Raw genomic sequence first — 236,280 nt, 5'->3', positions numbered from 1 at the left:
AACAAATATTTTAGGCTGAAATTTACGTTAAAGATTAGTCTTACTATATATAACAAAATTCCAAAGTTTCATTGCAATCGGTTAACCTACTCCGAAAAAGTCAAAATCTCACTTGGAATCGCACATTATTTATTTATATTTATTATTACATAGATAACAAAGAAAAACACCAATCCACCTCAAAATAAAAGCAAAAACTTTATTTAATTGCGGACATCATAAAATCTTACATAAAATTTAAGAATTGAAATATCAACTTATTTACTTTTATCTATAAATATAACTAAAAAGACAATGTTACACGATTTTGGACAAATTGTCGAATCTGCGAACGTGCGAACGACCAAACACCCGAACCACCTCGCGGTTTTTCACGTCAAAAACATGGAAACAGCGAAATCACAAACGCTTCTTAAAGGCACTCTCACACCTTTTTGGATGCCTGCAGGTTACCATGGCAACGCATGAGAGTGAATGCGACAGAAAATTTAAAAATTTGAATATTCAAATTTTCTGTCTCACTCACACTCGTACGTTGCCATGGTAACCTGCAGGCAGGCAGGCAACCAAAAAGGTGTGAGAGTGCCTTTAGTTTTCGAGGCTAAAATGAATCGAGCATAAACTTGGTTTTGTGGTGACCAGGGATGCGCACGTAATAAACGTAGTGTAGATTACGTGTAATTTCATACGTATATAACGTACGTTATATACGTCACTCGTTTTCTACAAAACGTAATTTACGTTTTCAATATGGCAGCGATTTGTGAATTTGTGATATATGTAAACATAACCTTTCTTTAGTATTCATGGTATTCATTGATATCGATCTCATGACAACTTAAAACTATACACTGTAAAAAAAATTTTGTGTCGATTTACACGCCGAATGTAAAATAACTTATTCAACAATGTTAATTTATTATGCTTTGTAAATTTATAACGTTAAACATTTTAATTTTACACTGCTGAACGTTGTGAATTCACACGGTTGTGTAATTTTACAATGTTGGACATTGGAAAGTATGGCCACATGTATGTATGGCCATACTTTCCAATGTCCAACATTGTAAAATTACACAACCGTGTGAATTCACAACGTTCAGCAGTGTAAAATTAAAATGTTTAACGTTATAAATTTACAAAGCATAATAAATTAACATTGTTGAATAAGTTATTTTACATTCGGCGTGTAAATCGACACAAAATTTTTTTTACAGTGTATATAATATATTAAAAGGTTATGTTTGGTTATCAGGTTATGTTTGTAAATGATTTAAATTTAAATCCGCCATCTTGATTTAGTTTCATACATTTCATACGATTTATACGTATATTACGTTTTTGACGTAAATTACGTCAAAAACTCTCAGTTACGCGTAACTGCGCATCCCTGGTGGTGACGCGTAGAAGCTTCCGTATTCGACTGTATAGTGTATATCTGTCCTTTTCTAATTCATGATTCACGTTCATTCTCGAAGTGCTAATGCCTTTGGCGTAACTATGTACTTATTTTTATCAAACTCTGCCTATAGGTATTTTAAATAAAGTTCGGTATATCTACAATAATATATTTTTTTAAGAAAAAGAAGAAAAGGCCACGATTTTGAAACAAATTATTTGGTCGATGTTCCCAAATCTTTAATTTCCACCCAGAAAATTAATCAAGGTACTTAACAATATTATTCCAAAATTAATTTTATATTTCAACAGCAGTTATATAGTTAAAACAATACAACAAATAGTTGAGATAATTAATACGTTGGATTTTTTAGATCAAGTTTACAAATTGATATAGTGAACCTATTTAGGATGATGTAACTTATAAATACGCTATAATTTGTACAAATACATCCTGAGGAGGTCTTTGGCAAATAATCTGCAATTGTTGATCAATTGGGTATGTTTAACAAAATCGTTATAATTATATATTATGTCTTTGTTTTGAAAGCACCCATTTTAATGATTCGATAGTGTCACTGTCATTGAAACATAAGCATATTTCTTAAATTGACAGAAAACTATGTTAATGTAATGGTATTTTTATTGAATCAACAGAATATGCTTTTGAGTCAATTAAAAAAGTTTTTAAATTTAAAGCATATGCTCATGAAATAAGAATAAGGAATTATCTATAACGTCATTCCGGAAAATTCGAATAGACAGAGGTGGCGTTCCTTGCAGGAAAAACACGAAACTGTTGATTTTAACCTATGAAAATTCGTCTGCTACTACTATAATAAACACCAAGCGTCTCTCCATGCTTGAAGCATTTCGTCCTATAAAAAATTATGTATGGGTGATTCTCCGCGTACCGCACAACTTAATGTCCCTAGTATTTTTTAAAAAATCAATTGCACATATTGCAATAAATCCAATGGGAAAAACTAATTTCGATGTTTACAAACAAAAGCCCATAGTCGTTTTTAATTAAAAGTTTATAATTTTACTTAAAAAGCTGTTTTAAGGTGCCAAAACGTCATGGTATGACCTGTCCCCAGTACCACTTTCATATAAAAAAATGTTATTTTTAGTAAAATACAGTAATCAATATAAAAACTATTGATAGTTTCGTATTGTTTATGTTAGTAGAATTGTGAAAAAAAAACCATTTGTGAGAAAAAAATTTTTTTTTTTATTTTTTTGGTGTTAATTTTTGTCCCTCGTTTTTGCGTCATGGTCTGGCCTTTTTATAAAATAGCATTTTTTTACATAAAATAAAATCGAATCTTCACTCACCATTAGTTAAAAGCAAAAATAAGCTCTCCTAAGTGAATTACTAAGAGAGAAACTGCTTTCAGAATTATTTTTTTGTTTTTCACACATTAAAAGCATCAAATGTGCATAGGGAATCACAGAATCGTCATGGTCTGGCCTTCAAATATTTCTCAATAAAATTAATAATTATTTATATTTTATGTCAACTGAAGTGTAGTAGTATTAGTTCAGTGAATATAAATAACATGCATATGAAACAGATTGAAAATTGTTAATAAATTGTTGAAAAAATCAGTTTTTCTTGTGCGTCATGGTCTGGCCTCATCATCATGGTAAAGCTTTTTCTCCATTGAACGGCGTGTATCACTCGAGTGTCTAAGTGCACATAAAATGTGAAGCAAAAAAATTTGTTTTAAACATTGAACTTTAGATAAGTAATAAATAATTACATAAATGTCCATAAATTACCACATAAATTTCCATAAATTACCGCATAAATTTCCATAAATTACCAAATTTAAAATTTTGAATTGTCGTTCGCGCTATTTATTCTTTTGTAAATTACTGCGAAAATTTCCATAAATTACAGAAATAAAAATTTTTAATTGTCGTTCGCGCTGTATATATTTTTGTAAGTTACCGCGAAAATTTCCATAAATTACCGCGGAAATTTCCGTAAATTACCAAAATTAAAATTTTTAATTGTTATTTATGTTTTATATATTTTTATGAATATTAGACAAAATTTCCATAAATTACCGCATAAATTTCCATAAATTACCTCGAAAATTTCCGTAAATTACCGAAATCAAAATTTTTAATTGTCGTTTGCGCTATATATATTTTTGTGAATTACCCCAAAAATTTTCATTAACATTATAAATCAAATTTCAACTATTTTATATAATTCAAAAAGCAAAAAAAATTTTTTTTTAATTTGTTTAAAAAATTATAAACAATTTGTCCGGCCCACCATGGATATTTATTTCTTGACACTTTATCTTCAAAAATACATATTGATATTTATCATTTCGATAAAAAATTTTTTTTAAAGTTTCAGACACCAAATCGTGCGCTACGCGGAGAATCACCCGTATATGGGGCATTCTATTTTAAAATTATACCCCTAGTAAACAATTGACAATATAAGACATTTTTTAAATAATTATTTATCCCATTTAATTAAATCAAATTACTTTTGCAATGAGTGGTTTCGAAAGAGAAATTTCTAAACTTTATTATTGTAAAAAAAATTTAAAAAAAAACGTTTAATTAGCATAAAAAATTTAGTTTGAAGGTTAAACTTATAAATATCTCAAAACACGTTGTCTCCGATTTTGACAAAATCTGTGTCAAAAGAAAGCTTAAATATTCTATTTTTTATTTCCGTAAAGTTTATAATGGACATTTTCGAGGATTTCGAGAAATTAATTAAAATTCTCAGACGTTTCAATGGTTAAAAAGGGTTGAAATTTGCATGAATAGAGAACCTCTGTTCAAATACAGCGGCATTTGTTTTTACGAAATTTTTAAATAAATAAATTTTAAAACTTCAATTTTAATCTTAATAATTTTTTTAAATTTGAAAAATTTTTAATTGCAAATAGCTAAAGATCAATATATTTAGTAAAATCTCTCTAACCTGAGTTTAATTTTTATAAATTTTTCTGAAATCAAAATACCACAATAATAGTTCATAAAAAAATTGTTTTTTTGTTAATACTATTTTGTTCATTACTATAAATTCATATTTTAAATAAATTTTTTTAAACATTTTACAATAATATTTTTTGGAAATATAAACGATTAGATATCTCGTCTTGTTAGTAATTAATTTTGTTAGAATTATTATTGTATTATAATTTATTAAAATCTCACAAATAACAATTTAACACGCAGATCGTATACAATAATAGAATATTTAAATTTTTTATAATTTTATAAAATTAGTAAAAAAATTGATCAAGTTCTCTGACGTTTTCGAATGACGCTGAAGTTACCAACGTTGATTCGACGAATCGACGAACGAATTTTTCGTTTTCAGATTAGTTTAAAGGCCAAGAACCAATTTTTTTTAATTGAAACTTCTTTATTTTGGTCCCGAATACATCTTGAAATACTAAAAATCCTCAATTAAGGCGAGGAAATATTCAATCTTAGGAAAAAGAAAATTCTTTTCGTCGATTCAACGTTGGTAACTTCAGTGTCATGTTTTCGAGGCCTTTTTAGTATAGGAAAAGTTGTTGATTTGTGAAATTAAATTGAATAGTCACAAAATTTTGTACAAAAGTTAATTTATTTTTAATGAGCTTTTTATAGGAGAAAATAACATTTCTATTGAAGTTTTCTTTTTTGAAGAAAATAGGAAATGTTAAAAATAAATATTTCAAATTAAATATTTGAAATTGAATATACATAGTAATAAAAAAACAAATCTAAGTTTATATTGTTATGTATATAAATAATGAAAGCACATGACGTTCATAATTAGCTGTATTATTTGTCACATAAATCGAATTTCCTTAGAAACTTTCAAGTAAAACTAGTTATAAAACATTTTTTCCACATCAAATAAATTAGTTCAATTAATAAATATTATTAATTAATAAAATAATTTTTTTTCATAGTGTAAAAAAAATCAAGTTCTCTGCCGTTTTCGAGGTCTTTTTAAGTGAAGGAAAAGTTGTTGATTTCGAAGATGTTGAGTACTTTTTCAAAAAAATTTGTTGTTGAGAAATAGGAATGAATGCATGATACTGATGTGTTCCCGGTATTGTGACTGCGTTTTCAAATCTATGTTGAAGATTTTTTTTTACAATTAAATAATTTTCCTTTGAAACGAATCTAATTTCCATTCCTGAAAAATGATTTTTAGCCCACGTGAAAAGTGCTTTAGGGGATAGAATTTGTTCTCCTGACGGCCGTTGTAAGCTTGCGCGTGCAGCTTGTCGTTTGAAAGTCCCACCCAGACCATCGCAGGGTCCTTTTCCATGCCCCGTAACATGAAAATGCCACTCTGCTTCCAATCCAAAATCGTCATAATGAAATTTCAAATTCGAAAAGTTATTTTTATTCTTGAATTGTTGAGGAGCTCCATCGGTAAAGTAAATAAGTTTAATTACATCAAAATTTTTTTTAAGAAATGAAATTATTTCTTGTTGACATTGATAAACGGACACGGAATCATGGATTAAATTATCTGAAATAATAACTATAGACTTATTCATTATTTCATTCTCTTTTTTATAATAAATCATCACTGTCAATATTGAAGCTTGTTTATAATTCCAATAAAATGCCTGTGCACTGTTTTGAGCAATAAATGCATAATTTTCAGCGTAATCTAGTTGGATGAGAAATTCGTTAGGTGATAAATTATTTTTTAATTCGTTTAAAGAAGACGATTGCTTTCGTCCTAAGAAATCATGAGTTTTCAGGTTTATTAGTTTTTCGGAAAAATCTTGAATGAAGCAATTTGTTTTCATGATTTCTGTTTTCAGCGTTGTTCGGTCGGTATTTTGCCACACTTCAAATTTGATTTCTTTTATTTTATTTGTATTAAAAAGTAATGTCAGCAAATTTTTTATTTCATCCTTACCAGGACATTTATGGCATTCATTTAAATAACATTCAGGCGTAGGATTCTGACAGATAATTACATTTATACAATCCGTGTAATTATTTAATGGCTTTTCAGTATCATAAGTCAATTTTTTTAAATTAGATCCTTCAATCATTAATTTTAAGTTTTCGTGGTAAACACAAACACAAACCACATGTGTGCCACTAGATCCTGCACTCACACAATATTTAGGTCTTAATTGACAACATTTAGAAAAGCTTATTTTGACGCCTTCATTCTCCTTTTTAAATAATTCGTATAATTCAAATAAATTAGCCAATAATAAACGTTTCTGATGAGTAACTCGTGAACCATTATCTTCTTTTATAGAAAGACAATCTTTCTTTTCCGGAAGCATTTTGCTGTTTTCGTCAGATTCAAAAAATTTTTTTACGAGATTGGTTACTTCTTCTGGCAAACGAGGACCTTTTTTTGGACTTGGTGTGGATAAAATTCCATGATTTCTCGCCAAATTTTTTGCCTTTTTAGCCAAAAAGTAGCTAATGTTAAACTCTTTAGCTATTTTTTTTATTCCCCAAGAATCAGGCGCGAGAGTTAAAAGTGTAATTTTCTCTTTCGTAGTACTTGCATTTTTCAATTTTTCTTTTATTTGATTAAAAATTTCCTCCTTCCCATTACACACATCTACAAGAGAATTAATTATTTTCTTTATTTTTCTTTAATAAATATTAAAAAAAATAAAATAAAAAATAATATTAACATATATCCCAGATAGCACGCAAGTTTGCTGCCAACTTGCAGCCGACTTGCGTTGCAAGTTTTGCAAGTTTGCTGCAAGCTTGCAATGTCCCAACGTAGCTTGCAAAGCAAGTCTGCTGCAAGTTTGCTGCAAACTTGCATTGGAAGATTATTAATTTATTATTTAACGTATTAATTAATTAAGTATTAATTTAATTTAAGATACAAATTCCCTTTACTATGTATTTAGCACTGTAGCTGGGAGGTAAAAAAAATTTACTGCGCAGCCCTATGTGCTATAGAATTGAACTGCGCATTGTTTTTTTGTTTATTTAAAACATAGTTTTGCAAAATATAATGTAGTATTTGCAAACTTGCTGCAAACTTGCTTTGCAAGCTACGTTGGGACATTGCAAACTTGCAAAACTTGCAACGCAAGTCGGCTGCAAGTTGGCAGCAAACTTGCGTGCTATCTGGGATACTATTAATAATAATATATTAATTTTATTATTATTAATTATTTTTAATTATTATTAATACTATTAATGATATCTTATTATTAATTTATTAATTATTAAATATTATTAATATTAAATTAAATATATTAATAAAATATTAAGTATCTTTAAATCGAGAAAATAAATTTTTTTCTAAAATAATATTTTAATACTACTCAGTAATATTTTTTGTTTGATTTTTGTTAATTTTATTTATTTAACCCTGCTAAAAATAAAATCACAAAACGTCAAAAAATTAGTCAGGATCTCTGACGTTTTGAGACTGTTTTTGTTACGATTGCAGTCACAGAACACCACAATAAGTGAGGTTTAGTCAAAGAATCGTCAATAGTAGTCAGATTTTTTATGAGGGTCGGAGACCCTTTTTTTTGCCATACCATAAATCATTAAACCCTGTGACTATTTGTGATGTTAAATGACATTTCTTTCTATAAAATAGTTTTGAAGATTCCTGACTTACTTCTCATGAATTCTGACTACAAATATTTAAAAATTAAAAAAAATCAATATTTTATCATTAAAAAAATAAATTATCGCACAACATTTTTTTATCTTTACGTTACACATTCTTAATTATTATTTTTACAATTTATTATATTTATTTACTCCTATCGAAGAAAATCTCGCAAACGCAGGGAATCGAACTCACAACCTAACGAACGCAAACCGAATACCTAACCCTTGAGCTAAACTAACCTAACTGAGATCTTAAAAATAGAATACGGTTTTATGAAAATAGAAGATCTTATTACTTTTTTTCAATTTTATCAACATATTTTGTTGATAATTATTATTATTATTTTAAAAAAATTTTATAATTTTTAAAAATTAACAAGTAAAGTTAAAATAGGTATACTGTTATATTGATCAAAAAACATTTGTAGTCCAATTATCATATATTAATGTATTCAATTAATAAAATTTGCTTTAGCAAATATTTAATTAAACAAAAAATTCGTATGTAAATATTATTTGAATTCGAACTTAAAAGAATATGTGTAATATACAAATAAAATAGTCTAGAATAATAAGATACTGTCGGATTGTCTCAAGTAAACTCTGAGCGAATTTTATCAGGTTTTTCGCTCACGTTTTAGCACATTCATTACTATTATAATTAATTATAATGATACGAATTAATTAATATGCATATATTAATTACTATATTATTAAAATTCAATTTAACATAATTCTTCCACAAATCAACTAAATAATTACTAATTTTAATTTCTCTTTTTAGCATACTGCACTATAATTAGATGTAATATTTAGTTCAAATCAAATTTACATTTAGTGAAAACTGGATCAAATTCGCTCAGAGATTGATTGAGCGATCAATTCATATATTCTATTTTACAAGAGACCGGAATGTTTTTGCTCATCTAGTTGTAAAAAAATAAACTTTTATGTGAAATAGCCAGCGATTTCTAATTTTTTTCAAATATATATATATATATAGAGTTAACACAATGGTAAGAATAGGTTTTCAACATATGTTGCTTTCTTATAACTAAATGTAAGGAAACTAGCTTACTGTAAAATAATAAATACAAATTTGAAGTAGGGACTTTAAAAGTATAGTCGTAGTCATTGACGCCTTCCCTTTTCTGTCCTTGTCTTACAAACGTGATTCCATATATATTATATGTACGTAAGAAAAGGACAAAAAGAAAAGTATAGGCCAGAAGGATCTTTTATGGTTTTATGGCTTTTCATTGCAAAATTAAAAATTGTTGCATTTGAAAAAAATGATTTTTAAATATTATATTCGTAATGTACATGTTAATACAATTACAACGATATAAAATTTTTTGCAAATATTTTTAAATTATTGAGAATTAATTTTAATTAATGGAGTATTTATTGTATAATCATTATGTAATTTTAGAGTTTTTACATAATGTTTTATATCATTGGAATCGTTAAAATCTATAAATTACAAATATAACATTTAAAAAAATATTTATTTAAATTTAAATAATTTTTTATTTTGCATTAAAAAGTCATAAAACCTGATGGACCCTCGAAAGGACCCTTCTGTTGGAAAAAGGGAATATATAATATAATAGAGTTATATGGTGGGTTTGAGTGGCCTTGGTACCTCTCTTGGAACCCTTTTTACAAAAAAAAATAAAACGTAGTGAGAAATCGTCACTTTTTAGAAAACGTCAGGCCCATAAAAACTATTTAAGTCAGAATTAGTCAGCAGCATCACAGAACATCAAAATAGTCTCAAAACGTCAGGATTTCTGACGTTTTGAGACTGATTTCTGATTTTATTTTTAGCAGGGAAATTACTTTTAATATTTTCTAATCCTGAAGATTCATCAGAAAGTTTATCAATTCCAATTTCGTTTGAAAAATGCGATGCCTCTTTACGACAAGAGTGACAAATTTTTAACCCTTTGTTGGTAATATCGGGAAATTTTTTCTTTATTTTTTCTGAAATATTTCTTAAGCCTTTTCCTTTTCCATGGTTTTCTTTTTTAAAAGGATTCACACAAACACTGTATTTAAAATTATCCATTTGTTTACAATATTTTTTTCTCTAATGTCAAGTGATGTAATAATGTAAGGTTAATGGAAATTAAATTTAAAAAACAAAATCCGCTCTTAAAGAAATGGTTCTCCATTCATACAAATTTCAATCCTTTTTAACCTCCGAAACGTCTGAGAATTTTAATTAATTTCTGGAAATTCTCGAAAATGTCCATTATAAACTTTACGGAAATAAAAAATAGAATATTTAAGCTTTCTTTTGACATAGATTTTGTCAAAATCGGAGACAACGTGTTTTGAGATATTTACAAGTTTAACCTTCAAACTAAATTTTTTATACTATTTAAATGTTTTTTTGAAAAATTTTTTTACAATTGTATAGTTTAGAAATTTCTCTTTCGAAACCACTCATTGCAAAAGTAATTTGATTTAATTAAATGGGAGAAATAATTATTTAAAAAATGTCTTATATTGTCAATTGCTTACTAGGGGTATAATTTTAAAATAGAATGCCCCATATACAAAAATATTATAATTTTATATCTATTGTTTAAATTATAATAAGTAAAAAATAATTTATTATAATAATCGTTGTTGCATGAAAGAAACTTTTCTTCATCAGAGGATTTAATTGTTCTTTTTTGTTGCGATTTACAATTTCGCACAAAACAAGAAGGCATCTGCAATGTTTTATTAAGAAACATTCTCATCACATGAGAAGGTATTATAATTGGTCGAAAATTGACTTTTTCTATTTCTATAAAATCTTCACGTTTTAAGGTGCCTTGAATCGAAAAATCATGGTCTGGCGAAAGTGTCTGCATGTATATGTCTGTCCGTAGACACAAAATGTTGTTCACACAATAACTTTTGTAAATCGTAGCGAATCGACTTATAACTTTGCACACACATAGTTAGTGTCAAGATACAGGTCAAGTTCGTTAGTCAGCCATTTTCATCAAAAAATGCAAAAACTACAGAATTTTCAAAATTTTTATTTTTTCAAAAAAAAAAAAATTTTTACTACATAGCTTTATAGTTTAGGAGAAAGCAAACAACTTTTATATGTAAAATTTCTTGATTAAAATGAAATTGTAAAAGTTACAGTGGTTTAAATGTCAAAATAACTTTTGTTGCTTCCCCCCAGATTTTGCTGGACATCTTCAATCGCTGCCTAGAGAGAGGAGAGTTCTTTCCAGACTGGAAGAGGCAAAGGCTGGTCCTCCTAAGAAAGGGTGACAAACCTCTAGGTAAGGTCTCATCCTACAGGCCTATATGCCTGTTGGATACGATGGGCAAACTTCTAGTGGACATGGTTCTGCAGAGAATGCAATCTCACTTGACCGGAGAGAATAGTCTATCCGATAACCAATTTGGATTCCGCAAAGGTCGGTTTACAGTTGATGCCATAAAGGCAGTTGTAGACCTCGCCAGAGAAGGGAAAAACAAATTGGGTCCAGATAAGAAGAAGAGCTTCTGCGCGTTGGTAGCAATAGACATACGGAACGCGTTCAATTCCGCGAGATGGGAAGATCTCATCGAGTCGATGATACAGAAGGGTATACCGCCCTACCTGTTGCGGATAATGGATAATTATCTAAGCGACAGGTGGGTTATTTACGAGGGAGACACCTGCATTCTCAAGGAAGAGATGCAGCGTGGGGCCCCTCAAGGCTCGAGGGTAGGACCATTTTTATGGAATGTATCTTACGATGACTTCCTGAGAATGGACCTGCCCGAAGGTGCGGTGATCGTCGGCTTTGCGGACGACGCGTTGATCGTGTGCACTGCCGACTCGGCGGAAGCTCTGGGGACATTGGTGAACGAATGTCTGCGGCTAGCAAAATGCTGGCTGGAAACCAGAGGTCTTCAAATGGCCCTGGAAAAGACCGAAGCATTGCTGGTCACAGACAGACGTGGTTATAAATCCCCACGAATCGTGATAGACGAATTCGAGGTCAAGTGGAGGAGACAGATAAAGTACCTTGGTGTGGAACTGGATGGAAGGTTAAACTTCCATCACCACATGGCTACGGCGTCAAACAAGGCGATCGAATGTGCGGCAAATTTAGCACGGATGATGCCAAATGTTGGAGGTCCCCGTGAGAAGAAAAGGAGACTGGTGGCGAGTGTCGCCCACGCTAAGCTGCTTTACGCTGCCAGTTCCCTGTGGACAACGCAGAGCACACCCTCTTTGCCTGCAGTCGATGGGACTTGGAGAGGCAGGCCATGTTCACCGGTGTAAACGCTACAGTTACACCGGAGAACATGGTAGCGCTGATGATCCAGTCCCAGGAAAACTGACGGCTCATCGAGACCTTTATCATCTCTGTTATGATGAGAAAGGATCTCGATGGCCGCAGAAAGGCGTAATTAACAGTATACAGTTTGTATTTATTTGTTCATTTTATTATTTATTTTGTCCTTTTATTGTCTTTTTACAATTTTCTGTTTATTTATTTTAGTCTTTTTACAGTTTTATGTTATATTTTGTGTGTTCATCAGTTCAGGTGCACCGTGCAAATTCAATTGCAATAATTGTCCTGCTACTTATATTGGTGAATCTAAACGGACTTTAAAAAAAAGAATTAATGAACATAAAAATAATAAAAATTCTGATTCAGTTGTAAACAAACATCAAGCTGATTATAATTATTCTTTCAATTCTGATGACCCAAAAATTATAGATTACGAATTTTCATTTTAAAAAAAGACTGATTTCAGAAATGATCCATATTAAAAGCATCCAATTTACTATTAACAAGAAAGAAGATGTACAATATTCCTTAGTAATACTGATTTTTCTTTACTTAACAAATTCAAAAACAATGATTATATTCAAAATATTTCTATATGAAGGTTCAATAATATAAAAATTGTCACCGCTATACTCAGTTTGACTAATCAAGTAAAGTCAAGTTTATTGAATTGAAATAAAGCATACCTTAAAGTGTAAAATATATAAGCTATGTATAATAATTTTTTAAATTAAAAATATTGCAAAATGGCGGCGTTAGAGGCGTTTAAAGTTAGATCTTTGGTTTTGTGCCGTGTAGCCTACAGGTCTCAAATTTCAACCAAACTAAAAAAATAAAATTTTTATCGTAAAAATACACAAATACGCTTTGCACGAAGAAGAGAAAATTAAGAAAAATTTTTTTTGAAAATTTGGGACCATTTTGAAAAAAAAATTTAGTTTCTATTTAAACTAAAAAAGTTGAAAAGAAATTGTGAAACTGTAAAAAAAAGCCATTCATTAAAATCGGTGCAGGCGTTTTCCGTCAATCACGCCCACTATGTTTATAAGAATCGTAAAAAGTGAAATTAGAGAAAACGCGCTTCAAAGTTTCAGGTTTAAAATGTTTAAATCTTACGCTACTCAATATTTTTCTAATTAGAAGTCCCGGCTCCATACAATATATACTAATATAAATAGAGTATCTTTACAGGAGCCCATCTGTGGGTACACACCTAAACAAACAAGATTTTTAAACCCTCTATTACTATCAGTTAAAGCGTTACTGAAAAGTAAATGTGTATTATATACTGCTTTAAAAAATAAGTTTATTAAGAATTTTTTAATTTTATTTGTTACAGAAAATTGAGCCAGAAGAAGGATTCGTATTCAAGATTAGAATTCGCACCTGTATACATTTTTAGTAATTATTCTTTAATAATAGAGAATTATATTTAAATTGTAATTTGCATTAAAATTTTTTATTGATGATAAAAACTATATGAAATACACGGCAAAAAATGTACAAACATGATGAAAATGAATTAACGCCTCTCAATGTTGCCATTCTTCAAAATCACTTGGAATTAGCCAAGATTCTTGTACAAAATGGTGCCGATGTAAATATTGTAAACAATGATGGAGAAACACCACTTCATAAGGCTTCTAAAAGGGGAAACATTCAACTGGTTGAGATTCTTTTACAAAATGGTGCTAATATTAATGCAAAAGATAATCGGGATATAACGCCTCTCTATGTTGCCATTCTTTATGATCATTCGGAATTAGCCAAGATTCTTGTACAAAATGGTGCCGATGTAAATATTGTAAACAATGATGGAGAAACACCACTTAATCTCGCCACACAGATGATTAAGATTGACATTCAATTTGTTGAGATTCTTTTGAAGAATGGTGCCAATGTAAATATAGTAAATGATTATGGAAGAGCTCCACTTCATATGGCTACTGAAAGGGGGGACATTCAGCTGGTTGAGATTCTTTTACAAAATGGTGCCGATGTCAATATTAGAGGTCAACATAGAAACACACCACTTAATCTCGCCACACAGAGGACTGAGATTGACATTCAACTTGTTGAGATTCTTTTGAAGAATCGTGCCAATGTAAATATAGTAAATAATGATGGAGAAACGCCACTTCATAAGGCTACTGAAAGGGGGGACATTCAGCTGGTTGAGATTCTTTTACAAAATGGTGCCGATGTAAATATTGTAAACAATAATGGAAAAACGCCATTTACATATGCAATTATAAGGAAGAAAATTCAGTTTGTTGAGATTTTCTCACAAAATGGTGCCGATATAAATTTCTTATATCAAGAAGAAGCACCACTTCATATCGCCACTAGACAAACGTATAAGAAATATGAAGACATTCAGCTGGTTGAGATTCTTTTACAAAACGGTGCAAATGTAAATATTTTAAATAAAAAAGGATTAACAGCAATTGATATCGCCACTGAAATGGGGAACATTCAACTAGTTGAGATTTTTTTACAAAATGGTGCTAAGCTAAATGGACAAGATAAATTAAGAAAAACACTTCTACTGGCTGCCCAGAAGAATAATATTCAACTTGTAGAAATTCTTTTAAAACATAGTGCCAATGTTTCTCAACCTGTCAAAGCTTATGAAGGACGAATAGATGACAATTCAACGACAGTTCTTCATTTTGCTGCTGAAAATGGAAATTTGGAAATGGTTAAATTGTTAATGACGAATGGATTTGATGCAATTAATGCTAAAGACAATAGTGGTGAAACTCCCCTGGAGTGGGCAATATACTCTTCTCATTTAGATGTTATAAAACACTTGATAGAAAACGGCGCAAAAATAAGACGTAAACCTGTCCTTGAAGAAGCACTTCACTTTGGCAATTTGGAAGTTTGGAAATATTTATTAAAATGCAATTCAACAATAGTTGCAGAAACATGTTCTTGCGAATCTGATCTTCATTCAGCTGTGCGTGCGGGTCAAGTCGAAATAGTTGAGGAAATCATAAATAAAGAAGCGAGTAAAGTAAAATCTGATCTTAGATCTTGCGGATGTGCAGTTTATATTGCTGTTGAAAATGGAAATGAAGAAATCCTTAAAATTCTATTAACAGCGGGTTTCTCAATCGAAAGTTTCCTTGGATTAAATCCTCTTTATGTGGCAGCAACATTCGAGCATACACGATTAGTAGATATACTCTTGAAATTTGGTGCCAACATTAATTATTCAAAAACAGATAAACAAAAAATCACCCCATTGGATTTTGCAGCAGCTGCAGGTCATGCAAATATGGTTAAATTTCTTTTAGATTTCGGTGCTGATCCAATGGAAAGCGGGAGTAGTTTGACTTCACTTCATTATGCACTGAACAGATGCTCACGCTATGATAATGAAACGAGTGTTACTCCATTAATGTTTCAAAATTTGTTAAAAATTACAGAGATATTTTTAATCGCCGGAGTTAATAAAATAAAAAAATGTGATTATGAAACATTAATAGTAAATGCCTCTAAATTAACAGTTTCTAGCGATGATAAAAATGATAAAAAAGGAGAATTTCGTCCGGAAATTATTAGGTGCTTGCTCAATTATTCAAGAGAAATTGAATTCAACTGTATGTTAGATCATTATTATTCACCTATATTCCAAAACATACGTCAAAAAATTGCATGTACTATTATAGAATACTGTGATTGCAGAAAAATATCTCTTTCGTACTATAGTTTCTGGACAAACATACACGTGATCGACGAAATTGAGGATATCAATTGCCTTTTAAACTTTAAGTCGAATTATACTGAATATATAAATATTTTGAAGATAATTGTTGCGCGGCTAGAGCTACTTCCCTGCGATCAACAGGCGGAGCAAAAGGTCAATTTTTATAATCAACACTCCGAAAACCTCGATTGGCGAAATGAATGTCAACAACAGATAATAAATATGAAAAACACAAAAATTATTGATGAATCAAATGTTACTTTTTACGACATTCTAATGAAATCTGTTGATAAAGTTGCAATTAATATAAGAAACGAGAAATTTTTAAATAGCTTAGAATTATCGATCGAGAAATTTCCAAATTATGCTCACTTTTTTGAGAAACGTGTTTGGCATAGTAAACAAAGAAATGAATTAATCGATATGTGCGTAAATGGTATGTTTCATCTTATTGAAAGGAATTATAAAATTAAATTTTCTTCTGAAGATATTGAAGAAATTTTACAATATCTTTCAGTAATCGAACTTCGAAGATTATCAATGGCGTGTTCTTCATTGTTTTCGTAATAAAAAAAGTGATAATTTGAATTATTTTTTTTTAATTTGTCGCATTTACTACATGTATTTTTGTACTTGAAATTATATCTAAGAAATTAATAATGACTGCGCTTTCTTACAATTACTCACCTTCGAAAAAGGTGACAAAAATTTGCAAAAAATGGAAAATATTTCGTTGAGAATGAATAAATTTTATTTTTAAAATAAATAATAATTTTTAATTTAATTAATGTTACAATAAAATTTCATTAGCATTTCATTTGTTTCTTTATATTTTTACCTTCCATTAATCGAATTTTACATCTCATCAAAATATTAGATTTACTTTTATTACATCTTACCTTAAAAAATTTAAGTCCTTAACTTTTGTGCATAACATAAAAACAAAAAAACCGCTGCCAAGTTAAAATATGAACATTTTGTGTTCAAGAGGCAGAGTTAGATTTTTATCATAAATATAACCTCGTAATATTTTATAATAAAAGGTTCAATAATAGGTCAAGTCTCTTGAAATCAGAATTATTGAAAAGTGAGCTATTAATTCAAATTAGTAAGAATTTCCACTAATTTTGAATCACTTTTTATTAAAACTTTAGTAAAAAAAATTTTTAACTACTAAATCAAACAGTAAAATTTTACTAAAAATTAGTAAAAAATCTTACTAATGTGAATTAGTAGCTCACTTTTCACTAATTCAAATTTAGAGAGCTGATTAGTTTTTCAATATTCTCCAAGTTATTCTTCTTATTATATTAATTTCAAGAACGACCGAAACCACCACAAAATTTTCGTTTTTTAAATAAATTATTTACAATTTTTCTTGAAATTTTAAATTGTGCCAAAATGAGAATCTAAGTCAACAGACATGATAAATAAACTATATTAAATGTAGAAATTTTAAAAAATTAAAAAAAGTTAATTAAAATAATTTATAATTATTACTAGTTTTGTTATTTTTTATCGGCAATTTTCTTATAGGCTTTTTTCATAATTCTAAACAATCAATCGAATGAATTTTTAAAAATATTAATATTTTCAAAAAATAAAATTTCTAAAATAGTCAAAATTTTTTTTTTTTTTTTTGAATCGGTCGGAAGCTCAAGTGAATCTTCATTATCAAAAAGAAATTTACGATTCAAATCATATTATTTCAATTCAAAAATCTTTTTATTTATTAATATTATGATGTTGATCGAAAATTGTATTTTTTCGAGTTCAAAAAATATTATGAAGTCTGACGCTCTCTAACAAACAATTTATTTAAGTAGCTCAAAAAATTTACAGTTTCTAAATTATGTGTGAAATATGATAATCCTCAAAATATTCGATATCTTATTCATAAATTGTCAAAATGGATTCAGTAAATTTCTTATTAATGGGAAATTAATCATTGTAATCAAAAAAGTGTTTATGTAATAAACAATACTGTTATCTTTAAATGGATTTTTTAGAAATATGTCGAAAACAAAGCGAGATAGAGAATCTTTTAAAGAGATATTTACAACTTTTTTTATTTTTACTGCTATATATTGTATTTTTTGAGAAAAATGAAATTTTTTTCACTTCTACCAGTATCGGGGTCAAGTTATGGAAAATTTTCTTTACTATGAAGATATAACAAAACAAGGAGGGGGTTCTTTATGTTTATTTCATAAACATTTTGCTTCCTCATTGTGTGAAGCAAAAAATTTGCTTCCTCGTGGAGGAAGCTATGAATTTCTTCGATTCAATTGATTGATTTGAAAAATTTCGAGTTGAAAACTGTTTTAAAATAATTAAATTTTTTGAAAAATTAAGAAAATTTTAATTCATTTTGAGTGTAACATATATACTTTATATTTACGAATCGATTTGTTTCAATGCAAGGAATACAATTATTTTATGTATTAACTTGAATTTAAAAAAACACCAAATTTTTTAGTTAAAATATAAATTTTCGATTTTTCAATTTTTATTATAATTCTTAAAATTTTAATCAAATATATATTTTATATATATCAACCAATTCGTTTCAATGCAGGGAATAAAATTATTTCATATATATAAACATGAATTTAAGAAAACACAACATTTATTAGCTAAAATGTGAATTTTTGATTTTTTAACTTTCATTAATTCTTTAAATTTCAATCAAATCTGTACTTAATATATACCAATCGATTCTTCTTGATGTAAGGAAGATGATTATATTATATATTACCTTAAATTTTTCTATTTAAGAATTATTTCAATTAAAAAAAAATTTTTGGAAAAAAGACGATTAAATTTTTTTTGGGGTATTTGTAAAAATCCTCTCGTCATTTTTGAGAGATTAATGTGTTAAATAAGCCTACCAAATTTTATCAAAATACATTAAAATCTGTTAAAGATATCGTGTTCACAAAAACGATCCACACACACACACACATACATACATCCAGGCAATTGATCAGGATCTCATATAACATGTTTCTATATAGAGGTAAATTTGTTTTCACCATGTTTAAAAATTTTATAAACGAAAGGACTACAAAGCTTCCTCTACGAGGAAGCAAAAAAAAAAAAAAATTGCATCAAAAAAGAAGGTGACGTTTTAGAGTACATATTTTCATGCAAATTCAAATATTTTTAGTAGAATTTCTGCCTTTTGTTATTTTTGAATATTTTATACATTTTCTATCATATTTTTACCCACGTGAAAAGATTCCTAGGAAAATGATCCATTCAAGTGAATTTCTGTTATGGAAGTCATAAAGAATAAGAAAAAATTTTTGTATGATTTTTAAGTCTGTTTTTTTTCAAATGCGAGACAAAATACTGAAATAAAAAAAAATTAAAAAAAATTAAAAATTTCAATTGGTTCAACTATTAATTATTATATATATCTACTACAAATTTTTTCAAGTTTTTTCATCCCTTAATACAGTAATATACTTGAGGAAACTTTTTTCTTAAACCTTAGAAACTATGCTGTCCCCATTTACCCCAAATTTTATGAAATTTTCTAAATGTTGGGGTAAATGAGAACAGTCAGTTTCATGCGTTTAAAGCTTATTTAAATTTTTTTCTGCTTAAAATTAATCCTGCGAATGTAAATAACAACTTAAAAAAATAACCCCGAAAGAAGCTTACATAATTTGTAAAAAATTGGGATTTTGTCCCCATTTATTCAACTGACCCTAGTCACCAAATTGTACTGAACTTTGTGCAAATTTCAACCCAATCCGACAAACTATATTTTTTAAATTGTATCACTTGAAATTTTTTTAATAATAAAATATGTAAACACTTAATGAACTGTTATATCGATTAAGATTAATATTTGAAATTAATTATATATATATATATATAAAGAACAGTTAATCTAAAAATAGATACTTGTTATAGCTATTGTTAGTATTTTTAGTATAGCGCTGATTTCTTTTTATTTTGAACCGGTTTGCCTTGAAAGGCTATATTTATCCATATATACATTTTTTTAAATTTTCTCGTAGAGAATTCATGATAGTTGTTCTGTCGGTTAAGTTCGTGCAAAAGATTGTGCATACACTTTTTTCATATATAAAAACAATGAAATCATTATTTTTCATACAAATATTTTCCTTGATTATATTGTATGAAATCAGTGCAAAAATCATAAATACTGGAGATATACAGGTTTTAAAAAATATTAGCAATTCAAATATGGTGAGTTAAAAATCTTTTTAAATACAATAATATTTAATAATAGTTATTATTTTTTAATGAAAAATATACTATTGAATTATTAGTTAATTTAACATTTGTACTACCGAAGTTTTTTTTGTACGCGGACTACCAATGGCTACACAGGGATAACCCAAACGTTTTATTTGTGTATTGCAAAAAAAACTTAAAGACAGAAATTAGTAGACTTTTAAAAATTTGTCAAACTTTTTTTTTAGCTTTACTTAGTACTAAATTAATGAATTAAATTAAATATTCAGTTAACTTAATTCCAAATATTATACAAAAATTGTTTAAATAAATTATTGTTATTTACTAACTTTTTATACAGTGCACCTAGGAAATTGTAGTATTTTCCTAATTTTTCAATTTACTGATTTTTATGTAAATACCGATAAAGAATAAAAAAAATTAATATTTAAATAATTTTTAAGCAAATAGTTATTATTATTATTTAATAAATTTTTACACAATGAATCTAGAAAGAAGCAGGTTTTTTCAATTTAGGCTTTATGTATAATTAAAAAAAATTTCACTGTGCTCCTAGAAAAAAATTTTTTTTTTCAAATTTTTCAATGTTTCCTTTTTTTTATTCAAATTTATGTTTTTTTATGTAATCAAATTTTTATTTAACAAAATATTCTTTAAACATAATTTCCATTTAGCACACTTTTTATTCACAAGAATTATTTTTAACACGAATTTTTATTTATTAGAATTTTTATTAAACAGAATTTCGTCTGAGTCGAATTTTTAAATGCCAGAATTTTTATTAAGGGGAGGGACCGGTGAAATTTCAACTCATCAAAATTAAAAAAAAAAATTTTTGACAATTTTAGAATATTTATTTTGTAAAAATATTAAAATTTTTAAAAATCCAAACGATTGATTGTTTCTTTTTTATCCTACATTGTAAATGGTCGAATAATCAAACGGCAGAGATATTTCGGCGCCAATTTTAAAACTGACCAATCAGAAACTGTCAAGAAAATTGTGATTGGTCAATTTTAAAATTGGCGCCGAAATATTTCTGTCGTTTGATTATTATTCGACCATTTTCAATGTAATATATAAATGAAAATTCTTAATTTAAAAATTTTTATTAAATAACAATTCGTGTTAATAAAAATTCAATCAATTGAAGATTTGGTTTAATAAAAATTCTGATATTTAAAAATTCGACTCAATGTCAGACGAAATTCTGTTTAGTAAAAATTCGTACGTTAAAAAGAATTCTTTTGAATAAAAAGTTTACTAAGGGAAAATTATGTTGAAAGAATAATCCGTTAGATAAAAATTTGATTACATGTATAGAAATTCTGTTAAGTATAAATTCTGATTAATTTTAAATTCGATTAAATATTAATTCAAAAAACATAAACACAAAATAATTTTTGTGAAAAATTTTAATGATTCTAATTCTTTTTTGCAATGTAGAAGCCTGTGGAAACTTGTGGAGGGGGAATGTCTCTTTTTCCAGAAAATGAAAATTCAACGAACTGGATTTGCGACTGTAGTTTAGATCAATATTTGTATTTTGCTGATAAAAATTCTTGTTATCATGCTTATACTCAAGGACCTTGTCCACCTGCGCACTATTTGGTACTTGTTCCTGGAGAAAAACTGGCAAAATGTGAAAAAAATCCATGCAAGGAGGATGGACTTGTTCCCTACAATGATGTATGCGCTACTTTAGGACAACAGACCAAGGCTTGTTTCCGCAGAGGATTCTTAATAGTGTCTGCTGAAAATTTTCAACTCGAATGTATTTTTAATAGAATTTTAAATATTATTAAAGCGCCTCCAAAATTGTGCCCTCCTGGAAGTAGAAGAATTACTTTAGGCAGCTGTAAACATGTCTGGTGATAATTTTTAATTTTAATAAATAAATGAACATGATTGAACAAAAATCCTGTGGCATAAATCTTCAAAAAAGGATTGAGTTAGTAATAAATAATTAGTGATGCATTCACCAAAAAAAAAAAAATAAATTTTGAGAGTTTCATCTATTTGTTAAAAAAAAAAAAAGAAAGTATTTTTGTCTCGTTAGTAACAACCAAAATTCTTGATATATGTGACACGGACAGTTAAAAGGGACCTACGGTCCGAAAAAATCGATTTTCATTTTTTTATTGATTCTTATAGTAAATAAGCCGCTCTTTCCAACGCATTAAACCGCAGCTTTCTAGCTGCATTAGTTTTTTAACAATTTTACTTCAAAGTTAGATACTTTGACAAAAAAAAATACAACAAAATCAAATTTGACAAACTTTTCTAAAATTAATCAAATTCGCTTGAAACTCGTTACTCAGGGGTTTTCGGGGTCGCTGATTACGAATCCGCTGTTAGTTTTTGAAAATTCAAAATGGCGGATCCAGTATGGCGGATGACTTTTTTAAAAATTGATCGGATTCGCTTGAAATTCGTTACTCGGGGGTTTTTGGACTCGCTGATTACGAATCCGATGTTAGTTTTTAAAAATTCAAAATGGCGGATCCAATATGGCGGATGAGTTATTTATAAATTGTACGGATTTGCTTTTCAGAATTTTTAAATAAATACTAATTTACATAGAGATCCAGAAACCCTTCTGTTTCCTAATCATCGACCCCAAAATACCCCTAAAGTATAAATTAATATGTGAATCCAAACATTTTTTTAAACTACATCCACTATATTAAATCCGACATTTTGAATTTCAGATAACGAACAGCAGATTCTTAATCAGTGATCTCGTTTTCGGTGTCAACAAAATTTTTGAGTTTTACACAAATTCGAACAAATTTTAAATGTCCTCCATATTGGATCCGCCATTTAAAATTTTTAAAAACTAACATCATATTTGTAATCAGCGACCCCAAAAACCCCTAAGTAACGATTTTCAAGCGAATCCGATCAATTTTGCTTCCTCGTGGAGGAAGCTTTGTAGTCCTTTCATTTATAAAACTTTTCAAAGTGGCGGAAACAAATTTTTTTCTTTATAGAAACATGTTATATGAGATCCTGATCAATTGTCCGGATGTATGTATGTGTGTGTATGTGTGTGTGTGTGTGTGGATCCCTTTTTTGTTTCGAAGATAACTTTAACAGGTTTTAATGGATTTAGATAAAATTTGGTAGGCTCATTTATCATATTAATATCTCAAATCTGACCAAAGGATTTTGAAAAATACCCCAAAAAAAAATTTTATTGTCTTTTTTCCAAAAATTTTTTTTTAATCGAAAAAATTTTTAAATAGATAAATTTAGGGTTATATATAATAAAATCGTTTTCCTTACGTCAAGACGAATCGATCGATATATATAAAGTATACATTTAAGGTAAATTTAAAGAATTAATGAAAGTTAAAAAATCAAAAATTCATATTTTGGCTATAAAATTTTGTGATTTTTTAAATTGAAGTTTATATATGAAATAATTGTATTCCTTACGTCAAAACGAATCGATCGATATATATAAAGTATACATTTGTAGTAAATTTAAAGAATTAATGAAAGTTAAAAAATCAAAAATTCACATTTTGTCAATAAAATTTTGCTTTCTCCACGAGGAAGCAAATTTTTTTGCTGATCGTAAAGAGGAAGCAAAATGTTCATGTAATGAACATCTGAATTTACAACTTGTTTAAAAAAGTCATCCACCATATTGGATCCGCCATTTTGAATTTTTAAAAACTAACATCATATTCGTAATCACTGACCCCGAAAACCCCCGAGTGACGAATTTCAAGCGAATCTGATCAATTTTTAAAAAAGTCATCCGCCATATTGAATCCGCCATTTTGAATTTTCAAAAACTAACATCATAATCGTCATCAGCGACCCCGAAAACCACCGAGTAACAAGTTTCAATTCATTAAAACGTTCACAAGCATCAAAATCAACTTGCTAAACTTCAAAGTCGTTTTTCTCGAAATCTTTTTTTCGGATCGTAGTTCCCTTTTAACTGTCCGTGTCACATATGACGATCAGAATCAAGACTAAGAATATTTGAATGTCATAATAGAAGAAAGAATAACCTTAATTTAAAAAATATTTAAATAAAAGTAAGATTAAGCATATATAATTTTATAAATTATAGATGAATCATAATTATTATTATGTTAATTATAAATTTTAACCAAAAATTGATACATGAATATTTAGGACCCTTGAATAAGTTCTAAAAATCAGTTGTTAGAATTTTTATTCAATAAGGCGTTGTCCGCAGTGGCGAGACAGCCGGTGTGGCGAGACATTAGGATATTTCAGACAGCTGAACTGACTGTGCTGGCACTTCTGGTCTGAAAGTCAAGTTTTATTGTGCTTTAACTTTTCAATATGATACATACGTTTTTGATGTACGAAATATCGCTATACTGATAATAACAGTTTCAAGATATTTTAGAAGTTTTATTTCCCATCGGTATAAGTGATAATATATAAAAATTTCCGGAATTTTCTGAAGGGTTAAATGTTTTGAGTCTTTAGTATTTAAGTTTCCTTCAAAATTTCCAGAGCACTATGAATTATTGTTCGATGCATAGGATTGTACATCGTCATTACCGAAAAATGCTGTTTCCGCATTGGCGAGACACTTGTTGTCGGCAGTGGCTTTTTAATATCTAATAATATTGTACATGTCTTAATGAATTTGATATAATTTTTGTACGTTTTGTCGACAATATTTTTCATAACTATAGTTTAAATTGAAAAAGATGAACAGGAAGAAAAGCTTATTTGTTTTTAATAACTGTGACATGGATTAGCGGCTCACAATCAGAAAAATATTTGCCTGTATTTTTATGATTGAATGAAACAATATTATGATTTAAAGGCATCAATTATTATACTCTTTCTCTTTGATTCCTTTGTTTTTGTTACGTTTGAACGATAAAGACTCTGATTTTAAGATAGTGTCTCGCCACTACGGACGATTTTTTATGTCGGTAGTCGCGAGACATTATCGTAAATCGGCAATAACTTTTTTTTCCAATATCTGTTCTGTAACTGTATAAGTTAAATTTGCAGTATAGAGTCACACCTGTCCATGGATATATATACAGACTTGATGTTCTTGAAAATGTGAGTGCTATAACAAAAAAACAAAACGTGTCTCGCCACTACCGACTCTCCCTTATAGAATTTCATTAGATATAATTATTTTGCAGAATTATCATTAAAATTAAACCGATCTTCTATATTAAACAATTTTTATATTTAACCGAAAAATCACTTCACAGAATTTTTATTTGTTCAAATTATTATTTGATAGAATTTCCATATAACCGATTTTTCATACTACAGAATTTATATTTAACCGAAAAATCATTTAAAAAAAATGTTTATAATTGATAGAATTTTCATTTGTCCCAAATGGCAAATATCCAAACAGGCAATGAACAGGAGGATTTTTGCACGATTTTTAAAATCAACGAATCACAATTTTATGGATAATTTTTGATTGATTGATTTTAAAAACCGCGCCAAAATCCTTCTTTCGATTGTCTGTTCGGACAAATGAAAATTTTATCAATTAGAAATTCTGTTCAATGATTATTCGGGTAAGTAAAAATTCTGTAGTATCATATAATCAGTTATATGAAAATTCTATCAAATAATAATTGGAACAATTGAAAATTTATCTAAAAGAAAATTTTATCCAATAAAATGCTACCTAATAAAAATTTAGTAAAATTTCTATTATGTTACTCTCTAAATCTGAATTAGTAAAAATGTTTACTAATTTAAATTAGTGACTCACTTTTTGCTTTAAAATTAGTTAAAAGTTACTAATAATTAGTAAAATTTTACTAATTGAGAAGCAAAAAGTGAGTTACTAATTGGAATTAGTGAACATTTTTACTAATTCAGATTTAGAGAGTAAATAAAAATTCGAGAATATATAACAACTCTGACAAATCAAAATCCGAAGAAATAAAAATTCTGTGAAGAAAAAAAAATTCTTCTAAAAATTCTTTCGGTTATATAAAAATTCTGTAACACATATTGAAAATCATTTTAATGGAAATTCTGCAAAATAATAATTTGAACATATAAAATTCGGCTCAATGAAAAATATATATATTAAAATTCTATTAAATGAAAATTCTAACAATTGATTTTTAGAACTTATTCATGCGTTCCGAATATTTAACATAAATTTTTTTTTCATTTGAAATATTTATAATGGGAAAAAACTTTTATGAAAATTAATATACAATATTGTAAATATTAATGATTTTTGAATGTTATGAATCTAAAAATAGAATTCGTTATGTTACCTCACTTTGTAAATATTTTAAAAATTATTTTATCAAGAGAATTAAATGATAAATATTGTCCTATGATCCAATGAGGCAAAAGATTATTTAATTTGTTCTGATTAAACTCTAACTTTGCCGTACTAAGAAAGAACAAAAAATAAATATAAACAATAAAAACATTTACTTATATAGAAATTGTAAAATATATTTCAATTCGAGGTACTGTCCAAATTTTCAACAAACTCGCAAGTTTTTTAACTTCAAGGTTCTCTAACTGAAATTTCATTAGAGAAAACAATAAATTTTTGTCTTGAAGTGAAATAATGATTAACATATTTAAAATGAGCATAGAATTTTAAAAAACTTTTTTATAACATTTTTATATAAATAAACTTTTATTTAACTCAAAAATGATATCATTTTAAATACTAAAATAAATAATCTACAATATTAATTAATAATAAATTAAATCATAATTCAATTTAAACAATATTTAAAAAAAATGAAAAAAGATTCACGTAAATTCTGAAAAATACTTTTATTTCTGATTTTTCTTCATTCTTTAAGATACATTAGAAAATAATCACCTCATTTTTTATTGCTTGATATGAAATTGATTTTCTTAAATGTTATTCATTAAATAATTACACTAACGAGAAACATTAAAATAAAGAGGGGAAAAAAAATTACTGAAAATCATATAAAAAATATTACCAAATAATAATGAGGTTCCAATAATTTTTATCGTTAAACATGTAATTCTGTAAAACTTTTGATGGCCCAAAGTAAATTTAAAAGTAAGGTAAACAACAACATTTACAATATAATGTCCATCGAAGTAAAAACACGGAATCAAATTAATAACAACTAATCCTGAAGAAAACATCACAATATATTTATAAATTAGAGTCAATGTTTCTGGAATTTCGGACGATAGTAATGTAAATTTTGATACCCAATTGGACACAAGTACTGTTCGAGAAATATCAATTGGATAGCCGATAAATAGAACATCCAATTTGTTTTTACGCTTAATTTGAACAATTTTAGTATCATTTTCTACCAATGGTTTTAGACAATTTTCATTATCCGCACACTCCTCATTCGATGAGCAAAATTTACTAGATTTAGTGATAATGGCACGCGCCGGAAGGCATCGAAATTCAGTTAAATTATCATTTTTCAGGTGTCTCAAATTATCGAAACACAAATGCCCAAGTTGCTTTGAATGATCATCACAGCAATCTGATGATTTTGAATACGCATAATTAACAGATTTTTGAAGCATACCCTTCGAAACACAAAACTGAGGATTAGGCTTTTGAATCGAACTCAATATACAATTACTCCAATCCTTGTCATTTTTTACAGAACAGTCATTAATTTTATAAATTGTATCAGACACTGTTAAACCCGTGACTCCAATTAACGGTGAATTAGTTGTCATCATTCGCACAGAAACACCAGTTTCGGTAAAATAAAATGGTTTGTACAAAGATGTCCCCCAACTGAGTAGAATTAGTGCCACTGCTGATAGAACACAATTGTGCCAAATTCCAGCGCACATGATTCGTAATTGAGAGCGCTTTGACGACGATAACAATTTATCATTACATAATTGAACGTAAGCAACGGGCACTATGAAAGCTAAAAAAAATCCAAGTCCATAGAGTCTCACATCTTCGCTGATCGCAGCAATGGCATGACCCAGCTCATGAAATGTACTGCATATAAATAATGTGAAAATATAATATCCCAAATCATTTATTGGAATATTAAAGCCAGGAACCATTAGTTGCAATGAAAGAGATTCCTTATCATCATTCTCAATTTGTTTACTATTGAAAATATTAATTGTCATTTGTGTTAAAATATAAATTGATACTGGAAGAAATAAAAGAGTTACACAAACACCAACGTCAAACCACAAATGCCAAAATTGTTTTTTGGCTTTTGCACAAACTTTTATTGACTCGTTAAATGCTGATGTAAACCATTTCACTCGTAAAAATTCAATTCCAAGTTGTAACTGTTTCAACTTATTGACGTAGATAATAGAATACGATGTTAGAATCGTATGGATAAAATACAGAAGACAGTGAATAAGTCCAAAAAATGCAAAAACAGTTAGTGAATCCATTTCTCTTGCTCTTTTCACATATCTTGAATGCGCTCTCCTCTGTCTGACAATTCTCAAGTCCAATTTTTTTTATTAATTTATTAATAAAATAAACTTCTTGATTAAAATTGTTTCTTCTTAAGTAGACCACTGTAGTAACTCAAAGTAAATCCACACTAAAAATTAGTATTATTATATTTAATTTTTTTTTTGAAAAAGTACTAAATTATAATTTTACACATTTGAAAATTAAATTACTTAAAAATATTCACGCAACAATCGTCGGAAGAAAATCAATGAACTGATTAATTATATTCTTTACAACGCTAGTAAATAAGAAAAAAAATAATAATAATAAACACTTTAAATCACACTGAAAAAAGTAATGTACCATAAAGGTGAAACTGGCACCTAGTTATTAGCATCCATTTAATTATTAAAATTTTCAAGTTGGTATTGAAACAAAAGAATACCATTTGTCAAAAATCTTAAACATCAAAAGAAAAGTATATAATTCAAATTCATTAGAAAACAAATGAATACGACGAAAAAATATCAAAAATAAATTTAAATATTTTTTAAAATAAATAATGAAAATAATAACGCCAACATTAAAATTTACAATTACCAATGATTCTATTATTATTTATTAATGAATGCATTTAAAAAGGGGAAGTATATTATTGTTTTTTTTTAAAGCAAGTAGAAGTTAAAGAAAATTAATTTAATTTTAAAAAGATTTTCCATTCAAATTCTACGAAAAATTATTAATTACAAATATTTTTCGTTGAAGATTCGGAAAAAAAAAATTCCAATTTCTCCCTTAAATAAAATTTAACATTTGCAATATTTTTTTCAACTTCTTTGGGTCTCAAAAAGACTGAAAAAAATTATTTTATTCAAGGGAGAAATTGGAATTTTTTTTCCGAATTATTAAAGAAAAATCTTTGTAATTTCGTTTGGAATCCAAGTCTCGCGGTCACAATTTTCTTTTAACTTCCTTCAGTCCTCAAAAGACTGAAAAAAAATTTAGGAACTGTTAAATTTTATTGTGGAGAAAAATTAAAAATTTTTCGTAGAATTTGAATGTAAAATTTTTTCAAAATTAAATTAATTTTCTTTAACTTCTACTTGCTTTAAAAAAAAATAATATTCTCCCCCTTTTTAAATGCATTCATTAATAAATAATAATAGAATCATTTGTAATTGTAAATTTTAATGTTGTCGTTATTATTTTCATTATTTATTTTAAAAAATATTTAAATTTATTTTTGATATTTTTTCGTCGTATTCATTTGTTTTCTAATGAATAACCTTTGAATTATATACTTTTCTTTTGATGTTTGAGATTTTTGACAAATGGTATTCTTTTGTTTCAATACCAACTTGAAAATTTCAAAAATTAAATGGGTGCTAATAACAAGGTTCCAGCTTCAGCTTCATTAATGTACCACCGTCCCACAGAATACGATTTTGTCAAAATCTTATATCTTTTGAACAAATGGACCAAATTTAATGATCCTTGGATGAAAATGAAGCTAAATAAATGTAAAATAGAGGAAAATTATAGAGAATCCTTGATCTCATTTTGTAGGCCTTACAAACTTCAGCGCAGTTGGTCGTTTTTATTAAAAAATGATAAATTGAAGTGCATGAACCGGTAAATCATAACATTTTTTTTAAAAAAACCTATTTTCCTAAGCATTTAAGATCGCTGATTGCGAAAATAAAGTAAATTAAATACTTAAATTTCTAAAAGTTCATTGATTTGTTCGAAACTTGGTATTCAAGTGTTTTTGAGGTCACTATAAATATGACAGTTAAATTGAAAAATTTATAATGGCGGATCCAATATAGTGGACAATTTTTTTTTAAAATACTTGAATTTGAATAAAACTTTGTATTTCAATGTTTTTGAGGTCAATGAATTCAAATATGAAGAATAAATAGAAAAATTTAAAATGGTGAATCCAATATATCGGACAAAAAAATTTTACAAATGCTTAGATTTAAAATAAAATTTGGTATTCCAATGTTCTTGAGGTCGCTAAATTAAAATATGTCGGTTAAATACAAAGTTTTGTTCAAATCTAAGCATTTTTAAACAATTTAATCCGCCATATTAGATCCGCCATTTTAGATTTTTTAATTTAACTCTCATATTTGAATTTAGTAACCTTAAAAACATTGGAATAGCAAGTTTCGAACAAATCAACCAATTTTTATAAATTTAAATAATTTAATTTAATTTATAATTCATTTTTGAATTCGCCATTTTAAATTTCGAAATTTTAACATTATTTTCGCAATCAGCGACCTTAAATGCTTAGGAAAATATTGTTTTTTTAATTTCACTCTGATTTACCGGTTCATACACTTCAATTTATCATTTTTTTAAATAAAAATGACCAACTGTGCTAAAGTCTGTAAGGCTCACAAATTGAGATCAAGGATTCTCTATAATTTTCCTCTATTTCTACATTTATTTAGCTTCATTTTCATGCAAGGATTATAAAATTTGGTTTATTTGTTCAAGAGATTAGGTTTCTACAAAAAAAAATGACAAAATCGTACACTGTGCTTCCGTTTTAAAAGAGACACTACATATTTTATGAAAAATGAGATCTTTATACCGCACAGTTGAAGGAAAATAGAATTTACTGTTCAAAAAAGTCTAGAGTCTATTTTTGAATCGATTTAATTAAATTTTTTTTTCAATTAAAAGTTATAAAATTTGGAAGAGATTTGTCGAGCCCGATTTAAAATTTTTTATTTGTTTATATTAATTTGTTTATTGCAAAATTTAACAAAAGTAACCATTTTTAAGAAAAAGTGATCTCCTGTTACAATAAGTGAGTGGCACAGGGTAAAAACTGCTTTAAAATATAGCTGTGTACTCCCTAAACGATTAATAAATAATTAAGGTTACAACAAATTGTTTATTTCGTCAAAGGCTTTGTTTAATTTTCATAAAATTGTTTACTCGGGGGTCGCTGATTATGAATCCGACATCAGTTTTTAAAAATTCAAAATCGCGGATACAATATGTTTGATATTTTTTTTTAATTTGCTCAGGAGTTTTTGGGGTCACTGATGAAGAATTTGAAGTCGGATTTTCAAAATTGAAAATATTTGATCCAAAATGTCTGAATCTTTTTTAAAAAAACTGATCAAACTAGTTTGAAATGTAAAAATACTTTTTTCCTGACTTAATCGACTTGTGTTTTTAATTAAATTTCTTTTAAAATATTATTTCATAAATCCAATAAGCGTATTTAATTTTATGATGTTTTGAAATTTTTAAAAACTGATATCGGATACGTAATCAGCGACCCCAAAAAACTCATGAGTAAACAATTTCAACAAAATTAAACAAAGCCTCTGACAAAATAAACAATTTGTTGTAACCTTAATTATATACCAAATTTCAATCCTCTGTAAAAATATCTGAGCTCAGAGGAGGAGACGATTTCATGAAGGGAAATACAAATGAAACGTATTACAAAACTGACGAAAAGAAAAATGAAAATATTTTCTATTTTAATCCTCGTTTAAATGGGTAAATTAATTAAATGTGTTTGAATTTTTAGAATTGAGCAGAGAAAATACTAAATTTTAAATATACCTTTTACACTTATTGGTTCCATATAATAAAGTACACATAGCACATCCTTGACAAAAGTGTTTGCTCAAACTAAAACAGAAAAACAAATATTTACTGTTATTATCACGAGAAAATTGCAGATAACTATTTAATACATGTACTTACGCATAATCGGAAATATCCAAAATCTTTTGTTCTCGAATGCAATCATTTATATATTGTACATCGTAAGTTTCAGTTTTACCAATATTGTGCAGATTTTTTGTTGTCAATGTTATTGTTGAGTCAGATGCAGAAACACATATAACTCCCCCATTTTTCTAGCAATATACAAAAATTTTATTTTTACAGTTTGAACTCCAATAAACTCTTTTTGAAAATCTGTAAAGTTTTTTTTTCTAAAAACAAAGCTTAAACATATATAAGGTAAGTGTACGAATTACAGTGAGTGCATCAATTACGACGCATTCATAAAAAATAACTATTATTACTATTATATTTATTATAACTATTGCAAAATGATTAAAAAAAAATTATTTTAATCTTTTTTTTGATAAAATTACTTATAAAGATGCACATTTAAACAATTACTAATTTAACTAGCAAAATTAAACGCGCACAAGCGCGCCAAATTTAGTATTTAATTGTTTGTTATAAAGAAATTAAAGATTAATATTATCAATAATAATTTAATTTATTAGAATATTATTACATATTAAATGATAATAATGAAAATTATATGTTTACAGGCCTCGGATTATATGACTTTTTCCGACTTTTTTCAAAAATACGACTTTTATCGACTTATTTTAATAAAATGCGACATTTTTTTTACATTTGAAAAGAAAATGTAAATAAAATACATTTTTTTAGTATAAAATGTAGATCTTCTTCAGATCTTCTTCAATTCAATTATTTAACAAATTTTTAACTAAAATCATTCTTCACTAAATTAATTATTTTTAATAATTTTAATTAAATACATCACAAATTCAATTATATCAAAATTATTTTTCAATTAAAATTTTTATGAAATTTAACAATTGTTCATAATTTAAAAAAAAAATATCACAATAAAATTGAATTATTTTTTAAAAATTTCAATTCAAAATAAACTAAAATTCAATTATTACCCGAAATTTTAATTCAAAATCAATTAAAAATCCAATAATTATCCAAAATTTTCAATTTCAATTTAATTATTTACCAAGTTTTCAATTTAAAATGAAATAAAATTCAATTATTTTCTAAAATTTCTATTCAAAATTAATTATCCAAATTTTCAATCAAAAATGAACTTAAATTAAATTATTATCCAAAATTTCAATTAAAATTCAATTATTTCCCAAAATTTTCAATTCAAAATTAACTGAAATTCAATTATTTTCCAAATTTAAAATCAAATAAAATTTCATTATTCTCGAAAATTTGAATTCAAAATTAATTGAATTTTCAATAATTTGAATTTAAAAGCATCTAAAATTTAATTATTTCTAAAATTTTCCATCAAAAATTTTTTTTTTTTTTAATTTAATAATTTCAATTATAACTCTAAGGAAATTCAATTATTTTTAACTATTTTAATAATATTCTTTGAAAATTCAACTATCTGAAACCATTTTTCAATTAAAAATGATTTTCAAATTATTGTATTTTATCCGCATTTTCTAATAAATTTTTAGTGAAATCATCTAAAATTTTAATTACAAAACACTTAAAGTTTCAATTAATTTCAAAAATCTCAATTTTAAATCTTTGAAAATTCAATTGAATTTAAAAAATATTTTCCAAAAATTGTTGGATAAATTATTTTTAGTTCTGTAAAATTTAATAATTGTTTGAAAATTAACAATATCTTTTGAAATTTAATTATTTCTAAAAATTTCAACTTTAACCCTTCGAAAAGAATTATTATAAAAAAAAAAAATTTTTGTTTAAAAATCTGTAAAATATTTTTGTTAAAATAAAAAACAAATCCACTTTTTTGGAATATAAATCGACTAAAACGACTTTTTGTGCCTTTAAGTTGATTCGAGGCCTGTGTTTTTATAATTAATATTTAATAGGTATTCGTTGACCCCTGGTACCTTAAAAATTAATTTTTAAAAATAAATTTTTTTCAAATTACTATATCTTGTACGAAATTTCCTGGCGCATCTTTTTTCTCATCATAAATTTTTTGTATTTGTATACAATTTTTGAATCAATATACAACTTTAAAAAAAATTTCGTTGGTAAACGTTGTATACTTTGGCAAAAATGAGAAAAAGAATTGTAAAAATTTGACACGTCAGAAGATTAATATTAAAAAAAACACGTGAAATCAGAAAAGGCCAACATTTAAGTTAGGACACATCAAAGCGATTTTCTATATTAAAGAATTTTTATATAACGGAAAATTCAACTCACAAAATTTTTATTTCTTCGAATTTTTATTTGCTCGAATTTTCATTTAACATAAGAGGCATTTTAAAGAATTTTTATTGGATAGAATTTCATTGAACAGACTTTTTATTCAGATGAATTTTCATTTGTTCGAATTATTATTTGATATAATTTCCATATAATCGATTTTTCATACTACAGAATTTTTACTTAACCGACAAATCATTTAATAGAATTTCTAATTGATAGAATTTTCATTTGTCCGAATTTTCAAATGTCCGAACAAACAATCGACAGAAAGATTTCAGCGCGATTTTTAAAATCAACCAATCACAATTTTATGAATAATTTTTGATTGGTTGATTTTAAAAACCGCGCCAATATCCTTCTTTCGATTGTCTGTTCGGAAAAATGAAAATTTTAGCAATTAGAAATTCTGTTCAATGATTTTTCGGGTAAGTAAAAATTCGGCTTAAAACTAATTAGGACAAATAAAATTCGATAAAATGTAAATTATGACTAATGATTTTTAGAACATAATCATGCGTTCCGATAATTACGGTATTAGTTTATATTTGTTTAAATAATCGATTTTTATAAAGTTAAAAATTTTTTTTAATATCTAAATAACATAAGCTTTTAGTTTAATAAGTCTTAAATTGAGTTTATACAATAGAAATGTCCAATTTTCTATCTTAAAGGTATTTTGACTCGAATCGCGCCGTAATTAGTACATTTACCCTAATAGGGGAGAATGGGGAGTTGTGCAACACGTTAATATTTTATAATGGCAATTAATGTGACAAATTGTCAAATTCCTTTCTCGTGAAGAACTAAGAAATTTTTTTAAAAAATATTGTTTTAAATATCTAAAAAGAAATTATCAATTTAATAAAATTGTTTAATTTACTATTTTATTTTACATTGCCATCATAATTTTTAATAATTTATAGATTGAAAAAAATATTTCATTCATTTGAATGTTCAGAACTTTTGGCTCATTATAGTTTTGTATTTTTGCTGTAAATCTCAGGGCAAACGTTTTTTATTTTTCATTTCTATAATTACGAAATTGGTATTGATTTATTGCACAAAACATTTTTTTATAAAGTAGAATAAATTTGTGGACTGTTGTCAAATGATAATAAAAAATATTTAAATTTTTATCGAAGAAATTGATTTTTTAAAACAAAAAAGATTTAGATCGAAATCACTTGAGAGATTACTAAAAATGAAAAAAATTGTTTTGTTCACTAAATCTGGTGCAGAATTTTTATTTTTCATCCGATTGTTTGAAAGGGGAAAAATTAGAGAAAAATGTAAAACTGCCACATTCAATGTATTAAAATTACCGTATTGAATCATGTAATTCTACAAATTTTTATACAAAAAAAATACAAATCGGAAATGTATATAAACACAGGAAATTTCTTTTACAGTGTATATGTACATATATAGAACACGTATTTTTAAACATTTACCTTTATTTTTCTTTCATATAATTTAGTATCTTTCTCAGAAAGTAGCAAATGAAATTTTTGTGGAAATTTGTTTCCTACATTAAACAAAGTCATTGCTATATTTATTCACGTCTATATTCTAACCAATTCTAATGTTTACATTATTAAGCATGGTGCATACAAATACGGTGCTGCTGACAGCATGCTAGCAGGGATGTAAAGCTGCTTCTTCAATAACTTTTTTTTAAGATGCACGATGTTACCTAAATTACGTAATATACGTAACAAATGTCACAAAAGTCAAAAAAATATCATAACCTCACTTTTTGTAAAACATGTCGTCGGGTTACCGCAATAACGATTCAAAAACAATAGCAATAAAGGCCTGAGCATCAGAATAGAAACGAAACCGGAATCGTCATCGCAAACGTAACCGGAAGAATGAGTTAGAGAAGGATAGACATATTGTTTGTCTTTCTCCAACTCATTATTCCGATCACGATTCCAGTTACGTTTCTATTCTGCTCAGGCCTAAGGCAAAAAAGTGCCAATTCAAAATTTATATTTTTTATTAATTTTTAAGTTGACAACAGTGTCAATATTTCATTAATGCAAAGTTTTTCTCTATTAACAATAGACCTTTTCATGCTGATCGTTCTGTCCTTATCTAACGCATACAATGACGCATGAGTTGGAAGAGGACAAAATGATTAGCATGAAAAACAACCCTTAAATAATTTTTTATGAACTTCAATAATCAATATAACGTTTAAAATATTTTTCTGTAGATATTGAAGTTCATAAAAAATTATTTAAGGGTTGTTTTTAGGGGTAGTGAATGGGGAAAATTTTTTTAACAACAGGTTTGAGTACACGGCTTTTTCCATTTCTATAATAATTATTTTTTTTTTATCCTCTAGATTTCCAATTTTTAGTATTTTAATGTTGGCGCACCCCTGGACAAAAACTCACCCCCTGCTTTAAGGGTTGAAGCATATTAATCGGCTAAGAGCTCATTTGAAAGGGCACGAATTAAGCTTTAATTTCTGATATTAGCGAAGTTTCTATCACGTCAGGATTTTGCCCCACAATTTTTCAAAAAGTGCCAAAAACGCTGTTTTTAGGGGTTTCAACCCCATTTTTCTCAAAAACTTGACGTGATGGAGCATTTTGGACCCCGGATTCGTGTTCAGGGCAAAATTTCCCTTCGGGAACACCTAGTCGCATTCATTATGCCGAAAAAAAGTTTGGATTTGCTGGCCTGTGTTATTTATAATAAGAAATATATGATTTTTTAATCAAAATGTTAACAGTCTTTACAAAGACAAATTAACATATACAAACATATACATCACACAAATTGTAAGAATATTATTAGAATTATTAATATTTATTATTTACTTAACAAAAGCTTAATAATTATGTACATATATACTGGTCACGGAATGGAGTTTTATTCTTCTCGACAGCTCCAAAAAAAAAAAACTGAAAAAAATTTCAGTGTTGAAATAAAATTTTTTTAACCAATCTGTAAATAGTATTTGCAATATTTTATTCAAATAAAAGACTATTGTAAAAATTATTAATAATATTTTTCATTTATTTAATAAAATTCAGAATTTACTGCGGTCACGGAATGAAATTTCATCTTAATTTGCGCTGACCTTTAATCGTACCAATATATCACAGAAAAAAACTGGACTCAGAATGAGCCGTGTAGGCGGCTCATTTTGATGTGCAACAAAAATGAACCAGGTTGGTAGCGCCAGTGTCTATGTCATTTAGCATTGGCTCATTTTGATTTGCAACAAAAATGAGACTTAAGTTTTTTCTGTGTTTAAATACTGTTTACTACTACATTGCTCCCTTAATATGTTTATTTATATTTAATACTTATATTTGTGACCGATCACGGAATGGAGTTTTCAATGGCGCACAAAAGTAAATTAATTCTTAAAAATAGAAATTGAAATATTTTGCCTTAGCTCTTCTGGAATCGATTAAAATAAAGAATAATTAATCAATATTGCTAGACAAATGATAAAATTAGATTTGAAATTGATATGATATATTTCAGATAATATGAAATTTCTATTTTTTTCTCATATGATCTGATTTAATGTTAAATACTATCATATGGCCGTAATTATTTTTATTTATTTTAAATATTTTTTAGAAAAAATGCCTTAAACGTGTTATTTGTCCTTTTCTAGATTTATAAAAATTTTCTTTATTTACTTACCAAACTCTGAATATGGAATGGCGGTTAACTCAATTTAATATATATATAAGTAGAAAAAGTGTAAAGTATTTTTAATTTTCAACGTTTTGTTTATTTCTTTTATAATCACAATATTTTACATAAAATATATATTACAATGTCATTAGAATTAATAAATAACAAAGAAAAAGTTTTCAGTTTGTAACATACAATTAAGTACAATAAGAACTTGATTGATTCGAAATAAATGAATCGCACTCTATTTTAAGGCAATAGGAACTCCAACTATAGCAAGTTATTTTTTCTCTTTTAAAATAAAAATGAAATTTTGTTCAAGGAGAGGGTCTTTTTTAATTTGCTATAATCTTTTTTTGTGTTGAGAGAAAAAGAAACAAAGCTTTTTTTTCATTTTTGTCGAAATGAAGTAACAATATTTAAATTTACTTATAATTTTAACAGAAAATAATTAAATGCCATTTATAAAGGTTTGGAAAATTATAGTCCATTTAGACGACTGATAATATCGATAAAACAAAATTAAGTTATGATTTCAACAGCACTTTATCATTTTACGAAATATGTTTATCAACGTTGTTACCACATGAATTGAATTATGAAATAATAATGCTGAATTAAATTTCATGTGGAATTTGACGTGAAAATGATTTCAGATAATTTTATTTAATTGACTTACGATTGAGTAGAAATTAGTGATGATTAGTTCCCTTCATTATTGATTGTATGATCATTGATTGAACATTTTTGTAAAAGCCAGCTACATATTAATTCATAAATTAAATGTACAAGCTAATGATTTTTTTTCCCCGTGAACTGACAATTGACGCCAGTATTGTAGAAAAACTTTTTAAAACATAATAAAAAAGCAATATTTTACAATCGATAAAAGTAAAAATAAAGTTGTAGGTGCCTCACATTATTTTGGCTTTTTTACATCTTTTTATAATATTCTGATTTAATAATATTTGAAATATTAAAATTTTCATGAAATCAGGGAAATATTCGCACGCTTTATTCATAAAAATGCTACTTCATCATTTTAAATATAAAATTCCATTTGCAGGAATGTAAATTTGAAGAAGTGAAACATTAATTTTTCTCAATAAGAAAGGCAATTTGAAAGGTGGCCTGAACACAAGTTTGAAGGGTAATAGAAATACAGTGATGTTTGATTGAGTCGAGTGTAAAATTTGGCCTGAACACAAGTTTGAAAGGTAGTAGGAGTCAAAGGATTTTGATTTTGTCGATCAGTATAGGAACGATGATGTACGTATCCTGTTTGAATGTCTTGCTGAATATGTTGATATCCCTTTCAAACTCACATTCAGACCGACGTTACTCAGCCTGGCATTTTTCGATTTATCATAGCACCCAGGTCTTGAACCATGTGTCTCTCGTCGGGACTGAAAAGCAACGTTCGCGCACTGAGAAAAGAAATATCAGGTAACTGTTTCAAAACATTCATTGTTTCCGGTCTAACGGACATCGGCCTGCCGAATCTATCCATGACCACATTTTCTCCATTCGAGTATTTCCGTTTGCTTATCGATGATTTTCTCTGGTGTTCCTGCTTATGAAATTCTGCTTTACCGTAACTTAAGTTGCCAGGCGGAATATTTGTATTGCTAATTAAAAATGGTCGGCCATCACTGAAACTAGATGATATTTTTGATGTTCTCTGAGGGAGTTTATTCTTGACTGGTTCTACATCAAGTTTCTTTTTCGCGGTAGAACTTGGTCCTGGTAAAGCGTCGACTATTTTAAATGATTGTGACTGCGTATCCGAATAATCACTCGACTGTCGATATTTTGTACCTTGCGAAAGATTAATATCTTGTCCAGATCCTACTTCAGGTGAATCTATAAAAAGTCGATCAGTTAATTTACTTACATTAGAAATAGGAATTGTAAATTTTAAAACGTATTTTTAAAAAATAATTTATTAAATTAAAGGTGTAGTTTTTAATTAGATTGAAAATATGACACACAAATAATGATCGACCACGCAAATGTTAGAATCTTGTTTCTATTGCAATATATACAGGAATAATTTAAAATATAAAAAAAATAGTTTCAGTTAGAAAAAGAGAACTTATATTCTCTTGAAATGGGAAAAAGAAATCCTTTCCTTTGTAGAAAAATATGAATAGTAATAGATAATCTGAATAAATTTTAGAATACTTTTTTTTGGTGTACTTTTCTGAATTTTAACTTCACGCTGAATCCGAACCTAGTCTCAGAATTGTTCTATGATGTTAAGTTTTCAAGATATAGTCTAAAAGGTAAAAAAAAAAGATTTCAGGCTAGGTATTTAAGATTTTGTAACATCAAGAGATAATTTATTTAAAAAGAGGTCGTTTTCAAGCGTTTCTAGTGTCAGTAGCGGAAGAAGTTTGATTCCGTCTGACCAAAACAAGGAGACAATTGAAGAAGAACGCGATACAGTCGACACTCGATAATTAAACATTCGATAAATTGAATCTCTCGGTAAATTGAAGCGTTCTTCGGGTCCCTTGAAAAACTCGCGATAAATTGAAAAAATCCCATTGTTTTGGGTCCCTTGATAAATAAAAGTTTTTTTGACGGCAACTTGTCTATTTTACCTCTATAAATTGAATTCGTCCAGCCGAACTCTCTATAATTTGAATTTTTCGATATATATATATAGAAATGCTCCCTCTGTAAATTGAATTCAGTCAAATTGAACTCTCTATAATTTGAATTTTCTTCATAGATAGAAATGTATACTTTAATTTTCCTTGAAAATAAAAGTTATTGTAAACATTGTATCTTGTAAACACAGTACATTCTAAAATCAAAATACTGAATCATTCATTGTTAATTATTCCCATCTATTAATGTAATTATCAACTCGCTGTTAAATTCAGTTTAAGACTAGTCTCGTTTTTTGTACGAGTTGAAAATGACGTCTCCGAGATCGCACAAATGTTTAACGATTTTGGAGGAAAAAAAAATTATCGATATCGCGGAAAGTGGTGGAACAAAAAAAGATATTGCCAAACAATTTGGAATTTTGCCTTCAACGCTCTCTAATATTTTAAAAAATAAAGATCGAATTCTCGGACTCAACGTAAGTGATGGAAAAAAGAGGTTTCGAAAGTGTAAGTTTCCACAACTTGAGGAATGTCTAGTGAAGTGGTTCGCTCAGTGCAGAGAAAAAAACATACCCATGAGTGGTGCCATGCTTAAGGAAAAAGCCCTATCATTTGCTTTATCACTTGGCATGGTAGGTTTTTCAGCTAGTGAGGGGTGGCTGGCTAATTTTAAAAAACGACATGACATTGTTTATAAGAAACTTTGCGGTGAAAGTGTAAGTGTGGATGAGTCTGTTTGTTCGAATTGGAAAATAGACTTGAAAGGACTTTTAGACAACTATGAGCCACGTAACATCTTTAACACAGATGAAACAGGACATTTTTTTAAGTGTTTACCAGAAAAAACTTTAAATTTTCAAAGTGAAAAATGCTACGGTGGTAAACATTCCAAACAAAGAGTGACGCTTTTACTTGCTACGAACATGGATGGAAGTGAAAAGTTGAAACCTCTGATAATAGGAAAATCTGCAAAGCCTCGTTGTTTTAAAGGTGTTAAATCGTTTCCGGTTGATTACAAAGCTAACAAAAAATCCTGGATGACTACTGAACTTTTTAATACATGGTTGTTACAATTGAATAAATCCATGAAGAAACAGAAGCGCAAAATTTTACTTTTTATGGATAATTGTACCGTTCACAATAACCCTCCACCGCTAGAGCACATTAAAGTGCATTTTTTCCCGCCGAACACCACTTCCAAATTACAACCATTAGATCAAGGTGTAATCCAAAATTTTAAAATTTTTTATCGCAAAGAAGTAGTAAAACTGGTATTGGACAAAATTGAGAATGGATCGATTGTCAACATCACAATGCTTACTGCTATGACCATGATTGATAAGGCATGGAAAAATGTCAGGCAACAAACAATTCTCAACTGATTTAGAAAATGTGGATTTGTCGTGAACTCGCAAAGTCTGAATGAAAAAAATGGTAAGTTTCATATACTTTTATGATTTAATATACTAAGGCGTCAATACTGTGTGACAATGTCTAAACATATTACGAAATTTTTTTAGGATACGGACTTCCAGATAATGAAGAATTAAATACTGTTAACCAAGATTCATTGTGGAATCTTCTTCCTGGACAAAAAGATCTGACGTTTGAAAATTTCGCACATTTGGACGACGGCGTTGCAGTTTATGGTAATCTAACTGATGCAGAAATTGCAGCAAGTGCGAGTGACCCTGCAGAAGTTGATGGAGAAGACGAAGGTGATGATGACGATGTGTTAAATGTGTTTGTGTCGTTAAAAGAAGCAAGAACGTCATTGAATATTTTACGATCGTATGCACTTCGCGCTTAAGTCGATGACAACTTTTCAGAGAATCGAAGAGGAGATCGCCAAGATGGTAAAGTCTTGCGAAGACCAGAAGAATGTCAACATGACTATTAAGGATAGACTTAATTTTAAGTGTTTGTGAAAAATATCCCGAATACTCGAAAAATTTAAATTGCGGAACAAACCAGGTCCACCTCGTATAGAAGGTACAAAATTTATGAAAGTTCCCACATGAGTATTCTGTTAAATGCTTTTTCGGTTAATTACAAATTCTGTAGTATGAAATATCGGTTACATGGAAATCCTATCAAATAAATGATTCGAACAAATGAAAATTCATCTAAAAGAAAATTCTATTTTTTAAATTCTACCTAATAAAAATTCATTAAAATGGCTAAATTATGTAATATAGAAAATCGGTTTACTGAAAATTTTGCAAAATAATAATTCGAACAAATAAAATTCGGTTCAATGAAAATTATATTTAATGAAATTCTATTAAATGAAAATTCTAACAATTGATTTGTCGAAATAAATACACTGCAAAAAGAAGTATCTTATTTTAAGAAATTTTGGTAGCGTTTTAAAGACATTAAGATATTTCAAATGTCTTGAAAACGCTACCAAAACATCTTAAAATAAGATCCTTCTTTTTGTTGTGTAATCGCGGTGTTTCAGTGTACTATGATCGAAAAAGTATAAGGAGACAAATCACCTTTATAAAATACTAAATTTGTTACGCAGGGTTTTACAATCTACAGATGCACGTGCATAAAGCTGTTCTAGCTTCAACACTTACAGTTATATATTGAGTTTCCGGAACAGGTAGCATCGTGATGATAGGATTCGGAATGTGCGGAACAATTCGGTGTTAGTAGAGGATCAAATGGACAAAGTAAATCCAGTGGTAAAAGAGCAGATAAACCACCACCTGTATGATACATTTTACACAATAATTGTCAATGAAAACCTTTACCCTGAAACATCACGGTGTGTCTGAATGAACTTCAACCCAAACAAACTTGCAGATCAAAATTTCTTTCTTATTTCTTTTCTTGGATGTTTCCCGATAATTTTAAATCCAAAAAGAAAAAATAATAGTAAGATTATTCAAGGTTTAAATATGTTTAGACGGTTACAACTTTGCTTCTAATCTAATTAAATGATAAATTTTGAAAAGGGCTCAACTCTGAAAAGTGTACGAGTCATTTTTACTGTCAATTGTTATGCGAAAATGACACGCTTTTTCGAGTTGAGTCCTTTTCGAAATTCACGATTCAATAAAAATAGACAGCACTAATTTTTTTAGATTTCCTCAAAATTAAGTCTACTTTAATTAATCCCTGGGTAATAGCATTTTCAATGCAGGAGTTGGAGAAAGATTTTTAACGGGTTAAAAAGCAATAGAAAAGGATAATTTTGAAAAAAAAATTTTTCTCTTTGAACTCAAAATTATCAGGAGACATCCTGATTGTAAAAGAAAAATTATAAAAAAATTTTTATACGCAAGCTTGTTTTGGTTTAACTTTATTTAGACTCACTGTGACATGACTTTAAAAGACCGCACATCCAAAATTAATGATTATGCTATATGTATTTAAAGAATGAAGAAAACTATAAAATAAAATGAATTCACAGTTTGCAGTCAATTTCTAAGAAAGGAAAATTTGAACATAAAAAAATAATTTGTGAAAACAAAAGTTGAGACATTAAGTGAAATTTAAGATGCAATTTGTAAAAAAAATTCCATGATCCAGTAAATATCTTAAATTTAATTTTAGAACTAGATGGACATTTTAAATGATACCTCTTACTGAGTAGAAAAATAAGAACTTATTCTTACACAAATAATGAACTATGAAGCAAATTTAGTTTTAATGACAAACAATAGGCCAAGCAACCTCATTTTAAATGAAAGATTAACTAAAACAAAAGTAAATGTGAAAAACGTACTTGAATCCAAAGGATTTATGAGACCTGCACTGTTCCAATCGAATTGAGCTGCCGGTACTTCCTATTAAACAAAGAGGCATACATGGTATTTCACAAAGTAAAAACTTCAAATTTTATAATTAACAGGGTGTCTAGCGCTTTTGCGAAATAAAATTTCAGGTTTTCCAGGTTAAAAATTTTTTTTTCCAGATATGTATTATACTATTTTAATAAATAATGACAAAAATATATTAAATGTGGGTAAGACTCCATCAGAAATATCACGATTTGCAAGGGGTCTCGAACGGGACCGATTTTTGAGTTTCTTATAATAAAAAGTACATTTTTTTTTATAATTTCACCTTTATTTTAAGACCAAGAAAACTATGCGCTAAACCGGTGCGCGCCTTCACAAAAAATGCAATATCTCGAAAACTATTAAAGTCTCCATTGTTTTCTTGGTCTTAAAATAAAGGTAAAATTATAAGGAATATTTTATTTCTTATTACAAGAAACTCAAAAATCGGTCCCGTTCGAGTGAAAACGATTCAAAAAAAACTATTTGACTGTTTTTGGGTCAAAATTCAAAAACAATTTTTCAACTATATGTAACACTTCGAAAATGTATGTTTTAAACAATAACATATTAAAATTGTATTGAGATCCGATTAATTGTTTCAGAAATATTTGGGCATATCTTTGAAACCTTTAACTTTTCAATAAGAAAAAATTTTTTTTTTTGTTTTTGAGCACAGTATTGAAACTCTGTCTACATAAACTTCAAGAACTAAGCTTTCCAATTATACAAGTGGACAGATAAAACAAGTTGTCTTCAAAAAGTTATAAATATTTAAAATTGAGAATTATTTTTAACCTGTAACAAAAAAATATTCAACAGGTGTTTGCTTTTTAGGATAAAAAACAGTTGAAGGGAATTTTCTAAGGGGTTATAATTTTAAAAAGCAATAAAATTCGTTTAATATTTTCAATATTTATGTGAATAATAAAATACTGAAATAATGCACTGGGTATAAAAGCATGTGTCAAAAATTAACTAGATATATAAATTTTTTATTTGAATATTTACATTACATTTTAAAATAGATTTTCATTATAGTGAATTGTTTTAAAAATGTAAAATTGTAATTTTTAAAATTTACCATACGATTTTCATAGACTTTTTTCTATTTAAATGTAATATTCGTAAACTTTCCAATTTCTTTTCTATTTTTCTTTTCTCTCGCAGCTTATCTTTTTTCAGAATGAATTTTTTTGGAACCATTTTTGTGTCTCGAAATAAACATTAAAACTTAACCTTCAGGTTTTAATAATTAATGACAGTTTCTATTAAAAAAATTATAATCGGCAACTTCGTACATAACAATTTCTTTCTAAAAAATTCTAAAATATTTTTACATTATCTTTGCAATAAAGTATTTTTTCTCGAAGCACATTCACGGGATGTTAAATGGCACATGTGAAAATATATACAAGTACTTTCCGAATACTTTTATATGATTTTCATGAAGTATCACTCGTATTACGGTTGTTTTCAAATTTTGTCCACGCGTGTTTTCGTTTATTTAACTTATAATAGTTTTTTGAAGACATGAAGCACATCAATTTATTATGTCTCAAAATAATTATAGTAACTTGATCTTTGATTTCCCATAAGTTATTTTAACGTGCCGCTTGTCTTATAAAAGAAAAATCATTAATACGATGATTACGGTCGAAAAGGTTAAAAGTGAGGGACAACTTTTAAAAGCTTATAAATTTTTTCACAATTAATAAAATATTAATTTCCCTGCGAAAATGTGTTCACCGATTAATTAACATTGAAAAAACATATTTCAGAATTAGCAATTTTTATTAAATCTAAAACTATATCGTTTAAAGCATCAGAATGTATGGTTAAGGACAAGTTGACATTGTTAAAAATCGCGTATTAAAATTGAAATAATTATTTATGTATTTAATAAATTAAAGTGGAATCTTTTGGAAATGATTGATTGTATCAAGCATTAATATTTCCAACAAAAACCAACGAAAAATTTATTAAAATTACCAAAATATATGCGAGGGACATTAAAGTTAAAGGTTCTAGAGATATGCCCATTTATGTTTAAAAAATAATTGTCAAAAAATTCAATATGGCGTAACTTTTACAATTTTGAAAATTTTTAAAAATCTTTCGGGACTTTCATTTATCCGCAGTACTACAATTTTACCAAATTACAGACGAATCCAAAGACCCCTTGCAAATCGTGATATTTCTGACGGAGTTTTACCCATGTGCAAGATTAAATTATTTTAAGTCTTTTTTTATTATAAACTAGTAATGAATAGGTACATTTAATTTTTGGCATTTTCAGGCTTCGGAAAAAATTTAGAGGAAGAAAAAAGTCGTTTTAGTTGATTTACATTACAAAAAAACTCAAAAAAGTGGCTTCTTTTATTTTTAAATTAATACAATTAGTAAATATTTTATTATTATTATCAAACAATTGTTAATAGAAATTAAATAAGTTTTATTAATTCCTGAATAAAAATGTTTCATAGAGAAATTTTAAAAACATTCTATTTACAATATTTTAGAATTGAACTGAGACAAATTTCAAAAAATTCATTTTGGTATAGGACAAATTTTAAAAAAATAATTTAAATTTACTTTTAAAAAAAAAAATGTTCTAAATATGATTTATGTAAATTATTCAAATTCAGAAGTTTAGAAAATGTTTTAAATAATTAAATTTTCGAAAAGCTTCAAAGAAGTCGAAAAAGTCACATTTTATTAAAATAAGTTGAAAATAGTCTCTCACATTGAAAAGAGTCAAAAAATTTGTGCAATCCGAGGCCTGTATTTTACATAAGAATATGTACATAAAAACGTTTACGAACGTATTTTACCTAATTTTGTGCTTCCAAACGCGGTTGGAAAAAAATTCTTAAACAAAATAAGGAATTCCAGGACCCGATGAAAAATTCAAGAACTTTTCCAGGTTTTACAGATAAAAGAAAATTCAAGGACTTTTCCCAGTTTTCAAGGAATTTCAGATCGCTAGAAACCCTAAATTAGTTATTTATGATGTATCAGAAACACAAGATTAAAGAAATTTTTTAAATGTAATTATATTATATTACTATACTTACTTCTGTAAATGTAACATTTTTAGTTTTTCCTAAATTAGACGAGCAAATTTGTTGCGAATCATTGTGAGCTTTCACAGGTTCTAGAGGAGAAAAACCTAAATTAGCTGCAAATCTTGGAATATTTGGATTCCACCTTGGTCCGAACAGCTAAAAATAAAGAACATTAATGAATAAATAATATAAAAATATACTTAATCAATTGAAAATTATAAATTATTAAATCAAGTAAATTCATGGAAAAATATTGTTTCAAGTTTTTAAAATTCAATATAAAAGCTTGAAATAATTTAGAAAATATAATTACTTTTATTTATTTTATATTTATTTCACTGCAAACTAATTTGCTTGTACTATTTAATATTGTATTGTATTAGAAATTCAGTGAATATTTATTTTTAAACTTATCAATGAAATATACTTAAACAGATTTAGACTGATTTTCTAATTAGCATAAATGTATTAAAAACAAAATTTTATCTTCCAGTTTGTTAAGTGACTATATAAATATCTTCTAACTGAACAAAAACTATAAAAATTTTAAATAATACTATAAATAAATTGAAGAATCGTGAAAAATTAATAGTTAAGAAATTGAGGCAAATTGTAAAATAGAAAAAATGTATTATTACAATATTTCGAGAATCGATGCCCAAAGAACTGAGAAGAGTATTATTACTAGAGCTGTTTGACCATTGATAAGTTAGCGCATTAGTTTCTTCAACACTCTTCAAACAATTCCAAACATTATCCTCTTCGACAATCAGTGGTACTAAATCCACATTTTGATCTTCACCAGTCAAAGGAAACATAATGGTTATTATGTCTTCAATCTTGTTTGCAGCCTGTAAATTAATATTAAATGTTTCTACAGAAATTAGAAACAAAGAAACTGAGGAAAATTTTTAACTCTATTTTCCAATTCTATTGATTATTATAAACATATAAATTTTAAAAAAAATTATATCTAATTTCATTATAAAAATAATTGTAATTTCTAGAAATAAAGAACTTAATAAAATTAAAAACAATAATAATAGAAGATCTAGATATTTTAATTAAAAACGTTACAACCCTATGTATCTGAATAGAGACCATTATTTCGTACAATAAATCTTCGATATATTTTTAAGCTATAAAAATTTAAATTAGGTTGTATTCCAATTCAGTGAATTTATAAAGTTTAAAGTTATTAACTAGATTATCATGATATATTGTTTTTAATTTTGAAAATTTTTAAATACTTACTTCCTTTTTCTCAGACGTCAAAAACTTGTTTTAATTAAAAGTGAGTTTAAAAAATGCTATTAAATTTTGCTTTTTACATTAAGATAAGTCAACTTTACATTGCAAAAAGTGAGTTCAGGAAGTTAAAACAGTAAAATTTCAAAAACCAAATAGAGGTATTATGGCCAATTATATTCGACTTGTGCTCATTTGTGCAAAAATTAATTTTTTGAATATCAAAATTTCGGACCAAAAATTAAAAATTTTTTAAAAACGTTCAAAATTAAAATTTTCAAAAAAAAATCTTGTGCAAATTGAACAAAAAAAATTTATTTTCCAAAAAATTAAAAATTTCGGCCAAAAAAATTAAGACATTTTAGAAAAGTCGATAATTAAATTTAAATTAAATTATGTTGTAAATAAAAATTGTTTGTTTTCAGCTAGCAGAAATTTATAGTAATTTGAAAAAAATTATTTGTTCAATTTGTTCATTTTTAATTTTTTCAAAAATAATGGATAATAAAGAATTTTAAGTTTTCCACTTTCAATGTTTTGAAAGATAACGTAAGATTCACTTGAAACTCGTTATTTCGGGGTTTTTCGGGACACTGATTACGAATCTGATGTTAGTTTTTCAAAATTCAAAATGGCGGAACCAATATGGCAGACGAATTTTTTAAAAATTCAAGAAATTCACTTGAAACTCGTTACTTGAGTCGCCGGAAAGTAAAACCACACATAAAATTCTGACTCCCATTGAATTAACATGACCGTCAGAATTTTATGTGTGATTTTACTTTCCGGCGACTCACTTGATGTTTTTTGGGGTCACTGACATCAGATTTGTAATCAACGACCCCGAAAACCCCCAAGTGGAAAAGTTCAATTAAATCCGAACGATTTTTTAAAAAAAAAGTCCACCATATTGGATCCGCCATTTTGATTTTTGAAAAACTGGCACCGAATTATATTTTTATATATTATATATTATATATTTTATTAATGGAGCAAAAAAACAAAATGGCAAATATTTTGAAAAACGGTTAACACCATTGAATTCAGTTTATCCAAATTAGGTTAATACACTATATGCCGAGTTTTTTTTTTTAAAAAAGAACCTTTTTCGAGGTAGTGTAATTAGCACAAATAATAGTATCTGATTTAGAGTACTTTACATTATTAGAACAAAATTATTTTTAAGAATAATTTGAAGAAATTATTTTGAGAATTTGAGTTTGAGCCAAAATTTTGATTTTTTTAAAAAATGAATTTGTACATAAAAGAGCACAAATCGATCACAATTCAGTACAATATTTGTTTTTGAAAATTTCGGTAACTTTATATTTAAAAATCTTTTTCGTTTTTTTCCCGGGATTTTGAGTTTTTCCAAAAAATAATTTTTGCTTATTACCTATATGAGCAGAAGGCGAACATAATTGGGCACAATATAAATAATATAAACAATTTTTTTCTTTTTTCGACATTGATAGAGAAAAAAATACAAAATTCCCGGATATTATGAAATTTGTAGAGTTGACTACAACAGAATATAAGTGCTGTTAAATTTATTTCATCAAATAATAAAATAGCTAAATCTAATTTTTTTTAATTATTCAGTACTTACGCTCTTATTTTCTATCCGAGAAATAGACTCTTTCAAATTAAATGGAATTGTCGATGAAACGGCAGTTGATTCAAAATCACCAAAATCGTCATCTTGCCTATCCGATAAGGTCTCATCTTCTTCTCTAGAGGACTGCTGTTCCGCCTGTGAGCTGGAGAAATCAGCAAAATCACCAAATTCTTGAACATCACTAGTAACTGTTTGAAAATTTCCAAAGCCAGATTCTTCTTTATCCGGCACTTCCGACTGAGATTCGATAATTTTTTCATTTCTGAAGCATTGTTCCTTTGAATTTTGTTTTGAGAAACTATCGACAGATAAATAATCTGAAAATTCAGCGAAATCTTCAAAATTCAAGTCCATACCAGTTGAATTAACTGGTATGTGATTGGTATGGTCATTTTCTAAGCCATCTGCCTCAAGAAAAACTGAGTCCTGCAAACTATTTTCAACTGTGACATAATTTTCTTTTCGATATTCGTCTACTTCATTCAATGAAATACTAGGACTCTCAGTTTGATTGATATCATTTTCGATAATACTTTTTGGTTGTTCTACATATTCTTCTGTTTCAAGAGAATTTCTCAACTCCAATTCGCTCTGTGAAACTAGATTCTTATCTTTTTTTTCTACAGAGGTAGAGTGACAATTTGATTCTTGAATCACAGTGCTATCTACATAGGAGAAATCTTGTTGAACTCCCTCGTAGGTTGAGTTTTCCGAGGAAATTATTAAGGCAGAAAGTGTCTTCTTAAGCCTCTCTTCGTCTTGAATGGTTTCATCACATTTTGCACTGAATTCGGTGCGTGTAAAAGTATCACTACTTTGATGATTTGATACTTTCTCATCGTCATTTTCAAGAGAATTTTTATAGGATGAGTAATCATAGAAATCATCGTCTAAATTTTGCTGTAGGTCCGGAATACTAGCAGGGTCATCAAGAATTAAACTGAGTGGTTCTTGATCCTCGGGACTGCTGAGGGTCTCTTCTTCCTCCCGTTGACTGACAGTTTTAACACTATCATCTAAACTACTATTATTACTACTAATCACTACGTCGGTGGTAACAAAATCCCTTTCCTCTAATTCACTTCTAAGAGAAACGCAACAAAGAAAACTATCGCTATTTCTTTGGAGAGTTTGCGACTGTTCGCTTTCTGGTAAATCTAAATCGCTACACAAAACACTGCCGTCTCTCAAGGCATTGTCTTCTTTAAAACCACTATCTGTCCTATTATCTAAAGTAACATTGCTCACTGCGCTTTCCGTTTTCTCAATGATAAGAATGTCCTCGTTTGTCAACGACTTGGAAGAAACTTGTTTCTTTGGAGTTGCGCTTTGGCAAGTGATGTTCTCAGTTGTACCATTTACTTTCGGCGAAGCACAGACTGATGGTACTGGGGTCGCAATCGGAGTTACGATCTTCTGTGGTGAATCAGAGGCAATCGACAAATCTACGTCAAATGTTTTTAGTGAATAAATAGAGAACTATCAAAAAATTTTAACATTCAACATTTTTTCATTATATTTACAACATTTATACTTGAATATTTTTGAAAATTTCTACAATTACAAAATGAACATACCATCAAATCCTCCAGTTGCAAAATCTCCAAATTCATCGTCATCAGATTCCCTGCAATTATCCAAAGGTGGTGGAGTTGAACTGACCAAAGGATGAAAGGCCATCATAACATGCCTCCTAAAATACATGATTGACACAATATAAACATTTTATATTGAAATAAAAATCTAGCGGATTTTGAAAGAAAAGTTTATAAAAGAACAATGTTAAAAATAGTCGATATTTTATTCTTTCAATTGTGTGGCGACAACCCGAAGAAACGAGTGTATAAGTGTGTATCGGTTCTTTTCAAATTTAAAAAACATATTAATCGAAATCTAGTTCAGGTAATTTGAAAACATACTTCCAAAATTCTGTCCATGGCATTCACATACTACTGGAGATTAACGATGAATTCAACTATTTGTTCGATCAACACAATGAATCTTCTTCTCCTTCTTAAATGACTTGTGGCATAGCCAAGTTTTAGAATAATTAAACTAGAAGAGGAATAAGTTTTCAGAATAATCTGAATGAATCCTTGTTGGTAATACAGATCAGATAGCAAAAGGTAAATTCAGATGATAAGAAATTTGAGATTGAATCAAATACTCTGTTCACTTGAAACGGTTCAGCAGAGTACAAAAAGGATGGTTTTACCATGTCTTGGATCCGTTCAAAAAGAATAGATTCCGTAGGAAGAATGCGTGAGAGAGTCAAACAAAAAGAAAAAGGACAAAATAAAGCAATCAAGAGAATTAAGCAACACTGATAAAGCCAAAGGACTTCTCCTGGAGTTAAAGAAAGTATAGCAGTGTTGAAGCGTGGAAAAGATGTGAGATCTATGTTGATAATGCAGTCCAGATAGAAAAAGGTGAATCCAGATGATATGTGGTTTAAAATTGCATCAAATGCGTTGTTCACTTGGGAACGACATAGACGAGTATAAGGAGAATAACTTTGCCATGCGTTGGATCCATTCATGAATCAAAATAAATTTAATGAGAAGAATACATGTGAGAATTGAATTCAAAACACATGGACGAGGTACATTGATATGTATAAAATTGATCTCAATAACAATTTCTATCGTTAAATCAGAAGAGAAAACAGACAAAATAAAATAAATAAGAGGTTAGAGTAAGACTGCTGAAGCCAAAGGACTCCTCCTGAGGTAAAACAGAGTGAAACAAATTCCAATTTGAATCGAAAACATCAATTACAACTGTAACGCGGGCAAATTGACAACTCCGGGTTTCAAATACTTTGAGTTTACTTAAACCTTGATGAAGGGGTATACAATTAAGATATTAAAGTGTCGAAGCACTGTAAAACGAAAGGTATTAATTTAATACCAACTTTAGGTACTAAATTGTTATTTGGTTCTATTTTGATACCTAAAATCGGTACTGATTTAGTACCTTCTTTTTACAGTGAGACCACGGCTCTATAAGGTGACACCGCAGATACACAAAAGATGTTTACATAGTTCCATAAAGCATAACAAACAGCAGAGGTCACAGCAAATCAATAGTGAGTCACTCCTAACTCAGACAGAATCAAGAATATTAATGAAAAAGCGGAGGAATGTAAAACCACACAAAACAGCATAAAACAATAAAAAGAATGGGCTCTCAGGAAAATAGAAGAAAACTCGAATAATTCACTAGAGCAATAAAGGTGAACGAGAGTAAAAGTCTCATACTCGCTTGAAGAACCAAAACATTAAACGGACTAGATCCCAGATGAATGCAGGTACTTCATCTGAAATCGAGAACTACAAGATTGATTTCAGAGTACTTCCTGGATCGAGGTGAGATCAAGTGGAAAATGGTGCTGAAACTGTTACACGGTTATCATCACCAAGTTAATGTTTAAAAAAAGGCCGTAGCCGGATAAGCAGGGTCCTGCGGCCCCCGCTCAAATTTCGTCGATATTTACAGGATCAATTAGTCTCAGTATGAAACTTTTTTTCGCCAAGTTTCAACTTCTAAAAATAATTTTGAAAAAAGTTATGGCATTTTTAAAAAAAAATTAAAAATTGGATTTTCTCTTAAGCGTTTATAGTTTTTTAATCGGGTAAAAAATATGTTATAGGGGAAGCAAAAATGCATCTAACCAAAATTTGGCGACCATTTTTGTGTAGTGGAAGGGGTAAACAAAAAATTTTTTTTACTTTTTATATTTTTTAAAAATATTAATTGACTTGGCACAATCACCATATTTTTTTCCTACATTCTTTAACATCCAAGAAGCAACATATTTTTTTGGCAGCTCGATCTGAGGGGTACTTGCCCGTTAAAATTAAAAAAAACTTATTTTTGGCCCCTAAAATGTATGGTATCTCTTAAAAATGGGAGGCCAACATCACCGGGCAAAGAAAATGTTAAAAAGGAAGCAAAAATGCATCTAACAAAAATTTGGCGACCATTTTTGTGCAGTGGAAGAGGTAAAAAAAATATTTTTTTAATGTTTATATTTTTTAAAAATATTAATTGACTTGGCACAATCACCATATTTTTTTCCTACATTTTTTAACATCCAAGAAGCAACATATTTTTTTGGCACCACGATCTGAAGGGTACTTGCCAGTTAAAATTTAATAAAACTTATTTTTGGCCTTTAAAAATCATGGTATCTCATGAAAATGGGGGGCCAACATAACCGAGCAAAAAATATGTTAGAAGGAAAGTGTGACGAAACTATATATATATATATATATATATATTGAGCACTGTTAGTATATCTGCTATATATAAGAAACAATTAGTCTTGACTTATACGTCCAATGAATGCACAAAGGGTGTAAAGAGTCAGTAATGACGTAGACATATGTTTTACACCTAGATTAGATATGCTAGATTTATGTATAATGAATGCTCAAGGAGTGTGACTAAAGTAAACAAAATGAAGAGAATCACATAATTTATTTGATATATTATACCTTGCATAATTTCATATACATAGTAACATAAATCCTCCACTGCTAAAACTGTTATAATTGAATCGAATAGATTGGCGGAATACTGTGCATATGATTGTGCACTAAGAGTGTTGCAGAACTAGTAATAGTAACGAAAAGTACACGAATAATAAATGTTATTGCATTTATGATAAGTTAGATATACTAAACTTATGTTAATATAGTTTTATATAATTATAATATTAATGAAAAAAGTGCCGTGCACTAAAAATACACTTGACTTTTAATAATGCCTGTTATTTTACTTAATGTTTCACAGTAAAAAGTAAATCTTATATTAAGGTTAATCTTAAATTAAATGATTCTTGGAAATCAACATAGTCTTAATTTAAAGTGAGCCTTGTATGAATTTAAGGTACTCATAAATCTGAATTTACAGAGTGTTTGAAATTCAACTCCCTTTGAGCCTTAATTTATAAAAGCTAAGTCTTAAATTCAGCTTGGGGCTGCTGCTTTTACCAAAAAATTGCCTTCAATATAGCACATAAAAAGTTCTGAAAATCAGCTTACATACCCCCTTTTTAAAATCAACAATGCCTGTCTTAAAAATGTTGCGTCTTAAAATAAGACTTAATTCCGCCCTTAAAATAAGATTCTTTTTTTACTGTGTTCAGTTTCACTCATAAAGCTGCCAAAAGAAGGCACACATTTGCATGTAAAAAAGAAGGGAAGAAAAAATAGGGTGATTGTGCCAAGTCAATTAAAAATTTTAAAAGAAAGTAAGAAGTAAAATATATTCTTACAACTTCCACTGCAGAAAATTGAACACCAAATTTTTTTTAAATGCATTTTTGCTGTCCTTTTAACATATTTTTTGCTCGGTTATGTTGGCCCCCCATTTTTATGAGATACCATGATTTTTAAAGGCCAAAAATAAGTTTTATTAAATTTTAACTGGCAAGTACCCTTCAGATCGTGGTGCCAAAAAAATATGTTGCTTCTTGGATGTTAAAAAATGTAGGAAAAAAATATGGTCATTGTGCCAAGTCAATTAATATTTTTAAAAAATATAAACATTAAAAAAATATTTTTTTTACCTCTTCCACTGCACAAAAATGGTCGCCAAATTTTTGTTAGATGCATTTTTGCTTCCTTTTTAACATTTTCTTTGCCCGGTGATGTTGGCCTCCCATTTTTAAGAGATACCATACATTTTAGGGGCCAAAAATAAGTTTTTTTTAATTTTAACGGGCAAGTACCCCTCAGATCGAGCTGCCAAAAAAATATGTTGCTTCTTGGATGTTAAAGAATGTAGGAAAAAAATATGGTGATTGTGCCAAGTCAATTAATATTTTTAAAAAATATAAAAAGTAAAAAAAATTTTTTGTTTACCCCTTCCACTACACAAAAATGGTCGCCAAATTTTGGTTAGATGCATTTTTGCTTCCCCTATAACATATTTTTTACCCGATTAAAAAACTATAAACGCTTAAGAGAAAATCCAATTTTTAATTTTTTTTTAAAAATGCCATAACTTTTTTCAAAATTATTTTTAGAAGTTGAAACTTGGCGAAAAAAAGTTTCATACTGAGACTAATTGATCCTGTAAATATCGACGAAATTTGAGCGGGGGCCGCAGGACCCTGCTTATCTGGCTACGGCCTTTAGGTTGTCATCATATTCTCAGTATTTCGCGTCGGACATGAAAATCAGGTAGCATCCTGATGTCTAGTTCCTTGATTGATTCTTGACCAATCCCTAGTGTACACTGTGCACGAAACCTAGTATTGTTCGATGACGAAATTCGGAACTCAATTTCTAGAATAACTTCGAAAAATAAAACGGGAAAATAGGATTGGTTGAAACTTATACTAGACGTGGCCTAATGTTACGAATTGATTTACAGACATGAAGGACAGACAGAAGGTTACTAGTGGCAACGATTCGTACTACGTTTGATCTGCCCCGTCGGTTTGTAAACCGGGAAATACTAAATCTTAATTTTGTTTAGTTTTTATTTTGTACCTATTATTTTTTATTTCAATATATGTTTCTTTAGAAGGTTTAAATAATGTTTCATTATTGACTTTTTCTCTCCTATCAAAGTCACAGTTAAAAGTAAAAAAAAAAAACGTTTTGATTATTCTATAGCAATTTAGTAAAAATTACTTTATTGATCAACTCTGGCTCCATCCGGCGATCATTAGAATAGAATTTACATTTTTTCAAATATCACATGACTAAATTCACGTCGTTTTCCCGGTTTCAAGGTTATTAAAAAGAATTACTGTGATAAATGAAAATAAGTATAAAAAGAACACATCATCAAAATAGGTACAAAAAGGTGAATAGGTAACACTGTGTGATTAAATTCTGGAAATTCTAAGCGACTAACGTTATAATATTTTTATTTTTGTCCACAGAAATGGGATAATTAAAATAAGTGAGTATAAAAATAAATAATATAAAATAGAGGAGACCGGGGCTAAATGTTAAACTGTCAAAACCATTAAAATTCCGTATTTCTCAAACGGAAATAGTTACGGGGTTAAAATTTGGACTGTAGAAGGGTCTTGGGACGAGAAATGAACGTCTGTAATTATGTGTTATTTAGTTCATTTTTGACATATTTATAATGTAAAGTGTGTTGTGACCATAACGTTGTAAATTTTTATGATGACGAAAGTTTTAACTTTTGTGTACTTTTTTTGGATATATTCTTAGTAAATTAAGTATTTTAGCTAATTTGGGGTCGCTGAAAATGAATTTGAAACTATTTTCTACATATCTTTAGTCAAATTTTGTGTAGCTGTTATCCAAGCCAAAAACACACCGTAGGGCTAAATGTTAAATGTCATTTCTTCACTTTATATATATTTCTGATAGGTTTTTGTTGCATTCAGAGTTTAATGTTTAGCAAATTGTATTTGTAACGTGCTCTGAAGAAAGAAACCTAAGGCCGTGTCCATAATAAAAACTTTCACGAAAGGTTTGAGCAAATTACACGTAAAAAATCGTGAAAATTTTAAATAATCAATGAAGTTGAAACACGGACATTCTATTTATTAAATTTATTTATATTTTTTTGGATTCCGCGTTGTGTTGTTGAAGAGATCGGAAGTTTTTCTCTGATTCTCATATGTTTCTGTGTTGTTAATTTTGGTCTGAATTGTAAGGAAGACTCACACAATTGTTTTGTGTGTATCTCGGTTAAGAATTTAGCCTCATTAAAAGTAAAGTGTTTTATTTTATTTGAATTTAATGCTCTTTAATGCTCTATTGCCTTGTTTCTGTGGTGCTAAAAGCTGGCCTCCCAATGTGATTTGATTGATATTGATATGGAATTTTTGACTGAAGGATTTAACTGAATGTGCGGCTACTAGCTTTGGAAGTTCGTTGGACATTTTAAAAGAGGTCAAATGACTAGTAGTTTTGAAGCTCGTAAGATTATTATATTATTTAATATTTGCTTGCTTGTTTTGTAAAGTAGAGTATTTAAATCTATCATCTACTGACAGGATAACTGATCAGTTCCTACCAATTCAAAATTTTTTTCCTTTATATATACGAAAACATATTATCCAAATAATTCCATCTAATCAGGTTAAAATAAAATGTCATATCTGTGTTAATATCAATCTTACAAATTTGTAATATTATTACGGGTCTATTCATGCTCAGTTTATTTGCACTTGTTAATGAAAGTTCTTAATTGATTTGTTTGTTTTGATTGAGTATTTGAAATAGATACCTTACCATTTTGTGGTTTAAATAGTTAATGGTTATGTTTATATGATGATTAAAGGAAAAAAAGTTTTTATTGGGGGATCTGGCATGGTCTAGAAATATCAACATCGGTATTTCCTTGTAACTTTAATTCTAAATCCCCTACTTTCTATTGAATCACTGCTAGAATTACTAATGAACGATCGTTAAGTTGTGGCACTTTCTCGGCTTCCGGCCTCGTTCTCCTTCACCAGCCCCCTCAACTTCTAATTATCTGAGGTATAGTTAATCTTCTCCTTATGTGGTGCTTGTGGAAAGTATTCTACCTGGTCACAATATTAGAAAGATGAATCTATTCGCGGGCACGAATGCTATTACACAAGTGGTTCCCATGGAGAAAAGAAAAATATTTCGCAGTGGCCAAAATCAACTAAAAATATTTTGTGATGATTGGAATGATGCGAAAGGTTTGGTAGAATCGCAGGAGTTGAAAACTTGTGGATTTCGTATATATATTCCGGATTTTTTTGTCACTCCAGTTATTCCAAGGCCTTCCCGTTGTTTTCGTTGCCAGAGGTTTTGTCACATAGCAGCCCAGTGTAGATCTTCGGGCCCCTATTGTGAGTATTCTGCTGAGGGACACCACACTAACTTTTGTCCCTTTCCCAATCAAGAAAAATAAGTGTAAAAATTGCAAGGGCAACCATATGTTATCCTCTATTGATTGTCCAATATATAAACTAGAATTTGAGATTTTTTAAACTGAGATATTGCAAACATCAAAAGGGTAGATGCTATGAGCACTTACAAAAAACTTCTCCACAATTGTTTGAGTATAGTTTATGTAACCCTAATTCCCTGATTCTCGCGAACTGAATAACAATTTCCAATCTGAAGTTCAGCATAAGAAGGTAAATGTACCTGACTTAGATAGAAATTATCATAATGAGGCAAAAAACTCTGCCTTTGGTGCAGAGAAGGAAGTGAACCCTCAGGATTTTAACTTTTCTCGAATGGATGTGGCATTAACAGATTGTCTTTTGCCAGCGGATCGTCCTGTTGGTGGAGACATGAGTATTGATTTAGAGGATGGTGTCTCTAATATGGGCGAATTTTCAGCAAATTTGCGTGTATCCGATCAGCCAGGAAGGAATATGTCCACTCCTTGTTGCTTGCATACGATCATCTCGCAATCTCAAATTAAGAATATGTATTTGAGGGATAATCCCCCTGGGGTAGTTCAAGGACCAGAAAAGAAGCATCAATGTTCGAATGAATTTAATTTAACGAACACTCAGGCTTTGTGTCCCGGGCCTAATATTGATGATGTTAATGATGATCCTAGCAAAGATTTGGATTTGTAGTTTCCACGATTTATCTCTATTCCATGTTGATCCCCTTATTAGTCAATATTTAGTTCAATTGAATATATTTTAGTTATACCTTAAGTCGGATAATCTATTTGGTTTATTGTTTGTTGTGTGGTAAATGAGTTGTTGAATTTTATATTTATATTTTAAAATACTATTTAACTATAGGTAATTAGTGTTATTTGCGTGAGGCTTTTGTTTTAATTATTAGTTTGTTAAGTTTGCATGATTTGGGAGTTTACAATTTTGCAATGCGCTCAAAAAATTACAATATGGCAATTGGAATATAAATAGTATTCTTAATAAGAAAACGGAGGTGGAGGCATTGCTTTCTGCATACGGTTTGGATCTTCTGGCTGTCTCGGAAACTTGGTTGTCCGATCGTGTAACTGATTGGTCGATCCATGCTTACTATACTTTCCGCTGTGATAGGCCTGGTAAGAATTTGTTTGGTGGTGCAATGATTTCGGCGAAAAGAAACCTTATTATTGCGCCAATTCAACTAAATGTTAGATATAGGGAAATTATTGATGTGGTAGCAATTCGTATTCAGACCGATGTGGGAAATGTTGCCTTTGTGTCGATTTATGACCCTCCTGGAGTGGATATCCCTCTAGATTACTGGCATGAAATGTTGCAAGACATAAATCCAGCTAATTTGTTAATCATATGTGGGGACTTTAGTGCCCACGCAATGTTTGGTTTGGTTGGTCATACATTGCATACACCAAATTCTACAAAAATGTATAATTGTTGTCGATGTGAATCTTCCTTCTTCGATATAAATCTTTTGATGAAGCATTTAAAAGTTGTACATAAATATGACCAGGAACAATCATATTTGTGCAAACAAAAAAATTGCAATAGAATATTTCATAATATTAATGTGCTTAAAACACATTTAACGAAAAAACATCCCTATATAAATACTAATATTCCCGCAATAGTAAACACTTCGCCGGGTTCTGAAACTTTAAATTCTATTGCAACAACATCTAAAATTGACCACGCGAATGAAATTATTTCTACTGAAACAGATTCGTTTGACGAATTTAATTGCTTAGATGCCGCTTCCTATAGTACAGTGAATACTTTAGTTCAAAACGATACAAATTTGCAAGACTCTGCTTTAAAATACGTAGCACATTTTTATGCAAAATCCTCATTAACACGTGAAAATGTAAATGACATAGTTAACACAACAGCTGAATTTATCGAAAGTTCGATTATTTTTAAACTGAAAAATAAAGTTCTACATACGTTAGATAAACCGAAAATTACAGAAAAATTACAGAAAACGATAAAGAGGAAATTCGGACTATGTTTGCAGAATGCGAAAATCCTTTTTCGGATTTAATTACTGATTATAAAAGGGAGCAGGCTTTAGAAAATAGCAAATGTTATATTAAACCTACTTCTTATTTTATTGGAAACACTGTAGAAGGGAAGTATATCGATCAGGTTTATACAATTGTTCCATGGAAAGCTTTAGGACAACAAGTGTCAGTAAAAGAAGTATTACAAAAATTTTTCGAGATGCCTTTAGTATTAGATAGAACTCTTTCTTACATGCGCGCATTGTCGAAAAATTCGAATTGTATATCTAATGTTATTCAGGGAACTCTGTACAAAAAAATTGCTTTAAAATATCCGGGAAAAGTTCTATTTCCTATTGGTGTTTACTTTGATGATTGGGAGCCTAATAATGCTGTAGGTGCACATGCGGGAGCACACAAACTAGGTTCGACATATTTTTCAGTTTTATGTATCCCTCCAGAATTCAGGTCAAAATTAGAAAACATTTTTTTAGCTCTTCTTTTTTTAAGTGCGAATTTTGCAGAGCACGGCGCTAGAGCCGCGTTTGCACCGCTACTACATCAGTTTAAAGAATTAGAAAATGAACCCATTATTATAACCAAAGATTCTGAAGAAATATATGTTTGTTTTCTAATTCTTCAGGCTGATAATAAAGGAATCAATGAAGCTACAGGTTATATAAAAGGTTTTAACGCCAATTATCCATGCAGAACTTGTAAAGTTCTTAAATCTGTAATGCAGACACAAACAACTGAAGCTGAGTTATTGTTACGCACAATTGAAAATTATGAAAACGACTTAAAATTAAATGATGCTTCACAAACTGAAATTTCAGAAAGATGCATTTTTAACGAATTAAATTCTTTCGATGTTTTAGAAAATCTCGTCTATGATATAATGCATGATATCGAAGAAGGAGTGATTCCGTTCGACCTTTCAGAGGTTATTCTTCAGTTGATTAAGGATGGTTTATTTACTTTGGAAGAATTAAATAATCGGCTTGGTGGTTTTGATTTTGGTATCGTTGACAGTGGAAATCGGCCTAAATTTCTCAGCAGAGATAAATTAAAAGAAGGAAGATTAGGTTTTTCAGCTTCTGAGAATTTTACATTTTTTAAATATTTTGGTTTGATAATTGGAGATAAGGTGAAAGTAGATAATAAATATTGGAATTTATATAAATGTTTGTGCGCTATAATTAAAATTTTATTTTATCCGTCCTTCACTGAAGACGAGTTGATTTCTTTAAAAAATTTGATTACTAAACATCATGCGCTTTATTTGGAATTATTCGAGAAACCTCTAAAACCGAAACATCATTTCATGGTGCACTACCCGAGAATCATGCGAGCGATAGGTCCCCTCATTCACATTTGGTGTATGCGGTATGAGGCCAAACATAGAGAGGGCAAACTTATTGTTCATGCTACAACTTCTAGAGTTAACTTGCCTTCAACGGTAGCAAAGAGAATCCAATTGAAATTGTGCGACAGGTTTTTAAATAACCGCGGTTTTTCAGATGAAATGACTTTCGGAAAAGATATTTCGACAAATCTCGCGAATTCTTCTGAGTTTATTCAATTTAAATCGTTACTACCCGAATCTTATATAGCAGTATCTTGGATTAAAATTAAAGGAATTACTTATGGTAATAACATAGTGATTGATATTTCCGACATTGAAGCTCCTCATGAACCTAAATTTTGTAAAATTGAAGTTGTTTTTATAGATCATAAGACCAAGCTGTGTTTTATTGTTAAATTAATAAGCATAAGAGAATTTTGTTTACATATCAATGCTTTCGACGTTGAAATTACGAACGAATGGCTGTGAATTTTGTATGAAAATTTAGTTTCTCATAAAACATCTTGCGTACTGAATGATGTAAATGGATGTAAATTTGTATTATGGTACTGATGCATAATAAGTGCAAATAAGTTTATACTTAAAAAGCGATTGAAAAGACTATAATTAAGGAGTCAGTTTTCAAAAGTTGATAAATCCATATTATGTTATTTCGAGGTATTTAAATAAATTTCATTTTTCACATAGCCATTAAGTTAACTTTAAGGTAAAAAATTGTAATGAATTATTTAAATAAGGATGTTTTTTGTTTTTAATTAAAGTCTATTATAATTAGGAGATTTAAAGGTTTTAATAGTTTTTACTAATAAAAAAATTAAAATTATAAATCATATAGGTTAAGCCCAAATATTTTTAAATTGAAAATTATTTATTAATAAAATTTTTTTCTTAAATTCAACAGTGAGATAGATTTGTAAAGTTCTTAATATGTGATGCTCCACGAGAGAAGGGACCTAACGAGGTTTATGCGTCTAAGCATAATGAATTTAATAAAGTTATATTATTATTAATCTCATCTCTTTTGTATTAAAATACCTTATTTTTTATGCAAAATCGTAAAAATGACCAAAGAAACTATTTTATATAAAATAAATTATTTAGTTATTTCTACAAAAAAATTTTTTTTAATCAACGAAAACAGTAAGTTGAAATAACTAAATTTTATTTACGTCAACAGAACATTTTTTTCATTCTAATAAATGTATTTATTACGTAGACTAAATTATTTGGTTACACCTACTAAATAATTCAATTGAGCGAAATTTAACGGTTGGACAAAAAAATTTAGTACTCCCAACCAAACGGTTGAGAAAGAAAAAATATCAATCCTTCAAAATATTTTGTGACAAGATTGATCCCTCTGTAGGTCTTATCAAAATATGGTAGATAATTAGGTCTTTTCCCAATAGAAACTCTCCTGTAACTACTAATGTTTGTAACGACCCTGATTCTAAAGTATTTCGTGGGTTACAGGATAATCTTGTCAAGCCGTAAATAGCCTCGTTTGAGCTGCCGATTAGGACTGAGATAGATGAGGGTGATCTCATGAATCTCCCCTTTACTGAGCATGAATTTAATGCCTCTCTTGCCCTATGAAAAAAGGACACCGCGCCGGGGCTTGCTGATATAACATACACAACAATTAAAAAGCTTCCTAAATCTGCACGGATTTTGATTTTGGATCTATTTAATCGATTTTAATGTAGTTCTAGATTTCCAAGTCAATGGAGAAATACCAAAGTAGTCTATGTAAGCTCTTTGAGAGACTCATTCATAGAAGTTTGGAATATTTAGTAAAGAGTAAAAACTGGTTGCCATTCCAGAAGTTTTGCACGAAGAGTTGACTGAGTTAGAGGTTGCAGATAGGATATTGAATTTTGTTTCGTTTATTACGTCAAAAAAAACCTGTTTTTTCCTTCGTCAAATGAAGAGCACAGAGTTTCTGGGGTTGGTGTACCTCAAGGTAGGGTCCTCTTCCCCTTGCTTTTCAACCTGGGATTACGTAAGATACTCTCAAAGTTGCCTAAGGGAATAAAACTGACCATGTTTGCAGATGATATGTTAATATATGTCAGGTTCCGTAATATAGATGTTGCTTTGGAGGTTTTGAAACACTCGGTAGAAATAATATCTCAATGGCTTCGGGAACTAGGTATGTCTATTTCAATCCGAATAACATAGATTTGTGTCTTTTCGAGGTGTAGGGAGAAATATGAAGGGAAATCCATGTCGTTTGATAATGACACAGTTTCGGTGCAGGAATCCTTAATGTACTTGGGTATTCTCCTTGACCGAAAGCTTTCCTGGGAAAACATTTTAAGCATTTAGCAAAAATGGCACAGAGGTCGGTCAATGTGCTGAGGGCAATTTCTAGGATATCTTGGGGGGCCAGCCCTTCCACATTGCTTATGATTTATAGGGGACTGGTCTGGGCTCATTTGGAGTGGGGATGTCCACTGTTTTGTATGGCCGCCGAATCTTATCTGGCTATCTTAGATAGAGTTCAAAATTCTGCAATGAGAATTATATTAAGTTGCATGAGTACGACTTCACGAAACATTCTTCTTGCGGAACTGAATGAACCCTCTCTATGCTTGAGGCGATCAATGCTCACGGATAGATTTTTACTTAGGAACTTTTCATGGAGAGCGAATTTTTTGATTTCTAAGGTACAGAGATTGCTACACGGAGAGAAATAGATGGTACGGGGTACTATCTAGATAGTACCAGGTACCATATTTGATCTTACATATACGGACAGCAATCTAGTTTCTATCAGTAACAATCCAGATTGTACGGAGTAACGTCTTGATTGTAATGGGTAACATAACCATACTTTTTGTAACATCTTTGATAGTACCGAGTAGCATAATGATAGTACCGGATAACATCTACTTTTTACCATCTTAAGATCATAAATTCTTACCATCTATTTCTCTCCGTGTAACGAAATTGTGTAGGAACAGGAAGAAACGGGTCTATCATCGAAGAATTCCTCTTGTTTCGTCGTACTTTCGAGTTTTCAATATGGCTCAGAATCCATTTAGAAATGTCAGACCAGGAAATCTGGATTATACTTGGGATGAATTGACTGAAACTGTTTAGGCAGATCTGGTCACGGGAAATGAGATAAAGAGTAGCTCCGATCCTAACTCAAAATTTGAATCAGTCATGAGACACTTATTCTGGCTTCACACTTGTTTACACGGATGGGGCTTAGTCACGAGTTAATGGTAAGGCGGGTTGTGCTTTCGTTCTTCCGGAAGTGATCGATTTCGGTGTACGTATTAACGATTTTTCTACTTCCAAGACATGTGAGGAATATGCAATATTGTCTGCTTTAAAGTACATTTACTTAAATGGTATTAACAGGGCGTTGATTGTCTCAGATGCAAGGAATGTATTATCTGTTCCGCAGGAGCGCCTATGGGAACAAGTACAGCTCCTTCTAGGAAGTGAGGAAGGCTCCGGTGTTCAGAGAGACGCACCTCTACTGAGCACCAGGTAGCCAGGAGTGAGTTGCTTCCAATCGTCAGAGAAGCACCTCTAGACGAGTCGGAAGAAGACTAAGGAAAAGGTGCGAGACGAAAGGTATATCACTAGCAGCAAGGTGACAGCGAGTGGTGGGGGAAGAGAGTGACACTACTACTAACGCTGTCTACTTTCTCTCTTTTCGCCGCGCCACTATACGACGATACTCTATCGTTAAAACCTAATTTTTTTTCATTTCAAATTTTTTTTATCTTGCGCATATTAGTCTTATTGCGCACTCAGATCTCTTTGGCTGCCTGCCTGCAGGTTACCATGGCAACGCACGAGTGTGAGTGAGACAAAAAATTTGAATATTTAAATTTTTAAATTTTCTATCGCACTCATGCATTGCCATGGTAACCTGCAGGCAGCCAAAAAGGTGTGAGAGCGCCTTTAAAGTGTAAGATATAAGAGACATTTCGTATGAGAATACGGGGTCATGTCTCCGATTTTTCTCAAAATTCGGTAAATTGTAGTGATAGTGGTGCTAAATAAGTGTACAAATTTTGAATTTGAATTTTTTAATATTTTTCGAGATATGTACAATAACAAATTGGAATAATATTTTTTTGCTTTACTTATAACTTTTTCCCTATTAAAAATAGAGAAAAATGTTGAGAATGTTTATTTACGCAAAAAACCTTAAACTTTTAAAAAAAAACTATTTTTTTTAAATATTAATTTTTAAACAATTTGTTTACAAAATAAAATTTGTTTATAACTTTTAAACATGTTCTCCCTCATTTTGAAGCGCGAAAAAAATTATGAATATTGTTTAAGTCATAATCAATCGATGGTTAAATTTTTGAGATAGCATTATTTTTTATTTTCGAGATATTAATTAACTAACAAAAGTTAATAAAAAATGAAATATTTTACAAACAAATAAAATTAGAATAATTTTAAAAATACTATTCCAATGTTTATCTAAATCCGCATCCAACGAGCCCTATATGAAGGTCGGTAATTCTGGAAGTACCTCTTCCACAAAAAAAGTTTTTATATATATGCTAACATTTAGGGCTCAATTAAGGTAATTTAGTACCTCATCCAAAAACTTAGGGCCCTTTACCTATTTAAAATAACCCTTGGTACTGCTAGCTTGAAGTCAAGCTGGAAGTACCACACTATAGAACCTAAATATTTTTCAAAATTTCTTCCATAGGAATTTAGGGCTCTCAACTGGGAGTATTTAAAATTTTCAAAAACCACCCCTACATACAAAAAAACATCTCCAATTACTTAAAATTGATTTAATCAAACAATAATCAAATAGGAATTAAGAGATAAATTAGGGTTCTTCAATATGTAGCACTAAATTTACTTTTTAAAAGTGCACCCCAAACCACCCCAACCAAGTTACTGATAAATTGTCAACCACAAAAACTACCCTCAACTAGTTAAAACTCAATATTTTCAAAAACAAACACATACGCATTTAAGGCTAATTTAGGGCTCTAAAATATTATTAAATTGGGTGATCAAAAATGATACACCAACATCAAAAACTCCAACGGAAGAGTTTAAACTTAATTTTTTAAGAAACATTTACATAGGAATTTAGGGCTCTTAAATAAAACAACATTAAGTGATCGAAAATGATACACCAACTTTAAAAACTACCCTAGAGTAGTTTAAATTTAATTTTTTGTAGAAACAAATACTTAGAAATTTAGGGCTAATTTAGGGCCAATTAGATGTTCAAAAATGATCCACTAATTTCAAAAACTATCCTTGAGTATTTTAAACTCAATTTTTTCAAAAAACAAGTACTTAGAAATTTAGGGCTAACATAGGGCTCTTAAATAGCACTGAATTAGATGTTCAAAAATGATCCACTGATTCCAAAACTAATTTCACTTATGAGCCCTAAATTAGCCCTAACTTCTTAAGTATTTGTTTCCTAAAAAAATTAAGTCTGAACTACTACGCGGTAGTTTTTGAAGTTGGTGTATCATTTTTAAATATTCAATGTAGTTCCACTTATGAGCCCTAAATAAACACTAAATTCCTAAGTATTTGTTTCTTCAAAAAATTAAGTTTGAACTACTCCACGGTAGTTTTTCAAGTTGGTGCATCATTTTTGAACACTTAATGTAGTTCCATTTAAGAGCCCTAAATTAGCTCTAAATTCCTATGGAATAAATTTTGAAAAATATTTAGGTTCTATAGTGTGGTACTTCCAACTTGACTTCAAGCTAGCAGTACAAAGGGTTATTTTAGATACATAGGTAAAGGCCCCTAAATTTTTGCATGTGGTACTAAATTAGCCCTAATTGAGCCGTAAATGTTAGCATATATAAAAACTTTTTTTGTGGAAGTGGTACTTCCAGGATTACGGACCTCCTATATGAATTATTTTTGATAAACAAGTGTTTATAAATTAATAATTAATAATAATTATTATTTAAATAATTAATAATATTTGAAGAAATGAAGATAATTCGTCAATTCTTTTTTTATTTGAAAGATCATCTAATTCTGTGTCAAATAAAACCAGTGTAAAGAGCATTTTTAACAATACAAATTATTAACAGATGATTATTGAAAATCGATGTTTCAGCACCCTACGACACAAGTTGGAGGGGGCTGCCTACCTACTCGGCATGGTATTTTTCAGTCTTTTTCTAAATAACATTTTATAATTAATTTTTGATTCTTGGTAATACTTAATATTCTTTTTTTGACACAGAATTAGATGATCTTCCAAATAAAAAAAGAATTGACGATTTATCTTCATTTCTTCAAATGTTATTAATTATTTAAATAAATTTTATTAATTATTATTAATTTAACACCCGTTTATTAGAAATAGTTCATATAGGGCTTGTTGGATGCGGATTTTGATAAGCATTCTAATGGTGTTTTTAAAATTACTCTTATTTTATTTGTTCGTAAAATATTTCATTTTTCATTAACTTTTTTTAGTTAATTAATTAATACAGGGTGTCTAACAAGGATTCAGAAAAAAATTCCCTGACTCCTCCTTGACTTTTTAGTAACCTTATTTCTGTTTTCTTTGGACAAAAATATGGTTACTAACATATTTATCAATAACTTAATTTTTAATGGTAGTAACAAATGGTAATAAAAACCATTCAAGTTTTTTTAGGTTAAAAATTTTTTAAATTCACAAAAAATTTTAATTTTTGTAGAAATTTACAGAAATTTCCCTGACTTTGAATGAAATTTTCTGAAATTCCCTGACTTTTCCCTGACCAATAAAATTCCCTGACTTTCCCTGATCGTTAGACACCCTGTAATATTTCGAAAACAGAAAATAATGCCATCTCAAAAATTTAACCATCGATAGATTATGACTTAAACAATATTCATGATTTTTTTCGCGCTTCTAAATGAGGAAGAACATGTTTAAACGTTATAAACAAATTTTATTTTTGAAGCAAATTGTATAAAAATTAAAATTTTTTTAAAAAAATAATTTTTTTCTAAAAGTTTAAGGTTTTTTTTGCGTAAAAAACATTCTCAACATTTTTCTCTATTTTTAGTAGGGAAAAGTAAAGCAAAAAAATATTTCTCTAATTTGTTATTGTAAATATCTCGAAAAATATTAAAAATTTCAAATTCAAAATTTGTACACTTATTTAGTACCACTATCACTACAATTTATTGAATTTTGAGAAAAATCCGAGACATGACCCCGTATTCTTATATATGAAATGCCTCATAAGATTTAATTTAAGCCTATATATAGAAGTCTCTATCACATCAGGTTAAGGAGAAAAAAAAATACTGAAAACCCTCAAAAATACGGTTTTTGGAAACTTTACCCCCACTTTATTCAAAATTCTGACGTGATACACAATTTTCGAACCCGGGATCGTGTTCAGCACATAAAATTATATTGAAAACCACTCTGATATCTGAAAAAATATATACTTTGTAGACCTGTGTTATTACACGATGTTCTCAAAATTCCGTTATCAATAACATCGAGAAAGTTTAGATTGGGATAAGAAAAAAACAAACTTTTGTTCGTAGCGCTGTATAAATACTGTAAAAAATATCAAACACATATCTGATAGTTCGACCAATTGACAAAAACTGTCGAGAAGTCACTTTCTCTTTATTATAATAAATAATTAATAATTCAAATTAAGTCAAATAATTAATATTTTTATTTAACAATCTGATTAAAAATTTCTTTTAATTCTGTTCTTCATGCTTAATGTTTTAAAATTTATTATAATTCATAAAAGAGGTAACTTGACAATTTGAAATATTAACTCTGCCGAGAATCTAAAATTGTTTAAAAAACAAAAAAATTATTTCTAAATAACGTTATTGCGCAAATCTGACGAAATTGTTTCATAATAGGTACTTTTACCTTATGAGGTCATTTGTTTTAAGATTGTAAAGATTAAAACCTACTTTTTAATGAATTAACTATAATTGTAAATAGAATGTAAAATGAAATAAAAATATTGCCTCGTAAACAATTTCAATTGCCAATAATTGTCTTCCATAAATTTCAGGTATTTGTTCAATAGTACTTTTTATATTTCTGCTTATACAGACAATAAATATTAAAAATTCACTTTTTATTTTAAAAATAATAATTTAGCGAAATAAAATTTTAATTTTCGACAAATTAGTAAAACATAAATATAGTTACTTACACGTGCGAGAAAAATGTTTATAATGAAAATTTGAAAACAAATTAGAAGAAAAATAATAGGATTCACATTTCTTTTGAAGTAAAAAAAAAAAAACAATGTACAAGTGAAACAGCTGCTTAATGAAACTACAGGTAGATAAAACTTACATCTGATAATTATTACATACATATATATGTATGTGTACATAGACTAATGCCTAGCAAAGTGTGTCAACGCAAAATAAGAAAAAAAAACTTACACATCTGGAATATTATTAAATGCAATCTAATTGTAGTAATTGCATTAGAGAAATTTTCCAACAAAACTTTTGACAAGCGAAACTATTTGTTTAGGTTAGATTAAAAAAATACACAATTGTTTGAGCTGATGACATGTGTCACACACATGCCTTAAATCCGAAAATGTCAATAATATGGTCTACTTGATATTGATATAAAAATGTATACACTTACTGATAAAATTGACAGTTCAGCCAAACACTTTCCAAAAATATTCACAAATACTGTTTCTTACACTTTTTTTTTTTGTCAAAAAATTGACGTTCTTATTTCTTAGATGCCATTTTAATAATTATTTTTAAAAAACTGATTGACCACATTTTTGAATTTTCACATTTTCTAAACTAGGACATTATTCATGGCACTGAAAATTTACGTAATTTGAAAACGACTATCAAAATAAATACTGTGTCCAGAATTTGACAGGTAAATCATTTGTCAAGTCATGGATCAAAAATTTACCCATGATCCAACTAAAGGTACGTTCAGAAATTCAGCTGCTTGCAATGCAGATAAGGCAGTTCAACTTGAAAGGTTGCGTGACGTCACTTTTCAAAATGGCGGCTCGTCGGAAGACATACATACAATATATTGTTTTTTAAAAATAACTTTTGAAAAATTAATTTTTTAAACCCAAGTGTAATGTAAAAATATTTTTTATTTATGGATATCTATTTTTTAAAATAATAAAATAAAAAAATTAATTTTTATCATTTTAAAAAATAGATTTCAATAAATAGAAAATATTTTACCACTACAGTTGGGTTCAAAAATTCATTTTTCAAAAGTTATTTTTAAAAAAATAGATTCGCTCCATTGACTTCAATGCATTAGGGCTCCTGCCTGCCTGCAGGAGTTGTCATGGCAACGTGTAGGAATAGCAGAGAGAGAAAATTCAAATTTTCTCTCTCTCTCTTACTCCTGCACGTTGCCATGTCAACTCCTGCAGGCAGGCAGCCAAAAAGGTGTGAGTGCCCCCTTATATGTCTTCCGACGAGCCGCCATTTTGAAAAGTGACGTTAAGGTACGGTCATACGACTTTTGGAAAAACCATTCTTGTCTTTCTCTCTCCTAAGACAGGGGCATAAGATTGTCTCACTCTGCAATTTCTTACATTTCCCAAAGACGGAAAATGCAGAGTGAGACAAACTTATGCGTCTGTAATAGGAGAGAGAAAAACAAGAATGGTTTTTCCAAAAGTTGTGTGACCGTACCCTTAGGGTACGGCCATACCTCAACTATCTAAGTAGGGTCGTCATGGTAACGTACAGAGTGAAAGAAATAAAAACATTCCTTATTTCTCTCACTCTTATACGTAACCATGACAACCTTTTCTTTTTCGTCTTTCTTTAATTAACACGATAGAAAGAGAAATAAAAACCAAAATGTCTGACGAAGTAGGTTAAAGCCAATCCTAATACTAAATACAATGATGGAGCGGTCACATCTCGCCTGCAGGAGCAGTTGCCAATGGCAACCGTGTAAGAGTAAGAGAGATGGAAAATCTTCTATCTCTCTTACTCTTACACGGTTGCCATGGGCAACTGCTCCTGCAGCCGAGGTGTGACCGCTCCATGAACGTGAAACATGAGTTGGAAAAGGACAGAAATATATTCGTATCATTTTCTATCTCATGCATCTCCTTCGTGAAGTTATTGTGCGTTAGCCTTAATTCGAGATTATGATTCCTGTGACTGAAGTCATTTTTAGATTTTAGTTTATCAAATAAATAAATAAATATATATATAGTTGATTTTAAATTTCTTGAATTGATTGGAGGTATAAAAATATTTTTATTTTTTTTTTAATTTTATGATTAAAGTAATTTTTAAAAGAAAATAATTCGATAATTACAGTAAACAAATTTTAAATTCATTTTCTATTTTAAATCAAATAATAAGTTGACAGTGAGATGACATTTTTCGTATCTGTCACACCCTCCGGTGAAAGATGCATACGTATGCATACTATATAGGGGAAAATAATTAATGAAATTTTTTTTTAAATAATGCTTAAATTATTTAGTAAATCAGATTTAATTATTAGATCTGTCAAATTTCAATCAATAATTGTAAAGCCATCTTTTTCAATAATCAAAAGAAATTTTCAAAATTTAGAAAATAATTTAAGGTGTGTTATATATATAATGTATGCAAGAAAATTAATCCAAAATTTCATTTCATTTAATTTATTAATATTTTTATGTATGTAATTTATTTTTTAACTCAGAGAAAAATATCGGTTAGGTTGAATAAGTTTTTTTATCATAATGTTAAAAATTTTTCTGTAACATAACAATTAAAATAAACTAAAAACATGATAAATTCATAGATAAGGATATAAAAGTCAAATAACCAGTTTAACGAAATATATACAAGAATTTGTTATAGGTTAAGTTGCAATAGTGCCGGTTAATTCTGATTTCATTATCATTCGGGTTAAAAAAAAGTTTCAGTTCATTTGTGAAAATTATAATTTTGAAATTTCCAGTTCGAATTAAAGCCAAATAATAGAATGTTTTTTAAGAGTTGTTACCGAAGGACTATTCACTAAGATCCAAAAGATCCAGTGACAATTAGATGACAAGAAATCAAAAGAGACGGCCAAAGATCGCAAGAGACGACGAAAAATCGCAACTAACGTCAAGTGAAAGAGACTAACCAAATAAAATCAAAAAATCTTATAAAAAAACAAACTAATGTATTTGCTTTTTTTAAAATAAATGTCTAAATTTAATTTATTGAATTAATTTTTTTATTAATATTTTTATTTAAATACACTTTAAATTTTATTTTAATTAATTATTCATTTGTTTTATTCTTTATTGCATTAAATTCGCATTTGTAAATATTCAATATAAAATTAATTATTTAAATCTCATGTTATTCAATTGTTCAATATTATTACTTTTACTTTATAAATTAATATTATTAATAAATATTTTTAAAAAAATGTAGTATAGCTATACTAAACTAAACTAAAAACTAGTTTTTACCTTATCAATATACTTTTTTATTTATGTGAATTTTTAAAAAAATTTTATTGGTAATATATAGAAATCAATGAAACGGAAATATTATTCGTTTGCAATCTATTGAATTTATTTAATTAAAAATATGTTAAATTATTATAAATATTCACTCCTTGAAACTTTGTCGTTATAATTGCAAGACATTTTTTTGACTTTTTTTTTAAATCCTGTTTTTTAAAATTGAACTAATAATTTTACAACTTATGACATTTTTTCTCAATTTTTTATTAAAATATCTCATTCTTAATAACCTTAAGAATTAAAGAATTTAATGTAAATAAAATTTAAGTTACATAATCATTAACTACTATATTTTTTATAAAATATTTTAATAATATAAATTTTTAACTTTTTAAAATTTTAATATGATTTCATTTATATTTTAAAACGTAAAATAAAAAATATTTAACACTTACACAAATATTGTAAACAATAAAAGTCATTTGTAAATTATAGGCATAGCTTTGAAATAGTGGGGTTTTTAAGAAAATCAACCTTAAATATTTTCGGAAAATCTCTAGTTTCATTAATTTTTAAACTTTTTGCAAATTTCAAACGGAATTTTAGAGAAGACCAAACTACCAACAACAACCAAAAACATTTTTTTATTACACTAAAAAGAAGAAAAATACAAGCAAAACAATTTTTCAGAAGTGTTTTTTTTAGTTTTATCATTCAAAATTAAAATGCGCATAACTTCGTTAAAAATGAATTTTATGAAAAATAAAAAAATACGTGTCTTCTTATTTTTCATATAAAATAATATAATTCAGTGTCAGGTAAATCTACGATTTGAAGTTAGTTGACTTAATGCCTGATTTGAAATGGATGCAATCTCTTAAAACATTTTAAGATTTTAAAAGTAACAGAGTTTCAAAAACTATTATTTATTTAACGTTAATTTAAACTTAAGAATTAAAAATTGTAAATTTTACAAAAAGTTACAATTATATGAAACTCTTATTTATTTGCCAAAAAGTTTTCTCCTAATCCAAACAGTGATTGAAAAATCATAGGAAAAAAATATATTTTTTGTAGTTTCATTTGAGCACAAAAAAAATTTTCCATCTTGTGCATGGTATTTTTAGTTTATTTTAAAATAACTGTTCGAATTGTGAAAGGAAATTGCTATTTAATAAAATTAAACATTTTTGAAATTTACAATAACTGAAATTAATTGTTTCTGTCTTGTTTACAGTAGAATTCGGAACCATAGAACAATGAGTAGTAATACTTCTTTATACACCTTACCAAATAATCAACCAGTTGTTTATTTGGAATGTACAAAAGCATTTGATGCCTTAACTGACAGAGAGAAACTTTACGCTCACTATTTAAGTCAGGCAGCCTGGAATGGAAGTCTCATTACATTTATACAAACTTCTCCGGAGTCACCACTGCTTTTTGCTCTTCTTCATCAAGTTTTTTTGGCAGAGTCCATTGAGAGTCTAAAGACATCATCGCTGGCTGCTGGTGTTTCTGAAGATGAATTCACTGTAAGACTTTTTTTAAAATCATAAAATGCTTATTTCAGTTATTAAAATTATGCTACTTAACATTTGCAGGCATTTTTGGTTTTTGCAAACGGCTTCTTCTCGAATGCTGGCAATTACAAGTCTTTTGGCGATAGTAAAATTATTCCTAACATGTCGGAGAAGAAATTCGTTGATGTAATTAAATCATCCGTCGCCTACAAGCAGGAAACCAAAAATTTTCAATCTATTCTTGATGCAATAAAGGGCATCGTCTTTTCAGTGGAAGGGAAATTAAAGACTCTGGGCCTGGGAGATAAAGGAATCACGACCTATTTTTCATCCAATTGTACAATGGAAGATGCAGATTTAATCAATGAATTCATGCTGCACAAAGGCTTAGAATCATACAATACCCGATGCTTTAAAACAACAGAAAATGGAGTTGCCTCTTATGAAATAAGATTAGCATCCATAGAAGAGAGCAATGATAACAGTATAACTTCATCTGAAGAAACATTTAAAAGTAAGTTATTACAAAAACAAGCTCTTTTCTGCCTATTTAAATTAAATTTTTTTTTATTCATATGGAAAACAAAGTTTTCATTATCATCTGTAATTATAAAAATTCACATAATTCGTATTAGAAATAATTGAATCAATTAATTTAATATTATTAATATTAATATTCAAAATTTCAAATTCAAAATTTATACACTAATTTAGCACCAGTATCACTACAATTTACCGAATTTTGAAAAAAATCCGAGACATGATACCGTCTTTTTTTATGAAATTTCTCATTATTAAAAAGTTTTATATTGTAAGAAAAATAAATAAATATTTATTTTGAAACTTAATTCACCAAAAGAAAAATGTATTTTGATAATTATTAAAAACTTATTAAAAATCCACTTGAGTGGATGTTATTTTGGAAAATAACAGAATTTTGTTTAGTAAAATAATGTATAATACATATTTATGCCTTATGTTGATTAATAAACATACAGTAAAACTCCGTTTATCCGAGCTCGCTTTATCCGAGGTCTCGATTATCCGAGGTGGTGTCCCAGTAGGAGATTCTGTATTATCTGAGTCTAGTCTACGTCATCCGCGTTATTTTTAATTTTAGTTTTTTATAAATATGAGTTTATTTTTAATAAATTCAAATTGTTTAAATTATATACAATATTATTTTCCCGTTTGTAATAAATAATAATTGTTTAAACAATAATAATGTTAAATTGTAATAACAATTCGGATTATCCGAGTTTTAGCCTCATCCGAGGTAGGTCCGGTCCACATTAGCTCGGATAACCGGAGTCCTACTGTAATTTGTTTTGAATAAATAAAGTAGGTATCAATATTTACTATAATGTTATAGAATAATTTTCTTTGGACATTTTTTATGACCGGGAAAAATATTTTATAACAGGGAAATTATCGAGAATTTTTTTTGTAAAATAAGCGGTCAAATAACATCGAAATATGTGAAAAAATCGCAATAAAAAAATTTTAAATTAAGTTACTTTTAATATAATAATATATTTTTGAATGTCAACAGACTCGCAGTTCAAAATTACGAGAGGAGACTATAGTCAGTTGCTGGCGATCGTAGTAAAAAATCTCGAGAAAGCTAAAGCCTACGCTGCGAACAATACGGAAAAAAGTATGTTGGACAGATATATTGCTCACTTCAGCAGCGGTTCCCTCGAAGAGCACAAAAATGGTTCTAGATTTTGGGTCAAGGATAAATCTCCAGTCATAGAGACGTACATTGGATTTATCGAGACTTACAGAGATCCAGCTGGTCAACGTGGAGAGTTTGAAGGTTTCGTGGCGATGGTTAATAAAGAAATGTCTAAGAAGTTTGCCGATTTAGTGGACAAAGCAGAGCAATATTTACCGAGATTACCATGGGGTCGGGATTTCGAAAAGGACGCGTTTCTGAGGCCTGACTTTACTTCCCTTGATGTTTTAACGTTCGGTGGCTCGGGAATTCCGGCGGGGATAAATATTCCAAACTACGATGAAATTAAGCAATCGGAAGGATTTAAAAACGTCTCCTTGGGAAACGTGATTCCGGCGAATATGAAACAGGACGTCATGATGTTTCTGTCTGATGAAGATCAGACGCTGATGCACAAACACCGAGTTCCAAGCTTCGAAGTTCAGGTTGGTCTCCACGAACTGCTTGGACATGGGAGTGGGAAACTTTTGAAGAAAGACAATGACGACACTTTCAATTTCGATCCAAGCACAGTCGTGAATCCTCTCACTGGGAAGCCGATTGACAAGTTTTACATGAAAGGCGAAACCTACGACTCCAAGTTCGGCACTATCAGTTCCAGCTACGAAGAGTGCAGAGCCGAGGCAGTTGGACTTTACCTGAGTCTGGACAAGGACGTTCTCGGTATTTTCGGTCACTCGGGACAAGAAGCTGACGACATAATCTACGTGAATTGGATGTCACTGATATGGGCTGGGTGCGCAAAGGCTCTCGAGATGTACGAACCCTCGACGAAGACTTGGCTGCAGGCGCACTCCCAGGCAAGATACGTCCTCATGAGGGTTTGCATCGAGGCTGGAGAGGATTTCGTCACCGTGGAAGAGACGGAACCGGGAAAGAACTTGAGTTTGAAAGTTGACAGAAGTAAGCTTAATACAGTTGGCAGGAAAGCCGTTGGTGAATTTCTGAAGAAACTTCAAATTTATAAAAGTACTGGAGATATCGAGGAGGCGAAGAGAATGTACGATAAGTACAGCGAAGTACCTGAGGCTGGTCCTCAACCTTGGGCGAAATGGAGAGACATTGTTCTCGCCAATAAGCAACCGAGAAAGATTTTCGTCCAATCGAATACGTGTGTTGACAGTAAGTGGACCAATAAGTGTTTTTCATTTTTATTCCATTTCAACAAGAATAATTAAAAATAATGTTCTTTTTCAGAAAATGACGAAACGAAAATTGATTTGAAGACTTACGATGCCACTTTTGATGGTTTCATAAAATCGTGGACGGATAGATTTCCTGATCCTCAAGTTTCTCGTATTTTGGTTGACCTTTGGAATAAAGACGCACACTTTTTCAACATGGAAACACTTAAAAACTGAAAAGACAATCCATCTTTTGTATTAACTGTTTTATACTTTACACACTGCACTAGCCCCTCAACAGCTGCAGGCGACAGTCTTCCTTGCTACCTCCTGCATATGCAATTTTATTTTTTTTTATTGAAGTTCATTGGTAATAAAAAAGATGAATTACAGTGAAAACTATCAACGAAAGTTTTCCGTTTCTTAGCCCCTTCCATATAAACAACGAATCGATAAAATACATTTTATTTTTCAATATGAGGAAAATCAAAAAAATTTTCGAAGCATGAAATGGAGAAGGATTTTGTATCTCATTTTGTCTGTAAGTATGTATATATTTTGGAGAATAAATTTTTTCGTAATAAAATTTTAAATAATATTTTACACTCACTGATCTCATAATAAGTATACCTATTTTTAGTAAACTCAGAAACGAACATGTGCTAATGCAATATAAAGATGACAATTTATTTTTTTCCTACAATGTTACAGTAATAATAATAATAGATAATTAAGATTTAAATTTAAATTATTATAGTTTCTGTGCAATTGTAAAGAAAATTATATAAATCTTTTTTTTTTTTAATTTATGTTGATTTTTCTATAAATTAGTTAAATATGTAATACGTTATTTTATTGATAAAAAGTGTAATTTTACAAACTTATATATTATGATCGATAGGTGCCTAATTTAATTATACGAAAACTAAAAAAAATATTTACTTTAACTCGGAAAGAATAACTTTTTATTTCTACAAATTTCGACTAAGTGATATTACTAACTAAAAAAATCCACTGACTTTTGGAACAAAAAAAATTATGCGACTGCAAAATTTCTTAAAAAAGTGAAATTCTACTTTTTTAAAATTTAAACCAAGGTTGGGTAGTTTACGCGAAATGTTAAATATATAGTGCTGTTCACATTGTGAACTCTTTTTTTTACTTGTGTATGGCGAAACCTTATTACTTGCAACATGGACTTAATTCAGTTCCAACTTTCTAAGTATGTTTTGAAACATTTTGAAATGTTTAAAATATTAAGAAAATTTTATATTAATGATAATGTTTAACCGAATTTTAATTAGAAAACTGTTTATTAGATATAGAAAAAAAAGTTTACGGTTTTTTTCAAATGAAGCAAAATGTAACCAATTACAAGAAATCGAACGAATACGAAATTTTGGAATATTGGCTCATATTGATGCCGGTAAATTATTAAAGTACATTTAAAACCTTTATTGTAAGAAATTGTATGCCAAGTGACATAGAATAGTTACGTGCTCTAAACTGACAGCTGTTTCTTAGCTTTCCACTAAAAATTATTAATTACTATTTACACCTTTCTGTTATCATTTTTTAAGGTTAGGTACATTTTTTTATTATAGTACATATAAATAAAAATGTACACTAAAAAATTTAATAAGATTTTATATGCCCTGTGCATGAAAAAATAAAATATCTCAAATTTTCAGGGAAATTAAAAATACCTTGAAAAATCTGGAAATATTAAATGGAATTTTTTTGAAATCGGGTTAATAAATATTTATAAAATTGTTGATATTGTGCAAGTATTATGTACAATTTTACAATTTAGAACGTATAAATAAATTAATTTAAATTTTACAGGAAAATATCTTTAAATGAAATCAAGCACGTTAAAAAACATTAATTATTTCCGGAGATATGGGAGAATCGGGAGTTATACAGCGGGTTTTGTTTTGGAGCAAAACTAGTACAAAAATAATTTTTTAATTATTCAATTATACAAAACTTATAGTATATTTACAAGCACAACTTTTGGCATGATCAATTAAAATTCAAAACGTATTCAGAAATTTTTCTTGTTTTTCGAAAATATTATTTTTACGACTTTTCAAAAAACATGAGGAGTTGTGCAACACTGTTCAAAATTGAAGGAAGAGGCATATTTTTAAGAATATTCTTTGTTTAAATTTATAAAAGGTGAAAAAATAATAAAAGTTACATAACATAAGATATAATTGATAATTTAGATAAAATTATTTTTTATATATGAAAAAAATTCAAAACATCATTTCCTGCATTGGTGGAAGATAAAAATTTTCATCTCACTAAAGAACAATACTGAAATTGCATAAAACATTCGAATTATTCATAAATAATTAAAAATTTGTCTAAACATCAATTATTGTTTAAAGCTTACAAACAAAAAACCTTCTGCAATTTAAATTTACGAAAATTTTAATTATAAATCTAATGAAATACAATTATTTCTAAAATTTGTTTCTAAAATTCTTTGGTGAATTAATTATTTCAATAACTTTTATCAATTTTTTCAATAACTAAATTATTTAAAACATTTTTTAATTTAAATTCTCTAAAATTCAATTAATGTTTAAAATTTTGTAAGTTTCCATTACTTCAAATTTACAATAATTTCAATTATTTTCAACTTAAATTTTGTGGTGAATTAATTATTTCTAAAAACTAATTTAGTTTTTCAAAAATTCAATTATTTAAGGAGTTAGACCTCTGTGAAATTTTTAAAAAATCGAAAATTTTTTTTTGCTGAAAAAGTGTTTTAGGGTGTTAGAAATGGGAAACAATAATCATTATAGAGGTAAAATATTTTTAAAAGCTTAAATTTTACATTCGAGCGGTGTCGCATATGAGGTTCTGTATATCATAGATCATATAATTGATTTTTTAATTCATGTTATTCTGTTCTTGAAAAAAAATCTTAAAAATGGGTCTGATTTTCGGTCTTCTCAGTCAGTGGTCTAACCCCTTAAAACATTTGTTAAATAAATTTTTTCTAAAATTCCATTACTATTTAAAGTATTTGCCAAAATTCTGAATTCGAATAAGTTTTTTAAATTAGACTTAAGTTTTCTTTAAAAAAAAGTAACTAAATAATTTTTTTAGAAATTTGTCCTAGTGAATTGAAATTTTGTCTCAATTCAATTTTAAAATGTTTTCTAAATAAAAATTCTTGAAAATCTTTATATAAAACATTTTTATTAAGAAATAATAGTATATTGTGCACCAAGTATCGAAAGAAGCTGTTTTCTGACAAGTGCAAAATTTGCATGAAGTCGGAAAATGTTCTTTCGTATGTGGTGCACACAGTACTTTGTGCAACACCAATTTAGAGAAATGCTTTTTATTAAGTGAATAACAAGATACAATTAATGTTTATATTTATAGTAAAAAATATTTATTAAATTCATAAAATATGTAATAATTTCTATATACATAATTAGTTTTGTACACAAATTCAACTCCCAATAGCGAGCAAAAGTCAAAGTTCTACAAAAATAAAGTCATATAACGCTCGATGCCGCCAGCGTACATACAAGCATGTAAAGTAATGCTTTTCTTTAAGGTGTTGCACAAAATAATTTAAACTTGTAAATTAATAATAATTAATTAATTAATTATTAATTAATAATTAAATTTTCTAAATTAATTTGAAAATTAAAATTCTATTAACAAAGAGATTCTTGAAATAATTGCCTCTGAGAGTTAACAAAAGAAAGAATGATGATATTAATTATATTGAGAAACTTCAGTTTTACTAATTTTTTTTATTATATTCTTTTAATTAAAATTTCATTCCTATTGTATTGTAGTATTGAACTATTGAGCTCGATAAGAAATGATTTTTAGTGAGTGAGACTAATCCCTTTGGGATCCACTATTCCGTCTTCGACACAATTACACTATAAGCAATAATTTAACACTGAAACAATTTCTAACAGAGTCGACAATTTACATATGATCGCAAAGAACATGTTTTGTTGAATTGAACATGGATTTCTCATTAGCAAGATGATTACATAATGATCAGGTGTTGTGTTTAGAAAAAGTGGCTTTTTAATTTTTAACTATTCATTAAATAAATATGTGCCTATTTAACCTTTTTAAAGGGAAAACAACAACTACAGAACGAATGTTGTATTATTCTGGAACCATCCCAACGATGGGAGAAGTACACCATGGCAATACGGTCACCGATTACATGGACCAAGAGAGAGAACGAGGAATAACAATCACCTCCGCGGCAGTCACATTTCTCTGGAAAAATTACAAATTCAATCTAATCGACACACCAGGTCACATAGATTTTACCAATGAGGTTGAACAGACTTTGGGAGTTCTAGATGGAGCAATTGTTGTTCTCGATGGGTCAGCTGGAGTTGAAGCTCAGACTTTAACCGTTTGGAGACAAGCAGATCGCTACAATATACCAAGAATAATTTATGTCAATAAAATGGATAGAAAAGACGCTAATTTCGAAAAGAGTTTAAAATCCATTGAAACAAAGTTAGAAACAGTTCCTTTAGTCACTCAGCTGCCATTAAAAAATGAACAATCTCTAATTGGCCTCGTCGATATTGTCACTCTTGAGAAGCTGATATTCCAACAGAACAATCAGGGAATGCAAATACAAAGGTTAAAGCTCACTGAAAATGATGAACAATTATTTGAATTGGCGAAAGAAAAGCGCAAAGAATTAACAGATCAAATTTCAGGATTCGATGATCAACTAGCAAATATTGTTATAGAAAAGAATTCCTTGGATGAAATCACCGATCAAAATTTGGTTGATTCTCTCCGTAGAGTTACTGTAAGTAGAAAAGCAGTGCCTGTTTTACTTGGAAGTTCATATAAAAATATTGGAATTCAACCTCTTATGAATGGAATTGTTTTATATTTGCCATCACCAAACATGAATCCACTTACAAAACTCTACAGTTGTTTTAGGGTAAAGCTTTCTTTCTACTTTTTTAATTCCTCGTTGACATTTCATTAATAATATAACGTTTTCAGGACACTCTGTCGGCAAAAGCTTTTAAAGTAATTCACGATAAGCAAAAGGGACCAGTAACTTTCCTTCGAATATTCACAGGACAGCTGAAAAAAAATCAAAAAGTTTACAATGTTGGTCAGGAGAAATCTGAACACGGCGGTCGACTTTGTGCAGCTTATGCCGATGATTACATTGAAATAGAAGAAATTGATCAGGGAAATATTGTTGCCATGGCTGGACTTAAATCGACAGTTACTGGGGATTTAATAACATGCAGCGCTACTTCAGCAAGTCGAGCTAAAGCCAGCTTGGAGAAACGAGCAAACATCAAACCTGAGGACATAAAAAATATTTTTTCCAACGATGCAAGAATTCCAGATCCAGTTTTCTTTTGTTCCATCGAACCACCTTCTTTATCTTATCAATTGGCTCTGGATAATGCACTTCTTGAGATACAAAAGGAAGATCCAAGTTTACGGGTAGGAAATTGATTCATTAAGTATCACGGTGAGCTTGGACAAAGTTCAACCCAAAAGTTCTTGCTCATACAATTTTTTTTCTAATATCGTTTCAGGGATGCCACGCGATAATTTTAAGACCAAAACGAAAAAAAACCCATTGATAAAATTTTAAATAAACTCAATTTTTCGATTTTTTCTTTTTAAAGATTATTGTATACAGTTTTATCAAATTAACGCCTACAAATTTCAATTTCTCTTCAGATCTTCCTATTGCCATCGAGGAAGATGTTCCATCATAAAAAATGCTGATAATTACTTTAAAATCTTACAAAATTCCAAAATATACGTAAAAGTAGTCGTTTATCATCAATTTTTCAAAAATTTCTCAACTGTCATCTATTTTACACTAAAATGACGCAAAAAGGATTTAAGTACTTAAAATTCTGAATAAAATGAAAAAAAAATATTTATTTTATCTTGCTCCTTGCGTCACGGGAGAATGATTTTTAATTAATTTAATTTTTTTAATTTTTTAGTAAAAATAATTTTTATTTTCTTTAGCCAATTTATATTGCACGGTGGGTTTTAAGCGATTATTATGAAAAGTCAAAATAACCAAGATTTTTCTTTTGGGATGTTTTCTACAACAAAAAAGAAAATGTTAGCAACAAAAATGAAAATCATCCATCGGTCCCTTTTTGAAAAAATTGATTTTTTCTACAAAATCGCAAAATATCTCGCTTTTGAATAGTTTCATGCAAATAATGTTTAAAATTGCATATAATTATATATATATATATATATATATATATATAATCTGTTCCAGGAGAGATCGATATTTTTCTGCGCATCTTGTTGTAAAAGTGTGTATTTTTAAGTGAAAAAGGCGTTTTCTAGATTTTTTCTGAAAAACATAGCCAATGATATGAAAAGGATTGTAACATGTGTTGCTTTTCCTAAAACTAAAATCAAGCAAACATATTTAAAATTTTTGTGACCTGCGAGCGTGGTCTCCAAAACGCAGTCGGAAGGATCTTTTATGGTTTTATGACTTTTCATTGCAAAATTAAAAAATGTTGGAATTTAAAAAAATAATTATATAAATATTATATTTGCAATGTACAGGTTAAAACAATTACAACGGTATAAATTTTTTTGCAAATACTATAAGATTAGAGTTTGTACATATGTAAATCATGAAATTGTATAACTTTTCCAAAAGCAAATTTTAATATTTAGACCTCGATTTAGACGTAAAAATTTATATCGTTGGAATCGTCAAAATCTGCAAATGGTAAATTTAATATTTAAAAAATTATTTCTTTGGATTTAAATATTTTTTATTTTGCACCAAAATGCCATAAAATCTAAACGACCCTAAAATGGATAAAAAACTTTAGTTGTCAATAAACATGTTTCTTCAAATTTAAAAGAAAGTGAAAGATAAAGCTTATTTGCTGAAACGGAAAATAATATACTCCTCCTTTTATAGTTTTCTGCGCGTAAAGGGCCCAAATTCGTCCTGAAAAATATCGATCTCTCCTAGAACAGAGTATATATATATATGCAATTTTAAACATTATTTGCATGAAACTATTCAAAAGCGAGGAATCATGCGATTTTGTAGAAAAAATCAATTTTCTCAAAAAGGAACCGATGGATGATTTTCATTTTTGTTGCAAACATCTTTTTTGTTGTAGAAAACATCCCAAAAGAAAAATCTTGGTTATTTTGACTTTTCATAATAATCGATTAAAACCCACCGTGATTGACTAAAGAAAAAAAATTGTTCCTTAAACTTTTATTGTAAAAACCTAAAAACATTATTAAAATTACTAGCAAAATTAAACGCGCGCAAGCGCGCCAAATTGAGTATTTAATTGTTTGTTATAAAGAAATTAAAGATTAATATTATCAATAATAATTTAATTTATTAGAATATTATTACATATTAAATGATAATAATGAAAATTATATGTTTACAGGCCTCGGATTATACGACTTTTTCCGACTTTTTTCAAAAATACGACTTTTATCGATTTATTTTAATAAAATGCGACATTTTTTTTACATTTGAAAAAAATGTAAATAAAATACATTTTTCTAGTATAAAATGTAGATCTTCTTCAGATCTTCTTTAATTCAATTATTTAACAAATTTTGAACTAAAATGATTCTTCACTAAATTAATTATTTTTAATAATTTTAATGAAATACATCACAAATTCAATTATATCAAAATTATTATTTCAATTAAAACTTTTATGAAATATAACAATTGTTTATAATTTTTAAAAAAAAATATCACAATAAAATTGAATTATTTTTTAAAAATTTCAATTCAAAATAAACTAAAATTCAATTATTACCCGAAATTTTAATTCAAAATCAATTAAAAATCCAATAATTATCCAAAATTTTAAATTTAAAATTTAATTATTTACCAAGTATTCAATTTAAAATGAAATAAAATTCAATTATTTTCTAAAATTTCTATTCAAAATTAATTATCCAAATTTTCAATCAAAAATGAACTTAAATTAAATTATTATCCAAAATTTCAATTAAAATTCAATTATTTCCTAAAATTTTCAATTCAAAATGAACTGAAATTCAATTATTTTCCAAATTTAAAATCAAATAAAATTTCATTATTCTCAAAATTTTGAATTCAAAATTAATTGAATTTTCAATAATTTGAATTATTTGCATCTAAAATTTAATTATTTCTAAAATTTTCCATCGAAAATTTTTTTTTTGAAATTTAATAATTTCAATTATAACTCTAAGGAAATTCAATTATTTTTAACTATTTTAATAATATTCTTTGAAATTTCAACTATCTGAAACCATTTTTCAATTAAAAATGATTTTCAAATTATTGTATTTTGTCCGCATTTTCTAATAAATTTTTAGTGAAATCATCTAAAATTTTAATTACAAAACACTTAAAGTTTCAATTAATTTAAAAAATCTCAATTTTAAATCTTTGAAAATTCAATTAAATTTAAAAAATGTTTTCCAAAAATTGTTTGATAAATTATTTTTAGTTCTGTAAAATTTAATAATTGTTTGATAATTAACAATATCTTTTGAAATTTAATTATTTCTAAAAATTTCAACTTTAACCCTTCGAAAAGGATTATTATTAAAAAAAAAAATTTTTATGTAAAAATCTGTAAAATATTTTTGTTAAAATAAAAAACAAATCCACTTTTTTTGGAATATAAATAAAGACTTTTTGTGTCTTTAAGTTGATTCGAGGCCTGTGTTTTTATAATTAATATTTAATAGGTATTCGTTGGCCCCTGGTACCTTAAAAATAAATTTTTTTCAAATTACTATCTTGTACGAAATTTCCTGGCGCATCTTTTTTCTTATCATAAATTTTTTGTATTTGTATACAATTTTTGAATCAATATACAACTTTAAAAAAAATTTCGTTGGTAAACGTTGTGTACTTCAGCTTCCTGAATTGAATTTTCGAATTTGGAATTTTAAAGAAACTTATTCCGAAATTTGGAAACACAATTATACAACTTTGGCAAAAATGAGGAAAAGAATTGTCAAAATTTGACACGTCATAAGATTACTATTCAAAAAAACACGTGAAATCAGAAAAGGCCAACTTCAAGTTAGGACAGAAGGACAGACCAAGCATTTTATTATTATATAATTGCAAAAATTCTTTTGGGACATTATTACATATTACGTGGAGAGAATTAATTCGTTTTTGGTGCACTAAAATTTTAATTTTATTGAATTTTATTAAATAGAATTTTACTTTATTCGAATTTATGTTTTTCGAATCAATGTTCAATCAAATTTAAATTAATCAGAATTTAATACCTAACAGAATTTCTATGTAATCAAATTTTTCTGCATACTTTTTATTCGAAAAAATTATTTTAAACACAAATTTTTAATTATCAGAATTCTTATTAAACAAAATTTCATATGAGTCGAATTAAATTAAGATTTCTATTAAATGACATTTTGTTTTAATAAAAATTCAGACAAATCAAGATTTGGTTTTTCTGATTTGAACTTTTCGGAAACTTAATTTGTTTTAGAATTATGTTTAATTAATATTCTCTTTTTCTAATATTCCTTCTGCATAATTAAAATTCTTTTCAATTATTATTCTGCAAAATTAATATTCTACGAAACAACATTTCGCACAAATAGAGAATCGATTAAATTGAATTTCTTGATAATTAATTTTTGTCCAAATAAAAATTCTGCAACATTAATAATTATGGTTAAAGAAAAATTCTCTAAAATGAAAATTCGAACAAATGAATATTCTGAAAATTTAAATTCTCTACAATTATTTTTTTGCAAAATTAAGATTCTTTTAAATTACTATTCTACAAAAATAATAATAGTCTACAGAATAAAATTTTATTAAAAGACAATTTTAAAAAAATAATTTCAGTGCTAATTCATGCGTCTCGAAAATTTTATAGATTTTGAAAAGATTTTTTCATAAAGGGCACTTGATCATTTTAATGTGTTTTGAGACATATCAAACTGGATTTTTGAGTCCTCCATGCGGGTACTTCCTATTAAGTCAACATCCTACAATACAGAATCAGACAGAATGTATCAAGAATTTATTTTCAATTTAAAAAAGATAGAAATTTATTTTTTGTTTGTTTATTTCTTTGGAAAATTAAAAATTTTTAAATATATTTCTTAATTATATTGGATATATTTGGAGAAGTGTAATAATTTATGAATGAAATTGGAGATTGATACACTTACCGGTGAAAAGTTAATTTGTAATTTTTCTAAATTGAAATTTAGAAGCAATTAAAAACATTATGCATTGAAACTACAGGTAACCCAGAACGAGGAGACAGGACAAACTGTGTTGGGAGGGATGGGAGAATTGCATTTGGAAATTATTAAGGAAAGAATTCGAAGAGACTATAAAATTGATGTGATGTTAGGAACTTTGCAAATTGCCTATAAAGAAACAATATTGGAGACTGTTAGAGATAAGTATGAATTAAATCATACAGTTGGCTCTAGTAAACACAGAGTATTCCTCGAAATCTCTTTGTTACCAAATCACAAGAAAAAGGAAATTCTCTCATTCGATCATGGAAGAGAGAGTGCATCGAATCTTTCTAAAATCCATCCAAAGGTAATGAGTGCTCTCAAAACAGGTATCACTACTGCTTTGATGCATGGACCTAAAATTGGATGTCCCATAATTGATGTTGGAATCATGTTACACTGGCTAGAAATCGGAAGAGGAACTTCCAATACAATGGTGATTGCCGCAATGGCTCAAGCCATTCGAAAGGTATTTCTTTGTCAATTTTTATTTACAGGATTCACACGAAAATATCATTTTGTTTTTCCCTAAATTTTCTCTCATTTCAAGTCATAATTAAAAATTTTTTTTTCCTGATCCTAATGAAAATATTTCAAGAGGTTTTCAATAATAGGCCTCGGATTGCACGACTTTTTTTTATTTTTTAAAATTGAATTATTAAAAAAATATATTAACTTGAATTGTTTGCAAAGCAATTATTTTCAATAATTTAAAACAAATTATTCGAAAATTACAGGATTTAAAAAAGTTTTCAATTGAAAATTCACTAAAATTCAATTTATTGTCTAAAGTATTTTTAAAAAAATTTCACTAATTCAAAATGAAAATTTCAATTAATAATTTTCTGAAATTCAATTATTATTTCTGAAAATTTTAACTCGAACTCTTCTAAAATACAATTATTTCTAAATTTTCTATCTAAAATTCTTTATTGAATAATTTCATATTTTAATAATTTTTATCAAGATTTTCAAAAATTTAATTATTTAAAACATTTTCCAATTCAAAATTCATTAAAATTTAATTATTGTTTAAAGTTTATAAAACATCTACATAAATTCCAATTTATGAAAATTTTAATTCAAAATCTCCTGAAATCCAATTATTTCTAAAAATTTTAACTTTAATTTCTTATTGAATTCATTATTTCTAATAACTTTAATCAAGTTTTTCAAAACTTCAATTACATAAAACGTTTTTTAATTATTAATTCTTTCAAATTTAATTTTTGTACATATCATTTTTAAGAAATTTCAATAATTCAAATTTATTAACATTTGAATTGTAAATTTCAAAAATCGAAAATTCAACTTTTTAAAACATTTTTAAATTGAACATTTTCTATAAGTGATTCAATTATTGCTTGTCAAAAATTTTATTTAAAATTCTTTACTAAATTAATTTTTTTAATTACTTTCATACAGGTTTTGAACAATTCAGGAAAATATAGTTTTTTAATTAAAAATACTCTAAAATTCTATTAGGTATTCTTTAAAGTTTAAATTTATGAAAGTTTCCATTTAAAATCTTCTGAAATTTAATTACTTAAAAAAAAAAATTGAACTCCAACTCTTTCAAATTCAATTATAGTAGTAGAATAATTAATTAAATTAACGTTTAATTGAAAATTTTTTCCCCAAATCTTTATCTTTATAATTCTTTGTTTAATTAATTATTTAAACAGTTTTTGTCCAATTATTCAAAATTTAATTTATTTAAATCTTTCTTTAATTAATGTTTAAAACAAAATTATAATTTTCCAAATTTCAAAAAAGCAATTATTCCTAAAAATCTTAACTCCATCAAAATTCATTTGTTTAAGTTAAAAATTCTCTAAAATTCAATTACAATCTGAAATTTGTAAAAAAATTTCATTAATTCAAATTTATAAAAATTTCAATTGAATATTTCATGAAATTCAATTATTTCTAAAAAATTTAAATCAATCTTCAAAAATTTAATTATTTTTAAATTGTTAATTAAAAATTTTCTGAAATTCAATTATTTTTCAAATTTTCATTTAAAATTAATTTTTTCTTCAATAATGTTTTAATAAAATTTTTCGAAAATTTAATTTTTTAAAACATTTTCCGAAATTTTGAATTCAAATAATGTGTATAAATCAAACTTGAAAATTTTTTCGTTTTTTTTTTTCATGTAACTTTAAATTATTTTTCAAAATTGGTTCTGAAACTAAATTGAAATCTTGAAAATTTGTCTCAATTTAATTCGGTGGTTTAAAAAGAAAAATTGTTGAAAATATTTCTGTGAAACATTCTTATTATGGAATTAATAGATTGTATTTAATTTCTAATAAATTGTTAATAATAATAAAATATTTATCAACTAATTAAATTTATTGAAAATAAAAAAAAAGAACTTTTTAGATATTTCTTGTAATGTAAATCGACTAAAATGACTTTTTTTTTCTTTCAAAAGTCGATCCAAGGCCTATAATTATAAAAAAATGTAAGACAATAATTTTTAGAAGCAAAAGTTTGAATTGAAAATTTCAAAAATTATCATTTTAGTTGCATTTTTAGAAATTTGATATTTTTCCAGTACTTTTCATAAAATTTCCTGACTTTTTCCTGATTTCCCTGCGAACCTGTGGAAACCATGATTTATTATTATATTTGTATTATATTTGTGAGTAAATTTCAAGCTTTTATCACAGATGATGAATTCCATTGGTTGCATTTTATTAGAACCAATAATGCACATGGAGATTGTTACCGAGGAGGAATCATCGTCAGCAATTTTGGGAGATTTGGGCCGCAGAAGGTCTGAAATAAAGAACATTGATGTTCGAGGAAAAAATAAGGTTTCATACAATTTTTACAAGCAAACGCAATCTAAATTCATGATCCAATTGTAAAATTTGTTAATTTACAGGTGTTGTATGCCACTGTTCCATTGTCCGAATTACTTGGATATTCCACAATGTTAAGAATATTAGCATCTGGAAAGGCCACATTTACAATGGAGTTTAGTCATTATCAGTCATTGGACAATAACGAAGAGCAAAATGCAATAAAAAGGATTACAGGTTTTTGAATTAAATTCCTTTTTAATGTGATTGTATAGGATTGAAAATCTAAAAAAAATTGTTTTATCTGTTAAAATTGTTTTTAAAACTGTTAATTACTAATTTTTAAATTGAAACTTGTTTATACATATATTTATTTGGTTTCATATTTATGAACTCTCGGCCTTTTACATATTTCCCATACATAAAATACAATTGAAATTTGTTTTAAGATGACAAGCACTGTCACATTTACCTTATTTTATTGTTTTTAATAAAAAAAAGAGGTACCAAAATTGTGAATAATAATGTTTTTAATACTTCTTGGCACATAAAATGAAGAATGACACTTCGTATTTATTATGTGGATGAATACTCTATAGTAAATTGCTCGAATTTCATGAGGGGCCCTTGTGACGAGTTATTCAGTCCAATAAAAGTTTCTTCTCGACGACATGATTTTAAATAAGGGCACTTTTATACATATGTACCCCCATGTAATGTAATTCAAAGAAAATTAACCAAATTTATAGATTATTACAATGACTTTCCTCGCAGTCAACACGGAACACAAAAGACCAACTACAAATCACTGCATTGAAAGAGCAAAAAAAATTTAGTTATATTTTTTTTTTTTCATTAAAAAATATTAATGAAATGCTTTAAAAAATTCAATTATTATTTTTCAATTATTTGAAATCCCTTTTAATTTAATATCTTCGTTAATTGGATTATTTTTAAAATTACGGAATTGTTTTTTTTCAATTTCAAACTTTTGATCGACTTTATGGCGCAAAAAAAGTCAAAAAAGTCGATTTTTTTATTTTAATTAATTTTAATTAGTTAAAAAGTATTTTATTTTAAATAATTAATGTTATTAAATATTAAACTCCCTTTATCATTTCTTCAATAAAAATAATTCTACAGGAATATTATCAAGAAAATTTATTTTTAATATTTCAGATTCAAACTAAGATGTAAATTTTAAAATTTTAATTAAGTACTTAGGACAAATTTCTGAAAAGATTTTGTTAAATTTCAGACAATGGTGAAATTTTATTGAATTGAAAATAATATTAATCAAATAATTTTATATAAGATTTTTTAAAAGTAATTGAACTTTTCAAGTTTTACAATTCAAATTTTTGAAATTGATTGAACTTTAAAGTGATTTTTAATTGAAATCATTTTTAATGATTTCTGATGATGAAGAATTTATTAGAAATTACAGACAAAAAATTCAATTTCCAAAGTTTTTAATTGAAAAATGCTTTTAAATAATTGAATTTTCGAAGAATGTTATAAAAATAATTGAATTTTTTGCAAATAATTTAATTTCAAGTGATTTTGAATTAATATTTTTTAGTAATTTTATTTGCTGATTGTCTTTTTAAATTTTAAACAATTATTGAATTTCATAAAATTTTTAATTGAAAAATAGTTTAAGATAATTGAATTTGTGAAGAATTTCAAAAAAATTATTAAAAATAATTAATTTAGCGAAGAATTTTAGTTGAAAAATTGTTTTAAAAAAATTGAAATAAAGAAAATCTGAATTTTTTCCAAAAAATCGCATTTTGTTTAAAAATTTTGTAAAAAAAAAGTCGAAAAAGTCACATCTTATTAAAATATGACGAAAAAAATCAGGTAAAAGCACCAGTACCTGGACGCTATTGAAGGGGTCTCAAATTTATTTGTGTTTTGTACTAAGATAATTCAATATAATTGATAAAATGTTTGTATTTTCGTTCTATTTACCTTTAAAAAATACTAATTAGACAAAATTAATAATAAGAGATGTTTTAATTAAATTAAAATCATGAAATAATGAAATTGCACATTTGCAGCTGAAGTTGGACATGGTATTTCGAAAGTCATAGTAGTTGGACATTAAATAAGTAAATTAAATAATAAATTATTTATTTAGTTATTTTGATTATTTAATAAATTAAATAATTGAACTAAAATATAATTAAACTAAATATATTAATTAAATTAATTAAACTGATTGAGTTAATTGAATTAAATCTTTGTCCAACTATTGGGTACAACATATAAAGCGGAAGGTTAACTTGGACAGTCAATTCAGACAGAATTGGACAGCGATTTTAGAGAAATTGTTTTTTATATTTTTTTTACTCCTATACAATTAATAAATTTTATTTTGCCTAAAAGCTAATTATCTAAAGAGTATCTCAAATTTTTTTTACTTAATTTGAGAGCTATTTTAATTTCTTTTAGCTACTATCCATCTACTGGTTCCAATTTTTACTTTGTCCAGGTACTGGTGCTTTTACCTTCGTTTATAATGAATATTTAAAAAATAATTTAATGTAATAAAAAATGAATTTAAAAAATCAAAATTTAAAATAAATTTAATTTAATAAATAAAATTTCGACATTCAACCAAAACAACGAATGTTAATGATTGTAAAATATTTCGATTTTTATTAAATAAGATTATATAATACTACTAAAAAAAATTATTTTGAAAAATTAGTCGATTTGTAAAAAAAAAATGATGGAGACCGCCACAAAAATTAAATTAGTTTATTTAATTGTTTATTGATGAAAACTAAAATTTATATTCGTACAGTTAAAAATCAGAAAAAAATGTCTCAAATGACTAGAAATAAAAGACGGAATTTTATAATGGAAAAGAAAGAAAGTTGAAAATTCTTAACTTGAAGGCCATTTATTGTTATCTTGAACTAAACAAAGTAGATCTTGAATAATCCAAGTATTATAATTATTAATTTATAAAATCGTCGAGTAATTATCGCGCACAAGAAGATGCGGACTAAAACTAATATTAAATTGAAAAGAGATCGCTAGCATTTCCTATAGAGACACATAGTTTCTTCGCCGGCATCTTCTTCGCGAATATAAATATATTAATATTGCTCAAAGATCAAATCATTACAAAATATATTACATTTATTTATGGAGGGATTGAAGAGTTACATAATATTTTATATATATAATTGTGATTGAGGCTTGGAGCGACGGTGAACATCTTTGAACGAAAGGAAAAAAGAAGTTCAATCCCGCTTTTGTAATTGATTTTGGGCTCTTATTGTCCTGAAGTCGTCAATTTTTAAAATCGGGACATTACGTTGTTCCGTAAATCACTTGCTTCAAATTTCTTAAATCTATATAATTATTTATATATAGTGAAAACTTTTTGAGCTAAATTGTCTCCTTAACGTCTAACTTGTTTCGTGTATAATTAATAATATAAAAATTGGCTTCTTACTTTATATATAACTAGCTTGCATGTAATCAAAGGAGAATTAAATACACATTATCACTTGCATACAGACAACGAGTTCTCTGTAAATGGGACTAAACGGTGTCGACCACCTCGCCTTATTGCTAATCAAAGAAACCTCGCTTCGCTTACTTTCTACAGCTTAATCATTTCACTGTAGAAATATAATCATTACTTTTACTCTTACTCTTACTCTCAAGTACAAATACTACAATTTCAATGATCATAATTATCATCTCCATACGATTTTCATCTAGACACAGGCGTTTTTATACATAACATAACCTCAAATTCAAGTACAATTTCAAAGAAGCTACAAATACAATTTTCAAAATTACAATTCGGAGAAAAGTAAGTCAGAGAATGATTTTTTCAAATATTTTAAAAGTAGTGTAAAAAATTGTTTTTTTTTCTTCTTCTTTCTATACGAAGAATACCTCCTTAAGATATTCATTTCTAAATATGGAAATTTCAAGATAACAAAGTTTTTTTTTTTATCTTATTTTCATTATAAAACTATTTAATTACTATTTGAGAATGTACATCGAAATATATATATATATGTCATGATACTGACAAAAATTCATTCTTTCTTGAAAATACAATTGAAATATTTTGATTAAGTAAAACTAGAAATATATTATAAGTGCCATGCATGATAAATAAACTCTTTTTCAAACATTTAAAATTGACAATCATCTCCTTTTGTAAATGCTCATTTTAATAAATTAGAAAAATTAATAGATAACGTATGACTCACGAATTAATTTTAAAAGAAAACTTTTTTTTTATACTTTAAGTAATTGAAAGTATACTTTTTTCACACATAAATAATGTTTTATTGTCAACAACTTTAGAAAATAATTTAAACAATTTTTGAAATATTTTCATTAAAAGTTATTGACAGTGGAACTTGTGTTAATAAACAGATATATATAATTTCCTCGTTTGCCTCCATTCAACTATATTTTGAAAAATAAGATTATTTTATTTATATTAATTTTTGACTAACACATTTTTTTTCAAACTGAGCAGATCATTGAAAATTACAATTACTTTTTATACGTTAAATTTCAATAATGAGTTACACGACAAGATATTCATTTTGAAAGTCTGACAAGGTATACTCATTATTCTATTAAAATTCATTTAAAAAATTTGTTTCATTTAAAAACTGTTTCTTATTTCGAGACTAAATCAAACAGGGTGTCCAGCGTTTTTTGAAAATAGAAATTCAACAAACTATGTGTACAAACTATGAAAATATATTTTTTTTTATTTATGACGATAAATCAATCATAAATCACAATTATTGCATCCTGAATTTCAATCTTTTTTTTTTCTTGCATCATTTTGGATTGTAATAACATATATATTTATTTTTTTGAAAATCCGTTTCAACTGATTTTTTTCTTCTTTTTTAATCATTAATTAGAATTTTTATTTTAAAGTATTTTATTAAAAATAATTATTTTTTGAACAAATTTTAAATTAACATTTGACAGATTTTCTTTTTATACGATTTTTTACATAACCAAATTTTTTGATTGTCAGAATATTTATTTTACAGTCATTTTCTTTACATATAACTTTTTATTTAAGAGAATTTTAATTTAACAAATTTCTCAATCAAACGAATTTTATGTAATTCAATTTTTTAAATGACAGTATTTCTAATTCACCGAATTTTAATTTATCCAAATTTTTATTTTTTCGAATTTTTAAGATGCCAAATTTTCATTTGTCCGAAATTACAAATTGACCGAACAAAAAATCGACAGACAGATTTTGGCGCCATTTTTAAAAACTGCCAATTAGAAATTATTAAGAAAATCGTGATTTGTAAATTTTAAAAATTTTCACCGAAAATCTTTTTGTCGATTTCTTGTTCCGCCATTTGTAATTTCGAATAAATAAAAATTCGAAGCACACAAAATTCGATTGTATGAGAAATATAAAAAGAAATTCTATCGAATTTTAATTCGAAAAATGAAAATTCGCCTAAAAATTAATTATTTCTAATAAAATTATTGAAAATAAAAATTCTAGTTAATGATTGTCAATAAAAATATAATTTTGAAAAATTTTAATTTTTTGAACAAAAAAATTTTTAGATTATAAGTTTTAAATTGGAAAAAAATTATTTTCTATTGCTAACCATTCTGTATAATTTTTAGGACCTAAATGAAACAGAAAAATATTACAACCACCTGCAATCATTTAAATTTAAAGAGGTCAAAATAATAAGGCGGTGACTCCACTTAAAAATAAATAACATTATTAAATAATGTTAAATTAAAGGTCAAACAAAACCTTAAATTATATTAAAAAAATTTAATAATTTAAGGTTTTGTTATGAAATTCAACAACTTTTCAAAGTTAGCTGGACACCCTGTCTGAATGCAATGAAGGGCAGAAAGGAAACGTTCCGAGTAGATAAAAATGTGTGGTCCTAATTTTCAAAATTTTCCAATTTTTTTAATTCCCGGCTAAAATTTGGTTATTTTTCGAATTAAAATTCGATAGAATTTCTTTTTATACGAATTTTTACTTAACAAAATTACAAATGACTGAACAAAAAATCGACAAAAAGATTTTGACGCAATTTTTGAAAATTGACAAATCATGATTTTCCTGATAATTTCTAATTGATCAATTTTAAAAATTGCGCCAAAATCTTTCTGCCGATTTTTTGTTCAATCATTTATTTAAATTGAGATACCATTAAATATTTATTAAAATCAAAATAAAATAATACGTATCTCCTTTTTTTTTCTCCATTTAGAACAAAATTTTGAACCGATAATAATAAAAATTGAAAAATTTTCACCACCCCAATGTGTAAATTGTACCACATCTCAAGCCTTGTTTGAAAACTCTTCGATGAGATGAAAACAGCTAAATGAAATTTGAATTATGGCAACTTGGTATAGGTGAAAAAAAAAAAAAAACAGTGACCAATTTTTATTCGGGATCCTCTTCATGGGATCCGTACTCCAAATCCTGGCGTCACAAGCTAACGAGTTTTGGAGGATTTGCATCGGGAGAACTGAGATCGACCGCGGAGAGATTGCTTCTCTGCTGAGTGGAGCATGATGGAATGAGCGGAGTGGAAACGGGCGTGAGTCCAGTGCCGCCGTCCATCAGAGAGTCAAAATTAAAGGGCATTCCACTGGAGGGAGTGGTGATGGGAACGCCGGCAACTTCCGAGGTTGTCTTCATGAAGGAGGGAGTCTCCACTGTCTTGAACTGTAAATCCTTGGGCTCGGCGAAAATCGGCAACGTATTGGGACGATTGTTATTGTCGAATCCAACGGGCAGGGAGTTGGGTCTGTTTGGTCTGAGGGCGCCAATGGGATCGCGTTTCGCCGGCTGAATGAAGTGATTCTCGTCGTTTTTAATCACTGGCTTGATGTCAAGGGGTGAGGAGGCTCTCAATCGACAGACGGATCGGTGGGCCTCGAGGATGAATTCCAGCTCGTCCTTTGCCTGCTTCAATTGATTGATCTCGTCCTGCAAGCTCTGCTTTTTCTGTTCCAAGCCCTCAGTTTCCTGGAAGAAAATATTTTCATTTATCTTGAGGAAATACAACTGTTTTTAAAATGGCAGAACAATTCTGTATACTCACTTCGAGTAAGGAGTTGGTGTGATCCATTCTTCTTTTTCGGCACCTGGCCGCCGCCATTTTGTTCCTCTCTCTGCGAACTTGTCGTCGCTCCTCTTCCTCGGGTGACATGCCAATGGTCCTGGTGGGCCTTCTGCCGCCCATGTTCCGTCTGGTTTGAGGCTGGGCCTGAGTCTGATGATCCTCGAGATTGTTGTGACTCAAAATGGTGTTGTGTGTTTGAGCTGGAGTCGGCTGTGACGGTTCCACCAGCGGTGGCACAAATCCAGCTTCTCTGCTGTGCGAGGCCGACTCGCTCGTCAACTCCAGGAAGGTCTGCTCAATGCTCCGAAGGGTCGTTGGAGTGAGTGTGGGCGTCGTTCTAGTAGGCACGCCACTGTGCAGGCCGTCCAGAGACACGAGCTGCGAACAAAAAAGAGATCACAATTATTATTTTATTTTCTACTAAAAAAAATAAAAGAAACAAATTTAAACAATTATTTATTGTGTGCGACAATTTCCACGTTTTTCCCTCTTTCATCTTTAAGGAGATAAAAATAAATGTGATTCCACGCCCGATAAGCTATCGCTCGTGTCAAACGAATCTGTCATCGCTAAAATTACCACATTAGACATTTTTTTCTTTCAATTTTGTTAAAAAATAATTAACAATGTATTTTGAACAATAAATGTTGGATTATTTTCTAAATATCTTTTTCCAAAAATGAACACACATTAGATTACTTTTATCAAATTTAAATGAAAATTTTTTTTAATTAAACACTTGTTGAATTTTTTTTTTCCATAAAAGGTAAAGCAAACTAGTTTACTATATAAAGGTACACGATATATGTATATTGACGCCAGGTAAAGTAAATAACATCAGGTCGACGTCAGCCGGCCGGTATTGTGCACAAGTGTCATCGCTAAAATTACTGAGTACCACTCGAATACCAATTTAATCGGGAAGTCCGCCCACTCACAGTCGGCTCAGCCCCCAAAACAATAAAAGTTTCATGTCTGTCTTTCAACTTGTGTGTTGTACTTTCTCTTTTCTGGATGAAACAAAACTGAGTTTTTTAATAATTTTTTTTTGAGAAAATATTTTTTTAACTAATTACTATTTTTAAATAACAGAAGAATTTTTAAAGCGGCATTTAACGGTGAAAATATTTTTGTTTTAAAAGGAAATTTAGTAATAAATATTTTAATCGAAAGAGAAAAGAAAAATTGAATTGAAATAATTCTTTACGATTTAGTCAATTCGGCAGCTCACCTTGCTCTCAATGTATTGTAAAACGTAACTTTCCGATAGACGTGACGGGACTTGTCAAAGCCTATTTCGACAAGTCTAAACGCGTTATATATATATGATGACGAGAAGGATAAACGACCATAATTCTCTTATTTCTTAAAGCGGACTCAGTTTTTCTTATCTCTGATTAGGATCAACAATTTTAAGAAAATACCACAAACACAATATTGAAAAGTATATATTTACTTTTCCAAGGTTTTACCTGAATAGACAAAATTTCTCTTTCCAAATCATACATCTCAAAATTTTCTTTTTATTAGTCAAATATAAAAAAAAAAATTGTTTTTCACTATCGACAAGTGTGGCCCGTGGAAAGGAAATATGACGAAGCTGAAGTACGCAACGTTTATGATAAACAATTTTTTAAAGAAATAATTTTTTAAAATGAAAAATTCGATAATTTTTTGCCTAAAAAATATTTCTTATAGTTTTCATTAATCAACAAATTATAAAAAAATATTTTTTTTTTTGACAAAAAATTATAGAATTTTTCATTTTAAAAAATTCTTTAAAAATCGTTTATCATAAACGTTGTGTACTTCAGCTTCGTAAATATGAGAATGTTTTTCTAAATTCTAATTCTTTTATATAGTCTTTTAGGAGTGTATTTCGAAATATTTTTGACAAACAAAATTTTAATTCTTGTTAATAATCCAAAAATTAAAATTACTATATTGAAAATTTTATATTATAAGATTTAAGGAGGAAACATCATCTCAAAACTGAGTAATTGTTTTTTTAACAATTTAACGCAAATAAAATTATAATTAATAAAATTAATTGCAATCAATTTTAGAATATTTTGTTATAAATATTGCAGAAAAACGATGTTGATTCAAAATCGTTTTTTAAATAATTATTTTTTTAACATGTTAATATTTTTTTCTTTGAGCTCAGACAAATATCACAATTTTTATCTAAATTTCAGGGTGTCTACTAAAAATCTGAATTAAAATTCCAGGACTTTTTCAGGACTTTCCAGGACAAATTTCTTATTTTTCCAGGACATTAAATTGGATGACCTTAAGGAATAAAAAATTTTTTAGTTTAACTATTGTTTTCAGAAATTATTAAAAAATTAATTAATTACTTAAGTAAATTTTCATTTTACTTATTTAATGAATTTTTTTTTAAATTGATTGACAAAATTATAAATTTTTGAAAATTTAAAAGCAAAATATAAAAAATTCAAGGACAAAAATTAAAATTCCAGGACTTTCAAGGACATTCCAGGACATTTTCAGGGCTTCCAGGACTTCCAGGACTAGTAGACACCCTGAATTTTAATAAACAAGGGCTTATTTTATTCAGTAAGACATTCTCTACAACCGCTTATATTTTTATATTATTAAAAGTAAGTTGTTAAAAAATTATAAACAATTGAAATTTTATTTAGTAAATAATTTTTTTGCAACTTACTTTTAACAATATTAAAATATAAGCGATCGTAGAATTGATTTCACCGGAATAAAATATAAGCCCTTGTTTATTAAAATTAGATTTTGTCTGAGCAGAAAAAAAATGGAATGTTAAAAAATAATTATTTAAAAAAAGATTTTGAATAAACATCGTTTTTCTGTAATTAACAAGATCTTCTAAAATTGGTTGCAATTCATTTTAATCATAATTTTCTTTGCGTTAAATTGTTAAAAAAAAAACAATTTCTCAATTCGTGTACCATTCCTTCTTAATATTTTTATTTACAATATTGAAATAAACCACATATTAATTTTAAATGGAAAAATTTTAAAGCTTACAATTGTTAAATTATAACATTAATAATAATAATAATAATAATAATAATAATAATAATAATAATAATTAATTCATGATTTTGTAATCCAAAAAGTATAATAAAAATAGTGTAATGTTTGTACCTTCTAATAATTAAATTTTAAAAAATTATTCGATAATATTTAAAAGTTTAAGAAGTAAATAATTTATTCCTCTAATGAAAAACAATGTAATATTAAATTGGACAATTGAGAAATTATTGTTGTTACATACAAAAAATAAATATAATTAATTTTTATAAATTTTTCAACGGTTAATGAATAATGAATTTGTTTCTTTGTTCCATTTGTAATAAATAAATTTTTATGAATTAAAAAAAAATAAACATGTTCTTATAGTTTTTTAGAATAAATGGTCATTTTGATAAGTGGTATAATTATGACAATTACAGGTTCGATTAAATAATCATTATCTAAAACGTCATGACATACGAATGAATGTAAGGATAAATAATAATAACATTAATATAATTATTTATCATATTCGCCGCGACTTATCAAATTAATCTTTATGTCGATGAAAAAAGAACATTAAAATTAGCCACTTTCTAAGAATACTAAGAACCATATCTGTTTGTACGTGATGTATTAAATTTTCATATTAAGTTGTAAGAAATAGAAAGATTATATTATAATTTAAAGATTTAAGATATTTTCAAAAATTAATTAATTTTGAATTTTTATTTTTTTCTTATTTAACAGAATTTCTTTTAAAACAAATTTTTACTATACAGAATTTTTAGGTACCGAATATTTATTTGGCAGATTTTTTATTTTACAGAATTTCTCTTTATAAAATTTTTTATTTCGCAGAATTCTAATTTAACTGTATTTTAATTTAGCGTAATTCTCATTTAACAGAATTCAAATTTATACAAATTTTTAAATATTAATAATTTTTAATTCACCGAATTTTCATTTGTTTCAATTTTTATTTGTACGAATTGTTAAAGTTTACAAACAACGACTTTTAATTTAACGGAATTCTTATTCAATCGATTTTTATGTGATTCGAATTTTTGAAATGACAGAAATTACAATTTTTAATTAATGGAATTTTTAAGACGCCGTATTTTCATTTGTCCGCAATTACAACTGGACGAACAAACAATCGATAGAAAGAATTTGGCGCAATTTTTAAAAATGACCAATTAGAAATTATCAAGAAAAAATTGTGATTGGTCAATTTCAAAAATTGCGCCCAATTCTTTCTGTCGATTGTTTGTTTGGCCATTTGTAATTTCGGACAAATGAAAATTCGGCGTCTTAAAAATTCTATCAATTTAAAATTCATATAAATAAAAATTCAAATCACATAAAATTTGATTGAATGAAAACTACAATGTCCACGTGTTTTTATAGTTTCCGATTGTGAGTCATCTGTAGAAAAATAAAATCAAAGTATCTTAAGGCAAATAATTGTGACTGCAAATATAAAAATAAAATTTGTTGTATTTAGTGGCAAAAAGCGATATTTTGTTCTCTCTCTCTCTCTCTTTCTCTCTCTGGGAAGATGATTTTTTTTTCTCCACCGCTTATCTGGCATGTACACGTCTTCCGTTTCGCAATGCATGCCATGCCTACGTATTTTTTCCCCTTCAGCTATACACAGAGACAAGTACATATAATCAGTGAGAGCGTAGAGTGAGCGAGAGAGAAGAGAGCGTTCTGCCATGTGCGAAACGCGAACACGGTCTCCGCAATTCTATAAATAAATGCATTTGATGCTCTAATCTGCCTTGGGTTTCCACTGCACACACCAGACAAAGAATTACACAAAAGGAATAAAGCAATCAAGAAAAACTATTCAACAAATATATATATACATATAATTATTCTACCTTCTTGTTGCAATGTTGAGGGAAAATTCATAATTATATACTTCGAAACTCAATGGAAACTTCAAGTTCTTGAATTAGCTGTCCCAATTTTACTTTCATCCATCTATTTCAACACCTCTCGCTGTTCTGAATTTTCAATTAGGCTCATTTTTCATTTCACCCCCCACACACGTTTTCAAAAAAAAAAAAAAAACTATATTTTTTCGTTAATTACAAATAGCATAATCAGAATATTATTATAAATCCAATTAAACAAAAGATTTCAGAATAGATTTTGCTCCGGAAATAGTATTCTTTACTACATATTTCCGGAGCAAAAGTTGCCAAAAATTCCCAACAGTTTAGGATTTAAAGTAAAAGTTACTTTATTTTTGTTATCAATTTTTCTAAGCAATTTGTATGAAAAACCTGTACGAACGTGTTTTAAGAACATAAGTGAACAATTCTATACCACAAACAGAAATTTAATGAAATTATATTTCGAAATTATTATGATTTATTAAGTAATTTTCTTATTAAAAAAATTGCTATTTGAAAAACTCTGTGATAACAAGTTCGCTGTGGTGAAATAATTTAATTCGTAAATTACACAGAACCACAAAAAAAAACGAACTTTTTTCCAAGGCAAACCGGAATATGATTTTCCGACGTATTTTGATGCGCTGAACACGAATCTTTGATTCATTACGTCAGGATTTTTTTTAACCTCAAAAAACATGTCTAATCAAACAAGTAACTCAAAATTCTTGTGGGCTTGGGTTCTAGGGTTTTTTTTTTGGATTGCTGATTACGAGTTTGATTTCAGATTTTCAAAATTGAAAATGGCGGATAAGTTTTTAAAAAAATTATTAAATTTTCATGCAACTCAGTATCTAAGGGTTTTTGGGGTCGCTGATCACGAATCCGATGTCAGATTTAAAATATTCAAAATGGCGGATCCATTATGGAAGACAATTAAAAAAATGCATCCGCCATTTTGAATTTTTAAAATCTGACATCGGATTCGTGATCAGCGACCCCAAAAACCTCTAGAATCCAAGTCCACAAGAATTTTGAGTTAATTGTTTGATTAGACATGTTTTTTGAGGTTAGAATAAAATCCCGACGTGATGGAGCAAACCGCACTTCAGATTCGTGTTCAGTGCATCAAAATACGTCAGAAAATCATATTCCGGTTTGCTATGGAAAAAGTTCGATTTTTTTGTGTTATACTATGTTATCTAGCAAATTATTTTAAAATTGACTTAATTCTAATTTTGTCTCAATTCCAAATATTGAAAAGCTTGAAAGTCTTTAAGTTAAAAAAATAATGTTAACTCTGTGAAATTCTGAGGAATTTGAAAAAAAAAATATTTATAACATTCTACCTTTCGATAAATATATATAATAAGCCGAATTCTATTCACACAAATTTGAACATAAATATAGTAAAAATGTTTAGCACACATTTCTGAGTCATCAAACATGATCAAAACTATATTCATCCTCGAATTCGTTTTTGTTAAAAATATATTATGCGTATTTTTAACAATGAGTTGCAAACAAAAATTTCATTTGACGATGAAGCAATAGTTGTAAAGAAGGTTTATTTCATCATTTCCTTAGAAAAGTTTAGAAAATTTTGAGTCTTCACGTTCTGAATTTTAACCGCACTAAATTATAATGAATTTCGACATAAAGTATAAGCTTCATGGGACAGTACAAGGAGTCGAATTTCCATTTATCAACATTTGTTTTTAAGGCAATATTTTACAGTATAGTACCTGATGCTGATAAAATAGCTCTTGAGCAATTATATTAGCGACGTCAACCGGATCCAAAGTAGAAGTAGCCATTTTTCTTTACAAATCCTTGTATCGGTGAGTGAGGAAGATTCGTTGTTATTAATCGCACGATAGATAAAATAAAACTATAGGGATCCCGTTTTTATAGAAATTAAAAAAAAAAAATTATATGAAAATTGGACTTTAAATATTATTATTTATTCGTTCGTAGGAATCATTCGTCGTCGCAAACGGCGACGTCGAAAGTCGTCAGTGTCTCTGGCAAGTGCCTCTCTAACACTGAATTTCAATTGTCGCTCGTAAAGGTGGCCAATCCCTGTCTAACATTGCCAAAAATAACGTTTCAATTTTCGGCGTACGCATCGCAAACAAATAAAATAGAAAGAAAGAGACAGTGAATTTTTGTTACCGCAATACTCGCCAAAAAAATACTTTTTTATTTAATTTAATTTTTAGAATATTTTAGAAAATATTTACTCATCGTGGGATGCATGGATTTTTATCATTTTTTGAAAGAGAGACTAATGAGAAATCATACTTGAAATAAATGGTCAAAATTTGAGGTACATTATCCTGTAAAAATCAATTAGTTAAAATTTTCATTTGCAAGAATTTTATTAGAAATTTATTTATCATTAAAACGAATTTTTACTTAACAGAATTTTTAGGCGCATGAATATCCTATAAAAATCATTAAATAGAATTTTCAATTATATGAATTTCATTTGACAGAATTTCTTTTTAGACGAATTTTCATTTTTCAAATTGGCATTTGAGTTACTCTCTTTGTAAACGAAATTTTAATTTAACATAATTTTTAGGTGCCGAATTTTTATTTAACATTGATTCAAAAGCATATGCTTTAGAAATGCACCTTTGGCAGAAATGCTGTTGATTCAATAGAATATTTTTCTCAGTGTATAAATAAAAATTCGATTCGATAAATTAAAAATTCTGACATTAAACAATTCGAACAAAGAAAATTCTGTTGAATGAGAATTCTGATAAATTTAAATTGTGTTAAATTATAATTCTTTTAAACCAAAGGTGGATAAAAAGAAATTCGTTAAAATAAAAATTATGTCAAATAAAAATTCGATACCTAAAAATTATGTTAAATAAAATTTCGTTTACAAAGAAAGTAACTCCATTACTAATTTGAAAAATTAAAATTCGTCCAAAAAGAAATTCTCTCAAATGAAATTCATACAAATGAAAATTCTAGCTAATTTAACAGAATTTCTCTTTAATCCAACTTCTTATTTCGCAGAATTCTAATTTAATCGAATTTTAATTTAGCATAATTCTCATTTAACAGAATATAAAGTGATATGAAAAATTTTAAATGTCAGAATTTCCAATTCACTGGCGAATCTTCATTTATCCAAATTTTTATTTACACAAATCGTTATTTGATAAAAATTTTTAAAAACGCGACGAATCTTCATTTCTCCAAAATTGAAAATAACCAAATAAAAAATCGACGAATAATTTGGGCGCGATTTTTAAAATTAACCAATCAGAAATTATCAATAAAATCGTTATTGGTAAACCTTAATAATTCGTAAAAGAAAAAATTCAAACCAATGAAAATTCAGTGAATTTAGAAATTTTGCTATTTAAAAATTCGAATAACTTTAAATTCTGTTAAATGAGAATAATTACACTAAATTAAAGAAATTATAGAAATTATAGAATTCTGCGAAATAAAAAGTTGTGTAAAGAGAAATTTTGTAAAATAAAAAATCTGATAAAAATTCGGTAAAGTAACAATTTGTTTGAAAAACAAATTCTGTCAAATTCCAATTCGAAAAATGAATTTTGGTTTAAATAATAATTATATCTAACAAAATTTTTGAAAATAAAAATTCTAACTAATCATTTTTATAGAATAATCATGCGCCGTCAAAATTTAAGTATAAACATTGTAAGTCTTTTAAAAAATTAAAGTATTTTATATATAATTCAAATTGTTTACAAATCTTGATTTTCAAAACATAATGCGTCATCAAATATTTTGTAATACCTTCAGTAAAAAAATACTAAATTTTTTTACAATAAACTGTTTATTTTATATTTTATAAGTTTCCGTCAAAATATCTAATCTGAAGGTATCTCTATTCTCGTCATTACACAGGGTGTTCAAAAAGTATGAAAACATGCAAATATCTCGAAAAGTATACGCAATTTCGTGATACTTCTTCTTTTTTCACTGTTGGGTTTCAGGCCCAATTTTTTAGGTTCAAAAAATGTAGATTTTTAGTTGGGAACAACTTTTGTGTTGAAGTATCCATACTTTTTGAACAACCTGTATAAAATAATTAATTTAAAATCACTGATGGTATTTGAAACTTTCAAGAAAATTAAATAAAATATGAATAATATAATTTTTCTTTTATTTTTTGCTAATGGCCGCAAAGAGTGAAAAATTGACACCTAGAAATATATTACATAAAAACTCTTTCGATTCACAATGACTCAAAATTAGAGCAAAGGACAATGAAATTATAAACAGTTTAGTTATATTATTAATCCCAAAATTAGAAGTTAGAAGTAGAAATTTTTGCTTGTTGATAAAATGATACAAAGACTACGTGACAACGTCGCAACTACAATTGACTGGAAAACTGAGTACTGCAAAAAGTCAGCTGTTCACACAAGCATACGCAGTGTTGCCACATCTCTCGGCGCTACGCTACGTTCTTTAATGTATTATTGTTTTCCATGAAAAATTTTATTATTTACCTAATGATTTTTTACGTTTCAACACGAATATACTCTACACATAAATAATTTTAAATTTAATAATAAAATTTACTTCCTACACGATGTAATTACGAATTAAAAATTCTATATAAGCCAACTTTGGGGTATTCGCTTACCATTAAAATGAAAAAAACTATTTATTATTTAAAAAATAAAAATTTCAAGAATAAAAAATTTCTACATTTCCCAGAGAATTCTGAAAAACGTAAGATATCTTTTTCTAGATAGGAAGCTTGCGATATTTTACTTCAACATCTGAAAATTCCAATGTCATCAACAATTTAATTTTTGTAAATTAAAAAAAAAAATATTTATAATTATATCATTGGGAAATTTGTAATTAAATATTTTGTTAGAAATTTAATAAGCATGATAAGACAATGAGAAGAGACGAGCAACACAAGATGATCATTTTTAAAAGCACACTATCTGACTCGACACAGAACATGAGTGTATATGATTACAATAAACAATCTATGTTTTTTCAGCCGCGACTATCATGGAATTTTTAAACAAGGTACACGTAGAAAATAAACGAAAATTAAACATTCCATTGGAAAAATACACAATAAGAAGAACATTAAAATTTTTCTTATAAAATCCTATCATACATATATACATATTACATGTGGTTATTAAACAGAAAATATATCTATGCTTTGAACAATTAAAAAAAATGTTATTATAAAAATTGAAGGTCAATGTAAAATTATTTAAATAATCCTAAATTAAAAATCATATCAAGTTCCTTCATAAAATATTTGAACAAGTAAATTTATAATACTCCTTTAATTTGAGAAAATTAAATTTTACTTGAAACAAAATTTTTGAAAAACAACATAATCTCAAGGTGATATCTAAATACAACTATTTAATGAATATTATTATAAACGCATTTTCATTATACTTTTCAAATAGTAAACAAGTGTAGGTTTTTTTTTATTTACTATATTTTCAAATCCGTTTGTTTGCATGGACAAATTTTTTATTTTTTAAATTAAATCGATTAAAATAGCCTAAGTTCTGTTAAATAGAAATTCTTTTAAATCGAATTTTATTTAAATGTACATTCTTCGATATGAAAATTTCGCATAATATAAAATCCAATTTATACAATTTTACAAAATAGAAATTCGATAATTTAAGATTCGACGCCATAAAAATTTTTATAAGTTAAATGTGGGTATTAGCATTAGATAATAAATTATTTCGAATTAATGAATAATTTACTTCATTTGAAGTTGAATCGATAAAATAAAATTGTATCAAATAATTTTTATTTATATTAAAAAACCAAATATTTCACTGAAAAAAATTAATTAATTGTTCCAAGTTTAAAAAATCATTTATTAGTTTCAATAAATAGTAGTAAATAATTATTTACTTAATGAATATAAAATATATCATATGCTTAATAATTGAGTGTAAAGGCCAACTTTTTAATTTGCATTTGCTTTGGGAAAAAAGTAAAAAAAAATTTAAATTAATACCTAGTGACTTTAATTTATTTTTAAAAAAATGCCAGAAAATTAAAGAAATTCCCTGACTTTTCCCTGATCGTTATAGACACCGTCTTATTTTTTAAGATTATTTTTTATGAAAATTTTTTTATGTACATTTAACTTTGTTTTTTTAAAAATTGTATGCTTTACATTGAAACTATATACTTGATTCATATATACCTATATAAAGTTGACATTTTACTTAAATATTTAGAAAGAATAACTTTTTTCATTGTTTTAAAATAATTAGGTACTATATTATAATTTTTTTAGTATAAATTTTTTCCTGTTAAAATTTTAATTAATTCTTTACACACTTTTATTTCTTGCACTAAAACAAATCGATTGACCTTATATGAAGTAAACAATTTAGGTGAATTTACAAAATTAATCCCAGTTTTCAAATTAAAAAAATGCATCATTTTTTAATAAATACTTTGTTTAAATTTTTCTTGATGCATAAAAGAATTGTATTTCTTTTAACAATAAGCATTAATTGCTGTATTAAGGGTGTTGGAGCCATGTCCAAAAATTGACAATTATTTTAAGTTTACCCTAAATTTGACGTAAAAAATGTGTTCTTTTGTAAATGAAAACTAAAGTTACGAAGTGATATTTTAAAAAATATATTGCTAAAAAATAGGAAAAATTAATTGTAGTAATGTTACTAGCTAGTAATGTGGCACTCTCCCATGTTGACATATAATATGTAAATGTGTGTGTAAAATAAACTCGCACCGACACAATGGAAACTGAATTTTGAATAATAGAATATTTCTTTCTGAATTTATTGTTAAATAATGGGTTTATTATACAAGTTTTCTTTTAATTTCTTTATTATTACAATTTTTTTTATTTTTTTTTTTTGAGTTTCAAAACCAATACTGTTTGCACCAAAGAAGTTCCGGACAAAGAAAGCTATCGTTTCTCAAATATATAATTCGAACGATGACCCTGACTCGCCTTAGCGAACTATACTATACGCTCTCTATGGAAACTGCGTTTTAGGCTTTACCTTTCCTCCTGATAAAGACATGAAAATTTTTAAGGATATTTTATTTTCAAATTTCAATATTATTTGATCACACTGTATTTTGTTTAATTATATATAGATCGGATAGATATTTTTTACGTCAGTATAATTTTTGCTTATTTCATTACTACAAAGTGCATACAAGTCAGTCACTGATTCGAATAGTATATATATATAATATTTCTACTAATTATTCAGTTGAAAAAAACTAATTATTGAATTAAATTAATTTTTAGGTTAGGGGCCGAATACAAACTATAATTCTTTGTTAAACACGTTGTAGATGTAACAAAAGAATTCTTATATTGATGTGTATAAAAATTAAAATTTTGCAGTGTTAAAAATTCGAGAAGTTAAGGGCTACTGAAGTTATCGTTTCGGAGTTTCAAAAATGAAGGTACTCCAAAAGTAATTAACTGTACAAATATAAATAATAATCTATTTAACTTCATCAATTCAGGCTTTTGACATAACCTCGAAAAAATCGCAAAATTTTTAAATTAAGAATAATTCTGATTTATAAGTGTTACCATGTCTATTAATTTGACTTCAAATTCGGCTTCAGCGACCCCAAAAACATAAAGTAGTCATGGTTTGACCTCGATCTCAGAAAATGAATTTTTTTTCTATGCCTGTGTAATAAATAAATAAATATAAAAACAGGACTTGAATGATAACTTTCTCGCGAGTTATCTCGTTGTTGATATCAAATGTTGCTACATTCTTCCGATGTTAGTTCACTTAAAGTGTCAAAAAATTTACTCTACAGATCAACTCCTCAGTAGAGTTAAATTTCAATCCCTGCTGCTTTTAATCTAAATAACAGAATTCCGTTGCACTGAAAAACTCTTGGGGCAGCTGCTCTCCCAATCGAAAAATTTCTATATTCAGTTAACTTCATACTCAATATTTATCATGAGTTTTTATATGAGTGAAGTTAACTGAATATAGAAATTTTTCGATTGGGAGAGCAGCTGCCCCAAAAGTTTTTCAGTGTGGAAGTTAAATTTTAATTCGTTTTTCCTATAGTATACTATATATAATTTATATTATTCTTCGTTGTTGTCTCATGTGCCCATTTATGGTATCTCTAACTCTTTTTTTTTTTAAATTCTTAGTTCAAAATAAGGATTAATATCTGGAAATGCGCCAACCTCTTATCTGCGGTTTCTCGTATTCTTCCGGTCATGTGATAATTACATTTAATGAAGAACTTAAAAGGCTTTATTGACAATGTCAAATTTTAAAAGTTGAAATTTCACGTGGGAGGTCAATGTTTCCATGCATATATGTCATTCATCTAGTTATAGTTGTTTATAAGGTAATAGATTTTCTTGAAATGTCAAATTTTGCAATTTTTATATTTCATTTGATGATATCTTTAAACTATATCATAATATTTAACAGAATTCTCGTGATTTTAGATGAGTCACGCACTCTACTTCTGTATATATACATTGCGGTTCTTTACCCTTCGCCATTTGGAAATCCCCAATTCTCTAAAATTATCTTTCACGTGTAAAACTTCACATGACAAGTTATTATCATATATTATAAATATTGTCGATTCATTTTAAAAACAAATGTCTTAAGAGGTTATGTTTCACGTTAAAGAAACTTATTTACAAAGGATATTTCTAAATTTCAGTGTCATTTGATATATACATATATAGGGGAGAGTGACAAACAGTGGGACAGTTTAAACAGTAGGACACTTTAATTTTCTGAAAAACTACTTAAGGTATCACATCGGTAAAACCGTTTTCTATAGATTTTCTTGAAAATTTTACCATATGTTCTTATTATCATTCTTGACAAATTTGCAAAATATGAAGAATTTTTGCCGTACGAAACCAGAGATATTAGCAATCAAAGTTGCTTATTTTGCATGGGAGACGGGACTAATGTATGGGGGAGAAGTACATTTTCATAAATATCATCAGAAGTTTTCTATAAATTTTTTTCAAAAACTAATGTTGAATTCACGAATAAATTTGGAACTAAAATATACAAAGAAATTTATAATTTACCGTGCCGTTTATTTGTAATTATAAATTAAAAATTTTATTTCATGACGTCATTTGCAATATATAGCACACCCGCCACTTTGATGTGGCAACATCGCAGGATGGTAACATTAGTTAGAGAGAGACAGTAGTCCACAGTAGTCAAAGCGAGACTTATAGCGACGTTGTCAAACCTCCTACTCCTTCCAATCGCTGCTAGTGTGGGATATACGTGTACGAGTGTATTTGTAGAAGTAGGTACAGTATGGGCTGAGAGTATAGGGAGTTGAGGGCGAAAGTATAATGCGGGAAGTAGTAATGCGAGCTACAAACTTTTGACTCCGATTAGTGCCGATGTGATACCTTAAAGAAACTCGACCAAAATTTAAATGTAAACCATGTTTATGACAATACACTATCTCCAAAAATTTTAGCCACTTTGATTCATTATTTACGAAGAAAATTGAAAAAAAAACTGTTTTTGACGTTCCCAGAGTAAATTTTTTCTTGAAATACAATGCTGATTTTTATATACACTGAAAAACTTTTGGGGCAGCTGCTCTCCCAATCGAAAAATTTCTATATTCAGTTAACTTCACTCATATAAAAACTCATGATAAATATTGAGTATGAAGTTAACTGAATATAGAAATTTTTCGATTGGGAGAGCAGCTGCCCCAAAAGTTTTTCAGTGTAGATAGGACAGTTTTTTTAAAAAAAGTGTAATTGTGACTTTGTTTACTCATGTTTTTAAGTATAATATCCAATAATTTAAAGTATTTTAAAATTTCACAAACAATTTTTATTTAAATAATTTCTTGCGATTGCTCAATTTAAACAGTGGGACATTAAACACTGGGACAGGCAAAAATTTAAGTTTATGAAACGTGGATTTTGGCAACACTGATTATAAGTTGTGTCAGCTATACGCATGCGCATTTATACTTACACAGCGACTAAAAATGTGATTTTTTTAATGCTAGAAAACAATAAAAAATTCAACATTTATAATTAATAATTATTACAATTATTGTTCGGCAACATTTAAAAAGTAACACTTGATAAGAGAACGACTATTCAAATTTTGCTCCATATTATTTTTAGGTTGTGACTAAATTATGACGTATGATCAGCAGTACTGTAAACGTGATAAAAAATAATAGCAATTTTTTATATGAAACTTGACATCGTATTATAAAAATGTAAAATATTATTAAATTATGAGTGTTTTGCAACATTTGTTAACGTTATTTAATGCAAAATATATATATTTACAAAGTTTGAAGCAGAATTTTGTTATTGAAATAATAATTCGGTACTTAATAATAGATGTCCCACTGTTTAACACAAACCTTCAAAACAAGAAAAATGTATCAAGTTTGAAAAACTTCGAATTTTTTTATTTAATCACAATATAATTTTAATAGAATATGTGCATTGTGTAGAAAAGAGTTCAAACTTTATGGTAATACCAAAAAGTCTTCGACAATATATAAAATTGACATTAATATGTCTTTAAAAAAAAGTGTCCCACTGTTATTGTCTCTCTTCCCAACTGAAAAAAGGGTACGGTTTTGACAACAAAAAGTTTGGTTATAGTATTTAAGCGCAACCAAAATTTAAAAAAAAACAGATTTTTGTTGTCTTAACTAAAGATTGGTTACAATGTAAAACGAAGGGTATTAATTTAATACCAAATTTAGGCACTAAATTGTCATTTGCGATTCTGTTTTGATATACCTAAAATCGGTACTATTTTAGTACATTCTTTTTACAGTGTAGGACAACCAAAATTTTGTTGCAACAGAAAACGTTTGGTTGCTTAAATACCAAACAAACGTTTAGTTGTCAAAACCAAACCCTTTTTTCAATATAAAATATATGAGATACATCAAGAACCTTTAACAATTTGCGTTAAAAGTCACTTGTTTTTGAAATATTCCATTGCATCAGAAAATTGTAATAGTATAAATTTTGATATTTAGATTATGATATGATTGGTAACTATAAAAAAACATAATTTTCCTATGATAAGGATTGATTTGACGTAATGTAAAATGTTACGCCCTCTTTCTAGTTTTGAACTTTGTAATAGGATATAGATTTCTTTACGTTTATCATCTTTCATTTCAACCATTTTTTTTCCAATGATCCATAAGTTTCAACAATATTTGACCAGTTTGATGTACTTTTTGAACACCCTGTATATAATAAACTTCAAAACTCAAACCATATGTCCGTATTTTCGTGGAAATGCTCTATCGTAAATAAACGCCTCATCTGCTAAACATTATACGAATATTGTTATCATAATTAATTTGTTATTACTATCAAGTAATATTTGTATAATATTTTGTCATTTTCATTTGTATAAATTGTACATAAAATATTTTAAATACATAATTTCTCAAAGTTATCTTTTCTTAATAACGCTAAATACTGCGGTTTCGCTAAAAACGTATTAATGTTTACTATTCAGGAATAAAGAACTGTTTCAAAATTATTTAAAAAATTATTCTGGTAAATTGCATTATTTGAAGCAATAACCAATAAAATTATTGCGATCAATCTAACATTAACTTCTAATTTAATGTTTATAGAGTTTTGTAGTGCTGCAGTAATTCGGGACGAACACAGAAAAAAACTGAACTCATTTTTTTTAACTCATCAAAATGAGTTAACAGACAACTTCACGTTACTCAAAATGAACCTGAATAGAAAAATTGTAAAAGTATAGGATATTTTCTACATTGTGATATTTTCATATTGGTAGTACTGCAAAATCTTGTAAATCATATAAAATAAATATTAAAGTAAATTATACTTTGAGAATATTTATGTCTTTGATTCTTGTGTAATAAAATTAGTGAAAATATCAAAATATTCTTCATATTTATATTTTTTTCATTACATATTCATTTTATTTTAACAATTTTTAAATTAAGCGCCTTTTGCGCTATGTGATTGGCACTAATGCAGTTGCCAATTACGTCAACAACGTCAACAAGATTCCTAACCTAAAAATTCTAATATTTAATTTCGTTAATTTGTGTAAATCAACTTTGAGAATTAAAGTTTTCTTTAGGACTATACGTTTGTTTATTAAAAACAATTAATTTATTTAATATTAATAATTATTTGTTTGTCCACGATAATTTAACATTAATCATGAACTCAAAATGAACCTAACCGCGTTCAATTTGAAACATTTCACTAAAAACTCAAAAAGAGTCAAACCAGATCAATTTTTCCTGCTACTCATTTTGAGTTCAGTTTATTTCTGTGCATGATTATCCCATAAAAATCATTAGTTAGAATTTTAATTTTCAACAATTTTATTAGATATAATTATTTTTTGGACGAATTTTTATTTTTCATATAAACATTTGACAGAATTTCTTTTTAATCAAATTTTTTACTTAAAAGAATTCTTATGTATCGAATTTATATTGTACAGAATTCTTAATAAGCCTGAATTTTTATTTGTCCGAAATTGCAAATGGCCGAACAAGCAATTGACAGAAAGATTTTGGCGCAATTTTTAAAATCCACCAATCACGATTTTCTTGCGATAACTTTTAATTGGTGAATTTTAAACATCGCACCGAAATCTTTCTGTCAATTGTTTGTTCGGCAATTTCCAATTTCGGACAAATAAAAATTCAGGCTTTTTAAGAATTCTGTATAATATAAATTCGATACATAAGAATTCTTTTAAGTAAAAAATTTGTTTAAAAAGAAATTCTGTCAAATGTTAATTCGAAAAATAAAAATGTGTCTAAAAAATAATTATATCTAATTCTTTTTCTAATTTCAAAATGAGTTTTGAATTTCAACACGCAGTTATTGGTACATGTAATCTGTTCGGTATACAATACTGATTAGCCCTAATGATAATTGTGATCAATAATATAAAAACAGTTTAAAAAATGATATCATGAAAAGAAATGTTGTGATATATTTTTAAAATAAAGATTTGGAAATTGATATAAACATGTATATAAAAATAGACATTAGGGGGTAAATTTAGAAGTTACTAAAGGGGGAGACACACACTACTCCAATATTATATGGAGAATTGAAAAAATAACTGGCAACACTGCACAGCTGAGAAGAGTCACGAACTTTCTTGACAAAGAATTCTTCACCTCTCGTTAACATGTATATTAAATAAGTATACAAATTTTAACAATATTCTACCCTTTTTACTGAATTAAAAAGGGTCGATCCTCTGACAGAAAACCATCAAAAACACGAGATTTTATTAATTCACTGTCAGAATTTCCACGTCATAAATCGATTCATATTCTTGTCAATTTACTTTTTCCAACTTTCTAAAGAATATTTTCAACAAAATAAATTTTTACAGATTTTTTAAAATTTTTGATTCCAAGAAATGTTGTTTCTAAAAAATAAAGTTATCTATCGAGAAAAATAAAGAGCTCTTTGAAATAGAAAAAGGCAGCATCTAAATACTTGGAACTCAACGAGTTACGTTATTTAATGGCAAAAGTAATAAGCAAAAAAAAAAAAAAAACTGACAATAAAGCTTCGCTTTTTCAAACACTTAATTGTGAATTAAATGTAAAGAATCGATACTTCTGACAATAATACATATAAACGACAATATTCACAAACGTAATAAAATATGTAATCAAGTCCGAATGACGCAATTAAAATTGAATTTTCGTTGGAGAAGATGCGGTAATAAATCATAGTGAGTAAAAACTAGTTGCAAATTAACAAGAATAACATCTTTAAGAAGAATTGAATATAAAAAAGAACGTTTTCAAAATTTTCAATTCAAAACGTTTATAGAAATGTCGAAAATTTGACACGAGCAGGTGTCACGCATAAAATGAATGGATATTATTATCCATCATTGAAATCGAAATAACAGTGTACCTGGAATAAGCATTTCTTGGAATTCCTATATAGAAAAGTTTAAAGAAGGAATTCGGAGGAAAAGAAAATTGATAAGAAAAGATTATTTAGAGTTACGGCGACAAATTGTAAATAAAGATTGGTTCCCTCGAATGATAATAATAATAATAATCGGTTCAAGACGTATTAGAATGGAAATAAATGTTTTGATAGAATGCGTTCTTGAAATTCCACTTTTACTACGTCTCGTTTGACCTAAATAGGAATTTCAATTACGCATATTCTTATGGCTCTTCTCCTCTCGGACTCTAGAAGCGCAGAAAATTCTTGTTTGACAAGGACTCACCTCGAGGGCAATTTACTGAATATCCTTGAGCAAGCAAGGCTCGTGTCAACCACAATCGCTCGAGTTTCCTTTCAGTGCAAAAATCGTCTTTAAATGGGAATCGCGAAATATCCAAGCAGCGGGATTTGATTGTGTCACTCGCGGGTCTCACTCGACCTTGCGAAGTTGTGGATTGAATTCAGTGACCGTCGAAACAACTAAAGATTACCGTACATCCACAGTTGACGACGGTCGAACTGACACTGACAGACGGACGCTTCTCGGCTTCTGTCATCAACGATACCACGAGTTGTTGGATCATGGACAATGCCAACCGCATGGTCGATGTCTCAAGTTCGGTCGAATTCGTCGCCGCTCGTGCCTCGTCGGAAGCGCGCCAAGTCCCCGACTTTTATAACAATAGCAATATATGAACAACAGTGGGACTAACAAAATGCGAAACATCGTCGTAATTCAATTATATTCAAAACAATTAGAAAATATACTGTGATTTCTTTCATTTCAACGTTTAGCATTCAATACACGCAGATTTACTTAAAATTAGAAGCACGAATATTCCCCAAATCTCAATTGACATAAAACTCACTTGAAAAAGAAACGTCAGATATATAATTCCCCTTGACAAAAAAAAAATCACTTGCCAAAATTCTCATTTGGCATAAATTCAACTTAATCTAATTTTCAGGTTCAATAAACCTTATATTGTCGTTGGTAATTATTGAGTATTATGCTAAATTAAACTTACACTTCAGATTTATATATAACATGAAAATGTTGTCAAGTGTAAGATTTCTGTTAAATGAAACTTATGTCAAGTGAGATTTATGGCAAGTGATTTTTATGACAAATGAGACTTATACCAACCCAGACAGAAATCTCCGTAATGAAACGTAGTTGACAACCGATGCACTACTAATCCAATATTGTTTGCAGTACTTCATTTCTTGGGACTTCATTAGTTAGAATTTTGATTTTATGATATTTCATTTGTCATCATTATTTTAGATCCGAATTTTTTATTTGTTCAAATTAGTATTTTACAGAATTATCATCAAACCGATTTTCTATATTACAGAATTTTCATATGACCAAAAATTTAATTCACAAAATTTTTATTTGTTCGAATTTTCATGTAACATAATAGGAATTTTAAAGAATTTTTATTGGGTAGAATTTCATTGCATAGAATTATTATTTTATTCTTTCAGATCAATTTTCATTTGTTCGAATTATTATTTGATATAATTTCCATATAACCGATTTTTCACACTACAGAATTTTTACTTAACCAAAAGAACATTTAACAGAATTTCTAATTGATAGAATTTTCATTTGTCCGAAATTGCAAATAGCCAAACAAACAATCGACAGAAAGATTTTGGCGCGATTTTTAAAATCAACCAATTAAAAGTTATCGCAAGAAAATCGTCATTGGTGGATTTTAAAAATCGCGCCAAAATCTTTCTGTCGATTGTTTGTTTGGCTATTTGCAATTTCGGACAAATGAAAATTCTATCAATTAGAAATTCTGTTAAATGTTCTTTTGGTTAAGTAAAAATTCTGTAGTGTGAAAAATCGGTTATATGGAAATTATATGAAATAATAATTCAAACAAATGAAAATTGATCTGAAAGAATAAAACAAAAATTCTATGCAATGAAATTCTACCCAATAAAAATTCTTCAAAATTCCTATTATGTTAAATGAAAATTCGAACAAATAAAAATTTTGTGAATTGAATTTTTGTTCATATGAAAATTCTGTAATATAGAAAATCGGTTTGACGATAATTCTGCAAAATACTAATTTGAACAAATAAAAAATTCGGATCAAAAATTCTAACTAATAATGTCGCTATTTTGACGTCAAGTGACTAAAGCAATTGTTATGGTAACTTAAAAGGAAATAAAACTTTTGAGAGGGCGCATGAATATCCCATAAAAATCATTAGCTATAGAATTTTCATTTGTATGACTTTCATTTAACAGAATTTATTTTTAGACGAATTTTCATTTTTCAAATTAGCATTTGAGTTACTTTCTTTGTAAACGAAATTTTATTTAACAACATTTTTAAATATATACCAAATTTTTATTTAACATAATTTTTATTTTACCAATCTTTTTTTTTATTCAACTTAAAATTTAAAAGAATTATAATTTAAACCAATTTTAATTTATCAAAATTCTCAATCAACAGAATTTTAGTGATTCGAATTGTTTAATGTCAGAATTTTTAATTTATCGAATCTTCAGGAGTCCGAATTTTTATTTACACAAATTGTTATTTGATAGAATTCCTAAAACAGCGAATTTTCATTTGACAGAAATTACAAATGTCCGAACAAACAAAAGTGAGAAAGATTTCGGCGCAATTTTTGAAAATAGACCAATCACAATTTTCTTAATAATTTCTGAATGGTCTATTTCAAAAATTGTCCCAATATATCTTCCTGACGCTTGTTTGTTCGGCAATTTACAATTTCTGTCAAATGAAAATTCGCTGATTTAAGAATTCTATCAAATAACAATTCGTTGAAATAAAAATTCCAACAAATGTACGTTCAATAAATTAAAAATCCTAATATTAAACAATTCGAATTACTAAAATTCTGTTGAATGAGAATTTTGATAAATTGAAATTGGGTTAAATTATAATTCTTTTAAATTTAAAGTTGAATAAAAAAAAAATTGGTAAAATAAAAATTATGTTAAATAAAATTTCGTTTACAAAGAAAGTAACTTAAGTGCTAATTTTAAAAATGAAAATTCGTCTAAAAAGAAATTCTATCAAATGAAATTCATAGAAATGAAAATTCTATAGCTAATGATATTTTTATGGGATATTCATGCGCCCCATTTTGAGAAATTAGTGCGCGAGGTAATAATTTTAGTCTATTGTTTAATAACATACTATTAAATTATTTAAATGTGTTAATGTTTTTCTAATCGCACCATATATAGTATAGAATGAACTCATAAGATATTAATATCTGTAAATTTAGTTCGAGAGAAAACTTTTCCTATTTTTTTGTCCAGTTTTATAAATGATTATTAAAAAAAAAAAAATTACGAAATATCAGAATATTAATAACTGTTGTCGTATTACGACTGTTGTGATTGAACATTATTTACAAATTTAATATTGTTCCAAGAGGAAAAAAAAATTTTTCTAACTTTTTCAGAAAAAATTTTTATAAATCAGCTTCCCTGGAGGCCTAAATCAAAGCTGCAGGTAGATATCAGGAAAAACAGTTATGTATTTTATAAATTTGCGACTGCGAAGAAATATAAGGTCGTGCCAAGATATTGCGAACAGTTTAACAAAGGACAAACACAAAGGCTTTGTTTAAGTATAAAGTAAAGCTTCTAGTGTTTCAATGGCAACAAAGCAGTATAATCTGCATTCAATGCATCGCTCAGATTTCATTGTTTTCAGAAAACTTGAAGAAATTTTCAAGATTATTATAGATAGTACAAATAATAAATTGCACTCGTATAAAATAAATATTTACCGAAACTTGCATTATTGTTCCGCGCATTGACAAACGTTTTCTAGGAAATGGTTGTCAAGTAACAATATGAGTCAGACTCTGGCATTACACCGATAAAGAGGGGTATTCCAGAATCAATGAGATATTTCAGAAAAGTTGAAATTGCGCCCACATTCCATTGCACAATTTTTGAACTGAAACATTTTACAAGTATGCGTATTGATTTCAGGAAGTATAGCTTCGAATGAGTGACGTCATTATCATGTATAAGTGGGAGATTCTCAGTATAGCAGAACTTGCGACAATTTCTAGGTGAAGTCCAGTCCAGTTGCGTGACGACCTTCACAACTGGCAGCAATGTCCGGGAGGCGTGTTTATAAAAACGTTTAAAACTCCCGAGTCGTGCTGTACCATGTACGAATTACTGCAAATCATGTTTGAAGAAATAAAAATGTCCCCGCATCAATAAACTACTATTATCCTGTATTTCAAAAATTTCCCTGTTAAAATATATCATCGAATAATCTATTATGAGGCATTTTGTACATAATATATGTAATATCGAGGTGAGAAGTGACGATGTGGGCTCAACAATGATCAAGATTACAATTATAGTTGAGAGATAGAACTCGAAGCTCCAAACTTGGTCCAAACTATTTTCAAGAATCAATTTTATAAAAAATTTAAGATTATTTAATTTTTACTTAACAGAAATCATTTTAATTTGGATTTACAAGTCTTATCGTGACTACTTTATTTTTTTGTGATCGCTGAAGCCGAAACTGAAGTCTATTTAACCCCATCAAGTCAGGCTTTTGACATAACATCTAAAAAATTTAAAAATTTGATTTTTTAAATGTTTTTTTATGCTATGTCAACAACCTGACGTGATGGGGTTAAATAGACTGCAGATTTGGTTTCAGCGACCCTAAAAACATAAGAAATAACGGTTTGACCTCGAGCTCTAAACATGATTTTTTTTTTGTGTGCCTGTGTAATTTTTTATACGATTTTCTGCCAATAAAGAAGCTTTCTATAATTCAAATGTATATTTAAAAAAAAAAAGTAAACACTTTTTGATAATCCAAAATATTTTATTTAAACTAATAAATCAAATTGAATATAATTCGCACGGTCGAGTAATAAAAATAATAATTATGAAATAATAATAACTGCATAGGAAAAGGACAGTCGGAGCTTTAAGGAAAGAGAGCCCACCTCATCTCACACACGTCTTATAAATTCATGGACCGTTGTGTTGGGTCCATGAATTCTTCACTGCTGACGCAATGTGTATGGTATTTCCGACGCACTTTTCAACTTCGGCAAATTTATTGTACACATTAACTTGAAAATTCAAGTATATACAACAATTTCAACATCTATAACATGTATGTACACTTGATTTTGAAATTTGTTAATTTTTTTTCAAATAAGAATTGGGAAAATAATTGAAAGTTGGTTTTTCCCGAGGGAAAGTGTATTGACGTCAGCGAGTCTTTTAAAAAGTAACCGACCTCCTTTTAAGTCTGAAAGTATGCAGTATTCCTCCTGTCGATGGCAGAAAGTAGACGCACATACTTAATAAAGAAGTAGTATTTATTTAAGTATTTCCTTAATCGAAATTAAAAAAGCAAAGTTCATTATTTAACATATCGCCTTATTGGATATAAGTAAAGGAATTTTCATTTTAATTCACTTATTCTCTTTATTTATAAAAGGCTGTTCATATAAATCTTTTCTATATATTGTAAAAGGATATCGCCACCGCTGAGACAGGAAGTGTTAATGTAACGTAACATAACGTGACGTTTCACGTATCTACATCTACACTGAGAAAAATGGGAAGGAAATAATGTAACTTTTACTACTTTCAAAGTAAATCCTAAACTGTCGAGAATTTCTGTCAACGTTTGTTCCGGAAATAGTAAAAAATACTATTTCAAGAGTTACTAATTTTTCTTTTAAAATTCGAAAATTTAATTTTTAAGGACTACCCAAAGCCTAATTTTTTTTTCCTAATTAGATTTAAATATTTTATAATGTTGAAATTTAACAATATTTTTTAGGAAGAAAAAATATTGTAAGTAAATTTAAACATAAAATACATGTTGACTAATGATAAGACTGGGCGTTGCTTTATTTTCATGACGTTATTCATCACATTGCTCATGGTGACTCATTCTTCTGTAAATTACAGGTCGATTTATGAATGAAAATTTACGTACTCATGCACTAGTACTCTTTTTATAGTGATGCACGTGAGAGAGAATTATGAGAAATAAAAAGAAATGAGAGGTACACTTTTCTTTTTTTAATTTAATCTATACAATTCATCTCATATATACAAATTGGGATCAGTATTTTGCACACAACCAAAAATGATCGATTCATATTTCTATTTGCGAGTTATTTTTCAGGGTTACCATAAGAATATAAATTTTTCAAATTTCGAACAAATGGAAATTCGGTATTTTAAGAATTTTGTTAATTAAAATTTGGATAAATGAAGATTCGATGAATTGGAAATTTTGTCATTTAAAAAATTCGAATCACTTGCCGTAATTTTTGTGATGTCGAATTAAAAATTATCGAATTTACATTTAGTAGAATTTTAAAAAAGTAAATTTTATAATGAGCCCAATTTTAATATCAAAAAATTTTTATTTAACAAAATTCTGATTTTGTAGAATTTATATTTAACTGAATTTTGATAAAGCAGATTTTCTAATATATCGAATTTTCAAATAATACAATTTCTATTTAACAAAATTTATATCTAGAAAAATTTACATAAAAAAAAAATTTTTATTTATCAGAATTGTTCTTTTGTCGAATTTCTATTTATCCGAATATTCACTTAAAAGTATTTTTATAACAGAATTTCCAATTAAAAGAATTTTTATATAACAAAATTTTTATTTAACAAAAGTTTTAATCATAAAATTTCTATGCAATATAATTTTTATTTAATAGTATTATCATTTAACAGAAATTCTACTAAGCTAAATATTTAAGATCAAGAATTTCTATTTCACCGATACTTGACATTTGACAGTAGTTTTACTTATCCGAATTTTCATTAGATATATAATTGTCAAGACGTCGAATTTCCATTTCATCGAATTTTCATATACCTATCAGATCATACACTTGGCAGAAATATTCCAGCGGAAGTTTTAAAATCAACCAATCAAAAATTATCAAGATAATTGTGATTGGTTGATTTTAAAACTCCCCTTGAAATGTTTCTGCCGAGTGTATGATTGGATATGTGAAAGTTCGATCAAATTGAAATTCGACTTCTGTCAAATGAAGTATCGGTGAAATAGAAAATCTCTGTCTTAAAAATTTAGTTAAGTAAAATATCTGTTAAATGATAATTCCATTAAATAAAAATTCAATCAAATAGAAATTTTATTGAATAATAGTTTTGTTAAATAAGAATTTTTTATATATAGAAACTCTTTTAATTGGAAATTAAATAAAAAAATAAAAATTCTTTTTTATGAAAATTTTTCTAGATATAAATTTTGTTAAGTAGGAAATTGTGTTATTTGAAAATTTAATGTATTAGAAAATCTGCTTTATCAAAGTTCAGTTAAATAATTCTACAAAATCAGAATTTTGTTAAATAGAAATTTTTCGATATAAAAATTGGGCTCATTATAAAATTTACTTTTTTAAAATTCTACTAAATGTAAATTAGATAATTTTTAATTCGACACCACAAAAATTCAGGCAAGTCTAATCAATATAAGTACAGTGTTATTTTTCATCCGCTACACAGTAAACTATGAGATATTTAAGTATTTTGCGGATTAAATTCATGTATACTATAAAAGAGATGACAATAATAAATTTTTTGGATTAAATTCGTTTTTGAATTTGGTAAATATTAACGTTTCTTAGTCCAAATTTTTGAAAGTTTGCATTTTTAATCTTTAGATAGATTATTTTAATCTTTCACAGATTAAAGCATTGCTTCTTATTTGTAATCAATTTTTGTTATTATTAATACCCAACACTTTACTGTGAATCCAACTTCATAAATTTTTAATTTGTGCTTGAATAATTTTTTAAACAAACTACAGATTTGTCATTCGTTTTTTCGCTTTCTAAGAGTGAGCACCTGCAGGTCTCTATAAGGCTTCTTGTTACAAACATGAGAAATAATAGCACGCACACCTGCGACAAAGAAAAATATTTCTCATTTTCTTTAGGAAAACATTTTCGATATTCTTGACTGGATGAACAAATTAACCTATATAAAAAAAGTCTGATAATATCAGCAGCATTATTTCTACGTATTTCTCTCCATATAGGAAATACACTACAGCGTGATTGTTTTCCAATGTGCAGAATAAAAGTATATGCAATAATTTCTAAAATAAAAGTAAATTTGCAATCTATTCTAATTTTAATTTTTTAAAAGAAAATATTCTTGAAAATTACAAGTGTTTCTCAACTTTTATATTTCTTTGAAAATAATATATATATAACGTCATCGAGTATTTTTAACAAAAATTGATAAGAAAATTAGGTATTATCGCACCGTATAGACAATAGAACGTTGACGCAAATATTGCTGAGAATGATGTAACAAGTCAAAAATTTGTTAATCATTTCAATTTTTACCGCAACGAATTTTCTTAAGTTCTCCTTAACAATAACAATTCCAAATTGTTGCATCAGTGAAATTATATTTTTTTCTCAATTTTCAAGAAATAACTAAATCAATGTAACAATTATTTTTCTTAATGCTCTTAAAATGGTAAATAATTTATTAAAAATGTAGATGTAAAACTTGGATATATATATATTATTCTCACGAGATTATATAAATGACCCTAACGAGTAGAGTATGTATTTTAGAAAATGAGAGAAGGTCGCAACCCCCATGAAATGAAATGATGAAAGAAGATTCTTAAATCTGACAGGAAGCTTAGAGTTAACGCTTGTTAACTCACCAATTACAGGGTTTAAGTTGCAGTTATAGGGTTGATTGGAAGCAGCAGCAGCAGCAGCAAATAAGAGTGGGTCACAAGCCAAAAGGTGAGATCCTTACATTAGAGAGTTTATGGATATTAACGTCGGAAAAAGACGTTCAAGTTCTCTTGGAAAATTTTTTACAGACGCATGAATAATGCCTAAAAGCAGCACTGAAAAAATTATATTCTAAATTTAAGAATATCTTCTTGGCGCCTATTTAAAAATATTTCCCATGCATTTTATTCTTAAAGTTAGAATATAATATTCTTAATATAAGAAACATTTCTTAAATGAAGAATTTTTTCTTCAGTCTGTAGAATATTTCTGTAGAAAACAATTCTTAAATTAAGAAATATTCTACAGACTGAAGAAAAAATTCTTCATTTAATAAATGTTTCTTATATTAAGAATATTATATTCTAACTTTAAGAATAAAATGCATGGGAAATATTTTTAAATAGGCGCCAAGAAGATATTCTAAAAATTTTAAATATAATTTTTTCAGTGGAAATTTGTTACAATTTTTATTTCATAGAATTTCATTGAATAGAATTTTCTTTTAGACGAAATTTTTACAGAATGTCCATTAAATCGATTTTCTATATGTTACACAGAATTTCTATTTTTTAGAATTTTCATTTGACTGAATAGTCATTTAAACGGATTTTTATTCATCAGCAGAATTTCATTAGACAGAATTTTCTTTTAAAAGAATATTCGTTCGTTCGAATTATTATTTTACAGAATTTCTACATAACCAATTTTTCATATTACAGAATTTTTACTTAACCAAAAATTCATTTAACAAAATTTCAATCAAATCAAATTTTTATTCGACAGAACTTTTATTTGTTCGAATAAACATTCGGTAGAAAGATTTCGTTGCAGATTCTATAATTATTAAATAATCTGGATAATTTCTGATTGGTTAAATGTAAAATATACGCATTCAAACGTTTCTGAACGAAGTTAATTCGAACAAATGAAAATTCGATCAAGTATAGAAATTCTGTTAAATGAATTTTCGGCTAAGTAAAAATTCTGTAGTATAAAAAATTGGAAATTCTGATAAATAATAATAATAATAACTAATTTTATGCATTATTTATGCGTCTCATTTTTTACATAATTTTTTATCCCTCCACTTTATTATGAATTATGTACTGTTAATTCTCCAAAGGTATATTTCGAGGAAACAAATTATTCGCGCTATGCAATAAGTTTTTAATATTTCGTTAACGATTTGTTTATTGAAAAAAAAAATTCAACAGGGAGAGAATTTTTGCCGTTTTCTTTAGGTTTGTTATCTTGAATACGAGGCGATAAAATTGTGATATGCAGGACATTCTTTGTATATGAATCATTAACATTTATATATATTATTATTAACGAACAGACATACAATAATAAGCAAGTCGAAAAAATAATTAAAACAATGTTTAGGACTGATTTTATTTACTATTACTTCATATATAAAAGTAGAAAAAGACAATTTAAACACTACTGCACTGCCAAAAGTAGTCATTTACAGGCCTCGGATCGACTTTAAGGCGCAAAAAAAGTAGTTTTATTCATTGCGTTAAAAAAAAAGTCGAAAAAGGCAATTTTTTTATTTGAGCTGCCGAATCAAAGAAGGGGACATAACTCATTTGAATTACATTAATTATGTGCCCTTCTTTGATCCGGCAGCTCATTTTAATTAAATTTAATTAGTTAATAAGTATTTTACTTTAAATAATAATTAATGTTATTAGATATTAAATCCATTTTATTATTTCCTTAATAAGAATAATAAAGTAACTTTTACTACTTTAAAAGTAAAACCTGAATGGTTCGCAGTTTCTGGGAATTTTTACTCCAAAAATAGTAAAATTTACTCCTGAAATAGTAAATTTTACTATTTCTGGAGTAAAAATTGCCAAAAATGCGCAGAAACTGCGGACCGTCAAGTTTTACTTTTAAAGTAGTAAAAGTTACTTTATTCATTTTTTCATTTTTCTCCGTGTATAGAAATATTATCAAAAACATTTATTTCGAAAATTTAAATTTTTAAAATTTTAATTAAGGAGGACAAATTTATAAAAAAAAAAATTCTGACAATTCAATTTTAGAGTTTTTGATTCAAAAATTTACAATTCAAATTTTTGAAATTAATTGAACTTTAAGTGATTTTAAATTGAAATTTTTCGCGTTTTCTGTTGATGAAAAATTTATTATAGAAATTACAGACAAAAATTGAATTAAAAAATTTTTTAATTGAAAAATGCTTTCACACAATAATTGAATTTTCGAAGAATATTACAAAAATCATTTAAAATTATTAAATTTTAGAAGGTTTTAAATTGAAATTTGTCAAAATAATTGAATTCAAGTGATTTTTAATTGAAATTTTTTTTGGTGATTTCTATTGCTGAAGAATTTGATTAAAAATTAAAGACAAAAATTGAACTTTAAAATTCTTTTAATTGAAAAATGTTGTAATTTAAATTAATAAATTTCAAAAAATTTTAAAAATAATTAAATTTTAATAGGTTTTAAATTGAAATTTTTGGTAATTTTACTTGATTTTTTTTAAAATTGTGAACAATTGTTGAATTTTATAAAATTTGCAATTGAAAAATAACACAGGCACACAAAAAGTAAAATGTGGTTTGGCCGAGACACTACACTAGTCTATTTTCATGTATTTTTTCACGCTGAATCCGAATCCGAAGTCAGAATAATCAGATTGGCTTTTATTTTTGAGATAAACTCAAAAAACTGCTCAAAAAGAAAAATAAAATCAAAAAGTTAAAAAAATTTTGAATGTCACTGCGATAGTGTAATTCCATGTATTTTTTGTCGCTGAATCCGAATCCAAAGTCAGAATTGTTAGATTCGCTCAAATTTTTGAGATAATTGCAAAAAAACACAAGTAACAAAAAACTCAAAATACTAAAAATCAGTTTTTTGGAATTATCTTCAAAATTTGAGCCAATCTGTCAATTCTGACTTCGAATTCGGATTCAGCGTGAAAAAATACATGAAAATGCACTATCGTAGTGTTTCGGCAAAAAAAATTTCTTTGAGCTAAAATCGCCAAAAACTGATAAAAATTCTGAATTAGGGGCACAGATAATTTTTTTTGCCGAAACACTACGATAGTGCATTTTCATGTATTTTTTCACGCTGAATCCGAATTCGAAGTCAGAATTGACAGATTGGCTCAAATTTTGAAGATAATTCCAAAAAACTGATTTTGAGTATTTTGAGTTTTTTGTTACTTGTGTTTTTTTGCAATTATCTCAAAAATTTGAGCGAATCTAACAATTCTGACTTTGGATTCGGATTCAGCGACAAAAAATACATGGAATTACACTATCGCAGTGACTTTCAAAATTTTTTTAACTTTTTGATTTTATTTTTCTTTCTGAGCAGTTTTTTGAGTTTATCTCAAAAATAAAAGCCAATCTGATTATTCTGACTTCGGATTCGGATTCAGCGTGAAAAAATACATGACGTATTTTGTTAAAAAATTTTGTAAAAAAAAATGTAAAAAAAAGTCGAAAAAATCGCATCTTATTCAAATAAGTCGAAAAAAGTCGTATTTTTGAAGAAAAGTCAGAAAAAGTCATATAACCCGAGACCTGCATTTATACAAAACACATTGGTATAGTCACTTTTAAAATGATTCCAAAAAATTTATCAAGAACATCTTAAAATGCATTAATTTTTAAGATGTTAGATGGTTAGAGAAATGACTACAATGTATTTTAAGATACATACTTTTTTTTCTGCAGTGCTGTCAGAAATTTGCGACCATTTTTTTATGTATGAAAAAATATCTTAAAAGATAAAATGTATAAACTACAATTTTTTTCCCTTTTTAAATGATATATATGTGAAGAATAAGATCTAAAAGATTTTGCCAATATTTTATTTAGGGATTTTTTAAAAAAATTGTCCTTTTCAATGTTTCCTAAAGATTTGAATTACTTTTAAAATAATAAACGCTTTTCAATGTACTTAGGCTCATTTTAAAGTAAATTATTTTGTCTTTTATAAAAAAAATGTTTGGATTGACATTGTAGTAAAATTTATTTGTGAGAATTTGACACTTGGTTAGTTATTGTTAAATTGTTTGTTTAATAAAGGGGAATGCCGTGTTATATGATATTTTTTTAAAAAAGAATTTTTGACTGTCCATTACCATATTTTTTTCCTCCTTCGTTAATTGCCAAGAATCGTTCGAATTACCCCCAGGGGGATACATTGTAAACATTGTATAGTTGTGCTCCTCGATGACGTTTTCGTAAAATCCCACGTTAGGCACACGTTGCATAATTGTTTTTTCGTCAATTTGGCGTTATTCACTTGTTAGTAAAACAAAACAAAAAAAAAAGAATAAAAAATACCTGTTAATTATAACAGGTCAAGGTTCAGTTCACTTAAGTTGTATAGATTGGCGAAGGATTTTATCGATAGTCGATAAATTCACTTTCCACTTGTTGATTATTGATTTGCGTTTATAGAATTTTATTGGCTAGAGTCGATAACTGAGAGAGAAATATTCAGACGATTAAGGTTCACTAAAACTACTTTTGAAAAAAAAAAAAAAAGAGTGGAAAGGATTAACTAGCTGTTATACTGACGACGTTAAAGTATTAACTGAACACTGAGCTCATTACTGACTAACGTGACGAGGTAGTGGGAAACTACAGAGAGCTCAACAATAAGTCCCCACTACTTTCTCTAGAGTTCCGAATGACGTCATCGCCATCTTGATAGCCGATTCGCACGATACTGCTTGACCAATCAACGCATTCAATGCAACTTGACTGCTTGTACTTGCACATGATTGCTACCACCAAACCACAAACTGTGTAAAATTCCTCGAATTAAGAATTAATTATTCCCTGAAATTCATTCTTTTATTGGTCGTATGCGACGAAAGTATAAATTCTAGTTCACTACATTTATTTTTTATTAATTCACGCAGGACTTGAATAGTTATGCGAATTTTAATTCTTACATACTCCTTTTTCCTCAGGGCCACTTAAAACATTTAATTGCAGTAGATTCTTTAGGCTGTGTAGCGTACTGACGTCATATATGTATACATACATCACTGATTCCAAATTAAGAAAATTAAATTATCAGGGATGGCAATATACCTATATGGGAAATTCGAAAATTCAAATCTTTTCCCATATAGCGTTATAAATAGAAAATATTTTCCTATAATGAAATATTTCACTTGATTTAGTAGGTACTCTATTGAAGTGGATTCATAATTAATGGCTTTCAACAAAAATGCAAACTCACTTCCAAATGACTTTCTTTATAGTTTATAAATTTTTAATGCATTTTAGAAATTTTCAATATTTTTCTACTTTTTTTTCTTTTAAAGTCAAATTTTAATATCTAACAGAGAAATGTTTTTTCATTAAAAAGGAAGATAAAAATTTTTAATTTTTTTAGTTAAACAGTTTTTGATAGAAATTTTATACACCCGGAGAAAAATGAATAAACTTTTACTACTATAAAAAGAAAACCGGAACTGTCCACAGTTTCTGTGCATTTCTGTCAATTTTTACTTCAGAAATAGTAAAATTTACTTCTGAAATAGTAAAAATTATTCCAGAAATAATATATTTTACTATAAATGTAATTTCTGTAGTAAAAATTGAGAGAAATGCGCAGAAACTGCGGACAGTTCCGGTTTTACTTTTTAAGTAGTAAAAGTTACTTTATTCGTTTTTCCATTTTTCTCCGTGTAGGTATTATTAAACATTTTATTATCAATTAATTATAGTAATTAAATAATACTATAAAAACATTAGCAGAATTGTCAAAGCCCACTTGGAAAGATTCCCTGGAAAGTGCCCCCTGGAGGTTCTAACAGAATTCCGCCGGAACTTCCAACGTAATTCCGTCGGAATTCCAAAAAACTTCCGATGGGATTCCGACGGAATTAGGACTCTAAAATTTTGAAAAAAAAATTAATCGGAATTCCGTCGGAATCCCATTGGAAATTCTTTGGAACTCCGACGGAATTACGTTGGAAGTTCCGGCGGAATTCTGATGGAACCTCCAGGTGGCACTTTCCGGGGAATCTTTCCAAGTGGGAATATAGAAAAAATTGCAAAAAGTAGGTTAAAAAATTCGTTAGGAATGAGAAAATGTAATTTTCTTAAATCTTATTGAAAACCAGAAAACTAAAGTAAATAAAAATGCCCAACAAAAGGTTAAACAACTTTTGAATGACACGGAAATCTGTAGCCTCAAAATGAGATTAAGCTTCAAACTTTTTCTATGATTTGATGCAAAGATGAGTCATGCTCTTGGCAAATCTTCGTTCTGCATTAGTCACTTCCAGGCGTCTCTTTTTATTTTAAATTCATTAGATGAAATGCCAAAAAAACATTTAAGTGTTTTTTATAAAGAAAAATATATTATACTCATTCGGTCATTCATGTGCGAATCAAGTTAATAAAAAACAGGAATTATAAAGGCTATTAATATAACTGTTGTACATAAATATATATATACATATTCCTTATAATTTTTCAGTTTAAGAATCCTTATATCCAAGAGGAAAAAAAAACGGAACTTTTATATATTTTGAAAATTGAGTTTGGAAAAATTGTTCTCTTATTGCTTTAGAGTTAAGCGCGTTCAGCTGCAAAGTTCTATATGAGTCATTATAAAACTCCTTTTTCTTGTTTCTTTGTCCCCTTGTATCGCACATGGTTGCACGTGCTTCTTTCACAAAGTGTGGATAAAACACAATCAGTCGGAGTTCGTGACAAAAAAAAAAAAAAAAAAAAACGTCTCAAGATAGAAAAACGCGAACTATCAGCAAACAATGATTTTCATTTCGTGACTCCAATGACAGATGTACAATTTAATGTTTATATTTTAAACACAAGATTCCGGTAAAATCAACGCTTTAAAAGAAAGTTAATTTTGTAATATTTCAATTAAAATTTTTAAATATTTGTTTTTAGAAACAAAGAGTTATTACTTTTAGACGAGTATTAAAATTAATTTTATCAATTTTTCTTACTTGAACTAATTTTTATGGGAATATTTAATATATCACCGTCCACCATGCTTTTTGACGCACAAAAAATCAAACATTTTCGGAAACTAGGACCAAAAAAAAAGAATACCCGTGTCTGGCCGGTTTTGCTAGATTAAATCGTTTGTGGTTTTTAGGGGTGAAAACAACCTCTAAATGAAAAATGTGACAAGATATCTTTTAAAAATTATTCAAAATTTTATAAAACCTGGTATATCGGGGGGTTTTCGGGGTCGTTGATTATTAATCAGATGTCAGAGTTTCAACATTCAAAATGGCGGATCCAATATGGCAGTCAAAATTATAAGATACTGCACAGTGTTCAGAAAAAATTAATTATTTGCTAAAAGTCAATTTTTCTAACTATTGCAAAAAGCTCGATTTCATTTATATTAATTTTGGGACGCATGAATATGTTCTAAAAATTATTAGTTAGAATTTTCATTTTATGGAATTTCATTTGTCATAATTATTTTTGAGCCGAATTTTTATTTGTTCGAAGTAGTATTTTGCAGAATTTTCATCAAAACAATTTTCTATATTACAGAATTTTTATATAACCAAAAATTTGCTCGAATTTTCATTTAACATAATTGGCATTTTAAAGAATTTTTATTGGGTAGAATTTCATTGCATAGAATTTTCATTTTATTCTTTCAGATGAATTTTCATTTCTTCGAATCATTATTTCATATATATATAATTTCCATATAACCGATTTTTCATACTGCAGAATTTTTACTTAACCAAAATTCTAATTGATAGAATTATCATTTGTCCGAAATTACAAATGTCCAAACAAACAATCGAAAGAAAGATTTCGGCGCGATTTTTAAAATCAACCAATCAAAAATTATCCATAAAATTGTGATTGGTTGATTTTAAAAATCATGCCGAAATCTTTCTGTCGATTTTTTGTTCGGCCCATTTGTAATTACGGACAAATGATAATATTCTATCAATTAGAAATTCTGTTAAATGATTTTTTGGTTAAGTAAAAATTCTGTAGAATATGAAAAATCGGTTATATGGAAATTATATCAAATGAAAATTCATCTGAAAGAATAAAATGAAAATTCTATGCAATGAGATTCTACTGAATAAAAATTCTTTAAAATTCCTATTATGTTAAATGAAAATTCTGTGAATAAAATTTTCGATTATATATAAAAATTCTGTAATATAGAAAATCGGTTTGATGAAAATTCTGCAGAATACTAATTTGAACAAATAAAAATTCGGCTCAAAAGTAATTATGATAAATGAAATTCCATAAAATGAAAATTCTAACTCATGATTTTTAGGACATATTCATGCGGTCCTTAATTTTCAAGTTGAATTGAGGCTAAGGTAAGGTCTTTGTGAATTTAAAATCTCAAGCAAAAATGACTCCTACATTTTTTTATCCTACCTATTTGAATAAAGTGAAATTATTTAAAACAAAATACAATAATACTTTAAAAATGCGTTTATTTTAAAAAATGCAGATATGTTTACGTTTTGAAAATTTTACGTTTCTTTATATCCTCGTGAATTTAATGGTAATATTATGTTCAATCCCTTTTATATTTTTACAATTATTTTTAACATTTTTTATTTTTTTTTCAGACTCAAAATAAGAAAGATATTTTTTAAAACTATAACAGAAACATTATTTATTAATAAAATATTTGATTTAATTAAAAAAAATATTTTTGGCAAATCATTTTTTATTTCCGACCACTGTGTATACTGATGTTTAATTTTACAATAAATTACTGACTTATAAAAAAAAAAAAAACATTTAGAATTTTGACTTTTATGCTCTTACTGCCAAGGAGCAACGAAATAAAGAAAAAGAAAATGAAATAAAGAATAAAAAAATTGTGACATTGTTATTGAAAAAAGTAAAGAAATTTGCAATGTATACTCACATTATTTGATGGGACTGAGTTAACGATAGCGGACAGAAAGTCATGGCTGACTCGAGAGCTTTGTGACGTTCCACTATCACTGGAAACACTTGAGCTGTCGTACAGAATATCTGACACTTCCAGTTTCATGATAAAGCTTTACTGCTTTTTACAACTTTGTTGAGATGAAATTTTTTTTCTACTATTTATTCCACTGGTTATTAAATGAATAGACTACAGTATAAAGCCGTATGTCAAAAATGAAATTGCGGCACGAAAATCACACACAAACACGACTCTCGATTGATAATTAGCGAATTTCTGAACGACGAAAATATAATACGCAAGCTTGAGAAGAAACTTTACAAGTTTTCTTTAAGTGATGCAAAATAGAGGCTTGTTTAGTGCAAGTCAGATTATTATTAAACAGTAGAAAACATTGAGACAAATTTCGAGACTGCGCCGCTGTGTGCATAACCAAAGTGATGACTCATAATATATGTAATGGGAAATACCTTCGAGTCCGAGCAAAGCCGAGCGGCCGAGCCCTCCGACCGACCTTATCCCGCAAAAGTCGATTTCAGTCGATTCGTGCGTGTTTGAACACGTTTAAAGTATACAGTAAATACCTCATAAAATTCTGTTTTTTTTATTTTTCTATACACGGAGAAAAATGAGTTTGCTATTATATGGATAGCTAATTTTTAGCTGTTACAGCAAACTATTTTAGCTGTAGTAGCTAATTTTTAGCTGTATTAGCTAACGAAAATTGCTGTCCATATAATAACAAATAGGGTTAGCTAAAATAGCTAAATTTTAGCTAATATGGTTAACTTTTTTTCTCCGTGTACTTACTGTACGAAAGGGCATTTTTCTTTTCTGTCCGTTTACTACTCATAAAAAAAAATACATTAAATAATTCTAAAAAAAAATATATATGTATCGTATGCATAATTATTGTACTTTCTAAAAGAAGAAATATCAATTCTCAAGAAAAAAATTGAAATCTTAAAAAATTTATTTGTTCATACAATTTGCATAGGATAAAAATTTTTTGTCACATCGCGCTTAATACAGAATTTTTTAAAAATGATTCAATTTCAATGAAATATGGCTTATTTTCTTCAGAAAATGATTCTCTATAGCTTCACTGTGGGGATTTTCAAACAAGCAAGTCATTTGGAAAATATGACTATTTGTTTAAAATAAAAATTTAGATTTTTTTAAACAAATATTAATATTTTCTAAACGGTTTGCTTGTTTGAAAATCCCCACGGTGATGTTGTAGAGAATCATTTTTTTGAAGAAAATAGGCCATATTACATTGAAATCGAATCATTTTTAAAAAATTCTGTAGAAACGATGTGATAGAAAATTTTTATCCTAAAACAAATAATTTTTTTTCTTGAAAATTGATATTTTTTATTTCAGAAAGTACAATTAATAATATTATTTTAATTATTTAAATGTTAATTAATTAATTATGTATTTAGGGTATTTAGAGAAAATTTTAATGTTATGAATTTTATAATTCTTTTTTTGCAGAAAATATTCTATCTTAAAAAAGGAATCTATTGATGAAGTATATATATTTTAATGATGGAACGTCCAACAGCCTTCCGGCAGGATGAAAAAGACTCACGTGAGTCCCTCAGAAATCGCTTTATAAAATTAACATGGATTTAGATAATACAAAAGTAAAATATATCGTTGAAAAGGTAAAAACACAAGCTTTTAGCGCATGTAAACATAAAGTTTGTAAATTAAAATCCCTAGGCTAGGGAATTCAAAGAAATAGGATGTTTTTATAGGGTTATTTTGACGAATCCAAAAAAATATTTAAACTGAATTTTTTTAAAAATAAACTATCACATTTTATTCTTTGAAGGCTTCAGAAGAAAATGAGAGTAGTTAGACCGAAAAATATTGGTTTTTGTAGATTTTACAGTGAATTTACGAAAAACTGTTTTTTTGGCTTGTAGCAAACATGCAAAGTTTGAAGACTTCGAAACATGGTTTAATATAATTTTGTTTTAAAGTCTAACGCATGAATTCCCAATCAAAAATTTACTAATGGCGCAGTACTGGCGCAGTACTGACAAATACTGGCGCAGTACTGGCACCCAGTATTGGCGCCAGAGTTGGCGTAACTTTGGGATGATAACATTTTACCAGTATTGGCTACCAGAGTTGGCACCAGTATTGGTAACCACTACTGGTTCAGTACTGGCCGAGTACTGGCAGTTTTGTAATTTATTGTATACGAAAAGAAAGCTTTAACTGAAACAAAATTAGTTTACGAATTAACTCATCACAAATATAATGATTTCATAAATAATGAATACTAAATTCCTGAAATTAGGTAATTATTAAAAAAATGATCTAAATTATTTTTAAATTAACATTAAATTTTTGTTTATAATTCACTTTTGGAAAATAAACTGAAGAATAACATCCAGAAACAAATTACAATAATTTTATTGACCATTGAAATATATAAGTTTGTAGGTTTAACTATTTTTTATAATTTCTATTAAGAAAGGTTAATTATATATTTTATATTATTGATAATATAACATTTGTGCAATTTTACTTGCGATTGTATTTAATTCTTTAAATTAAATTTATATTATAAATTTTATTTTAAAGAATATTAATTTTTTATAAACAAATTTATTTATTTTTAGTTTAATCGTTTAAATTTTTTTTTGGTTTATTTCATATCTGAAAATAAAAAGAAAATATTGCAAAATGTTTTAGACTTAGTCTCAGGAAACTTTTTCTTTAAATAATTTTACACACAGAAAAGAAAAATAAAGTGCATTTTAATTTTGAAAAATAAAATCAAGTTGAAAAAATTTTAATGAACAAAATATTTAAACAAAAAGATTCATCGGGTTCACTCTAGAACTTTTTTTGTAAACTAGTATTAATCAAAAAGAAAACCTATTTGAGCCAGTACTGGCTCAATATCGGCTCAGTACGGGTTTGCCAGTACTGGGAGGGTGGTACTGCACCAGTACGGATACAATGAAAATACCAGTACTGGTTCAGTACAGACTGCCCAGCCTCGGCAGCCAATACTAAACCAGTACTGCGCCAGTAGTCAACTCTGGTATAATACTAAAATTTTTGGTTGGGTTTTTTCATTTTTACGCCTACTTTAATAAGAAAGGATGACAGAAAAAAATTTTGAGTTCCCTTTTTACCACCCTCATATATATAGGGCCATCCAAAAAAGCCTTCCGGCAGGGCGGGCGCTTGGACGTTCTATCATTAATAGATATATTTGTGGAAATAATCGCGGGATTTTTTATTAATATTTTGTCAAAAAAATTTATTCTTAAATTTAAAAAATTGCACGTTTGTGGCAATGACTAAAATCGTATGTTTGACATATTACACACTAAAAAAGAAATCTTGATTTCAGCATATTTTTGAGGCTGAATTTAAGGTGTAAACGGAGTCAGACCAATTAAAAAAGGACAGACTTATGCAAAATATATGGGCTTAATTTAAGGTGTAAACGGTTTAAGACTTTGTTTTTACTGTGTAAATTTTCCTCAAATATGTAATTTTTTAAGAATAAATTTTTTGATAAATTGCAAATAATCTGACACATAACAGCGGGATTCTTTATACTAATTTTGAGCTCTCCACAAAATTTTAGCTCAATCTATGAAATATTTTTTTAGAAAACCTGTGGAGAAAATTTACATGTGAAATCACAGAACCTTAAATTCTCTAATTAAATAATTGAAAACGAATTAATTAAAATTAACACATTGCTATTTGAAAGTAAAAAAAAAGGAAAAGAAGCAAAAATTAAAAAGTTTAAATTTGGAAAATTTGAGAAATTTTTAAAACAATGTCTAAAACACTTTAGTTGCTACATACTACATATATATGTGTTGAAAAAAAGACTCGACATTCACCCACATTCGTCTCTTTAACGTTAACATCTGTGGATAAATTCGAAAAGGCAGACGGCTTTGTGACCTCGAGCTGACTTCTCCTGTTTAAGAAAAACTTCTTTAGTACCACTTTTCAGTATAATTGTCGAGAAAAATGGCACAAGGAATATCATTTCCATTTTACGCTGATTCAGATTACCTGCGTGATCATTCCAATCCCAGAAAGTAAATCCACTTTTAAAACTTTCATAGCTCTACGATTCTACTTATTGAACTACTCTCAACAATAATACGGTGCTACAAAAAAAAATTTTAATATGGAGGTTGTAGGTCATAAAAAACTAAGAAGAATTGTATATTTAAAATTTCCTAAACACCCCCAAATTTTCATTTTAGAGCTTGAAAACCATGTTTACATATGTTTATGTATAAAAACTATTGTAACTTCTCTATTTCTTCAACGCAGATTTCAATTTTTTTTAATTTTTGAAGCTGAGAAACAGAGCTTTTTAACCCATATTCGACTTTTTTGTTAAATTAATATTTGGGTAAGACTCCGTCAGAAATATCGCGATTTGCAAAGGGTCTTTCGATTTCTCTGAAACTGGGGGAATTAATAGTCTTAGGTAAGATAGTTTAAACCTCCAAAGAATTTTTCAAAATTGTGCCCGCTACGACATTTTTAAAATGAGTGCATTATTTTTTGAAAACTATATTTTCGAAACTGTCAAATGGATTTTGATAAAAATTACAGACAATATAGCTAAATATAGGGGTGAGTGGGGAGTTGTGCCCAGGTGAAACGATTCTACGGAAACTACTCCACAGAAATTCCGTAAAAATTATATACGGAATTCCGCAATAATTTCCGCAAAATTTTTGAAAGAAGTTCTTTTGTAATTTTGCGAATTTTTTATAAGAATGACACACATAATCTCTATACAGAATTGCAAAAAATTTTTGTTTGAATTTCACAACTGTACACTGAAAAAAATTTAGCCGAAATCCTCAACTACCTTTAGTTAACTGACTTGAAAGTAGTAAAAGTAACTACTTTTTTGATTATTTTAACTATGTGCGTGTAGTCAATTTAATTATTTTTTATGGAGTTAAGAATTAGTAGTTAATTGTACTTAACAAAAGTAGTTAAATCAACTTTAAAAATTAGAACAATTACAAAATCTCCTTGACCCAACTAAATTCTTAGTTCTTTTAACTACTTCTTAATAGTCCATACAACTTTTTAAATTCAGTTAAGGACCTATTGAACTATGCAGGGTAGTTAAAAAGTAGTCAAATCTACTAGTTTTTTTATTCAGTGTATTTTTTACTGATTTTTTTGTAATTTTAAAATAACTGCTGGTGGATACACTGAAAAAAATTAGTCGAGAAATTCAACTACCGTTAGTTAGTTGACTGAAAAATAGTAAATTTCTTTTGGAAAACGTTTTATTGACCTCTCAAATAAGTTCGACTAGATATTAATTTAAATTCTATATTATATCCACCAGGAACATCATCGTCGACTAGTTTTCGTTATAGTAGCAGCAGTTATTTTAAAATCACAAAAAAATCAGCAAAAAATAAAGTTGTGGAATTTTATTGAAAATTTTGTGAAATTCTGTATGGAATTCTTCCAAAAAAATTCGCAAAATTACGAAAGGAATACTTTCAAAATTTTTGCGGAATTCCGTATGGAATTTCCGTGGAGTGATTTCCGTAGAATCGTTTCACCTGGGGTGCTCCAGGTTTTATTTTTCAATCAAAAGTATTAAATAAATTTTTTTTAACTATTCTATTATATAGAACTTTTAGTACACGTACAAACAAAACTTTTTGGCATGATCGATTAATTAAAATTCAAAACGGAAATAGAAATTTTGCTTGTTTTTCGAAAATACTGGTTTTATGACTTTTCAAAAACAGTGGGGAGTTTGTGCTCCACTGTTGAAAATTGAAGAAAAAAATATAATTTTTAGAATATTCTTTATTTAAATTATGAAATGTGAAAAAGTAAGATAACTTACATGAAATAAAGTAATTGATAAGATAATAAAAGATTAATTTTAGATAATTTAGATAAAATTAAATTATTTTAAAAATAATTGAATTAAACTAGGTAATTAATTTCATTTACAGTGAATACAGATGTAAAAAGTATCATTTCACTAAAGAACAATATTTAAATTGCATAAAACATTCTTATTATTCATAATTATTAATGACAGCTAATTTTTATTCATTAAACATTGTGATCACTTTGAAAATATTAGTGAAAATGACCTAAACATAAAAAGACAAAAAAAACTTTTATAACAAAATTTTAACTCACTATCTGTAAAGACACGAAAAAAGCTTCCAAAAATGACGGGTACCACTTAAAAAATTAGTTCTTAACGAGAAAAGAATATGCCAATAGTTGAAATTTGTCTTAATTGCCATAATAGAAAAATTAAGGTGGACCACGACTCCCCACTCTTCCATATGTAGTTTAATTTAATATTATATAACAAAAAGTTTTCAACCAAAAAAAGTAAAAAAATTGGTGCGCGCCTTTACAAAAAATGCAATATCTCGAAAACTATTAAAGTCTCCATAGTTTTCTTGGTCTTAAAATAAAGTTGAAATTATAAGGGATATTTTACTTTTTTTTAAAAAAAGAAACTCAAAAATCGGTCCCGTTTGAGTAAAAACGATACAAAAAAATTTTTTGACTTTTTTTGGGTTCAAATTCAAAATTTTTTTATATGTAACACTTCGAAAAAGTATGTTTTAAACAATAACATATTAAAATTTTATTAAGATCCGATTAATTGTTTTAGAATTTTTTTTTTTAATTTTTGGAACACCGTGTATATTTTCCACTGTAACATTAGTAATTAAAAAAATATCACAAATCTGCTAAAACCATCCCATTTCTTAGAAAATTTTCGATCGATTTAAAAAAAAATTGTTTTCATTGATCAATTTGAGTCTAAAGTACAGTCGATCAAAGTTACTGGATTAGGCTAGCCCAGTTAGTTTTTACGGAAAGTAGTAAATAGGTCAAATTTGATTTGAAATTATTTATTTATTTGAAAAAGGTAATGAAAAATATACATTTCTTTACAAGCACAAATAATATATTCCTCTAATAATTCTTCCTTCAAATTGTAATACTTATTTCCAAATGTATTTTTTTTCTTAAATTATTGTTGTTGACATACAATTAAAACACAGTAATTTTACGAATATTTTACCAATTAAAATTGCGTATTTAAAGTTGTAAACACAAGCATCTGTATACCTTTAAAACATTATTTTCAAAACATTGCAATATCTTTCAGACTTAAATCACTTCGTTCAGCAATTATATAATTTACAAAAGCTTTTAAAGTGTAATATAAATTATTTATTATAAAAAGCTTAAACTTAAGCAATTTTGATTTTATCATTTAGGAGATATTTATCGACTTAATAATTTCTATCTATAATAAACTTACATCATTCATAATAATTAGTAATATTAATTTGTCAAATTAATGCTTTTAACTAATGAACATTAATTAAAAGCATTAATTTTTCTACCTTTCTTTTTTTAAATAATTAACATAACACATATTTAAAAACTTACTCTTCATCAAGATCTTTTAAACAGTAATAAAACTATATAAATAATTATAATTCTGTGCAAATATGTACAGAAGCAAGATTTATTATAGAAATGAATCTCTGTTAATGTGGAGAACTTCATTGTGAATATAAAAATCGAAAAAGTTCCTTCAAATTTGCACAAAATATAAAGCTAGCTGAAGCTTCATTTTTATTCAACAATTAAGTCGAAATTATCAATTTCTTCAAAAGTTTTGTTAATTCCTTTCGCCCATTCATTAAGTTTCTTGTTTTCTTTTTTAGATTTCTTGGTTTGTTTCTTTACTTTTTCCTTTAATTCATTCCTATTTTCGTCGTCCTCATCACTTTCTTCAGAGAACGTGCTGCACATTGTATGTCTTTTACGTTTATAGGTAGATTTTGCAGGCTGTAATAAATAATAATTAATTATTTGTTTCGTTTAAATTATATTGTTTCATCAAATTATTAATTACTAGCAAAATTAAACGCGCCAAATTGAGTATTTAATTGTTTGTTATAAAGAAATTAAAGATTAATATTATCAATAATAATTTAATTTATTAGAATATTATTACATATTAAATGATAATAATGAAAATTATATGTTTACAGGCCTCGGATTATACGACTTTTTCCGACTTTTTATAAAATACGACTTTTATCGACTTATTTTAATAAAATGCGACATTTTTTTTTTACATTTGAAAAAAAATGTAAATAAAATACATTTTTTTAGTATAAAATGTAGATCTTCTTCAGATCTTCTTCAATTCAATTATTTAACAAATTTTGAACTAAAATGATTCTTCACTAAATTCATTATTTTTAATAATTTTAATGAAATACATCACAAATTCAATTATATCAAAATTATTTTTCAATTAAAATTTTTTGAAATTTAACAATTGTTTATAATTTAAAAAAAATATATCACAATAAAATTGCATTATTTTTTAAAAATTTCAATTCAAAATAAACTAAAATTCAATTATTACCCGAAATTTTAATTCAAAATCAATTAAAAATCCAATAATTATCCAAAATTTTCAATTTAAAATTTAATTATTTACCAAGTTTTCAATTTAAAATGAAATAAAATTCAATTATTTTCTAAAATTTCTATTTTAAATATTGTAAATTTGATTACTTTTTAAATATTACATCCGCAAATTAATAAGTGAAAAATTAAGTGATAACCTCTGATCCCTTCTAGAGGCGAAAATTTAATTTCTCAAATTTCGCTAATAAAAATTATTTTTCACTGACTTCTCTAACTTACAGACCTCGGATCAACTTTAAGGTGAAAAAAATGTTGTTTTAGTCGGTTTATATTTAAAAAAAGCGGAAAAAGTCGATTTTTTATTTTAATTAAATTTAATTAGTTAATAAGTACTTTACTTTAAATAATATTAACTTTATTAGATATTAAATCCATATTATTAATTCCATAATAAGAATAATTCTATAGGAATATTATCAAGAAAATTTATTTCGCATATTTCAGAATCGAAGACGTAAATATTTTAAATTTTAATTAAATTAGACAAATTAAAAAAAAATTCTGTTAACATTTTAGAGTTTTTATTTGTAACTTTTTAAAATAATTGAATTTTTTAAAAAAATATTAAAATTATATTAAAAATAATTAAACTTTCGAATAGCTAAAGTTGAAATTTTTAAAAATAAATAAATTTCAAAACATTTTGTTAAATTTCAGAAAATAATTAAATTTTACAGAATTGGAAATTATTAAATAATTTTAAATAACATTTTTTAAAAGTATTTGAATTTTTAAAGATTTACAATTCAGATTTTTGAAATTAATTGAACTGCAAGTGATTATTAATTAAAATTTTTGTCGATTTCTGTTGATGAAGAATTTATTAGAAATTACAGACAAAAATTGAATTTCAAAAGTTTTTAATTGAAAAATGCTTTCAAATAATTGAAGAATTTTAAAGAATATTATAAAAATCATTAAATTTTGGAGGAGTTACAGTTGACATTTTTAGAAATATTTAAATTTTTTATTTAATTAAATTCAACTGATTTTGAATTTTTTTTTTTTTGTGATTTCTGTTGACTGAAGAATTTGATTCAAAATTAAAGACAAAAATTAAAAAACTTAAAAAATTTTTTAATTGAAAAATGCTTTCAGATAATTGAATTTTCGAAGAATATTATAAAAATCATTAAAAATAATTGAATTTCAAAAGAGTTATAATTTAATTTATTTATTAAATTTCAAAAAGTTTTAGATGAAAAAATTTAAAAATAATAAATTTTAAAAGGTTTTAAATTGAAATTTTTGTGAATTTTATTTGATTTTTTTAAATTGCAAATAATTGTTGAATTTCATAAAATTTTTAATTGAAAAATAATTTAAGATAATTGAATTTACTCTCTAAATCTGAATTAGTAAAAATGTTTACTAATTTAAATTAGTGACTCACTTTTTGCTTTAAAATTAGTGAAATTTTACTAATTCAGAAGCAAAAAGTGAGTCACTAATTCAAATTAGTAAACATTTTTACTAATTCAGATTTAGAGAGTATGAAGAATTTCATTAAAATTATTAAAAATAATTAATTTAGAGAAAAATTTTTGTTAAAAATTTGTTAAATAATTTAAATAAAGAAGATTTGAAGAAGATCTGCATTGTATACTAAAAAAGATGTATTTTTTAAAAAAATTTTGTAAAAATGTAAAAAGAAGTCGAAAAAGTCGTCTAATCCAAGACTTGACATTGCCTAGTTATTAGAATTAAAAAAAATTAATTTCTATTAATTTGGTAAATATGAAAATAATAAGAATAGAATATCTATAAAGAGAAATTTTTTGTAGTTAAAACAAAACTGATTTTTGTTGAATTTTTTGATTAAAAATAAAAGTAATAATGTCAAACTTACAGTGGCGAAGCGAGTTGGTGGTTCAATGTCTACAAACAGAGGCACGACACTACAGTCCTGTTTGTTATCATCTTTTTCATTTGTTTGCTCCTTTAATAGATCAAATGTATCAGAGAAATCAATTATCTCATTTTCTTCATCTTTCTTTGAAGTTTCTTTTACTGATTCTTCAACAAATTCTTCTTCACGTTTATCTTTCTCTTGATTAATTTGCTTCTTATTTTCATCATTATTTTCATCTTTCTTTACTCGACGTGCGTGCAGCGTTCTCAATACCTCTTTTGCAGAAAATCTCACAGGTCTTTTGGATTCAGACTCTTGCCTTGGTCTGACATTTCCCTTCTTCTCCCGAAGTATTCCTTTCAGAACAATGGGTTTTTCATTTTGACACACAATCGAAGATGCATCAAAATCGTCATCAAATCCAAAGGCGTTCTCAATGTCCGTCTGGGAAGATTTCTTCAGAAATTTGCCATTAATTGGAGTGGAATGAACGTCATCAAAAATTCCATGTGGCGTTCGAATTTCCGTTCTTTCGGGCGCGTCGTCCAGACTTAAGAAATTATTTAAATTCGTTTGCCGCAAGATCTTCAGTTCGCGGAGTGGTTGTTTCTGCAATCCTGAAGGTCCAGGCTGTGGTTCGAAAACTGGCGTTGCCAAAGTGCCCTTCTTTTTTGGAGACTTTTGAGGACTGTGACAATTTGGTGCCGCATTTTCCTTGTCCTCGACATCATCAGAAATTGAATTTTGAATAGAAGCACCGACAGGACTTGGCACATGAGGAATTTCAGGCAATCTACTTTCATCTGTGTTCAAATTCACTGGGGTTAAATTATCGACGGCACTCGTCGATTTGTCGTTGGTAATTTTCTCTTCTTCTGGTTTGACAAGAACGGTCCTTCTTGCCAATAAACCAGCAGGTTTGATTTGAGGAGTACTTTGAACTAAACTGCAAACACGAGAAAAATTCCCCGTCTGAGGAAGTCGCCACGGAGTTGAGAAGTCTACATTTTCTGCGACTCTTGCAATTGGGGACATCGTTTTCGAGAGGAGAGAATGATCCGCCATGTTCGGTTGCATCATAGACATTGCACGGAAATTTTGAGTCACTCTGAAGGGTCTGAATTCTTTTGCTGCTTGAGGCACAAAAGACACTTTATTCTTAGGCTCAACGACCTCGATGGAAACCAACTTTGGTTTCTGATGGATCTGAGGAAGCTCGTGAGAATTTGGTTCTATTTCAACCTGGGGAGCCGAGTCCAAAGTGCACTGTACTTTCAAAGTTGGATCAGCAGATTTTTTAACAACTGATTTTGGTGATTTATTTTTATTTGATTTGAAGAATTTTACAGTTTTCTTCAATCGCTTAGGAGGCTTCTTCTTGATACCTTTCTTCCGTTTCTTTGGATTCTCCTCAAACGATAAATCGCTGTCCGAAATCTCATAAACGTCTTTATCTTTAGTTTTTGTCTCTGAAAATTGGATAGTTTTCCAGATAGGAACTTTCTTCTCACTAGTACTGGATATTTTTTCAATAACAACCATGCTGTTACGACTTCTTGGAGATAAAACCAATTTACTCTTTTCACAATAATTCTTCACATCCTGACGAGGACGTAATGTTTTTTTCTTACTTGGAGTAATTTCTTCAGGAACAACAGGTAAACTAAATGAACTTTCATCTAAAGGTGGTTTCTTTACAATTTTTCTTTTTCTTGTACGATCTTTAATTGACAAAGTGAAAAACTTTTTCTTTTTTGGAACCACGTCTTTTTCCTTTGAAACATCTTCTTTATCCTCTTCTTTATCTTTCACATCCTCATTATCGGATTTTTTCTTTTTCTCCTCTGTGTCACTTGCATTATCTTTTCCCACTAATAACTTTCCACTTCTTGTTCTTAAGCCTCCTTTTGTCGTCGCTTCAGTTTCTTTTTGTTCCAAATTCTGCTGCGACAATTGTTTCTCCTCTAAATTCGATTTATCTGTTGATTTTGTGTGCTCTTGTAAATTTTCTACCTTCTCAGATCTCAATTTCGCCCTGGCAGTTAATTCCTTATCCACAGGAAGAACAACAGTCTCAAGTTTCGTGTTTGATGACTTTTGCTTAGCCAGAGGAACAATAACAGGAGGATCTGAACTTTCATTTGTTCTGTCTCGAAAAACGGGAGATTTCACGTTCAACACAGCTTTTTTATTGTCAGTGTCTTGTTTCAAGATCTTCAAACTCAATAGACGATTACTGGTTTTTGTTTTTTCTGTTTCTTGGGATTTTTTATTTTGCGGAACAATGTTTTCATCTTGTTCTTGTATTTTTTTCGAAGATCGGGTATTCTTGACTTTTGTTGATTGTTTAGAAATGACAACTCGCGAATTCTGATTTGAATCAGTTGACAAAACATTGCCGGGTTTGCGTTTCTTTATTTTATCCTCAGAATTCTCTTTCAATGGCGGAAGCCTTTTTCTTAAAAGTCGTGACATTTTTTACAATCTGAAACAAATCGAATCAGTGTGACTGTCAAAAATTATCATAATCATTTGAGAACACACAAGGCGTAGTAATGAAATTAAAAAATTTAGAAATTAAAACGGAAAATAGAGTTAAGAATATTTAAAATTACTTTAATTATTGTCCCTCATATTTTTTTAAAAAGTCAGTTGTACACATGATAATAAATTCAAACATTAAAAAAGACAATTAGAGAAGTTATATTAAAAACATAAAAATTGCATAAAAAATGTAAATTCTTTTCAAAGTAATACAATTTGAAAATGATATTGAAACGGGAATTAAATCATTCTCGGTATTTGAAACGCGGTAAATGTACTGAAAGAAAATTTATTTGATTCAAATAATCGGTTACTTAAATATTATCAAATAAATTTCAACTATTGGCATATTCTTTTCTCGTTAAGACCTCACTTTTAATTTGGTACCCGTCATCTTTGGAAGCATTTTTCGTGTCTTTACAGATAGTGTTAAATTTTTTTTTTCTAAAAGTATTTTTGTCTCTTTATGTTTAGGTCACTTCCACTAATTTTTTCAAAATGATAACAATGTTTAATGCATAAAAATTAGCTGTCATTAATAACTTTTGAAGTATTAAAAAAAAATTCGCATAAACATTCGATGTATTAATTATTCCTAGACTATTTTGAAAATGTAGAAAATGGGGAGTTGTGCCTCACATTATATTTAACAGTTTTTAATCCTAATGCGCACTCTATTTTTATTTCGCATTATTTATGAATAATTAGAATGTTTTATGCAATTTAAATATTGTTCTTTAGTGAAATGATACTTTTTACATCTGTATTCACTGTAAATGAAATTAATTACCTAGTTTAATTCAATTATTTTTGAAATAATTTTATTTTATCTAAATTATCTAAAATTAATCTTTTATTATCTTATCTATTACTTTACTTTATGTAAGTTATCTTACTTTTTCACATTTCATACTTTAAATAAAGAATATTCTAAAAATTATATTTTTTTCTTCAATTTTCAACAGTGGAGCACAAACTCCCCACTGTTTTTGAAAAGTTATAAAAACAGTATTTTCAAAAAAAAGCAAAATTTCTATTTCCGTTTTGAATTTTAATTAATCCATCATGCCAAAAAGTTTTGTTTGTACGTGTACTAAAAGTTCTATATAAAATAATAGTAAAAAAAAAAAAATTTATATAATAGTTTTGATCGAAAAACAAAACCCGGAGCACAACTCCTCACACTCCCCTATTTATTTGCATTAAATAATTATTAGTTGAATCAATCAAATAGTATTTGTTTGAAATACAGTTTATTTAATTCAAATAAAAATTATTTGGTATAAATAAATATTTATTTGAAGTCAAGTAACGGATTAAGATTTTTTTTTCTCAAAAGTTTTAAAATATAATAATTTATGATCTTAAAAAATATTAATATTTTCCTTCTATAGAGGGTGCTTTATCCAAACTTTAAAATTGCTTTGAAATTTGGCTGCTACCATAACTAGAAAACCGATTTCAATAATTCTTGCTGCATTTTGTCTTCTGTAAAATTTTTTTTAACGAGTAAACCTCTAATATACCAATCATATTTATTTTTATGCTTTCTGTGAATGATTTAATGTCAAAAAAATGTTTTGAGTAATTCGAGGTTTAGCCGCTAAAAAAAAGTACCACTGAAGAGAATGCAACAATAATTTTTGAAATCAGTCAATCAGTTTTTGAGTTATGGTATATTTAATATACATTTACTTTCAATTTAATACACTTTATGTTACATTTATTGTAAAGTGTATTAAATTGAATGTAAATGTATATTAAATTTAATGAAACTGTATATTAAATTTCAGTTCTAGTATTGCATATTTGCTTCATATTCAATATATGGGGCATTCTATGGGAAATTTTCATTGAAAATTTTTTTTTGTCCGAAACATTTTTTTTCGAAATCTATATGAAAAATAAGGAAATACGTATTTTTTTTATTTTTTTATTTGATGAAAATGAAGGAAGTTATGAGTTTTTGAAATTTAACGTCAACGAAGAAAGAGTATTTTGGAACATTTTTTAATCTATTGTACTAAGAAATTAAAAATTATGCTATATATGAAATTTGTTCATTTTTTCTCAAATTTTTCTAATATGTGCTCAAAAATAACGTACCTATAACAGAAGCAACAAAAAAGTTGAAATTAAACTTATAAAGTGAGTTTTCTCAAAAGAGACACTTTCGATTTTTAATTTTTTTTTTTTTGCATTACAATCTCTGATGATTGAAGAATTTTTTCTCCTATCTGCGAAAGTGGTATTTTTAGTTTTTAAATTATTATTTATAATTTTTTTAGTACGGCTCACAGAATTTAAGCATTTTTTCTACAAATATAACCTTTTTCCATTAACATTCATTTGTTTTTTTTTAATTTTCATTAAAAAATACTAAAAATCGTTGCGTCAAGCTTAAAAATTGTAAATAGTAATTTAAAAACTAAAAGTACCACTTTCGCAGATAGGGGAAAAAATTCTTCAGTCATTAAAGATTGTAATGCAAAAAAAATTAAAAATCGAAAGTGTCTCTTTTGAGAAAACTCACTTTATAAGTTTAATTTCAACTTTTTTGTTGCTTCTGTTATAGGTACGTTATTTTTGAGCACATATTTGAAAAATTTGAGAAAAAATGAACAAATTTCATATATAGCATAATTTTTAATTTCTTAGTACAATATAGATTAAAAAATGTTCCAAAAACACACTTTCTTCGTTGACGTTAAATTTCAAAAAATCATAACTTCCTTCATTTTCATCAAATAAAAAAATAAAAAAATACATATTTCCTTATTTTTCATATAGATTTCGAAAAAAAAAATGTTTCGGACAAAAAAAATTTTCAATGAAAATTTCCCATAGAATGCCCCATATTAAATTTAATACAGATTTTGCTAATAGTGTAAATTTTAAAATAGTTTTCTTTTTTCGGCTAAAATGTATTACACTAATACACTAATTAAAACGTTTTTTACTAACTGAAACAATAATAAAGTAGAGAAGTTTGTGCTAATTAAAATAAAAAAATATTCTGATGGCGTACAGAACAAAAATATTTTTTAATGCGATTTAAAAAATTAAAAAAATTTCGAGCAAAATTATTCTTTTATGCTTTAGCTGAATGTTTCTATCTCTATTTATGACCTAAAAAAACCAACGTTCATATGGATTTATATAGATGAATAAAAAGTTACCCTTTCCCATACTGTTTAAACAAACTAAAAATGTTCTATTTCTTTAAAAAACTATGTTGACTAAGACCATTTAAGGTTTTTCTTTTATTTACTTTAATTTAATAAATTAATTAAATTCCAGTTAATTTTGTTACACTATGGTAGACCAGTAGATGCATAGAACATATGGAAATTTAAAATGAATTTTATAAAAAAAAAAAAATGTAAAATTTGGAACATCTAGTACACCCTACCATGGATATTTAATTCATGAGCAATTAACCTTGAAGATTGTCTCGATTTTAATCACGTTAAAAAATTTTATTCAGTAAATTCAGTTATTTAATAATTAAAATTTTAGTTTAAATGAAAATGTAGGATAAAGAGAATTTTTAGAAAGTTTACACTATACCAGAAATGTAAGAAACGCAACAAACTTCAGACTGTTTTGTCAATAGGTTGACCCTACTACAATTATAAAGATATTTATTTCTTAAATTACAGTTACTCACAAATTATTTTTTTTTGTCTATAGCTACATTCAATTATAATTATTATTTAACACTGTCATGATAATCGGAAAGTTTAATATTCTTTTACACAAAAATATTTAGGCAAAATAAATATCATTAAATTACTGAGTTTTAAAAAATAGCTTTATGTTGCAATCGAAAAAATTCAATTTTGTCCTAAATCTTTTATAGTTACAGAAGGTTAAAACAAAATTTTTTAAAAGTCTGTCAATAACGAAATTTGGTTATTTTAAAAATTAAAATCGACTTACTGAACGAAAAATTCAATTAATTTAATCTATTTTAGAGATACTTTGATTATGCCAATAAATTTGAGATTAGATTCTTTTTTTTTATTATAAAAAATGTTTGTTTAGAAACTTGAATATTCAAACAGAACAATAACGAACATACGCATATAACCTCTATGTAAATAAACGCGATTTCATGTAAAAGTAAAAAAGATCTTACCTTGTATTATGTATCAATTGCAAATTAGATGCGTTAAACCACTTTATAAACGTAAATATTCAAGCTGCACAATTTATTTAATACACAACTTTTGAAAAATTTCATTGTTTATTTGCTCTATATCGTTTGTCTAATATTTTCTGTTATGCGTTTGCGCCATTTCATGTAATGCTAAGATTACTTCACACGACAAAAATTTCTACAAAATCTCGGTGGTGGAAGTGTCACGTATTTCAAGGCAGACGGTAGAGAGCGCAACAATCTAAAGGAGCGGTCACAGCTAAGTCTGCACTGGCCACGCATGCAGAACAATAATATATGACTATTCTTCTCGTACTAATTCTTCCGCTTACGATTGCGATTACGGTTAAGGCCTTTCTCCAATTGGTTCCTAAATGTTTGCGTTGCGTGACTGACGCGTTGGTTCGCAAGCGCAGTGATGTCATCAAAGCATTGATACCAATTGCAAACAAAAAATTTGGTTTATAATTTTAAGACACTGAATTTTTTAATTACAAATATTAAATGCCGTCGAGAAACATTTGCAGTTAAAATTGTAAAGTTGGAAAACAGTGGTAAAGAGGAACATAAACCAAACTTTTTAATCGCGATTGGTATCAATGCTTTGATGACGTCACTGCGCTTGCGAACCAACGCGTCAGTCACGCAACGCAAACATTTAGGAACATATTGGAGAAAGGCCTTTACGTTTCTATGGTAACGTATAAGTGTGAGAGAAATGAAAAATGTTTTAATTTCTCTCACTCTTATATGTAACCATGACAACCCTACTTACAAGTAGATAGATGAACTGTGACCGTATGTATTTTAAGGCCTAAGCACAACTGAGTTGGGTACACAAGTCGAATACGGGATATGTAAGTTCCCGCAACCGTCTTTAATTGTTCGTTGAAAAACGGTTGCGCGAAACATTGGCGGAACCTTTTTTTTCAACGCACAATTAAGCAGCGTCTACAATAAGCGCGTCGGACGTGTACGCGAACTTGTACCAATATATAATACTGTATTATACATTCGGGGGCGGTCAGGCTCGAGGATTAGATAGAATCCTCAGACTGATACTCGCACCTGAGTTTAATGGTACCACGGGGATCGGGTGCCCACTTGGACTTGTTTTTTGCTCCGGCAAATTACTTATCCTTGGCCGGTCATCTGGTGTTGGACTCATGGGGGCCGTGGTTAATAGCTCACATCGCTTAGAGCAAGATGATGGAGAAGAAGCTGAATCAACGTGATCAGATTTCTTCAAAATTGTCGACGTGTGACCGCTCCATAACAACTCGCGCAGGAACCTGCATAGTTCCTAGGGATTGGAAAGGTCCCGCCCTTTGTCGGGGGTCCGTGATGTCCTATCTAGACGATCGGAAAACGGCCGCTTTATTTTACTAAGTGAGAGTCAGTGCTTTAGAAAGATGACTATGTTGAACGAATGTTTGAACGACGATATACAGTGAGAGTCACGAATCATCCTGCAAATTTCTGAAGAGAAAGATAAGTTGAACGAGGACTAACGTCTATAGGAGTCAAGCCGTTGGTAAGTCGAAAGACCAGGTACAACGGAACCACCCCAAATTCTTTTTCGGACGAATTTTTATGGATTAACGCAATTCCCGCTGGATTATACACTCGTGGCCAGAAATGCCTACACATTTTTGTTCTTTTCTAACGCCACGAGTATACAGCAAGGGAACGTCCAAACCTCAGCTACCTATGTAGGGTTGTCATGGTAACGCATAAGAGTGAGAGAAATAAAAAATATTCTTATTTCTCTCACTCTTATACGTTATCATGACGACCCTACTCAGATAGCTGAGCTGTGGCTGCACTCTAATGGAGCGGTCACACCTCGGCTGCAGGAGCAGTTGCCAATGGCAACCGTGTAAGAGTAAGAGATATGGAAAATCTTCTATCTCTCTTACTCTTACACGGTTGCCATGGGCAACTGCTCCTGCAGCCGAGGTGTGACCGCTCCATTAAGGTGTTTTTATACCTTGTTTGGTTTCGGCAAGTGTTAAATTTTCACTGAGATTCACTGAATTTGATTGGCTTTGACAAATATTCCATTTCCATCGTGAAAATGAAATATTGTTAGAGCCAAACAAATTCAGTGATTCTCCATGAAAATATATCGCTCGCCAAAAACCAAAAAGATATAAAAGCACCTTTAAGAATTAAATCATCTGACTTGTCACATTTCGGATGTTCCATTCTATTGCAGAAAGAAATTCCCTGCTTGCACTGCTTTTTATTTTTATCCTATTGGCGACACTGCTATATAATAGTTTTAAAAGGTATATATATAGTAATACAGAAGAGAGCATTGTGGAAACCGTTACCGGCAAAAGTGATTCTTGTTTAGACCTGTTGTTCTGCTTTACTACATTGACCTTAAAATTCAAGATACTTCTTGAGTTTCTTGCACAAGTTGTTGATTTGAAAGAAAATTTTCAAAACATTTCATCATGTCGGCCGCAATGGCTTCTACAGTTTCTATTCATACAGAAGACGATTTGGATGCTTATAACAATCAAGTGAAACTACTCAAAACTTTGGAGGTAAACAATTATTCTCTTTATAGTTTTCGTGTAATTTTCTTTATTGTCTAATTTCTCGAAAGCATACCATATTTGAGTGTTGAATTTTGTTTCAATTTTTTTTGCGTTTTTTCAAAGAAAATTACGAAAATAGTAAATCGTTCTTAAAATATAATATTTATGAATAAACATTGACATTGAAGTTTGACAGATTTGTTCCTTTTAGCCCGTTAGCGACTATGTACGTAATTACGATAGATTCTTTGTATTATTTATCCTGGTATAAAGAGTGGTGTCGGTGTATCTTTGTTTGATAATTTTTTCGATTTATTATTTAATAAAAATTTATTTTATTATTGTTAGGTCGTGATTCTTTTAATTATTTTTATTACCTTTCAGTTATTTACTTTTTTCTTTACTTTACAAGAAAACAAATTTATGAAAATTCAATATACTTATAACTTAATCATAATTTTCTATAAGTCTTTGTAACCAGCTGTCAGAGAATATCAGTGATTTACTTCAAAGATTTTTTTAAAAATTGTACAAAAATTAAAATTTTTTATGAATTTTTAAAATTTCTCCCTGACTAGAACCACTGAAATTTTAATTGTTATTAGGCAACAATTTTTTTCAGACATTAAGATCTAAAAATGTATTATGTTATCAAAATTAAAAAAAAAATATTTTTGCCTACATTAGAAATTTTATTTTTTAGAAAAAATTTTTAAAATCCATATGAAATGTTTATTCAAAAATTATAAGAAAAGTGTAAAAAAATAATTATCAATGAAAAATATTTAAAAATGTGGAAGAAGTTCAATTTAAAAAAAAAACTACCAATGAAATTTCAATTAATCAAAAATTTACATTATGTAGAGTTGACAATTTTTTTCGACCTTTTATCAAACCTAGAATTAAATTCCATTTTATAGAAAATGTAGAAAAATCATTTTTGGCTGTTTTACATTTCTTTTAATTTTTTATTCAAATCCATTCGATTGATTGTTTAGAATGATAAGAAAAGTGTAAAAAAAATCGGCGATGAAAAATATTAAAAGTTGTTGAAATTTGTTAATTAATAAATATTTTTTCTAAATTTTCATGACGTAACTTTAATTTATATTTTTTTATAATGTTTTAATAAACGAAAATTTCAAAATGTTAAAATTTCATTGAAAGTAGTTTTTTTGGAGTTAAAGAAATCTTGACTTCAAAATTAAAAGAAAAGTTTTATTTGATTAAGTAGAAATTTTATTATTTTATAAATAAATTGAATAATTAAAGAACAATTTGATATTTGTATAAAGAAAATAATTTCAAAATGTATTTTTGAGTTAGACTTTTTTTTTAGAAATTTTTATGAGTTAAATCTTGAAAATTATTCTAACTCAAAATTTGTTTTATTAATTTTACTCCACGAATTAACGTCAGAACATTTTTTTTGTACATCTATTTAAAATGAAAAAATTTCTTAATTTCATTTGAAAAATTTAGTCGAAAATCTAAATTGTATTAATTTTTATAAATTAAAGGTTTAAAAGACTTGTATGAATAAAGGAACTGCAATTTTTTTTTAAATATCAATTTTAATGAATTATATATAATGTATAATTCTAATATATTATATCTTTTATTAATTTTGTTAAAAAAAGAATGAAATTAATTAATTTATTTAATAGCAATAGCTAAAAGTGATTATTTAATAATAATAATAATAAAATATTTAATAACTAATTAAATTTATCAAAAATATAAAATATCGTCTTTTTGAGACTTTTTTTTATAATGTAAAGCGACTTTTTTTGGGTGTACTTCCGAAAAGGTCCCCCCTTTAAATTTAATAAAACATAGGTATTCTTACGTATTTTGGTGCGTAGATTACGAAAATCGTAGTGAAAATTGGCGCAAATTTGATTATCATAGTAAAAACCGTAAAAAACACCATAAAATCATGATTTTTTGCGATTATTTCGTAAAAAACGCAAAATTTCGAAAAAAGTTTTAGACAAAAGTTGTAGGTCTCAAAAAAACACCATGATAATGAAAACATATACAACAGTCATGGTTAGACATATTATTTGACTCGTATATAGTATCATATTCACCATTACTCAGCATCCAACGAATTCCGCAAAATACTTTCGGCCATATCCACCCCCTCTCGCCAAGGTTTTTTTAAAAAGAAAAGCGAGCAGTACCTTACGCGGCCGAAGGCCGTGTTTACTATTCTGCGTTTACCGCTGCTGTATAGACTCCACCCCACAATTTCCGCAAATTACTTTCGGACTATTTTTCTCGAAAAATAATGACTTTTGGTAAAAAATTCATAAAACATAAAATGTGTGTTTTTTTTGAGATCTACAACTTTTGTCTAAAACTTTTTTCGAAATGTTTTGTTTTTTACGAGATAATCGCAAAAAATCATGATTTTATGGTGTTTTTTACGGTTTTTACCATGATAATCAAATTTGCGCCAATTTTCACTACGATTTTCGTAATCTACGCACCAAAATACGTAAGAATACCTATATTTTATTAAATTTAAAGGGGGGACCTTTTCGGAAGTATATCCCTTTTTTTATTGCTAAATATCTACAGCGTTTTAAAATTGACCCTGAATTAAAAAAAAACAATTTAAATAACAATTGACTTCTTTTTATTTAGGGAAATGGCATTACAGCTGCGGATGTTAAGAAATTGGAGGAGGCCGGTTACCACACGGTGGAATCTGTTGCATACACTCCAAAAAAAGTTCTTCTTCAAATTAAAGGAATCAGTGATGCAAAGGCCGACAAAATTCTCCAAGAAGCTTCGAAACTTGTTGTTATGGGTTTTAAAACAGCGACAGAAATCCATCAGAATCGTGCAAACATAGTTTATATCACCACAGGTTCGCAGGAATTGGACAGACTTCTTGGAGGTGGCATTGAAACTGGATCTATTACAGAAATATTTGGCGAATTTCGTACTGGGAAATCACAGCTCTGTCACAGTTTAGCCGTTAATTGTCAATTGCCAATTGATATGGGTGGAGCAGAGGGAAAATGCCTTTACATTGATACCGAAGGAACTTTTAGACCTGAAAGATTAATTGCCACAGCTGAAAGGTTCGTACTGTTATATATGTATTTCTTTTTATATCTTTAATAATAGCTGCTAAAGGTTTTTTTTACACTATTCTTGAAAAATATGAAATCATTTCTTTTTTACGAATAGAAAACATTTCAAATCTTAAGGAATATAAAATCAGAGTAGCCACGGGTTAGGGAAATTATGGAAAAATCAGGGAATTTTATGAAAAGTACTGGAAAAATATCAAATTTCTAAAAATAGTACTCAAATTATAATTTCTGAAATTTTCAATTCAAACTTTTGCTTCTAAAAATTATTGTCTTACATTTTTATAATTGTAGACCTCGGATCGACTTTTGAAAGAAAAAAAAGTCATTTTAGTCGATTTACATTACAAGAAAAGTATAAAAATGCCATTTTTTTATTTTCAATAAATTTAATTAATTGACATATATTTTATTATTATTAATAATTTCTTATTAGAAATAAAATAAAATTTATTAATTCCTTAATAAGAATGTTTCACAGAAATATTTTCAACATTTCTTTTTAAACCACCGAATTAAACTGAGATAAATTTTCAAGATTTCAATTCAGTTTGACAACAAATTTTGAAAAATAATTTAAAGTTACATTAAAAAAAAAGAAATTTTTTCAAGTCTGATTTATGCATATTATTCGAATTCAGAATTTCGGAAAATTTTTTAAATAATTAAATTTTAGAAAAATTTTATTAAAATATTATTGAAAAAAAAATTAATTTTAAATGAAATTTTTTGAAATAATTGAATTTCAGAAGATTTTTAATTAAAATTTTTTAAATAATTGAATTTTCGAAGATTATCAATTGAAACTTTTATAAATTTTAATTAATGAAATTTTTTTACAAGTTATAGGTAATAGGGTCAGCCGGGGTAAATCCGAACGGGGGGTAAATCCGAACGCTAATTATTTCAGCTTAATTAAAATTTTTAAAAATAAGTTCGATATGAGAAATTTTATCTCAGATCCTTTTCAAGAGATTCTAAGTATTATCCCATTTTTCGTTTGTTAATTAGCAACAGCATAAACAAAGATAACGAGTATTGCAAAAAAGATTGAAAATCAAAGATGACACTCTTTCAGTATTTTGTCTCGTATTTGAAGAAAAAGAAGCTAAAAATTTATTTTATTATTTATAATTGTTTGTTATGAATACTAGAACAGAAACTATTTTTCATTTTTGCCTTCTGTAAAATTTTATTAATAATATCAGACCGTTCGTATTTACCCAGGAAAATTGGAAAACCGGGGTAAATCCGAACGGTATTTTCAATAATTTTTTTTACATCAGAGCCACACAAAATTGTTTTTATTTCATTACACTATTATTTTAACATTATAAAAGTACATAGAAAAAAGTTTTTCTTTCTATACGTACCCTCGTTAGTAATTAATAAACAGAAACTTAATCTCTGTTCTCTCGAAGGAGTGTTTCAATTTTTTGCCAAATGGTTTGTTGAAAAAAGTTTTTCAGGATCTTAATAAAATTTGGTATTCTACGGTTTTTGGGGTCGCTAATTACCAATTTGAAGTCAGTTTTTCAAAATTCAAAATGGCGGACGAGAATTAAAAAATTCATTGGATTCGCTCGAAAATTGTTACTCGGGGGGTTTCAGGGTTGCTGATTACGAATTTGGAGTTAGCAAATTTGATCATTTTTAAAAATAAGTTTTAGGAAAGTCCGACATTTTGAATTTAAAAAATTTGACTTTTATTTTTGTATTTACATTCAATCACTCCAAAATACTTTCTGTACCAAGTTTTGCAAAAATCCGTTATGATTTGATAAAGTTATTGAAGGTTTTAATTGTGTAATGCATTTTAATTTTTAACCTGTTTGATTTTTGTATTTATATATGATGCATTATTATCGTATTTTTTTGAGTTTTTATATAAGTTTAACAATTGCAATACTTTAAATTTATTTTCCCTAAGATTTTTCTGAAATACAGTGGCGTTCGTATTTACCCCAGTATTTTAGGAAAGTTGCAAAGTATTGAGGTAAATACGAACGCTAAGTTTCCTGCGATTATAATTTATCAAAAATTTTTTCTACCCCATAAAATTGTTCTATGGAAGTAAAGTAACAACTTCATGCACCAGAATACCGGAAGTATTTTTTTTTAAAGAAAAAACTTGTGTTATTGTTGAAACTTACTAAAAGCGTTCGGATTTACCCCGGTTGACCCTATAGAGTTACAATTAATATTTTTTGAAATAATTGCTTTTTTTGAGATTTCAAAAATTTTAATTTTGTTGTAAATATAAACATTAATTAAAAAACGATTCAAATAATTGAGGGGGAATTTACTAGTTAAAAACGTGTACACTTGACTACCGGTATTACACCTCATATTACTCTTAGTACTAAGTATTACACGTTATTACAGAGTATTACACATTGTTACAGAGATATTACAGAGTTTTTTTCGTTATTACAGCACTGTAATAACTCATTATTACACGGTATTACATGTTATTACGCAAGTATTACAGGAAGAGTGTACACTTGACTACCTGAGTAAATTCCCCCTCGCAAATAATTAAATTTTTGAAAAATTGGATTAAAACTGTTGAAATAATTAAACATAAAATTATAAAGATAAAAATTTGGGAAAAAGATTACAATTGAATTACATTCAATTAGTTATTCAATTACTAATTGAATTTGGAAGAGTTCGAGTTAAAATTTTTTTGAAAGTAATTAAATTTTAGAAGATTTTAAATTGAAACTTTCATAAATTTTAATTATTTCCGTGAATTTTTAAAAACTATATTAAAGTAATTAAAAAAATTAATTTATCGAAGAATTTTAAATAAATTTTTTAGAAATAATTGAATTATAGAAAATTTTCAATTGAAAAATGTTTTAAAAAATTGAATTTTCGATTTTTGAAATTTTTAACCCTTACGTGACACACGATGCCATATTGACCCCACCGTGAAAAACTGAACAGAACTTCAAAAGTTTTCAATATTTTTTTTTGAAAAAATTTGGGGATATATTTCTTACCTTTACAATGAAGGATAAAATTATCTAAAACAAAATTTAATTTAAGACAAAAATAATGTTGGGAAATTTTCAAAAATGTGTACATTATTAAATAATAAATTGTCGCGTAGCGAATGTGTGAATGAATGAAAATTGTTCAACAAATGGAAAGGGAAATTTCTATAAGATGTTTTTGGTAATGAGAAGACGAAAGCAGAGAGTAAGTTCCTGACGAGCACAACAACAAAACAGACGCGAAATTTATACGAATTATTTTCAAATGAAATCTGCTTCAAAGTTTAATATTTATTTTATGTAATTTTAATGAAATAAACAATTGTTTTTAATTTAATGTGATTAGTGAATTCTTTTAACAAACTAACAACAAAAAAAACTAGACTCAGCCGCCTTTGCAAAAGAACCAAGATTATCCAGATTGTTAAGGTTGAACATAAATAAATAAAAAAACGTTTTGTTTAATTGAATTTTTGAAAGACTTGATTAAAGTTATTAGAAATAGTGAATTCCAAAAGAAATTGAAGTTAAAATTTTTAGAAATAATTTAGTTTTGAAAGAGCAATAGTTAAATTTTTTGGAAATAATTGCATTTTCGGAGATTTTTAACGTTTATGGGACTGAGGAAAAAATACCTTCTATGGGCGGACGAGGTACCCGGGTACCTATGTTTAATTTATTGAAGATTTTACATCAAAATGAGCAGTTCAATTAACTTTAAGTGTAGTGGACGTTTCAATGATAGTAGTAATCACATAATATGAATACACATTAAAAAGAAGTCTTATTTTAAGGCCGAAAATAGGTCTTATTTTAAGAGTCAACATTTGTATGGCAGCTTTGCTGAATTTACGCAATGCAATTTCCATTATAACTACTAGCACTGATTTTAAGACTCATCTTAAAATAAGATTTTCTTTTTGCTAATAAAAAATTATCATTTTTAGTTGATTATTAAAAAGCTGTCCATTACGTATTAAGTATTTTGTATATATTCACAATTTCATTGATCTTTCATTAAATAGTATCCGTGTATATACTATTTGTTAGATTGCAAAACAAGTACATATTTAGGCAGATTATTTATGAAATCAAATATAAAAATGTAAGAAATTTATTTTTTATTATTTAAAATACATTTTTAATACAAATTAATTCTATTCAAACTTCATTTTTATGGTAATTTTTAAGTTAAAAACTGAGGATTTCTTATGAATATTATTATTTAACTATAGTAACTAAATTACATATATTTTATAAAAAAAATTATGTGCATTACTATAAAAATTAATAAAAATTGTTTAATGTAATTTTTCATAATTTTTTAATAGAAATTTCTTCATTTATCTGCATGAAATGTATAGAGGTATCCGGGTACCTTGTCTGCCTTTTAAGGGCGAAGAAACTTTATTTATTATTTCTGAATAAATAAATAATAAAGGTACATTATAAATAATATTAAAACACTTTGTATGGATAAATTTGAGATGTCAAAAAACCTTAGGTTGATACGATTTTAAAAATTATGAAGAAATTCAATTTGAAAATGCAAAAGGTACCCGGGTACCTCGTCAGTCCCATAAAGGTTAATTAATTTTCGTAAATTAAAATTTTATAAGCTTTAGACAATAATTAAATTTTAGTGAATTTTGAATTGAAAAATGTTTTAAATAATTGAATTTTCGAAAATCTTGATCAAAATTATTAAAATTAAATTATTCAACAAAGAATTTTAGATACAAAATAAAGAAATAATTGTATTTTAGAAGAGTTCGAGTTAAAATTTTTAGATATAATAATTGAATTTCAGGAGATTATTAATTGAAACTTTCATTTTGAATTTGTGAATTTTTTTGAGAAACTTTAGTCAATAATTAAATTTTAGTTAATTTTCAATTGAAAACTGTTTTAAATCATGTAATTTTTGAAGAATTTGTTTTAAATTATTGAGAATACTTGATTTTGCAAACAAATCAAGTTAATATATTTTTTTAATAATTCAATTTTAAAAAATAAAAAAAGTCGTGCAATCCGAGGCCTGTTATTGAAAATCTCTTAAAATATTTTCAACTTTGACTGAAAATTAGGGAAAAACAAAAATAATATTTTTGTGCCAACCCTGTGAATGTTAACATTTATTCGATTTAATATGTTCTCAGAGTTTTTAATATTTTCTAATTCCAGATACAAGATTAGTGGGGATTCGGTTCTTGACAACGTGGCGTGCGCTCGTGCTTTCAACACAGACCATCAGACAAAGCTTTTGATTGACGCCACAGCAATGATGACTGAATCTAGATACGCGTTGCTGATCGTGGACAGCGCCACAGCTCTTTACAGAACGGATTATTCAGGTAGAGGTGAATTATCAGCGAGGCAAATGCACCTCGCGAGATTTCTGAGGATGTTGCTGAGACTCGCCGATGAATTTGGAGTTGCAGTTATCATCACCAACCAAGTTGTTGCGCAAGTTGACGGAGCCGCCAGTATGTTTGGCGGCGATCAGAAGAAACCCATTGGCGGTAATATCATTGCTCATGCCAGTACAACTAGATTATACTTGCGCAAGGGACGAGGCGAAACTAGAATTTGCAAAATTTACGACTCTCCCTGTTTACCTGAAAGCGAAGCAACCTTCGCTATCAACGCCGATGGTATTGGCGACGCTAAAGAATAATTTTATTTTTTTTCATTCACACACAAATTATTACCAAAATTTCGTTAGTTTCGTTAGAAATATTCTATTCTCCAGTTTCAAATTCCAGTAAATATGCTAAGAAAACAAATAGTCTTTATTTTATATGTATATATATATATTTAATCTTGTCTTTTTTGAAACTACTCTTGCATAGACTTTATTCAAAACTATAGACTATTTATTTATAGTTTTTATTTCTTAACTATTAGTGTAAGGAAAAATTTAAACTTTTTGTTCTAGTTTCAGAAATGATATAATGAAAAAATTATTTGAGAAAAAATGCTATACTCTATACATTTGTAAAGCAATACTTTTAAATAGCTTTAGAGAATTTTTTTCTATACTAAAAAAAATGTTGACGCCGGAACGTCCTAAACTGACAATAAACTTGATCTAAAATTATTCTTATTAAAAAGCGGAAAAATTCCTCTATTTTTGTAAAACTATCATTCAAGTTGAAAAATTCTCTTTTAAAAAATTTACTGTGGAAAAATAATACCAAATAACAAATATTCTGTATACAATAAGAAATTCGTATTATTATTGTATAGTAATATTATAAATCAAATAAAATAGTTTTCTACTGTAAATAAAATTTACTGAGTATAAATTGTCTAGAAAATTCGTTAATCTGGATTCTAGAAATTCATGATTTGCACATTTCCATTTTATATGAAAACGATTTGACATGTCGCTTTTTTTATCTTCTTTTTTTGTATTAAAAACTGCTGGACAGCTGTAAATTTAGTTTTTTATTTTTTACAAAAAAAATTAATGAAATTTATTAATTATTAAACAATTATTTAACAAATTTTTAACTAAAAATTTTCTCTAAATTAATTACACAGGTTTACAGTAAAATTGTCACTCGAACAAAACATTTTTTTTCGATTAATATGTGTTTTTTGAGTAAGAAAATCATATTTTAAATTTTTTTCCCTCGTGCAATTTTTTTGTAACAGCAAATTATGCATTTTCCAGGTGTGACGTCACTTAAAGTCACCGGTAGAGAAAGCAGTTAATCCAAATGTAAAAAATAAATCACCATTTGAAAGATAATTAAATTACCTTTCAAACCATTGGTCAACCAATAAAATCCATTCAATATTGTCAGAGTTACAGTCGATCAAAGTTCAAATTTCAAGCAAATTTTAATGATTTTTAGACATTCGACTAACTTTCGCTAATTTTTTCAAAGTCAAACAATCAAAAAAAGGCAAGTTTTAAATTTTTTATTAATAATATATTTAATAACGAAACTTTTAAGCCTTTATAGACCTCGATCGGATAAAAAATGACAATTCTACACTACATTTTATTAAACAAAGTACTTTTTCACTTTTAATATATTTTCAAGTGATTTCGATCTATATCAGTTTTGTATAAAATTAAGTTAAGCGAAGCTCACTAACATGAGTACTCGGGGGTTTTCGGGGTCCCTGATTACGAATTCGAGGTCAGTTTTTCAAAATTCAAAATGTCGGATCCAATATGGCGGACAAAATTTTAATAATTAGAAATGAATTTTGAAAAACAGACCTCAGATTCGTAATCAGCGACCACGAAAACCCCCGAGTACTCATTTTGGTGTGCTTTGCTTAACTTAGTTTTATACAAAACTGATATAGATCGAAATCACTTGAAGATATACTAAAAGTGAAAAAGTACTTTGTTCAATAAATGTAGTTTAGAATTGTCATTTTTTATCCGATCGAGGTCTATAAAGGCTTAAAAGTTTCGTTATTAAATATATTATTAAAAAAAATAATTTTAAACTTGCCTTTTTTTGATTGTTTGACTTTGAAAAAATTAGCGAAAGTTAGACAAATGTCTAAAAATCTTTAAAATTTGCTTGAAATTTGAACTTTGATCGACTGTAACTCTGACAATATTGAATGGATTTTATTGGTTGACCAATGGTTTGAAAGGTAATTTAATTATCTTTCAAATGGTGATTTATTTTTTACATTTGGATTAACTGCTTTCTCTACCGGTGACTTTAAGTGACATCACACCTGGAAAATGCATAATTTGCTGTTACAAAAAAATTGCACGAGGGAAAAAAATTTAAAATATGATTTTCTTACTCAAAAAACACATATTAATCGAAAAAAAATGTTTTGTTCGAGTGACAAAAAAAATTTGAAATTTGTAAACCTGTGTTATTTTTAATAATTTTAATGAAATTCTTCACAAAAAAGATTCCGAAAATATTGAAAAAATCGTTTGCCCACGATCGGGCTAGGCTTTAAATTTTCGTACAAGGAAGTAATTTTTTTGAAAAAATTTGGAAAATTTACTGTATCAGTACGTCAATTAAGAAAAATGACTTTTTATCTTTAAAACTTAAAAATTTGATAGTACAGTAGGACTCCGGTTATCCGAGCTAATGTGGACCGGACCTACCTCGGATAAGGCGAAAACTCGGATAATCCGAATTGTTATTACAATTTAACATTATTATTGTTTAAACAATTATTATTTATTACAAACGGGAAAATAATATTGTATATCTTCCATAATAATTTAAACAATTTGAATTTATTAAAAATAAACTCATATTTATAAAAAACTAAAATTAAAAATAACTCGGATGAAGTAGACTAGACTCAGATAATACAGAAATTCCTACTGGGACACCACCTCGGATAATCGAGACCTCGGATAAAGCGAGCTCGGATAAACGGGGTTTTACTGTAATATTATTTGAAAAAAATTTCGTTTTTTTTTTAAAAGTACGTTTAAAAAAACACATTTTTTGAAAAAAAAACTTATAAAATTGATGCTATATGGGCAATTTTTAAACTACGAGCACGCATTTTATTTATGGATCCATATGTTAGAAATATATTCAGGAACTATAATTTTTTTGAGTGAACCATTTTTCTTTAATGCTGAAAGAATTATAATTAAAAAAACTTTTCGAAAATTTTATTTGTCAAAAATTCATATTTCACAATGAAAAACAAATGAAGACTACTAAAGTTATCAATAATTTACCTATTTTCATGTCGATTCTTTTAACCATGAAAATTTCAAAAAATTGTGAATTTTTTACATTCTTTTATTGTTCTAGTTGGAACACATAGTTAGCGTTTGTAAATAATAATATTAAAAATAATATTTACCGTTCACGCAAAGTTTCAACTATAATTATCTTTCAAGCTGTGAATGTGCAATAAAAAAATGTATAAATTTAAAGTGATTCACGTTTGAAGGTATTGGCATAATTATTATTATATTATCTTTATTTTTGAAGGCACGCGGTTTAATTAGGTCTTAATTTATTCGTTTTTTTCATCAGCAATAAACTCGTTAAAAAAAAAATCTGAATTGCTTTACCGCTGAAAGCACAAAATGAAAAAATCTCTGTAACTTCCAGTTATTGAAAAATGTGAGTAACACTTTTTGAATTGTTGCCATTTGGATTTAATTAAGGGCAGATGTTTTTTTCAGTGTGTAATATATTTTTCATCATCAAAAGTTTCATTTATCATAATTTTTAGATGATTTCCTCTTACGCTGAAAAAAATATGCTCATGAAAGTCGAAAAAGTTACCACAGTAACAAGTCGAACTTGATCTTTTAAGCTCTTAAATGATTTTTTATTTCACAAAAGCAGTATGAAAATTATGATTTTATTAGCTTTTTCTGTTAAATATATTATGAAAAAGATATTGATGCCAAGAAAAAATTATATGTGATTAAAATAATTTAAACCAGAAGTAACATGAAATCGTACGGTTCCGTGGATTTGCCCATATATATTTGCTATACTACTCTAAAAAAAAAAATCGTGTTGTACATTAATTTTCCAAGAATTTAATGTTTTTTGTTCATAGAATACACAGTTATTTCAATTAAAATTTATTTATTATTTCACAAGAAAACCATAAGAACAACAATTATTAACACGTGCTATTGCAAAACTTCTGCTTGACATTATGCTTCTCTTTTTATAATTATTTTGGTACTGCTTTTTCTACTTTTTCTTCTGGTTTTTTGAGATTTTTTCGTGCTTCTTCTAATGCCTTAAATCCTGCTATGGTTTTATTTCTAATAGCATCAGAGACTCCCTTTCCTGGGGCTAATTTAATTGCTGATAATTCATCACATATTGCTTTCAATAATGCATATAATGCTTCTTCTGTTGGTGCTGTAGTCAAAGTCGTTTTTTTCTCCGCACAGCAAAGTTGACAACAATTGTCAGAACTAGCCTCAGAATAATTTCCAGAACTTTTGATATTTTTTCGTGCTTCTTCTAGTGCCTTAAATTCTGCTATGGTTTTATTTCTAATTGCATCAGAGACTCCCTTTCCTGGGGCTAATTGAATTGCTGATAATTCATCACCTACCCTGGCGGATTCGATTTGCGTAATGTCTACTTAACTAAGCGGACTTTAGGTAGACATTAGGTAGACATGTAAAAAAACGTATAAAAAAGCTATTAATCGACTTATTATGATAAAAAAAGTTGATAAAAGGGTAAATGAATGTTTATAGAGTAAATTTGTACAAAATTTGTAATTAATAAAGCAATAAATAATTAATAATGAATGGAAATGTGCGCGAGGTACCTGATCAGTTCAGCTGTACAATTATTTTCGTGCTATTTTCATGAAAAGAATATAAATTAACGGCAAAAACAATTGATATTTATAAAAAAGTGTAAAATTGATTTAATTTGAGTGTTTGCAATACGAATTATTAAATAATAATTAAGTTTTTATCAAATGTGAATAGTGTTGTGAAAACCTGTGAAAACTAATGAGTTACTACATTACCGATCGCATATGATAATAAAAAGTTCTCGATGAGAGTAACAAAAAAACTGCAATCATGTCCGTAATTTTGGACGAGAAACAATTATGAAATCAATAATTATTTGTATAACTTTATTCTGCATTTTAAAATTCACTTTTTATTTTCTTTCAAAGCAAAAGCTTGGAAGAAAACATGCTCGCACTGTATTGTAAAAACTGGTGGCGCCATCTCTCATATGCGATCGGTACCCTGCTAAAAATAAAATCACAGAACGTCAAAAAATTAGTCAGGATCTCTGACGTTTTGAGACTGTTTTTGTTACGATTGCAGTCACAGAACACCACAATAAGTGAGGTTTAGTCAAAGAATTGTCAATAGTAGTCAGATTTTTTATGAGGGTCGGAGACCCTTTTTTTTGGCCATGCCATAAATCATTAAACCCTGTGACTATTTGTGATGTTAAATGACATTTCTTTCTATAAAATAGTTTTGAAGATTCCTGACTTACTTCTCATGAATTCTGACTACAAATATTTAAAAATTAAAAAAAATCAATATTTTATCATTAAAAAAATAAATTATCGCACAACATTTTTTTATCTTTACGTTACACATACTTAATTATTATTTTTACAATTTATTATATTTATTTACTCCTATCGAAGAAAATCTCGCAAACGCAGGGAATCGAACTCACAACCTAACGAACGCAAACCGAATACCTAACCCCTGAGCTAAACTAACCTAACTGAGATCTTAAAAATAGAATACGGTTTTATGAAAATAGAATTTCTTATTACTTTTTTTCAATTTTATCAACATATTTTGTTGATGATTATTATTATTATTTTAAAAAAATTTTATAATTTTTAAAAATTAACAAGTAAAGTTAAAATAGGTATATTGTTATATTGATCAAAAAACATTTGTAGTCCAATTATCATATATTAATGTATTCAATTAATAAAATTTGCTTCAGCAAATGTTTAATTAAACAAAAAATTCGTATGTAAATATTATTTGAATTCGAACTTAAAAGAATATGTGTAATATAGAAATAAAATAGTCTAGAATAATAAGATACTGTCGAATTGTCTCAAGTAAACTCTGAGCGAATTTTATCAGGTTTTTCGCTCACGTTTTAGCATATTCATTACTATTATAATTAATTATAATGATAAGAATTAATTAATATGCATATATTAATTACTATATTATTAAAATTCAATTTAACATAATTCTTCCACAAATCAACTAAATAATTACTAATTTTAATTTCTCTTTTTAGCATACTGCACTATAATTAGATGGAATATTTGGTTCAAATCAAATTTATATTTAGTGAAAACTGGATCAAATTCGCTCAGAGATTGATTGAGCGATCAATTCATATATTCTATTTTACTCTCTAAATTTGAATCAGCGAAACGTCGCTAATTTGCAGCTATAAGTATGCAGCTGATTCAAACAGCGTATATACACTGATGAAATAGTGTATATGCACTAATTATCAATGTATATACGCTGTTTGAATCAGCTGCATACTTATAGCTGCCCAATCAGCGATTTTCCGCTGATTCAAATTTAGAGAGTACAAGAGACCAGAATGTTTTTGCTCATCTAGTTGTAAAAAAATAAACTTTTATGTGAAATAGCCAGCGATTTCTAATTTTTTTCAAATATATATATAATAGAGTTAACACAGTGGTAAGAATAGGTTTTCAACATATGTTGCTCTCCTATAACTAAATGTCCCTTTTCTGTCCTTGTCTTACAAACGTGATTCCATATATATTATATGTACGTTAGAAAAGGACAAAAAGAAAAGTATAGGCCTAAAGGATCTTTTATGGTTTTATGGCTTTTCATTGCAAAATTAAAAATTGTTGCATGTGAAAAAAATAATTTTTAAATATTATATTCGTAATGTACATGTTAATACAATTACAACGATATAAAATTTTTTGCAAATATTTTTAAATTATTGAGAATTAATTTTAATTAATGGAGTATTTATTGTATAATCATTATGTAATTTTAGAGTTTTTACATAATGTTTTATATCATTGGAAACGTTAAAATCTATAAATTACAAATATAACATTTAAAAAAATATTTATTTAAATTTAAATAATTTTTTATTTTGCATTAAAAAGTCATAAAACCTGATGGACCCTCGAAAGGACCCTTCTATTGGAAAAAGGGAATATATAATATAATAGAGTTATATGGTGGGTTTGAGTGGCCTTGGTACCTCTCTTGGAACCCTTTTTACAAAAAAAATGAAACGTAGTGAGAAATAGTCACTTTTTAGAAAACGTCAGGCCCATAAAAACTATTTAAGTCAGAATTAGTCAGCAGCATCACAAAACATCAAAATAGTCTCAAAACGTCAGGATTTCTGACGTTTTGAGACTGATTTCTGATTTTATTTTTAGCAGGGTAATGTAGTAACTCATTAGTTTTCACAGGTTTCCACAACACTATTCACATTTGATAAAAACTTAATTATTATTTAATAATTCGTATTGCAAACAATAAAATTAAATCAATTTTACACTTTTTTATAAATATCAATTGTTTTTGCAGTTAATTTATATTCTTTTCATGAAAATAGCACGAAAATAATTGTACAGCTGAACTGATCAGGTACCTCGCGCACATTTCCATTCATTATTAATTATTTATTGCTTTATTAATTACAAATTTTGTACGAATTTACTCTATAAACATTCATTTACCCTTTTATCAACTTTTTTTTATCATAATAAGTCGATTAATAGCTTTTTTATACGTTTTTTTACATGTCTACCTAATGTCTACCTAAAGTCCGCTTAGTTAAGTAGACATTACGCAAATCGAATCCGCCAGGGTATTGCTTTTAATAATGCATATAATGCTTCTTCTGTTGGTGCTGTAATCAAAGTCGTTTTTTTCTCCGCACAGCAAAGTTGACAACAATTGTCAGAACTAGCCTCAAAACAATTTCCAGAATTTGTGATATTTTTTCGTGCTTCTTCTATGATTTTATTTCTAATTGCATCAGAGACTCCCTTTCCTAGGGATATTTTGATATTTTTTCGTGCTTCTTCTAGTGCCTTAAATCCTGCTATGGTTTTATTTCTAATTGCATCAGAGACTCCCTTTCCTGGGGCTAATTTAATTGCTGATAATTCATCACCTATTGCTTTCAATAATGCATATAATGCTTCTTCTGTTGGTGCTGTAGTCAAAGTCGATTGTTTCTCCTCACAGCAAAGTTGACAACAATTGTCAGCATCAGAACAATTTCTAGAACTTGTGATATTTTTTCGTGCTTCTTGCTTCGTGCTGTTTCGTGCCTTAGAACAATTGTCAGAACTATCCTCAGAAGAAAGACAGTTACTGTCGCTAGAATTACATGTTTATAATGAGACATTATTGAAAAAAAAATGTTCCAAATTTTTAAAGAACAGCCCTCCCAGCATAATTATTCAGAACAACCATTTAAGTTATCATTTGAATTAACGAGTACTAACGCAACGCTTTAAGGGATTGGTCGCAGTCAGATGAGGGAAAAATGTGTGTTTTTTGGGAATTTTTCTCTAAAAATTTGTGCATAAAAAGTCCACACTTTTATAAAAAAAAAAAAAAACTTTTAAATTTTATTAAAGTATTATTAATAATTAAAAGAAAAACAGCGATTTTGCTGTAAGATGATCTTTTTAAAGGTTTTTGCGGTGACCACTCCTGTTCCTCATCGCGTTATTTGAAATTAAAAAATTAAGATTATTTATTTAGTTTCAACACTGCTTGATCGTAGCTTTTTAAATAATAATACTATTTTTAATAAAATGGAGACCGGTTAAACTCAGATTTCGATAAAAAAAAAAAGTTTTGAATGAAATTAAAAAATCTACGATTGTAAGAAGATTTTGCAAAAAGTTTTAGAATAGACCTAAATTCACTTTACTCAAAAAAAAAGAAAACATTTTGATTTAAAAATTAAAAAATTTTTTTTTAACAAATTATTTCAACAAAAACTTTTATTAGGACCACTCTGAAACATTTTACAAAATGTCAATATTTTTTCAGTGATGAATTTTAAAAAATAAATGGAAATGTATAAAAATAAAAGCAATCCTCTAAAATATAGATTATTATTCGTTATAAGTTCTATAACTAAAAAAACTTTGCCTTATAATTTTCACAAAAAAAATTATTTAATTTGATAATAAACTTTAATTACCAGTCATGTGAGTTACCGATTATCACCTTTAAATTTTGCACCTAAAAATAAAAAACACTGTACAATTAATATTGAGATTGAAAATTTTCAAAAACAAATAAAGATTAAGTTTTTTCAATTTTAACCCTTCGAGGTCACACTTTTATTTTTTCGATCGCGAAGCTCACACTGGGTGGTTGCCACCCGTAGTCAGTATTAAGTGGCTGTAATTTAGAAATGGTTAAATTACAGAAACCAGAAAATTTTTTTGATACATTTCAATGCTTTAAAAATTTGTTTCCATATGTTTTGTAAAAAAAATGTAAAATCTGTGTTATCGAAAAAATTTCATGAATCTTTCAAATTTTCCAAAAAAATATCAAAAGTTGAAAATATCGATGGGTGACAACCACCCAGTGTGACCTCGAAGGGTTAAATAATTATTTTTATACAAATAATAAATTATAATAACAATTATTTTAATACATATTACACTGGAAACTCCCAAGAGTGTACGGCATTAGTCTTAGTCCGCTCTACGGAAAAATGTCCTTGACGTGGAATACGATAAACACTCAGGGCCGTACAATGAACTACCAGTGCTTTTAGCAAAATACATTCTACATATTATTATAAATATTAATACATTTTGTTTTTATAGTAAAGTATTGTAAGTTGTCATTTTATAATTAATATTTTTTTTCAAAAATTTAGTAATTAATAAGCCAATAAAACTGCTTGCAAAGTAACGGTACACTCAAAGCAGACGCTCCTGCTTTCTGTTTTCTGTTTCTGATCCCGCCCATCTCTTCCCTCCTCACTCTTTACCACTTCGCGCTGATAGTTCGTCCGCTCTCGGGAGTTTCCAGTGTATTGCTTTAAGGGGTTACATCTGGTTAGAATTTTTTTTTTTTGCATTTTTTTTATTGACTGAAATTGCGTCAAAACATTCCTAGATTAATAATCAATAACGGCCAAGCATGAAAAGACTTCAGAAATGCTCTAAAAATTGGTTTTTGTAGAGCAACTTTAAGATGTTAAAAGAGCGAATTTCGAGTATATCGTTAACGCACAATCATGTGCGTTGCAATTAAGTGTTTACCGTTGATATTTTGATTTCGTAATTTATTTAAACCTTCTGAATCATGAGTGATAAAGTGTATAGTGGCAAGAAAGGCAATAGGGGCGGATACACTCAAAATCAAAATGAGTCTTTTAACTCAGTCGTATGGGCCATCGCTCCAAAATCGATGTCAAGCGGAAAGAAAATTCTCGATATAGCGACTGATATCTCCACCATCACTTTCAACGAGGGATTATCCGGCTTATTTTCCATCTACGATGCACTAGGCATGACAGTTGGGCGTTTTTTACTCGACTTCTGTATGGAATCGGACGCAAATCGCATTAAGGCCGCTGAACACTCGATTTCAGAAGTCGAGAAAATGGCGAGACGCAGTATTACTTCGTCGAGAAAGGAACAAGAGGACCAAAATTCTAATTTGGAAGGGCAGTTGTATGGTGCTGGGATAGCAGAGTGAAGGTAAAAAATTATTACAGACCATATTATCATGATTTCAAAAAGTTGTAGTGTTCTTAAACTTTAACTGCGATTTTCTAGAAACCACATTTTTGAAATCTGCACGCAGTAGAACTCGAAGAGTTTTTATCCAAATGACTTGAAATTTTAACTGTAACTTCTTAATTAGATTATCTAAAGAAGTACACACGATTTTTACAGTGGATGAAAAAAATTTTTTTTTAGAGATATTTGGATAGCGATTTTTTGGTCAAAAAATCGATTTTTTTTTCAAAGTCTCGCCATTTTTCGAAAAAATTTTATAAAATTATAATCGTGTGTACTTCTCTAGACAAACTCGTCTAGTTTATGAAAAAAAAAATTTTATGCTTGCAGATGATGGTGCAGGAGACTTCTACTGCGTGCAGCGGAGCCATATTTTTAAACATCACTTTATATTTATCTATCGGAAGCCGCCATTTTGTTTAATTTTGTCAATAAACAATTTTTTTAATATACCTGAAGAGTTGCTTAATTGATCTTTATAATATTTGTTTATGTTTATTCAAAAACCTACTCAGAAAAAAAATTTGAAAAAAGCCTATTTTTTAGGCCTCCAACCAGATGTAACCCCTTAAATTCTCACATTACTTATGTGACGATTACTGAAGCAAAGGTGACGCTAATAGGGCATTTACTTTATATATGGAGGAAAATTCCTGAAGTGAACCGATATAAAAAAAAAAGTTTTTGGATCGGGCTAAAATTTTTCCTCAATTTAGTACTATGGGTGAGTACTTCACCCACCAAATATTATTAAGTTTTATCAAAAACTGTAGAGGGGGGAGGGGGTTGTAGTTTTCAGTCAAGCGTCAACATTGAGTTTTTCTAATAATGGTAGCTATTATATACTGAAATGAAAAAAATTTTGACATATATGTTTTCGAAAGGTTTTTTCCTGCTCTTTCGAATGGTTTTAAAATTTTTTGAAAAAATTCAAAATTTGACCCGTTTTTTTGAAAATTAAAAATATTTTTGACTGTATCTCAAAATCGGCATTTTTTTTGAATTTTTTTTTTTTGAAATAAATCTTAAAATATGTACTTTTAGTAAAAAAATTTTGGAAATGTCCTTTTTTTTGTTTTCCAGATATAAATAAATTTATTAACAAAAATTATTAAAAAATGAAATATTTCACAAAGGAATAAGTTTAAGGTAACTCTGAGATTAAAATGGTTAAATTCCGCATCCAATGAGCCCTATATGAAGCATTTTGGATTAATAGATTATAATTAATTAATTAACTAGCAGTCATTGATAATTATTTATTAACAATCTGTTAATTCAAAATACTTCACACATAGCTCATTAGATGCGGAATTTCATAAGCTTTGAAATATTAATCTCAGAGTTACCTTAAACTTATTCCTTTGTGAAATATTTCATTTTTTAATAATTTTTGTTAATAAATTTATTTATATCTGGAAAACAAAAAAAAAGGACATTTCCAAATTTTTTTTACTAAAAGTACATATTTTAAGCTTTATTTCAAAAAAAAAAAAATTCAAAAAAATGCCGATTTTGAGATACAGTCAAAAATATTTTTAATTTTCAAAAAAACGGGTCAAATTTTGAATTTTTTCAAAAATTTTTAAAACCATTTGAAAGAGCAGGAAAAAACCTTTCGAAAACTTATATGTCAAAATTTTTTTCATTTCAGTATATAATAGCTACCATTATTAGAAAAACTCAATGTTGACGCTTGACTGAAAACTACAACCCCCTCCCCCCTCTACAGTTTTTGATAAAACTTAATAATATTTGGTGGGTGAAGTACTCACCCATAGTACTAAATTTAGGAAAAATTTTAGCCCGATCCAAAAACTTTTTTTTTTATATCGGTTCACTTCAGGAATTTTCCCCCATATGTATAATATATTTGTTCAAAAAATATCGTATAAAATTATATAATGTTCATATTTAATCTGAACAATTATTTTATTGATGCAAATTTAATTAACTTACAATTTCAAAATATAAAAAATATCAAATACCATACATTTACCAAAATGTACAATACAATCATCAAAAACTACTCAAATTATAGGAATTAAAAATTTATGCAATTATTAAAAAACCACCATAAAAATGGTTAATATTAACTAATAAATACTTTATTAAATAAACTATTGATTACCATTATTTAATTCCTATATTCAAGATCAGGTTCAAAAAACAGAAATGATTTGATTGATTTTTGAAAATTTTATAACAAATTTACGGGCGTTTTTACTGTAAGTTTCGTGGACTTTTGAGCGACCGTTAAATATTTTTCAATTTAAAAAAAAACATATACAAGTATATGTTTTTCACTTTGGGATAATTGTGGGGATATCAAAGCAACATATTTTTGACTGTTGTCATTTTGGACCGTTCTAGAATATATTTATATATGATACAAAGATTATTAGAAAATAAAAGAAAAATTAATAAAAAAAAATTACAATGTTCACTGGAAATTTATTGGCGCCTGTATGAGAAGAAATCAAAGTAATAAGCAGAATGCCAAACAATATGGAAAATAATTGAAAATTATTCATTTTGTTTGTTATACAATGTCTCGTACTTAAATAGTATTTGTTGTGTTTGCTGTCGGTTTTTAAATGCGAAAATCCTTCTATGTTCTGCAAAAATTTGATAATAACTTTTTAAATAATTTATTTTGTTCTCCAAATTTAAATTTACGGCTAATTTTCCGAATGATATTTCTGTAGAAAAAATTAATTTAACATGCAGATTGAGATACACCTAGTAATTGTGTTGATTTTGATGGGGTTGAATTTATAATCTGAATCGCCCTGTAAAAAAAGTATTGGGAGGTACCGATTTACGCATCGAGAGTATCAACCTGCCAATGCAAGAAGGCAAGAAGGAGTGTATTAAAAGGTATTAATTAGCATTGAAAAGAACAGACAATCGAATGCCTTTAAATGCTAATTAATTCCGTTTCTTTCCGGAATCCTAGTTAATGCCTTCGGTAGGTTATAAGTCTGCCTCGTTTCAATCCTTTTGAATCCATACAAATTTTGTGTAAAATTTAAATGCCATTCAATGCCTCAATAAAGGGGTCATCCATAAAGCATGTGATACATTTTTTCAGAATTTTAACACCCCCCCTCCCCCTTGTGATGCTTTTTCCAATACCGATTAATATGGAGTGTGATATTTTGCTGACCCCCCCCCCCTACCCCCTAAAGTATCACATGCTTTATGGATGACCCCAAAAATTAGAAATTGAATGAAGTCAATGCCATCCAATGCTGTTCGTATTTAATCTCTTTTAATAATTTTTCAAGGAGTGGGCGTCTAACAGAATGATTTCTTATTTTAATCCCTTTCATAAATTTATTTATTTTAATGCCTTCTATAGAAAGAAAGTGCTATTCTACAGTTGAATATTAGAAATTAATTGATTACAAATTAATTTGAATGACCATATTTTTGGTAAAGTGGTTAAAAAGACGAATGCCAAATAATATTTTTTAATAGATTAAATAATTTTAATTACATTTATTGGTTTCTAATTTTATAAATTATCTAAAAATCAATATCTTTTATAATTATAAATGTCATTCAGCAAATACAATTATTATTTAAGAATAATTAATTTTAATTTAATGCCTTTTGATCTCTACTAATACTCTTGTAAGGATTCAAAAGTATTTGAAAGAAAACGGAATTAAAAGGCATTGAAAAATTACAATCCATTTTAATCCCTTCCTTCTTGCCGGGCGGTATTCGTGAAATACCGCATTGGGTGTCACAGTGAATGCGTAAATCCAAGAGTCCCAATGCGGCGAAAATTTGAAGCTTTAAAAAAAACGAAACGACGTACGTTACAAGAATAATAAATAAGTGTAAGTTGTGAAAAATAAAAGGTAAAAAAGTGAAACAATACTAATGGTTTCAATGAAATATGGTGAGATGAAATGTCAAATACGAGTCCAATGCGGCATATGGTGGTTTCAATGCGGTGCAGTGACGTAGATACGTAGAGCGCGCAGCACAGCGGCGCTTTCTTTTTTACCGACAGCGGGTTCTTTGTATGTAGATGATAATTTTGAAAATGAAAATTTTTTAATAACTTTCTTTTTATTTTAAATATTATGAAACAAGAATTTAATATAAAAGTAATAATAAAAAGTAAGTTTTTAGTAAAGAATAAATATCGATATAAAAAAATAATTTAAAATAAAATGTTATAAATTTATAATAAAAAATTAAACTTTAATTTTAATAATATTTTTAATTAATTCAATATTGTTATTGTTTGTAGTTTTTATTACTAATTTAAATGAAAGTTCGTCTTGCCCGTGATAAATATTATTATTAATGTTAATTAATTACTGGAAATTCATATATAATATTTACAATGAATAAATATTAAATTAATTTATCATTTTATATTACTTAATTAAAATATCTTCTCTATTATTAATTAATATTGTTTTTCATTATTTTCAAAATTATCACCTGCATACAAAGAACCCGCTGTCGGTAAAAAAGAAAGCGCCGCTGTGCTGCGCGCTCTACGTACCTACGTCACTGCACCGCATTGAAACCACCATATGCCGCATTGGACTTGTATTTGACATTTCATCTCACCATATTTCATTGAAACCTTTAGTATTGTTTCACTATTTTACCTTTTATTTTTCACAACTTAAACTTATTTATTATTCTTGTAATGTCGTTTCGTTTTTTTTTAAACTCAAAATTTTCGCCGCATTGGGAATCTTGGATTTACGTATTCACCGTGACACCCAATGAGGTATTTCGCTAATACCGCATTGGCAGGTTGACACTTCCAATACTTTTGGGGTTGATAGTAATTAGAATATATTTGAGAATTCTAGTATTTTTATGAAATTTATTAAAACGTTTTAAATATTTTTGTTTTAGAATAAATATCAAGTTTTCCAAATAAAGTTCAGTACGTGATTGTTAAGGTTTGGTAATTAAAGAAGGGATGGTTTTTAAAAAAATATATCAATAGAAAACAAAGTTTTAGAAATGTAGCAAAATAGAAAAGAAAATTAAAAATTATATCTTAAGGGGGTAGTCTGGTGTTTCGATGCCTTTTTGGGAGCTTATTTCAGGATTTTTTTTTATTATAAAATAAAATATAATCACACCAAATCTTCTTACTTCGTTTTATTCTAATCATGAAGTGTTGAAAAAAATTATAATCGATTATTTTTTACTAGATTTTGTTATTTATATTTAATATTAATGTTTATAACAAAAAAATGCTGGCGCAGATGATTTACAAAAATTTATCCGACCGATTGCTCCAATTTTTTTACAGCTTATTCTACACAACCATGGCTCTGGCCCATACTAGAATAAAACATTTTTGTTAATAAATAACAAAATAGCGGACTATATAAGCAAAAAGATTCAAAAATTGTCTCTTTTTTATTGACAAAAAGTTAAAAATAAAAAAAAGTTATCATTAAAATTGCGTAATTCTAGTACGGGCCACAGCCATAAATCCAGCCATACTTGTGTAAAATAAGCTAAAAAAAATTGGAGCAATCGGTCGAACAGATTTTTGTAAATCACCTGCGCCAGCATTTTTTTGATATAAACATTAATATTAAATATAAATAACAATGTCTAGTAAAAAATAATCGATTATAATTTTTTTCAACACTTCAAAAGGAGAATAAAACGATGTAAAAAGATTTGGTGTGATTATATTTTATTTTATAATAAAAATAAATTCTGAAATAAGCTCCTAAAAAAGGCCTAAACACCAGACTACCCCCTTAAAAGAATTTGTTCAAACAGTATGTGAAATGATAGTCTCCCAAAGAAAATATATGACTACGTAAAAAAAATTATTCTTTAATGTAATTAAGCTTTGTAATTAATCTTAGTAGCGAATGTTCCTTCACAGAGGTTCCTGTACAACAAGGGATGCTGTGTAGGATTCTTAACCCCTTCGCTGTGAGGACTAAAATCTTGAATGTGGGCCCAAAATGTTAAGAAATTTTTTAACGACAAAAATTTGTGAAAATGGGTGGACTTAGGTTTTCGGGGTCGCTGATTACGAATCAGAAGTCAGATTTTCAAAATTCAAAATGGCGGATCCAATATGGCGGACGAAAAAATAAAAAATCAACCGAATTTGCTTAAAACTTGTTACTCGGGGGTTTTTGGGGTCGCTGATTACGAATCAAAAGTCAGATTTTCAACATTCAAAATGGCAGATCCAATATGGCGGACGTCGTTTTTAAGAAATTAATTAATTCGATTCAAAATTGCTACTCGGGGGGTTTTCGGGGTCGCTGATTACGAATCAAAAGTCAGATTTTCAAAATTCAAAATGGCGGATCCAATATGGCGGAAGACATTTTGAAAATCAACTGCAATTTGATTGAAACTTGTTACTCGGGGGTTTTCGGGGTCGCTGGTCGTTATATTGGACCCACTATTTTGAAATTTTTAAAATTGGTTTTAGAATCCTAATTAGGAACCTTAAAAATCCAAGGATACTTTATTTTTTATCTATTCTACATGAGTTTCGTTACGAAATTTTAATCACCCCTTTCCCAATTTTTCGCCCACCATATTAAATCCGACATTTTCAATTTTCCAATTTTTAATCGAATTCGTAATCAGCGACCCCGAAAACCCCCGAGTAACAAGTTTCAATCAAATTGCAGTTGATTTTCAAAATGTCTTCCGCCATATTGGATCCGCCATTTTGAATTTTGAAAAACTGACATCGAATTCGTAATCAGCGACCCCGAAAACCTCCGAGTAACAAGTTTCAATCAAATTGCAGTTGATTTTCAAAATGTCTTCCGCCATAATGGATCCGCCATTTTGAATTTTGAAAATCTGAATGCAGATTTGTAATCAGCAACACCAAAAACCCATAAGTGATAAGTTTCAAGCCAATTGGGTTAATTTCCTAAAATTTTTGAAAAATAGTCCGCCATATTGAATCAGCCATTTTGAATTTTGGAAATCTGAATCCAGATTCGTAATCAGCAACCCCAAAAACCCCTAAGTGATAAGTTTCAAGCCAATTGGGTTAATTTCCTAAAATTTTTGAAAAATAGTCCGCCATATTGGATCCGCCATTTTGAATTTTGAAAATATAACGTAGGATTTGTAATCAGCAATGTCAAAAACACTTTGATTTCATTTTTTGTGAAATTAGTTTCAAGAAAACGATGGATGTCACTGAGATTATAATTATTAAAAATAGCCTTCAAAACTGTCAACTCTTTGGCAGCCATATTGGATTTTGGTTTTCGAATTTTCAAAATTTGACCCCAAATTCGGTTTCAGCGTTCAAAATACCCTAGAAAACGTATATTCAGTGCCTATCTGCATGCTTTTTAATATATTTTTTTCATTGTTTTGTAAGTACGTGTATACACGTACCTCACAGTCTGAGCCCTTTTTCGAATGTACGTCTATAGACGTACCATCACAGTCAAGGGGTTAACAGCTCAGGGAACCTTTAAGGATCCTATGTAGGAACCTCTAGGGATCCTTTAAGGATCCTGTACAGGAATTTTTAGCTGGGATGGACAAATTTTAGTAGAATATACAATTATATCTTTTTCACAATTCAAGATGACCCAATTTATAAGTGTGCCGATATTAATTATATTGAAAATACAAGCGAATGATAAGTTATTTTTATAGTTACCTTCTGCCTTATTCTTCTTTAGACTTCCGTAGTTTCACTTTGCCTTTAATATAAATTTCGACCATTTATATACTGCTCACAGCAAGTATATATAACACAGTAAAATAATAAAAAAAACCGCTATCAAGTTAAAATATAAATTTTTGTGTTCATTTCATGTACACTTTGCTTCTGCATGGTGATATGGATTCTATTGAATAGATGCAGTATATTAAAAATTTAGATTAAAATTTAATAACTAAGCTGCATCAAAAGTCACGTTTTTACATATGTAAAAAATATAATATAATGTTCATGTCTTATAATTACTGCTATTTTATCTAAAATAAAAATATAAATTTTTATTTAGACAATTTAAATACTGCTGACCATAATGCAATATTTTCTTTTATTTTATCATTTGAAATTAAATTTTTATTATTTTTTATCAACTTACAAACATTAAAAAGTCACGTTTTTAGAAAATTTTTTTGACAATTTATATACTGTTGATAACACTTTAGTAAAAATGTATGCCTGGACCCATCCTTGGATCATGCGTGGCAGCCCTAAATATTTCGTGAGAGTCCCTGCACAGATCACCTATAAGTAATGACTAATTTAGTAGTATATATCTTTTTTTATTATAAGGTACTAATTAGAAACCTGATGAAATTCGTATAGTTTTCTTGAGATAATCCGCCAGTGTCTTATTAATCTTAACAAAACTAGTTTTAAAAACATTACAATCTAAGATAAAGTAGTAATTTTTTTCAAAAAAAAAAATTTTAGTCCAATTTTCTGAAAATAATATTTTTGTGCAAAAGATAATTTAAAATGCTGGTTCAGACACAGTAATTCTGTTGATTTTGATTCTGATGTGGTTGAATTTAATCGAGATGTATTTTTGAAGATTTCTAGTGTCGATGGAGCCCTTAAAAATTGTTTTAGTTCATTTGCGTCTTACAATTACTGCTATTTTATCTAAATGTTTATTAAAGGGTGATCGGCAAGGATTGATTTTGATTCTTTTGGGGTTGATAGTAATTTGAATATATTTTAGGAGAGTTCTAGTATTTATGAAATTTATTAAAACGTTTTAAGTCTGTTTGTTTAAGAATAACTATCAAGTTGTCGAAATAAAGTCTAGTACGTGATTGTCAAGCTTTGGTGATAAAAGAAGAGATGTTTTTTAAAAATATATCAATATAGGAAAAAATTTCAGAAATGTATGATTTTTGATGACTTCACCCCCACAGCACCGAAACTTTTCTGAAAATTTAGTAAATATTTACTTGCAATATTTGGAATATTTAATTGCAAAGTTTAGTGAAAATTGTGTAAAGATTTAAATGTCCCGATTAAATAAATGTTCAGAAAGGTTTTCGGATAAACATTTATTCAAGTCGGACATTTATATCTTTACATAACTTTCAATAAACATTGCAAGTAAATATTTACTAAATTTTCAGAAAAGTTTCGGTGCTGTGGGGGCAAGAATCGTTCAAACATGTTAATTAAAGAATTAAATTTTTTTTTTAATTTTCTAGATAATTTCTTTGAAATTTGTTTGAATAAACATTTGATCATTTTGGGAATTTTAAAATTAACCAATAAAATTTTTCTGGGTGATTTCTGATAAGATAATTTTAAAATTATCGACCAAAAATTTTCTAACGGAAGTTAATTCGAACATATAGGTAGTTTTGTAAAATATTAATATATATAAGAAAATTATAAATTTTACTATTACAAAACTTTGTTTTTAAAAATACGACTAAGCTGAAGTACGCAACGTTGAGATCTCCGCAACGTTTATGATAAACGCACTGTAAAAAGAAAGTACTAAAATAGTACCGATTTTAGGTATCAAAATAGAACCAAATGACAATTTAGTACCTACAGTTGGTATTAAATTAATACCTTTCGTTTTACAGTGCGATTTTTAAAGAAATAATTTTTTAAAATGAAAAATTCTATAATTTTTGTCTTAAAAAATATTTTTGAAGCAAAAAATTATATAATTTTTTATTTTAAAAAATTATTTTTTTAAAAATCGTTTATAGAGAATAGATAGAATAGAAAGATAGAGATAGAGATAGAAAGATTTGTAAATAAAAAGTACAAAAGCCAACAATACCAATCAAGAGAAATAAAATATTTTTAATGTAAAATGCATGCCATTAAGATATATTTTTCTTTTATTTTTCTATTCGCATGAATTTTACATAAAAATAATATTTAAAAATTTCCCTCAAAATTTTATTAGTTTCTTAAAATTTTGATTTATTGTTCTTTTCAAATAAACATATTTTTTCAACACAAAGTTTTTAAGAAGTAAAAAGTTTTTTTGTAAACAAACTCATTTTTAGCTTTAAATTATTCTTAAAACCCAATTTATTTAACACGCAGAGATAATATAGTGTCAAAATGACACCAGAAAAATTTTTCGCCTAGGTCTCTTAAAATTGGTCTTTCAAAACCTAAATTGCAATTTCTTTTTACATTTTTTCAATGTGAAATAATAATAATTTTAAATGTGGAAAAACTGTATTGAATTTAATAGATTAGATCTTTAACTAAAATTCAGTTACAGAATTGAGTCGAAGAATTAAGTGGAAAGGGAAATAGCAACTGTTCTGCTGAGTGGGGTCCGCTTGACCCCACATGACCATTACGTTATATGATAATCTTGTTTTTAAAACTATTTGTGTCCTTTGATTTTTTTCAAAAAAACTATTTCCTTTTACAAAAATTTTAAGCCTAGTCCGATCGTGGGGAAATAATTTTTTCAATATTTTCGGAATTTTTTAAAATTTTCGAAATTTAGAATTTTTTACAAAAATTTTCGATTTTGTTTTATACTACGTATTTTTATGTATTTTAATGCACTGATTAGAAAAATCATAGTGACAATACACAAAAATTTGCTTCTTATGGTGAAAACCATAAAAAAGTCCTAAAAGTTTTGGTTTTTTTCGTTTATTGGATAAAATATGCAAAATTTTCAAAAAATGCATAAGATATAACAAAATGTATTTCAATAAAATCTACAACTTTTGTTTAAAAGTTTTTTTTTAATTTTGCATAATTCTGCTTAATAAATGAAGAAAACCAAAAATTTTAGGACATTTTGTTATGGTTTTCACCATGAAAATCAAATTTTTGGATATTGTCACTATGATTTTCGTAATCAGCGCATCAATATGCATAAAAGTACATAGTATAAAACAAAACCGGAGATATATAAAAAAAAATTCAAAATTTCAAAAATTTTTAAAAAATCCAAAAGTATTGAAAATATTGTTTTCCCACGAAAAAAAACTTTTAAAATTGATGCATTTTTAAGGAAGTTATGAGCATTCAAAAATAAAAAATCATTAAAATTCTCCAATATTTTGAAAAACTCATATCTCGTAAACGGTTTTATGTAAAAATTTGATAAAATCATGAATCTCTTTTTTGGAGGGTACAAAACGGTAAAAAAAATTTGAGACAAATCGAAGAGGTCAAAGTCGACGATATGTTAGTTTCGCATGGAACGCCTCATATCCCAGTGGGCAAAAAACCATGTTCGTTCCAAAAACATACTTAAAACGTTTTTAGAACGTTTCAGGTCAGCCAAAAAATGTTCTAGAAGATTATTTGAACATCCACGGTGGTTAAAATGTTTTAGAACATTTTTTGGTTGACATGAAACGTTCTAAAAACACTTTTTTAGAACGAACATGGTTTTTTGACCATTGGGATATATTGTATAATATTATATTATACGATTTTATTAATTTTTCTTGAAAACTACCCTAAAATTTTAATTTACCTCCCTCAATTACACCCCTATTTGTACCCACCCACCCCCAATAGGTGAAGTAAGCACACTGGTTTCACTTTTAATAATTTCTAATTGTGAATAATATTTTTTTAAAACAGGATAAAGGAATCTTATGCTGAAAAGTATATATATTTAATGATTATCTTGCGTTCCTAGAGTGCATCTTACGAGATGTATAAATAAGTGACATTTGAGAAAGTACACTTACATATACCAACTCACAATCTCGGGCCTGAAGCTGAAGAGCAAATGCAACAAGTCTTCCTTCCCTTGCTATTGAAATAAGAATGTCAAATTTCAACATTCACCTAATGAATCTTTCATGCCTTTAGAATTGTTTCGGCCGATTATTATAAGTATTTATTCAGAAAATGTCAATATACAGATTTTACGAATAACGAATAATTATATATATTAATAATCTACAAATTTTGTTTTACTGCAATAATTGGACGCGTATTTTTTGAAAAAAGTTTTCAAAGTAAAAGTTCATTTTACAAAAAAGTTTTCTACTTGCTCATATGTCAAGAAGAAACTGCCTTTTGAGACTTTTATAAAAATTATAATTAGTTTTATGCCGCCAAATTAGTTTATGAATTACAGTCTCAAATCCTAACAACATTTACTCTTTACTTTAATCATATATATGAATGTAGGCAGTGAAATGTACACACAACAGAACTCTCGACCTCTCAGCGAGTTTATACTCTCTCATCGATGAGTATCAGTTGGAGATACACGAACTATCTGTCCGTCGCATCCTGGTATCGACATGAAAAACAAATCATATTCATAATCCAAGGCAAAAGATTTTTAATCGAATAATAAGTATACATAAAAAATAAGGAGTGAACAAAGTTGTTTTTTCTTCTCTCCTTTTATATAAATAGGTCCTACGCATGAGCCAAGAACTCAAGGAGAAAGATTATTTTTTATCGAATATCTCGTAAAAGTGAATAGACTGCAAAGAGTCTCTATTTATCTAACTATAGAGTTTGAATTGAACTATAGTGTACATTCAGCAGTGTTTGTACTATCACTATTTGAGGACGTGAACTAGCGAGTGAGCGAGAGAATCTGCCGAGGCCTCTATGGCGTAATTGGTAACGCATCCCATGTGTAATTTTTACACTTTCAATTAGAAAATCTTATCAAACAGCAATAGCTACACCACATAATTGACTGCTCGCTTTTCATTCAATAATTTATATCTACAATTATCGAATATCTCAATTATTTCAAAATAAACTATCATCAAATTTAATTAATGCGCATTGAAATACATTTTTAATCTATATATATTTATTTTAAGAAATAAAAGTGTTTTTAATTGGCGTTGCAGTAAGCCATATAATACACTTAACTTGCATAATAATTGCTATCAAATTTAGATGGCCCGACATCTAAATAAAATATCTCGAAATCAAACACTAAAAATATTACTTTTTAATTAAGGAAGTCTTGTGTTATGGATGTAAATGTCAAGTTGTAAAAGTCACTATTCTTTATCACATTCTCATCATATGAAAATGTATTATTTAAATTCAGAACTGAATTTTTAAGTATATCTGATACGACTTACAAAAGATTTCTTGATGTAACTAGGTGAATATATTTAAAATTTTAATATTCAACTTTGTTATTTTCGTCGATTTATTAGCATATATAATGGGAAATTTTATTTTTTTTCTATATATATATATATATACCTAAGTACTTCTTTTCGGCGTAGTTTTTAGTATTAGTTTTGTATTATTATTGTTAATTTTTTAGAAATACGGCAATATATTGAAAATAATAAAAGACGAGTTTTTACATTGTACATTTTATATTTATATTGAGCCGATACAGTTAAAAAAAATTACTTGCAAATTATTTTTTTAAACTATTTGATAGACTTCTACTTGGATCATGCACTTTTAATATTGTATTTGGCTCTCAGACAATTTTTTTAAAACTTTGCAGTTTTGTAGATTATGATCCCCTGAACAAAAAATGTAAATGGCAAAATTAAAAATAATCAAGTTTTCAAGTAATTAATCTTTCAGCTGAAAAATAATTTTAAAAAAAAGTTTATTTTAGTTTAAAATTTTTTTTTAAATCAATAAAATTGAATTGAAACTCGTTACTTCGGGGGTTTTTGGGATCGCTGATTACGAATTTAAAATCAGATTTAAAAAATTTTAAATGGCGGATGCAATATTTTTTATAATTGTCCTCCATATTGCATCCGCCATTTTGAATTTTTAAAATCTAACATCGGATTCGTGATCAGAGACCCCAAAAACCTCTAGATATTGATTTGCATGAAAATCTAATAATTTTTTTTAAAAACTTGTCCACCATTTTGAAGATTGAAAATTAAATAATAAAATTCAATTAAATAAAAATCCGATGTTGGTTTACGTTAAAAATTTATATCAAAAACTTTATATAAATAATAATTAAATTAAATAAAAGTGAGTTAACGTTGAGAGTAGAAAATTTTATTTTGTAATAATATTCTGCTTCTTTATTTGAAATTTTGTAAATGAATATTTCAACCTTCTTATTATGTATATTTTATTAAAGTTTCTGCAACTTCTTGGAACATTAATCAAAAATTCAATATTCATAAATTCTTTATAAATCTATGTAAGTATTTAGTAAATAATTATTTTGTACTCAAAATTAAAATTAAAGCCAAATAATATTATAATTTATCAAAGAAAAACCTATTGACAAATACAGAAAATGTCTTATCAAAATTATATTTTATACAAATTCGTGTTTTACAAGAACAATAAAGATTGTTAAAATTTATCATTTAACACATAATCTTGAAAGTTTTACTCTCTATATTAAATTTTTTTTTAAAATATGTGAAATAAAATTGTTTATGTATCTTTTCTTTCATATGTGCTTAATTTTTATTAGTCATAAAAAGAATATCAATATAACTACATTTCAAAATATTTTTTGTTATATAATATCTGATTCTCTCTTTTCATTAATTATTATATTATGTAGAAAAATAAAAATTGGTTGTTTAAGAAAATTATCATGTCTTTTTATTACTTGAGCGATTTTGACAAGAAAAATCGCTCACCTAATTCTAAATTATGTGGTTCTAAAAAAGATATCATTTTTTGGAATCACTAGATAAATAATTTAAAATTTATTAAAAACAATTTTCTTTTTATTAGTAAAATAATAAAAAAATTTTTTTACTTAATTATAATTACGCAAATTCTTCTACTTATAAAATTATGTGGAAATCAGTAGAAATGAACTTTTTTTTTTAGACATTTTGACGTGTGCCAAAAGCGAATCCGTTATCCAATTTGCCTTACAAGTTACTCTCATTTATTTGTAAACTAATTATACTTGCATTTCTTTTATAACTTCAAGTCTATAAGCACTACTTCTAGGTCATAATAATATTATGAGCTCTATAGAAACATTATAGTTAATACTTAATATCCAAATAAGAATAAAGATAAACTAACAGGTTAATTTTTAATAATTTTGAATATATTGCTTTAAAAAATCTAACCTTTTTAAATAAATGGCTATAAAAGTTTAATTAAAATCATTTTATCAACAATACCTATTTTTGAAAATTGATCGGAAAAATGAGACAAATTTTCAGATTTCTATGAAATAAAAATTAGTGTTAAAGTTTTAAACAATATTTTAATTAGGTATTCGGATTCGCATAAAACTCGTTACTTGAGGATTACATCTAACTCTAAAAGTATTAAGATTTAGGAATTTTTGCGAAGAGAAAAAAAAAGTTTCAGTTTTTCTTCAACTTTGTTAAAAAAAATTTTTTTTTTAATTTTTGTTAAAAATTATCAATTTTTTATAAACAAATTAATTACTTTACTTTTGTATTTTAAAAAAACAAACTATTTATTGTATTATTATTTTATGTTATATTCACGGGCATTGTTTAATGAATGCATTTATTTAATGAATATGTAAAAGATGGAAAACCAAACATAACAATGTAAATAAATTATTATTATTATTATTATTATTATTATTATTATTATTATTATTATAAACAAATTAATTTTTTTTACTTTTTTTTATTTTTATCTACCTGGAAATACTAAGAATATTTTGCTCTTAGAAAAGCAAAGTAAAATGAATTTTATTTTCGACAATAGAAAAAATGAAAAATAATTTTTTTGCAAAATATCTATTCTTAGTATTTCGAGGCATGTGAATATAAAAAGAAAGTAAAAAAATCAGGCCTATTCTTAAAATAATAAATTTGTTTATAAAAAAATTGCTATTTTTTATATCAATTTCAAACCTTTTTTGTTTTCATTAACATATTTCGAAAGTCAATGAAAAACTGAACCTTTTTTTCCTCTTTGAAAAAATTCCTAAATTCAATACTTTTTGTGTTAGATGTCATTGAAAGTAAAATTTTTAAAAAATTCATAACTCGAGAATTTTTGCGCACTTATAAAGAAATAAAGAAATACGTATACCACTTTTTTCTGCAAAGAACGAAAAAAATATATATTTATCCGAATTTCAAATGTCATAGGTAAATTTCACTTGAAATCGCCTTAGCTATTTTTGCAAATAAATTGTGAAATAAACAACAATTTTTGGAATTTAAAAAATCCAAATTCTAAAAATTTTTTAGGCGTCAGATTCGTGTTTAGCAGGTCAAAATATATAGTAAAAGTGTTGCATTATAATCATACATTAAAAGAACAGAACGGTAATAATTAAAAAAAAAAGTTGTTTTTTCTGTTTAATCGAATGAATGGAACTTCAAAAATGTTTCTTGAAAATAACTGCAGATGAAAATTTCAAATATTTTAGAATTTCTGCGAGTTTTTTCTGCAATATGTATTCTTATTTTGTCACATATTATTATAAAAAAATAAAAAGAATAATAAAACTATATAATAAACAACAATCGTTTTCAACGAATCACAGAATTTAATTAGGATTTCCAAAAAAAATTTATTCTAATTAAAAAAATCAGATCTGTAGAGAGATTTAAAACAAATAAATACATTCTGTCTCTCTGTGTATTGTGTGCATTTTTTTCTAGTTTCGCGTGCAACGAACGTGATATATTTGAAAAACCATTCAACTGATTTAGCACAAATAGCACTCAAAATATACAGGAGACTTGCTGCTATTATATATCATGAATCTTAAAAACTAATACTTATAAAAAAAAATTTCCTCTTTTTCAATTTTAAAACACTAAAAATAGTATTTTTCGAAAACATTTGTTACAAACACTACTGCATTTCAATTTATATTTTTATTTTTCTTCATTACCAAATGTTTGCTTCGTAAATAGAAAATTACTCCCGAAACACTATTTCTGAGGCAAAAGTTGACATGAATGTGCAGAAATTCCGGATTTACTTTATGGAAGTACATACTTTTAACAAAAAAAAAATTTTTTGCATGATCTTCTATCATAGATTTTAAAAACTCTTCTTTTTCGAGTTATTATACCTGTTCTCTTATGGTTTGGATTAATTTTCTCTTTGCAAATAATAAAGACATGAGTCAATATTGAATGTTTACTTGAAATTGTATAGGTAAGAAATAGAATAGTTGGGAATGGAATTCAATTGAAAATAAAGAAACAAGAACTAAAATAATCATTTTCGTTTTCAAGACGAATATATGTAAAGTTCCTATCATTAAAAAGGTAGAAATAATAATAATAATTAATGAATGCCCACCTAACCGAGACGGTATAATGATGCTTGGGTTTTATTTGATAATGATGATTCTCGAAATATTCTCATTACGTATATGAAAAACGATTAAATGACGAATATTGGAACAGAAAAGCGAATCTGCTCGTTAAAGTGACATCTTTCCGGCGGCAATAATATATCGGTAAATGTGTTTGTAATAATCGAGTTTACAGTTTCGAAACTTTCACTTTCATTGGAAGTGTGACCCCAAGTTTTTCTGACAAGCTAAACATTCCAGCAATGCGATCCAAGACTTTCTTGTAGCCGAGCATCTTCAGCTCATGAGATCCTTGACATGACGTAACGAAATGTTACGTCTTGAATACGTTCTCCAACTATCCCCTTCTCTCGAGGTTATACCCATCCTCTCGAAGAGAAAGGCGGCGGATGGTGGTGTGTACCATCTTTTCGACTCTTCTTCGGCAACCTATTCTTCGCTAGGATCACAGTCGCATCCCCGAGTTTCATTGAGTTTGTTCTAAGGGAAAACAAGAAAACCAGCGTGAAAGTGTCAGTCCTCGAGTGCAATCATGCCGTCGTCCAGGAGCTTCTTCTTCTTCGCCCTTGCTTTTGGTTCGTACTCGAAAAGTGAAAAATCGCGAAATCTTTTTATCAAATTATTTTTAACTGCATATGTAGTGTCTTTCTTCGAAATAATCCCTTAGTGCCCGACCAGTTTTTTAGCCAGATTAGTGCTCTTTATTGCAAACTTAATTTTTATTGCAAAATTCAAATAATTAGAAACTAGCAATAAATGTGGTATTTTCTAAAAAGTTTGTGTTACTTATGGGCCTTGAGAGGTCGACAACGTAAATGCTAAAAGGAAAAGGAAAGTAGATAATAGACATTGGAGATGAGAGTGACATTAAAGGTCGCAGGTCACACTAAGCGGAGGTGCAAGGAAACTGGTCGCACTTTTCTTATAATGTAATGGAATTTCTTCAATGACAAAGAAGGGAGATACAATCATACTAAACTATTCGGATCATTGTCAACTTTTACTTTTTTTCCTTTTCTTCATCTCCTTTAATAGCGTTGTGTAACTTTTTTTTTTCTCGGACCTGACAATTATACGAGGCCTTTACATTAAAAATTAATTATCTATTTGCAATTTTTTACCTCTCTTTTTTCATTTAAAAAAAATAATATAATCTTTCTTAATTTGATACAGAAAATGATAATTAATATTTGTCTGTCAGACACTTCTAACATGTATTACAAGTTTCATCGTGGGACCGACCGTCAACGTTTCGTGAGAAAGAAATTCAAGCGTAGCATCCTGCACACGATTGAGTTCAGATACTGGATTATGCAATTTTCTTTTCTTTTTTGTTCCCTGCGTCTCACGCTTAATTTAGAACCGGAAAAAATCGATTGACGAATATTTAATAATAGTTTTATATCAAAATCAAACATCTCAGTTCCTGTTCTTATTGTAGCGCGGATTTGGATTTTCCTTTTCTTGCCAATTGTCAATGAAATATAGATACTTTGTTTTTTACCATTGTGTATGTGAATTAACATTGATTTCAATTTTTCCCATTTAAAAAAGATTTCTAAAAATTTTCTATTGGAAAATCCACCAGAATTTTTATTGAAATTTCGTGACAATTTTTTTTTTTTTTGCAAATAATGAAAAAAATTATTTTTTAACTTTCCAATATTTCAAGTATAATTATTTTCTTTGCGGAAATAATCATCAGAATTTTTGCTAAATAGATCCTTTAAATTGTCGTCGGTTATAATTTTATGAAAAAAATTTAGAAAAATACAAAAAAAATGATTTGAAAATATATCTTCCTCGACACGTTAACAAATTTGACATGAAATATGTAATAAAATTGATAATCAATCCTATTTTTAAAAAAAGTAGATTAGAACATTTTTTTTTATTTATAAAATTTATATGGGGCAATCCACGAGAAATTTTCATTCAAAATTTTTTTTTGCCCAAAATATTTTTTTTCGAAATCTATATATGAAAAATAAGAAAATACAGATTTTTTAATTTGATAAAAATGAAGGAAGTTAGTATTTTTTTTTAAATTTAACATCATCAAAGGCAGTGTATTTTTGAAACATTTTTTTATCTATTGTACTAATGAATAAAAAATTATGCTGTATATGAAATTTGTTCACTTTTTCTCAAATTTTTCCAATATGTGCTCAAAAATAACGTACCTATAACGGAAGCAACAAGTAAGTTGAAATTAAATTTAAAAAGTGAGTTCTTGCATTTTCTGAAAGAGAGACACTTTCGATTTTTAATTATATTTTTTTGCATTGAAATCTCTGATGACTGAAGAATTTTTTTCCCTATCTACAAAAGTGGTGTATTTTCTTATTTTTCATATAGATTTCGAAAAAAAATATTTTGGGCAAAAAAAAATTTTGAATGAAAATTTCTCGGGGAATGCCCCATATATGTTAAGGACCCTGTGGACAAAAAATCATGTTCGTTCTAAAAACGTTTTAAGAACGTTTTTAGAACGTTTCATGTCCACTAAATAATGTTCTGGAACATTATTTGAACATCCATGTTCTTAAAATGTTCCAGAACATTATTTGGCGCACATGAAACGTTCTAAGAACGTCCTTAAAATGTTTTTAGAACGAACATAGTTTTTTGCCCACAGGGGAGACTTTCTGGTTTAGATTTTCCAAAAGAACGATTTTTTTGTTTTTGCTTAAAGTGATCCTTATTATATTTAATTATTGTCTTACGTTTTACAAAAATTCATGAACAAAAAAAGTTATAGCTATAAAAACATAAAAAAAAATATTAAATAGAAAATTTAAATATAAAACGAAAAATAAATTTTTTTAATTTTTTTCGAAATTTATTGTCTAGTTTTAAGCCTTATGAAAAGTATCCCGTATGGATTTTCACTTTATCTATTACTGGTTGTGTAAAAAATGAACTTCATCGTATATATAAAAATATTTAGAAAAAGTGCATATAAATAACTATAAAACTTTTTTAACAATAAAATTCTAAAAAAAGTATATATTTTTGTCAATTCTAAATGTTTGTATGTTTTTGTCAAAAAAAATTTTTTTTTTTAACTTTTTCTATAGTTTTTCCAAGTTTTTTTTTGTGAAATTATTTATCAACAATTTAAAGGAACTATTCAGCGAAAATTCTGAAGAATATACCCACGAAGAAAGTGTTTCTAGAAATATTAGAAAGTTAAAAAATTATTTTTTTATCTTAAAAAAAAAATTATCGCAATTTTATAAGATTTGCTTTTCAAGTTTTGAATTTGAATTTCAAGCACATATAATGAATACTGAGTAATTGAAACTGAATATAAAGTTGATTGATTTTGAAAAACGTTTTTCTCAAGACATAGACACAGATACATTGTATAATTAAAAAGGTGGTTGTTTTTCATTTACAAACCAGTCCTGTAGAATGCCTTTTGAGAAGATCCTTTCATTTTTCAATTCAGTCACCGCAACTCATGAGGTGATTATAGAGACACATTTGGAAGTCAACAGTTTTTGTTAGACTATAGCCATAGATATTCTCGTTCCTCTCACTTTCAAAATGTTGTACTCTTGAAATGTTAAACATTCCAAATTTACAAAACGCTATTCGAATCGCAACTTTTAATGAAACGCATTTTATTGCATTCTGTATGGCATTAGTGTCAGTTAATGATAAATTAAATAAATTCCCATTAATGAATTATAAAAGATATTTTTATAATAATGACGGAAAAATTTTATGAAAGTGTGATTATTTTCTTGCAATAAAATTAATTTATAGTTGAAACTATATTAATAAATTATAGATAATTACACAATAAATAACTTGTATTACTGTAATTGTTAATAGTTGTGAAAAATATTAATCCATCCAAGTAAAGGTGAAAAAAAACACTTCATTTATTTAACGTTACAACAGTTCAGTTATTAGAATAATATAAAATTTTTTAAAAATTAAATACTTTGAAAAAAATATTTATAATGTAAGTAAACTTAAATCTGTTAAACACTGAAAAAAATGAAGTGTTTCCATTTATTACCCTGTCTTAAATGAATTGATGATAAATTCATTATACAACATAATTATAGGCAACGTATTTAAAAAATGACCAATTTTCTATTCTTAATAATGTTCTTGTAAATAATTCAGGCACTAAGGATATCGGTCTATTCCGGATACATATAACATAAAATTCTTTCCAAACGTTATAATAACTTCTTACTTAATTTTTCTATACACTATATGGAAATGAAGAAATTTTGATAATAAGATCTCGTTTTTTGTTTACGACAGCCTTGGAAAGAATTTGATGTGAAAAACCATAAAAGATTATATGGTCATTTTATGATTTAAAAATTTATAATAAATGTTAAAGATACATTATTAATGATAATATATATATATAAAAGTGGTTGCGCAATAATTGAAGACAGTGAAAAAAAATTAATTATATACATGTAAGTCAGTGTGTGACCACAAACCTGAAAGGTTCAAGAATACACACAACTTTTACATATAATATATTATAATCTTAGTCTCTCGTCACTTTCTCTCATTATCTGTATTATTTGAAATGCTTAACGCAGTTGGAGTTCTATGGAGTTGCGTTCTCTGCCTCCAACGGCCCCCACCGAGATATTCGCAACAATATATGCCGGACACTTCCTTCACTTGTCAAAATAAGATCCTAGGCAGCTATTACGCCGACCCGGAGACCGACTGTCAACTCTTCCACGTTTGTGTGTCCGTTGCAGGAACCGTTCAAGATTATCGGTAAGATCTTATGTCCACATATAATAGCCTTTAACAAAAGAAGAATATACATATTACCAAGTAGCGTTTCACGGAATTAGACGTTGCGTCGAGTCATTTACTTTTCTTCTATTTTTTATGTTTATTATTATCAAACTTTTATTTGGGAAATTTCATTTTTTACACACCTCTAGTATTTACTCTAATTTTTTAAGTATTATGTAATTTCAAGTTAACTTAACCAATTTCTTTTCTAAATTAAGTAGAAAAATTCGATATTATTATTTACCTTTGGATATTTTATTCTAAAATTAAGAATACTTGAATCAAATAAACGATTTAAACCAATAATTTTTGTATTTAAAACAAAAGTAAAAATTATTTGTTTCAAGGAATATTTAACACATTTCTTTTTCACTTTCTTGTTATATACTTTTTAAATATTAATAAATCATCTTCAATTAACATTTACAATGTATATTATAGTGAATTTTTTGAAAATATAAAAAACATAAAAATTCTTATTTATTACTTATAAATCCTCAAAGAATTTAATTCTTACTAATAAACTCTTAGTTATATTACTTAAATAACATTATTACGCATTTAAAACACCTTGTATGTGTGTGTGTGTATATATAAAGAAAGACATCGTTTCAGGAGAAAGATTTCCTGATTCTCATCATACAATCGCCTCGTAATGCTTTGTGTTAATCTTTCCTTTTGCATACATATGGGTATTTCTGAGTACTTTTTCCGACACCTCCAGAATAATTCCATGGCATATAGGTATACCATGTGTGAACTCACAATAATAAAACTTTAAAAAAGACGTGAAGATATGAGGCATTATTCATTTTTAGGACCTACTATTTTTTACAATTTTTTTTACAAAAACTCAAATAAAAATAAACTTTGAAGGGCAAATTATTAATAGAAGAAAAATCCGATTTTTCTTCATAGTCGATATTTAAAAAAAAATTTTTGAATTAATGACATTCAAATAATTTACAGTAATGCTATTTATATATAAATGCAGTATATTTTCAACTTTTTTAAAAGTACTTTATCACAATGATTGAACCTACACAATAAACTTATTAAGGGTAAGATATCAGAAAGGATTTGTGTAACTTCATGTCTTATGCGTGATGAAATTCACGTGGGTTCAGAAGAAGAATTATACGATGTTATACACGAGAGCCTTCATAGAAACCTACTTACCTATATATATAATATCCCACTGATGTCCGTTGAGATCATTTAATTACCACATTCAAAAGAATTATATTCCTATTTGAAATATTCGTAATGCATTTCATTAAAACCTAATGTGTTAATTCACCGAACCATGAAAAATGCCAATAGGTGAAAAATTTTAATTTAGAGACAAATTTTAATTTAACTAATAAAAGATTTATTTGAAATTAGTAAAGGAATGGCAAATTGTTTGCAAAATAAAATTATTATTGCTGTAGAACTGCAGCAAATTTAAGTAAAATGTTATTGCAACCTTACGAAGCTAGGTCTATTTATAAAAAGTGTACTAAATTGTAAATTTTAAATGGTTATGAAAGTTTAATTTTTCAAATAATTGTTACAAATACAGTTGCAACATTTTAGATTGAAAAGATTTTCAGTACGTGTGAAGCGAAATGTTTCTTGAAGAATTACAAATTTCTTCTTTGAGCCTCTCCTTTTAAAGGATATTTATTCTACATACAAGAGTTTGTAAAGGAATTAATTAATTACAGATTCCTGTGTCCAAACGGCACAGCTTTCGATCAAGAGAGCCAAACCTGTGCTGACTGGTACGACGTGGATTGCGAAGCAGCAACGCTCTACTACGCCAGTGACAACTTTGACCTTTACAGACTGGGTTCAGGTTTAGAATCCCTTCACTTCGACAGCCTTCGTAGTGATGCGGAACCACAGGATCATCTCCAGCGCAGTGAAACCAGCGACGCAGTACGATCTTCCGCCAATGCCCTCAATCGAGTAGCTTCAACTAGTTTTAAAGACAGAGGCAGCAAGGACATCCTCCACGGAAGCAGCAGCAGCAATTACTTTAATAATAGAAACAATGCCAAAGATGACGACTACGACGACAAGGTCATTCCTGAACCCAGAAAGAAGTCTGGAGTAAGAAAAGTCAGCAGAAAACAACAGTATGACAACACACCGACAACAACTGCCGCCACTTCCCCATCCAGCAAGAGCTACAATTTCTACTCTGGAAACAATTATAATCATCAAAGAACCTTCGACTCTTCGACAACGACACCTCGGGCGGCCTCTACACAGGAGTTCAAAAATACACAGAAAACAGTTCAGCAAACAACTTACCGCCCAACATATTCCTACTCCACATACACAACCACAACCTACAGACCCAGCACCAATTATCCAGAAGGCTTTACTGGATTCCCAATTATCCCCAGCACCACCGCCAAAACAACGACCACCAACAGCAACAATAAAAACAATTTTAACAATGCTTTCGGCTCTTCCAGTGGAACAACCCCAAGACCCTCCACTTACAAGAAAGTCTACTACGATCCCTCCACTCTACCTGAATCTTTCTCACCATCCACGACCAATCAGCCAAGTACAAACTATCAATCAAGCGATTTCAACACCTACAATAACAATTTCCAACGGAACTACAACAATATTCAACGCACCAGTAGCACTTCCAATTTTCCTTCCTCTACAAATTCTCCAAATTTCTTTGACAGCTTTAACAGCCAATTTAATAGTAGATCTAATTCTCCTTCGACAATTAGGCAAGACTACACTCAAACAACTGCCAAGTTCATTTCAAACAATTTCTCAAATAATGGCAACGCTCCCACGACCTACAGTCCAATAACGAAAAAAAATGAAAACGTGAGAGATCGTTACAATACGCAATCCAAGAATGAAGGCCAATACAATGATGGACAGTATAAGAAAAGTGACGATACCAAGTATTCACAAAACAATGGACAGTATTATGATAAATTGAGCCAAAGCAAATCGACCAACTTCTACGATTCAACGAAACCACCCAAGAAAGTTACACAATACAATAACTACGATTCCGGAAATAATGGAAAGTATTATGAAACCACTACCACCGCAAATTACGATTTCGGCAGATCTGGCGCTATTGGATTCAGTCCATCCAGCATTAATCATTTAGCTGAGTCTCCCAAAACCACAACTCCAGTACCAAGGTGAGTTGACTTTTTTTTTAATTTAGCCATTTTTGTCTAAAAATAATTTCAGGTGCAAGATTTTTCCCCAAATTCTAAAAAGTCGACATTCCAAATAATCGAAATTTATTAACCCCTTCGCACTCCAGTAGAAAAATTGTTTGTGGGTCCAAAACGGTTCAAAAAAAGTTTCCAAAACAATATCATATCATCATATTAAAAGTTTTCGGGGTCGCTGAATCCAAATTTGAGGTCATATTTAAAAAATTCAAAATGGAGGACCCAATATGTCGGAAAAATTAAAATTGATTCGATTCGTTCAAAATTCGATACTCGGAGGTTTTTTTGGTCTATGAATCCAAATTTTAAATTTCTTAAATCTGACCTCAAATTTGGACCAAAAACACCCTAGTACCAAATTTTGAACGAATCGAATCAATTTTTCATTTTTCCGCCATATTTGGTCCGCCATTTTGAATTTTTTTAAATCTGTCCTCAAATTTGGATTCAGCGACCCCAAAAACCCTAAAGAAACCATTTTCATGCAAATCTGGCCAATTTAAACATTTTTTTAAACGCCATATTCGATCAAATAAAAGTTCGATAATTTGGAATTTCTATCACTTGGAGTTTCTACCTTATCGAATGTCGCTTATTTAACATGTCGTTCATTAAAAAATGTCGACTATTTAGAATTTTGACAATTTAAAATTTCAATCATTTAAAATTTTGACCATTAGAAAATTCTACCAGTTGAAGTTTCTACGATTTGAATTTTCAATCATTTAAAATGTTAACTTTTTGGAGTGTCGTTCAAATAAAATGTCGACCATTTGGAGTATGTTGACTTAATAAATTTCGATCATTTGGGATGTCGACTTTCATTAGAATTTGGGGAAAAATCATGCTTTTCAATAATTTGACGTTTGAAATACGCTTTTACAGAAAAACTGGAGCTCCCACGACCTATAATCCTAACAGTTTCAATACCAATAATCACAGATCGTCTCAAACAAATTCTCGAGGAACAACTCACGTTAGTCATTCTGCCAGACCGTTTTCAACAACTCCGAGTTTCACAGAAAGTACTACATTGAAAGCAACGAAAACCGGAAAGAAAAACGACTATGACTACGCGTACTACGATAATGCGGGAGCTTTGGAATACGATGGAATTGAACTCGAACATGTGACAGGAAACAAAGAATCTTCGAAAATTTCGAGGTCTTGAACATAAAAAGATTCACATCTATTAATAAGCAAAAAACAGTCATAATTTCATTTTGTCTCAACCATAGTAAAAAGAAAATCAAAATAATCTACTGAACATTAATAATGTGTATAAAGTAATTTATTGGAAAAATATAAAATTATTAGTTTGTGTTCTAAAAGTTAAATGAACTAAAATTTTATATTTTTAAATGTCAAACGAAAATAATATTAATATACTTTAAAAAAATATATATATAAATTATTCTTATGTGTGAGACAAAATTAAATATATATTTTCCCATCATTCGCGATTTTAAATATTTTTATGAGGCATATATTATGTTTTTTATTATATTAACAGGCCAGTTATCACACCCCTATAAAAACCTTCATTTGATATTTATGTGCGGATGTTTTTATTATTATTATTGTAAATTTGTGAACGCATTGTGAATATTTCAAATTGAAATTTTGTTTTCACTATAAATCCTTTTCTAATTGATTCTATTTCTTTTCTACACGTATACATTGAAAGTGTCTCCCAAACATGATAACATCAACTTTGTTAGTGCAATGAGATAAACTTTAAAGAAATCCTATGAAATTTTTCTACATATTTAAAAAAATATATCAAAAATTCATATGCCATCTTGTTAATGGACCTTTTTATTTTAATTGACATAGAGGATAATTTTCTTTTAATTATTTCGACTTAATTATAAAAGAGACACCTATGTTCATCTATTTCTTTTGTCTTTCATCTTATGAAATTTTTGACGTCTGCATATGAAAAAGTAATTAAAATAAAAAGGTCTATTTGCTCTTCTAGTGACGACAGGATTTCAAATCCCAACAATTATTTATGAGTCTACTATGTATTATAAAGTTCTTTTTTATGTCTTTGTTATTATAGATAGTCCGTTTTGCATGGTGGTAGAGTCCATGTCATTTAAACATTTTTTTTAGAAAGAATTCGACTGTATCAAGGAATATAATTTCTTGCGATATTTTTTAATATGATAAAAATGTACAGAAAAATATGTATTTTTAATTATAAAGTAAAAAATGTTCTTTTAAAGAAACTGATTTTTTGTTTTGTATTATACTAGAGATACATAATATAAAAATGAAATTAATCTAACAATTTATAAAGTATATGAAGCAAATTTTGACGACCGTTTCTGTGGCAATGGTTTACTGCGACGACGTTGCACAGTGGTTGGAAATAAAAAATCATTTGAAAAAAAATTTTTTTAATTAAATGTGTTATTAATATTTAATGTAAAAGATCAACATTAAATGAATAATTAACTAATAATTCAAATCAAAATCGAATTGCATGTCAATTGCACACAAAAAAATGTTGTCTGTTTCTTGAACTAGACATACCATTCCTATAGTATTTTGGCCCGCTAAAAACGAATATGAAGTCAGAATTGCACCATCACCCTCTGATTTTTTTTAAATCGAAAAAACTACCCTTAACAGGACAAATTCAAACTTAGGGATAAAAAAATAAAGAACAGATTTTTTTTATTAAACAGAACCTTACAATTACGTATTTTTGCTCGAGTAACACAAAAATAAAATCAAAACTGATCCAGCACCCTCTGGATTTTTTTTAGTCGGAAGAACCACCCTTAATCGGACAAATTAAAAATTAGGAGATTAAAAAAATTAAAGAACAGATTTTTTTAATATACAGAATACCTTACACACGCTAAAAAAAACTTTGTATAAACTAGCGAAAATAATCTCTGGAATAGTTATAAGTATAGTTAATATCGCCTTAGCGATAATCCATTTTCGCCAGAATAGAGAAAATAAAATTTTCTATGAGATTCAACTATACTAAATATATATTATGAATAGAATATAAATACAGTATCTCTGAAACATTATTTATTTTAACTATCATGGAGATATTCAATTTCCTTAGGAAAATGAAAATAGTGACTATTTTAGATATTGTTAAACGTTATAATTAATCTATTAAATAGATTTCCTTATTCTATAAATATTGTACTTTTGTTATGTCACTGTTCATAAATTTTTTTTTCAGTGTACGTATTTTTGTTCCACTAACACAAAAATAATGCCAGAAATGATCCAGCACCCTCTGAATTTTTTTTTAATCGAAAAAACCACCCTTCATTGGACAAACTCAAACTTATTGTTAGAAGTATTTCAAAAGTAGCAATCTTTTTGGCATGATGGTTTCTTCCGTATCATAGGTACAGAACATTTTCTTTGTACTGGCTTTGGATTTTTCTCCCAACGAAATAGCTAAGTGTGAAATTCTATGATTAAGGGTGGTTTTTTTTCGTTTTAAAAACAATCTAAGGGTGCTGGATCAGTTTTGATTTTATTTTTGTGTTACTCGAGCAAAAATACGTAGGTGTAAGGTTTAGTTTAAAAAAAAAACATTTGTTATTTCATTTTTTTATCTCCTAAGTTTGAATTTGACGATTAAGGGTGGTTTTTTCGATTTAAAAAAAATCAGAGGCTGATAGAGCAATTCTGACTTCATACTCGTATTCAGCGGGCCAAAATACTATAGAAATGGTATGTCTAGTTCAAGAAACAAAAAACTTTTTTTTGTGTTTATGTACCGAAATATTCACCTCTTGATCCAGATAATTAAAAATAGTGTAAGTAAATAGAAAAAACTGAATTTCAGGTTTTGTTCGTAAGCCGCTTAGGGATGATTTGAAATCAAATTCATTTTATTATATCATAAAATTAATTATCTAGTTTACTTATAGATAATCACATAGAAAAGATAAATTTTTCTGTGGGAGGGGGGGGGCTAATCAATAAAAAAAGATGCATTGTATATGAATTTGGCATTGCATATGAAGACAACAGCCCCAGCCTACAAATTCCTACTCCATTGTTTTTAAAATTTGAAAAAAAATTTTTAATGTCGGAATTTAAAAATTTAATATTTAAAATACAATTATGGACAAAAATAGACATAATAGTAATACAAGGATTTCCGAATATATTCACATCATTTTATTTTTTACAATTTTTTCAAAATTTGAAAATTTTTTCCAAATTTTTTTTTCTTTGTAAATTTAATTTTGTTTGGTAAAAAAAAATTATTTCTTGCATTAAAACGGGTCGATTAATGTATATAAAGTTTATATTTTACTGAAATCTATCGATCAAATAATTTTTTTTTTGAATTTTTGAATGTAATCTCGTTTTTTGTATTTTTTGAAATTACTTTTTCTTATATAGAAATTTTAATTAATTCTTGTCAAAATTTCCGTATAGAAATCGCCCTACCATGGCCCTAGTAGAAAATGAAACTCCACGCCTGATCAGGGCCATATCAGGTGCGGCGTTTTATTCCCTAATAGGGCAGTCCGATCCGGCCCCGATCTGAGCAATGATAAAATTTCTGCACGAGTTGTATTCCTGGCATGAAAACGAATTGATTGATTTATATAAAGTTTACATTTTAGCATTATTGATAAAATTGATCACTATTTTAGTTGTGATCCTTCTTTTAATCTTGAATATAAGTGTATCATGATGAGGAAGCTAAATGGTCATAAAATGAACACCTTGTTTATTTTGTATTAAAAAAGCGGTCACAAATTAGTAAATAATTAGTTACATTTTCCAGGGTGGTCACATGTCAGTAAAGTCAGGGAAAAAAATTTTTTGTTAAGGCAGGCCTAGGATTATACGACTTTTTTCGACTTATTTTCATAAAATGCGACTTTTCCGATTTTTTTTTACATTTTTTAAAAAAATTTTAAACAAAATTCCTTTTTTTCAGTGTATGATGGAGATCATCTTCAGATCTTCATTATTTCAATTATTTAAAAAAATTTTAACTAAAATTCTTCACTAAATTAATTATTTTTAATAATTTTAATGAAATTCTTCACAAATTCAATTATCTTAAACTATTTTTCAATTAAAATTTTTATAAAATTTAATAATTGTTTATAATTTAAAAAAAATGGCGAATAAAATTACCAAAAATTTTTAATTCAAAATCTCTTGAAATTTAATTATTTGCAAATATTATAATTATTTTGAATGATTTATATAATATTCTTCGAAAATACAAATATCTAAAACGATTTTTCGCTTGAAAAGTTTTCAAATTATTGTATTTTTATCTGCAATTTCTAATAAATTTTTTTGTGAAATCATCAAAAAAATTTAAATTAAAAATTACTTAAAGTTCAATTAATTTCAAACATCTAAATTGTAAATCTTTAAAAATTCAATTACTTTTAAAAAATGTTATCTAAAATTATTTGATAAATTAGTATTATTTTTAAAAAATGTTATTTAACAATCTGTAAAACTTTATTAAGTAGGTATTACCTGAAATTTTTATGACCTTAAAAACTAAAAATTATGACAAAATTTTTAATTCAAATAAATTTCTTAAAGCAGACTTATTATTACGAAATTATTGTTATCGTGGGAATACAAAATTTACAAATTAATTTTTCTCTTTTAGATGCCCCGCATAAAGGTGTGGTCAAGCGATAGAAAGCTAAGAGTTGCAGTAACCTTCGAAAATTTTAATTCTGCAATCCAAATTGTATTGCAAAAAGCATCTCAAAAATTAAATAAGAATGGGGTAATGCTTGTGGCAGAGGAAGATGGAATTTCAATTATGGACATGGATGATATGGAATATTATTCTAACAATGAAAAACCTTTAATTCTTCTTGAGGCACATGAAATTTGGTCTGCTCCTCTTGAGACAACAGAAAGAGTAATCGCACTACCTAAACGTGAGCACAATAGTCCCGAAAGTCTTGATCACAATGAAAATAATGTCCAACATCCTGAACGTGGGAATAATAGACTTAATAATAATAACGATGAACTTGAACGTGTTGCCAACAATGATATAGAAGGTAATGATAATATAAATGCTGGTCAGAATGAAGATGAAATTTCAAATTTCTTACGAGAACAACGCGCAACTGTTACATCCTGGGCGGATTATATTATTCCCTGGTTAAATATGCCAGCTACTGATATTCTCGCATGCAATAATGGCAATGCGACGGAAAGAAATAAACAAAATTTAGTGCGTGCAGTTATTACAGATATGCGTTTTTATAATACTCTAATTCGGCGTAAAGACATGGAACATGTCGCAAAGCAATTCATGATAAAGATATTTAGATGAGGATTGTGAAATATTGCACATCGGTTACAATGGAATTTTGTCTAAATTAATTAATCATAATGATTATTTAAATAGGATACCTATTCGTCGTCTAAATTTATCTGATCAACTAAATATTAAATTAAAAGACCGTCGATCTTTGGAGGCAGTACAGAGTGGTACGGTTGCTTGGCAACCACCACAAATTGCAGATGGCGAAACAGACGAATGAGTTGAAGAAAATAGAATCTTTTTATGTGATTTTAATTTTAAAAATGTTCAAAGAATTGACGAAGGATCTGAAATAGAGGACAAATTAAATTCTACATATCCCTTGCAACGTCTTTTTTTAAATAATATAAGAAATCCACCGACCATTGAAGACATTGAAAGAAATTGGCCACTTCTATTTAAGGAATTTTGTCTAGTTTGGCACTTTCAAAAATTAGCAGGAATTTCACTCGATCAAACCTCGGAAAAATACGAACTTAAAATAAAAAAAATTCTTTACTTTTCACAATGGAAATTGAAACTTACTTTCGACCGTCAGATTCGGGATATGTCTTTCGAAGAAAGACAAATTAAGGCATTTAATGCTATAGAAATAATTTTCAAGCAAAATGAATTGAGCCTAATTTTTAACTGCGAAGTAAGTAATATTTTTAATGTCCAATAAATGTTATTATTTACAGCGAAATGAATTTATAAGAATTACATTTTGATAAAATCGTCAGATGTTAACTTTTTACTTTCCAAAAAAATAAAAGTTACTTTACAATACATAGCACTTTTCAAAATACAATGTGTTTACTTCTTTACAGGCTAGAGCGAAGAAAGAAAAAATGTCGGCAGAAGCACAATTTCTCTTCATTGCATCTTGAGGTAACCTATATATCACATGTACTAAAAGTTCTGAACGTTCAAATAAACGAAATATATTTTTCAATCTTGCGTAACATGAAAATAATTATTATACACTTTTACAGAAGCAGGCGCAACCAACAATGAAGAAGAAGAAACCGAATTTTTTTATCAATATTGAATTTTCTTTGGAGGAAAAGTGAAGTACAGATGCAATTCTTTACTTCGAGCAATCCAATTATTAATTGCAACCTATTACCCTATTGAAAATCCCTGTACAAGATCTTGTACAAGAAAATATACATGTTCAGCAGCTGAAGTTGTACCTGTTCTGGTAAGAACATGTACAAGATCTTGTACAATTTCCGCACCAGAATTTGGAACAAGTTCTTGTATTACAACTTGTACAAGATCTTGCACAAGATCGTGTACAAAAAATATATTTAATATTTCAATACATTGCCTAAATGTTTAACGTGCAAGACTTCCATATATATGTATACAAGCACGGTCCCCCATGGGACACGGGGTCAAGAGTTAATGCTTGACCAGCACCGATGACGCAGAATTTCTTCCAGTCACCTGCCAATTGACAATGCGACCGACCTAAGTCACGATTGCCACTCTTGGTGTGACCCGGGACCTTTCCAATTCCTGGAAACTCTGCATGTTTCCACCCGATTTGAGTTAATGCAACTCACACACCGAATGCGAAAGACGTGTGCACAACATGCTAACGCACGCTAACCCCAAGCGATGTGGGCTGTAACCACTGCCACCACGAATCCATACCCAATGCCTGGCGGAGACCTAAGGGTCAACTGGGCTCCAGACACGTCCCATGGTACCATTCTACTCAGGTATGAGTACCACTTTCCAGGATCGGGGGAACCGGAGGCCATACTGGCGGTCGGTTACAGGTTAAATACGACTACATGCACCACATATATGCCAAGACCAACCGGAAGGTAGTGATTTCCGAAAAACTCGGAACTACTTCAGGTCAAGGCAAGCGGTAACACGTGCAGAAGCCACCATCCTTTACCATTAGCCTATTGGATCATCACGATTGAACCATTCGGCCTTTTGGGATGCTTATTGCCCAATGTTACACAGGTTTGTTAATTGTTGGCAGCGACGAGATTGATGCCAGTAAAACTCTAAAGCAAACCTCCTCAGACAATAACAGTTGCAAGTATAACACAGACCACCGTCCTTTACTATTACCATTACGGGAGTTCACTATCATCACCGTGGCTTGGGACGCATTCTCAATTATCCGACTCGCACGGATCGCATTGAGGACGGACGAACAAATATTTGACTTGCATGAACGCCTCTGCACTGCCAGCCCTTAGCTAGGACTCCGTTCTCGTTCCAGCAGGGGGTACCCTAGACAGCGGTTCCATATGTATGCGAAGTCGCAGAGTCGTTGCGAGCCCCGTTTCCCCACTGCGCCATCTACTCAATTCACACCCCTTCGTGATGTCAGAAGGGGAGTGCATTGAGTAGATGGCGCAATGGGGAAACGGGGCTCGCAACGACTCTGCGACTTCGCATACATGTGGAACCGCTGTAAGTGTGGAACGCGCATTACGACACGCGGCATCCTACGGGGGCCCTATTCTGATGCCGGGGCCGCCACGGCGGAATATTTGTATACAAGAAAATGTACAAGAACATGTACATTTTCTCGTACAGGTTCATTTATGTCTTCGTTTAGTAAAAATTAAAAACTTTAAAGGCTGCGTAGTAGTTTTCTTAGGACTTTACAGCTGCGCAATAATTTTTGGCATGCTTAAGTAAAAGGTTTTAATAATTCTAAATTATTGAAATCTCAAATTTTTTTCAAAAAAATTTTTTTTTAATGAACTTGTACAAGAACATTTATAAAAAAATGTACATTTTCTTGTATACAAATAATAAATATATTTACTTGTACAAGATCTTGTACAAGTTCTCGTACAAGAACTTGTTCCAAATTCTGGTGCCGAAATTGTACAAGATCTTGTACATGTTCTTACCAGAACAGGTACAAGTTCAGCAGCTGAACAGGTACATTTTCTTGTACAAGATTTTGTACAGGGTTTTTCAATGGGGTACACTTTTAACAATTAACATATCCCAAGTGTCACGCAGCGAAACTTCTTTTTTTTGAGATGTATTTTATGAACATTCGCACGGATAAAACAACATGTCGGTCTAAAAGCAAGGTATATCAAACGAAAGTTCTTTACAATAAATTGAAAAAAATTGAGGTGCAAGATTATGAGCACTAATACGAAGAGGCTCTCAATGATAACTTTGTGGTTTAATTATGTTAATAATTATTGCACGTCTTAACTTATATTGATGTGTTTAAGAATTAACCCCAGAAGGAGTAACTGGGAAATTTGAAAATTGTTTATTTGTTTTTAGTAGGAAAGACAATAGATTTATTCCGTTTTTAATACAGTAAAAAATTGTAAACTTACAAAAACAAAAAAACTGAAAATTTTTCAAAGTTGGTCTCTTTCTATATTGCCTGGGATGTCTACACTGAGAAAAATGTTTAGTATCATCTACCAAAGTTTGGTTCTCTCTACCAAATTTTTTATTTGATATATGTGCAACTAATCCGTTTGGTTCGGGCTACTAAATTTTTTCGTTGAATCATTTTGTTCGGTCTACCAAATTTTTTGTTTTGCACAACTAACTTATTGTTTTTAAGCAAACAAAAAATTTAGTTAAATGAAAATTTTTTTTTTGTTTTCTCAACCAACTTATTTTTTTGTTTCACCCTTTTCTCTTTATATAACCTACCTATGCCTACTTAAATTAATTTCTATCGCGGAAAAAACCTAACACTGCTGGGGCTCGAACCCTCAGACTACGCAACGCTAGTCGAGAACGCTGACCACTACTCTACGAATCCTACTAACAATTTGAGATTAAATCATTTTCACAATGTATAAAAGCTGGAAAAAAACTTTCGTTCTTGTAACAAGTTTTATTTATTTATTTTCACTACACAAACTTTTTTTTAAAAAATGTCTGAAAAACATAAAAACTTCAACACTGAAACTTCACGACGCGAACGACATATGGTTAATGTTGACATCCCGTGAATGGGAAGCGACGCCATATTTACGAGAAGAGCGCGTGCGCAATACAGCATGTCAGCTATTTAGTACTGGGAACCAAACTATTTAGTTCGTAAACATGAAAGCTTCAAATATATTTTTTGGTAGAGCCAACTAAACTTCCTGATTTATTGCCACTTTCTATTCTGTTGTGACAACCATATTTTAGTAACGCCAACTAAAAAAGCTCAACTAAATTATTTTCTTATTATTACGAAATTATTTTTCTCAGTGTAGACACCCCATCAGTTATTCCTTTTAGGATTAAATCTGTTTTTTTACTTGTATTTTATTTCATAAATTGCAGTATTACTAATTAACTACATAAGTATGTAGTTAAAAAATGTAAAGTCTTTTATTAAGCTATGAGCATAATAATCGAGGGGCATAAATTTGTGTTTATTTTTTTTATTAATTTTTTCAATTTAATTGTGTTGATAAACGAACCGTTAGTTGAACTGTATGCATTTTAATTTTAAATTAAAGAGATGAAAAAGATGTAAAAAAGGTGTAAAAAGTCTCTCAACGTTAATTTTGAGGTGCAAGATTATATGAGCACTAATACGAAGAAGCTTTCAATGATAACTTTTTGGTTTAATTATAATTATAATTGTTGCGGATCTTAAATTCTATTTATGTGTTTTGATTTAACCCTAGAAGGAATAAGCGTAATATATAAGAACTTATTTATAAGTTTGAAATTATGTATAAAGCATTATATTTAATTTAAAACAAATTCTATACAGTAATGTTTATTTTTAGTAGGGAAGTCGGTTTTTAGTAGTATAAAGTTGGTTTCTTTCTATATTGCCTGGGGTCTTTAGACATACCAGTTATTCCTTTTAGGGTTAAATATGTTTTTTTACTTGTATTTTATTTCATAAACTGCAGTATTATTAATTAACTACATAAGTATGTTGAATGTGTCAGTAAAAAAAAATGTAAAGTCTTTCATTAAGCTGTAAGCATAATAATCGAGCGACATAAATTTGTGCGTTTATTTTTTTTTATTAATTTTTTCAATTTAATTGTGTCGATAAATAAACAGTTGAACTGTATACTTTTTAATTTTAAATTAAAAAGTAATTTATAATTAAATAGGGTTCCGAACCGAGTACGGAACTCTAAAAAGATCTGAAAAGTTTCTCAACGATAATTTTGTAGTTTAATTATGTTAATAATTGTTGAACTTTTTAAATTCTATTCATATGTTTAAGATTTAAATATGTTTTATTTTGTATTTTATTTTATAAATTGCAGTATTATTAATTAACTAAGTAATGTTGAATGCGAGAATACACGTTAAAATTTACATTTTACTGTTAAAATAAAATTATAAAAATTATATATATATATCTTTATTATGGAAATTTTCAATTTCTTATAGGTATATAGTGCAATTTTTTCTGCGTTATCACGAAATAATGAAAATTTACTGATTTCTGTAATTTTACAGAATTTGTCAGGAATTCTACATATAACCTAATAGTAAAACTATAAATCCCTGTAATTTTACGTTATTTCCGCAATAACGCTACTTTCGTAGTAGGTAATATTTGGTACTGCATTCAGAGTAGTAAAAGTACAGGAAAAATTTTTTACAGTGTATATTATTATTATTGATGATTATATTTTTCGCCTTAAAGATAAAAGTAAGGTTAGGCCAAAGACGTTATGTCGTCAGGGGACAATTTTGAAGTCATACACACGTATAATTGAGAAAGTAAGTGAAGTAGTTGAGAACCTTCATGGTTCATAGCACGTTGTCAAACAATCGAAGACATACCCTTAGTTGGATTGTTCGTTATTCTATAGATTCAACTTAAAAAAGGTACACTTTTATACCATTTGAACACTAGGTATGTATAAAAATACAAGCAACGAAAACAAACCTTCTATTCGTTATTTCGTGTTGATTTTAAATTAAAATTGTGCTCCTGAAATTAAAAAAAATAGAAATTGGAGAATATAGAATTAAGGTGTTTTTATACCTCCAGTATTTTGGTCAAGCAATCGGCTGGATTGAATTTTCACGGAGAATCACTGAATTTGATTGGCTCTAAAACTATTCCATTTTCACGGTGGGAATGGAATATTAGTTAGAGGCTATCAAATTCAGTGCTTGGATACAGCCGTGAAAATTCAATATAGCCGATTGCTTGACCAAAATACTGGAGGTATAAAAGCACCTTTAGTCTTTTTTAACTTTGTTTTGCTATAGAAGGAAGAATAATGATGAAAGCAACAAGATCTTCAGCCAGAATAAAAAGCACAAATTCAATCTCCAATGTTAATTGTAATGAAAAAAATTATACAAAAGAGACGGAACTTGAAAATAATAATCGAAAAAAGGTTATAAATTTCTAATAATCTTAAATGTTTCAATTACAAATGTTTTTCTTTTAAATTTTTGATATTATATTGTTCTTTTTTTTAGAATAAAAGTAGAGCAGTGAATTTTGTTTCTAATGTAGAAAACAATCAATCTCTAATGAATTGTCAAGAAATTGATCAAGTTTCAGATGTCCCTGTGGAAAAGAAATTAAACTTTAAAGATCTAAGTAAAAACTATATTTATACGTATATTTACTTCCGTCAAATTGGCTAATTTCGAGCAGTTAGGCTAAAATAATTTTAAACATATACCTAATTTTAATTTGTTAAAATCTTGCTAAAAAAATCACTCTAAATTTAAATTAATAAAGATTTTAACTTATTTAAATATTGATAAACAAATTTTATTGTAAATATTCAAAGAATATTTTTAGTTAGATTTATATCTCAAAAAAATTTGTCACAGAATTTAACGCTTTTTTAATTTTTCATGATTTGAGGGACTGATAGTAAAAACGGGTTAAAAAATCTCGGGAGCAAAAGAAAGTGAAAATAGTTTTTATCTGGAAAAATGAAACAAAATACGCGCTACGGTCAAGAATAAAATAAAAGTTTGTCAGGGCAAAAACGGGATAAGTCTTCATTAGGCGTAAAAATGACTTAGATATTTGTCCCATTTTTGCTCGCATACATATTTAATTCATTTTAGATTCCGTTTTAATTAACAATTGCTTTCTTCATGATAATAAAATTTTTAACTTATTTTCAATTATTGGATTAAAACAACTTATTAAAAAATTAATTAATAACTATAATATATAAAAAGATAACATTTTTAATATTTTCCTAAAGTTTAACCTCGTAAATAATTTCTAACGTTACAATATTGTCACTTGTTTTTTAGCCTATATAAATAACTTGTATACAAACGAAAAAAATTCGTTTTTAAAATTAAAATTATATTAAAAGACTTTCTTCCTTCATTGATAGAAAATTCTTTTATTAATAATTTGTTTTGCAAAAGTCAAAATATGAAATTTTAAATTTTAATTTAAACGACTTGCTGATGTCCTGGAGGACTGAAATTTTTTATGTACATTCAGAACTGACATCCGCACAATAATCCATGGTTATTTTTTACCTACAGAACCAGGTTGCCGATGATGGGTATACTTTAGGATCATTGCCGAGAATTTAGCTCGAATTTTTTTTAATGGTTTTGGCATTCATATTTGAGGTTTGAGAAAATATCCTTAACACTTAGACAACCAGGTCTCCGATAACGGGCATACCTGGAGATCATCTTGAAGGATTTAGGTAGAATTTTTCGTTAATTTTGAAAAATTTTTTATTTTAAACAAAAATACCAAGAGTGATCTTTATCTTAGTTATTAATTATATTCTAATTAAAAATTTTTTTTTTTATTTGTTTAAACAAATACAAAAAAAACATTTTTAACATTTGAGACTAGATGCATTGTATTTTTAGGACCTTAAACTATAAGAAACCATCATAAAAAAATTTAATTTTTGGTCGATAACACCGTTTTCTCAGACCCGGTCACATTTTCTCTTTTACCGTGGTAACAATTGAGTTGCCGGAAAGTAAAACCACACATAAAATTCTGACGGCCATGTTAATTCAATGGGAGTCAGAATTTTATGTGTGGTTTTACTTTCCGGCGACTCAATTGTGTTCTTTTACGCTCACAGCCGCTTGAAAGGCTGAAGATGAAGCCAATATTAATGTAGAAGGCCAATTATACGGTGCAAGCATCGCAGATTAACGTTGACTTCAAACGCAGTTTTCTCGAAATGACATTTTTCAAAACGGCGGGCAGTCTAGCTCGAACAGTTTTGTTCAGATTGACTTCGGTCAAAGTTTCTTTTGATCGTTATTTACTAATGCTTTAGAGTAGGTAGGATTCAGAAAAAATTTGAATTTTTGTTTTATATTAAATGGTCTAACCGTAATCTTGCCCACCGATTTACCCTGCAGAAAAACGAGACCAACTTTAACGGCATCTATAGTCAACAAATCGAAACTTTTTTTAAATATAAATATATTTTCGTAAACTTAAAAAGTTAACAAATAAAGTCCGCCTAAACTAAATTTTGTTTATTTTATTCCTGTGACTTAAAAAAATTCATGAAAAACAGGTTCAAAAGAGACCTCAAAGGTGTCACTCCCCCTTAATCAAAAAATGGTAAAATAATTCTGAGGATAGTAGACTTGCAGAATTAAAGGCCATATATAAATTTTTATTTAAAGTAAGTTAACAAAAAATAAATATCAAATTCGGAAAAGTTAAACAAATTTTTATTGTAGTTCAATATTTTTTTTCGGTGAAACATAGTTAATTCACTATCAGCCATTCATTTAATTTTTAGTAGAGTAGCATACTGTGTTGAATAATTGTTTTAAATAACTCATAAAATATTCTGATAATTTAAAACCAAAGTTAAGATTGTAATTATTTAAAAACCGCTCATGTGTTTGAAGTTATTCAATATGATCATATTACCTGCCAATACAGCAAAATATATTTTGTTGGATTTCGTATCATTATACCCTACTGAAAATTCTCATGTAGGATCTTATATAGGATCTTACATAAATTCATATATTAAAATCCACATAAAATCCTATGTGTCATGTAAGACACTATATAGCGACGCCTCCCGTTCATATAATGCTTATTGAAACTGCAATGCAATATAAGTCTTATTCAATTTTTTGTGCAATATAAGTCTTATTCAAATTTTCGTGCCATATAAGTCTTATTGAAAGTTCAGTGCTATATAATTCTTATTCAATACAATTATTGTATTGCACGGAAACTTGAATAAGAATTATATAGCACTGAACTTTCAATAAGACTTATATGGCACAAAAATTTGAATAAGACTTATATTGCATTGCAGTTTCAATAAGCATTATATGAACGGGAGGCGTCGATAGGATCTTATGAAAAATCATATAGGAAATTGAGACATGATTTGAAGTGGGATTCGATGTAAATTCTTATAAACGTATTCTTAAGTAATAAATTATGTAAATTCCTATGTGAATAAATCCTACAATTTTTTCTGGTCCCATTTTTTCCTTCAATTTCTTATGTCAATTTCCTTCGTGTTTCCTCATTAAAAAACATACTAAAATTTATTGCTCAATCATTAACCAGAAATTTTCCTATATCAAATCATACATCAAATCTTTTTTCAATTCTTGAATAAAAAATTATTACAAAAAATCTGACATGAAATCATATTAAAAATCCTCACATGGGATCATGTATATGATTGATTTGAACATAAGAAATCATATAGGATTTCATGTAGATTCTGAAATATCTATATCTAAGATTTCACATAGAATTATATAACGGAAACAATATAGGATTTCATATAGAAATTTTCAGTTGGCAGACGGCAGTTTATAAAAATTAAAAAAATTAAAAATCAAATAATATTACTGCAATTCATCTGAAAAGAAAAAAAATTGTGATTTGCAATACACTTTTTGAGTAAGAGTCTCAGCTTTTATAGTATTCAAGACTGATCTCAACCGCGAGAAAAGAATTATCACCATCTGGCGGCGTAAGAGTGGAACTATGATGATCTACATCTATATTGGAATTTCCCATATAATTTCCTATATAATTTCCTACATAAGTTCTCATATAATTTCCGACTTGGTATCTTACATGGACAAATAAAACTGTGAAATCCACACAAGACATTCCACATAAATTCCTATATGATTAATTCTTACATTAGATCCTATGTAGGATCCTATATAGGATTTTGTGTAGGATCCTATATAAGATCATACACAAGATTTTACATAAAATCCTATATAGGATCTCATGTAAGAATTCATCACACAGGAATATATATAAAAATCCATGTAAAATCTTATGTATGATCTTATATAAGATCCTAGGATCTCATGTAAGAATTAATCATATGATTAATTTGATATAGGAAAATTTCTGGTTAAGGATTGAGTAATGAATTTTAGCTTTTAGTTTTTTAATGAGGAAACACGAAGGAAATTGACATAAGAAATTGAAGGAAAAAATGGGACCAGAAAAAATTGTAGGATTTATTCACATAGGAATTTATATAATTTATTACTTAAGAATACGTTTATAAGAATTTACATCGAATCCCACTTCAAATCATGTCTCAATTTCCTATATGATTTTTCATAAGATCCTATATAGTTTCTTATATGACACATAGGATTTTATGTGGATTTTAATATATGAATTTATGTAAGATCCTATATAAGATCCTACATGAGAATTTTCAGTAGGGTACAGTATACTCTTATATCATAATATTTAATTGAATTTTTATCTTTATAGGACAAGAATTATTAGTTGCTAATGCAAATCCTACTCAGAAACAAAATGAAGATACACCTAAAGAAATCTTCAGAAATCTGAATATAATGAGAACGGAATTGAGACAGCTAGAAGATCCTCCTGTGTCAAAATCGGAGAAAGATTTAATGTCAGCTAGACTTGATTTTTCTTTTTTCAATAAACCATGTGAAGAATTGGCACTAAGTCTGTTAGGTAAAAACACAAAGAAAAATGGAAAACAAAAATAAAGTAACTTTTACGACTTCCAAAGTACATAAATCCTAAACTGTTCGGAATTCCTACGCTTTTCTGGCAATTTTCACTTTGGAAATAGTAAAAAATACTATTTCCGGAGTTAAACATTAACTTGGCGCTGATAATTGAATGCTAGTTTCAGCATCATAACTTAACTATTTTATTTTTTCTATTTTCAGCGCAAAAGTTGCCAGAGATGCACAGAAGTTCTGCGGACAGTTTAAGTTTTACTTTGTAAATAATAAAAGTTATTTTATATTTTTTTCCATGTGACAACATGTAGTGCATAAAACAAGGACATGTACATTTTAAATAATATTGTTTTGAAAATTTTAGGTAAAATTTTCGTTCGTCAATTGGAAGATGGAACAGTTTTAAAAGGTCGAATTGTGGAAACTGAAAGTTACATTGGAACTGTAGACAAAGCATCACAAACTTATGATTATCGAATATCTGCAACAAATTTACCTTTATATATGCCACCAGGAACTATTTATATTTATTCTACTTATGGAATGTATCATTGCATCAACATTTCTAGTCAACCCAGGTGCGAATTGTCGGTCGGCCCATGGTCGGGCCGACCATGTGCATGGTCGGCCCACCTCGGGCAGCCAGAGGTCGGGCCAACTAGCGAATTGATAACGTCGGCCGACCTATGGTCGACTAAGTTGGACCGACTATGGGTACCATAGTCGGGCCGACCAAGGCTGCCCTAGTTGGGCCGACCATCCTTGCCGACGGTCGGCAGCCATAGTCGGGCCGACCATGGCAGCCATAGTTGGGCCAACCTTGGCTGCCGACCATCCAACTTGACGGTCGGCAGCCATAGTCGGCCCGACTAAGGCAGCCGAGGTCGGCCCAACTATGGCTGCCATGGTCGGCCCGACTATGGCTGCCGACCGTCGGCTATGATAGTCGGCCCAACTATGGCAGCCTTGGTCGGCCCGACTATGGCTGCCGATGGTCGGGCCAACTAGCGAATTGATAACGTCGGCCGACCTATGGTCGACTAAGTCGGGCCAACTATGGGTACCATAGTTGGGCCGACCTTGGCTGCCGACCATCCAACTTGACGGTCGGCAGCCATAGTCGGCCCGACTATGGCTGCCATGGTTGGGCCAACCTTGGCAGCTAAAATTTTGCCGACCATAAACATTAAAATATAAAAATTTGTTATACAAATAACATATATTAGTAATCATTTTAAATTCATTATACATTTATTTTATATACTTAAACACTAAACGCAATCGTAAACATACATATATACAAATTAAAATTTTTAACGCTCGCAGGGATCGAACTCGCAACCTAACGCACCGCAGTCTAATACGCTAACCACTACACTACGCAATGACATATGAGTCACGGAGAAAAATAAATGTTATAAGCTACAGCTTGAAAAAAATTAAAGTTAGTAATTCAAAATAATAAATTAATCACATATAACCTTTTTTCTTTTTAAATTAATCAATTACAAGTAAATTAACAAAAACATTTTACATTTGTCAATGGTAGGAGAGAAATTTACTTTATGATGGTCGGCCCAACTATGGCAGCCAAGGTTGGACCGACCTTGGCTGCCAAGGTCGTACCGACCATTGTCCCCCATGGTCGGCCCAACTATGGCAGCCAAGGTTGGCCCAACTATGGCTGCCAAGGTTGTGCCAACCATTTTCCCCTTAGTCGGCCCAACTGTGGCTGCCATAGTTGGACCGACTATGGGGAAGAATGGTCGGCCCAACTATGGCAGCCACAGTTGGGCCAACCATGGCTGCCAAGGTTGTGCCGACCATTACCCCCATGGTCGGCCCAACTATGGCAGCCATGGTTGGCCCAACTGTGGCTGCCATAGTTGGACCGACCATTACCCCCCCTGGTCGGCCCAACTATGGCAGCCAAGGTTGGCCCAACTATGGCTGCCAAGGTTGTGCCGACCATAATCCCCCATAGTCGGCCCAACTATGGCTGCAATGGTCGGCCCAACTGTGACTGCCGACGTCGGCAGCCATAGTCGGCCCAACTTTGGGTGCAAATATTTACCATGGTCGGCCCAACTCTGGCTGCCGACCGGTCGGCAGCCAGAGTTGGGCCGACCATGGGCCGACGAACCAACTCTGGCGGCCGACCGAAATTCGCACCTGGGAAGGTGAAATTTCATATTTATATACAAGTTTTAAAATTTTATTGATTGCATAAAATATTTACTTTTCAAACTCTATTTTTTACCTGTGTAGCGAGGCAAAACTCTTTCTGATAAATTTATATTTTTCCCTAAGGGGTAATAAAGTATAGTTATTAAAAACTTTAGTAGGGGAGAGGGCCCCAAGATGGACATAGTTTTGATTTTGTGCTTTAGAATGAAAGTACAATAAATAAGGTATTCTTTGGCCATAAAGAATTATTTTTTAATTTGTAAACAAACATTTTTTAAAGAATTTTTTCAAATTGTTATAAATTTCGATTTGAAAAAAGTGGCTCCAAGATGGACACCTTCATAAAATGCATTTAAATAAAAATAAAATATCAAGTAAGGATTTTTAAACCAATTTTCTGTTTCTTTATTATATTTTTTAAACGTTAAGAAATAAATAATATTGTAAGAAAATTAATTTTCACAAGAATAATTTAATTAAATTAATTTATTTAATTTATCCAATCTAATTTATTTAATTTATAATTTATTTAATAAGAGATTAGTTACTTTATAATTAATTAAAAGATATTAACAATAAATCCAGCTCTAAGCTGAATTGTCTGAGTCACAATTCGGACCTTCGTACCAGGGTCTGCAGATTTTGGCGCACTTTAAGTGCAATTCTCTCTGACAGTTATGGTACGCAATCATATTCTCTATTGATAACAACACAATTTTGAAGTAAAAAAGAAAAAATTTCAATTATGAGGCTTAGAGCATTATTAAGAAACTGTAACATTGAAAATAAATAAAATTATGAAATTAAGGTGTAATGTCTATCTTAGGGCAGCCAGACTGTCCATCTTAGGACCAATGACCCCACTTTTTTTGGCGCAAATAAAAATTATTTACACAGTTTCAACCGAATCGTTTTAGATTTAGAATACCATTATACGATAAATAAATGAGCACGGTGAGCTTCGTTTTGGTTCAACCTAAACTGCATGACCCTTCTCAGGTTTTTTTTTATATCAGTTCGGTGATGCCTCACGATCATTTTAAGACGAAAATTAAAATAATCGTTGGAGGGAAACTCAAATTATATTGATTTTTAAATTTTTTTTCTAGGTTATTGAAGATATTTTCATTAAAATACCGTTTGGTAAAATACTTATTGCTTCAAAAGCTACAATTTAACATAAAAATAGATTATATATAATAATTAAACCATTTTGATACATAGAATTAAGATATTTTTAAACGACTATTTTTAAACATTTTCTTAATTCTATGTATCAAAATGGTTTAATTATTATATATAATCTATTTTTATGTTAAATTGTAGCTTTTGAAGCAATAAGTATTTTACCAAACGGTATTTTAATGAAAATATCTTCAATAACCTAGAAAAAAAATTTAAAAATCAATATAATTTGAGTTTCCCTCCAACGATTATTTTAATTTTCGTCTTAAAATGATCGTGAGGCATCACCGAACTGATATAAAAAAAAACCTGAGAAGGGTCATGCAGTTTAGGTTGAACCTAAACGAAGCTCACCGTGTAAGGTTATTACGATATGCACCTATTCAAAATCAAAAATATAGATAATTTTACCAACTGAAATAAAAACTGTTACAAAACTATTTACAACTAAAAATCCACGTGATATGTGTTACAGGAAGAAAAGTAATGCTTTTCGATCCGTGTTTATATAAAAAGCTTTATCTAAACAAACCAAATCAGTAAAAAAAATCACGAGGCGATATGGGCAAATCCACGAAACTCTTGACTTTTGTGATTCTCGAGTCGAACACTTAAAAATCTGAAATATTTTTAATTAAAATTTTGGGTATCATTTTTTTTGTTAAATTATATACAAAGGAACATTTATGTACAGTATTAGAAGAAAATATTTATTTGACAATTAGTTTTATAAGTTAAAAAGTGAAAAAATGCTTAAATTTCATTTGAATTTCTTGTAAAAGTTTATATTCTTAACGTTTTTATTATTGCAGCGTGTAAAATATCACTTCAGCTACTATGGAAATATCTAACAGACATATTTTGTCAAAAAATTTTCACTATCCTATTAGTGTGCCACCACTAAAACTAAAAATACGAAGGTTTGATTGAGTGAAAGCACTTTTTAAAAAAATTCAATTGAACGTCTTCTTATGAAAATATCTATTACGGCGTTAAATAAAAATAAAAGTTCAATGCATTTTTTAAAAGGTGATGAAAAAACAAAAATTTTAAGACCTTTCTTAATGATGTTCTAATTGTATTCCTGTGGCAACAATTTAAAGATGATAATAAAAATCGTGATTTCATTTAAATTTATACATTTTTGAAAGGCACAACTGCATTTTTGCTTTAAACAGGTCAATCTAAGGTGTGATCGAAACATTTTCATACATATATTTGAACACAAAAACGCCGCTTAAGGATTTTGAGTGAAATAAATTTTATTAAGTTAAGAATATGCTGAAAACACTTTTTTGGAGTCTTTACCCCCTCTTTTCTCAAAATCCTGACGTGCTAAGCAAATTTGGGTGCCAGAATCGTGTTCAGAGGACTAAAATACTTTGGAAACCACTCCGATATCAAAAATAAAAAAAGTTGAATTTTTCAATTTTATATGTAATTTATTAACATTAAAGAGTTTAAAGAGTTAAACATTGACGGCGTGAGCTAAAAATGAATCACGCATATGAATTTGTAGTGCTAAAATGTACTTAAACGTGCATACAAAGTGACATCAATGTGACTGCAAATTAAAAAAAGAATTTTTTTTTTCTTAAAAGTTAAAAGTTTCGTGGATTTTTTTTCCTTATATACTTATACGAAAATTTTATATCAAATTTCCATCTTGGGGCCCTCTACCCTAATTAATTTATAAATATATGAAAATTACGAAATTGAAGAATTCGACTTTATCAGCAAAGTGACATCTATTAGATGTCATTAAAACTCCTTGGTTCAGAGTTAGGTGTTTCATGTGATAATTATATCGATATGATTTGTCGACAAATAATTATCAATTTTTGAATTAATTTTGATCTGAAAAAATAAGCTGCGTGCTCGAGTACACTGTGCATCTGTGAGGACTCGAACCTCCTTAGTTGCTGCCTAACGCGGGACTTCTGCCGACTAATGCACCATACCAACACAGCCTGAACGACCAAGCTTCTTATATTCTCAGATCAAGCCCATAACTAGTCAAGAGCTATAGTTAATGTTAGATATATTTTATATAGAAATACTATATTTATCGCTGATTAAGAATTTTTGAAAATTACGAAATTGAAGAATTCGACTTTATCAGCAAAGTGACATCTATTAGATGTCATTAAAACTCCTTGGTTCAGAGTTAGGTTTTTCATGTGATAATTATATCGATATGATTTGTCGACAAATAATTATCAATTTTTGAATTAATTTTGATCTGAAAAAATAAGCTGCGTGCTCGAGTACACTGTGCATCTCCCTGTTGAAAATTCCTATGTGAGAACACATATGGGATCCCATCCAGGATCTCTTGTGAGTTCTTATGTGGGTTCCCATACAGGTTCACACATAAGATCCTGTATGAAAAGGTTCCTGGGATGAACTTGCGTGAGATCAAGCGCACGATCTTATGTCTCTGTAAAAGCAATAACACAGGATCCCATGAGGTTTCCTGTGTAGGTTCCTATATGAACAACACGATAAATAGGAACACACATGGGATCTTATCCGAGATCTTGTATGAGTTCTTACATAGGTTCTCACATATAAGAAGATTAATAGCATATATATAAAAGCATTCTATAAAATCTTATTAAGCTGCTATTAATCTTCTTATATGTGAGAACCTATGTAAGAACTCATACAAGATCTCGGATAAGATCCCATGTGTGTTCCTATTTATCGTGTTGTTCATATAGGAACCTACACAGGAAACCTCATGGGATCCTGTGTTATTGCTTTTACAGAGACATAAGATCGTGCGCTTGATCTCACGCAAGTTCATCCCAGGAACCTTTTCATACAGGATCTTATGTGTGAACCTGTACGGGAACCCACATAAGAACTCACAAGAGATCCTGGATGGGATCCCATATGTGTTCTCACATAGGAATTTTCAACAGGGCTGTGAGGACTCGAAAAATATATGTTTTAAAATTTTCTAAACTCTTCCCTTGAGCCTTGAAAAAGTCAATGAAACGTTGAAGTAAGAAAATAAGGAAAGAATTAAATGTACTATTTTCAGGTGATGGATGTGCAGTTCTTATTCGCGCAATAGAACCTATTGAAGGTATTCAGCAAATGTCAGACAATCGAAACTCCGGTACGAAATCGGCTTCAAAAAAAGCTAAAAAACAATTTAAAACACATGAACTATGTAACGGCCCAGCCAAACTTTGTATGGCTTATGCGTTAACGAAAGCGTACAGCAAATATTCAATATGTTCTTGGAGAGGCTTGTGGATTGAAGACGATAGTCTCAATCAAGAAGAATTAAATGTCATTCATTGCAAGAGGATAGGGATTGATAAATGTGATCCTACCTGGGTAAAGAAGCCTTTGCGTTATTATATTTATAATAATACCTCTGTTAGCAAACAAGATAAAGGAGCTGAAAACATTTTTTTAAACAAATGAAATTCATATTCCTTTATCATTATTATTCACTGTAAAATTATACGTATACATTTAATAAATTAAAATTTTAAATGAAAAAATATTTTTTATTAGTGGCCTTTAAGGCAGACGTCCGTTTGCAAATGCGAAAAATAGGTACATATTAACCAAAAAAATCAATCTCTGTTTAGTTTTTAAATTGTTATTTATTGTTACCAGAGAACGCCAAAATCAAAATGTAAAATTTGTAATTTTTTGCCGCTCTTGACTGCGTCTAAAATCATAATGCATTAGTGTACATCAATTCTTAGTGGACGTACAGGATAAAAAAACGTAAAAAAAAGAAAATGGCATTTTTTAAAAACAAAAGCTTACAGGGACATTCTAGGTCTTTTGCACATATTTTCAAGAATTTTTTATTTTAAATAATATTTATTAAAATCTCTTGAGACTTTTACATATTATCTCACATATATTGAAATAAAAAAATTTTATTCATTTTTTTAATTCACGTCAACAAAATGGTGGTTGAAATAAAAATCTGGTTGATATGATATCTCGAGTTAGAAACTTTAGAATTTAAAAATTCACATCGCAGGTTAAAATATAGATAAATGGCTATATAGTCCGTGTAGTAAAATAGTCATTTTTTAAATAAATTAAATTTTAAAAAAGGATGAAAATATTAAAAAGAGCGTCATTTTTTTTACTTTTTACCGTAAATAAATTAATAATATTTAATTTTATTACCGGCTATAGTCATTATCTATATTTAATATTGTAAGAGATTGTAAGAGTAAGTCCAGTGGATAACATGTTTTTTAATAATATTAAAAATCCCCGAAGTCAAAATCTCGATTAGATTAGTAAAGAAATACAAGAAGATTAACGGGAATAATCTATACAACGTTATGAAAATGTTACAAGAAGACTACAGTAAGTTTAATAATTTTATTGAAATTAATGAACAAATTTTTATTTTTTTAATTTTACGGATGCAAATTGCGAATATCTGGAGAAAGATGGAGTGTTCGAAGGACTTTTTTTTATTTTAAAAGTGTATCTATAGATATTGAATGTGTTTCTGGAAATGTTTGGAATGATACGCTGATGCTGTCGATCTTACGATAAACCAGACCCTCAGCTGTTCATACAATTGTACCGGCTCATAATTTTCTATTCACTAGTAAAGCCTCCAAAGGCTCTAATGTCGACGGTATAGAAATTTTTGAAACTTTATTAAATGAAGAAGCAAAAATGTCAGAAAATAAAAGAGTGGATGAAAGCACTGGATGACATTATAGAACGCGGTGAAAATAATAAAGAGCAATATACTGTTAGACATGCCCATTACAACGTTCAACAAATCAACCCATACGTCCAGACGTACTTCTTGGGAATTGTAAGCAGAAGAATGGGTCTAATGTCGAAGGAATAGAAATTTTTGAAACTCTGTTAAGTTGTAAAACTCAAAAATTGACTCACAATGTCCGTAAATACAACTAGTTTAAAAAATAATTGGATTCGCTTGGAAATTGTTACTCGGGGGTTTTCAAGGTCGCTGATTACGAATCTAATGTCAGTTTTTAAAATTTCAAAATGGCGGATCCAATATGGCGGACGACTTTTTTAAAAATCGATTCAATCCAACATATTGGATCCGCCATTTTTAATTTTAAAAATCTAACATCTTGTTAGTAATCCGCGACCCCGAAAACCCCCGAGTAACAATTTCCAAGCGAATCTAATTATTTCTTAAAATAGTTGTATTTACGGACATTGTGAGTCAATTTTTGAGTTTTACAACTTAAAAAAATCATTTTTGACAGCTAATTTAGTTTGTTGTTGTCAATATCGCTATATCTTTGTGAAGTACACAGATCAAGCTTTAATTTGACTCCTAGGACAAGTCTCTAGCACGTCGGGTTTGTCCGGTAGAAATTTTCAAAAACTGACAAAAACCTGATTTTTGGGACTTTTACCCTCACTTTTCTCAAAATACTGACATGATGGGAGGTTTTCATTGCCAGATTTGGATTCAGCGCACCAAAAACTACGGGAAATGACTCCTCGATGTCTGAAAACCGAAATTTTTTTTTACAGCCTTGTGTAATTAGAACGTTCAGAAAATGTACGATTACATTTTTATTTTATTCGAAATGTTTGATAAAATAATATTTCATTTCTATCGTAGAAAAATATATAATATAGTGTGTTTTTAATGAATATGCATTGCTCATCGATATGGTTTTATCAAATTCCTTGAAATGTAGGTAAAATTTTTTTTAGGATCTATAGGCACAACACGAAACACTGTTTGTCAACTAAGTAAAAATTCATTTTTTCTCAGTAAAAAAATTATTTGCTTTTGCTACGCAAATGAATACAAATAATATCAAAAACTACAATTCTCCCCGAAATTCAAATTTTTTTTCATCGCTTCATAATGAAAATAATGACAAAGGAATTTTCTAAATTTTTTTTATATAATAATAATAATAAAATATATACGTAAATATCTCGATAATAATTAATTACTTATATAAATAACTTTCAAATTTAATTTATTACTCATCAATTTCGAGGAGTAGATGAATGTTTTAAATAATGTAGAACATCTTTTGCAGCTTCATTTAATTTTTGAAATTGTAGTAGATCCTTGGAATCACATTCCCATTGTTTTTGATACCATTTTTGAAATAAAATTAATCCATTAAAAGCTGCTGTTGCCTCATCTAAAATATTTCCTGTTTCTATTTTTTCTTCAATAATTGGTTCACTTTCATCATCATCTTCTTCATCATCTTCTTCATCGTCAGTTCCATCTTCATGTACTTGACCTAGTGATCTGTAAATTAAAAGAAAAGTATTACTATACTTAGTGACATATAATTAACAGGTCAATAAAAAATATTATACCCTTGAATAGTTTGATGTAAGTTCCTTACATTCCAACTAGGTTCTAAACTATCAACTTGGAGCCACGTTGATACTTGCTCGGGTGTGACATCTTCAAACCCAGGAAGTCTATATAAAATTTGAAGAATATCATCTTTAGTCACATCCGTGTTATCCCATGTTGTATTGTCACATCCAGGTATCAATTTCCTCCACGATCTACATATATTAGTTGGAGTTACTTCAGTCCAAGCACGAGCAATTTGAATACTGTCAGCACATTAATAAATTAATAAGAGATGGTTCATCTTCTTCAAAAAGAAGTTCTCTTAAAAGGCTCTTCCTATTGGGATCTGACATTCGTACACATGCCATCTGGTGTTGAAAAATGTAACTAGTTTTGGATAACTCTTTGTGTCACTTGCAATTGTAGTTTCGCTGTCATTGTTAATTATTTTATCATTATGAATTAAGCTACATTTTTACCGCGTAAGAAATCTTCCTGCAGAATTAAGTGTTCTGTGAGAGGCTGTGGCAGTACTGTAGCGAAAAATTTAAGCGTAATTTTCCATAAATTTCCGAAACCAAAACCAAAATTACACGATTTACACCACACTTTATAATGTGCCCGGCTTGCAAAACGCGTTCACCTTCAATAAATTTTCGTTGAGCAGGATTTGTACCTGCCCATGCGCAAATACTATCCATAGAAATAAACATTTTCTGCATCCCATGTTATTCCCATGTGAATTCACTAAAAGTGTTACCCAATTTACGCCATATTGCTTAAGGCCCCGCCCCCATGTCAGATCCCAATAAAATTGCTTGGTTTTGGCAATGACTCCTTGATCCATCGGTTGGATTAAAGAAGTAACGTTGGATGGAAGATTTTGTACCTAAAAAAAGATTTTGAATTTAAAATTTAAAAAAAATATTTCAGTAACAATATAATACAAATATATTTACGATAATCATGTCATCAATTAATTCTGTTTCTTCTTTAGATAAATGACATCTCGCGTTGTCCACAATTAAAAGAACTTTTTTTTTAAAACCCTTTTCGGCCTGAAATTCACGAACTGATGGTAAAAACACATCTGTTAACCATTCCTTATATAATTCTCGTGTCATCCAACAATTTTTTTGTGCGGCATATTTTACAGGCAATTCGTTGACCTCGCGAAAGCAGCGAGGACTTTTTGATTTGCCAATCAAAAATAATGGGATTTTATGACTCCCATCAGCGTTCGCACAAACCATGAGAGTAACTCTGTCTTTTGACACCTTATAACCATCTGTACTCTTTTCAAAATTACAAACAAAAGTCACGGAAGGTAGCAATCTCCAGAATAAACCAGTTTCGTCAGCATTATATATTTGTTGTTATTCTAAATTATTATCTCTTATTATTTTTGCCAAATCGTCAACAAATTGTACAGAGGTTTCTATGTCAGCAGACAATTTCTCTCCATGCATACTGCATGACCGAATTTTATACCTTTCTTGAAACCTACAAAACCAACCAGTACTAGCTTTAAATGTAGGATCACCTTTTATTTCTTTATTTATAATTAAGGCCTTTTCTTTTAAAATTTCCATTGATACTGGTTGTCCCGCACATCTTTTTTCTTTAAACCAGTTATAAAGAATTTCTTCTAATAGTGGATTTTTGGATAGAGTAATTCTTTTACGCTTATGAAGGTAAGATTTTTCATCTATCTCCATAGCATCCCCTATTGAAAAAAAACACGTATAATTGTACGTATAATAATACGTATTATTATACGTGTAATTATACGTATTATTATACGTGTAATTATACGTATTATTATACGTATAATTATACGTATAATTATACGCATAATTATACGTATAATTATACGTATAATAAGACATACGAATTTGAAACAAGAATTATACGTATAATTATACGTATAATAATACGTATAATTAATTATACGTATAATAATACGTATAATTATACGTATTATTATACGTATAATTATAATTCTATTAAAAATAGAATAATAGAATAGAATAATAATAGAATAATTAGTAGCAAAATTGCGCTGAAAATTTTTAGAAATTTTAAAATGCAAATTAAATTTCACGAAAAAAAATATCGTCTAATGTCAATTCAAGCAGTCACCCATCCAAGTACTAACCGCGTCCAACGTTGCTTAACTTCCGTGATCTGATGAGAACTTGTTCCTTCGCCTTGGTGTTTCCGCTGTCTTGTCTTGATTAATAACTTTGTCGTATAAGTATCACTAAAAGTTGGGTGCGATACAATACTTATACGACAAAGTTATTAATCAAGACAAGACAGCGGAAACACCAAGGCGAAAGAACAAGTTCTCATCAGATCACGGAAGTTAAGCAACGTTGGACGCGGTTAGTACTTGGATGGGTGACTGCTTGAATTGACATTAGACGATATTTTTTTTCGTGAAATTTAATTTGCATTTTAAAATTTCTAAAAATTTCCAGCGCAATTTTGCTACTAATTATTCTATTCTATTATTCTATTTTTAATAGAATTATAATTATACGTATAATTATATGTATTATTATATGTATTATTATACGTATAATTATACGTATTATTATACGTATAATTATACGTATAATTATACATATAATAATACATATAATTATACGTGTCTATATTTTATAATATTTAGGTATATATTAATAAACAAAAATATATCCCTATTGAAAAAAAAAAAAAAAAAAATTATACGTATTATTATACGTATTATTATACGTATAATTATACGTATAATTCTTGTTTCAAATTCGTATGTCTTATTATACGTATAATTATACGTATAATAATACGTATAATTATACGTATAATAATACGTATAATTATACGTATAATAATACATATAATAATACATATAATTATACGTATTATTATACGTATAATTATACGTGTTTTTTTTCAATAGGGTCTATATGATCCTGTTTGCTAATATGTATTTCTTATTCTCTGAATTGTTGACAATGATACTACATACTTTCTTGCAATTTCAGGAAGATATGTTTTAACTCCAGCAGCTTGGTTATTTTTTAAAAGTTGGATAATTTCTTGTCGCTGACAGATAGTAAGAAAATTCAATTTTCTTTTTTCTCCATTCATTTTAAAATAATATAGTTTCTGGAACTGAAATTTTAGTTTAATTAAACATTAGTTATAAAGAATAAAAAATTTCAAAATTAAATTAAAAATATAATTAATTTATTAAATTAAAAATAAAGTAACTATGATTGTTCAGTATGAACTGTGGCTCTTCCAAAATTCATTTCTTTAAATATTTTTTAATTAAAAATTCTATAAAAAATTCAATTATTGACTAAAATTAATTAAAAGATGTTTTTTAATTAGTTAAAAATACTTACTTCTGTTGAGAAAATACTTAACTTTAAAAAATATTTTCGTTTTAATAAATACATCCATTTGTAGGAATTTGTTAACTTTAGAAATTACTATAATTTTAATTATAAAAAGTACCTAATTAACACAAAATAATTTGCTTTGTCTTAATTAATTTTTAAGATATTTTTAAGAAAGTGAAAAGTTCAGTTGAATTATTTGTTTATATTATTATAAATTAACATATAAATTTTATTTTTATATTTTAGTATAGAATTTAATTATAATTTTTATTTATTTTTTTTTATTATAAAAAAATAACTATTTTTTTAAATTACATGGAAAAATTTTTATTTACTTTATTTATTTTTTAATTTAATCATTGTTTTAATTAAAACATTTTTTTGGTAAATTTAATTTTTATATTCTGTTTAACCCTTTCGTTCCCATGGGACATATATATGTTCCACCTACAAAAACCTCAATAACTCCGAACAAAATTAATATTTCTAAGTCTGTTTTGAGGCATTTTCTTCAGGAGGAATAGTGCTTTCAAAATTTCTAGACCAGATGATGTCTAAAAATTTCTATTGTTTAAATAAATATATAAATATATATTAAAAATGACCAATTTTTAAAATCGTTCAGATTCGCCTGAAATTTGTTACTCGGGGGTTTTCGGGGTCGCTGATTACGAATCCAATGTTAGTTTTTCAAAATTCAAAATGGCAGATCCAATATGGTGGACGACTTTTGGAAAATCTAATGCAATTCGCTTGAAACTCGTTACTCGGGGGTTTTTGGGGTCGCTGATTACGAATCCGGTGTTAGTTTTCAAAAATTCAAAATGGCGGATCCAATATGGCGGACAAATTTTTGAAATTGTTAGATTCGCCTGAAATTTGTTGCTGGGAGGTTTTCGGGTCGCTCATTACGAATCTGAAGGCAGATTTCTAAAATTTTCATAATTCAAAATGGCGGATTCAACATGGTATAAAAAATTTTAAAAATTGACCCAATTCGTTTCAATCTTGCTTCTCGAGGGTTTTTGGGGTTACTAATTATGAATCTGGAGTCAAATTTTTGAAATTTCTAAAAATTCAAAGATGGATCCAATATGGTGGACGAATTTAAAAAAAAACAAAAACCCTAGAGAAGCGAGTTTGAAACGAATTGGGTCAATTTTTTAAATTTTATCCGCCATATTGAATCCGCCATTTTGAATTTTTGAAAACTAACACCAGATTCGTAATCAGCGACCCCGAAAACCCCCGAGTAACGAGTTGCAAGCGAGTCGCATTAGATTTTCCAAAAGTCGTCCGCCATATTGGATCCGCAATTTTGAATTTTTCATAACTAACACCGGATTCGTCATCAGCGACCCCAAAAACCCCCGAGTAGCCATTTTCGAGCGGATTTAATCACTTTTAAAAAAATTGTCCGCCATGTTGTATCCGCCATTTTGAATTTTAAAAATTTGAAATATCTGACCTCAAATTCGTCATCAGCGACCCGAAAAACTGTAAGAACAATTTCACTTATCTTTTTTGAAGTTCTCAGATTATCTTGGGAACGAAAGGGTCAAGAGATTTTCCGTACATGAAATGAATATTCTGCTATACGCAATCGAGTCAGAATTAATTTTTTCAAATTAAAAACAGTTTTTACAATTGTTTTTCACATAAAAGGTTATTATTAAACTTTCTTTTTATGCTAAAAAAATATTTTAACAAAATCATTGCTTTTTTGAAGAAAAAATTCATTGTTAGAATGTTTCATCTTCATAATCTTCATAAAAAATCCTTTTTTTTCTAAAATTTAAATAATTGCCACTAATTTATTAAAACAGGTTATGGAAAAAAAAATTTTAAATGTTTTATATTTATTATTTATTTTTGTTATTTTTATTTTGCCTATAAAAAATTAATAAATAATAAAATTGTTTTATTTTAAATAGTGATCTCAATTTTATTTTTTATTTATTTTTATTATTTACAAAAGATTATAAAAGATAATTTTTGAAAAAAAGAAGACAATATCTATAATTTATAATTAAAAAGAAACTATAAATATCAGTTTTTCTATCAAAAACTATTATTTAAAAGGAAACTTAATAAATTTAATTTAAATATTTTTTGTTATAATTCAAAATATAAATATTCAAATTTACATTAAATAATTTTTAATAACTAATTTCAAGCTTGTCTGAACTAGCGAAATATCCCACCCAGGGCAAGCTTGCCGTGAAAGCTTGCTTTAATACATTTAAAAATTTTTATTCATCTTTTCAATAAGTATTTTCATATTTTAAATAAATTTCATAAAATATAACAATAATAACATTGATTAATTAACAAATAAAATAGAAAACACAAAATTTCTATTTAAAAGCATTTTGAAAAAGCCCGCCTTTTTTCAACTGTTTTTCAACTCATAAAAACAGTCGAGGGTTAAGAGCAAGATTTTTTTATTCTCTGATAGTTGGTCGAGTAGGTTCTCGGTTAGGGTCTTTGGTTAGTGTCTGTCGAACCCGGGTTCAATTCCCAGTCCCCTCAAATTTGTTTCGAAAATTTTCTCGTTAAGTTTCCAAATGAAAATAAACAGGACATAATTAATAATAATAAACGTCACAAGGATTTTTAAATTTAGAAAACAAATAAATTTTTTTGTAATTTAAAATGTATTTTTTAAAAATTGCAGCAAGCTTGCAGCAACCTTTCCAGAAGCTTGTTAAAATTCTCCTGCAACCTTACGTAGCAAGCTTACAGCAATCTTTCACGGCAAGCTTGCCGCAATCATAGCAATCTTTCATGGCAAGATTGCAGCAACCTTTCCTGGAAAGCTTACAGCAAGCTTTCACGGCAAGCTTGCCCTGGATGGGACATTTCGCTATTACAATTTAATTATTTCGTTTTACTTACAAATATTGTATAGAGTAGATTGGGGTGAAAAAAAGCCATTTGGGTTTTACATTAAAACTATTGAACAGTTTATTAGCCATTTAAACTATAAATTCAATAAGGTAATACGCAACTTTTGATTTTAGTTTGGCCATCGTATTTATAATATTGTAGTTTTTATTGTAAAATTTAGTTTTGTGATCTTTTAGATACAAAATTTTGATTAACTTTCCGAACATATTACTACTCGTTTAAGTGGATGAAAAATAAACGTAAACGTTTGCACATAAAGAGAAAACTATTCTTAACACGTGTGTGATATAGATTTTTTTAAATTGATTTAATTTTAAGATTTATTATAGCTTTTTGTAAAAATGTCCCGGAGTGTAAAAAAGCCACATACCTGTGGGATACAAAATCCCATGTAATATTCATTCGTTTTCTGGTATTTGTAACCTCGTCTTTTTTTAACCTCGAAAACAGGTAAATTTTTTCTTATATTTTATATTATTGTTACATTAGATTTAATATTAATATTCTTCAAAATTTATTAAAATAACAATATTTGTTATATAAATGAAGAAAAAACAAAAAAAATGGTAATATATTTTGCCCCAATCTTAAAGTGACTTTTTTACCCCATCAGCCCTGCTAAAAATAAAATCACAGAACGTCAAAAAATTAGTCAAGATATCTGACGTTTTGAGACTGTTTTTGTTACGATTGCAGTCACAGCACACCACAATAAGTGAGGTTTAGTCAAAGAATCGTCAATAGTAGTCAGATTTTTTATGAGGGTCGGAGACCCTTTTTTTGGCCATACCATAAATCATTAAACCCTGTGACTATTTGTGATGTTAAATGACATTTCTTTCTATAAAATAGTTTTGAAGATTCCTGACTTACTTCTCATGAATTCTGACTACAAATATTTAAAAATTAAAAAAAATCAATATTTTATCATTCAAAAAATAAATTATCGCACAACATTTTTTTATCTTTACGTTACACATACTTAATTATTATTTTTACAATTTATTATATTTATTTATTCCTATCGAAGAAAATCTCGCAAACGTAGGGAATCGAACTCACAACCTAACGAACGCAAACCGAATACCGCCCAAATGACTCTCCCCATCTGAAAGTAGGTAAAATGTTGAACAGAAATTTTAGTACCAAATAGGAGCGCTGATTACCTTTCGGCCCGACTTTTGTCTACTCTCTACTGCATTTGAATGTTATTGTCGTTATTGTAGAATTATTTTGTAATTTATTATTGTTTAATAAATTAATTAATACGTTTAACACCATTTTTTAATAAATTTTCTTTTAATATTTATTTATTTAAATAGAATATTATTTGTTAAAATTGTTTAACGTAATGGTGAAGTGTGTGGCAGTGGGTTGTGTGTCAGGTTATAAAAGGAAAAAAAATCCTGTCGAAAAAGTGTTTTTCTATTATGTACCTAAGGACGAAAAAACAATTAAAAATTGGCAAATTGCAATTTTTCGTGACGACATCACTTTGAAGGCAGGAGACGCAGTATGCGAAAAACATTTTTGCAAGAGTGATTTTATTTTTGAAAGACCGATAACAAATTCTGACGGAACTGTCATAGGCAAGGTACGTTATTTATTATATTTATAATTATCTATATTATTTAAATAATTTACAAACTTTGTAGGTTTATTTTTAATAATTAATTGCCAAAAAAAATTTCGAAAAAGGGTAATAATTAATTATGCCCTGGCGGATTCGATTTACCTAAAATCGACCCAGCTGGGTCGAATCTAAGTCGAATCTAAGTCGAATTTAGGTAATTATCAAAAAAAAGCTTTAAATTGATGAAAATTTATAAAAATTAGTATTGTGAGGTTAAATGAACATTCATAGAGTTAATTTTTGTAAGAATTTTAATTATTAACGTGATAAATAATAAATAATTACTTGATATGTGCAAGTGGTAACTGTAGATTTTAACTCGTTGTCAGTTTTCATAATATTTTCAGAAATTAGTGTAAAATGTGTGAAAAAATAATTTATATTTAATAGAAATTGCAAATTTTATTAAATTATTTTATTATTTAACAATCACATTTCATAATAATTGCAATTTAATTAAAAAATAACAGTTTTCTTAAAAGTGACAAGAACTCTATTATACCGACCACACACGGAACAGCGGAACGCGCGCCAAGATTTGAAAAGAGTTACAAATTTTAAACATTCATTAAATAGAAAATATGCAATTTTTTTCTTTATTTATAAAAAAAACTTTAGAATTTTGTTAAAATAATAAAAATTAAGCTGATATATTTTTCTTAAATTTTTACTTATAACTTTTTAAAAAATTCTTAAATAAAAGATCAAAAAATTTAGTTAAATTTGTATTTTGCCATCATAATTTTTTAACAAAAATATAATTTTTTAGACATAAAAATAAGAAAAATTTGCATTAAAACTTATTTAACAATTACATTTTTTTAACAAAATTCTTTTTTTTTAAAAAAAAAAGTTGCAGATTTTTTATTTCATATTCACAATTCTTTAATGAAATTGTTTTTTAATACAAGTTATAAAAAAATTAATCATTTATTTATACTAATGCTAATAATCACTAATTTTAAGTAATAGGATAGCTGGAAATTTGTGCTCCCTGCATGCTGCTGCCATCTAACGGCGTCTGCAACTAATATAGGGCGATAGTTAAAAGTAAAGAAATAGTGATTATTAGTATTAATATAAGTAAATTGGTATAAATAAATGATTAATTCGGCATTTCTGAGAAAATTTTTATAAAATGATTATCTTTTATGGTTAATCAAATATATTTAATTAATGAAATTAAGATAATAATGAAATAGTTGTAATTAACAATTTGAATTTTCCCGCCAGAAGATCATGTGCATTCATATTCGCGCACTTTTACCGTGTGTGGTCGGTATAATAGAGTTCTTGTCACTTTTAAGAAAACTGTTATTTTTTAATTATTAAATTGCAATTATTATGAAATGTGATTGTTAAATAATAAAATAATTTAATAAAATTTGCAATTTCTATTAAATATAAATTATTTTTTCACACATTTTACACTAATTTCTGAAAATATTATGAAAACTGACAACGAGTTAAAATCTACAG

The 236,280-nt window shown here is 28.0% G+C and overlaps 12 protein-coding genes across 22 annotated transcripts; 8 read left to right on the top strand and 4 right to left on the bottom strand.

Annotated features, from left to right (window-relative positions):
- Positions 1 to 1,403: 1,403 nt before the first annotated feature.
- LOC127287518 (ankyrin-3-like) lies at positions 1,404 to 22,178 on the top strand. 3 transcript variants are annotated; one of them, XM_051314506.1, is made up of 4 exons: positions 1,439 to 1,666; positions 1,773 to 1,897; positions 11,201 to 11,303; positions 13,651 to 16,843. In XM_051314506.1, the coding sequence occupies exon 4, from the start codon at positions 13,810 to 13,812 to the stop codon at positions 16,591 to 16,593; it is 2,784 nt and encodes a 927-aa protein (XP_051170463.1). In that variant the 5' UTR covers positions 1,439 to 1,666; positions 1,773 to 1,897; positions 11,201 to 11,303; positions 13,651 to 13,809; the 3' UTR covers positions 16,594 to 16,843. The 3 variants fall into 3 exon arrangements, 2 of the variants coding, with proteins under 2 accessions (XP_051170463.1, XP_051170464.1); XR_007843895.1 differs by lacking the exons at positions 11,201 to 11,303; positions 13,651 to 16,843 and adding an exon at positions 21,706 to 22,178 and having other exon boundaries at positions 1,404 to 1,666; XM_051314507.1 differs by lacking the exon at positions 11,201 to 11,303.
- A 4,854-nt stretch (positions 22,179 to 27,032) lies between these two features.
- LOC127287519 (membrane-bound transcription factor site-2 protease) lies at positions 27,033 to 36,290 on the bottom strand. Of its 2 annotated transcripts, none has more exons than XM_051314510.1 (4): positions 36,103 to 36,290; positions 32,402 to 32,617; positions 32,258 to 32,326; positions 27,033 to 28,808 (listed from the first exon to the last, which is right to left on the bottom strand). In XM_051314510.1, exon 4 carries the CDS (start codon positions 28,651 to 28,653, stop codon positions 27,163 to 27,165), a length of 1,491 nt encoding a protein of 496 aa, XP_051170467.1. In that variant the 5' UTR covers positions 28,654 to 28,808; positions 32,258 to 32,326; positions 32,402 to 32,617; positions 36,103 to 36,290; the 3' UTR covers positions 27,033 to 27,162. The 2 variants fall into 2 exon arrangements, with proteins under 2 accessions (XP_051170467.1, XP_051170466.1); XM_051314509.1 differs by having other exon boundaries at positions 32,402 to 32,556; positions 36,103 to 36,288.
- A 2,101-nt stretch (positions 36,291 to 38,391) lies between these two features.
- Positions 38,392 to 71,853, bottom strand: LOC127287472 (aftiphilin). Of its 4 annotated transcripts, none has more exons than XM_051314416.1 (8): positions 71,543 to 71,853; positions 52,241 to 52,356; positions 50,655 to 52,108; positions 48,436 to 48,648; positions 47,807 to 47,953; positions 44,675 to 44,735; positions 43,521 to 43,652; positions 38,392 to 40,180 (listed from the first exon to the last, which is right to left on the bottom strand). In XM_051314416.1, the coding sequence occupies exons 2-8, from the start codon at positions 52,344 to 52,346 to the stop codon at positions 39,660 to 39,662; spliced, it is 2,634 nt and encodes an 877-aa protein (XP_051170373.1). In that variant the 5' UTR covers positions 52,347 to 52,356; positions 71,543 to 71,853; the 3' UTR covers positions 38,392 to 39,659. The 4 variants fall into 4 exon arrangements, with proteins under 4 accessions (XP_051170373.1, XP_051170374.1, XP_051170375.1 ...); XM_051314417.1 differs by lacking the exon at positions 71,543 to 71,853 and adding an exon at positions 71,329 to 71,451; XM_051314418.1 differs by lacking the exon at positions 71,543 to 71,853 and adding an exon at positions 71,091 to 71,121.
- Positions 40,198 to 43,502, top strand: LOC127287473 (tigger transposable element-derived protein 6-like). Its single transcript, XM_051314421.1, has 2 exons — positions 40,198 to 42,369; positions 42,456 to 43,502. Exon 1 carries the CDS (start codon positions 41,244 to 41,246, stop codon positions 42,315 to 42,317), a length of 1,074 nt encoding a protein of 357 aa, XP_051170378.1. The 5' UTR covers positions 40,198 to 41,243; the 3' UTR covers positions 42,318 to 42,369; positions 42,456 to 43,502.
- Positions 71,854 to 73,333: 1,480 nt separating the features above from the next.
- Positions 73,334 to 79,147, top strand: LOC127287560 (dipeptidyl peptidase 3-like). The gene is made up of 5 exons (XM_051314558.1): positions 73,334 to 73,498; positions 75,598 to 75,895; positions 75,965 to 76,397; positions 77,436 to 78,743; positions 78,819 to 79,147. Exons 1-5 carry the CDS (start codon positions 73,377 to 73,379, stop codon positions 78,980 to 78,982), a joined length of 2,325 nt encoding a protein of 774 aa, XP_051170515.1. The 5' UTR covers positions 73,334 to 73,376; the 3' UTR covers positions 78,983 to 79,147.
- Positions 79,148 to 79,946: 799 nt separating this feature from the next.
- LOC127287561 (ribosome-releasing factor 2, mitochondrial) lies at positions 79,947 to 92,242 on the top strand. The gene is made up of 6 exons (XM_051314559.1): positions 79,947 to 80,171; positions 82,873 to 83,711; positions 83,777 to 84,235; positions 89,061 to 89,531; positions 91,741 to 91,887; positions 91,959 to 92,242. Exons 1-6 carry the CDS (start codon positions 80,021 to 80,023, stop codon positions 92,118 to 92,120), a joined length of 2,229 nt encoding a protein of 742 aa, XP_051170516.1. The 5' UTR covers positions 79,947 to 80,020; the 3' UTR covers positions 92,121 to 92,242.
- A 2,525-nt stretch (positions 92,243 to 94,767) lies between these two features.
- On the bottom strand, positions 94,768 to 136,137 carry LOC127287564 (transcription factor kayak). Of its 3 annotated transcripts, none has more exons than XM_051314562.1 (3): positions 135,698 to 136,137; positions 98,991 to 99,389; positions 94,768 to 98,914 (listed from the first exon to the last, which is right to left on the bottom strand). In XM_051314562.1, exons 1-3 carry the CDS (start codon positions 135,824 to 135,826, stop codon positions 98,372 to 98,374), a joined length of 1,071 nt encoding a protein of 356 aa, XP_051170519.1. In that variant the 5' UTR covers positions 135,827 to 136,137; the 3' UTR covers positions 94,768 to 98,371. The 3 variants fall into 3 exon arrangements, with proteins under 3 accessions (XP_051170519.1, XP_051170518.1, XP_051170520.1); XM_051314561.1 differs by lacking the exon at positions 135,698 to 136,137 and adding an exon at positions 130,911 to 131,379; XM_051314563.1 differs by lacking the exon at positions 135,698 to 136,137 and adding an exon at positions 105,679 to 105,990.
- A 6,503-nt stretch (positions 136,138 to 142,640) lies between these two features.
- Positions 142,641 to 182,501, bottom strand: LOC127287558 (titin-like). 2 transcript variants are annotated; one of them, XM_051314552.1, is made up of 4 exons: positions 182,399 to 182,501; positions 173,169 to 173,209; positions 146,112 to 148,599; positions 142,641 to 143,608 (listed from the first exon to the last, which is right to left on the bottom strand). In XM_051314552.1, the coding sequence occupies exons 3-4, from the start codon at positions 148,587 to 148,589 to the stop codon at positions 143,393 to 143,395; spliced, it is 2,694 nt and encodes an 897-aa protein (XP_051170509.1). In that variant the 5' UTR covers positions 148,590 to 148,599; positions 173,169 to 173,209; positions 182,399 to 182,501; the 3' UTR covers positions 142,641 to 143,392. The 2 variants fall into 2 exon arrangements, with proteins under 2 accessions (XP_051170509.1, XP_051170507.1); XM_051314550.1 differs by lacking the exons at positions 173,169 to 173,209; positions 182,399 to 182,501 and adding an exon at positions 152,800 to 152,988.
- Positions 155,119 to 164,786, top strand: LOC127287565 (DNA repair protein RAD51 homolog 1). Its single transcript, XM_051314565.1, has 3 exons — positions 155,119 to 155,375; positions 158,022 to 158,464; positions 163,663 to 164,786. The coding sequence occupies exons 1-3, from the start codon at positions 155,283 to 155,285 to the stop codon at positions 164,153 to 164,155; spliced, it is 1,029 nt and encodes a 342-aa protein (XP_051170522.1). The 5' UTR covers positions 155,119 to 155,282; the 3' UTR covers positions 164,156 to 164,786.
- LOC127287569 (uncharacterized) lies at positions 173,946 to 175,368 on the top strand. Its single transcript, XM_051314571.1, has 2 exons — positions 173,946 to 174,690; positions 175,063 to 175,368. Exon 1 carries the CDS (start codon positions 174,293 to 174,295, stop codon positions 174,686 to 174,688), a length of 396 nt encoding a protein of 131 aa, XP_051170528.1. The 5' UTR covers positions 173,946 to 174,292; the 3' UTR covers positions 174,689 to 174,690; positions 175,063 to 175,368.
- A 9,850-nt stretch (positions 182,502 to 192,351) lies between the features above and the next one.
- On the top strand, positions 192,352 to 202,176 carry LOC127287562 (probable serine/threonine-protein kinase DDB_G0282963). The gene is made up of 4 exons (XM_051314560.1): positions 192,352 to 192,514; positions 196,520 to 196,706; positions 198,440 to 199,903; positions 200,828 to 202,176. The coding sequence occupies exons 1-4, from the start codon at positions 192,472 to 192,474 to the stop codon at positions 201,111 to 201,113; spliced, it is 1,980 nt and encodes a 659-aa protein (XP_051170517.1). The 5' UTR covers positions 192,352 to 192,471; the 3' UTR covers positions 201,114 to 202,176.
- A 9,685-nt stretch (positions 202,177 to 211,861) lies between these two features.
- LOC127287566 (DNA-3-methyladenine glycosylase-like) lies at positions 211,862 to 217,922 on the top strand. Of its 2 annotated transcripts, none has more exons than XM_051314567.1 (5): positions 211,862 to 212,063; positions 212,454 to 212,584; positions 212,670 to 212,793; positions 216,940 to 217,152; positions 217,531 to 217,922. In XM_051314567.1, exons 2-5 carry the CDS (start codon positions 212,465 to 212,467, stop codon positions 217,887 to 217,889), a joined length of 816 nt encoding a protein of 271 aa, XP_051170524.1. In that variant the 5' UTR covers positions 211,862 to 212,063; positions 212,454 to 212,464; the 3' UTR covers positions 217,890 to 217,922. The 2 variants fall into 2 exon arrangements, with proteins under 2 accessions (XP_051170524.1, XP_051170523.1); XM_051314566.1 differs by having other exon boundaries at positions 211,868 to 212,091; positions 217,531 to 217,918.
- The last annotated feature ends 18,358 nt before the right edge of the window (positions 217,923 to 236,280 follow it).

The sequence above is a fragment of the Leptopilina boulardi genome, unplaced genomic scaffold, assembly GCF_019393585.1.
Source record: "Leptopilina boulardi isolate dan_hultmark-lab unplaced genomic scaffold, ZJU_Lbou_2.1 LbouV2_371, whole genome shotgun sequence".
NCBI lineage: Eukaryota > Metazoa > Arthropoda > Insecta > Hymenoptera > Figitidae > Leptopilina > Leptopilina boulardi.
Note: the sequence above shows the minus strand (reverse complement) of the source record. Positions and strands in the feature narration are given on the sequence as shown.

What these genes read in the sequence shown, in the direction of transcription:
- LOC127287518 (XM_051314507.1), top strand. Translation starts at nt 13,810, where the DNA reads ATGTACAAACATGATGAAAATGAATTAACGCCTCTCAATGTTGCCATT.
- LOC127287519 (XM_051314510.1), bottom strand. Translation starts at nt 28,653, where the DNA reads ATGGATTCACTAACTGTTTTTGCATTTTTTGGACTTATTCACTGTCTT.
- LOC127287473 (XM_051314421.1), top strand. Translation starts at nt 41,244, where the DNA reads ATGACGTCTCCGAGATCGCACAAATGTTTAACGATTTTGGAGGAAAAA.
- LOC127287472 (XM_051314416.1), bottom strand. Translation starts at nt 52,346, where the DNA reads ATGATGGCCTTTCATCCTTTGGTCAGTTCAACTCCACCACCTTTGGAT. An exon ending in CATAAATCCTTTGGATTCAA is followed by an intron (nt 43,653 to 44,674) that starts GTACGTTTTTCA and finishes TGTATCATACAG; the next exon opens with GTGGTGGTTTATCTGCTCTT. An exon ending in CGGAAACTCAATATATAACT is followed by an intron (nt 40,181 to 43,520) that starts GTAAGTGTTGAA and finishes GACTTTTTATAG; the next exon opens with ATTCACCTGAAGTAGGATCT.
- LOC127287560 (XM_051314558.1), top strand. Translation starts at nt 73,377, where the DNA reads ATGCTTAAATTATTTAGTAAATCAGATTTAATTATTAGATCTGTCAAA. An exon ending in AATTTAGAAAATAATTTAAG is followed by an intron (nt 73,499 to 75,597) that starts GTGTGTTATATA and finishes TCTTGTTTACAG; the next exon opens with TAGAATTCGGAACCATAGAA. An exon ending in TTTCTGAAGATGAATTCACT is followed by an intron (nt 75,896 to 75,964) that starts GTAAGACTTTTT and finishes TAACATTTGCAG; the next exon opens with GCATTTTTGGTTTTTGCAAA.
- LOC127287561 (XM_051314559.1), top strand. Translation starts at nt 80,021, where the DNA reads ATGATAATGTTTAACCGAATTTTAATTAGAAAACTGTTTATTAGATAT. An exon ending in ATTGGCTCATATTGATGCCG is followed by an intron (nt 80,172 to 82,872) that starts GTAAATTATTAA and finishes ACCTTTTTAAAG; the next exon opens with GGAAAACAACAACTACAGAA. An exon ending in TGGCTCAAGCCATTCGAAAG is followed by an intron (nt 89,532 to 91,740) that starts GTATTTCTTTGT and finishes CTTTTATCACAG; the next exon opens with ATGATGAATTCCATTGGTTG.
- LOC127287564 (XM_051314561.1), bottom strand. Translation starts at nt 131,042, where the DNA reads ATGCAACGTGTGCCTAACGTGGGATTTTACGAAAACGTCATCGAGGAG. An exon ending in CGAAGGAGGAAAAAAATATG is followed by an intron (nt 99,390 to 130,910) that starts GTAATGGACAGT and finishes TTTTGTTCGCAG; the next exon opens with CTCGTGTCTCTGGACGGCCT. An exon ending in ACACCAACTCCTTACTCGAA is followed by an intron (nt 98,915 to 98,990) that starts GTGAGTATACAG and finishes ATTTTCTTCCAG; the next exon opens with GAAACTGAGGGCTTGGAACA.
- LOC127287558 (XM_051314552.1), bottom strand. Translation starts at nt 148,589, where the DNA reads ATGTCACGACTTTTAAGAAAAAGGCTTCCGCCATTGAAAGAGAATTCT. An exon ending in CACCAACTCGCTTCGCCACT is followed by an intron (nt 143,609 to 146,111) that starts GTAAGTTTGACA and finishes TATTTATTACAG; the next exon opens with CCTGCAAAATCTACCTATAA.
- LOC127287565 (XM_051314565.1), top strand. Translation starts at nt 155,283, where the DNA reads ATGTCGGCCGCAATGGCTTCTACAGTTTCTATTCATACAGAAGACGAT. An exon ending in AACTACTCAAAACTTTGGAG is followed by an intron (nt 155,376 to 158,021) that starts GTAAACAATTAT and finishes CTTTTTATTTAG; the next exon opens with GGAAATGGCATTACAGCTGC. An exon ending in TTAATTGCCACAGCTGAAAG is followed by an intron (nt 158,465 to 163,662) that starts GTTCGTACTGTT and finishes TTCTAATTCCAG; the next exon opens with ATACAAGATTAGTGGGGATT.
- LOC127287569 (XM_051314571.1), top strand. Translation starts at nt 174,293, where the DNA reads ATGAGTGATAAAGTGTATAGTGGCAAGAAAGGCAATAGGGGCGGATAC.
- LOC127287562 (XM_051314560.1), top strand. Translation starts at nt 192,472, where the DNA reads ATGCCGTCGTCCAGGAGCTTCTTCTTCTTCGCCCTTGCTTTTG. An exon ending in CTTCTTCGCCCTTGCTTTTG is followed by an intron (nt 192,515 to 196,519) that starts GTTCGTACTCGA and finishes TGCTTAACGCAG; the next exon opens with TTGGAGTTCTATGGAGTTGC. An exon ending in GGAACCGTTCAAGATTATCG is followed by an intron (nt 196,707 to 198,439) that starts GTAAGATCTTAT and finishes AATTAATTACAG; the next exon opens with ATTCCTGTGTCCAAACGGCA.
- LOC127287566 (XM_051314567.1), top strand. Translation starts at nt 212,465, where the DNA reads ATGATGAAAGCAACAAGATCTTCAGCCAGAATAAAAAGCACAAATTCA. An exon ending in AAAATAATAATCGAAAAAAG is followed by an intron (nt 212,585 to 212,669) that starts GTTATAAATTTC and finishes TCTTTTTTTTAG; the next exon opens with AATAAAAGTAGAGCAGTGAA. An exon ending in ATTAAACTTTAAAGATCTAA is followed by an intron (nt 212,794 to 216,939) that starts GTAAAAACTATA and finishes TTATCTTTATAG; the next exon opens with GACAAGAATTATTAGTTGCT.